This window comes from Pteropus medius, unplaced genomic scaffold, assembly GCF_902729225.1.
Source record: "Pteropus medius unplaced genomic scaffold, Ma_sr-lr_union100, whole genome shotgun sequence".
NCBI lineage: Eukaryota > Metazoa > Chordata > Mammalia > Chiroptera > Pteropodidae > Pteropus > Pteropus medius.
Window position 1 is genome coordinate 40,691 of NW_024347731.1, and position 271,179 is coordinate 311,869.

General features: G+C 39.1%; 7 protein-coding genes, 1 long non-coding RNA gene, 1 other non-coding gene and 2 pseudogenes across 33 annotated transcripts in view; 4 read left to right on the forward strand and 7 right to left on the reverse strand.

Annotated features, from left to right (window-relative positions):
* Window positions 1-25,000: 25,000 nt before the first annotated feature.
* On the forward strand, window positions 25,001-29,361 carry LOC120614271 (uncharacterized). The gene is made up of 2 exons (XR_005655920.1): window positions 25,001-25,279; window positions 28,760-29,361. It is a non-coding gene; the product is annotated as an uncharacterized LOC120614271 (long non-coding RNA).
* A 3,980-nt stretch (window positions 29,362-33,341) lies between these two features.
* Window positions 33,342-62,349, forward strand: ZNF131 (zinc finger protein 131). 8 transcript variants are annotated; one of them, XM_039877059.1, is made up of 8 exons: window positions 33,342-33,576; window positions 34,478-34,616; window positions 35,664-35,765; window positions 42,173-42,317; window positions 54,374-54,731; window positions 54,834-55,056; window positions 60,243-60,373; window positions 61,021-62,344. In XM_039877059.1, exons 1-8 carry the CDS (start codon window positions 33,454-33,456, stop codon window positions 61,705-61,707), a joined length of 1,908 nt encoding a protein of 635 aa, XP_039732993.1. In that variant the 5' UTR covers window positions 33,342-33,453; the 3' UTR covers window positions 61,708-62,344. The 8 variants fall into 8 exon arrangements, with proteins under 8 accessions (XP_039732993.1, XP_039732996.1, XP_039732999.1 ...); XM_039877065.1 differs by lacking the exon at window positions 33,342-33,576 and adding an exon at window positions 33,873-34,006 and having other exon boundaries at window positions 61,021-62,312; XM_039877064.1 differs by lacking the exon at window positions 33,342-33,576 and adding an exon at window positions 34,003-34,265.
* A 4,661-nt stretch (window positions 62,350-67,010) lies between these two features.
* Window positions 67,011-112,695, forward strand: NIM1K (NIM1 serine/threonine protein kinase). 2 transcript variants are annotated; one of them, XM_039877069.1, is made up of 4 exons: window positions 67,011-68,164; window positions 96,482-97,473; window positions 109,476-109,744; window positions 111,826-112,695. In XM_039877069.1, the coding sequence occupies exons 2-4, from the start codon at window positions 97,182-97,184 to the stop codon at window positions 112,573-112,575; spliced, it is 1,311 nt and encodes a 436-aa protein (XP_039733003.1). In that variant the 5' UTR covers window positions 67,011-68,164; window positions 96,482-97,181; the 3' UTR covers window positions 112,576-112,695. The 2 variants fall into 2 exon arrangements, with proteins under 2 accessions (XP_039733003.1, XP_039733004.1); XM_039877070.1 differs by lacking the exon at window positions 67,011-68,164 and adding an exon at window positions 82,249-82,314.
* Window positions 112,696-120,239: 7,544 nt separating this feature from the next.
* On the reverse strand, window positions 120,240-138,598 carry HMGCS1 (3-hydroxy-3-methylglutaryl-CoA synthase 1). The gene is given in 11 exon segments (XM_039877068.1): window positions 120,240-122,001; window positions 122,939-123,102; window positions 123,310-123,435; window positions 124,257-124,363; window positions 124,824-124,994; window positions 125,824-125,989; window positions 127,147-127,311; window positions 127,880-127,930; window positions 127,933-128,001; window positions 128,318-128,775; window positions 138,468-138,598. Coding segments are annotated over 10 exon segments (1,557 nt in total). The 5' UTR covers window positions 128,766-128,775; window positions 138,468-138,598; the 3' UTR covers window positions 120,240-121,911.
* Window positions 138,599-167,794: 29,196 nt separating this feature from the next.
* Window positions 167,795-186,727, reverse strand: CCL28 (C-C motif chemokine ligand 28). Its single transcript, XM_039877099.1, has 3 exons — window positions 186,667-186,727; window positions 172,659-172,785; window positions 167,795-168,340 (listed from the first exon to the last, which is right to left on the reverse strand). The coding sequence occupies exons 1-3, from the start codon at window positions 186,725-186,727 to the stop codon at window positions 168,154-168,156; spliced, it is 375 nt and encodes a 124-aa protein (XP_039733033.1). The 3' UTR covers window positions 167,795-168,153.
* Window positions 182,672-182,790, reverse strand: LOC120614300 (uncharacterized; annotated as a pseudogene).
* A 19,908-nt stretch (window positions 186,728-206,635) lies between the features above and the next one.
* TMEM267 (transmembrane protein 267) lies at window positions 206,636-219,462 on the reverse strand. Of its 12 annotated transcripts, none has more exons than XM_039877078.1 (5): window positions 217,966-217,990; window positions 216,572-216,639; window positions 213,230-213,389; window positions 211,390-211,777; window positions 206,636-208,664 (listed from the first exon to the last, which is right to left on the reverse strand). In XM_039877078.1, exons 4-5 carry the CDS (start codon window positions 211,699-211,701, stop codon window positions 208,329-208,331), a joined length of 648 nt encoding a protein of 215 aa, XP_039733012.1. In that variant the 5' UTR covers window positions 211,702-211,777; window positions 213,230-213,389; window positions 216,572-216,639; window positions 217,966-217,990; the 3' UTR covers window positions 206,636-208,328. The 12 variants fall into 12 exon arrangements, with proteins under 12 accessions (XP_039733012.1, XP_039733011.1, XP_039733013.1 ...); XM_039877077.1 differs by lacking the exon at window positions 217,966-217,990 and adding an exon at window positions 217,846-217,936; XM_039877079.1 differs by lacking the exon at window positions 217,966-217,990 and adding an exon at window positions 217,387-217,829.
* On the reverse strand, window positions 213,799-213,917 carry LOC120614290 (5S ribosomal RNA). Its single transcript, XR_005655929.1, has one exon. It is a non-coding gene; the product is annotated as a 5S ribosomal RNA (ribosomal RNA).
* Window positions 219,463-220,707: 1,245 nt separating the features above from the next.
* Window positions 220,708-242,736, reverse strand: CUNH5orf34 (chromosome unknown C5orf34 homolog). 4 transcript variants are annotated; one of them, XM_039877072.1, is made up of 13 exons: window positions 242,673-242,736; window positions 239,550-239,783; window positions 239,318-239,407; window positions 236,796-237,430; window positions 234,981-235,082; window positions 233,719-233,842; window positions 228,386-228,477; window positions 227,417-227,486; window positions 226,593-226,763; window positions 226,099-226,193; window positions 224,823-224,921; window positions 222,028-222,068; window positions 220,708-221,120 (listed from the first exon to the last, which is right to left on the reverse strand). In XM_039877072.1, exons 2-13 carry the CDS (start codon window positions 239,742-239,744, stop codon window positions 220,930-220,932), a joined length of 1,905 nt encoding a protein of 634 aa, XP_039733006.1. In that variant the 5' UTR covers window positions 239,745-239,783; window positions 242,673-242,736; the 3' UTR covers window positions 220,708-220,929. The 4 variants fall into 4 exon arrangements, with proteins under 4 accessions (XP_039733006.1, XP_039733007.1, XP_039733005.1 ...); XM_039877073.1 differs by having other exon boundaries at window positions 242,358-242,721; XM_039877071.1 differs by lacking the exon at window positions 242,673-242,736 and adding an exon at window positions 239,948-240,559.
* Window positions 242,737-248,050: 5,314 nt separating this feature from the next.
* Window positions 248,051-271,179, reverse strand: part of PAIP1 (poly(A) binding protein interacting protein 1) — a 26,649-nt gene continuing 3,520 nt past the window's right edge. For all 3 annotated transcript variants that reach the window (XM_039877093.1, XM_039877092.1, XM_039877091.1), the window contains exons 3-11: window positions 265,425-265,610; window positions 261,978-262,090; window positions 258,619-258,730; window positions 257,101-257,226; window positions 255,211-255,317; window positions 254,607-254,724; window positions 253,812-253,866; window positions 249,793-249,886; window positions 248,051-248,430 (exon numbers count right to left, since the gene is read on the reverse strand). In XM_039877093.1, coding sequence (XP_039733027.1) covers window positions 248,337-248,430; window positions 249,793-249,886; window positions 253,812-253,866; window positions 254,607-254,724; window positions 255,211-255,317; window positions 257,101-257,226; window positions 258,619-258,730; window positions 261,978-262,090; window positions 265,425-265,610 — 1,005 coding nt within the window. In that variant the 3' untranslated portion in view covers window positions 248,051-248,336. The remainder of the gene's footprint in view (window positions 248,431-249,792; window positions 249,887-253,811; window positions 253,867-254,606; window positions 254,725-255,210; window positions 255,318-257,100; window positions 257,227-258,618; window positions 258,731-261,977; window positions 262,091-265,424; window positions 265,611-271,179) is intronic.
* Window positions 255,854-255,976, forward strand: LOC120614292 (uncharacterized; annotated as a pseudogene).

A 271,179-nucleotide genomic window follows, 5' to 3' on the forward strand; every position in this document is an offset into this window, starting at 1 on the left:
TTCTGGGACTAGGAAGAAACGGTCGCCGCTAACCCAGAACACCCTGGTTTCTATGGGATTGAAATCAGAAGCAGGCCAAAGGGTAACAGGCAAAATCGAAAGCGGCTGCACAAGAGTAGCGTGGCCAACAGCGACACATTGCGGGGTTAAGAAAGCAGCGGAGCTTTGATGTGCAAAGAAACCGCGAGCTGGGCTTTACCAAAAACTAGGACCGGTAGAAAACGCAGCACCGGTGCACTCACCACTGCTCTGGCAGAGGCCAATAAAACAGGTAGGAATCACAAGTGGTGCCACGACTCAGCAAGGGAGGGCAAGGCGCAAAGAGTGGCGTAGAGGCCAAAGGCAGATATTCTTTCGGTGTGTTCAGCGGCGCTGCCACCAGGACACTGCCGGTCTGTTGTTAATCAGTAGAAATACTGGAGATGTTAAAAATTTTTAAATGTAACAAATTAAAATACTATATTTGTTCACATAGTAAAATAAAGTAAAAGTAAATAATTTAATTAAAAGTTTTAAAATAAAACCAAATATACATTATAGTTTAAAAAGTAAAATATGTAAAAGAAATGAAAATTTTCATAAAAATTTTAAATCAAAAATTGTGTATATTGTATGCTCGCTATATTTTAATAAAAGTATTTTTAAAACTTTAAAATTCTTAATTGATTATCATTTAAAAATATATTAAATAAAGGTAGTCGGGAAGGACTAGATACAGTCAAGGAGATACACAAGCAGGGCCTTTGCCAGGACCCAGGAAAACATGGCATAGAGGACTAGTGCAGGGGACACGCTGATTTTGGAGCTTCCAGTGGTATCACACGAGAGAAGCCGCTGAATTTCGCTATTAAGAAACTGGAATTTGCTATGACTAAGTAATCACAGGCTGGAATAAATCCCGTCTTGCTAAGGAATTTCTAACCCAGACTTGCTCAGACTCAGAAATCTCAAAGGTGCGATTAAGCTCTGATGCTACGGACGAACACTGACTTCCTATGTCTATGAATTCGCACACACGGCTAAACCTGTACTCGTCCTAACACAGGACTAGCTGTGGCTGAGACAGCACACTCACGGCTCTCTCCCAACTTCTACGAGGTGCAGAGACCGCAGGCCAGGCCTACACAAAAGGAAGCCCCCGTTGTCTCTAAATCGAAACTTGTTAAAAGGAAGACATCAATGACATGGCAAAATCCCGCTGCCCTGAGACAGAGACGTGACTCGCACTGACAACTCCAGCATTTTTATGCCCGAGAGGACCACCTCAGTCGTCGCTGTCGCTGCCAGAGAAGAGAACGCGTGGGCGCAGCTCTACTAGCTAAAGGGCTTAGTGAGAAGCGGGAGTCGGCCCCTACTGGCTGTGCTGCCACTAAGATACATTATGCTTGGCGGAACTAGGGAACCTGTAACGCAGAAACTGTCAGATCAGTGTAGTTAGAGGTGCTGTTGTCAAGAATTGACAAACTTGGTGAAAGTATTGGTATTGCCACCGAGAAAATGTGGGCGCTGAAAAACTAGCTGAATGGAGACCAAGACTGTTCCCGCCTGGTGTAAAAGATGGCACTCACATCCTACAAGTGATGGCAAAGGCTGGTGTTGCCAGTGACAAACATCTTTTCTTCATGCAAATAACTGTGCTGTCCGTGGAATAATGTCGACATTGAGAAAATATTGCAATTTCCTGGGGTCAGGACAGTGTTTTTATAGTGGTTGTGCCACAGCAATTTCATGTCCCCAGACGTGACACAAAAAATACTAACGAGAAAAGTAGGGAAAAGATGGGGTTGGGTGGGACGCCAGAAACTAGAGAAGTGAGATTAAGGGACTATAGGAATAGCTCCTGTGGAGAAAAGCCCAAATGTACAGAGACCTGTGAATTATTTTGAATCCTGAGAAATCACAGTAATTGAGTGATTATAAGAATGATTGTAGTAGACAGATATTGAGCATTTCCACTTTGCTAGACATTGTTCTAAGCAGCTGCAGTTTCAATCCCAGATACATTGGATACTTTAGTTCAACTCTATTAGGTAATGTTAAAGGGAACATCAGAGGCCCCAAATGGAATTCATGCTAAAAGCCGATGATACCAAACCTAGATTTAATACCTGATTTAACTGCAGTTTCAACCTTTCCCAGAGTATAATCTTAATCTACCAGTCTATAATTTTCTGGTCAAGCACCAGTAAAGTAGCCTATCACTTGTCACCCACCCCACCCTCACATTCCCCAAAGAAAAAGAGGCAATCTGCATGATAAAATCCTTGCTGTTCTTTCTCCTCCCCTCCAAAGAAGATGTCCTGGCCTAAAAATAATCCCTTCTCTTCTTTTGCTAATAACTCCCATGCCACACACTTCTTCCTATAAAAAACAAAACCTTTCATTTATACAACCTCTAGGAGTGCCCTTCTAGTTACCAGATGGGATGCTGCCCGATTCATGAATCTTTTAATAAAGACAATTAGATCTTTTAAGTTCAAAGTTTTGTTCTTTATCAGCAATAAATAGTAGTCTTGAAAAGTCACCAATCTGGAGTTGGGATTGGAAGCTAGTATGCCCACTCCAGACTCTGGACACAGAAAGCCCACACTACAAAGGACCAGTTGCTGATTTTTTCTATGTCCTTGGCACCAAGGCCATCCCACTCCAACCCAGCAGGCTTGCAGCAGGTCGGCTCAGTTGTGTATGCTGGAAATCAGATTTATGGAGAGCCACAGGAAGAAGGGACGCGTCCAGGAAAGAGCCTGAGGGAGATAGAAGCTCTGGGCCATAGGAGGCCAGTACTTGTAGATGCGTTCCAGATGACTGGAAGGCCGCGGACATGGACACAAAGGGGAAAGGGGCCAGAGCAAAGTAGCAGAAACATTTCTGGACTAAGTGGAGTTCTCAGAGCTGCTGGTTGCCTCTCTGCTGGACTCTTGGAGGCACAGAACTGAGAGAACTGAGCCTCAGAACATGTTACACAGTTTGAGGTCCTGCCATGCTGGGCCCCTGGCCCCCCTGGTGTGAGCAGGAGACTCCACCTCCCTAAGGCACCCAAAGTCAGGAAACCGAGCAGACCCCTTCCCTCGTTCTTCCCTAACAGCCAATGCAGGGATACACAGAAAGATATTGAAGGTTTTGTATAATTTATTAAGTAACTGAAAGAAAATTTTACAAATGTCTATGGAGGCAAATTTCTTACATGATCTTTAAACTGACAAGTGCTGTTGTAATTACATTTGTCACAGAGGATCATCCAGTGAAGCATCTCGGAGGAAATCTAAGGGTTTGTGGGAGGCAAAGGCCATGCAGGCACCCCATGGCCTCTCCAACCACTGCACTTCAGATCCACCGTCACCAGCCCTGAGATGTCAGGTGGTCGCACCTGAGAGCGATGCTCCGGAAGGGTCTGCGGGATGTTTGGGGCTGTAGTTGAGGTTCCCGGCTCCAGGTGATAGGCAGGCGGAGGCTGCAGGACGATCGTCGGCGGGGATCCTGGGCGGCAACCGCCTCTCCTGGGTGCGGTTCCTGGGTCTTGGGTGTCTGCTCTGGGACAGGCGGCTCTGCGCCAGCCATAGAGATGTTCTTGCGCCCTGGGCCCGTGTCGCCAGCAGTCTTGGCGCAGAAGCCCGCAGGGACTAGAAGATAGTTCTCGGTTGAAGTTCTGATCGTTCCAAATGAGGTGGCCCAGCTTAGGGTAGAAAGGGAGCGGCCCAGGAGAGGAGTCCTCGGAACTCAAGGTTGGAGGCGCCTTTGGTGCCTGCAACTCCTCTACGGAATCCCAGGCCTCGCGTACACAGAGGGGGAAGTTCTGCTCCATCGCTTTCGCCACTGAGATAACAGCTTTTCATGGGTCCCTTCCTTACGAATTTTCGCTCTCTAGGGTCTTTATAGCGTCTCACCAGAAGATATTAAGGCTGGGCGGTGACGTCTTCTCCAGGTGCGAATTGCTTCAGAAGGCGGGACCTGATGAGCTTAAGGGATGATTCAATCGCCTTGGATAGAGTTTTCTGAAGTTGAGTTGATTTTGTTGATTGATAGGATTAAAGTTTGTTTGTTTTAAAATAAGTTACAGGTAGAGGGTCTTTGTCAAGACATGTTGTTCTCGGAAGGTTATATTTATAAAAAGCATCTTATGTGCCTGACACTTCCAGGTAACTTGTGTCTATTGATTCTCATAGTCCTGCTTTGAACATACCATCAGATTTTGCCCCCATGACCAGAATGAGAAGTAGCTATCTTTGCATAAAATCACACTAATGGTCAGGGACAGAAATCAGAGTCACACTTTGGTTTTCTATTTGTCAATTTCTAGGTGAAAATATCTTCAGAATTTTGGTCAACTTGTATGATGGGCAGGGGTCAAGATCTAGGGATCCAGATGCAAACTGTTTGGGTACAAGTTTGGTCCATAATTTCTATATGCATGACACTCAGCTCATTACCTAACCTCTCCTGTCCTATTTTACCTGAAGGTTAGAGCTAAAACAATATTTTATAAGGTAGCTTTTATTATTGAATTGGTTAACAAAGGCTAAGTAATTAATTAGACATTCCCTGGCAGAAAATAAGTTGTTCAATTACAATTATTAGTATTTTCATTGTCATTGTTAGTGATATGATCGTGGTTATAAACATAACATCAATGAATAACAAATATTGAGTGTCCTTTTGTGTGTGTTTACATTTCCTGGATTGCTTTTCTTCCTTGTATCATATCTGTAGTGAAATTGCACTCCCTTACATCCTTCTTCAAAAATTTCAGGCGATCTGTTGGCAAACGAGCCACGGCATTTCAACCTAGTTTTTTTTGATCAGGCATTTATTTTCAGTATAACAAAGTCAGTTTAATTTAAAGAGTTTAGCAAGTATATTTTGATCTCCTGCCATGTGCAAGCTGCTCTGATGGGCACTGTACATAGAGAGTTGATTTAGCTCCTACTTTTGCAGTGCTTACATTTTAGGGAGAGAGCAAAGTCACAGTTAAGAGGCCATGAGGACACAGCCAGCTCTTGTTCTCTGTGGTGGTTGAATGCCAGGAAATAACACTTTAAATGTTTGTGATGTGTGGCATCAAAACCAGTCTTTTTGCATGTGCTAAGAGGAAAACACAAAGATGGGTTAAAAATGAGAAATGAGGAAACAGAAAAGAAAAGGAAGACAATCAAAACCAAAACAAACAAACAAACAATCTACTCGAGAAATAAGAAAACAGTAAAAGAGGATGAAAGGATGGATAACACAGAGGAAGAGGGTTAGAAGCTTTGATCAAGGTAGCCCACAGTTGATGGGGTTCACTGGAGCAATTTGGACTCAACGCTGACTTGGGGCATGGGATGAGGATTTTCAAGACAGAAAGCTCTGTTGGGTAAGGTTCGAGCATGGGACAGACACAGGGTCAGCAACTATGTTCTCTTTGAAGGCTCACCAGGGTGGTCTAGAACCTTCCCAGAGAATAGTTTGAACCCCAGTGACAACTGATTTCTACCAGAGTGGTTAGGGGCAGCTAATCAGTGTTGTGGTTGCACCAGAAAGAATTCACTGCAGTGGGAACCAGCAACGTGGTCAGAATGCAGATAATCAGTATCTATCACCAACGAAGTGGAGATTACCTGATTTCAGACAAGGTCTACCCATTACATACGTTTGGGATGTCTTAAAATCTTTTTTAATCTATAAGAGTGCCCCATCTCTTCTATTTTTCCTTTTTGTTTTTTGAAGAAAAAAGTATGTGAAGTACAATGTCCCACCTAGTTTTTAAAGTTTCGTTTATAAACTTTTCAGAACATCAAGAAAAGTTCCACTGACCCTGTGTGCCAGTGTGGAATAAGTTCATCCTTCAACAGTGGGCATGTGACACAAATAGATGTCTGCACGTAGCGATTTCCTCAATACTAGTAATGATTTCAAGAAGGGAAGGTAGAAAGAATATTTTATAGATTTCACAAACGATCATTGAAATCGATGTGAATAAATGTAGACAAATTTTAAATAAAGTAGGCTTTATTTCTTTATCCATCAATATCAAAACTAAGTATTGTTCTGTTGTTAGGGAAAGGGGTAGCAAGATAGAATGTAAATTTGTGAGAAGAGTTGACAAGAACATGTGTAGGCAGGGATTGGGCTTTCCCTGGCGAGAGAGTAGGGGACAGTCTTTGTGGAGGGCAAGAGTTCCCAGGGATCCTGCCTCTGGCTGGTTAGAAGACAAGTTCCTTTCTGCAGGGTTTGAGATTCCAGTTTTAAGGTGAGGAATCCTTGCTGATTGATACTTTTCTTCTTACTAATCATTTTGCTTTTGAGAACTAGGTCAGACAAAACGCAGGCTCCTGAAGGGGGAAACCCGCCATGGTGTTTCTCACCCCCAGTACCACAGGTAGGCGACAGCTGTGGGCCCATCTGGCTTGAGAGAGGGGGAATCTGGAGAGTATGAGAAAACTGGTTAGCGCTGGTTACTGCACAGAGTCAGAAAATGTTCTGATTCGAACCTGAAACCTTGTTGTGCCCCATAAGGAGACTAATTCTAAAGAGGTTCATTTTCGCTAATGATCAAGGATATTATTCTCAGTGATGATAACTTTACTTCTAGGATCCTAAGATATTGAATTGCCGTGATCCTTTAAATACAAGGTAGTACCTTCGAATAAAGTAAAAGGGAAAGGTGTCTGAAATAGTAATAACTGACTGTAAAGTTATTGAATCATGTATATAACATGATTTTTTAGAAGTAAGTGAAATATGTTTTCATTTGCATTGGTGTGATTGCATTTAGATAAAAATGTGAATATTCTTCAAAATATCAACAGTGGTTATCAGTTTGGGGGTTGGGAAAAGGAGGATGAAAGTTCTATTTCTCATTTTATATTTTACTGTTCTATTTTATTTAAAAATAAATATTCATTATTTTGATAAATACTTTAGAGATAATTTAAGAGAAATAAAATGATTCTAATGTCTATTCACTTTACCTTTAATATTATAATAGCTAATATTTGTAAAAAGTTTACTCTATGATAGGCACTGTGTAAAGAGTTTTATTTTCTTATCCATTTAATTAGGTACTATTATTAAGTGCATTTTATAGGTAAGAAAATGCAGGAATGTAGAATTTAATTTGTTGGCATGAGGACTGACCAGGAAGTGTTTTTCTGGGCTCCCCACTGGGAAGCTCCACACCTCCATGTGCCATAGTAACTTGGTCACTGCCTACTCTCTATAACATAAGAGTCCACACTTATTGTCCCTCCTGGAGAGACATATCCACAGTCACATAGCTAACAACGGCCTAAACAATCTGTCCAATTTACTTCTTTTAGAAAGCAAAATAAAAATGATGTACACATCTAGTAATATGTTGAAAAAATAGTACTGTGGCTTCATAAGAGTCCACGTCTAGAGCCAAATCTGAAGAAATGAGCTTGTATCCCACTGCAGAACCAAATCTAGAGAAACAAGTGGCAAATAATATTTATATTAGTAGATGTGGACCCTTAATTAGAAACCAGAATGAGAACTCTCTTGAGAAATAGAAAAGATCTCTGTAAGTGGACTCTAGGAGTCTGGAGGATGGATTATCTTGAGAGTAGCCTCAATTGAACAGTGATTATTGGGGGTACGTACTTTCATGCTGATCCCAAGAAGCTGGTTTCAGCAGTTCCAGGGCCATGTGGCCAGGATATATCTCTCCAGGTGTGAAGAGTCAGCAGGTGCTTGAATTGTAATAAAAGGGTGGTGCCCCAGTGGCTATAACACACAGAGGAGTAAGGTTTCCCACTGGGAGCCCCCACACATAGGCAAAAGGACCTGCTGAGCAAACCATCATGCCAACACACCTCTTCCTAAAATCTGTGAAAGGAATGTACAAGTTCCTCTCCACTCCCCTAGACAGAAACTACCGACTGAGGAGGGAGATACGTTATTAGGAAATATGGAATTTACACAATCCAAAATTACACTGTTATTTTTAAATCAAAATTTTACTGGTTTCCAGTGTTTGTGAAAGACTCCTTGAGGAATCATTTCTAAACTTTTTCTCTTAGATGTTATATTCTATTCTGTCCTGGAAAAAAATAGTGTGAACTAAAGAGCTCAGCTAATGTATGGGAGTCCTATCACCTGAGAAGGTTAGGAAAAAAGTGTGAACACGCCTTCAAACACAAGTTGGATCTCCCTTAAAAATCCCTTGACTACATCTCTGACCAGTCTCATAATTTCTTGGATCATTATCACATATTTGAGCATTTTTAATATCAGTAATTAACCCATTCTATCCGAACTAAATCAAAACTTCATTTTTTCCCCCAAATTATTTATCACGTCTGCCCAGAGGCCACCAGGGCTTCTTGGACAGAGGACTCCAAGATGGTTCTGGTCCAGATGGCGCCCACTTGGGCCACAGAAAGCCACCGTATGCCTTCTGTCAGTGATAGTATTACACTTGTTCTAAGCTCAGAGCCCTTATACTTGATGTTGTCTTTCTATGTGAATTCCTCTCCCAGTTTTTGCATGGCTTCCTCACAGCCTACTCTGATCTAATTTGAAACAACCTCCCACCCCCGACATCTCTGATAATTCTATTCTGACAACCAAGATAAAAGTAGCACCCTCCCAGTTATCTTCTGTCGAATTACTTACATACTTTCTTGACAGCACTTATCATATTTATTTGCTGGCATGTTTGCTGTCTGTTTCTTCTCACTTTACAACAGATCTCCTACCTGCTTGTTGATTGTTCAATCTCCAGGGTCATGATCGTATGCATCATAATATAGGCACTTATTAAATATTCATGAAGAAGAAGGAATGAATGCATACCGAATGATCTCCACTCACTGGCTGAACAGAGGAAGGGAAGATGTCTATGAAAAAAAAATACCATCCTAGGAAGGGTTTATTTGTGTGTTTTTTTTTCCTCTCATAAAATGCAAGCACACTTGCTATGACCATCTTATGCTGGCAATACCTACAATCAGACCTGCCTAAAACCACACTCAGCTCAGTTTTGTGTAATATCATTCAAGAAGAGCATATTTATGTGCTTCCTGTACCAGGCCAGAGTTTCTGAAGCAATTTTGCACCAAAGGTTAATACCAACAACAAATTTTCAGGACCTTGGTTTCTGTAACAGAGGAGTCCAAAAGTCCAAGGCTGGAAGACTACTGCATCCTTCTCCCTCTTGACCCAGACATATTGCTTGACCATCTAGGGGCCTGAAGTAATGGACTTCATCTGTCTTGCTACAAGGGTTTGATTTTCTGCAGGCAAGAGGCAGGAGCTCTGCCTACCTCGCACCGTTCACATTGCAGATGCCTGGGTGTGGGCAACCCGCTAGGGCTTAGCAAGGCTCAGGCAAATGCCCCAGTTCTGCTGGGACATTTGACAAACTACAGTGTGCGTGAGAAAATGAGGAGGATTCTGAGGCTTTCTCTGCACTAAGAGCATTTTGGAGAGTTGCCTAGAGCCGCCTTCGTGGAGCTGACACATGTGTTCCCCTTTGGGCAGAAGAAGCCCATGAGAGGTCATTGCCGTAGACCAGTGGCTGCATGGGGCCCAGACAAGCCAGAGCACCCCAGTGACCAAGTAGGCAGGGATCCCACAACTCTGCCCTTCTCTATCCCTAGCTGAGCAGCTGAAATCTTAGCTCTCCCTTCGCCTTGATTAGGACCATGCCCTTCAAGCCCTGTCTTGACAGCCACCAGCCGGCTTAGTGCTCTGGGCCTCATTTGTTCTCTGTGGTATCTTTTCAAAATCATGTTTTCCATTTTATTTGTAAGGGCTTCCTAGTTTGGAATCGTGCACATGTACCATAATTAATTTTTTCCCCGTACCTTACTGAAACACACAGTAGTTTTTAAAACTACACTTTCTTGCTTGCAGAGGAAATGGCATTTCTGGGTCAAAAGAGTACTGTATTCGCATTGCAACATTTAATGCATATTGCCATATTGCCTTTCCTAAGATCCTTTCAAATTCATTCCTGCCAGTGGTGTTTGGGAGTTACTGCCTTCCCAGTGTTTACAACCTAGGATATAAGGAAACTCTTTAATATGTGCCATTATGCAAAACGAAATTGTCTCTGCTTTAATGTGCATTTCATTGATTTTAATGAGTAGTGACCTTTGTGAGTCACTGCTCCCCTTTCTGCCCCAGGCCCACCTATGTGGCTTCTAATCCTGACTGCACCCACCCCAAATCAATTCCACGGGGTAGAGATTAGAGAAACAAAGTTTAGTGGTTGTGTACAATTACAAAAAGAATTATGACAACTCTGTGGAGACCGAAAGAAAATTGTCTTTGCATATTATTTATTACGAGGAGCGTTTTAGTCATTGAAAATGTTATTTTATTCAGGAGAGAGAGAAAAAAAACAAAGAATGTCCTCCACCACAAGAAACCTCAAGGTTCCTAGGCGCGCAGGGCGTTGTCACAGTGAATGTCACGTGAAGAAGGAGCTAAGATTCAGCTGCCCAGCTGGGGTGTCTCCGGCTCTGTCCCGGACATGGGGGTGAAGGGAGCAGCGCTGCAGGCCGGGCATAAGGCTGGGGTTCCTTTCCGGGTTCCATCCTGTCTTAAGCGTCAGTTTTCAGCAGCTTCCGCGGGTGACCTGGACACCTGGCCACGATCTGACCACGCGTCTGTCCTCCTCCGCTGGCATCCCCTGGCTCGTTCAGGCCCCATTGGTCTGTGCGGTCTGTCACATCAGCCTCTTCTTGAGGTGACTGTTGCTCCGTCTCGGTTTCAGCCATTGGGTCCGTGACCTGCGAGTCTCGACGGCGTTTCTGGCCCCTCTCAGCTCCGGGAACATCCGAGTGCCAGGCGCAAGCGTGGTGCAGCAGCCCGCAGGCACCGTAGCTCGGTCCCCAGCAGGAGTGGCCGGGGTTGCGGGAGCGGCGGCTCAGCCACTCGAAGTTATCCATGGCCCAGGCCCAGGCCTGTTCTCGGTTCAGGCCCGGTGGCATGGTGGGCTCCGGACGTTCCCACATCCAAGACGGGTCTTCCAAGGTTGATGGATGGGCTTCCATAGCTTCTGCCTCCTGAGTGGCCAGAGACCCGTAAAGGGTGAAGGAGAAGAGGCGAATGATTCTGTCAGGTGCTGAGTGTGCCTTTTATAGTGTCTCTGTGGCCAAGACCATGGGAAGGCAAAGTCCACTTACTGCGACTGACCCTCATTTACATTGCAAAGTGCCTCAGAGCCTAATGGGATTAAGGAGAAACTGGCATCATGGTGGGAGGGTCTGCTGAAAGTCTGAGGGTTTCTCCTGATTGAATTAAAGGCAGTGGTGGGGGTGGGGAGGAGAAGGAAGGTCCCTGGGGAGAAAGGTCAAATTCCTGGCCATTTCCATTCACTGTAGAAAGCTTCTGTACTTGTCAGGCACACCTAGGAAAATGACACTTCTCATGTCTGTTCTGTTAGCATGTTAGGGAGGATTGTCTGGTTTTAGAGATGAGACCAGGAGAGGTTAGATCCTTGCAAGATCATAAAGCTAGCTCTTGCTGGAGCTGAATTGGGTATGAAATGAGTAAAGGAGGAATTAGATAGGAGTGGGAAAGAGAGAGTCCCATGCCTTACTTAAAATTGTAATTGTCTATTTTTGGTTACACTAGGTTATCTGAATCGAAGGGACACTTCGGAGATGCTATGTTTTCCATACCTAATTGGCAAACACATTGAGTTAATGCCACGTTTTCCAGTGTTTGTTTGTTTTTGTTTGTTTTTTTTTGCAGAACCCCATCTGGTTTCATGTAATTATGTGTATTTTATTATTAGTGATTCATTTTTCTCTGCTCTTCTTACTTCTATTGCATTTCTTTCCAAATACAAACCATTTTATATTTTATGTGTGTTTTTGTACTATGTGACATTTTTGTGTGTGCATGTATCTTCAATTGAGATAAGGTGATCAAGTTATATATCTAATATAGTTCATTATTTTTCATCCATTTGCAAGTTTCTAGGTTGTTATTACGTACATTTTATCTATTGCTTCCAGTGCTGGCATATTTATCTATAATGAGCCCCTGGACCGTTTTGCCTATCTGCTGTCTCATAGTGGACGATCAGATTGTCACTTACCCACCTTTGCCACATAAAAGAGCCCCCCTTGTGAGAGAATTTCTCTAGGACATATACCCAGGAGCAGAATTATGCTACAAAAATGCATAAACGTAATTTTGTTAAGTTGTGAAAGAACAAAAATTCAACCAAGTAAATTTAAAGATCAGCTTTATTGAATGATTCGTATATCTTGCTGACTCCCATCTACCAGAGAAGTACTCAGAGAATTTGTACAAAATTGAAAGATTTTACAGGGATAAAGTTGATGGGACAAGAAAGTTATTAGCAAAACTAAAAAAGGATTATTTCAGGCAAGAGCACCTTTTGGGGGTAGATGGGCAGTAGGGGTTCAACTGTACTTACTACCTTACTATAATCTCTTTCTTTTAACAATCTTAGAACACTGAATCTAGATTTCCTTTATAACATAGGTAGATATTTAATGTTTTCCTTTCTGTCTCAGGATATTTTGAGAACATTTGTTAACTATTGATCATGATTTTTAGATGAGACTATAATATTAGAAGAAAAATTTCTGTCGATATTTCATCTTGAAAGTTTACATCTCTTCTCTTTTACATGTCCTTGACTCAAGGATTAAATAATCAATTTTCATAAAGACATTTGAGTTTCTTCTGTATGTGTTAATTTTTTTAACACAGGGATCCTGGGACAAGAACAAAGAGCTTCTCCAGTCCCTGCTGGGCACTGAAGGAGCCCAGAGATTGAGGCATCCAGAGTCTGATGTCATTAGGTGCTGGGACTGGTGGTCGTTGTGAGGGACTGGTAATACTTCTAAATTAATTTTCATGCGCACAATTAGAAAAATCAGGCTACAAAATCAGGTAGAATAAATGGAAAGATGCTGAAACTTAATACCAAGTGCGACTCTTTCTAGACCAAGAAGGAAAATTATCCAAGAGAAAGTCTTCATGCTTACCCTGATTTCTGCCTCACCCTACTCACACTCTAAGATCTGCTCAGATTTGAAGGCTGGCCTTGCTTGAGACCAAGAAATAGAGTTCTTTTGCCACTATGCTAGAAACACCTCGCCATGTCCACTGCCCGCCATTGAGAGGGGAGATTTTTTCCCTTAATTCCATGCTAGTACGATCTAAGGGTAACTAAGGATGGGAAGTGTCACCTTATCATTCTGCAGACCAATAATTTCACACAAGTCATTAAACAGCAGAGCACACGTTGTAGAGTTCACAGGCAATAGGAAGATGTCACTTAGAACAACAAATGGCATGCGACAACACTTTCAAGAGAAAGTTGTAAATCCCAGGACTGTGTCTAACTGGCACTCTCTCCCTCTGGCTGAAGCAGGGTGCCGTGTGGCTAGCTGCCTTCTGCCGAGGCCCCCTTGGCAAGGAATTCAGAGCAACTCCCAGCCAACATCAGGAAGGAACTTAATCCCAAATGAGTTAAATTGAGTTACACAGTTTTGTTGGAAGCAACACACCATTTTTATTGCATATATTTCTTTTTTTTTTTTTAAGGTTATTAAAAGTTTAATCTCCTAAAAAAAAAAAATCCCCACATAAATTAAAACAGTGGCAGGAGCATTTGAGATTGTCTTCCCTGGCATATGTCATCAGTTTAGCTCAAATATACTCTTATAAAAATTCTCTACAGGTTTAGATGTTCCTTATGCTGACATTTACTTGGCAAGATTCTGAAGAAGCCCACCCAAGAGCACCTGCAGCCCTGAACCAGGTACTAGGTACAAGCAAGGGCTCATTGTGCCCCCTTGGCACCCTTGCGTCAGGTGAACTTGAGTGAGTACCCATATCTCCTTGTTTTAAGTAGCAGGCCATGACTTTATTTGAGCTGATCTTTGAAAATCTTCAGGTAGATAAGGATTGAGGTAATCCAGGGAAAGGAAAAAAAAAAAAAAAGGTTGCTGATTTTAATTTCGGCTTTTTAATTGGATTACTTACTGAGAGTCTGAACAAAATCTTTGCTGTTTAAACAAGAGAGTAAACTCTGTTCTATCTCTGAAAAAGAAAGGACCTTTGCTTCCCCAACCCAAATAGCCAATGAGGATATTTGTTCAGACCCCCCAGATTCCAGAGAAGCAAAAGTGGGCGCTGGCGGTCAGTGCGGTCACAGCAGGCAATCCTGGAGAAGTTGAGGGAGACCTGGGGAGAAAGGCAGGGTGCCCTGAAATCGGTTCGCTCTGAGAGGGGCCTGAGAGAGGTGCCCATGCTTTGGAAAGAGTCACAGTTCAAGTGGCATCCTATAAGCTCTCACTGGCCCTTAAACGTGGGTATTCTTAGGTGACTAAGAATCCTTGTGCGGTTTCCTGAGGAAAAATTTCCTCCTCGGCATAGAGGAGTCCTGTAAGATATCCACTGCATTTGCCTGGTCTGGAGCCATGTATGAAAGAGCTGGTTTTCCCTAGAAATTTGTTCAGACTGCGGATCTCAAAATTAACACGAGAAATTGTGCTTCCCAGGCCAACAAGGCCCACCACAAACAGCCTCCCATTTATAACTAGGATGCTTGAGATGAGGATCCTTTGATACTTCTAAATTAATTTTTGTGCACACAATTAGAAAAATCAAGCTATGAAATTAGGTAGAATAAAAGAAAATTATTAGAGACTGTTTCTGAACTTAAAAAGGCCGCCTCCTCTAAGCTAAAATGAAACTATGTAAAGGATTTATATAAATGGATCAACCTATGGTATCATTTAGCTGTCAATCCACTCTTAGGTATTAAAAATAGTGGTCCTTATTTTCAAAAGAGAAAGGTCATTTGGAACTCAACTTGTCAAGGACAGATATAAATTATAAATGTCTCTCAAAAATTAGATCCGTTTTCTGTTTGTGTCGGTCCGTGTGTCTATATATGTATGTTGTAAATGTGAGATAATTTTCTGTCTCCAGATGGTATAGTGAACTTAAATTTAAAGGCTAATACTTGTAAGGATTGAATATTCTAAAATTCTCAGAAATATAGAAACTAGCCCAAATGCTTTTCAAGTTCACAGGACCCAAGATTAATCCTTAGTAAATAAAAGTTACCTTTAAGTTTATTGGTTTAAGTAAAACAGCATGTCTTTATATTGCCTGGGTTTTACAAAAATAAGTCCATATTAATAACGTACTTTGATGTCTATGAAATATATTTCTAGAGGTTATGTCTTAAATATGTCAATAAAGCCGATGTTTCTAGATGTTCTAAAATGTCTTCGTAAATCTGCCAACCTAAAGAATGCTAATTGCTTACTTCTTAGTTTTCATTAGAAATTGAGGTTTTAAGGGTTAAAATCTCAATATTTGTTGGAATAACTTGTGGTGTTTCAGAAGGGCCATTGGAACATCTCAAAAGATTTGGAATTGCATGAGAAGCATTGTAAAATAAGTAATGAAAAACTTGTAGGGTATATTGTATGGGTGAACAGTGGCTGTAAATTAAATCATTGAGGCTAAGGAAAGAACCATAGATGGTGCTTGGTTCTTCCGGCTCCCTGGCTTTTTTGATTTTTACATTCCTTCATGCATCATAGTGCACTTGAACTGAATATAAATTAGATAAAGGAACATATGAGCTGACACTATTGAAAAGAGACATCTTACACTATTGCCAGGGTTTGATAAAGTCACTTCAAGAAAATGCCAAGTTGGTAACTGCTTCTTCTCACAGCAAGCTCTCAGGTGACACTATTGTTTTTTGGAAACGACTTCAAATAAAAGACACTCTCCAACCTTGTTGGAAGGGACTTTATCAGGCACCTAACCACAAATGGACATCGATCCCTATCTCTGACACTCACCTCTGCCTACAATGGACATCAAAAACACCTCTGGGATGAGTAGCTGCTGACATCAGAGGTAGACAGTTATCCCAAGACATTGACAAGGCCTATATATTGATATTGAACTCAGAAACCAATTTTTTTGTCTTTACCTGTGATTATTAATCACAATAGTTATACATGTTCTTTGGGTTTTTCTATGTACTCCAATTGTTTATGATTCCCAAACATGTATAATTATTAATACACTTTTTATGGCTTATGTAAATGTTACACTAGATGTCTAATACAGAAAAATTAGACAGAAGGCAAAACTCGGATCATGCTAGCTCACAGGATAGAAATGATCCAGGATGTTTTTTTGCAGTGATGGTCGTTGAGACTTGACTGCTTTCTTTTTACCTGCCCATCCTGTGTAGAGAAAATTCAGCCTCAACTCAGATCCCATGGTTACAGTATTGCCCCATCCTCAGTGGTCAACAAGATGACGTGGATACTGAGATTTCCTAGGAATGAATCTTCCTAGTCCTGTGAGACTATGCTATTTGACCATAAGATTGGTCATCAATGCACACTTTGGATTGATTTATGAACAAAAAGGGGGAACTGTGGACAAAAAAAGAAAAGAAAAAAGCAATTCTATGAAAAGTAACCTCATCAGGTGATCTGATCATAAATTCCTAACTGGGCAGGTCATGGCAGGTAGTCACACCCCATGCATATAACTTTGTAATAAAAGGGTTATCTTTGCTGTGCATTATTTTTGTGCATCTAGGTTAACTCAACTTTGAAATAAGCTGTAACCACCCTCAAGAGAGCACATAATCTTATTAACTATCCTGTAATCCAGTTCCTGCCTTGCTTTCTCCCACCTCCATGTACTCTTCCTTTATGTTCCCTCCTTAATTTCAAGTGCATGAAAGCTGTAAAACTTATTCTGTGGAGCATTTGAGATCTTGCTCACCAGCATATGATGTCAGTTTAGTTCAAATAAACTCATAAAAATTTAAGAAAAACAAACAAAAACACAAAACAATGACATAGATCTTTCACCAACCAAATTCAAAAGATATTGTGCATTGATTTTGCCAATAATCTTCACATTGTAGGGTAATACACATTTCACATACTGCAATTGGGACTATATTTGTTACAGTAATACAGTAATTTATAAAACACATATTCTTGAAAAACAAAACTAAGGGCAGCACATGGTACACACACACACAAGCAAGCACACATCTCCCCCCCACACAATATAGCCACAACTTCTGCATACTTACAGCCAAAACTAAGAACTGAGAAAATAACAGTAAATTTGAATGATACTTTAAATCCAGAAAGAAATATATCCACTGGGTAAATTAAAGAATTTTATTCTGTAGCTACAAGATGTGGAATGAAAAAAGCTAGTTACATAAGGGTATGTATATTATTACTCTATTTTTGTGTTACATATTTATATATAACTAGAAAATTGACAGGTCCACAATAGCTTCTCAGAAACAATAGGGGGGTGGATGGTGGAATCAGATATATATTAGAATTCATCTAGTTAGGGGAATTCTAAAGTGATCCTATGTGCTGAGTCTGACACAGTACCTAACATCTTGCTAGGCTTTGTTCTCAAGGGAGAGCTCCCTTTCAGCTCCAGGATGGGGTGGATAATTTAATTCAAATCCTTCTGGTTATAGAAAAAAAAGGCACCTTGGAAAAGTCACCCAGTTGGAATAGGGATTGCAAGACAGCATGCCAGTTTTTAGATGGGAGAGGGCGCTGAGCCCATCTTCTCACCGCAGGGTGGCTGGTTTCCCAGACCACTTATCTCTACTACTGTCACCTTCCACCCCAGTGATCCTGCAACAGGTCATCTCGACAGATGGCTGGCAGGTGGTGGACAAAGGGGTTGCCAAGAGTCGTAGGGGTAAGGGATACTGGCTCAAATTTGTTTAGCACTTAAGGAACTCTGAATTTATGGGTGCGTTTGGAGAGGAGGGCGAGCAGGATGCAGGGGAGGCGGCCACAGACCCACGCACAGATGCTGGGAAGGGCCCCTGAGATGGACTCTAGACCAAGAAGGGCCAGGGCCACGGAGTAGGAAAGTTTCCCGGGGTAAGTGGAGTACTCAGGGCTACTGGCTGCCTGTCTGCTGTTTCTCATGGATGCCCAGCGTGTGTTGACAAATCAGACAAAAGGCCACTATGGCCGCTTGTCACCCACTGTGTGCACAGGAGACACCATCTCCCTGCCCGTGCCCAGCAAAGCCAAGCTACGGAGGGTCCAGTACCGGAACTCGCCTGGTCCACCCCCGCCTATGCTCCCGCCTCGTTCGTTCTTCCCCGACAGACAAACCAGGAGCACAAGGGAGAAATAAAGGACTGGCGTTTTGTTTTGTCACTTTTGTTGCGTACCTAAGGACTCTGAAGACAAAACTGCTTTCACAGTTTCAAGCAAATGCAGAGGTGTTACTGTCACACCTGCTGTTCCCAGAGGATGGTGCGGTAAAGGGTCGCAGCGTAAGTCTCCCGGCTTCTTGTGGCCACGGTCATTCGGGCCACAGCACTTTGGTCCATGGCGTTGGGACATGCGGTGGTGGGCCAAGAGCATGGCAACGCTCCGAAGGGTCCCGGCCCTCAGGGTCTCAGACTCCACTAGTGGGTTCCCGAGCGGGGCGACTCCACCTCGGGAATCTGCGGGGGCGGCTGCCTCTCCCGTGGGCGCCTCTGGCTCCTTGTGAGTCACTGACATCAGATCCACGGAGACTAGCTCTGCATCCCGCCGCAAGGTGCTCAGGTTATCTGACCTCTTCAGGCCTCCAGAAGGTGTCCGTTTCAACAGTTTCAGTGCAGAAGACCGCAGGGACTTGACCGCCTTTACCAGTTAAGTTTTGCCGGTCCGGAAAGAACTCACACAAACCTGGAAAGAAAGGAAGCGGCCAGGGTTGCAGAGTCCGCAGAGCTTAGCGCTGACTGTGTCTGGGACCCTGGCATCTGGCCTACAGAATCCCTCTGTTCACAGCAAGGGAAGGGCTGAGCTGTCGTGCCCCTCCCACACCGGGAGACGGAGTACCTGGGACTGGGAAGTCCCATCCCAAGGGGTTTAATGCTCCCCTGGCCTCTTTGGGTGATGACATTAATCCTACAAGATAACTGCATCAGAAGACCTAATAATACTAATATAAAAACCAATCATCTCGGATGAAATTATCCAGGGTCAACCTCTGTTCATGAAAAATTGGATTAGGGTTGAAAATAAAAACTACTAGTACACTTGAAGAGAGAAAATTGGGGGACACTGGGTTATAGACAGTCCCAAATCATACTGCTAGTGTTGGAAAAGAGACTGAAACCCTGGTCTCCAAGCAGAGGATGCTTTGGGGTGGGGAGGTTGGGAGAATGCCAAAGGATGAGTTGTGATGTGAAGGAGGGGACGGGGAAGGTGACCCTGTTCTTAAATTGGACTTCCGCTTTCTCCAGGCTCTCTTCTCCTGGTGAACTGTTCAGTTCAAAGGACTTCGGACTGTGTTCAGACCAGTGTAACCACAAGAAGTTCCAGAAACAGACTACTTGGATAAAGAGGCAGTTCCATCCCCTTCTGATTAAGCAGGTTATCTCACCTCTTCAGGCTTCCTTTTGTCATCTCTGAAATGACAATTAACTCTCATTACAAGGTAGCTTTCATGAGTATATTCATTAATAAAAGTGAATAATTAGGATTACCTGGCAGAAATTAATTTGTTCAATATTCTTATGATTATTATGGATAGAATTATAATCTTAATGAGAACAAATGTTAAATACTGCCTTTTTGGAAAGTATTCTTTCTCTAAATGGATTATTTTTTTCCTTAGCACATTATAGCAATGGTATATTGCATTGTAATACATCTTTCATCCGTCGAACAGCCTGTTGACAAAACACCTTATAGGTTTCAATTAGATATTTATCTTACTGTAATAAAGTCTAGTCATTCCCTACACTTAGAAAGTGTTATCCTTCTATATTCCAGAAGCTATGATGGGAGTAACACACACAAAGATGAAGAACTGGCTGCAGCTTTCAGATCTTATACCCTAGTGAGAGAGCAAAAACAGTCAGGAGACAATTCAGAATACAGTCAGCTCCATGTGCATTGCCATAGCTGATTTGATGACCAGAAAGAAACATTCTAAACCAGATGCCTCCCTTCAAAGTCAGAGTTTTATTGTTTGCTTAACTGCAGGGGAAAGAGACTACAATAAGACATAATAAGACAGAAAAAAAAATCAAACAACAAAATAGTTAGTAAGATGGCAGCTGATTGAAAGCTCAAGCTAATTGTAAGATTTAGGTAAGCTACTTGGGACACTTACCTCTGAGCTGAGGATTGGGACAAAGGTAGTCAGCATAAAGAACTCTGCCTGGGTGGTTAAAAGGGTGAGGCCAACTCAGAACTGTTAGAACCCAGTCACAGCTGAAATCCAAAGGAGTGAAGAGGCACAGCTAGCCTGTGTTGTGGGTACACCAGAAAGTTACTACAGTGCAGTGGGTCCATCTGCAAATGCTTAGCATCAATCACCAACAAGGTACAACTGGCAAAATGTATGATAATAGCAGGGCAGGAATGATAAGGTATTTGGGCTCTCAGATTTGTGTATAAATGTTGGCCAAATCTCCCTTTAAATTTTCTAAGACTCTTAAGTTTGGAGAGAATTCTGATGCACAGTAATTCCAGTACATTCACGTTTTGTGTTTGCTGGATCTGGCATTGGGAGCTCAAGGGAGTTTTAAACAAATTTGTATGTGTATCTATTTTCTACACACACACATAAACATAACTGTTTTGTATCATCAAGTTTTGATTGACATATTCATATCTCTTGGACACTTTTTGATATGATTTTTATTTTAAATTGTTATGAAAAAAATTCAAGTATGCCCATAGAGAAAAATAGTTTAACGAACCCTAGTGTATCCCTCACCCAGGCTTTAACAATTTTCAACATTTGGCAATCTTGTTTCATCTGTTTTTATTATTATTATTTGCCATAGTATTGTAAAGAAGTCACTGATCCATTATATCATTTGGTGGTGTGGGGGAGAGGGGGTGCAAAATGATGAGTACTTCATCCTGGACATGATTAAGCGTTTCAGTCCTGGTAAATGAAATGAAGACATTGTGCATGCGTTGAACTTGCCTGTGTCTACTATTCATACTTCTTATATGCAGAAGGAAAAAATCTTGAAAGCTGCTGAAGTTACTACTGGTTCTACTAGAAGAAAATGGTCTCTTTTAGTCATCCAGAAGTGGATAAAATGAAAAGTCTATTGAGTGGATTGATGGGTGTACAAAGCGTGGTATTCCATTAAGTTATCTTATACTTAAGGAGAAATCAGTCAGTCTTTTTAATAAGTAAAACTACACTGTACATACATTATTTCTACCTTATACAGGCTGTATATTTATTATATTGACGAGAAAAAACTTCTGAGATGCCATAAATTAAATTACAGCAGGATGGAAAGAAGAGACAGGAGAGGTTAATCAGTTAAGTACAGGGCAAACACAAGAAAAGACTGCTTGCATTCCTGAATGTAAGTAGAAACTTCTAGGTGGCCATTTCCACGATTATGTAATAGCCAGATGGCACCACCCATCAGGCGCCTGTGCTCCTTGCTCACCCATAAACTTTCCAGACTGTTGCCCACCACCAATCCAAAGGAGCAGACACTGTTCCTTAGGGACTCTGCACCTATCCCAGAACTAGCCCTACTTCACTTTCACCCACCCTTTATCTACAGCCAATGTAAATTCTTTCAAAACAACTTATACCTTTCTTCCCCAAACTGTTTCTGTAAAAAAGCCCCTCAACTCCAGGACAGTGGACATGTTTGTCTTTCCACCTAGCCCCGCAGCTATGGTAGAGACCTGGTTCATGCCCAGGACATGGTCTTTTTCTGGCTGGCATTTGGCTCAATAAATCTTTTCTTTCAGAAAAGTTTCAGCCGTAAATGTTTTTATTTAACACCATTGCTTTTACTAAGTTAGTGTTATTTCAGGTTTTATGTGTTATTTGGTATGATTTGGTAGGTTATTTTGGATCTGGGAATGCTCAAAATTTTTTCCACATTAACTTATGGTAATTGCTTCTTTGTGTCATTTCAGTTGATAAGAGATTTCATAAGAACGCTCTACTTTCAGATAGCAGGGGAAATCTGTAATACAAATTGGCTAATGCGTGTACAATGAGAGGCTCAAAATCATTATAGATAAGTGTTAAGACTATGAAACTATGTCAAAAAGGCAAAAATTAGAAAGGTGGATAATTCAAAGAATTGGTGAGGATCTGAGAACAGACTTTTCATCAGAACTGGTATTAGTGTTAATTCTGAAAAGCAGTATGAGGGGAAGCTTTGTATGCTTTTCCCCTCTGTCCCTATAAACCACACTCATGAACTCACGGAAAACATCCCATTCAATCCATAGGGTATATATGTGATGACATTCATCACAGCATTATCACATGGGGGAGTTGGAAACAACCATGATATTTATCACCAGGTAAATGTTTATATAAAATTTGTATTCTTACTATAAAACATACTGTAGCAGATAGATGAAACAAACAAGCTGTATGTATAGAAATATTGATCTTAAAATCATGATAAATGAATAATGAAAACAGAGACATGTACCTGAATACTATTCATATACATCAAAAACACATCCACACACCAAAATCCTACAAATTTACATGAATGCATACATAATTTTTAAAATATTAAAAAATTAGAGTGGGGCAGGAGTAGAAGTGGCAATTGGAGATGAGAGAATAGAATAGAATAGAATTAAATAAAATAAATACAATAGTAAGTTTTTACAGGGATAAATGATGTTAATTGGCTAAGAATCCTGCATCTGTAGTATAAAAAGTAACAAAGCAGTAGTTTTCAAATATATTATCCTATAATACTTCTGATGTGTTCATTCTTCCATATAAATCTTTAAATCTTTTATTCATTTGTACATTAAATGTTTTCATTTAAATTTTTTATTCATAAACTCACTAAATATTCTATCCACCTGAAGTTTATTTGGGAATAAAGTGTGAGGTAGGGAGCCACCTTTCTTTATCCCTACCAGTAGCTAATTGGATGTTCCACAATATTTACTGAATAATTAATATTTTCCCATTAATTTGAAAAGCTATCTCTAGCCTATACTAAATTCCACTATGCACTTGAAATTTCAACAGATGTCACATTAAGTTGGAAATCATTAACAAAAAATTACTGTAGTATGTCAAATATTTGGAAATAAAACAGCAATATACATCTAAATATTCATGAAAAAATCACAGTAGAAATTATCAAATATTTTAACTGACTTTTAATAAATATTCAACATCAACCTTGAGGGATGCATCTAAAATCATGCTTAGAGATAAATTTTTATCTTTAAATTACTATGTTAGAAAAAACTAGAAACTGTAATATCAATTAATTAAGCATCTATTTCAAAAGATTGGAAAAAATGGAAATTAAGTCCAAATAAATTAGAAGTAAATAATTACAAAAATAAATGTTAATGATGTAGAAATTAAACAGACATTAAAAATGATCAACAAGGCCAAAATAGATAACCCCTAGTAAGGTTACTAAGAAATAGATATGATGAGAAACAAATTAATAATTTCATGTCAGGAATAAAAGAGATCATCACTACAGATTCTATAGACAGTGAGTGGATAATCGTATGACGGTATAAATAACTTTGTCAACAAATTTGAAAATTTAGATTAAAAAGACATACTCACAGCAAAGCATGATTTACCAAACAGATACTGGTCTGGATTCCAGTAAAAACTATAAATCCTACAGAAATTTAGGGCATGCCACCTTGATACAGTTTTCAAGGTTCTAGTGACCTGCAGCATACTAATTAATGGAAAAGTAACTGTGCCTTGAACCCCTTACCACAAATAGGCACAGAACTTGTGGACTCTTTCAATTTTGAAGACAGCATAAATCACTCTTGACATTAGTACTCCAATCCATTTAGTCAGTGACTCATAAGTCTCTCTGAATGTTGACTGGGACCCAGAGGAAGACAGGGCTCTTGTCCAAAGCAAAACAAAGCTGCAGAAAAAGCTAATATGCCATTTAGGCCACACGACCCAATATATTCAATATATGGCATAGGCACCATCTGACCATGCAACTAGAAATGCCTATCAAAATTAGGTTTGCCAGATTCAGTAAGTCATAAAGTTGAGCAGGCACTGCAGCATTTGTTGTATGATGCATTCAGAATTGAGCCCAGGAACATCCAGAAATCATAAGTTAAATGAACAAGTGCTCCACAGCCCAGTGTCATTTTTATGTGTTGTAGGAATTCAGCTTACACCTTGGGGCTGTTAGCTGTGAACAGCTGATGTAGGGGGAATGTATTTGGACCTCTTTTCACAGATGAGTTGGTTCAATAATTGACTGTTTACCAAATTACAGATTAGACCAGTGTAGTATTAAAGGACATTGGTGAGGAGAAATCTGCTTGCAGAGCTGATAGAAGTATACTTGGCGCTGAACCTTTTATGGAAGGAAAAGTGACCTGAGGTTTAAAAAAGTGGGAATAGTTTGGCGTTGGCCAACATACTGAAAAGAGTAAGATGAGTAACTGCTTTTGCTACAGCCCATAAGTTTTGGTATGTTGTATTTCCACTTCTGTTTCAAGATATTTTTTGTTTGTTTCCCTTTATTTCTTGACTCACTGTTGTCTTGATTTCCCTCCGAATTCTTTCTGTGTCTTCTTGTAGCTCACCAAGCTTCTTTAAAATAGCTATTTTAAATTCTTTATCAAGAAAATTACAGATTTTCATGTCTTTGGTGTTTGTCACTGGAAGATTATTGTGACCCATTGATAATGTCATGTTTCCTCGATTTTTCATGTTCCTTGAAGTTTTACATTTCTGTATCTGCATATAAAACAGCAGTCACCTCCTTCAGTCTTCACAAATCGACTAGGAGAGAATTGCCTGTCAGCCCTGATGGAGATTCTGAGGCTATTTCAGACCTTCTAAAGGTACACCTGCATCTCACTTCTTGCTCCCTCTTGTGGCAGAATTCTTAAGCTTGTATGCCTTCTCTGGAGCCTGTAATGAACCACCAGGCCTAGTGCCGACAGTCTCTTTTGTTTTCCCAAAGGTGGCGCTAAAGCTCAAGTTCTTATTTTTTCTCTGGCTTGCGGATTCCAACCTGCTTTCTGCTCATGCTCAGTAGCCCTCTGCCTTAAGCCAGAGGACTGCCTCTTTGTCAGCCTCCACACAGCCGGGGAAGTGATGCTCACACACACTCTCACTGTCCCCTGGTCTCCCCCCTACCTGCCCGTTCCGCCCTCCTCTCCCTCTCCCCCCTCCTGCCCCGCCTCCTCCAAAGAAATCATGTGCCGGGAGATCTCTCTTGACCTTAAGCAGTGCTGCCTTGGGGCAAGGGGTGACGCAGGTAAAGTCAAGCTCTTTTCTTAGTCTCTCTAATGCAACCAAACGATTTATTTTATTTTATTTTTTAGCTCCAGTGCTGTGCTGGAACTTCTCTGGAAACTTGGACTTCTACAAAGGCTCTTCTCATCCGTTAGTGATTGTCTAAGACACTGTTTTTCAGGGTCTACCAGACCACAGCTAAGCGGGGCTTGAGCTGGTTCATGGGCCACTGCAGGGTCGACAGCAGGGCTACATGCCTCTTACCTGACACACAGATGGGCAAGACTTCCTCTCAGGTCTGTGGGTGCTGGATCCCATAGCACTCACAAAAGCACTTTTGTCTATGTAACGGTTGCCAAATTAATGTTGTTGAGGGGACAGACAAAAAACAGGGACATTCTACCATGATGCTCATGTCACTTCTCTGAAAATTCATTTTGGGCCAGTCTGCCTAACAATGTCTGCTGGGGAAGGTGAAAGAAAATAGAGGGCAAATCTTTGTAAGATCTGCAGAAAAATAATCAAGAGCCAGGGATGACTTCTGCAGGCATGGCTACTGCTGATCATTTTGGCCAAAGGTCTAAAGGATGAAAACTATATTAAAATAAGATACAACCCAGGTAGAGGAAGAAATGAAATTATAACATATTTATTCCTGTTCATATCATTTTTTATATTATAAAGATTCAGTCATTCAACAAATACTTATTAACAAATACCTACTATTTGTAAGACACTGTTTTGGGCACTTCGAATACATAAGAGAACAAAAAAGGTATCTGTTTTGATGGAGCTCATGTTTAATGATCGCACATACTTGGTGCAAAACATTTAGAAAATACTAACCTTGTAGGAAGAAAAGAAAAAGGTTCTATCACTCCATCATTAAAAGACAGCCAGTGTTAACATTTTGTTGCATTTTTTGTTCACTTTTTGCTATGCCTATACTCACACATCTATTTAGTTTAAAATTTGGGGATTTTATTGTACCTTTACATAATGCTATACGATTTGTGAAAGTATATGAAGCTGTCAACTCTCTTCATAAAAATTGCCAAATGGCTTTCCAGAGATTTTGTTAGTAAATAGTCTGAGAGTTATTAGGGGTTTAAAATTGACAGGAGTTGGTAATATATTGATTAGGTGTGTGTGTGAGAGATAAAAGGAATGCTTTTCATGTTTATGACTTGTTCTACTAATGGGTAGATGTAGGTATCAATAATCAAGAATATAATTTCAGTAAGAATAAATTTGATGTGCGGAAGATGTGGTTTTGAGGCATCCGAGCCTGGAGCTGAACATCAGTGTCTGAGCTGGAGATATGTATTGTATCTGGATTATATATTAAGCAAGACCAAGAGTAGGATTACCTATCTAGAGTGCGTGAAATAAGAAGAGGATAAAAAGCTGTGTTCCAGGGAACTCACACTGTCCCAAAGACTTGGCCTTGGATTTTCCAGTCTCGGGGAGCCTGGGATAGCTTGGATGTTTCTAGGACATTCTAGAGTTTTCATTTACTCTAGCAAGCACCTAAGATGGCTCTAGAGTTCCCTGGTTGAGTTATCCCTTGGGTTTATCCTTAATAAAATGGGTTCATGAGGTCAGAAATCGAGGTATAGATTTTTCTGTTGATTTGCTCCCCTCCCCCTCCACCTACATACATTCATTGAATTTAACCTAGATTTTTCCATATAAGAATTTTAAATTATTCTAGGAAACCATGAGGGAAAATTGTGCATTGGAAGTTTAGTAACAGCAGTGCAGTCTCAAAATTATGTGTAGAATAGAAATTTAGGAGTTCTAGTAATAGAATGGAAAACTCATATTCTGGTATTTTGACTTTCAAAAGTCAAATGAATCATCCTTAAACGAGTTTAGTTTAAAAACCCTTTTATATAATGTCCAAGGTTTTTAGCTGTGCTTAGTAAGAGAAATAGGAAAAAGTACATTTACTTCATCTTCCTGGAAGTGGAAGTCTTGCATTCATTCTGCTTTAAAACAAACAAACAAACAAACAAACAAACCCTAAATAAAAATATTATTTGATTTCTGAGTTTTAGTCCCCTCTTAAATTTGTCACCTCAGGTAAGTGCCTCCATCACCTCACCCTAGTCCTAGCCCTGTTTGAAAGTCATCTTGGAGGCTGGAATAATTTAAAAAATCAACCCAAAATAAGGCAAGAAAGGAGAAAGAAGTAACACAGAACAGTAAGACAAATAGAAAAGGAGCATTAACATAACAGATTTAATCTCAAATATATTAGAATGACATTAAAAATAATAGACTGGGGTACTCTAATATTATTAATAGGTCAAGGAAAAGAGGAATATCTACAGAGACACCAAGTTGGGCAGGGAGTGGAGTCTTGTGGGTTCCTTGTCTGCAATAAAAATAAAAAAATAAGAGCAGCAGTGCTTGGATTTTAAAGGACCCTTTGACAATACGATTCTGCAGTTCCTCCAACTTCCAGGATTACAGTAACCATTTCCACATCTGGACATTATTACATTTCATACTGTTGTATACCAAGATGGGACCAGGGCTGAACTTTAACACTCAAGATTTAGTAGCCACTTGGGACAACAATGCTTAAAAAGAAACTTCTGGGCCTCGTGTGTCATCCTTCACTTAGCCTATTTTGTGGGATTTTTGCTACTTGGCCACTGTCCTGCCTTCTTCCCCAGCTCCACAAGAATTATTGAGTACTTTCTAACTTGGAGTTTCCAAGCCAGCTTTAGAGATGGACTGCTATGTGACTAAAGGCCAACATCTATAAGATGGGAAGCAACCAAGTAACTGCCCTCAAGTACATACTACTGTCCTGAGTCCAGCATGTTGCCTAAAGGAAGAAAAGGAGGAAATAGCAGCTTGTCAATTTCTTATTTGTGGCATATGTAAAATACTGTTTGCCTCTTCAAAACATCTGGCTAGTCAGTTTGCTATATCTGGGTTCATTAAGGACATCCTGAATTTTCAGTTCCTTTATGTAGTCACAAAGAAGACCTCAATTTTAAGCCATAATTAACTTTTAAAAAGTTTTTAGCAGGTAGCAATATAAACCTTATTCTGGAGTATAATAATGAAGACTATTTACTGAAAGTTTACTACATACCAGGTACTAATCTAAGTGCTTCCATGTGTTGTCTCATCAGCTTCCCACAACAGCACTATTTTAAAGGTGAGGAAATGAAAGTTTAATGAAGTTAAACGCCTTGCCCAAAGTCACCCAGCTATTAAGTTGAATAAAGACTTCAATCCAGGCTATCTTTCAAACTGACCTCTTAACCATCATGCTCCTTCCTTCCTAATGTTGCCTTGAAATATATAAAGGGATATCACTAAGGTAGCCAGACTATTTGTTAATTTTTTTCCTTAAGTTTGAAGAATCCATTTTAACTCCAGAGGACATCTATAAACCATTATTATTAACTGATACAAAAACTGCACCACTGAGAACTGTGTTTTAACATTAATTTCATTCTTATATCACTTATCTTTGTAGGCACCTGCTTACTGAATGCTTCCTGAGGAAATAACAATGTCTGGCAGACTGTTATATAAATTCCTGGTCACCAACTTCTACTGGATCCTGTTAATGCTACTGTGATAGTACTATGTCCATTTCAAATATTTTCCATTCTGTTCTGTGGTAGGCAGCTTCTGAGATCGCTCCGATGATTATGCCCTCTAGTATTTACGCCATTGATTCTGGGCTATACCTAGTGACTTGCTTTTAACAAATATGATACAGCAAAAGTGATGGAATGTCACTTCTAAGATCAGGTTACAAAAAGACTTCGGCTTGCTCACTCTCCCTTGCATTCTCTGATGGAATCTAGCTGTTACTCCCTCTGGTGAGCCCTACATGGAAGGACACCTTGCAAACTGAAGTCCTTAGACTAACAGCCCAGGAGGAACTGAATTCTGTCAACGATCACTTAAGTGACCCTGGAAGTAGATCTTCCTCCAGCTGAGCCTTGAGATGACAGCAGCATCAGATGACACCTTGATTGGAAACTTGTACAAGATTCTAAAAACCCAGCTAAGTGACATCCATATTTCTGACCCACAGAAACTGTGAAATAATATTGTTTTAAGCCACTACATTTTGGGCCAATTTGTTACACAGCTTTAAATAACTTCTCTTCCCCAACACACACACACCTTTCTTCTTCTAACCTTGGATTTTAGATGACCTGGCCACCAATTTTATGGAGAAAAGAGGTTTTTCAGAGAGGTTTTTCAATCTGTCCTGTTTCCGTAGTGTAGTGGTCATCGTGTTCATTTCACAGTGAGGTTTTTCAGTTACGAATTTTCTCAACTCCTTGAAAACAAATTTATAGTTTTAAAAGCATCCAAACTATTAATAATTTCAGTGATAACAGGTGTACTTCCTTTTAAGGTTGATTCATTCACCTATCCTTTCAACTTCATCTTCTGTAGTCTCTTCCCTAAAAGATCTGGGGGCAACACAGCCTTTTGTTATAAAATACATATATCTAGATAGATAGATAGATAGATAGATAGATAGATAGATAGATAGATAGATAGATAGATAGATAGATAGATGGGAGCTCTGGCATAACACACTTAATTCACGTGCATTGTGAGCAAAAACTGCAGAATTCCGAGAAATTTCTCACTTGTGGCAAATTTAGTTTTTTAATTTTGTGCTTGTGCTGGTCGTGCTGGTCCGTGGATACACATTCAAAATTAAAAAACTTAGTTTTTTAATTTTGAATGTGTATCCACGGACCAGCACGACCAGCACAAGCATAAAGGTGAGGGTGGCAGTGCTGTCTATTGCAGTCCAGAAGTCTGATTTCAAATTTAGAAAGCAGGAAGGAGCAGAGGCCACAGGAAGGATCCCCTGGGCCTCTTGGGTCCAAAGGAACCATGAAGAATTCTGGCTCTGGAACCCCCAGTGTCCACACTCTGGGGAGGCGGATGTGGTTGGAATGGCCTCTCTTCCCTAAATGATCTGGGGGCAACACAGCCTTTTGTTATAAAAACCATCATATATGTTTATGCATATATATATGCATATATATGTATGGAAGCTCTGGCATAACATACTTAATTCACGTGCATCGTGAGCTAAAAGTGCAGACTTCCGAGAATTTTCTCACTTGTGGCAAATGCACAGGCTTCCCAGCGCCTTCAGGCTCTGTAGGGAATGTTCAGTCATATGCAGGTCCTTGGATATGGAATTTTGAGAAGCACTCAGGGTCCCATTGAGCTCTTTGGGTTACAAACTATGTCTCCTTCCTCTCCGTATCCTCATGCAGAATTCAGGGCCACCCACTGAAAGCGTGTCCAGGGATGCATAGACCCACCCTTCCATCATCCCATCGTCACTCCATCCTTGTCGAGGAAGAAGCCCAAATGGCAGCCTTCACCTGCTGGAAAGCGGTCAGGTTGGGGAGACCTCAAACAGCTGTGGGTCTGAATTCTGTTTCAATTATTAGCTGTGTGATCACCTCTCTGAAACTTAGTTTCTTAATTTTGAATGAGCATCCACGGATAAGAGGTCCAGCCCATGCAGAAAGGTGAGGGAGGGGGAGGTGTCTGCTGCTGTTCAGAAGTCAGATTTCAAATTTAGAAAGCAGGAAGGAGCAGAAGCCTCAGGAAGGATCCCCTGGGCCTCTTGGATCCAAAGGAACCATGCTGAATTGTGTCTCTGGAACCCCTTGTGTCCACACCTGGAGAGACGGATGTGGTTGGATTGGCCTTTCTTCCCTAAAGGATCTGGGGGCAACACAGCCTTTTGTTATAAAAACCACTATATATATATACGCATATATATTCATATATATATATAGGAGCTCTGGCATAACACACTTAATTCACGTGCATTGTGAGCAAAAACTGCAGACTTCCGAGAAATTTCTCACTTGTGGCAAATGAAGAGGCTTCCCAGCGCCTTGGGGCTCTGTAGCGAATGTTCAGTCATATGCGGGTCCTTGGGTACGGAAGTTTGAGAAGCACTCAGGGTCCTTTCAACTTCATCTTCTGTAGTCTCTTCCTCTCTTGCACAACTAGCCCCTTTCTCTCATGTATTTGTATCATCTTCTGCTAGATCCTTCCCTATCAGCATTTAAATTGCTTAAGTTTCTCCCATCTCAAAACACAAAAACCAAAACTAGCCTGACCCATCACTCTCTACAGGTATTCCTTTCTCTCCTCTTTTATTTTTTAATGAGAGTTCCATCATCATTATCTCAACTTCTTTTAATTATTCCTTAACCTACTTGGATATAGAATTCTCACCCTAACCCCTGCAGAATTTAACTTAAATTGTTCTTACTAAAATCTTCTACCAAAGACAACCATACTACTAAATCTAATGGATTATTCCTAATTTTTAGCTTGACCACTCGGCAGTATTTGTCATTGCTGAGCATACCTTCTCTTTTGAAACACTGACCTCTCTGATGTCATACTCCTCTGCTTTTCCTTTCTCCACCTGTCATACTGTCCTTTCAGGTTTTTCCTTTCCTACTCAACCCACACACATTGATACTTCTCAGGGATAAAGTCCTACACTCTCTTGCATTGACTCTATGAACTAAAAGCTCAAACTCAAGTGCTTTAGGAACAAGGCAGGTAAAAATGAATGCTGTAATCTGAGTCTAAAGACATTAGAAAGTGTTGGGGGCCATGGTGAACTGAATAGCTCATATCCCATATGGAGAGGGCAGTTTCCATTTGGTTTAAGCCAATGACTGTTGTATAGGAAAGTGGCCCTATATACTGGAATTTTCAAAAAGCCCATTTCTATGTGCAATTTCTTCAACTTAAAAAAAACCTGAATGATAATATTAAAACGTTAATAGTCCAATTCAACCTCCAAGCTGCTAGTCTATCATCCTTGTAGATTCTCTTTAAACAAACTCTTCTATTTCCATGGCTTCAATATCCACTTTATGCTAAAAATCTCTAAGGTTAGCTTTTTCCCCTAGACTCTATTCAGGTCCACATATAAAATGCCTTGTTGACATCATCTCAATTTAGTTGTCACCTTAAAATTATCCCTCACTTCCCAACCCTATCTTCCTAACCAGTTCCTCTAGTTGTATTCCCTATTTTGGTAATGATACCAACAACCCACCAGCTTAAGCCAGAAATCTAGAAACCATCCTTGACTGTTCTTCCCTTATGATACATATTCGACTTTACGTATTTAGTACCTGTGACATACTTTCCAACCAATATTGATTCGTATCTCTAGATTCCATCCTGCTCTCTAATCTCATTTGCCACCATGATTTCATCTACATTACTAACAGCCTCTCAACTGGTCTCTACTCCTGCATCTTGTCCCATTAAACAGATTCTCCATACTGAGGCTAGAATTCTCTCTAAAAGTAAACATTACGATGTCACTGTTCTGCTCAATCTTCAAGGCTTCCTTTTGTGATAATAATATCTTACACCTTTAACAATGTTTATAAGGCCCCTGTGGGTCTGTCCCAGCAACATTCTTTCAGTTCCTGGAATGCTATAATCTCAGTGCTCCTTGGCTAAGAACACTCAGGCTTCACATTGCTTCTTAAAGGTTACTAGCTTTCTTTGACTCCCAGATTACTTTGTTCACATCTCATAACATTCAGCAGTCAGTCTCCATGCAATTAACTGTTCAAAATATCTATCTACTCTATCAGACTAAGATTCGGAAGGTAGAAACCAAATACGCTTTGTTCACCACTGGATTCACCAGTCCCTTAAACAGTGCCTAGCACAGCGGTGACTCTTAATAAATCAATGTCTGTTGAAATAATCACATTCACTGTTGCTATTTGAATTCTTCCTTAATTCCCACTCTCTTTTTAAAGAATAAATCTCAACTATCTCATTATCCTTCAAAAACATTTTTTTCCGGATGAATGAAGGAACCAGTCACATGAGGCTGCACAGGGTCACTGGCCTCTTTCAGCGCGGTGGGTAGGGGGTGGAATGCTGTAGCAATAGCACCATGTGTAAACAATCCGCGCAGACACAGATCCTGAGCCTAGCAAACACGTGCTGCCGGCCGAGCATGGAGAGGGCGGGCACCCGGGAGGAAGATCCCAGGCGGCCGAACGTGCTCGCGCCCGTGGCCGCCGCAGCCCACGGCGCAGCCGCCCGGGTCTGAGAGCGAGCGCACGTGCGCTGGCCGGACTCGAACGGAGAGAGCGCCCGGGCACTCGCGAGGAAATGGAGGGAGAGGCGCGGTTTAGGGGTAGGGGAAGGTGTGCGGCCAATTACGCCCTGGGAGGGGAGAGCAGGGAAGGAAAGGTTTTGAGGGACGGAGAGGAGAAAGGGAGGATCACAAGCTGGGTAAGGCGGGCCGACCTAGGGAGGAAAGGGGGCGGGGCGGGGCGGGGCCGGAGGAGCCGCGGAATAAAGGCACACCCGGACCGCGTTAATTCTGAAGTCCGGATGGAAGCGCTCCTACCTGGAGTCAGGCGGGTGTGGGTGGAAGGTGGGAGGGTGGTGATTTAAGATCCCTCCCCGGCACAGCTGGCCTTGAATGGGCCCAACCCCCGGTAGCCCGATTTCCTCCGCCCAGCGCGCGCAGCCTTGTTCTCGCCCAGCGCCAAATCCCCAGGGTTGGCCCCTCCCCGCCACGAGAGGGTGTAGGGGGCGTGATCCGTCCCCGCCGTAATCTGCGCTCGGTAGGCGTCCGCGTCATCCGAAACTCGACGCGGTGACGCAGTACGTCGACGTAAGTGACGCGCAGGCCCGGGCTCTGCTCCTCCTTCCCTGAGTGAGTGCCGGCCGGGTCGGGGCGGGGGAGAAGGGGGGGGCGGGGGAGGGAGAGGCGACCCGGGAGTCGTTGTGGGCCGCGGGCCGGACCGGGTCCCGGGGCGGCGGGAGCCAGGGCCTGGCAGAAGGGCTTGGCGGGCCGTTAGAGGGCCGCCGCACCGGTCGGGCCCCCTTCGCTGCCGGACTTGCGCACCCCGGCGCCCGGAGCCTCCGGCGCTGTGCCCACCCCGCTCCAGCTCGCGTCTCCCGACTCCAATTAGGTCAGGCTCGGAGTCCCGCGGCCGCGGCTCCGGCCCCCAACGCGCGGCAACCACCCGGCTCGCCTTTCTTTCTTCTCTCGCCTTCCTCTCCTCTTGCCTCCCCCTCCCCCTCTTTTCACGTTGCTGAGGTTTGGGGTTTTGTTTTATGTTTTAGGGGTCTTGTTCCGCAGCCCAAGCTCATGGATGTACATTATCATGCTCCTCTTTTGTAGAGCAACCCGACGGCCATGGAGGCCGAAGAGACGATGGAATGCCTTCAGGAGTTCCCTGAACACCATAAAATGATCCTGGACCGGTTGAATGAACAGCGAGAGCAGGACCGGTTTACTGACATCACCCTGATTGTCGACGGTGGGTAGGGTAGTGGGGCAGAGGAGAGTGAATTTGTGGCTTCAGTTCTTATTTCCCTTTCCCCCACCCGCCTTTTTTACCCACCCTCTATGGGCTCGCTATCAAAAGTCAACGGAGAGAGTGCGCTGGGACCTGTGGTCGGTCACTTGTCAGTGTCAGCTCACTTAGACCATGCTGTAGAAGGCTAGTTGGCGGGCCAGTCAGTTTTTCAACATAATTATGGCATTTTAACTTTTTGTAGCCTTTTGAAGTTTTCCCATTGAACACTGGAGTGCAGGATTATGTTGTGGGGATAGGAGGGAGGATGTCTCTAAATGTTTGGTTAATAGTTTTCTATTGATAAGCTACTTTGAGGAATATCTCACAGGAGTCATTTGAGAAGTGTTGATTTTTTTTTCTACTTTCTCAAATGGTCTTGGAGGGAGAATGTCAGAAAATCCTTTCTACACTGGTACCCTCTTTGAGAACTCCCATAATAAAATGGAGACTTTATCAATTTTGGGTGTTGTCATTGTAATGGAGGCAAACTCAGCGTGGGTGTCTTTTCCATTGAGTAAAAATTGGTTTCTCAAAGCCAGCTGTTTTTTTTTTATAGTAGATCTACTGTAGATCAAGCTTCCAAATTTTGTACACATTAAAATATTTCTCATAGCAAACACATCCAGCTTTGTGCTTGTTCTGTGGCTTTTTTCTCCCTCTTTTTAAATGAACTATAATCTTTTGGGTTGTGTTTATGTTTAGTAGGTTCAATTTAATAGACTGTGTCTTTCACTCAAGTGGTAGGAGGTTCCTTACCTCCTGGAGTGTTATAACCTGGCCTTTATAAAACTGATTTAATAGGGTCTTTGAAGTAAAGATCTGACTTTGTCTAACAGAGATTAAAATTTGTCAAGATAGCTGCCAAGAATATTGTGACTTGAGTTCAGTAATCTGTATAGTTTTATAATTATACCATAAAGATCTACTTGATATAATTTTCTAATTTGTTTTCCAATTTTATGTTTCATTTTCGTGGCTATGTATGATTTTATTTTCTTTTTTACCTAGGTCACCATTTTAAGGCCCACAAGGCTGTTTTGGCTGCTTGCAGTAAATTCTTCTACAAATTCTTTCAAGAGTTTACTCAGGAACCTTTGGTGGAGATAGAAGGTAAATGTTTGTTTTAAATACAATGCTTAGCAAGAATTATAATTGATGAAGATGTTTTAGACAGTCAAGTTAGCAAGATACCATGGGACATAGGCATGATAGTTCCTGTTAGGTGGCTGAATAAATTGTTCTTTTGACACCTGAGAATTCTTACTTTCAGCAAAGTGTTTGGTAAAATGATCTGCCAGGAAAAACTCTTAGGTTAGATGGTAGATGTTGGTCTTTTAAAGGAGTCTTTTCCACTGCTAAAAGCCAGTGTTTACTGTCTTTTGAAAACAAGTAAATTTCCATCTTTGTTCAGACTGGTGGGGATGCTACAGGGTACAGTAGAGGCCTTTACTAGCAGAGGTCCAAATGACATGCACATTGTGAAGTTGGCTGCCATAATATGCAAAGAGTTAAGAAAGGTGAACTGAAGTAGCATTCAGAAGAAGTTCTAATAACTATAGAAGGTCTGGGATGGAAGGACTTATTTGCTGGATATTGTCTTAATCATAATAAATGATTTTTTGTACTTGCTTGACTTTTCTGTAATAAAAGCTCACCAAAGGCCAGGTATTGTGCTACATAGTTTATGCGCATTTTATGAGGTTCAAGCAATCCTTTGAAGTAAGCTTTGTGGATTTCCACATCACATCAGGGAACACCCTCCAAATGTTACTTGCCCAACGTTGCCCAGCTAGCAAGGGATTCCCAATTCAAAACTGTAGGAAATAAATCAGTTTACCTACATAAATAACAGAATTTTAGCTTCTTTCAAGGTTCTTGAGTTGTGATTTTGTATTTCTTTCATGGTGTATATGTTCTTTGTTATGAATGGGTTGCCTAGAAACACTATTCCCTTGGAAAAATTTTCATGCCTATGGGAGTAAAGAAAATACAGAGTCCTTGAATATTTGCTCTTCTCTATTTTTGTTGTTTGCCAGATTCAGGTTTAATTTTGGTACATTCCCTATCTAGCATTCTAGTTACTGTGTCCATAGGTAGGTTATCTTTTAATTATCTGTGATGGACAGAGCATAGACATAATGGAAATCCACAAAGCTTACTACCATGACAATCTAGCTGCCTTGATGATATTGGTTTTTATTACAAGGTAAGATTTCCATTTAGTCACCTGAAGTACTTTGTGATCCCAGGCAGATTACTTTATCTCAATTGTATATTAGCCCCCTCATCTGAAAAGTGGGCTAATAGGCTTGATTAATTGAAATAACATGCATGCAGAGTGCCTGCAATAGTATTTAGTGTGTTGTCAAAGCTTAATAAATTGGAGCTATTTATCAGTTATCTATTACATGTATGTACCATGCTAGACCCATGAAATGAAGAATTGAGGACTAAGGCCTTAAAAAAACCCTGCAGATTTAATCATGGATAAGCAACAGGTAAAGAAAGGAGTGCAAAAATGTTGCAGAGACATTTAGTGTGGAATGGTGTCACTGAGGAGGGAGAATGAGTGGTTTAGTCTACCTTAGAGAGCTAGAAAAAATTTCAAAGAGGAGTTGACGTCTCAGCAGAATTTTGAAAAGTTTAAAAAAATAAATGGCCTAGGCTAGAATCTAGATTGCTAGTGGAGCAAGGAGTACTGAACTATCTGGAGAAGTAGGATCCTCTCTTCTGAAGACTAATCATCTTGATATTGTGTCTTGTACTTGTAAGTATCGCTGACCTGCTATGTCCTTTATAATACAGCACACAAGCTTTTAGTATTTAAACTGTAGACAGATAAGAAAGTAAAGTGTAAGAACTCTCTATTTTTGTTGTTTGGTACATTCAGGTTTAAAGAATTAGTTTGGCTCAGTGTCTTAAGCCATTAATTTTGAGATTGCTGTGCTGTCTTCCTGGTCACCTGGCTATAGAGAAAGCCCTGCAGGTGTAAATGGAAAACCTGAGTTATAGTCCTGGCTTTCCTGTGTGTCAGTTTTGTAACTTTGGGCATCTTGGCTTTATTTTTTTTAATCTGAAAATATGATAAGTAGTTTGGACTACGTCATGGGTATTTCGAATATTAAGTCATCACACTCTGGGTGCTGTTAAAATTCTCTAGAGAATGCTTTTGTTGTTTTGGTTTAGTTTGTTTTATTTTAGGAGGCAGTCAACTGGATTAGATTCATACCGCCTTATGTGGGCTGTAGATCCAATTCCAGTTTAGTTTTCAAAACTTTTGTTGTGCTATTCAGGTCCCAGGTGTGCTGACCTGGGTAGTAGTTCATGCTGAAGTGCAGTTCTCAAAGCCTTTGCTATGTCACCGCAGGTCAGTTGCACATGCGTGCAGCTCAGTGGTGAGCTTGAGACTACATACACAGAAGACCTTTTCTAGCTCTCTTTTTAGATTTCCTCTGCACTTTAGCTCCCAGGAGATCCTTTTCCTGATTATTAAGCTAGAAAATGGGTTTTAGCCTCCCTGTGCTATCTATACTTCCCACCACAGGATCTACTTCTCGAACGGAGTGGGGAGAGAAAAGAAAAAAAATGACAAGAATTCTCTTGCTCTTCAGATTGTAGTCTCTTTCCTAGTTCTGTCAGAGAGAACTTTCTCTTAGAGTTTAGGTGCTTGCTTGGTGGCCACCAGCCACAGGTGTGCACCATCAGAACTGGGACTTGCTTTGAGGCAGGGCTGAGAGGAATAAAAACCAAGTATCCTCTCACACTCCCACCCCCACACTCTCCATCTTCTTTCCTGGGTCTCTAGCCAGAAAGAGTTGCTCTTGGAGCTTTTTTCTGTCTGCACCTGCTACATAGTTATGAGATTTGGGCTGTCCTCAAGTCTAAGCTGGGGTATATGGGAGGAAAAAGAAAAACCAGGAGGCTCACTGTTTTTTGAGTTTTGATTTCTCTCTCCAGTCTGCTTGCTTCCATATATTTTTCAGAATCCTTGTATATTTGCTTTATGTATATTCTGTCCAGGATTTTTAGTTGTAATCAATGGATTAGATAGGGCAGACTGTGCTTTCTTCATCTTAGCTAGAACTGGAACCCCCACATATAAAATGTGAATAAAAACATATAGTGATGGTTACTGTCCTTAGCAGCACATTAGAAACATCAGGGGAGCTTTTGCAAGTACCAGTGCCCAGGCTGTATCTCCAAATCAATAAAATCAGTCTTTGAAGGTTGGGATTCAAGCATCTGTATTTAGAAGTTCTTTAGGTCCTTGTTATTCAGTGTGTGGTCCGAGGAGCAGTGATGCCTGGGCATCACCTGGGAGCTTGTTAGAAATTTAGACTCTCAGTCTCTACCCTAGACCAGCTGAAGCCGAACAGGATCCTCAGATGATTCCTGTCTACAGCAAAGTTAAGGCAACACTGCCCTAGGACGATTTCAGTGTGCATCCAATGTTGAGAACCACTGCCTCTATAGGGTTTTATAAAAGCAAATGACATGTATGTAAAATAAATTTGAATTCTAGTATGCTCTGACTAAAACTGTCATTAGATGCAAGCTGAACTACCTCCCTTTTTCTAGGTTCCTGGTAAAGTAAGTTACCTTTGATTAGAACCACAGGTTTACCTTCACCTTCACTTCAGAATTCTTGTCCTCAAAGCCAATTGCTTTGTGGTTTATGAGTTGAATTCACACCATGTAAAATCTTCAACATTCATTTCCTGTTCAGAATACATAGCTTTCTCCTAACCTGAGCCTCCAGTTTTCTAAATCTATTCTTTCTCTACTCTTCCTGGAACCAGATCCATAAGCAACTAGTTCTCTCTTTGATATCAAGTCTATCATTGTGTCAAATTTTAGCCTGTACTGTCAAGGACAAAACATCTAAGTACACATTCGTGCATCCTTTTTGAGTAAGAGTTTCCACCAGTTAGGAGAGTTCCCTAAAACTGGAGAAATTCCAGAATGCTGCCCTTTGCTTCTTCCTTAGTGAAAAAAGACTCAGGTTAAGGTGTTAATATTAACATTTTTCTTAGATACTTGTTTATAAAAATTGTATTCCATGGCACACTTCTATTATGAGAGAAGCAAGATATTAATGAGAAAATGGGCTGAGATTTGAGTTACCAAACTAGTGCTGATAGAGAATAAAATATTTTTGTGACCATACAGCATCTACCACTATTTCATTTGCCTGGTTAGGAGTTACCAGTTTAAATCATGGAAGCTAATTAGGTCAGTGGTTAATTTCTATGACCAGTGTTGGACTGGCCACATAAGAAGCACCTAAGGGTGTTTATAAAAAAAAAACAAAAAACACAAAAAACAGTTCTTATCCTAATTTTGATTCTAGAGGTCAGGGACCTATGCTTTATTAAGTCTACAGGTGATTTTGATTAACCAAGATTGGGTGCAGTCCACATATTCAAATCCTTGAGGCCAGATGTTTCTTGAAATTACAGATTTTTAGAATTTTCTAAAGATAATGCAGTTTGTGTATTACAAAATACTCCCAGTGAGGTCTAAGGAAACACACTGTAATCAAATAATATTTTGGCAGTGTAGCATATTAATATTTAATTGGGATAAAGATGATAAATAATGTCATGTCAGTTCGGATCCAATTTTGATGCCAAATTTATGGGAAAACTGGTTTTAAGAGATTTGGGGAACTTGGAATTATAAATAGGAGATTGCAGTCCTGTAGTGAATGAGACCGTGGGCTTAAATTCTTCTGAGCAGGAACGTTTCCTGCCATCATCCTATTTGAAAACCTTTACCATGGACTTTGGAGTCGTGCCATCGGTTTGATTCTAGCTTTATCACTTAATAACTATGTGCCTTTGGCAAGTTACTTCTCTGTGTCTCAATTTCCTCCTCTGTAAAATGAGGATTATAATGATAAGTACTTCATAGGGTTATGAGGAATAAGTGAGTTAATACTCATATATTTAGAGTTATGCCTGATGTGTGTGTGATTAAAAATCAAAATCTTGTTTCACTTCAGGAAAGATTTATGCATTGTTTTTAGAAAGGACTTTTGCTGCACTTTGGAACATTTGGTCAAAACTCCCTTTAAAAAAAAGCTGTCTCTCAGACTACTCAATATAATAAAGAATAACAATCAGGAGATAAAAAATTTAGTGGACCCAAATAAAATTAGTCTTCATTGACTCCAGTTATTTTTAGTTTGTTTATTTGGTAGCATGTAACATAGTCATATTACATTATATTTTATAGTGTTTCTCAGTATTCACATTGCTTTCAGATATTTTGAAGATGAGTCTGCTGAGGCTCAGAGATTCTGATTTGTCCCAAATCACAGGTCACGGAGAGCCGCGACTAAACTAAAACTTGAAAGTGCTCACTCCCTGAATGATATCCTTTCTTTACACAAATAGGGCATGGTGGATATTCCACCAGTATTCTTACTGTTGTCCTGAAGGCCACATTCATGTATACAAAGTGCATGGGAAGAACATAAAAATATTTTCATGTGTGCAGTTGTGCATATTGTATGGACTTGGGTGTTTCTTATTATTAAAAAATTTATGTTAAGAAGTAGTTTTCTCTTTGTTTCTGTCAATAGCTTTTTGTAGCCTTATATTACCAGACTAGAATAATAATATACAGCATTGAAGGGTATAAAGAAATAAAGTATCTTTTGGGGCCAAAATTTAAACATCAAACTTGTAAAGAAAAGTTGAAATCATGGACCCTTAATTTTAAAAGTGACTTTAACATTTATTTCTACTTGTGTGCCTGCATTTTAGGAAGCATCGTGTTAGGTGTTGGAGGTGAGTGTAGAGACAAAATCATTTCCCTCAAGTAGCTAGCTTACAGTCAAGAGATATCCATGAATTATAATGATCAGAACAGGTACAGAGTTCAGCCTGGGGGACATTCTAAAGAAGGTTACATTAAAGATGTGACATTAGAATTGGGCCTCAGGGGTGATACGATTCATACAGAGATAGTTATTAAGCATTCAGGAAAGCAAGCAAGTATTAATGAAGATAAGGGAGCTGTTAGGTAGTGAAAGGTTTATTTGAGAATTAGTATATAGTGTGTTCAATATAGTGTAAAGTTGGGAAGGGAAAATAAGTGATAAGTAGAAAAATAATGTGAAGAACCTTGAAATAAAGGCAGAGTGGTACTGATCTTTATTTGCTAAGCTATGGGAAAAGCCATTGAAGATTTTAGAGCTGAGTTGATGCAGAGCTGTCAGGAAACATAGCATGTCTGACATGTAATAGTTAGCCGACTCATGCTTGATTTGATAGATTGGTTTTACTCTTCTGTAAGAGCCTTAGGAAATCTTTGGGAAAGGATTTAAAGTAGTTTGTTAGTTAGTACTGAAACTTGGCTATACTAATACTGTACTGTTAATGAGGATTCTGCCAAGAAATAATCTTCAAAAATCACAAATACTAATCAAGTTTCAAACACTGGACTTTTTTTTTCTTTCCTAAATGTTTTGAATCAACACGAATGCATGCTAAAGCACGTCTCTTTTACAGGTGTTAGTAAAATGGCCTTTCGTCATTTAATTGAGTTCACATATACAGCAAAATTAATGATACAAGGAGAAGAAGAAGCCAATGATGTATGGAAAGCAGCAGAGTTTCTACAAATGCTGGAAGCTATCAAAGCCCTTGAAGTCAGGTAATTATTTATTGAAGTACAGTTATATTCAGTCATGTGCACCATAACTGTTAGTCAAGAATTTGTTGTATATGTTATGCCATAAAGAACTGATGTTTTGAAATTAAGAATACTTAAGGATCTCTAAAATTCTTCTGGATACCGATTGTTCTTTCTCTCACACTTGATTTCTTGTCCTTATGTAAATACTGCTGAGATTAACCAAAGTAGCATCTTTTGTATCTAATAAAATAAGGAGGACTGCTCTGCTTTTAAGGAGTTCTCTGTAAACTCTTTTGTTGAATTCAAGTTGTTAATTTGTACCAAGCCTTATTCTTAAAAGAGTTTGGCATACAAAGATTAACATAGTACTGTTTGAAAGTAAGTGAGGAAATTGGTAAAATAAATAGGCCAGGTGGAGGTGATAATCAGTGAAGTTAGAAATATAGTGGCCAAAATGTATGCCATTTAAGTCTGTATACTTACTCGTTGGGCTAAATCTAGGTCAGGTTCTGAAACACCTAGTGCAAAGAAAAAGTACTCAGTTAACGTTACTCATGGTTATAAGTTGAGAACAAATCAGTTGCTTAGGAGCCACTCCTGGCATCAAAACACAAAGTTTCTCATAGGAAGTATTAAGAAAACATGTAATGAATAAAGACTTCACCATCTTTCACAATGAATAGTGGCATGACTCTGTATACCTAATATAGTGATTCCGAACAAGCTCCCTGAAGTCAGGCTGCCTGAGTTGCATCCTAGCTCTACCACTGTGTGCGGCGCTTCAGTGAAATTAGTTTCCTGTCAGCAGTTCAGTTTCCTTATCTGTCAAATGGGGATAATAATGGTGCTTTCTACGTAGAATTGTTTGTGAGGATTAAATTAACTGATGCAGGTCAAGTGCTTAGCATGGTGTCTGGCACATAGTACTCTAAAATTTGAACTATTATCTCCTTGTTCTGTTATGATGAACCTCAGTATAGGTCATTGGCATGACATTGAAGAGCAGTTTGGTAAAATCCATTTCACATGGGGCACAATAGTAAACTCACTGGTGTGATTTAGTCAAAAGATATAATTTAGAATAATTTAAGAAACAATTGAACTCTAATCATAAATATCATTTCTCCTAATGAGCTTTTAATTACTTTGATGACAAAGTTAAACTTTTCTGACAAGAGCTTAGTATGTGTGTATTCAATGATGCCTAGTACATAGGTATGCGGTAAACATTTGTGAATGGTTGGATTGGTTCATGCTGATTAAAGCCAGATCAGTACTCTCCTGCAGAGAGAGCTGAGATATGAGTAGCAAAATAGAGGTGTGTTGAGGTATATACCTGATTAGGTCATATCTTCTCATATTTGAATGGGGCAATTCCAGATTTGTGATTAAATCCTAGATGAGAATCTTCTAGGAAAAAAAAATATTCTATCTGTGTGGTCCCTTTGCTGTTCATGGTAGTGAACACTTGGCAACAACAATGGAATGTATTCTATGACAGTGGCCTAGATTGGATTTTGTATAGTCATTGAGAGAAGAGGGTAAGAACAACTAGGTACAGCTGTTTTCCTAGTCCTATTTAGAACCTTTTAGAGGATTTGTTATTATAAGACTGGGATTCTTATAGTACTTGCAACCATCGGTGCTTTTCAGTATAAATACAGTAACATGTTGAATTGTTTCTTGAACCAGTTAGGAAAATAGGAAGATTACATTATTACATATTTGCTGCTTATTGTAATACAATTTAGGATTAACAGTTAATATTGTTGCAGTTAAATCAACTGGTTAAGGCAACTCTATGCTGAAAAGGTTATTGTATAACTTCTGCAAACTTTTTGAATAACACTGAAATACTAGGATCTTATTTTGCTACACTGAAATTGCATCATTGTTTGTTTAAACTGCATAAGAAGGTTATTTGTTAGAAAGCAGCAGTTAGTTGTCTTATAGATTTTTCCTCCCCAGCCTTTTGAAGTATAATTTACATATAATACACTCTTTAGTGTAGAGTTTGAATTTTGTTGATTGTATACAGTTGCGTAACTACCACCACAATCAAGATAGAGGAACATTTCCGTCACCCTAAGTTTTCTCATGATTCTACAGTGGACTTTGATCCCCAGCCCCAGGCAACACCGATCTGGTTTTTATCACCTTAGTAGTTTTATCTTATTTAGAATGTCATTTAAACGGACTCCTACAATGTGTAATCTTTCACGTTTGACCCTTTTTTTCACTTAGTGTTATGTTTTAGAGAGTTTTCCATGTTGTGAGTATATTACTTTGTTCATTTTTATTGCTGAGTACTATTCCATTGTATGGATATACACCTGTTAATGGACATTTACGTTGTTCCGGTTTTTAGCGTTTGCAAATAAAGTGGCTGTGAACATTTGTGTACAGGTTTTTTTGACATACGCTATCATTTCTCTCAGTAAAGACCTAGGAGTGGAAAGGTGTGTTGTATGGTAGATGTGTTTAATTTTCTAAAGAAACTGCCAAACTGTTTTCCAAAGTGGTGTGCCATTTTACCTGCAGTATGTGAGAGTTCCAGTTGCTCCACAGCCTTGCTAATACTTGGTATGATGAAGCCTTTTCATTTTAGCCATGTTCATAGGTGGTCTTAATTTGCATTTCTCTGAGATTAGTGATGTTGAGCATTTTTTTCATATGCTTTTTTGCCATCTATCGTTTGGTGAGGTGTCTGTTCAAATCTTTTGCCCATTTTTAAAATTGGGTTATTGTCAAGAACTGTGAAGGGTCTCTTTCACAGCATATAAGGAGCAGCATTGGATTCATGTTTGTATCAAGTTCCACAGGGGTGACACAGTGGCTTAGGTGTGTGCTGTACTCACAGTGGTTTGCACCACAGTTGAGAACTCTGAGCTTTAGGAAACCCAAATCTTTTATAATGAGTTGCAAGCAGACCTGCACAGTTTTTGCCCTAGAGGGGCTGTTATCTTTATAGACAATAAATGAACCTGCCCTTCACTCTGGAGGAAGACAGGCTCTATCTTCTAAGGCTACTTGCTACAACCTTGAAAAGATAGTCCAGATCAAAAGGCTGTCAGTGTCTTGTTTATAAGACATGCAGAAACATAAAGATTATCTCCCAACAATATCCTTATTTCTGCATTATTTTACTTCTAGTGAATTTTATCATGTGTCTACCATGCCTCCGTTAACCAGTCTGATTAATCTGACAAATAGGGGCTGGGACCTAAATCATTCAACTTTTCTCACACTGGACTTAAGACAACTATCAACAGAACTTCAAGAAGTAGGATGTGGCCACCCTGCAGTGCTGAGCTTAACCAGGAACCCTTTCCTCTAAAGTCCTAGGCTTAACCTACTAAACAAATTCCTAGAAAGCTAGGTAGCTTCTTTAGTTTCTGGACTGACTTTTTAACTTAGCCCTAAGCATTAATCAAGTATAACGAGGTTGGTTGTGGTTCCATAGTGTAGTGGTTAGGACGTCTGCTTTACACGCAGAAGAAGGTCCTGGGTTCGCGCCCCAGTGGAGCCACAGTCCAAGGTCTACAGCCATGCCACCCTGAACAAGCCCGAAGTCTGATCTCGGAAGCTAATAAGCAGGATCGGGCCTGGTTAGTACTTGGATGGGAAACCACCTAGGAAGCCCAGGTGCTGTAGGCATAAATAATAATAATAAAGTAATAAAAATATATATATATAAAAGATAAGTATAGTAAGGTGTTTCTAGCAATTGTACAGGCGCCACATTGGTCCCTAGGGAGGAAGTCCAGTGCCAGTCTGTCATCCATGACAACCCTGGCTAGTGATTTGAAGCTGACATGTATGCTTTCTAGAGCCCAAGTGATGTCATTGATTACATTGACTTAAGTCAGGCACAAATTGTGTACCACCTTTTTATTTGAATGACTCCCATTGTAGGGAAAACTGCCCATGGAGCATGCATAAAAATCAGTTATTACTCCAGAAAGCTCCCCAAAGTTGCCAAGGGTAGCCTAATTTTGGAGAGATCTTCATTGTCAGCTAAGAACTAAACTGATCTGGCAGTAGCGTTTCCTTAAACACAGAATAATCTCTTTTACCCCTGAGTTGCAAGCCATATTTTGGTTAGAGAAAGAAGTTAGTGCTTGGCTTCCACACAGGAAATATGGTCTCAGGGCATATAGGTGCTTTTAAAAGGGTGGTTTACTATTGTTTGTGCCCCCAAAGTGGGACCTACATCAGTCAGCGCATAAGTTGACATTACCTCCAGTGTGGCCTCCCCTTTTCCAACTCAGAATGATTGAGTCTAATCCTTGTTTTTGGAGGGACTGTCTGAAGGCCCTTGAATGTTAGCTCAGCGGCAGTCATCCACCTCACAGTTTGAGCCTCAGTTTTTGGAATGGTAGTGGGGGCAAACATCTGGTATTTTACGTGGGACATGCAGTCCATCCCCTACTGTTTCCAAAACACTTTTTGGTAAAGTTGAAGGAAATGGTGATCAAATCATGGTCAGAGCCATCTGGCAGGGGATGACATATCTAGCAATTTCAAATTGCTTGCAACAGTTGGGGAGAGCTGCATCAAAGCATTTTCCTATCTGAGGAAGGCTCTAGGAGCAGTTCTAAAGAACAGAGATCATTAATGTCCTTTCTTTCCCACACTTCCTGGAGTCTAAGATATTCTCTCTTCAGGTGCCAGAATTGTTGCTTTCCCTCCACCTTCACAAAATCAGTGTGTCTCTCTCTTTTTTTTTAATTATTAAAATTCTCGGGGTGTCATTGGTTAATAAAATCAAATAAATTTGAAGGGTACAGTTCAACAGTACATCATATATATATTGCATTGTGTGTTCACCCAAAGTTAGATTTCCTTCTGTCACCAAATATTTGATCTTTTTTACCCCTTCTACCTCCTCTCTTACCTCTGGTAACCACTAAATTGTTGTCTATGTCCCTGAGTCTCTGTTTGTCATGTTTGTTGCTTTCAGTTTTATATCCCACATATGAGTGAAATTGTTTGGTTTTCAGTCTTTTCTGTTTGACTTATTTCACTTAATATGACTATCTCAAGATCTATCCATGTTGTTGCAAATAGCAGTATTTTATCTTTTCTTATGGCTGAGTAATATTCCATTTTATATATGTACCACATCTTCTTTATCCAGTTATCTATCGTAGGACACTTTGGATGCTTCCATGTTCTGGCAACCATGAATAATGCTGCTATGAACATCAGGGTCTATAAATCTTTGTGGATACATGTTTTTAGGTTTTTTGGGTGAATACCCAGGAGAGGGATTGCCGAGTCATATGGTAATTCAATTCTTAATTTTTTGAGGAACCTCCATACTGGTTTCCATAGTGGCTGTAACAGTTTACATTCCCACCAACAGTGTAGGAGAGTTCTTTTTTCCTCACAACCTCTCTGACACTTGTTATCATTTGTCCTGTTGATGATAGCCATTCTAACAAGTGTGAGATGATAGCTCATTGTGGTTTCGATTTGCATTTCCCTAATAGTTAGTAAAGTTGAGCATCTTTTCATATGTCTGTTGGCCATTTGTATGTTGTCTTGGGAGAAGTGTTCAGGTCCTCTGCCCATTTTTTAATTGGATTGTTTATTGTTGAGTTGTATGAGTTCTTTATGTCTTTTGGATATTAGGCCCTTATCAGAGGTGTTGTTTGCAAATATATTCTCTCATTCGGATGATTGCCTCTTTGCTTTGTTGATGGTTTCTTTTGCTGTGCAGAAGCTTTTTATTTTGATGTAGTCCAATTCATTTATTTTTACTTTTACTTTCCTTGCCTTTCAGATCAAATTTATAAAATCCTCCCTAAATTCAAGGTTCATGAGTTTAGTACCTATGTTTCCTTCTATGCGGTTTATTGTTGCAGCTCTTACATTCAGGTCCTTGATCTCTTTTGAGTTAATTTTGGTATATGGTCAGAGACAGCAGTCTAGTTTCATTCATTTGCATTTGGCTTTCCAATTTTCCCAGCATCATTTATTGAGGCTTTCTCCATTGTGTTCTTTGTAGAAAATTATTTGCCTATGCATATGGGCAAATATATGGAGGTTTATTTCTGGACTCTGAATTCTGTTCCATTTGTCTCTGTGTTTTTCTGCCAATACTGTGCTGTTTTGATTATTGTCGCTTTGTAGTATCAGTGTGTCTCATTCAGTTTAGCTATAACTTTGCCCCTTTTCCAGTCATTCCCTCCTCTTACCCAGACTTTACATCTAGAATGGTCAGGGACAAAGGCATTTTTATAAAACTTAGAGCCCCATTGTATCTCCCACTTTGGCTCACAAGGGCTGGTGTAAGTGTACTTGGCAAGTAGTATATTCAACCAAGTGGTCGTTATTGTTAGGATCTAGGATGATGTCAGTTCAATGAAAATTCAGATGGCTGAACTAGAATTAAGTTTGAATCTGCTAGGCCTCCTTTTGACTAGGCTGTCATCTATAAGAGGTACCAACCCAGGCTGCCCCACTGTTGCCATTAGGGGAAGAGAAAAGGATTGTGTTTAAGAATGGTCAGGACAAAATCCTAAATTTCTAAGTAGGTTTGTATAACTTCTCACCTCTTTTGTCGTGATCATTTACCAGGAAGCAGCTGAGTTCAGTGACAAACTGTTTTACTCAAATTTTTGGACAAGGAAGAGGTTAGGGAAATAAGTCATAGATCTTTCTGATTCATTATTTAAGGAAGTCATTCCAGTGCATATCAGAGTCTGTGAATGGTAGGGAGTTTGAAAGGTCCAACAATAATCAGCCAGTTATCGAATAACGTTTGGCACATCATTATCAAACTACAGATGGTCCAGAAAGCTAAACATAAGGCACAGATTAGTCTCAAGGGCCACAGAGATGGTGTGGCCAGAACCAGCTGATCAGACTGGAACAGCAGCAGTGTAACCTGAAAAAGGTGTCAGCAGTGGAAAGGCACCACTGATTGTCCTGAGATGGAGTCAGAGGTTGAGTGTAGTCAGTTTATCAGGAACAGTTGGAGACAGTACCCTGTGTGATGTGGCCTTCTTCACCATGAGACAACTAGGACAACCTTTGGCAGGTGTCACAAGTCTGGCATGCAGTGGCAACCTCTGCATCAAAAAATGGGGTCCTTTACTTTCTGCTCAGTGTGTGATGGTAGATGTGTCACTGTGTTGAGAATAATGTTGAAGTTAGGTGTCAGTGATGGAAGTCTGAGTAGTACAGGCTTGATCAGCAGCTTGATTCCAATTGGTATTATTAGAAAACAGGCTCTTACCATGGGCCTCTAAATCAGTGATCCAGATAGTTTGATAAGCATATGTTATTTGTTTCCATAGCTGTGGCCCCAAAGATGTGTCTTTAATCTACCAAGGTTTCCAAATCTTCCAAACAAACCATTGGCAGTAGCTCAAGAATCAGTGAAATATAACAAGGTTCATTGTGGCAAATGTTTTCCAGAGCTATGAAGACAGCCTTGAGTTCTGTCCTCTCAGTAGAGTAACCACATCCACTTTTGCTTTTGCATAGTTGGTGCTAAGGCTGGAAATCTGCAGCAGCCCAGTGTATACCATCAGCTTTCAGCTTAGATAAACCGTCAGTGAATCAAAGACCCCATTAAACTAGTGGCTTTCTTTGAGCGACAGAATAGGAATGCTACTACTTTTTCATGTGAAGCCAAGAGGCCAATTGCTTTCTTGATTATACTGTTTCTGTTTGACTTATCAAGTACATCTTACCTTACTAGTCATGAAGTCTTAGTTGACATACTCCCAAATGGTATTATCAGGCTAGAGACCTCAAAGCCTCTATCAGGCCATCAGTTTCAATAAGAGCCCAACAGCAAGCTAATCGTTTCTTGTCAAAGGGTGTATATCTTATAGCTGTGTCAGAGAATCAACAACTCTAAAACACATTTGAGTGGAGGCTGCCTCTCTTTGCCAGAATCTCTAATCTGCAGAAGAGCAGTTTCAGAGACTTGTAGCTCAAAGGGGTCATTAGGGTTATGGAGAATGTGCCAAAGGTAGAGAATGTGCCACGATTTGATAGATAACTTCCAGTGCATCCTGTTGGTTAGAGCCTCACTTAAAAGATGATGATTTACAGATGAGCTGACATCAAAGAGAAAATAGAATGCCCAAGGGAGACACATACTTTCTCCAGTACCCAAAATGTCCAATAAGTTACTGGGCTTCATTTTTGATGGAAGAAGGAGGAGATGAAGAAACAGTAGTTTTTCTTTTACTGCTAGAGGGATGGAGTGTTGTGAATCCACCTTCATAGTCCCAAGAAACTGCTTTGCGAGCAGGCCCCTGAATTTTATTGGGGTTTATCAGCAGTTGCTGTTGGTGGAAGTATGATAACACTGCAGTCAGAGACTTGCAATTGAGACTTCTGGCTTGCCGGTCAACAGAACATTATCAAGTTAGTATAAACTTTATAGGCATCGCAAGATAGAACACTTGTGCTAAATAAATCCTGACCCAGCTGCTGGTGGCAGATGTCAGAGGAGTTTGTTCCAGCAGCTCTCCTCTACATGTGAACCTTCCTAGTTGGGGTGACCTATCTCTGGTACTTAGGGGATCAGGAAGTGTAAATGCACATACCATACCAATTCCTGCTATACATTCAGATGGCAAAGCAACAACAGGATGTATAATCAGCCCCTCTCACAGGGTCAAGTCAGCCTCTTTCCTGCTGTTAACCTTGTCCAGACCCCATCAGTTGAATGCTAGCACCTCATCTTTCCATGGAACCAGGTGGGATGGTCACTTGGACACCTGAATCTTAACAGAGCCATGAAAGTTTGAGTCCTTCCGATTCTTGAGTTTCCCTCAGCATACTTGGATAGGTTCATGGTGTCTTCTCTATGTACCTGTGGGAACAGGGAGTCCTTGGCTCCACACCTAATTATCTTTTTTCTAGCAGGTTAGGTCAAGGTAGAGGGGGAGGAAAGGTAGAAGAGAAAGAGATGTGGAGGGATAAAGTGATTGTATCAGTAAGCAAGGCACGTTTACTTTGGTTTCAAGCTGTGAAAGAGCTGCATGTAGCTCAACCAAACTTCAGTGTTCTCAGCCCAACCAAAGCCCTGTGCCAAGGCAGCATTTGTCAATTTCAGTTTTTTTTGCAGACTCCTTGATTTAGCAGCCCCATTCACATTGCTTTCCAGTTGGGACCATGAGGTTTATGCCTTTTGGTTAACTCAGACTTGACTTGCACAGTGGTAGCTTTTTAAAAAGAGTGTACCTTAATTCTGGACATTTGCTGTCCTGTTGTCATAACATCTTATGCTTTTGCCTGGTTTAACATAAAAATTAGGGGGTTTTCATCAGGCTTGATCACAAGAATTTATATTGTTTTAGATTTTTTCTCATTCCCTAATGACTCATTTCATCAACATTGTAAACCCAATTGGGCAGAAAGACTCATTAGATAATGCCTCATCGTAGGAGTTTGTCTCAGAGAAATCTCCCCACAAGTATCAAAGCTCCCCTAGGGCAACCAAGAGCTACTGCAAAAAACTCTGAGACCTTTTACAGCCATCTTCAAATGGATCTAAGGTGGACATAAGATAATGCAGGAGGGACTGAGCCCTGACATAGCCAAGGTGTCACAGTTCTTCCTTAACAAGCATTATGTTGCCCCCTTATCTCCATGTAAACCAGCTGCGGTTCTGATGACTCAGTTGGTTCTGTTAATAGCAGTTGTGAATTGCCCTCCTTGCTTTAGGTGCATTACACAGTAACTTGTCTGTAAAGGGGCAGAACCTTCTTTGACTCCTTTATCTCCTATGAATCTTAGTATTAGTTATTACGATGGATTGGACTTCATGCTGACCACAAGATTGGCAGGGAAGTCCTCTTCTCTCCCCTGCCCCTTAGGAAGGTTTGCAACAACTGGGACACCGGTCCAGCAGCAGTCTTTGAACTTAACTGCTCAATATTCATCCTGCCAACTACCTTCCCAGTCTTTCCTTATTGATAATAGTTTTAGTTTCCTGGGGCTGCTATAACAATACCACCAACTAGATGGCTTAAAACAAAAGAAATTTATTCTCTCACAGTTCTGGAATTTAGAGTTCCTAAATCAGGATGTTGGCAGGGCCATACTCCCTCAGAAGCCTTTGGGGGAGGTTTCTTCCTTGCCTCTTCTAGCTTCTAGTAGCCACAAGAATTCCTTGGCTTGTGACAACATAACTCCAATCTCTGCCTCCACCTTCACATTGCCATCTTCTCTCTGTCTTCATATGGCTTTCTCCTCTTTGTGCATGTGTCCAAATGTCCCTCTCCTTATTATATCAAAGTAAGACCCACTCCAGTGACCTGATCTTAACTTGATTATACCTGAAAAGACTTACTTCCAAATAAGATCACATTCACATGTTATCAGGGTGAGGACGTCAACATGTCTTTTCCTACTCCCTCTTTAATCCCCTCTCCCCCCGCTTCCACCCTCTGACTTATGGATGTTGCTGTCTCCTCTTAGGAGCTGGATCTCTGAAGGTGGGGTATCTCCTCCCACATGCTTGCAGCGTGCACCCGGGGCCTGGTGCACTCGGGGGGCCTGGTGTTCCTGGGGTGTGGTCTGTGGCTCCACCTGAGGCGCAAACCTAGGACCTTCTGCGTGTAAAGCAGACATGCTAACCACTACACTATGAAGCCATTCCTCAACATATCTTTTTGGGGGACACAATTCAGCTCATAGCAATAGGCAGTTAAATAGAGGACCATTTATTGCTTAGTTGGCGATGACAATTTGATCAACATACTTGATGTCAGCTTCAGTATACTTTCTTAAATCCCGTTAATTGCTCTGTGAGACCTCATCTTTCCTTTTCAGAAAGACTTATCATTTTTTGCATTGTGTTCTTGTTGGCAAAACCTGGCAAGAACTGTGAGGGATCTGAGATTTTACCCTGTTTGCAAGCCAACAAATTATCCTGCCACAGTTTCATGAATACTGGTAGAAGGTATGAGACCCATAGGTCAGAAAGAAAGGATTTCCTTACCCTCTGCACACCAAGTATATGAGTTTTATATTTGTTTCAGTTTTCCCTTCTCCTCCAAGTCCCACAAAAGTGATGGAGTGGCTCAGGCGAAGGCTGTACATGTGGTTGGTTATATCAAAGCTGAAGAATCTCTAGCTTAGGAAACCCAAATCTTTTATAATGGGTTGCAAGCAAATCTGCCTGACGTTTGTCCCAGAGGGAGACATTATTATATTGGACACTAAGCAAAGCTGTCCTCTGTTCCAGAGGGAGCCACGATCTCTGTCTTCCTAGAATGTTGGCTCTATTGCAAACATCTTTGAAAAGATAGTCCAGAAGCAAAGCTGTCAGTTTATAAGATGTACAGAAACACAAAAGACTCATGGAGAATTGTCTCCCAACAGTTGTCTTCTGTTGCTGAGTTTATTAAATTGTGAGAATTCTTTTTACATTCTCTATATAACCTTTAACAAATTTCTTTATATAGACCTTTAACAAATGTTTGCAAATGTTTTCTCTTGGTCTGTGACTTACCTTTTTGTTAACTGCTTTCAAAGGGCACAAATTTTTAATTTGGATGAAATCCATTTTATCACTTTTACCATTGAGGTTTTTCCTTTTTATGTGCTATTTAAGAATTTTTTCACTAACCCAATGTTACAAAGATTTTTTTCTCTATATTCTAGAAGTTTTAGTTTTTACATTTTAAGTCTATGAACCATTTTGAATTTTTTTGTGTATGATATAAGGGTAAGAGTCAAGATTTATTTTTCCCACATAGATACTAGTTGTGTTCAAGCACCACTGTTAAAAGATAATCTTGTTTTCATTAAATTACCTTTGAATGTTTTTTCAGAAGTCTGGTGACTACATACATGTGGATCTATTTCTGGACTTTATTCTGTTCCATTCTTCATGTCTGTCTTTTCACCAGCATCACATTGTCTTAATTTACTGTAGCTTTATAGTAAATCTTGAAATCATGTAGTATAAGCTCTCCAATCTTGTTTTCTGCCTTTCCATGTAAATTTTATTATTAGCTTATCAGTTTTCTCCAGAAAGCCTCCTAGAATTTTGATTGATCTTATCAATTTTTAAATCCATACATTGTGTATTTCAGGAACAAAGAAAACTCTGCTCCACTAGAGGAAAATACCACAGGAAAAAGTGAGGCAAAAAAAAGAAAGATTGCAGAAACTTCAAATGTTATCACTGAGTCATTGCCATCTGTAGAATCAGAACCTGTTGAAATTGAGGTGGAGATTGCTGAAGGCACAATCGAAGTGGAAGATGAAGGCATTGAAACATTTGAGGAAGTGACTTCTGCCAAGCAGTCCATAAAGTACATTCAGAGTACAGGTTCCTCTGATGATTCTGCTCTGGCACTCTTGGCAGATATTACTAGCAAGTACCGTCAAGGTGATAGAAAAGGGCAGATTAAAGAAGATGGCTGTGCATCTGACCCCACAAGCAAACAGGTAGAAGGTATTGAAATTGTGGAACTTCAGCTGTCACATGTGAAGGACTTGTTCCATTGTGAGAAATGTAACCGTTCATTTAAATTGTTTTACCATTTTAAGGAACACATGAAATCACACTCCACTGAGAGTTTCAAGTGTGAAATATGCAATAAAAGATATCTTCGGGAGAGCGCATGGAAACAGCACCTCAATTGTTACCACCTTGAAGAAGGTGGAATCAGTAAAAAGCAAAGAACTGGGAAAAAAATTCACATATGTCAGTACTGTGAGAAACAGTTTGACCACTTTGGACATTTTAAAGAGCATCTTCGAAAACACACAGGTAATTAGCAAATACTTTATGCTCAAAGTATATTTTTTCCACATCACATCTAAATGTTTAAATCCTTTTTATTAGTACCATAGAAACCATTTCCTGTATTTTCTAAGGTGCAGGCTGAGTATACATTGTTTTTATAATATTAGTTTGTTAAAATATTGATGCTTTGAAAACAAAATCACTATCAGCTTTGAAAGTAATCGTCACTGTTGCACCTTGCCCATTTTTGTATTTTTAAAAGAAATATGTAAAACACAATTTGTGATTATTTCCTGCGGGTCATAAATTATGAAATTCTAATTATAGTGAAACTTCATTGTTACTATTTTTACATTTCCTGTCTTATGTTAACACATTATATGGATGAGTATGTTTACAAACAGTCCTGGCTGTGTTTATGCCTTTCCATACGTTCGGTCATCTGTTGTGGCTTGGTAGGTAGGCAGTGTATATCCATCTTCCCCCCACCTCTCTAAGAGCGAATGTGTCAGGAATGGTGGACAGCCAGGGGGATGAGAAAGGTAAGATCTTTAGATTGTCCTTCTCCTGGGAGCCATCCCAGGCGTGAAAGAGATGTCCCAGGGCCTCTGGCCCTGATAGTTCTCCATCCATCCCCTATGCCTATCTTTTTTTCCATGTCAGATTCCCTGTCCTTGTTCCCACTTACCAAGCGTGCTTTGCTGTGTCTCCTATGCGAGACACAGGAACTGCCACCAGTGACTTGAATCTTGGGAAGTCTCTAAACTCACTGTAACAAAAGTGTGGTGACAACAGTTGCTACTGTGTGCTAAATGTCAGATGTCTGGACACTTGTTCCCAAGTCCTTATTATGTGTGATGGTTAAAGCTATTTAGACTGTTAATACAGTGAATACAGTATAGGTAATATTATACTGTTTGGAATTTTTCTTTTGGTTTCTGGAGTCCAGAGAACTTTAGATGAAATTTTTTCATAGATCCTTCACTGTCCAGAGTCACTTGCTACACACTGCTTGAAACTGAGAAACCAGATAGATTCAAATATTAAGATATAATCTTTCACTATTAAAATTAATACTCAGGAACTGATAAATATGTAAATACAAGGGAACCTTAAACTTAAGGTTCAGTATAGATTTAAAAGGCTTTAAGATACTAGTTTGGGTAACTAATAGGTGTTTATGAAATCTTTCAGGAAATGCTTTCTGATTTTCAAACATGTATACTTGCATATTTGGAAACTGCCTATAGTTATAGTTTTTGGTCCTTAAAACAAATATTCATCAATTTTAATGATCTTTTGATGAACATTTTTGTGGTAACTGTGGAGTTGTTTTGCAAAAGTATTGATACACGAGAAACACATTAAATTAGTAAATAAATGTTACTTGGTAACTAGCACACTTTGATATGGGTTTCCAGTACCCTTACAGATGATAATCAGGCACTTTTATACTACATTCTAGCAATGTGAAAGTGGAAGCAATTGTCTCTTTTACCCAGAACATTACCTAGTGGCTTGCTTGTTTAAAAAATAAGACAACAGAGACCATTTTGGAAGTGTTAAAATGTGCTTTCTTAGTCCTGCACTTCATATTTTAGATAGAACAGCAGAATATAGAGCTGAGGGACCTTATGTTATATGTCTTTGTCTTTTCTTTCAAAATTATGTGAGATAACTTAATAAACTTGAGTAGTTAAAAATTATAGAACCAGATGCCCATTGGAGGAACAGTTTAGCAAGCACATAAAGCAAACTGAACTTTGTTGTCTTTTAAGCTGAATTATAGTATTAATAATTGGTGACAAGATAGTTGCAGATGTGATCAGTGACTTAGCAAATTCAAGAGGAACATGAGTAAAATTTTAAATTGTGTTTGTGTTAATAAAGGATGAATCCTTTTTTTTTTTTTTTTTTTGCTTATAACAAACTAAGTGTAAAAATAAGCAATCCTGTTCCTGTTTTCTGCCCTCAAAATACACATACTATACCCCTGCAGTTTCAGTTTGCATACTTTTATTAGTTTAGTGGTTTGGTTTCTTCTATGTTCTGAAAGCATGCATTGTAATCTGTGGCTTGATTTGTACAATTTTGGCTGTTACTTGTCCTCTGAACTATTTTGTTTCCAATTGGAAAATAGTAATGGTAATGCCAACCTGTTAGCTCATGGAGATAAACAGAGTCCCTGGCTTCAAGGGGCTCAAAGTTACTTTGGGGAAGACAAGCAGGCATAATCACAGTGTGACAGGATAAGTGCCGATAGAGGTAAAGCACTTAAGTCTCATGGGAATGCCCAACTGGACTGTTTATGATGGAAGAGAGAATGATGGTTTCCTAGAGGGCTTACCCTGTGATGACTCCCAAAGGAACAGGAGTTAGCCAGGAAGTGAAGAATCTAGGCAAATGAAGTGAAGCATGCACAGGCATAGAGGAAAGAAAGGAAGCAACTTATTTGGAGCACTGCTAATAGGATATTCTGGCCGGAGGATTGGGTCCAAGTAGAGGAAAGCCAGGAAATGAGCTGAAGTGTTAGGAGGGGCTGACCATGTGGCATGTACTTAGGCATCATGGATTATCTACCAGTGATTGGTTCAAGAGCAAGGGAGAAAAGTAATGGGAGATGAGGCTAAGATCACGTTTATTTTCGTAAGTGTTGTAAATGAGTTCCGATTTTATCCTGGAAGACTCTGGGTCATTTTAAAGAAGTTTAAGCCAGAAAGAGATCTGATCAGATTTATGTTCTAGAGAGATGACTGGCAAGATTGGAGTGAAACCTACTAGGTCTAATTAGGAATCTGTTGCGTAATCCAAATAATGAGGGATGGAGTACAGGCAGTGATAGTGGAAAAGGGTTGGAAATGTGAGGGACATTGTAGGCAGAATCAACAGGATTTGGTGCTTGGTGAGATGCGAGAGTAAGCTAGGTTGACTCTCAGCTTTCTGATTTGGGTGACTACATGATTGGAGGTTATCCACTTAGAAAAATATAAGAGAGTAAGCACTTTCAGGGTGGCGAGAGACATCAGATAGATATACTTGTAGGACACCTAGTATGAAAGTGAACCTAAAGGAAACATTTAATCATGTTTTCAAATAATTTTTCTAGTATCCAGGAGAGGTGTGGAATCATAGGAAGAACGTGGGTCTGGAAATCAGAATTAGATTCCTATTCCAGTTCTGACATTTGCCAGCATGATGAACTTGACTGGTCGGTCACTTTATCTTTGGGCCTCTCCTTATCTGTTTAAATATGGGTAATGATACCTACTTTACAGGGTTGTGACAAATTAAAGAAAATATAAAAGCACTTGGAAGACTGTATTGTCCACACATCTAAAGTATCATTTGTTGGCTATTTTTAAATTTTATTGGGCTTATTAGACTAATTTTTTAAATAGCAAAAGCTCAAAAGACATGCATTGTAAAGCGAATCTCTCCTACTTCAGTAGATCACTCCAGAAGCAACTACTGCCATCATTTTCTTATTTATGCTTCCAGATATAGTCATTGCGTTTTCAAGTAACCATAGACACACATGGGGCTTTTGAGAAAACAAGCAGCAGTATGCAGCACAGTGCTATGCCTTTTAATTTATTTTAAACTTTTTAGTATATGAAGTATTTATGAATCTACTTAATTTTCTTCACTGTGGCTGCATGGTATTTTGATGTATGAGTATGTGGTAATTTACTTCACTGCTCTTGTTGGTACACGTTTAAATCGTTCCTAGTCTTTTGCTGTTACAAACTATGCTGCAGTAAGCACACTTGTATATATATCTTTGTGTACATATTCAGATAGTTTAATTTTTAAACAACCGGGTCCTGGATACCACAGCTGATGTTTCTCTCCTCCAGTTTTCCATTTATCATTCCCGTTCCCCTCTCTTTTTCCAGTGGCTCCTTCAAGAAATACATAATGACTCTATTCTGGCTTAAGAACCTCTTATTGATTTGTCTACCTCTAGCCACCTCTCCTCTTTACTTCCAAGCCTTGAAAGAATTTCTGTACTCACTGTTTTCATTAAATTGCCTCTCATTCTCTGGCCCTCATCCCACTGTAGTCTGACTGCTGATTCCACCATACCACTCATATTGTTCTTACTAGAGTATTACAAATACTCCTCTTGTTATCCTACCTGTTCAGTTTGGCACAGTTTATTATTATCCTCATCTTCCTGGAATTTCTTTAATTTCCTTCAGTGTTCTTTCCTTCTTCTTCTCTCTGTTCTGTTTCTTTCTTTGCTGCCTCATCAACCTGTCTTAACTTGATATTTCATTTGGGTCTGCCCTGCATTCTGTTATCATGTAACATACTGAGAGTTTTATGCATATCAAAGATTTTTATTACCACCTACATTAGATCCTAATCTGAATATCAGTTAACCCTCTATTTGGCTCCATATTTGTCCATACAACTATCTACTGGATTTTTCCACTTTGCTCTGAGTGCCTTGAACTCAGCAGACACAAAACAATAATCTTTCCCAGAATATCCCACTCCAAACCTACTTGGACTTCTGTGTTCTTTATTCTGGTTGGTATTCTAAGCCAGAGATCTGGGAGTCATTATTGATACTTCACTCTTTACTCCTCACTCACCATGCTGTTTTACACTTCTGTGCCTCTGCCTAGAATAAACTTCCTCCTTTCCTTCTCTCATTCCATTCCAGGCAGAATTGATCACTCTCCTCCCTTGTACTTCTGCAGTATATTTTTCATTGCCCTCTCTACTGTAACAGGCCTTTTATAGTGCATTGCCTTTATTTTCATGTCTTTCACCTTCATGAAATACCCTGGCCTGTATAATTAAGTTTTTATAAAAAGTTTATCTTCATCACCTAGCACATGGTCTCACACACAGTAACTGCTCAAAAATGCTTGTGGAATGCATAGTGATGCGTTCCCCTGAAATAGAAATCGATTTAATTTTTAACTAAGGGAAAGTACACAATTTTTTAAGAAACGCAAAAACACGGAACAGAACTTAGATCCAAGTTTTATTCATCAGAGCACAGATACAATTATAATAACCACTGAAAACCTATTTTCACCTCTAGAAGAGTCTTGGATGTGGTTGAAACATGTGAATTATAAATTCTGATCCTCCTTTCAAGAAGGTCCTATTAGAATTAACCAAAAAGAAAAACAAATTATTTGCTTTTTCTGTTTTTCTTAAATTGTCAATATAATTTTTTTCTATTCTAATAGGTGAAAAACCTTTCGAATGTCCAAATTGTCATGAACGATTTGCTAGGAATAGCACCCTCAAATGTCACCTGACTGCGTGCCAAACTGGAGTGGGGGCAAAAAAGGGAAGAAAGAAGCTTTATGAATGCCAGGTATGTGTGGATGTCTTCTGTCCTTAACAGAGAGTCTACTGAAATTATTAAAAGTGAAGAGTAACAATCTAGAGCCAGAAGTATAGAGCTGACATTTTGGAAAGAAATGAGAATAAAGAATATTATTGTCTTGATTTTATAATGAGGATTAGAATAATATTTTTTAACCAACCCTAGATGATACCAATGTCAATAAAATTATGTCCTAAATGGCAGGTTGTCTGAAACCATGGTGATTCTTAACCATAGAGCAATCATTAGAAATCAGGAGTGGGGCAGAGGGCGGACCGGCTCTAATTGTCTTTTCCATGATTAGTGTAGATTTATCCAACTAAAGTAATGGTTCTAAATTTTAATATTATGGGAGAAATAATATTGTTACTGTATAGTCTTAGAATTTATGACATTTAAACAGTGGAGCCGATATTAAAATGTTTCCCAAAATGTATATACTTTGTTAGCTAAGTCAGCTAAAAGATCAAATAAAAGAATTATGAAATCTCCTTGGATCAGATTATATGACAAATATCATATTCCTAACATTTTCAGAAAAATCTTCAACTCATTCCTTACAGAGGATAAATGCATCCATATTTTCTTTAGTTTCAATATAAGTATTGTTAACACCATATGTTTGGTTATTTCAGGTGTGTAACAGTGTGTTTAACAGCTGGGACCAGTTCAAAGATCACTTGGTAATACACACTGGAGATAAACCCAACCATTGTACTTTATGTGACTTGTGGTTTATGCAAGGAAATGAACTAAGGAGGCATCTCAGTGATACTCATAATATTTCAGAGCATCTAGTAACCGAAGAAGTTCTTTCAGTGGAAACTCGTGTGCAAACTGAACCTGTCACATCAATGACCATTATAGAACAAGTTGGGAAGGTACATGTGTTACCACTGCTTCAAGTTCAGGTGGACTCAGCACAAGTGACTGTGGAACAGGTCCATCCAGATCTGCTCCAGGATAGCCAAGTGCACGATTCACACATAAGTGAGCTTCCGGAGCAGGTCCAGGTAAGTTACCTAGAAGTGGGTCGAATTCAGACTGAAGAAGGTACTGAAGTACATGTAGAGGAGCTGCATGTTGAACGGGTAAATCAGATGCCAGTGGAAGTACAAACTGAGCTTCTAGAAGCAGACTTGGATCAAGTGACCCCTGAAATCATGAACCAGGAGGAGGGAGAGCCTAGCCAAAAAGATGCTGCTGAGGCTGCCAGAGATGATCACGAAGATGCTAAGGGTTTAGGGACCAAACCAACAGTGGATTCTCAAGTTGAAAGGGCCGGAAATGAGAACAGAACACCTATGTCGGTTTTAGAATGAAATAACAAATGCATATGTTTTTTTTTTTTTTTAAATTTATGTGTTGGGTTTCTGAACTGATGTTGGGCAGTGTGACTGTCCTTGAGCTAACAGACAAGTGGACCAAAGTTAAACTTTCCTGTTGTGCTGAACTGTTTCTATTGAAACAAACTGATCTCTCCCCACTTAATGCCACAGAGGAGTGCTCTTTCCCATAGTGAATGGGAAGTTTTGAGAAGTATATTTCTGGAAACTTAAATGGATTATATTCTTATAGAGTTGGGTACGAATGTATCTATTTTCATTGTGATAAGGGTTCTCCCTTCTCTCTCCCAGGTCATGTCTTTCCTCAAATTTTTTCCATATTGTAAAAGCAAACGTTAAATCATTAGAATACAAGCTTATGTATTCTAATGCATGTTAGAAAATTGAATATATAGGAAACACAAGGCTGCATGAAGAAAAGTGCATTGTTACTGTGCAGTTAAATTTTGGCTTCTGGCTTTCTTTAGTTTGAACAACATTCTTGTCTACCCTGATAGTCACAGATGTCATCTCTACAACAGAAATAGAGTGGTGGTGGCAAAATTTCTAGAATTAAAAAACAACAACAACAACAAAAAAAACCCCACAAAAAACCCACACCCACGTGCCTTTTCAAAACCAACTAAACTTCTATAAAGCATCTCTGGTTCTTTCAAAGTTTGTGTTATAAGAAGCAATGTAGGTGATGCTATAGTACTTTATATTTTTGCTTATAATGACAAGTACCAATTCTTTTTCACTTGTTAGATTGAGAAATTTCATGGCAGCTGAAGGGCCATTTTCAATTGGGAAAATTCATTTATATCTGTGGTAAACTTTATTTTGATGAAAAATTGCACTAGTATTTTACCACCAGATGAAATAAAAGATAAGCATCATTTAAAAATTAATGTATTTAAAATAAAGTACAGAGAAAAACATGTATATAATATATCAGGCTTTGTTTTGAATGAATCTTTTCCCCTGATCCTTAATGTAAAGATCTTGTGCTATAACTTTTAAAGCCATACAAATATGAGTGCTAAACTGTGGACTTAAAAGTAGGTGTGTAAATATTTTTAATCAGTATTACTTGGAAAATAAAATATAACAACCACATAAAATAAACCAATATGCTATTTTCTTTACCTGTTAAATATTGGGAGATATTTACATTTTTAAAGTAAACTTTAAAATTATGTGTTCATGACTCTTTTTTTTTTTAATACCCAGTGTGGAAGTTGGTTTGTGGTCAGAGATGTTTTCTCATCTGTATTAACATGACTGGTGAATTGAGATATAAAATTCTCAGTACACACCTCCAGTTCCCAAAAATCTGTTCAGAAAGAAGGAAAGAACAACACGTTGATGTTTGCAGTTAGAAAATGGTGAGCACAGAGCCAATATTTTTAGGAGAGCCTGTTTTTAAAATAACTTTCTCCACTTATCAGTGTGTTAGATTTAAAAGATTGATTAAACTTGTTTCCTTTGGTAACGATGTTAAATATATCACATTTATGAAATGTACTTAAGAGGATGACTTCCCAAAACTAGAGATAACAGAAATAAGGATATTGTGTTTTTAAGATCAAAAAAGTATATGAACATATTCAAGTCTGTTCTGTTTGACAGTTGGGTACTAACTACAAAGCTTATATATATATAAGCTTTATATATATGTTTTTTCTTTGAAGTCAAGAAATACTGATGATAGAATTATATCATGTTGAATTTTCAGTTTGACTTAGGATGTCCATGTTCCTTAGTTACAGTTCAAAAAAAAAAAAAAATACCTGACAGATAGTGGTCTCAAGCATGTAAATTATTAGTGAATTTTGAATGCTAAAAATAGCTCATGCTGTGCCCTTCAGCTAAGTTATGAAACAAGGTTTATTCTTAATCATTCAAGAGCCTTGACCACAAGGTAGAGATAGGGGCAAAGGCCCAATAAAGTGTTAAAATTATCATTTGCTTTCAGATTTGGCAAGGCTTTCAAGGAGGGTTTGAGGGGCAGGTATAGTTCATTTTACTTTCCCCAAAAGGTATAAAGGCTCCACAGGTGTGCTCCAAATGCCAGTAAATTTGATTGCAGGACAGGAAAGCTACCCACTGGTGATAAACCTTGTGTTGACTAACACTTTGCAATTTTAAAAGCATTTTACATATAACATAAAACAGGTATTTTAAAAACCACGCTTCTAGGACTGCACTGGATATTTTGTTCCTCCCCTTCACTCCTCCTGAGGCTTTTATCTAGGTCCACGGTGTGACAGCTGGGCAGTAGAGGGCCGGACAGCAGTCATTACAGGAATCCCAAGTGCACCAGAGAATGAGAGGAGAGCCTCTTCTATCTACCTACGCCACTGTTCCAACAGCGGTTTGATACCAACTGGATGTCCACCAGTTCACTTCAATTCTGATACTACTGAGTTAGCAGACTCCACAAGTTGTGATCAGTACCACAAGACTGTCCCACTAGACACTAGCCGAAAAGGGAGTCCGCAGGGTATCCACATTTCTGCCTAGCCAACTGTAAATTAGGGGTTCTCACTCCCCCCCTCAGGTTCAGTAATTCAGTAGAATGACTCAAGGTCTCAGGAAAACACTACATGTGAATAGTTTTATTATAGAGGATACAACCCCAAAACAGCTAAATGGAGAGTGCATAGAGCAAGGGGTGGGGGGAGGGGAGGCAGTCTCCACGCACTCTTGGTGCTCCACCCTCCTAGCTCATGGATGTGTTCATCAACCTGGAGGCTCCCTTAACTTTGTTCACTGAAATCTCATCACCTCAACATGTTTGATTAGATCACTGGCCATTTTTTATTTATTATTTTTTAAGCTCACTCTCCTGCCCCTCCTTCCTGGAGATCTTGGGATGGAGCTAATAGTTCGAATCCTCTAATGTAGTTGGCTCTTCTGGCAACTGAGGCCAAGAGTCACCTCTAAGCATAAACTCAGGTTTGGGCAAAAGGGACTTGTGAATAATAAAAGACGTGTCAGGAAATTCCAAGGGTTTTAGGAGCTCCAGGCCAGAAACCAGGGACCAAGACCAAATAACTTATTTTTTTTATTGTACTACACCTACCATCAGATTCAAAGGAAAACTAAACTGAACCCTAATGTCAATGCATTTAAAACCTAGAAATCTTTTAAATATGTACAAAATGGAAGGCTCTCATAGTCTTACTAGTTTAAAAAGACTGCCATTATACATTATTAAAAGGAATATTTTCATGGAAATGTACATGCTTCTCTCAATACATTCAATTTGGAAATAAAGGTTTCAGGATTAGAAGGATGAAGTATGAAGGTCAGATATCCCTACCAGAGAGGAGGAGGAAGAAGGGGAGGCGGGGCGGGAGAGGTAGGACAGTCCCATGAATAGCCCAGGTTCACATTCAGTTGGGATGCATTGTACCAGGTAACTTAATGACAAGAAAATGCAAGTAGAATGTCTATGCCCCAGAACACCAAATATACAAGAGTTCCTGAGAATTTGCAATAATAATAGCTATCACTAAGCACATATTACAGGAAGTTCTGACCGCCTTTGGGCCCCAATTATTTAGAGTTGGTGATGGAAAGAGTATACTTTAACACATTTTAAGTGGAGGATCCTTCTGCCAACCACCCCAACCTCATGGACTCCAGGTTAAGAAAACCTCGTTTTACTATTTGCCAGAAACGTCATCTCATTAATTCTCATAACAACACCCAAATTACAGATGAAGAAATTGAGGCTAGAAGATGCTTGGAACCAAAGAGTGTCACACAGCTGGTAAGTAGTACAACTAGGAGTCAAGGTATAGCTTTATGATTCAAAAGTCTATAAACTTTTAGTCACTGTCAATGTTTCTCAAAGCATAAAACAAGTACCTCCTGTATTAGAATCATCTGTAGCTATTCCTGAGAATGTATTTGACTTCTTTCCTGACAACACAGGGAGCAAGGTTTAGAAAACTAAATTTTAATGAGCTCCCCAATAACTATAAAATTATACTGTAGATCTGACAGTTTCATCAATTCTTTAGAAAAAATTATTTCTGACAAAGTTTTTCTGACACACCCATTGTAGAAAATACAAAAAATACTAGAAAGTATTAAGGTCATTTAAATCACCCATAATTCTACCAGATAATGAAAAACATTTAATTCTGGTGTACTTTCTTATAGTCATATGTATCACATTTATATCATTCTGTTTTGTAACTTTTCACTTAATATGTTGAAAATATTTCCCCATACTATTCAAAATGAAATTTTACCTCTATATACTGTTACATTGTAATCAACCTATTGTTGAATGGCCCTTTGTAGTAGAAAACAAGCTGCTTTTTTTAAGCGAAGGGACTTGAATGTAAAGTCAGTCCTATGGGGGTGGGGGACCCAAGAGAAGAGGAAACAAAGTTCTGATTTGAAAAGTAGCAGGCCCTAGCAGCATGGCTGCAAGAGCAATGAGGGTGTGGGGGGCTCCTGGAATGGAATGTAGCCAATAGACTTTAGAAATGGTTTCTGAAGTTGAGTTTTAAGTTTTCTTTTCCTGCAATAGTCTTTGGTAACCTTTTAAGCCCCTAGAATCTAGCATCAGCTTTGCTCTGGTGCTCTATAGAGGCCTATGACAGAGTCTACAGTGGGTTGGGTTTTTGAGTCTCTTAGTTTCTAAGCAGTTTCCTTATGACATCCTGTGTATTATCATGTTTAGAATTCAAAAAGTATTTGACATTACTTTTTAAGTATGCAGAGTTTTATCCAGTATTTTAATGCTTTAGAGACAAAACATAATGGTTGTACTATTTTAAAGATGAGTTTTTTTTTTAAATTCTCTTGTCTTTTGAGGAGAGGGCCTCCCTTTAAAGACAAATCTTTCTCCCAGAGAACCCTTATCCTACATAAGTAGACAACCACTCTCAAACCAAGAAAGTAATCACTCCAGGTTCTCTTGGTTTCTTGCGGTGCTCAATGGCCAGTCTGTGGAGCTGTCCAAGGTTTTATTTCTTGCCCTTCCTGTTCCTGGCCCCTTTAATCATACAAAGAAGCAACAGAGGGTAATAAAGAAGAAACCTGACTCTGAAGTCAAACTGACTGGGTTTGAATCTCAGCTCCCCATTGGACTGCTGTGTGACCTTGAGCAAGTCAAATAAGCTTTCTGGTGCTCAGTTTCTTCATCTGTCAAAATGGGGATGGGAAAAACAGCACCTAACATAAGGTTATTTTGAAGACTTAATCAGTCATTTATTTTTTTGTGTGAAGATTTAATCAGTAACATGACCATGTGCCTGGCAAAGAGAAAAAAAAAAAATCTTTGGATTCCCTAATTTCTATCATAAAAGGATTTTAAACTTAGGTTATTTCTCTCCTCAACACTTTTGCTTTTGTAAATATTGCCCTGGCAATCAAATACAGGATCAGGCAGCTTGAGGAGGTGGAAAGAGTGCTCACTGAGCTGTGACTTAGGGTGCCTAGTCTTGTCTCTGCCATTAACCAGCTGTGTGACCCTTGCTGCGTTAACTGACTTCTCTGACCTCAGTTTCCTCCTCTGTAAAATGAAAGATTTGAACTTCAATAAATATCTCTATGCTTTAAGAGTCTATGAATTGCATTCCCAGCTCTACACTCAATTTAATGACTTGGCTTCTTTGTTTATAACCTGGAAAACTATTTAGCACCTACCAGTAGCCGGAGGATCAACTGGGGAGTAAGCAGATCAGGAATCCACTACCTAAGTGGCACCGAAGGAACCCGGCCTAAGTATATGACGAATCCGCGCAGGGGGTGACTTTAGCACTTCTTTCTGCAGAACCTAGGCCCCGACAGACTCACCCGAAGGAGCTACCACGGTGGTTTTCTGGAAACTTCCCTTGTGTTTGGGAGAATTCCTGGGTCGTGATCTCCCAAAGACACGAAAATCTTTGATCAAGACGCTGGAGCGGCTCAGTTGGAGGCGCGAGTTGATGGGAGCTGTGTCAGCCCTCTTTAGGCTGTGTAGCCGCTTCCCATCCAAGCTCTAGGAGGGGTCCTCTCTGCGGCAGGGCCACCCGCCCCCTCCTCGAGTGTCTGCGATGAGTGTCCCCGCGCCGCGCGACCTCCTCCCTACCGCCTCTCTCTTCTGGCTGCCATAGAAACCGGCCTACTAGGTCTAGGCCGGCGCCTCATGGCCCGACCCGCCCCAGGTCCCCCATCCTCCTGGCCAGCCCCCCGCTCCGGATTGGTCCTTCGGGAAACGCTGCGAGGCTCCTAGGTCCCAGCTGCGAGGCCCGGGCCGGGGCCGGCGGGCGGGGTTTGCCGCGGCCGCTGTCAGGTCAGCAGCTCTTGACAGCTCCGGGAGCCTCTGGCGCTAACCCCGGGCCGCGACCCCCACGCACCTCCCGCGCTGGAGGCCGCTCCAGCACCCATCACCCAAGCGTCTGGCGGGGCGCCACGCGGCGGAGCCCGAGCCGGGCTCGCCGGGAAGGTGAGTGAGGGCCGCAGGGCTCGCAGCCAACACCTCCACTGACCCGCGCTTTTTTCTCCATCAGGCTGCAGACCTGGGGGGTTGGGGAGGTCGCCTCTCCTCCCTGCGACCCCAGGGGCAGAGGGTGACATATTCTCGGCGGAGGTTTGGATGAGTTGGGGTCAGGAGAAGGTTAGCAGTTCTTGGGGGCGTCTCCTTCCCAAGCTCATCCGCGCGCCCGAGGAGAAGGCGTTAGCGCGGGAGGCGAGGGTGTGCTCGAGAGTGTGGCCCGTGCTGTGTACTGTGTGGCGCCCACGGGTAGGTGCGTGTGTGTCTCCGCGCCCGGGTCTGTGCGGGCACCCGTGTCTGAGTGCGTGCCACACGAGAGCGGAGGAGGGCAGCCTAGCGCCTTCCCTGGCGCACACCTGGTGCGCGAGACCGGAGCCCCAAGGCGCCAGACCAAATCTGCATAACTGGGGCTGAGGACCTTGAGTGACCCAGGCTGGCAGTGGAGGGAAATGACAGCCAAGGACTGTGGCCCAGGGAATGAAACCTCCCACCACTCCCTACACCACGACTCTCCCTAAAGAAAGATGTTTCTTTGGAAAGATTGTACAAGTAAGGAAGAACCTCGTCTCCTCTTCCCGGACGTCCCTTCTGCAATAGTAGAAGCTCCAGGACCCGGGGATAACGACCAGGAAAAGAATGCAACAGAGTCTTTAAAAGGCTTGCTGATCAGCTTTTGTGTGCCTGACACAACATCTGGGCAGATGGAGAGATCAAGACAACAGATAAAGCGCTCTTAGCCCTAATAGGGGCAGCTAAAATTCCGCCATCTCCCGCCCACCCTCCCTCCCTGCGTACCGCACCCCGCGCGTGGCCACATCCCATACAGCACCCCCCACACTTTCATCCTCCTGAGTTTAGTAGACAGGAGGAATTTCTGTTAGACCCACCCTCCCCCAAACCCTATTCCTCGTCTCGTTTCAAAATGAGAGCGAATGAACCACATTCTAAACTCTTACCGGTGCCATTCAGACAAGTTTGGAAATTAAATCGCGTTTGCACCAGAGGCCACGGAATCCAAAGGGGAACCAAACAAAACCAGACCAAAAAATTTCGTCCAAATTAAGTCAAGATTTCAAAGGGGAATCTAAAACTAGTATTTGTTTATGGCAATATGGTGTTTTTGTTTATTTTTATTTTTTCGAAAAATATGTATCGCTCAAGCTTGCATCGTCAGTATTCAACGTGATTCACAGAAGCGCTTCAAAAGATGGTTTCTGTTAGTGTTGCAAAAGCACTTCTAATTTGGGTTGCCATGGTAACTGAAAAAGTCGCCCTGCACTGTTGAGCCGCTGCCTGGCTGGAACCAAGAACTGTTCTTGAGATCGCCTCAAGTCCCCTCATGTCGCCATGGTAATAATAATTGGGCTCATAAAATATTGTTTCATTTTTTAAGTACTAAACGCCCAAGCCATGTTGTTTTTTTAAATTTTATTTTTTCACAGTTTGCTATTTGTAAAATAGATCTCTCAGACAACTGAAAGTAAACACTGCCCTCCAGCCAACTAGTCCTGCTGGCCCAGCTCTCTTCCCACTGCTCACAGCACTAAGGGAGAAGGAAGGAGGGTGTTTGATGGTCAAGGAATCCTGGCCTGCCACCAGATCTCCCTTTCCATTTAGCATTTAAATTTGGAATCCTAATTAGCTTTCTAATTAGAAGATGGGCGAATGTGGGTGGGAGGTCCCAGAATGAGGTTAATGGGGAAAGAGCTAAGGCCAGCTCTCCATGGGCTAGTGTTTTGTGTGCTGTTGAATTTGCCTAGTTAAAGCCCTCATGAGTTTATTTTTGGCTTGACCACTGTTAAGCCGTAAGTTTGGAAAAACCTTCAGAGAGGCCTTCTGTGTTAGGAAAAAATGTGGATTGGATATTTAGCTGAGGAATGTGCTTTTTTTCCTAATAACTAACCTGCATTTAAAATAAAGGCAGGTTTGTATGAAATTTAAATTTCCAGGTAATAACTACAGATAGACCATAGAGCCTTCAATGCTCTTGGTTAACCTTAGGTTTTCAGTTAAAATGGATTAATTTGCGGGGGAAGCAATGGCACCATTCATATGTTTTAAATAGAAAACATTGGTACCTCTGAAGAACCGCTTTTCTTTACACATCCACAATTCCTGAGCAATGAATCCTATAAATCAGTTTTATACATTGATAACATATGATTGAAAAGTTTAAAAGAAGAAAAGATTTTGTCTTACTAGGTTAATATTTTCAGCCAAATAGTTTCATTTTGAGAAAGTTAAAAATTAATATATTGTGAAATCTAACTTCATTCTTTGAATCTCATTATAGTATTTCTCTAGGGAAAAAGAGCCCTAATTCATGGGCTGATTTTCTTTCAGTTATTGAAAGGACAAACTTTATAAAATTAGTCTCATTCTATTGTTGTCATTTCCTATTGTCATTCTAAAAAAAGTTCTCTAGAATTGAAGTTTTAAATTTCAAGAGAAGAAAAAATATTCAAATTACTTATAAAGACAATAGTCTACAATTTGAATTAAGCAGATCTGAGTTCTTAAATTATTTTCTCTCAAGAACTTCAAAGATAGTTCAGTCATTATTTTACAGCATCTCAAAGAATATTCACCAATTTTACAGGTGGGCAAGTTGCATTCAAAAGACTGTCATTTGAGCTAACTACTTAGAAAATTAAGAGACAAAAATACATGCGTATCCACCAGGACTTGGAGAGTATTGAGGTGAGAATAGAGATAGGGTGGGGATGACGGGAAGAATTTAAGATTAGAGAGAAAAATAAAGTTGTAGGGAAAAGGAGTCAGAAGTGAGGAGAAAACTCACAGATCAAGGGAAAGCGTAAAAGAGAAAAAGTCCAGTATAAAGAGAGTTGCACAGAAAAAAGAAAGGAAGGAAGGAAAGGAAGGAAAGAAGGGAGGGGAGGAGGGAGGGAGGGGAGGGAGGAAGGAAGGAAGGAAGGAAGGAAGGAAGGAAGGGAAGGGAAGGAAGGAAGGAAGGAAGGAAGGAAGGAAGGAAGGAAGGAAGGAAGGAAGGAAGGAAGGAAAACACCCAAGTTGGAGAAAAGGACGCTAAAAAGAACTCTGCTCTTATCTTTCATAAAGAACAGAGAACTTGATGGTTGATCAGAAAGCCCCAGTATTCCATTTAGCAAAATCCTCTGACTTGGGAGGCCTGAGTGGCAGATGGAAATGAATTCCACCTCACTGCCTCACATCACAGTGCTGTGGGCTGAGGCAGCTTTCCCATTTCAGACCTGCCACCAGGCCTTCTTCCCAATTCTGAAACCTCCAAGAAAGCTTTCTACATCTCTGTTCATCAGGACCATGTAGTTGAGATAATTTGTTGACACAGTTGATTATGTAATTGCGTTTTGTTTTGCTTTTAATGGTAAGTTTTTATTTTTTTAAGTTTCTTAAATTGTTATCAAAGTAATTCATTCATCTAATTTTATGAATTAGAGCATATTGAAAGATTCTAACAAAAACGACAGTTCCCCTCCTCGGATACAATTGCTCTCTGCTCTTAGCTGTTGGATTACTCACCACCCTCTTTCCAAGTAATTTGCTTATATGGCTGGTCCTTGACCTACCAATTTTAGACAGGATCTATGTACTTTCTCTTATTATGGGGAGAATATAACTTTCTTGCTCTATCCCCTCCAACTTTCCTCCTTTAATTTAATTTAATTTAATTTAATTATTTTTTTCCCTCCCTTTATTTTTGTAATATAGCCAGTGGAAGGAAATCAGCCAGTGCACTGTTAGCATGACCCTTTATTTGAAGATGCCAAATATAGGAAAGCTCCTGGGAGTGTCTGACTTGGGGCTAAATGTTTCTTAGGACTTTTCCAGAGCAGCCAAAATTCTGCTAGTTTCAGAAGAAGTTGGTCAAGGTTGGCTTCTTGACTAACTATGGGAAGAGAGAGGAATTGTTCTTGCAGATTAGTAGCCGTTGTTGGGGGTATTTTGGATTTTGTACAGGGAACTAAGGAAAAAGAGTCCGGGGCAAAGTCTTGTGCTAGGATGGTGAAGAGGAACAGCTGCCATGAGCAGGGCTTGTACACGTCTCACTGGAAAGTTCTGTCCTACAGTGCCTTTCACAAGTGATATCACAAGTTTAATAAAATCAATGTCGAGTTTGCATTATGACTGTGCAATTATTGTTCACTGCAGGGCCAGGTCGTGAACTATGAACGTATTTTTTTTTCGTTGGAGAAAAAAATTATTTTTTATTTGTTTAATTTTTAGGCACCTATTGCTGTTTCTTTTCAACTATTCTAACAGCTCTGTAAAACATCTCTCCTTGGTATTTTCCCCACAATGAAATGCATCGAACAGTCATTAGTTGCTTCCCCATGCCACCCCAGCCCCCTAAAATGTAGCTCTCAGTTCCGCAGCCTGAAGCAGTTCTGTTCTAGCACTAACACGCACACTGGCATTCTGAGATTTCCCTACACATCCCTTCTGTGCTGATGCTGTTCTCCCTGTTCTCTTATTTCCCTCTCTTTTGGTTTACACCTTCATTTTACAGAGCATCCACTTTGGTAGCTTCTTAAGAAAGGTTATGGGAAGTAGTTTTGATACCTTGCATGTCTGAAAATGCCTTTATTTCACTATCACACTTAATTGATGGTTTGGCAGGACATAAGATTCTAGGCCGGAAATTAATCCTGCAGATTTCTCAAGTCAATGGTTCATTGTTTTTTAGCTTCCAGTATTGCTGAAAGTTCAATGCCATTCTGATTCTTGATTTTTGGTATGAAATCTGTGTTTTCCCTCTGGAACCCTGTAGGATTCTCTCATTGTTTATGAAATTTCACTAAATATGGAATAACTTTCTCCGGATTATGTTCACCTACCTAGCGGGCCCTAGAAACTTGTGTTCTACACTCCTGGAGAATTAATGATGTAGCCATACTTAGAAAATTATTCCATTTTATTGGTTACTTTTCTTGGTCACATATCTATTATTGTTGATTGCATCAACTCGGGACTTTGAGCTTTCAATAATTTCTTTGCTGCCCTTTGTTGGCCTACTTTGATGTCCCCAGTCTCTTTCCAGTGCTCTGACCTGATTTGACTCTTCCACAATACGTGGCAGTCACCAGCCTGCTTCACTCACACAGGACATGTGTGGTCAGAAATAGCCACTTAGCAACATTTTCAAGGTTTTGGAAATACATGCCTCCTGAGAGCACTGCATATAACCTTGAGACAAATTTTTATGTTAGTAAGTTTGTGTTCTGTCATGTTGCATATGCTAGAAAATTTACTATCTTCCGGGGAAGCAGAGATGTTGTTGGGAGAAGTGCGGGCTGGGTGGCTGGCTTTGGATGGAGAGATTTAAAAGGTGATTTAGGTGAAGAGAAGTATTTCTGTCTTGCCTAAACTCAGGCTTCCTTAAGCGTCACCCTCTCTGTAAAGCACATTACATCCATGTGAGAACCATTCTGTGTGGTTTGGTGATGGCAGTCTGTCAAGGAAAGTAAAAGAAATTTACCAAAGCCTAAGCAATTGAGTGGGTTAATATCCACAGAAAACAGGATGTGACATTTTTAAAGATTATAGAGAGCAGTGCTAAGTAACTAAACTCTTGGCTTAAACCTGTTTGTCTCATTTCTTGAATATTCAGTGAGAGTTGCAAATTGGTGGCTTAAAGCCTTTTGTGCAATGCTAGATTATTTGGCGAAAGTTAGAACAGATACAAAGATTCAAATACAGAATCTTAGTTCCATCCTTAGCTAATAAAATATACTCTGATCATATTTGATTATGAAAAGTTTTAAAAAGCCTTTTGAACTTTTCTGGACTTCAAATTTATACAAATATCCCTTGGACATAATCAACAGTATGAGGTCTTGAGCTCCTGTAGGTCATGGGTATGAATTTTCCCGCCCTTGATATTACCTCGAATTCAATGGTATGTTAAAAAATTCCACATTTCACTTTCCGTTTCTATGACTTATACATTTCCTTGCCTTAGTGCTTACTTATCACAGAGGCAAATTCCCCTCAGGAAGTCTTCTCTGAACGTCCACAACTCCTGGGATGTTCTCTGGGTGACCACCTTCCTGTGCATATCTCTAGCCTAGTGCTTTGTACGTTATATTTAAATGATCTGTTTCCGTATCTGCTTTGCCCCACCAGCTGATGGTTTAGTCAGATCTACATGGCTCTTGGGAAGCACCTCGGACCATTGGCATAAAGTAGACAGGCACTTAAAAATATTTGTGGAACTGGACATTTCATCTTGACATGGAGGCGTATTCTGTAGTGGACTGAGAGGGTAGCAACCTCACATTGCTTAGGCAAGAAAGTAGGAAAGAATGATCTCATTCAGCTTCCTTTCTAGCAACATTCATTCAATGGAGATTGCCTGTGTCGTGTACAGCTCCGCTCAGGAGGCCAGGAGAAGCAGCAGCACCTGCTGTGTCTGAAGTACAGGCTCCGAGGCCAGATGGGCCTGAACTGGTAATCAGACTAATGCTTGTTGCCTGCACAACTTCGGACAAGTTACCCAGTCCTTCTCAAATTTAATTTCTTCACCCGAAAAATGAGGGTAATTGTAGATACCTTTCAGGGCCATTGTAAGGATTGAAGAAAATATGTATAAATTAACTAGAACAAAATAAGGATAGCTATTCTAAGTTAAAAATGCTTTTGGCTGCAAATAATAAAACAACCTTTCTACTTAGCTAAAAGAAATTTACTTTCTTGCAGAAGAAGAGGTCTAGATAGGTATATTAGTCAGTTCAGGCTGCCATAACAAAAATCCCATAGACTGAGGTGCTTAAACAATAGAAATTAATTTCTCGCAGTTCTGAGGCTGGAAGTCTGAGATCAGGGTATCGGCATGATTGGTTGGGATGAGAGCACTCTTTCTGACTTATAGATGGCTACTTTTTTGCTGTGTCCTCACATGGCACAGGGAGAGGGGGTGGGGAAGGAGAGAGAGAAAGAGAGAGAGGAAGAGAGAGATAGAAGAAGAGGGAGAAGTGGGGGCAGGGAGAGAGAGAATGCTAGCTCTCTGGTCTTTTCTTATAAGAGCACTAATCCCATTTTGAGGGTGCCACCTTCATGACCTAAGCTAATCTAAATCTAATTACACCCAAAGACTCCATCTCCAAATACCATTGCATTTGGAGTTAGGGCTTCAACCTATGAATTTTGGGGAGGGACACAATTCATATATAATTAGAGGTAATTGGTAGCTTTGTTTTAGCTGCCATCAGAGCCCCTAGTTTATTCCTGTCTTTATGCTCTTCCTTTTACTCTCTTCTTTATTACTTCATGGTCTTTAGGTGGCTACTATGCCTCCAGACAAGTTTCATACAGGAAGAAAAGAGAAAGGAGCCGTTTTTGTTGCAACTGTCCCATTTATCAGGAAGCACAAGTATTAGAAACCTCTCCTTAAAGTGTCATTGTCCAGATCTGTGGCTGCTGGCCAGACCTGGCTGTGAGGGAGAAAGAGAAGTTGGGGTTCCCAGCCTTGATAGCAGAGGATGGCGAGGAAGGGAGAAGACAGTTAGTGAACATGCTGAGTGAGCCAGCCTACAACGTCTGCCACACTATCACTTATTGATAGGGTGACCATATGTCCCATTTTGTCAGGGACAGCCCTGGTTTACACCTGTCGTCCCAGTGTTATTATTATTAGTACCCCCTTCTACTCTGAAAAGTGTCTTGGTTTGAATGACAAATTCTATATGTTCACCCTACTTAATGAGCACTTGCTATTTATTGTAAGCTCTTATTAAATGCTACTTGTTAATAAGGTAGCTAGAATACAACTGTAAGATAAATAACAAGCCAAGATTACATGGGGTGAATACCTGTATGGCAGCAGAGGTGCTGGGTTTATAGGAGAGAGAAATGAGTGTAAACTGACAAATGAGTTGGGTCACTTGGTTTGGATGGCAAGAGAGAAGGGATTTCGTAAACGGTGTGGAAGATCAGCATGATATAAGCAGTGTGCTAGGTGAGTTGGAGGGAAGAAAGACTGACAAGGAAGGAAAAGACTTGTTTTAGTACAAGTTACGAGCTATTTTACAGTGTTCAATAGCCTAACGACATATCTGGTCCAAAAAGGAGAGTGGCAACGAGGCTTAACTCACCTGTTCCTGGGTTTGTGTCCTGAGATGTTCTGATGTCACTTCACAGGTCTAATAGTTTCGACACAGTCTACTGTTGGTTGTTCTTCAAGTCCACCCTTTCCACTCCCATGTTTGCTGTTACCTCCTTTCTAAAATACATCTCTGATGTTTCGTAGAATTATTTCCTTATTGCTTTTGTTTTTGAAATCAAAGACTTAGAATCTAGATAACTTGTCTGATATACAGTGAGTGCTAAATTAAAGTAGCTTTTAGAACACTTTCATTGTTACATTGAATAAAATGCCAACAATACTATGCTAACACCAACTCAAACAATGGCTGTTTCCAAATGTCCTTCAAAAGAGCTGTTTGCGGTTTACAGCTTTATATTACAGCACCTTTCATATGTTATGTTTGAATTCTTTTTCTAAACAGTTATTTATTTGGCACCTACCATATCATAGGACTAGATGCTGGGGAATGTTGGGGATATAGAAATAGATAAGGAGCAGAGGTCAGTCTAGAGAGGCCAAACATAATTAGAATATGAACTGATAGACTATCAAGATATGTGCAGAGCTCAGCGGGAGTACTAAGGATGGAGCACCTACCTCTGGGTGAATGTGTGTGTTGTGTGCTGTCGAGTCGGTTCTGACTCCTGGGGACCCTGTGAATGAGTGATGTCCACAGTGTCCTGTCCTCAACAGCCCTGCTCAGCTCCTGCAGGCTCATGTCTATTGCTTCTTTTATGGAGTTAATCTATTCCATAGTAGATTAGAGTTGGTCTTCCACTTTTCCTGCTGCCTTCTATTTCCCCAGCATTATTGTCATTTCCAAAGAACCCCAACTTCTCATGACGTGCCCCAAGTAGGACGTCATTTTGTCTCCAGCAATGTTTCAGGCTTAATTTGCTCTAATATCCACTTGTTTGTCTTCCTGGTGGTCTAGGATATCCGCAGAGCTCTCCTCCAACATCATGTTTCAAATGAATCATTTTTTTTTTTTTCCTATCAGCCCTCTTTAATGTCCACCTTTGGTATCTGTACATGGTAATCAGGAATACAAGGTCGTAAATGATCTTAGCCTTGATTTCTAATGACACGTCTTTGCTCTTGGTGATCTTTCCTAATTCTTGCATTGCTGCCTTCTTGAGTTTCAGCCTTCTTTGGAGGAATAGAGAGATGAAAACATCAAGAAGGTTCTATTTCAGTAGGGTCTTGAAGGCTGAAGGAGACAAGGAGCAAGTGTGTTCCAGTTAGGGCGAGCTGTGTGTGTAAAGCTACCCGGGTGTGAAAGGATATTTTTGATGGGAAGGTAAACTTCAGGAATAAATTACAAAATTGATTCAGATCTCAGAAGTTTCCTTCAGGGCTGGATATTTAACTGAGAGTCTTTGAGAGGAAAGGGACTAGGGATGCCTTGGAACCCTGGGTAAACACTAATTCTCTAGTGTCCTAGAGGTGGGATTTAATTCCGTGCTAATTAGTGTTGGTCTTGGCTCCCCTGGGGGAAGTGTAAACATAAAGAAGGTCAGGAGCAGGGAGAAGGGCAAAGGCAAGTGCATGGGTGTGTATATTTGCAGAACCGTTTTGGAAGAATTGAGAAGTGCAAAGAAGGTCTTGAAAATAGTGCAGGGATTATTTATCATACTTTAAAATAAAGCAAATTCTGCTAGAGGCTAATAACGTCTTACACCCTAAAAATAAAATCAGAGGGAAATGAAGTCTTTTTAACTCTTACTGTGATCATTTTAACCTTGGTAGCCTTCCAAAGGGAAGCCATAATTGGATTGTTTTTATTGTCTGTGGGCTGGAACAAATACTGGTCTGTAAACATTCTGATGCTTATAATTCAAATAGCCTCCTTAGGAATGTCTACCCATATTTGAGGTGTGTTTCATTGAAAACCTTAGAATGCTGTACAAAAGCAGTGGGGCAACTCATCAGAACTTTTTCAGCCCGAGGTGCTCTGATTAGGGCCACTTGAAGTAAACCTGCCTTGTTTGGGGATAGAATACTTGAAAGAATTTTTGTTTTCGTTGTTTGGTCGTGTTGTTAAATTTTTGCCTTTTCTTCATCATCATAGAACAAATGTTTGTGGGGTTTTTTCCCCCAGCCAGAGAAGGATGTTTACGACAGAAATATCTATTTCTGTGTCTTCTAAGATCCACACTACCTTTTAAAATATCTGTACAATTTAAGTCAGTGCAGCTAACATTTATGGATTCCTCTTGAGTACTGGGTGCTCAGAATCCTGAAATTAATAAGATTGAAGACCTGCTCCATAGAAACCCACCTTCCAATAGGGAGGACAAATAGGTATACAAGTAACCCAAACACCAGACAGAATTTGAAGATGTTAAAGGAAAACACAAAGTTCATGGGGGAAATACCAGAGGAAGAGCTGAGTTCTGGTTGGAGTAAAGGGAAGGGAAGGATAGAGAAGGAAGGGAAGAGAATTTAAACTAAATTTGAATAATAAGTAGAATTTCAACCACTAGATAATTAAAATAAGAAAAATAGTGGAATTAATATTTCGTAAAACAAAAATTTAAAATAATTTTTGTGTTTACCCATTTTAATTCTAAAAATAAACCCGTTTTAATTCATTTAATCTTTCATCTCTTCCATAAGCAAGCCTTGAGTACCTGTGATGTGCCAGGCACTCTCTGGAGATAGAGACAAAGAGACCATCCTCCCTGTGCTCAGAACCCTCATTGTCTAGACAGGTAGACAGAGATGTGCATACAAACAACATCAACAGAGGGGTGCACCAAATACTCCAAGAGCATCGCGGACTTAAGAGAGTCAAAGAAGGTTTCACAGAGGCATAGTTTTGAAGTTTCACTGAGGAACAGGTCAAGGAAAACAGTCCATGGAGAAGAAATGCCATGTGCAAAGGCATAGGAGCATGAAGCAGCATAGGATGCGTATGGGACCTCAAGTATTTTGATATGTCTCAATTGTAAGATTGTAGGGGAAGAAAAGTTTTCCTTTACCCTCTTAGGGTTCCTGGCTGAATCTGAAAATTAAACAAAGACCGATTAACAGGAGAAAAGCATACAAATTGATTTAATAGAAGTTTCACGTGACAAGGGAGCCTTCATAAGGAAACGAAGACCCAAAGAAACAGACCTGAGTATTTTATACTAGGTCGATGAAGAGCAGACAGTTGTAGAGGCATACAACAGGTTAGAGAGCATGAGATTAATGTAATAAACTGGGGAAAACTTAGCAAGCCCTGCTTGTTGGGTTTCTTCTTGCTGCCCCTTTGCCATCAGAGATAAGGATGCTCTTTCTCTCCAGGTATAGGAAGAGCACCTCTCACCTGAGGGTTTTATAACGTGATGCGGGGAAGAAGGGTGAGGGTAGAAGGAAGTCAGAGTTACCCTCCTGCTTAAAATATTCAATATACTAACATGCCATAGTATCCTGATGAACCCCATCAGGACATATGGACGGGAGCAAGTGAGAGCAGGGGAAATAAGAAATGAAGCTAGAAATAAAATCAAGAATCAAATCTTGAAGAGCTTTCTAGACTATGCAATGGAGATTGGATTTTATCCTATAATCATTTTAATGAAGAATTTTAAGCAGGGTAGTAATATCTACATTTTAGGAAGATCCTGTAGGAGGTTTTCTGGAGAATAAAGTCGAGCTGGGCAAGACAGGAAGGAGGAAAGCCCATTAAAAGGCTTTTTTGGCCAACTAGGCATAGGTTGGAATGAAGACCTTTAGAGGCCATGACTCCCCATCATCCCCCACATGCAACTCAGAATTTAAGCAAAGCTAACCATAAACCGAGTCTAGTCAAACGCATGTTCTGAGTTTTCTTACACTGGTTGTTGAAATGCATTGAAAAAAATCAAATACCAAAATATTTAAGACTTTTATTGCCTCTTCTCTTTGGTATCTTTAGTCTGCTGGTGCCCTAAAACACGTGCATCTCTAACTGTGGTGGGGTCCAGCCCTGCCCCTGTAGAGGCAGTGGTAGGGATGATGGGTTAAAGGATTGAGGTGGTCCTGAAGCGGGGGGGGATCGACAGGACTGGGTGGGGGAAGAGAGAAGCCTGGGATGGCGTCTAGATTTCTGACATGGTTGGCAGGTAGCGGTCACACACTGCCTTTGGGTTTCCATGAGTCATCATTCCTGACCTTTGGGAGATGCCCTGCCCAGGCAGGCAGGCCTCTAGCATCTGTTTCCCCTGCAGAGTCCTCAGTCCAGGCTCCAATGGGTATTTTAAAACGCCCTCATCTGAGAGCCCCAAATAAATCCCTCACAGACTTTAAAATCCTGAGGACCAGATTCAGCCTCTGACATAACCACAGCTGCAGTACAGCTCTGTCATGAGGCTCCTGACACAACCATGCCTCAGGATAGGAGGGCTGAGCAGGGGCCACCATTCCTTTCTCTCATCTCTTGTCCTCCCTGGGGGAATGATTCCTCCATGCGAAGGTGACCTAATCCCCTTACTCACTCTGGGACCGTGACTCAGTGACAAAAGGAGAAGATGCAGCCTGATAGAAACGGCTTTCTCCCGACATCACGCATAATTAAACAACTGCCAGCCCCAGATCCATCTGGGAACAAAGCTCCCGGCAAAAGCTAGATATATTTTTGGGATCATTCCTGAATGTTCAGAAACATCAAGGATGCAGTTGAGAAGAGAATTTTCCCTTTGATCTTGGGCATAGTGTTCATTATACTGTTTTCTTCAGAATTCCCAAAGACCTAACTTCAAGAGAAACAAACAAAAACAAACTCAGAGTACGTACCAGCTATATTCTCAAATAGAGCTTCAGCACCCTCTGCATGTCTTTCTAGGATATTGGTCCCCGTAAGTGCCATTTATTCTCATCACCAGTATATGAGCATCCATTTCTCACTGGGAATGTATTCTATAGTCAACTGGTGACTGTGTCACCACTTCAGCCACTTGACTTATATGGTGCCAGATTTCATTCATTTCTAAGTCATCCCCTCTCTGGAATCAAAGCTTTGGAAAATCTCAGCTTTGGAGGGCTGGATGAGGCCATCTCAGGCAGGCGGGCTACTTTATTGTACCAGGGATGAGTCACTTTTACATACATGGTCATCAAGGACAGGCCCCAGTCCCCAGATATTGGTGGAGAAAAATGTATATTTTTAGCCCTTAAGCCAAGAAAATCTCTGTTGAATTTATAAATAGTCAAAATAGCAACAAGGACAAAGACACACACGGAGTGTCCAGGGCAACGTGTGATAGAGCTCCTTGAATTCTCCATCTCCACCCCAATTTCATAACCCCCTTTCTGTCAACAGAACTTTCCCTGCACTTTGCAGATATCTTTCCTTATATATGCATAGATCTGCACTTAAATGAATAGTGACTATTATCATGAAGCTCTCAGAAATATGCCCATTTCATAGACTTCATGGTTGTTCCCCAACACACCCCTTATCTTCTTTATCATTATGAATAATTTACAAATTCAAACTAAAGTAGTATAGGGTTGGGGAGGCGGGGAGTAGGCTGAGAATCACAGCAGGAACCTTCTTGCATACTTCTGAATCTTTGTGTGTTCTGCTGAGATCTTTTTGCAGTTTTCTGCATTTAAATAATTTCTAGTCTCTAGAGCTCACGCTTTGCTCATGAACTGCCCTGTGAGATGAGAGAGATCATCATTATCTACTTTCACTGGCATCCTTGGGGAAATATTTTTCAGCCAGAAATATTGGGTCAATTAGCAAGCACCATGGAACAGTATGTAATTCTCAGAACTGGCTCCGAAAGCCTCCTGGCTCCCTGGCGGGCAACACTTAAACTGCCTCTCCAACATTGTGTAATCACTTCTTCTTCAATCAGCCCCAGATCAGTTCCGCTCTGGGGAAGAAAGAGGCTCTAATTACATTTGCCTTTCCCTTTGTCAGTCGCGAAGGTCCTCTGTGCAGATGCCAGTGCCCGGCAGTTCTTGGAGCCGCAAAGGCGCAGCCAGACACGGGAAGACCTTTCCTCTTATTTAGAGAGCGGTCTATTTTGCTTTTCCAAGCCAGGTAGGCCTGCGTGATCTTTGACTTCATAACTCATGTTCTTTAATGATTTATATCATTAGTAGGCTCCCTTCAGTTGGAAGGCCAGTTTGATATTGACATATTTTCTCTTCACGTAAAGTCAAGAATGACTGCTCGTATCTACGTGATTTATGAATTTCCTGTCTCCCCAGAGGTTATACATAAAGATGAATATTTATTTGATTTAAAAAGCAACTTACTCTTTGATCCTGGTACACATATAGGTATAAACCTATAAAGAAATGAAAAATACTCCTTGTTACCATTTTCTTTCCTAAGAGCATTTTAAAATGTAGAGATGCTGCATTTTTTTTTTTTTTTTAATATATATATGAACTAAATTGCTCTTTTCTGAAGGCCTTAGGAATGATTTCCTGTGAGGTGAGTTGAAGAAATGACCTTTATGGAAACCAGGGAGTTTGTCTCTGTGTTTGCTCCTAGCTGGTCCTAAGCCAGCCCTCTATGAATTTTGAATTGTTGTTTGTGACAACAGAAGAAGGAAAAGCCTCCGCAGCTGAGACTTTGAATATGGTGACCGTGGAGATAAAAGGGCTGCTTTTTTTCCCTCTGGGATACAAGATTTGAGTTAAAATGTGAATGAATGGTGTCTAGAGATCAAAGCATTTATGCAATAAAGATATCAGAGATTGGGTAGAAGATAGGAAATGTTGGTACTTAATCAATAAAGGCTTTTGGAGGAGGCGAACAAGGACAACGTGTTTAGGGAGACATGGGCAAGTCCTGCAGCCTCTCTGGGCCTTTGTCTCCTAACTCATCCAGTGAAGAGGTGGGAGGAGAGGAGAGCTGAAGTGTCTTCTATTTTTGACATCCCACGATTGTGTAAGTCTTTGTTCTAGCCATTTTGGACAGTTTGGGCAAAGATCAGTAGGCAAGATCTAACTAAAAGTCTGAAAGGGGTGATAGCTGTTAAGAATGTGAGCTGGATGGGAAGCGTGAGGATGTGAATGGCAGAAACGGAACATGAATGGTCTGGAATTAAAAGGTTCTATTTAATCCAAAATCATAGTCAAGTTAGGAGGAAAAAGATTTGGAGGCAGCTGGCTGGGTAGTTTGCATTAAGTGAATATTTTCTAGTGTAACATTTCAATTCCTTTAGTTATTTTAAATGCATTTTAACAGCTTTACTGAGATATAATTCAAATACCATACAATTCACTCATTTAAAGTATACAATCCAGCGTCTCTTAGTACATTCACGGTTATGAGTATTTTAGAATATTTTCATTACCCTAGAAAGAAATGCTACTCTGCTTAGCCAGTATTTCCAACTGTGCCCCGACAAACCCCTCAGTCAACCACTAATCTATTTTCTATTTATATAGATTTGCCTATTTTGAACGTTTCATCTAAATGGAATCATACAATATATGGCCCTTTGTGACTAGTTTCTTTCACTTGGCATAATATTTACCAGGTTTATCCACGTTTAGCATATATCAATACTTCATTTCTTTTTATTGAGGAATAATATTCTATCATATGGATATACCACATGTTATTTATCCATCGAGCAGTTTATGGTTACTTGAGTTGTTTCTGCTTTTTAGCTATTATGAATTATGCTTCTATGAACATTTGCATATAAATTTTTGTGTGAACATGTATTTTCATTTCTCTTAGGTATATATCTAAGAGTGGAATTACAGTGTTGCATGATAACTATATTCAACTGTTTTCAAAACTGACAGATTGTTTTTCAAAGTGTTGCACCATTTTAAATTCCTACCAGCAGTGTATGAAGATTTTAGTTTTTCCAAATCTTGGCTAACACTTGTTATTATCTGTCTTTTTGATTCTAGCCATCCTGGTGGGTGTGAAATGGTCTGTCATTTAGTTTTGCATTCCCCGATGGCTAATGATGTCAAGCATCTTCGCATGTGTTTATTGGCCATTTCTGTATTTTCTTTGGTGTCTATTCAGGTCCTTTGCCCATATTTAAATTGGGTTATTTATGTTCTTATTATGAGTTGTTTTGTTTATAGTCCCTTATCAGATACATGATTTGCAAAAATGATTTACCATCCTGTAGGTTGTCTTTTCACTTTCTTGGTGGTGTCCTTTGAAGCGTAACTATTTTAGATTGATAGTGTCCAGTTTATTTTTTCTTTGGTTGCTTGTACTTTTGGTGTCACATCTAAGACATTATTGCCTAACCCAAGGTTGTAAAGATGCGTATGTTTTCTTCTAAGAGCTTCATAGTCTTAGCTCTTACATTTGGGTCTTTGATGCATTTTGAATTAACTTTTGTTTATGGTGCGAGGTAGGGATCTAACTTTATTCTTCTGCATGTGGATAGCCCTTTAATTATTTTCTAACTATGTATTTCTACTTATTTTCCGAGTGGTTGCTCTAAGGGTTTAAAATATATATTTTAACTTATCAGAATCTAGTTTAGAGTTATACTAACTTAATTCTAGTGATATCTAGAAACTTTACTCTTTTACTACTCCATTCTCTCCTCTCTTTTTTTTTGTGCTATTATTGTTATAATTATTCTATTTCTGTATGTTAAAAATATAACATTGTTATAATTATTACTTTACATAATTTTCTGTCTTTTAAAGAAGTTGAGAGAAGAAAGAATAGCAGGTACAGATAGACTTGGGTTATTGTAAGGCTTGTGAGTGCGGAATGCTCTTTGTTTTGATCATCACTATATCCTCTGCACCTACAACAGTGTTTGTCACATAGTTGGTGCTTAGTTAATATGTAAATAAAAGAATAATGGTCACGATACAGATAATAAGTAAACTCCCAGAGAGGGAGTCCCAGTAAAATGTGGAGATGAATAATGAAGAGATTGAGAGAATAAGGTTATGTGAGTGTGATGAGGTTGGGAGAGAGGTAATAATAATCATAATGAAAAGTAAGAAAAGAGTGCCTTTCTCATTCAATGTCTTATCTATCTTATGCCTAGCACAGTGATGGCATGTAGTAGATGCTCGCTAAATGGTGAATGAATGACTGAAGCATCCCATGGCTGGTGTAGATTTTGGAGGACAAGAAAGAGAGTTTCAGTGTTAGAAGTCTCTGTGCTCCCCACATGGACACAACTTCTGCCTCGTTTCAGTGTTCGTGGCTCTACACCGGTGCTTCTGTTTTGTTTTGTTTTATTTTGTTTTGTTTTGTTTTGTTTTGTTTTGCCTCGTATCCCACATCCCCTCTGGACTGTCAGCTCCCTTTGTGTGATCCGAGTGGGATGTGCAATCACTGAAGGATGAGAAGAAGTACAAGCCTACTGGTTAGGACTGAGCAGAGAGAAGACAGGATAAATTTATCGTTAACCAAGTTGATAGGGTGGACGGTGGGCAGTGAGAAAAGGAAGGTGAAAACTATTGGTGATAGACTGAGGCAACTGAGAGAAAACCTGTGATATTCTACATTTATTTATGCATTCATTCACCCAATAATACATTCACTGAAAGCCTACCTGAAACTAGGCTAGAGACGCATATAGCAAAGTGTTCAACTTTCCTTATGCCAAATATTAAATCCTAGACGTAAAAAATTACTTGGTTGTTGTAAAAACATTCTGGAAATAACTACATAGCCCACTGTATTTCTGGAAATAACTACATTTCCACTGTATTGGTTAAGATGCCTGAGGCTGGAGCCTCCCTGACTGGGCTCCAATCCCAGCTGGAGTCGCCTACCTCCCCATGCTCATTAAAGCTCCCTTTTCTGTAAATTGAGGTTTTAGTACCTACCTCCCAGAACTCTCGTAAGGATTAAATAGTTATTACACATCAAGCACGCAGAATAGTGCCTACCATGTAGTATCTACTACATAAGAGCTAGCTGTTATTATTGATATAATAATTATTATTCAAAGAACCAGAATTGTTAGTTGAGATTATCTAGTAAATTTCAATAACATTTTAAATTTCCCATTTTCCTTACTACCTAGCTCCCTGGACCTCTTCTTAGTAGCAGCCATTTATGTATGTATAGATATTTATTTATTTTACAGGTTAAGCCATTAAAAAACAACAACTCTTTTTATGTATATTTGTTTCATTTTGTTAAATGATTACCGTGGCAAAGAGTTGTTTTCTACCTTTGTAAAACCAGCTTCACTCCAGAGGTTACTAGAACAGAAAGGGGTCCCCCAGATGGATAATTCCGAGGGCAGGAAAGCAGGTTTTTTTTCTTTGAAATTAGGTCGATATGAATGAATTCCTGCCTGAAATTTTAAAGCTGCAGCAGATCAATGGAATGAGGAATCAAAGGCACCAAAGGTGTTGTTTCTAATGTAAATGTATGAGCCATTCAAAATGCTGGTTGAAGACTGTGCTTAGTTGGCTTTAGCATGTAAAAGAGCAACATCAAGGAAGAGTCTTTCTGAGGCTTAAAGAAAATCTTTAGAAAAGTACAGTAGAAAGGTCGAATGTTTATTTCTATCACTGAATGCAAGACCTTCCCTCTCCACCTCCATCAAAGTGCTCCATAACCCACTTGCCTTGTTTGGACCCCTGAAGTACAATTCACTTGTACGATTAAGATTTGTCTTGCTGTAGAGCTGCAGGCCTCGTCCAGTCAATTTTCTTAGTAAAAACATAGAATATACGTCAAACAGTGAACATGAGTACTTGTTGATCTCAGCCTCAGATCACCTAGGTTAAGCCATGCACGCACAGTGAGTGTCCAGGACATTGAGGCCTCAATGACCCCATCACGTGGTGAAGGAGGTGATAGCACATAATAGTTGTTGAATAAATGTTTGCTAAATAAATGAATGATGGTGGTGATGGTGAACTGAAAATAAATTGATCAGAAATAAGAGTTTCATCTAGATCTTTTACCCTGAATGATCCCAAACAAGTCTTTTAACTGGATCATTCCATGCCTCAGTTTCCATGGATTTAAAAGAGAGTGTGTATTGATTACAATGTAATTGGTGGTTTGGGGAGTAAAATAGAACTATGTAATTCAAAATAATTACACCAAAGCCTCCTACTGCCCAACTCACCTGGTTACAGTAAGGAGCGGGGAAGCAATCTAAATACCACATTGCACAGCTGCTCAGCCCACTTTCATACTGGTCATTAGGAAAACGAGCACTTATTCTTACTTGGCCTGAGGTTCTTTCCAGTGTGTGATGCTAACTGAAGAACAAATAACACCATAGGTATGCAATTACATGATTATTTATTCCCATTGACTATCCACAGTAAGAGGAAGAGATAGCGTACATAAGTAGAATAATCACATTACATATCATCCAAACAAGGATACTTTGAGTGTGAAAAAGGGACTTATAATATTAATTAAATCAGACAGTCTTAGATAAACTAGAATGTAAGGTCATATGCCTTCTGCTCCAAAATTCCACTTGTGTTTTTAGCTAATTTACTTATATGAATGTTCTACAGTTACTCTCTCCTTATTTTGTCTGATTCACTACAGGTCTTAGTGACCTGTACACATTCTCCTGAATCTGCTGACTTAACATATTTTATTTCTACTAACAAAACTTTATACCTTTCCTTCCTCTAAAACAATAGATTTTTACCTCTACCCCTGCCCATTCAATATCATAGGGTGTTGACATCTCAGCTGTCAGTACCCATTAGACTAGCTGTATTTTTGGTGGAAAAGAGCCAGGTCTTTTATATATTTTTTCAACAAATATTTAATTGAGCAGCTATTGTGTGCCAGGAACTATAGAGCTATGGGTATATAGTCCATTCTATAATTTGTCTGTTGGTTTTCTTAATGCTATCTTTTGATATTCAGAAATTTTTTATTCTGATGAGGTTGAATGTCAATTTTTTCCCCTTTTATGGTTTGTGCTATTTGTATCCAACCCCCCCAAAATTTGACCTACTTCAAGGTCCTGGAGAGAGCCTCTTACTTATACTTCTAGAAATATTATGGTTCTAGGTTTTATGGTTAAGTCAATGATTCATCGCAAAATAATTTTTATGCATGGTGTGAGATAAAGATTGAAGTTCAGCTTTTATCCACACAGCTATCCAGTTGATTTAGTATAATTTGGTTTTTGTTTTTTGTTTTTAAAAAAAGCATTCCCTTTCCTCATTGAACTGGCTCGGTTCCTTGACAGAAAATCAATTGATCATATGTATCCGTGGGTCAATTTTTGGGATCTTTATTTGATCCTTTGATTGACTGGTCTATCTTTACCCACTGTCTTGATTTCTGTAGCTCTTAGAAATATAGTCTAAATAAGTCACATATGATCACTACCCTTAAGGAATGAACAATTTGATGAGAGAGACAGCTTCAGGTAAAAGTCATAATTGTACAAAGAGTTGGAGAAAAATCACAGCTAGCCACAGATGTTGGAATTACAAAAGAGAACTCTCACCTGGTTTATAGTGGGTGGGTGAGGAAGATTCCTGAAAGAGATAACACCTAAAGTGATCCTTAGGGGATCAGTAGGAGTTTGCAAAAGTTAGAAGCAGGCCTGGTGCCCTCAAGTAAGAGTGAGGATACCAGTGAGCCTGGAGTGGAGTGAGTGGGGAGATTGGAGGAGATGACATCAAAGAGGAAGGGGACATACTGGAAAGAGCCTTGAAGCCCATTTCAAGAGTCTTGGCTTTTACTCTGAATGATATGAAAAGCCATCAAAGGGTTTTGAGTAGAGAAGTGGCGTAATCTGACTTGTTTTAGAAGGATCTCCCTGGATGCTCTGTTTGAAACAGACTGTGTTGGGAGCTGCCCGGGGGCAGGAAACGACAGAAGCCCTGAGACAAGCTATAGAAACTGTAACTCTAATCAAAACCTGACGGTGGCTTGGACTCAATGGCAACGATAGGAAGATAGTGATTTGGGTAATAATGAGGTAAAGTGATTGTGTCGTGGATATATTCTGAAGGTAGAGCCAATAGGATTTGCTGACAGATTGAACATGAGATACAACATGAAAAGAGGAGTTAAGGCTTTTGGCTTCACCTGGAAGAATGTGGTACCATTTACCAGATGCGAGAGAATCGAGTCTGGGGAAGAAAATCAGAAGCTTGGTTTTCCTACTTTGGAGTAAATATAAGAGATGACTACCCAAAGTCCAAGTAATTTCCCCTACAGTGGAACCAGGTGAAGGGTGTGGATAAAGATAGTCATCTCGTGAGCTGTAAGCCCTGTTTGAGCAGCAGTGTCCTAGGTGATAGGGGAGTGTGGGGAGGTGGACTCGGTGCTTTGTGCATAGACACGTGTGCACAGGGAGAGCTCGGGGAAGGCTCGACGCACACAAATAAAAAAGAAAACATATGAAGTCAAGGGCCTGATTATGAGACACAGATCTCAAGTGCCACAGGATAGGAGCCGTGTGGTCAGGAGCAGTCAAAGAAGTCTTCTAGAAGGAAATGGGAAAGGAGCCATCTTTACAGGATAGGGAATACTTTGAGAGGAAAAAGGGCAAAATTGTGGGGAAAAGCAGGAGCCACTCAGGACACAGATATTCTAGGCCTGGCTGGAAGCTGTTAGAAGGATTAAACAAAAGAATTGGTTCCCAGTACATAGTAGGCTCTTGATAAAGAACAGCTAATAATACTTATTATATTGGGGGAATTAGATGACAATGAAACTGTACTACTCTCCCGAGCCCAGCTCTTCCTCCAAGTCAGCGACCACTCGTTTGATGCCATTTGCCAGTTCTTCTTTCTTGGATTGTCTTCTAATACTTCTATTTAAAAACCTTCAAATCTGGCTTTCTAAGTTTTTTTTTGTGAGGGGGGAAAAGACCTGGGCTATAATATTTCAGCATGTCTATGTAGGTGTATGGTTTTTTTTAATAATCTAATTCTTGAGAATACTATAAAAGTCCAGAAGGGGGCAATGTGAAACTTAGACTTCAAGAGGGTTCTGCCCCTACTCCCACAAATGTCTTTTCTGTTAAAACGGAGAATCTCAGAAGGTCAGAGCTGGAAAGATCTTTAGACATCATGGGGTCCAACACTCTCACTTGCCAGTAAAATCACTGAAGCCCAGAGAGGGGAAGGGACTTGCTTAAGGTCACACAGGCAGTTAGTGGGAAAGCCAAAACCCCAACCTCGTTCTGACCCCAAATCAGTGATTATTCCACACCCCAAATGATTGTTTGATTTGGGGGAATCTCTCTCAAAAGCAGAGTTTCTCAAACTTGTGTCATGTAGCAATAACTTTTAAAGGAATAAAATTCTCACAACTTTCTGGATAGATGGGACTTAAATTATTTTATTATAGACAAACATAATTAATTCTGCATTAAAGATCCTGAAAAATGTGCAAATTTAAAACTTCATTTAAATTCTTTTTTCTTACAGCTTGTATACAACTATAAAGCAAAACAAATTTTACCAAGTTAAATACAAACAAAACTTCAAACCAATGAAATTTAGATTAACAGTATTACTTGAAAAGTATGCATGATATTGTTTTGCTGAAATTAACTTTTTACTCATAAGTAAGTTAAGTAAATATGGTACTTTAAAAAACAATGACGTACTTATTCATATCCCCTTAGTTTCTTTGATGAGACTATTCCTCAATAAATGTTTGTGAATTTGCTTTGTATGAGGTTATAATTTGAGATATTTTGAGATATCAGAAAACCAAATTCTGAAGTCTCTTCAATTGTTAATCAATTGTTATTCTATCCTTGACACACATACTATCTGTCTTTCTACCTATCTCTATCTATCTATCTATCTATCTATCTATCTATCTATCTATCTATCATCTATCTATTTATACATTTCTAATTTTAAAGTAATTATACATGTTATAAAACATTCAAATGATACAGAAACATATAAAGTAAGAAATTAAGCAGGTTTATCATGTAAACATTACAAATATTGTATAACATTAGGTTATATAAATATTAGGTTTTTGTAACAAAGATCAAACCAACATAGGCTTAAAGAATGTAGAATCTTATTTCTCTCACATCAGAATCTACAAGTCAGCAATCCAGGGCTAATGTGGCGACTATGGCTCCATTTCTCTCATAGCTCTGTTATCCTCATTTCGTGGCTTCCATCTTGGTCTAAAATGGCCATTTCCGTAGACATCACAACATCCATATTCTAGCCGGCAAGAAGAAGGGAAGAAAGATGAGGTGGAGGGCATGATTTCTTCCTCTAAGGGCACAACCTGAAAGTTGCGTTTATCACTTGTGCTCACTGTCCACGACCAGGACTGACCTGGCCAAACCTAACCAGAAGGGAGGCTGGGAAATACAACAGCTGGGTAGCAATGCATCCAGCTAAAACTTTCATGTTATAGAATAGTGGTTTTGAAATCTGGCTACACAACAGAATCGTCTGGGAAACTGAAAAGGAGACAAAAAAGTATGCCCTCCCTCAAGACCAATTAAATCAGAATCTTTGGGTGCAGGGCTCAGGCTTCTGCTTTATAAAAAAGCTCCCTAGTGATTTTGATGCAGGTCAAGGCTGAGAACCACTGCAACAGAAGGAAGAACATTTAGAGGAGGGTAACTACCAACCTCTATCATACTCCCTTTCATTACTCCCAACTGAACCACTCACTCTGCCCCTCTCCACCCTGCTAACTTGTCATCCACTAGTTCAATCTGTGTTCTTCCAGACCTTTTTTTTTTTTATGAATTTACAAATAAACACATACACATATGCACATGTCTTAGCACTCAATAGCAACTCCAGAATTTCTATGTAGGTGGATATTGAGATAGTAATATTACTGGAAAAGTCTGAGCCTCTATATATGTCTGCATGTCACTTTATAGTAATTTAAGAACACACAAATTACCTATATTGAACAATGGGGAGATATGATGGAGAATTGAGGTTGTGGCAGAGCTAAAACCTACCTAAGCTATCTCTTGGTTCAGTCCATACGAGTGTTATATATTGAATTATTTATTTTTTTCCTGTGGTTTGAAATCCCATCTCTATTACATATTAAATTTCCATCTCTATGAAGATCTTTTTTAAAAAAACAAATCTCTATTCCGTTAGTTCAGATTGCTATTGCACACTGACACTTGCTCACTTTTTTACATTTAATAACTTCTCTCCTGTTTCCTGCCACCACCACCGCTCACCTCCACTGCAGGGTAAATATTTAAGATGTGTTGGTGATGCTGTGTGAAAGATCATGTATGAGGTATGGGAGGCTCTTAGTAAAGGTTTCATGTTCCACCTGAACTTTTTATGACAGTGAGAGTAAGAGCTTTTGTTCCGAAACACTATTTCCTCCTCGGCTACCACAGCCCTCCAGCCTCCTGCCATGACAGACTTTCCTGAGTTCTGCTCAGATAGAAAAGAATGTTTTTCTAACATCCCCGAAAGGCCATCACTCCAATGTTGTTCCCTGCTTCTTAGTGAACACACTACACTAGTGTTGAAGAAAGTTATAAGGCAGCAAAAAAGTAGTTTCTGCTTCGACTTGCAAATATTTTTAATCTCCTAAAAATAAACCATGAGCTGCAAATAGGCAGGCATGTTCCAGAACTGTGTTTCCTAAATTAGTTATTTCTGAGGAGATGAAGAATACATTTTGTTTTTCTGCTCAAGGCCACCTGCTTGTGATTCAATCTGTGATTCCATACTCTATCTTTTTGCCATTCCTTGTTTGTTTGGATGCAGGCATATTCCCTCAGAAAAATTGGAAAGGATTGTGCTTTGGAAATGAATTATGAATGAGATTCAAATCTTTGTGTTGAAGGGCTTGAATTTCTGCCATGTTTCTATTGGAACATGACTCTATTCTCTTCCTCATGTGTTTGAAATTCCTGGTTTCATGTGTTATCAAGTTAACTTAAATACACAGTCTCCACCCTCATGGAGCTAATAGTCAAGACATCAAGGGTAACTTTCTTTTTGATGAATTTTATTTTTAATTATAGCTGACATACGATATTATATTAGTTTCTGGTGTACAACATAATGATTAGACATTAAATATCTAATGAGTGTTAAATACCCTATAATGAGTATTAAAACAATTTCTAGCTTTTTGCTACAAAACAATGCAGCAGTGAAAATCTGTCTATCTATATTTATATTAGAAATAAGTATATCTTTGTGCATGTGTGTATAAAATAAATTCCAGAAGTTAAATCGTTGAAGCAAAGAATGTGCACACCTGTACTTTAATAGCTGTTACAGCCAAATGGCCCTCCAAGCAGTTGTTCCAGTTCATACTCTCAGTCACATAAAATGAGGACTCCTGTTTCCCCAACCCTCTGTGACTAGTGCGTTATCAATTTTTTTTTGTAGTTTCCAAATTTATTTGGAAACAGTCTAATTTCAGTGTACGTTTTTGGTTGTAAGTGAGATTGAATATCTTGTTATATAGTATAGAGACATTTGTATTTTCTGTGAAATGCCTGCTCATGTTCTTTATCATTTTTCTTTTGGGAAATTAGTGTATTTCTTATCAATTTGTGAAAATTCTTTATCTAGAAAATTAGCCCTTTGTCTATTACGTATCTTGGAAAGCTTTCTCTACTATTTTCTCTACTATCATTGAATTTGTTTATGATACTCTTGACAAACAGAAAGTTACAGTTTTATGTAGTCAAATTTAATGTTTTTATGATAAAAATATTTGAGATTATTTTTAAAATTCTGATTTAAAAAATATTTTATGGTTTCATTTATTTTGCATTTACTTAGGTGATCTATTTGGAATTTAGTAGGTGTGAGATAGGGGTTCAGTTTTTTTTCCAGCTGGCTTGCTAGCTGTCCCAACTTGCAATTCTTCCTCAATATAAACCCCTGCAGCAACATTTTCAAAACTGTAAAAGCTTCTTTATCTGATCTAAACAGATTAACTGTCTCTCTGGCCATTGTGCAAAACAAGTGTATTCAAAACCATTGTGCACAGACATTTAATTTGTGAGTGTAGAGTATGTAATCCAAGACAGAGCCTGACGATCCCTCCCTCTATGTTTACTTGGGAGGGGAAGGAGAGCCATTCATGCGGGCATCTGCAACCAGTCAAGGTAGCAAGTCTAAAACCAACCTGTAAATCACAGGTTTGAATGGAGTTTACAATACAGAGCCCAGATCGGGAGAGCAGGGGAACCAGGAAAACAGAAAAAACGTCCTAGCAGAGCCTTGCGGGGCCAGCCAGATAGCAGGTTCCAGGAGACATACAACCTGGGTGCTTGGGGAGGGCTGATCTTTGGAAAGGGCAAGGTTAGGGGAGGCTTCGCATTTCTGTCCTCTGCAAGCAGTCCCGTAGTAATTCTCCATCTGATGGTGAAATTCGAGCTCAGCTTTCACTTGCACAAGAGGGTGGGGCCGGGAAGTTTGATAGCCATAGAAGGTAGCCCAGGCCTTCCTTGGAGAAATGTGAACTGAAATATACTTTCCGAAAGAATTCGAGTTAATGTTGAGATAGCATTATCAGTTTATAAATAAAAATACATACCTCTACTAAATCAGACCTAAAAGTAACAATGAATAAATTGGTTAAGTTAGTTCATTTCTTCTTTATCAATGAGTATGAGGCACTGTGCTGAGTCCTGGGAGATAGAAGAATAAGATTCCTGCCTGCCAGGTGCTTATCTAGTTGGAGTGCAAGGAGGTGGGAGACACAGACAGCACAGTGGTGAGACTGAGGTCCTGTGAAAGTCCAGGAAAGACACAGAGCCAAGCAGTTCTTAACAGAGCCAGGTGATCAAGCTCTGGATCCTGTCTAAAGTCATTACTCAGTTTGCATCAGTTAAGCTAAGGTTTCCTTCAGAATTACAACGAATGCAACCCACTTCTCATCTCTGTGTTCTCTTTCTGCCAGGGATCTGAGCAGATCTAATGCCAGAGAGATTCTTAATCTGAGGTACAGGGATAGGTTTCAGAGGGTCTGTGAACCCCCTAAAATTGGTCACATATTATGTGTGTGTGCTTCTTTTCCAGGGGGTAGAGTCATATATTTCATTAGACTCTCAAAGGAGTCCATGACCCCAGAGAGCTTAAGAATCAGACTTAGATTTTTCTCAACCTAATTAAGGATTTTTAATCTTAAGAGCATCTTTTAAAACACCCTCATCAGACTCTAACGTAGAGCAGTGTGTGGGTACTAATACCTGGTCCCTTTAAGTCTCCGTCTGGTATCCTTCTTCCCGCTGCCACTCTCCCTTTGCAGAAACAAGAACAGTGCTGAGCGGCAGTCTCCTCCTTCCTGTCCTTATTTATTTTTATTTGGTAACCCCATACTTACCCACAATAACAATATAAGCAGCCCTGTAGTTAACTGTAATAATGTGATATTATCAAACAAATGGAAATTCACATTTCCAAGGCGTTCTCTCATGTTGCGATTCAGGTTCTTGGTTCAGAATGCTCAAATCTAAAAATCAGTTTCAAAATACATTTAGCGAACACTTTCTTTATGTAGGACATCGTGCTCCATGCTGAGGGAGACAGGAGGGGAGCAGGACATACAGATGAATTAAACCCAGTTCCCACCTTCACAGAGATGAGACATTTTAGGAAATGTGCAAAGTGCTGTGGGGACTCAGAAAAGAAGTAATTATTTCTTACCGGAGGGTGCAGGGAAGAAGGTCATGAAGACATTCTACCTGGGAAGTATTTCTTATCACTGAGGATGCTGTAGACTTTTACCCTCAGTAACATTACCCTCTGTTTCTGCACCTTTAAAATGAGCTGACACCTGATCAGAAACACCCAGAAAATAAGCCTAGGAGAAAAACTAGCCTTCATCACTGAATGACACAGCAGGAGAGTGGGAGCAACCAGCGTAAGAAAAGTTGCAGAACATACAGCATAAAGGAAATATAAAACATTATTTGAATCGATATGTGAACTTCTGAGAACTAGTATTAATAGAAAATCTTTGTCATCATTACTGTGATATTATAATTTAAAAAATCTGGCTTTAAAACAACCCGAGGCAACATGCATATTTTTCTAAACGTCAAGAAAAAAAAATTATTTCGCTAGAAATATTTATAGGCTGTGAGGGCTTTTCTAAAATGTAGATTGAGGAGTGTGTGTATGTACATTTTTTTCTTACTAGAGCGTACATAATCAAGCATTTATTTACTGGTATGAGTCATAACTGAGATTGCTATAGTGTTTTTAGACTAAGGCTTAAAAAGCAATTCCACATTCATTATAAAACCGGTACGGTGCATTGGCATGGGCTAATGTATTTTCTTACTCTCTGTTCTTAGGATGAACCAGCACCTGCCAAATTTTTGAGACAGCTCACGGCTTAGAGGAAGGCTCATCTAAATAAAGGCCGGCTAAAGTGACATTGCAGGGATTTAATCCCTCTCTGGCTGCCCGTGTGACCAGAAGGCTGATTTGCAGGTTTCTTCTTTCCTGGGGTCCAGATTATTAGGTCTCTGTAGCCCTGTAACTTGCCAGCAAGAGAAGTGCAAAATGAAGAGGGTCCGAGATAAGCGCCAGCAGCAGGGACCTGGGGGCATCGGCCACATTTTCGCACAGCAAAGTGAAAGATCCTCTGGCCCTCGAAGGAAATAGCAAACTGGAACCTTTGTCCTGGGCCACAGCCACCTACCAGAGCGCATCAGACTGCACCGCCAGCCAGAAAGTTCCTGGAGCCTGATCAGGGAAGTGACTGTGGTAACTGAATGTGTGACCAATTGCACAGTTAGAGCTGGGAAGTTCAACACGAAGGAAGTGTGAAACGTCTCGGGTGAGGCGGGCAGCTTTTGGTTGGGCTGGGTAGGCTCTGCTGGCCCGTTTGCCTCTGCCCTCCTCCGACTTCCGCAGGCCAGCTCTCACGGACACGGGCCTCTGTCCGTCCTCACCTCCCATCTCCCACCCACTGGGCCTCTTCCGCTCCTTCCCAACCCACCCTTGATCGGCGCCTCTTGGCTGAGATGTAGACGGGAGGCTGCGGTGACAATGACTGCAGTGTATGTGAATGGAGGCGGCCTGGTGAACCCCCACTACGCCAGGTGGGGTTGGCGGGACAGCGTGGAAAGTGGCTGTCAGACGGAGTGCAGCAAGGAGGAGGAGGAGGGGCAGGCTCGCCAGCTGACCCCTTTTGAGAAGCTGACACAGGACATGTCCCAAGATGAGAAGGTGGTGAGAGAGATCACGCTGGGGAAACGGATCGGTTTCTACCGAATCCGAGGGGAAATCGGAAGCGGGAACTTCTCACAAGTCAAGCTTGGGATTCACTCCTTAACCAAAGGTAGGATACGACCTCCCAAGGATGACCCCGCGTGGTATCGGAACCTTGTTTGTGGGTGGGATAGGCGTCCAGGGCCAAGGAAGCAAGTAAAGCATTGTCACTGAACCCCTGCTAAGCACAAGCCCGGTGCCAGCCGCTGTCCGTTGTTATCACAGTTAACTGTCACGGTAATGGTGTAAAGTCAATGTTTTTCTTTCTACTGTACAGATAGGGAAACTAAGATCCAGAGAAGTTACCCGTGGCTTCAGCGTTTAATCTTAGATTGATTCCGACATTCCAAAACTCTCCCACTATACCATGTGGATGAATCCACTCAAACATTGAGGGGCATCTGTCCTCCTTCACTTGGAGAAATGAAGCAGAGTGTGGCTTGGTTTCATTTTTTGGCAACCTCTTATTCCAGGGCAACTCATATTGCAAGTCCTTATAACTTTTGTTTGTATTCGTGGGTCATTACCAATGACACAGAATGGCCCAGGAGACCTCTTGGATCACCACTGTTGGTGGATGTTAGGGTCCAGTCTCTCCTCCTTACCCGAGGATGCAACTACATTTGGGGGAACGGGATTTGATCTCAGAACCTTCTCTTCTTTAAGTCTACTCTGTACTAGTTCTCAGTGTTGCTTGGTTCCTTGCTCTCCCAAAGAGCTGTGGTTGCTTGGCTACCGGTCACTCTGGATTCTAGACCAGAGGTGCCCACCACTGTGGCCTCAGGGAGGAACTGTGCAGGGAGCCCAGCAGCTCCATGCTGCCCCAACCCAGTGTGGGCACTTCCCCGAGTTACCTCTAACTTGGCTGAAGCCTGGAGACTTACCATAAGGGAGTTACAAGACAGAAAAGAAATGCTTGCAACTCAATCGAATTTACCAACATGGTAAAGCCCATGGGCTCTACCGTCTCCCTGAGGGTCACATACTGACATTTTCTCCACTGGGATCCAGCCTGCCACCATGTCTCCAAAGTCACTCTTCTTCTCCAACCCCCAATCCCATGTCTCTCCCATTCTTATGTTGGGCCTCTGTAGAAAAAGCACCATAACCCCCATACACATACACACGTGTGTGTGCGCACACACATCCCAAGTCTCTGGAGCTCCGAGTCCCCTTCGATGTTGCTCTGATCCCAAGTGTCTGGGTTCATGGCTTCATGTCTCGGCCACTCAACTTACTTACCTGTAAACTACAGTCCTCCTGTGAGCCTCCGGTTCCTCACTTATAACATGCAGCAAGTCATAGCGCTTATTTTACTTGTAAAAGTAGATCTAGTGCTGTAGGTCACGTCTAGTTGGGACGGAGGTTGCTTTTCACTGGTCTAGAGCAAGAATGAAAGACAAAAGACCAAACATATGGGGAGATAAGAGGCCAGAAATTGAGACGGAAAACATGATTAGGAAGGCGAAGAGAAGTTGGACAAAGGAATTCTGGGAGAAGGATTCGGAGAGGGGGGAGTGTCCAGTGCAGCAAAGAAGTCACAGAGGCAAAAGTCTGAGCAGAGCCTGCTGGATGTGGCCAACTCTGAGCTGTTTCCTGAGCGGGTTTAGATGTGAGAATCTAGTGCAGAAGAAGCAGGGTGGGCCGGCGGGAAACACATGGACTCCAGAAGCAGACAAGTTTGTTTCAAATCCTTATTCAGTCACTTATTAGACATCTGACTTTGTGCATATTATTTAGCTTCTTCGGTCCTCAGTGACTTCAGTTATAAAATGGAGATAATGATTCTTATTTTAGAATTGTTGGGAGCATTAGAAATAACATATATGAAGTACATGACACATAGTAACCACTCAATAAATTGTAGCTATCATTCGTACAACTCTATTTTTTATTTAAATAAACTTATTTTAAAAAGACATTTAATATTATTAAAATAAGGAAAACCAACATCACTTGCACTATGAATAGACGGTAATGAAAAAAATCGAGAGTAATGACAAAAATAAATACAATGCAAACAAATTAAAATGTTTATTTATTTATTTATTTATTTATTTATTTATTTATTTTCCCAGCTTTATTGAGATATAATTGATATATAATATTGTATAAATTTAAGGTGTACAATGTAGTGATTTTATATATTGTAAAATAATTACAGTAAGTTTATTTGACATATCCATTACCTCACATAGTTGCAGTTTTTTGGTGTATGATGAAAAAATTCTTAATCTGCTCTCTTAGCAATTTTTAAAAAGTTTTAAGGAAAATTACCAAGTAATAGAAAGTAGGTTAAAACATGCCAACGACCAGTCTGAAGCCTTCTCTTTGCCTTAATTATGGGAACTAGAACTAAAGGGGAACTAATGTGGGAATAACATTTTTATGCTGCGAACCAGTGTTATTTAAGGCTGTTTTCATGCACTAAAATCATTTTGTGCCCCTTGAGTTTTAAAGGTTCCACTTTGGGAAACACCTCATCTAGTCCTCCTGCATTTTATAAATGAGAAAATGGAAGCCCAGAAGTGGCTGTCCCCAGATGGCTGCAGAGACAGGTCTAGAGCTCAGTGTCCTTTCACTCCACCTAGCTGCCTCTGGATTTGGGTCCAGTGCAGAGGACACATCTCTTCCATCCCCGGCCTGGATCAGCCAGCCGAAAGGGGACCACTGCCTTCTCCAACACCGGACCCCAGGCAGACTCAGGCCTGCTCGTAGGCCACTCTTCTCTCTTGTGGCAATACTCCCAAGGATGGCCCTGCCCTCGAAATGCATGCAAAAGGTCCAAGGAGACAGGAAACAATTATGGAGTGAGAGCGTATACACCCAAGACTCAGAGAAGGGCTCTTCTTGCTGCCTATTTCCCACCTGTCCGTCTCCCTGTTCAGTGTCTAAGATGGATCTGCCAACGTGTCTTTAAGCAGCAGAAGGTAGTGCAATATTGTGGAAAGATATTGGCTTTGGAGTCAGCCAGACCTGAATGAAGTTCTAATTCTTTTTTTTTCTAGCTGTGTGACCCGAGCAAGTTATTTTACCATTCTGTGCCTCAGTTTCCTCACGTATAATTGAGGAAACTATGTCAGCTATATAGGATTGCTAAGAGGAGCAAAATGTAACATATTGAATATCTATCACGTGCCTAGACAGAGCATGTAATATTCATTAAATGCTATTATTAGTCTGCTTTCAAAGAAGTCTAGGTCTTGGGGCTAAGTCACATGCCATTTCGTTCATGGAACAGAAGTCTACTCAAATTAGTTCACATTGAAAGGGGTGTATTGTGTTCAGGGGAATACTGTGGATCCAGAGCCAGATTTCAAGATGTTACCGTCTTTGCCCCTTCTTTGGCCTTGATGAATGTATTCCATCTTCATACTTCTTTCCGCTGAGCGGCTTTTTCGGCTCAGTTAGAAGGTACGTGGACAAGAATGGTTGTTGCCAGTCCCTCATCTCCATAATCTCTCAGCTTTCTTGCCTGTCTCCATCCCACTAGCTTCATTCTATTTGTCAGATTTTAAAGAGAGAGACTATGATTGCCCACTGGCCAGCCAATGTTGGGCTACCTTTGAGTCAAGGGCATGCCTGTGTCAAGTCAGCTGCAGTCCTGAGGGTCACATGGCCCCTCGACTTTCTCAGCAGACCCTAAGTTCCCAAGAAGTGTCTCTGAGAAGGGAAGAGGAACAAGAACAGCAATTGGTATTTTATAGTGACTTTCTTCTTGAATTCCACAGGTTTCTTGTCTGTTGTATTACAAAATTAAGTTAATTCTAGTCTCTTGAGTTTTGGAGAATGCAACATTTTCCTGCTATGCAGTTGGGGACTTCGGTGACCTCATTGACATGCTCTCCTCACTCCTAACCTACCACAGAGTCGCTCTATTATCAAAGGTACAAATCACCCCCTAGCTATGGGATAGTATGTTCCAAAGGGGAGGAAGGCCAAAAGCATAGGCAGTGGGAAAATCAGTTCAACAAACAATTTAAAATAAGGCAGAAAAGGTAATGGCAGGTAACTGAGCACATTCGACTGATGCAACAGAAAAAAGAATCCCTAACCTCGCCTCCTGATTCGTAGGCCCATCCCATACTGGCATAGTCCCAGTACCATGCCTCATCTCTCTTCTGGGGTTCTATCCTTCAGGGAGCCCTCTAGTCAAGGAAAGAGGAGGGAAATGAGAACGAAAGGACCTGAGAAGTGTGAAGGAGGGGAAAACCCAGAAGCAAACTGATGAGAGGGGATGAAGAAAGAGATGGCAGTTCAGATATTGGAAAACAGAATCTCGGGGGAGGATGATAGAGTCGAGACCGGAAGACTGTGACTCGTAAAAGGAGAGAGGACATTTGGCTCCCCTGAGCTAGCTGGCATGGAAAGAAAGGGAGAACATTCCTCTAAAACCTTTACCTCTAAAAGAGGAAGGAGATGTATCAGCGAGCGGTGTAAAAGGCTTGCCAGAAATTTCACATCCCCCATCCCATTGCCAGGTCACGTCAGACTAGGTAATATGCATAGTGATTTGTATAAATACGATACCCATACAAAGCCAACTTGCCCAGAATTGTCATCAGGTTTTCTAGGAAATATGGACAGTCTGGATAAGAAAAGGCAGGAGATTCCCAGGAGAGCAGAGGGTTTCAGTGCCAGGAGCAGCTCCTAGGACAGTAGTTTTTAGAAAGGTGCCACCTGCTTTGGTCTCTAGAAAGAAGGCTCTAATACAGGCCCCTGCCGGCCAGAGTTTATTTTTATAGCTAACATCTTAGATTCCCTTGGGCCTTGTAAGCTGAAGCTATCATGCGTCCTCTTTAAGGCTGATTAAAAATTTCTCAAAAGAGATGATGCACTCGGCTTCTGAATATTTTATGTCCCATCTGTAGTCGCAAATAAAAGTATCAGAGGCAAGTGGTGCTCGTCTGTTTTTCTGCTGCTGCCCTTCCTGACCTCTTCTTCCCTGCTCTTCCTCTCTATTACTCTCGTCTCATGTTTCCAGAACCCTTTCTCCTTCTCTCTCTATTTATTTATCAGTTCATTTATTCCTCCTTTTAAAAATATAATAAACACTCCTGTGTCCGTACTTTGCTATGGGACTTATGAAGATGAATGAGATACAGTTCCATCCTCATAGGGACTCACAGTCCGTAACAAAGAGAAACAGGAAACAATCGATAAGTTCTGCCACCAAGTAAGGCACAAAGGGTGCTCTCGATTGTGCCCAAACCCTTCAGGAAAGGGTCTGTCGACTAGGAAAGGCTTCTGTTGGGGTTTGAGATTTGAAATTATGCAGGACACAGGAGAAAGGGAATTCCAGGCAGAGAGAGAAGATGCAAAGTACATGGAGGTGTGAACCAGTGTCGGGGGGTATTTGGAGATTTAAAAGTAACTCAGGCTGGAGCCTGGGATGCACCCAGAGAAGTGGGAGATACGGGTGATGTAGTCAGGGGCTAGATTATGGAGATTCTTCTTGCATATTTAGATATTGTGATTTTGGTATTGGGGAGCCATTGAAGAGCTTAAAGCAAGCAATTAGTACAAGAGTAAAGATTTGGAAGCACTGACCTGGGGTACATGGAGGTCAAGAGAAAGTATAAATGAGATAATGATCCTTATCTTAGAATCAAGATTCTTAGTGTCTCGTGACCAAGACACCCAAGACTTTCACCATACCCTTAACAAATCCAGGGTATGGTGAAAGTCTTGGGTGTCTTGACCACAAGTTCCTAGGTGCCAGACATTGTATTATATTGATTTTTGGAGTCCCCCCCCCCACCCCAAAGCATTATAAAGAATAAACATTCCACAGATACTTGGTGAATTAAGTTAGTATTCTAACTTCTCATGAAAATCCAGTATTGGTAGGGAAAACATATGCATGGCAGTAGTCTCCGGTAGGTTCTCTATGCTATAATCTCCTGGGAAGAAAGGACAGGGAACTAGCTCAGGCTCTAGTAAAGCTTAATAGAGAAGGCCTCTCTGATTTAAAAAAAAGTGATCCCTCCTCTTGAACACATTCATTAAAACAGCAATTAAAAATTGTGTTTTCTTATTTTAAAAACAGTAAGTGACTTTTGTGAATCTTAAAAATAAGTCCAATATTAGAAATATGATAACCAAAAAAAAGTTCATTGCAATGTTATTTATAGTGCAAAGGATTAGAAATAATTTATGTGCTCCAGCAATATAGGAATGGCCAAGTAAATTAAAGCATACACACTAGATGGAAGGTTTGAACAGCCATTAAAAGTCATGATTATGGAGAGCGTGTGATAGCATGGAAGATGTGTGAGACATGATAGTAAATGAAAAAGTAAGGTACGAATTGAGTGTGTACTTGTCCTGGCTTCTCGAGAGGATTAAATGAGATCATTCAACAAATATTTGTTTCTTACACATTGTGCAACAAGCACTCTTCTAGGGACTGGAGATACAGCAGTGAATAATAATAGTCTCTGCCCTGTGGAGCTTACTATAGTCTAGTGGGGAGAGAGAGACAAAAGTAAGTGACTAAAACATTCATTATGTTATTTAGTGATAAGAGGAAAAATAGAGCAGGAAGGGGGACATGGAGCATTGAGGGCTGTAATTTTAGGTAAGCTGGCCAGAGACAGCCTTACTGAGAAAGTGATAATTAAACTGAAAGAAATGAGACAGCTGGCTATGGATGCATATGGGGAAAGCAGTCAGGCGGAGGGAACAGCAAACGTAAGAGTGCCAAGGTGGGAGTGTGCCTGTTGTTCTCTAGAAATGGCCATGGGGGATGAGGGCAGAGAGTAGCAGGGACCAGATCAGGTAGGCCCAATATGTCATAGTAAGGACTTTGGCTTTTCCTAGGAGTGAAACCAGAGCCTGCGGAGGGAGCAGAGAAGTGACATGACCTGGTTTATGAGTTAATAGGATCACCCTGGCTGCTCTCTTGAAAATAGACTACAAGAGTTCAAAGGCAGAAAAAGAGAGATCAAATAGGAGCCTATTGCAATAATAGAGGCAAGAGGTAATGGTGGCTGGGACCAGGAAGGTAGCAGTGGAATGCTGACAAGTGGCTGGACTGGCTATATTTAGAAGGGAGAGAGAACAGAATTTGCTGATAGATTGAAAATGGAGTGTAAAAGAGAAGAGTCGAATACTCAAGTTTTTTGTTCTGCACAGTGGCAAGAATAGAATTTCCATTTAGTGAAGCTGGGAAGACTGTAGCAGAAGCGGGTTTGGGGTGTGGGGAGAGCAAGTGCTCAGTGTTGCATATGTTATGTTGGATATGCCTATTACACATCTGTTATATATACATGGCAGATGCTATCGGTGCCTCACCCAGTCTCCTTGGGTCTTACCATTTCAGTTGCATGCAGGCCTGACCTTCAAATGCCAGTTTCTCCATCTCTTTACTGCTGGGCTTTCACTTCCTGCATGCATGGGAGGCCAGAAATCCAGGGGAACTAACACCCCCCAAGAGCAGCCAGCAACCAGTTACTGACAATAGTCTATGTGTAAGTACCCCGGCTCTAGCTCATCTCACGATACAGCTCTCAGCGGGACTAAGTGGTAACTTACTCAGTAACACACCCTTTATTGTCCACCTTTCCTTTGCTGTCTCACTTCCTCATTCTTCTACCACTGTTTCCTGGTGTCACCTCCTTCATAACCTACTTGCAATTGAAGCTCTGCCTCCGGATCTGCTTCTGGCAGAACCCAAAGTAAGACAAGCAAGGGGAGCGGTCGTATAGGCAGGTGTATTTATGCATCTGGAGTCACTAAAGAATAATCATAGAGAAGAGGTCCAAGGACTAAGCTTTCAGGTGTCCAACATTTAGAGGCAACAGGGATGAAAAGGACACAGCAAAAGAGCCATCAAAGCGGCAAGGGGTAGGAGAAAAATCAGGTGTGTGTTGTCCCAGAAACCAAGTGGTAAAGGTGTTTCAAGGAGGAGGGATGAAGCCGAAGAACTGACTGTTGGTTTTAGCAACTTGGAGGTCGTTGGTGGCTCCAAGTGGTCTCCCTACCATACCCTAGGGGGTGCCTGAGATGATTCACTGGGATGAGGGAAGAAAATATTAGCATTTCCATTTATATTTATTTGTAATTATGTCTTTTCAATTTCTATGATTATGTGTATTAGCATTAAAGCATTTAATTTATAAGTAAATATACATATATTAGAGTAGCACTTGAAAACATTTTATCGATAAAGGAAGCCAATTAAAGACCATTACCCTAAGGCATCAGGGTCTTTCCTGCCTCAAGATCTTCTTTCCTACACATTCCTAGTCTAAGAACCTCCCCTTAATGCCGCTCCTCTGCTTTCCTCTAGCTAACACTTACCGAGACTCTGGGGAAAATGTTAAAATCTTCCCTGACCTCCAGTCTAAGCCTATATCCCCTAGTCATCCCACACGCTTCCCCTCTGAGCCGCTGTGCTGGGATCTTCCGACTGCCCCACTCCTCATCCCGCATTCCGTCCCAGACAACGTGGAGTCTCCTTAGTCCTCTGGTCTGTAGGGAGCCCTTGCAGGGGATCATAGGAAGAAGAGGGAGGGCCGGACATCTGTTCCCCCAGCCCCTCACTGTAAGGTTGACGCAGGCTGGCCATGTGTCTGGAAGGAAGGTTTTAGCTCCCCTCAAGGCGGCTTTTGCTACACAACACTGTCGAGGTTCTAATAGCCGCTCTCTCCCCTTGTCCCCTTGGTCCTGCGTAGACATATTTGCTTGGTCCATTCTAGGTTTAAAAATTTGAATTAGTTGCTGACAATTAATAATTGGAAGATTTGCATAAAAATTCAGATGTTTGGCTTCTCTGGAAAAAAAAAAAATCAAATTTGACAGCACCGAGCCTACATTCCAAATGGGACCAATCTGGCATTGAGCAGCAGCTGCCCCTTTGCACTGGGGCACATACTCCTCAGGATTCCACAGTCCCCACTGCTCCCTATTGGCTTACAATAAGCTTGCCACCCACTTAGCACCCTGTCCTCTAGAGACATTCGAGTGCGTACGTCCTGGGTTAAGAGATGTGTTGCCCACGAGGTGGGACCTGTGTCAGACTCTTCACCAGACTGACCTCTCAAGTCTGTGTACTTCTCTCGCTCTCCCCCGCCACCAGCAAGAGCTCTTCCCTCTGGGATGGCTATTGTCACCTGTGAAACCACGGCCCCCCTCTCAGGCTTGTTCCTCCTCTGTCCATTTCCCACACTGCAGCCAGAGTATTCATTCCAAATGGAAATCAGGTTATGACACTCTCCCTTAAATCCTTGTAATGTCTTTCCACTGCCCTCAGGATAAAGGCTACATTTCTTAACACAGCCACCGAGCCTCTGGACTATCTGACTCCCGCCCACGACTCTAGGCTGATTTAGGGCTACGCGCCCTCTTTCTGTGTGTCCAGCATGATGGGGGTACTCTCAGGTCCTCGAACACACACGCCGTTCCCACGGCCAAGTGTGGGGTCCCCCTCCTCACGTTCTGGTCAGACTTAAGTGTCCTTTCTTGAGGAGGCCTTTCTGGTCTCCCATCTGTTCCCCTTCCTAACCTGTGCCACACTTGTACTAGGGCCTTTTTTCAAAGTCTCTTTCTCACTGGACTGTAGGAACAGTTTCTGTTTTTGTTGTTGTTGCCTGGTGCACAGTAGGGACTCACTGAACATTTGTTGGAAGAGAGCCAGTCCTTCATGGAGCAGCAGTTTCTACCACTTTGGAATGCCAGGGCTTTTTAAACGTTGTATATGATTATGCGTGTATGTTATGAGACGTGGATATAATCTGATTTAACACAAAGTGGAGGGTACAGGTCTGGACTAGAGCGAGGCCATCCAGGGATAGCCTTTGCTAAGAACCACTCAAATATGAACTTTTAAAAAGTGAAGTAAAACTAGGACTGTGCTAAAGGGAGGTTTGCGAGAGCAGCCTGAACTGCACAATGACCTGATCCTGAGCACTCATAATGTGGGGAGCCGTGTGCAGCTGCCACGTGGCTGAGGGGCAGAGGAGAGGGACATGCACTTTGCTGGAAGTCTGGGCCAGCGCTGGGCGAGGACCGAGGAGCGGCGGTGGCCTCTTCTCCAGACGATCTACCAGATTGAAGGATGGAATTCATTATTCTTGCCTTTAAAAGAACAGCTCATGCAATAGGCTACACAAAATCAGATGTTTCTGTTTCAGGTAACATGGTGCTGGTGGTCCATTGCTGGGGCCCACGACCCACTGACATGACAGCCCTGAGGGCCCTGCTCAGTTCTGGCTCACCTCGTCCTTCTCCAGCATCGCCTCCCCCAGAGCAAGTGTGGCTGTATCAGACCCCAGTGCACCCTGCCTCTTTCCATTCTAGGAGCCCTAATGTACCTGCTGTAATACACCAATAACACGCCTATTATAAACTAGCGGCGGTCTATTTTCATGCCGGTAACTACTGTGCCCAAGTTCTTCAAAGCAATTGTTTTGCAAGTAGGTCGAACAGATGCCCTGCGGTCTTGTTCTCCCCGTTTACTTGCCTAGAAAATCCTTTTTATCTACTGGAAAGCCTGGTTCAGTATGAACCAAAAAATGAATGAAGTTTTGCTTTGGAGTAGAGATTCATTCATTTTCAAACATTAACTATTTTTATTACACAATTAATCTATATTAACTGTATAATTAGATTATATAATTAATTGGAGGAAAGTTAGAATATATAGATAAGCAAGAAAAATTTAAAGGAAAACTGTCTCTGAGCCCGCTATTAATAAAATAATTATTCTAAACATTTTGGTGAATATCTCACCAGATTTTTTTCTATGCAAATGTATGTTTGTACTTTCCTCACTTGTTCCATATTGAACATCTTTTCATGTCAATAAATAAAGATCAACATCATTATTTTGATAGCTGTATGGTGTACCATCTCTCTTTCTGTTCTCAATATCGCAGAAGTCCTGTTACCCACACAATCTTGTACATGTGTCAGGTGATTTCTTTAATATTAAATTGCCAAAAGTGAGTCTATGGCCACGCTACCCTGAGCTCAGAAGCTAAGCAGGGTCGGACCTGGTTAGTACTTGGATGGGAGACCACCTAGGAAGACCAGGTGCTGTAGGCGTAAAAAAAAAAAAAAAATAAGAGATTGTAAGCTGACAAGGTCCTTGCAATCTGTGAGGTCAACCAAGGGTTGCTTCACCTAAAAATAAATAAATAAATAAATAAATAGCTAGCCCAAAGTGAAATGGTTGGGTCAAAGGGTGCCACCACTTTTAAGGCCTTCAATACAAAAATGTCAAACTATAGTCCAGAACCATTATGCCCATGTGCTCCCACTGACAACGCATTACAGTGCCGGCCTCCTTATGCCCTCGCCAACACTCCACACACTGAGTACTGTGCATCCAAGTAAAACATAGCCTACACGAGGAAGAGGGTACGAGGAGGAGACTAACAAGGAGTCAACATTTAGAGGCCAGTGTGCTGAGATGGTAGTACAGAGAATACCCCAAACCTGGATGCCATGATCTGCCTAGGACAGGTGTCATAGAAGGCTTCCTGGAAGAAGTTGGTTCTGAGCCTAGCCTTGAGGGGCCATCAGGAATTAACCGAGTCAAGAACAGGGAAGGGGACATGAACCAGATAGAAGAAATGATCCAGGTAGAAGAAAAGTCCTAGGCATGAATGTTCAGCCCCTTTTCAGGGAACAACAAAACCTTCTGCAACAATTGGACTGAAGCTGTGCATGGGGAGGTGAGGATGGTGACCTAGAGTGATGGATGATGAGATTCAGGAGATGGGCAGAGTCTGATCAAGAGGGGCATTCTCAGCCAAGCAAAGGAGCTTTAACTTATCCAGAAAACTGGATAAAGATCATCGCACTGAAACCTCCTGGGGAGGCAGGCGTTGGCATCAACACCTGTGTGTGGAAGACACACCGATGATCAGGGATGAATGTTGATGTTGAACTCAAGAACTTTGCTCTCTGTCATCACCGTTGATAAGCTCTGTGAGCACGGGAACTGCCCTTTAACCTCTGTGTCTAGTAAAATAAAGGGGCAGATCTAGGTCCCTTCCAGTTCGAAATTTCTATGAGCCTGTGAACACTGGCATAACCTTTGACCTTTTTTTTTTCCCCCCCTAGAAAAAGTGGCCATTAAGATCCTGGACAAGACCAAGTTAGACCAGAAAACCCAACGGCTACTATCCCGCGAAATCTCCAGCATGGAAAAACTGCATCACCCCAACATCATCCGCCTTTACGAGGTCGTGGAGACCCTATCCAAACTCCACTTGGTGATGGAATATGCAGGCGGTGGGGAGCTCTTCGGGAAAATTAGCACTGAGGGGAAGCTCTCAGAACCAGAAAGCAAACTCATCTTTTCCCAGATCGTGTCTGCCGTGAAGCACATGGTGAGTGGGCCCGAGTCTTTCTCTTATTCTACTCACGATGGGAGCATGGGGCTTTAGTTTTCCATCATCCAAGTGTCCAGAGACAGAAGCCTGTGAGAGTCAGAATCCTGACTGGGATCATGCTCCTTGCTGCTCAGGCAATGCCCAAGGATCCCCATTTACAGGGCAGCCTCCTGGCTTCGGAGGAAGTTGGGAGGAGTCACTCTGGGCAGCTGGATGACCACCACCACACACTCCCTGGCCACACCCACTTCTCACCTTCCATTACCTGAAGAAATGGCTCCTCGTTGCTTCTTGGCCTTGCCTTCCTAACTCTGTGTTGAGAATGCCCTCTCCCCTCTTCACACCTCTCCTATTCCAAATCCTATTCACACTTCATGACCCAGCTCAGTTCTGTCTCTTTTCTCTGAAACGTTTTTCCACCCCACTTCAGCGCACATGGATCTTCTTGACTTTGGCGAACATCTCAAGCTCTTGCTGCCTCTGTGCTCAGCAGATTAACACTTGATTATGTCATTCTTATTTTAGTTCTGCAATTATTTCTTTAAATAAATCTGGACCCCTGGAGCACACTCCCTGGTTCCTTTAAGAACTGGTTCTTCTGCCTCCTTTCTATCGCTGCCCTTATGCTGGGCACACAGGAGGAACTTGACTTACATACCTGACTACCACTTTTATGACTCTGTTAGTGCAGAAGTTTGAGCTACCCTCTTTACCCAGATCTCAGTCCAACGGACAGAAAAAAGACACTTGCGTGGAGTCTATATTAGTTGAGAGGCCGTTTCCAGATTACTCCTTTGCCTGGTCGTTGTGGGTCAAGGACTGGGATCAATGACTTCCTGGATAAATTATTAGCAGGGGAATTAGTAAGCTGGGGAACCCAAGATAGTGGGGTGGGGGGAGTCTAAGAGGGTAAAAAAGAAGTGAGCAAGAGAGAAGAACCTGGTTGTAATGGTGGTGAGTGTTTTAGGCCTGTAGTACTTACCACCGTGAGTTGTCAATTTAAGTGGCCTGTACTGCGGTTATCTTTATCAGGGTCAGGGTCAAGCCAGATTCATATCATGCAATAGAACAGGTGGAAAAACAATCTTTCATATTCTAGTTGGAAAAGAAATCTGGTGAGAGACCAGAAGAGAACCCAGCAGTAGAGAGTGCAGATCGAGTCCTCTGCAGCTCTGTCCATGACATTTCTCACAGCTCTCTGGTCTCTGAAAAGAGGGAGGGTAAATCATAGACATAGTTCCAGATTTTACTGAGTGTGTTTACTGTGAGCCAGGACCATGCTGAGCATTGCAGATACAGCATCACATATAGTTCTCAGAACAACTTTATGAGGTTCCTATCAGTATCCCATTTTACAAAGAAGAAAACTGACAGTCACAATACGCATGGCATCGTTGAACCTAGAATTAACCAGTTGCCAGGCTCCAAACCCTGGATTATTATCACAGGAGGCCCTTGGGGAAAAGTAACATTACGCCGTTTCCCCCAGAGCCCTTGGGACTGAACAAGTCAAGGGGCCTCAAGATTTTTTGTCTGGTTTCAGAATGCAAGGGTGGGGGTGGGGGCATGTGCTCACAACCCACAGTGGGACCTGCTACTAGGAGCTTGTCAAACATAACCTCCTCCCTTCTACTGAATTCTATGAAGGAGCCTACCCCAAGGAGCATGGTTGGAAAGGTGGCAGAGGGCCCCAAGCCTTCTTGATGTTGGCCCTTGTCAAGAGATTGCTGAGCCAGAAAAATCCGTCTATGGCCTCAAAAATGAAGGATTACTGTTTCATTGTGTTTCAGAACATGTAGTTTCATAAGATCTGGCATTATTCCTGAGTTCACACGTGCGAGACAGACTCCAATTCTTAATCCACGGAAGAATAAGACCTGTCATCTCTTTGGGGCATGTGGGTGTTGTGTGTGGCAAAAAGTTATGACCGGGCAGCTCTCGAGGTTTGCTGACATGATTAATCAGCATTGAATTTCTGTTATTATGCCATCACACTGTTTCAAAGCAACTGATGCATTTTTTTTATGTTGATATTTTACTTTGGAAATGATTATTTTCTCCTATGTCTTCTTCCACAGCATGAAAATCAAATTATTCATAGAGACCTGAAAGCAGAAAATGTATTCTATACTAGTAATACTTGTGTGAAAGTGGGTGATTTTGGATTCAGCACAGTGAGTAAAAAAGGTGAAATGCTGAACACTTTTTGTGGGTCTCCTCCCTACGCTGCACCTGAACTTTTCCGAGACGAGCACTACGTCGGCGTGTATGTGGACATCTGGGCCTTGGGGGTGCTTCTGTACTTCATGGTGACTGGCACCATGCCATTTCGGGCAGAGACTGTGGCCAAACTGAAGAAGAGCATCCTTGAGGGCACCTACAGCGTGCCTCCATATGTGTCCGAGCCCTGCCTCCGACTCATCCGGGGCGTCCTTCAGCCCATACCCACTGAGAGGTATGGGGTTGACTCCATCATGAACAATGAATGGATGCAAGGGGTGCCATATCCCACCCCTCTGGAACCTTTTCAACTGGATCCGAAACATTTGTCAGAAACCAGCACCCTCAAAGAAGAAGAAAATGAAGTCAAAAGCACTTTAGAACATTTGGGTATTACAGAAGAGCATATTCGAAACAACCAAGGGAGAGATGCCCGAAGCTCCATCACAGGGGTCTATCGAATTATTTTACACAGAGTCCAAAGGAAAAAGGCTTTGGAAAGTGTCCCAATAATGATACTGCCAGAGCCTAAAGAAAGGGACCTAAAGAAAGGGTCCCGTGTCTACAGAGGCATAAGACACACGTCCAAATTTTGTTCAATTTTATAAATTGCACTAGACTGTTGGTAATTAACCAAGATCATTGTTGCTGCTTTTAATTTTTTTCACAGACAACTTGGTGGAGACATTTTTTGTAATTTTTAAATAAATTTAAGTTTAAGGTATGCATCCCCCCGCCCCCGAAAAAGTTCTCTTAGCTCAGATTCTGGCTTGATTTGCGAACTTCTCTTGTTCTCAAACTCTAGCATTCATTCATTTAATCAAGAAGTATTTATTCAGTGGCTGCTGTTCCAGGCACTGTTTAAGGTGCTGAGGAAAAAGCAAAGAATTAAAAAAGGCCAGGTTCTTCCTGTCTTGTGCAGAATATTCTAGTGCTGGACAGAGGCACTAAAAAAATTAAAAAAAAAAATATTAGTGATAGATGCTACGCACAGAATTCAAATGGGATGATCTGATATTAGAAGCTCGCTACGTTGTATCAGATCATTGGAGAAGGTCACTTTGAGTAGATGGCAATCTGAGATCTGAATAAGAAGCAGGCCAAGAGCATACCAGGCAGCTAGGGGTTTTAGACAGGTTTTAGACAGCTAAGGGTTCTTCCTAAATGGAGCTCAAGACAAAGCCTTCCGTGTAGAGTTGTTATTTGGAAAGTGATCCTAGAGAGCGGGAGTGAGGGGCAGGGGAGAGAAACAAAAAAAGCCAGTACAAGTTGACCAGTCCTGCTGGATCCTCTGAGGAGCCTTAGGCAACACATCCCAGGTATCTGGCCAGGGTACAGAAGGGGAAAGCATTTGTCCATCAGCCCCTGTTCACCACTGGTTAAGAGTGGCCTCACGGTGTTGCCTGTCCTTCGCTTTCAGATTATGCTGTATGAATGCCAGGTGGGTTCCCTTGTGCTTCCCATGCCTTAGTGTCAGAGAAGCCCTGGAGCAGGAAGTAAGAGGTACATACGCACCCCTGGCCTAAGACAAGATGTGGTCAAGTAGGATCTGCATGAAGCTGTTAGAAATTGCATGGAAACGGCCGCTGCATCAGTGGCTGGAGGAGAAGTATGGCTAAAAGGATCTGAAGTGTGCACAGGAACTGTCCGATATAGCCCAGCCCCACCCCTGGCTCTACTCAGATTCTCTCTCTGTTTAAGTCCAATCTGTTGCAGAGTCATCTTCTGCAGAGTGGTGAGACCTGCAAGAACTTAATGCAGCAGGATTAGTAGAACAAGCTACAGCAGCGGTCCTCCAATTCTAGCGCATCCAAATCACCTGGAGGTCTTGCTAAAGGCCCCACCCCCAGAGTTCTTGATTCAGTATGTCTGCAGTGAGGCCCAAGAATTTGCATTTCTATGAAGTTCTCAGGTCATGCTGCTACTGCTAGACAGGGACCACATTTTGAAAATGACTGAGCTACAGTCATTACCGCAGCTCGTCCTGAGGTTAAACTCATCCCTCCCTCACTCATTCTAAATTTCCCTCACCTTTGGCCGGCATTCAGCTGGTCTAGATTCAGTAGTCTGACCCAGACCTTTCTCATCAAAGGACCTGAGCTTTTAGCCGCCTTACCTTTGTTGCTGCCATTGTTGCTGCAATTGCCCACTCACTGTTATCACGAGGCCCAAAAGTGACACTCCAGTGAATCTCTTGGGTTACAGACATACCCCTCTTTAACTCCTATGATAATCAAGGTCAAAATCTCCACCAGTATAACGGCTCCTTTCTTTGCCTGCTTGTCAACTGGCATGGTTATCCCAAAGTGACCCTTTCTGGGGTCCAGATTCACTCCACCCTTTCCAGGGTCCAGGAAGGGTCCAGTGAATTGGGTCCAGGTGAAAGCATTCCCTGCCCCCTGGAACCAAAACCTCTCATCTAGCTGAGCCTAGGTTGTAGGAAAGAGAAGTAGAAATCCTTCAAGTGGATCATTGTGATGGGGAGAGAAATCAACCCTACTTCTACCCATTGGTTCCCAGACTTGTGTATTTTAACGATATGGGGACACATATCTATCAGCCATTGTTAAAGCTTGTATACTGAATCCTGAAGGACAGTACCTCAACCCTGGGGGTACTGTCCTATAGTCAGTGCCTTAGCTAAGCCACTCCATTGTTCTATTTATGCTGGCTGCTTCTGGTGTTGAATATATATTAAGATGAATAGATTTGGTGGTCCAGTGCCCATTGCATGACTGCCTTTGCAAAAAAGGTGGTCCTTGAGGTGATGTTATATGAGATACTATAATAATGGATCAGATATTCTCTATGTTGTAGCATGACTGTATTGGAGGATACACTGCAGGCAGGAAAGGCAAACCCAGAACCTGAGTAGATGTCAGCTCCAATAAGGCTAAATCATTGCTGTGCCCATCTGAATTTATGACTCTGGATCCAGCTCATGAGGAGGCAGCTCCATTTGCTTGGTCCCTTAATGTCCCATAATCTGTTGCTCGGTCTCTATGAGGGTGCAGCAGCATGCCAGGAACCTGAGTAGTTCTCTGTTGCAGAAAGCATGGCCTCTCTCCAGGACCTCCAGGGCTGTAACCTTCTACCGGGATTGCCAGAGACTCCACAAAATATTCTTCACTGCCACATGTACAAGCCAGTGTAGCAGTGCAGTTCGGACCAAATCCTAAAACTGGATTTTTTTTTTTTTTTTTTTTTTTGGTGGGATCCACTTGAAACTGTGCTTTCTGCTCACCAGCCCTGATAAATGGATTAGAAGAATATACTGAGTACAACATATGTGCTTCCAGAGGGGCCTGCTAAACCTTGTGCCTCTATCCCAGTGCTAAGGGATACAAGGTGCAACAAGTTATCCCTTACTGGATATGTAGGCATGCCTCAGGTCATTAGACCTCTAAATACTTCTTCAATGTGGCAGGCCCCTGATTTGTCATGGAGTTTATCACACACATGCTGGTACACATAAATCTTACTAGGGCATCTGGAGTACTTGCCACTGACACCAAATCTACCTTGAATGCTGTTTCTGCAGAATGTCAAGATGACCAAGGTCCTCCTAGACTACACTATGACATAGAGCAGATTTAACATCACCTGGGGGCAACAGAGTAAATCATTGCTGTCCATCCCAGAGAAATGTGAACTACTTTTGATCCTCCTTTCTGATGGAAATTAAGCAGAACAATAGCTGCATATCAATGCCAACAGACTAACAGCAGTCCACCCTCATCTATTACTTCTCTGCTCTTTTTGAGAGTCTGGTGAATAAGTTAAGTAAATAAGGTTATGATGGAGCCCATTATCTTTGTGTCCTTTAAAAAAAAAAAAAAGTTTTGATGTTGACACTGATGTCTGCATTTTCTCTTGTGATTGCTCATGATTTACTAACAGGGTACATTTTCAGAAGTTCCCATGTGACTCTCCCATAATGGCTCTTACTTACTCCACAGGTCAGGGATTTAAATATATTTATCCCAAATATATACTTGGAGACTGGAGTAAGAAACCCAAAGGTGGGACCCATTTTGAGACCGACTTAGGCCAGGACTCCATCCATCTGGTTTCCAAAAGCCGCCATCTACACAAAGGGCCATAATGGTTCCCTGGTATTCATTTCAATGTAGACTTTTTTATCCAACCGTCCTTAAATATTCTGGGCATGTATATTGCATATACTTGTGGCATCTGGGCTTTTCCTCAAGAAGACCTTGCTGTATAGTCAAGTTACACTTATGCAGCTGTCACTTAGAACTCTGTGATCTCTTAGCTGTTATCACAAAACCCTGCGGATCAAGGTGCCCTAATTTTCACTCCAGCCTTCCCGTTCATTATATGATGTCCACCTCATTTCTGATATTTAAGTAATAATAACACGGCCTCTGCCTTTCTAGAATCCCATCATCCCCACTTATAACACATAGCATGTTCAGTCCCATGGCAGTATTTCCCACTGTCAATCTGTCTGCAGTGGGCAGCCATCGCTGACATTTCCATAGACGCTGAGCGTTCTTTATTGCCTTAATGAAAGAAAAGTCCTCCTGGGGAATACAGTTGGGTTGTTCATCATATAATGAATCCATTTTAATATTCACACGTCCTGGAATCTTCTGATCCTTTCCTTAATATTATGCCATAACACTTCCTGTGTGCCATACTCATATCCTGTGTGCCATACTCATATCCAACCTCAAACACCATCCCAGCAGGATATTAGAACCAGCTTTAGGAGTCCTTCACTCCATGTCACAGGTAAATGCTCCCATGACAATAAACTCTCCTTTATCCTGCCTAATATTCTTCCCTCAACCTCCACCATTGGCCCAATACCTTCGAGATCCACTCACACACATTTTCCCCTGGTTCCTTATGGTACATATTAGCCAGGCTCTGCAATTCCTTCAGTGTCTAAGCTATTTCCTTCCATGCAGAGATTGTATTTCTCTGCTCAGGCTGTGTTGAGACTCGACCCAGGTCTCAGTTTGGAGAATAATAAGGGTATTTATTGGAAGAGGATCTCGAGGTCAAGCATCATCTTGCAGGCATCTGCCTCACTAGAGGCCTTGGCAAGGTCTTTGGGTAAGGAAGAATGAGCTTCTCCTGCCAGCTCCACATTAGGGGAATCTGGTTTTCAACATTTTCAGGCTCGTCTACACTCTTGTTCCTTACTCCCCAGTGTTATACTCTCTTCCTATCAAGGCTCTGACTTTGATAAAGGAGAATTTTCAGGACTATTTTCTCTCTTTTGCAGCTCAGCCAACCTTACAATTAGATCCTGGGCCTCTTTCAGGTAGTTTCCCTCTGCTGCAGGAGATAAGGCTCTCCTTAACCCTTGCCTCAAAGTCCCTTGGGGTCTCACAATAGGCCTTGGGTTGATAGCTGGCTGACATAAGCCTGTTATTTTTTTCCCCCAGACTTTCAAAGAAGTTACTAAAAGCTCGTCAGACCCAGTCTTTATCATTGTCCCCATACTGGTCAAGTACCACAGGTACTGCACGATTCAGTGCTTCGTCATCCACCTATACCTACAGATGAGTCTTGGTAGTAGTAACCATGTTGCTCCTGCATGCCAGGGGTGGTCGGCGCCCTGCTTACCAACAGTGCGTTAGTATTCTACGGATGCTGTAATCATTGCCACAAACCTAAGTGGCTTAAAACACAATTATCTTACAGTTCTGTGAGGTAGAAGTCTATCATGCGCCTCATCATGCTAAAATCAAGGTGGTGGTAGGGCTGGGTTCCTTTCTGGAGGCTCTAGGGGAGAACCCATTTCCTTGCTTTTTCCTGCTTCTGGAGGCAGCTCACATACCATGGCTCGTGGTTCCCTTCCTCCATCTTTAAAGCCAGCAATGTGCATCTCTCTGACCACCCATAATAGCCACATCTGACCATGGCCCATAAAGTTTCTCTGCTTTTAAGGACCCATATGATTTGGCTGGGCTCATCCAGACAATCTAGGGAAATATCCCATCTCAATACCCTTCACCGTAATCGTATCTTACTTCTGCCATGCAGGATAATATTTTCAGGGTCCAGAGATGGTCATCTTTTTTTTTTTTAAGGGGGGGGCATCATTCTACCTACAAATGGCAACGGGGTGTTTGTCATGACTGATGAGTAAGCCTCCTATCTTGAGGGGCTGCTTTATAAGGCTATTCTGGGTACCAATTGTCTTAGCCTGAATTCTTCAAAACAGCAGAGCCTGAGACAAAAGTTTGCAAGCAAGCCATTTATTTGGGAAATGATCCCAGGATACAGGAGTGGAACAGAAAAGAAGAAAGCCAATACACAGAGGCATTGCTGAATTGGCCACAGGCAACTGATAGTTGATTCTGTAGGATATCCTGAATGCTTCTCAAAACTGTTTGCCCGGGGGATGAAAGGAGGAAGCATTTATTCACCAGTATGTGTCTACCATTGGTCAAGGGCTATGGGAACTTACCTCCTTTGCACTTCTCGGCTGTGAAATTTTGAGTACCAAATGAGTTACCTGGGGATTCCACATCACAGTGAGGTTGAAATAAAGTTATGTACCACGAATCTAAAGGGAGGTGCTATCATAGTCTGAGATCCTGCTCAAAGACTGCGTGGAAGCAGTTGCCACAATAGTGACAGTAGAAGGCAGGGCAGAGAAGGTCTGAAGTGGGTCTCAAGGTTTCTGAGGCATAGATCAAGGTCTCTAAGGCTACAATACACTTGGCATATTTGAGGAATGAAAGGCAGGATGACTGTAGCACTGAGCTGAAGTGGGCAGGGGGCAGGGACCAGATACATAGGAGTTTGCGAACCTGAATAAGAAATTTGATACATAGGGGGAAAAGTGCTTACTACCAAATAAGGTAGTCAATGCAGCCTTCAGAGAGGAAGCAACTGTTGAGTTGGACCCCAAAGATCAACAAGGTTTTGCCAAGATGGGTTGGAGATGCTAGTTTAATAGCATGTGAAAAACCTGGAGGCAAGGAGGCTTTTGCAAAATTAATAAAACTTTTTTTTTTTTTACTGTATGCCTGGACAATGACAAAATAGGATAAATAAAAGATGAATTCCCAGTTTTTTATCTGTAAACTTTTAAAATGCAAATGCATTTTTTATTATACACTAGAGTCCTGATATCGAAACTCCCTGAAGATTGGCATTCATCATCATATTACTGCCTTTATATTAATTTGGAGAGTGGATGCTGGGGGATCAATCACAGGTCATCTATTTTCTTTTACCACAAATTAAAAAAAAAAGGGGAACCTATGATTCAATTGAGAGCAATTGCTAGAAAATTTAAAGAAAGTATTCACTTTTATGTCAAGATCGCATAGCTCTAAATTATTTAAAGATCCTGTTACATTTCTTGCTCTGTTGATTCCCACTTTACTGTTTCTTTCAGGACATTTCAAACAGCAGACAAGAGATGAAGTATTTCAACTAAGTCACAAGATCAAATTAACTGTTTGCATCTATTTGAGTTTTGTCTAGTGTTAATCTTGGCCTTACTCATTAGTGTTCATAAAAATAAAGAAAAACCCCAAAGTTAGAAAAAAGTACATAAATCCCATAAGGGGAAGGATAGAACTTTTAAAGTCATATTAATTAGGATTCTAGAATGTGTGAAAATAACCTTAGAGAGAGAACACTGGCCTTATTTTGTAAATGACCCAGAGGGATAGCAGACTGGCCCAGAGAATAAAAGAAATTGTTACTAAGTATTGAATCTAGATACGACATGACAAAATATGAGCCGATCAGTACTAGAAATTAATCTGGTTTAATTCCTAATTCATATCAAGAGTTGATAGGACTCTTAGAGATTACCAGCCCAATGTTACTAACGCAAAAATTCTCCCTGTAAAACCCCTGGGAGCATAAGCAACATGCAGCCCTGAAGCTGGCGCCCTAGCTGGTAGGAAGCAGTTCTACGTCAGCTATAAAACTGGCTTTTAATCTTCAATTGCCAATCTTTAATCTTAAATTGTTTCTAGGAAAACAAAGTAACTCTCCTCAGAAAGATTTATAGCAAACTTCATACACCCTTACCATCCAACTTGGGACTTAATTATCAGTATAAATTCCTCTATTCTAGACAAATAGTTCCTTGAAGGCAAAACCAGATATCTTGTAAATCTTTATTTCTGACTTAAGCGAGTGCCTTGCTTACATGTTTTTGAATGTTCGTTGATGACTGAATGAGTGAATGCCCATATTTAAAAATAGCGAATTAACTGATTTCTTGCCTAAATGTTAGTTCAGGAGGGAAAAGGATTACTCAAGTATCTGAAATATTTCTCTAAAATTTTATTCATAGTTACTCACCTCACTATTCATAAGGTGTACAGTTAATTCTCTGTGCCAGCATTATTAGGCCTGCCCATTGCTGGTAACAGACTTTGAAAAAACCCATTTTCTGACACTCAAAAGTTAAATTATTCTTTTGAAAACATACCCAACTCCCAATACTTGCAAAAGTATTACATGCACATTTTCCCATCAATCTTTAAATCTGAACTTACATTATTAATCTACATCAGTGGATGATAAAATGAAGTCATTTTAGCAAATTATAACTGTACAAATCAAAATATCACTGGTTAATATTAGACAAGAGTATTTTACAAACACTACATTACATATTACCTTGTAATTTCAAACATTCATTTCATATTTGTTTAAGTTTATTTTAGATAAGTGAAACTTCACAGAATTTAAAGCAAAATTTAAAAAATTTAATTCTGTACATTAGTTCCAATTATCTTTATTTTACAATCTATAAGGCTCATGTCATAGTTCAGCACCAAAAAGATCTACGAAACTGTCTAACCAGCCTTATTCATCCCATGTGATAGTTTAAGGTGAAAGTCTGAGAAAATGCTTTATCGATCCTACTTCCAGATCATGAAGTGGAATATTCAGTTTGGCCAGTCATACTATGTAAAAACTTGAGTTTTACCTTTTTAGTTTCATTGAAGAGATTTTTTTTTTTAAGTGGAATAGAATACTAACACCATGAATTTAAGTTGTCAGTCTTTTAAGTTGAATTTATAACACTGAAGCATCAGAACTTAACAACTGTTTGTCTCTATTGTTCCTTTTTGTTTAAAATTTTTAAAAGGCAACCAAGAAAAAGTTTTTATTTATTCTTCAAAATAAGGTACAAAGAAGGACTGCAACAGCAAACTTCCTCATATACACATTCCAGTAACATCTCAGTGTTGTTCAGCATAACCCACCTTGTACTGATTCAGGAGCAGACCTAGACCTACACACACAGCTCCCAAATGTGCCATGTTGTCTATACCAGATGTTTGGCTCAATGCTAGCAGCTCTGTTCACAATTCATCACTGCTAGCCTGGATTTAAAGCAACATTCCAGTTTCCAGAACCAGTGTTACTGTCCCAATTCTTCTCTCTTCAATATTTATAAATTTTAGAAAAAGAGCATGTTTGTCTTGCCGTTTTCAAACAGGGTTTGTGCATGCCACTTTTAAGACCACATCCCCTAACCTAGAAACTTTTTTTCAAAAACCACAGGTACTTTCAGTAATCTTGTTTGTTCAAAGTATAAAATTCCTACACGTTTAAAAAACTTAGAATTGTAGAACTAGTACCTCTGTTTTTTTCTGCCAGAAGCATACAATTCGTCATACCACATTTACACACTAAGCTTCATGCATACAAATGGCCAGAGAGGTATGAAGTTTTACAGAGCCCTTAACATCATTTGAATACATTAGGCATTGGCTAGACCACAATAGGAAGCAAATTAGCAAATTGAGCAAAGAGACTTTCCCAAAGACACAATAGTTTTCCAGGCTCCATGTCAGTTACATAAAAATTTAAGCAACATGTAATCCTTTAAAATTGTCCCCAGACATCCCATTCCTAACCATTTCCATACATACTCCACCCACCCCAACCCACACCGAAGTCTTCTACCTCACAGAATTATCTTAATGTTCCCTGTTACTAATGACAGCTGCTTCCGGTTCTGCTGCTGTTGCAGGGAGTCTTGGTACTTTCTTAGCAGGACTTGGAATATGCTAAAACCAAGGAAAAAAGTTATCTCATGTTTTGTTTTAAAGAGTCATGGTGCTGATTGAAGTTCCAATGGAAAAACCGAGAGAACAATTTTGGAGAGGCTTATGCTAATAGTATATTCTATGTAATTTTTTATAGAGAACTAAATATCCATTCCTTTACCTTATAGTGAATTTATTAATACAATTAGCAATGTAGTAAGAGAGAGGAAGGCCACTGAGATCCACCAGACACAGAATTTTACTTGTTACATCTTGCATTCTCAACTCAGATACTAGTAGCTTGACCTGCTACCTAATTTATATAATAGCAAGAAGCAAGACTATGCATTCACCAAATTTGTCGTGAGCAGATAAATAACTTCAAGGTTATAAAGTCTTCAGTTTGAAGACTGGCTATGATCCTAGTCAAGTCATTTAACTTCTTGCAACCTCATCTCTAAAATGGGCATAGTATCATTTATTTCAAGGTGGTTTTTATAAGGATTAAATTAGAAAATGTAAATTAAGTACCTAGCATATGACAAGAATTCAAAACATAACTATTATATTACTTCTTGATAATTTTGGAGGTAGATCTGACAATGACCTGAGAAGAGATGTGAGGGTCTCAACACCCTTCTCTACTTCATCTCTCACCAAGACATTACCACAGATGAGCCTTCTCTATAGATCAGTCTTTTTTTAACTTCTGGTACTATTAATAAAACTCAGTATTTACTGTGAACTTTTAAAATGCTAATAATTTAAGCACAAACCACTTTCTATAATTGGAAAATGGCACAGCTGGAATCTAATCCCAGAGCCCTTGCTCTGAATTACTGTGCTTTATTGATATTCCTTAGAGTTGCTAATTAGTTAGGTCCCCTAGACCCTGAGATCTGGGGATGGTAGTTTTACCCTGCAAAGCCCAAGACCAAATGCAATGAGCTTTATTTACCTCATTTGCTGTGTTTGAATGCACAAGTCCTACTCCTTCATCCAAGGTGTCATCGTTTGGAGAGGGGCGGCGGGCATAAGTCCTTCTGTGTTTTTCATCCACTCTAACTAGGTACCATGTTCCTTCAAAGAGTGAATCTATTGAACTCTGGGGAATATAGTTGACTAAAGAAAAGGCAGAGAATATGTGAAATTAGTTATGACCTGTGACTTATCAAGTCGCATATTTCCCTATAATTTTCACTAACGTCAGATTAATACTGAATATAGCCTAGATAGCTAGATATATTTATCTTATACATAACACATTGTTATATCCCCCTAATATACTTTTGGGTGTATATTAATGTATATTAACAACAATATTTTTACCCAAGAGATGAGTATCTTCTCTGAGCTTCATGTGTTCAGCAAAGACATCTGGTGTCACACAAGTTCTTGAGTCAAGCCTTGTTTTAAGATCACATAAACTTGCTGTTATTTTATCAAGAGCAGACCCTAAAATAATAATTCCAACATTAAAAAACCAAAAATAGCCTGAAAAAAATGTTGCCAAATGGGGGAAAAAAAACCTTTTCATTCCTTTTAGAACTACTAGCTATTGTTTAGTTAAAAGATAAGGTATCTGTTTGACAAAGCTTCCTATGACCTCTGACTAAACATTTGTTCAGTGTTAGCCAGTAGACAAGATAGGAAATAGATGAGATTTAAAACTATAAATAGCTTGTCTATAGTCAATCCGTGATACATTTTAATGTAATGCCAAGTCTACCACTAGTTTTTTTCCATGTTTTTGTTCCTTCTAGCTCAGAGAAAGCAAAGAAGTTCCTTTAAATATAGCCAAGACCATAAAGCTATAAAAATTAGATAATTTAGATATGAGAAAATGAGAAATTATTTGATGTTATTTACTCATGTGATCAGACTCAATCATTAGAGTAAAACCTCAAAAGCTGCCTGCATCAAACGGATATGCTTCCCTTTCCCCTGACTATATATCCTTAAAATACAAGTTAAAAGATAAAGTTACCTGCCAAAAAAGGGAAAGTCAAAAAATGTTTAAGCTGATATATTTTTTTTCTGACTTGGAAGGAAGGAGAGAAGATATCCTAACTCAGACATAGTCCTGCCCTTTACCTAGTTAAGATGGATTTTTTTAGATTAGAGAGTAAAAATCTGGCTATGTTGGAAGAAGTAATGAATATTAAAATGTTGTTATGACATATGGAGCAGATTCAAGTACTTGCTTGAGAAGCTTGCGGAACTGACCTTACCACAGCTGGTTCTCAATACATTCTTGTTGAAAGGCTAGTATTTACCTGGTGTGGCATCCTGTGTAACTTTAAGGGAGTACAGGGTGGCGGCGAAACCAGAACCATAAGAGAACAAGCCAATCCTCTTTCCTGCCAGCTGCTGGGGGGAGAACCTGTGTAGGGAGGAAAAAGTTACTAAGAAGTTTAAATGACCTAAAACTATGATGTATAGGAAGCTATGAGGAGTTGGAATAAAAATGTATCCTATAGACTTAGAGACCTAACCTAAAGCTTTATCACTATGATAAGCAGACTGAAACAAGCATTTCCATCTCCTTGAGAATGAGGAGGCTCAAATAAGTTACTTTGTCAATAAGGGATTTATGGTTCAATTGAAGGTCAAAAGTAATAAAACCATGAGAACAGTAGCCAGAAAAGCTAGTGTGAAATTAAATACCCTGGAATAATTGTAGCCTCACCCCATGTATCCTTCAAGTCAATGGAAAATAGGCTAAAGAGCCTGGAAATAAAATATTCTGTGACATGACACTAACGTGCCTGGCATCAAATTTGGTCTTAGAATGCTAACACTCCCCAAATGAAGGGAGTTAAATAGTTGAAATTTATACTTACTGTGCTAGAATAGAAGCAAGGCAACCATACACTGATGGTGTATACATATTTCCATTTTGATTTGATACAAGCAAAGATGCCTTTGTTTTCTGATTAAAGATTTCGGAACTAGCCTTCATAAATGCCTTTTCCACATCTTTATCAAAGTAGGTATCTTCTAATTTAACATCCCTGAAAGATTTGTAAACAAGATAGTTAAACAGTGTTCAAAGACTATATTCTTATTATATTACTGTACGCAATCAGTATTCTAATCTGCAAGTGTGTATGATTCTGTTTTCCCATTTGTTAAAAGCCAAATAACAACATGCTAACTGCTATGGAAAGTATAATTGTTGTTCAGTCCTTTTTCTCAGTGTTTTTTATAACGTTTTCTATAACGTTAAGACAACTTAATTCTAATAGGTTAACCAACCCACTAAAAAGCTTTGTTATCACCAAACAATATACTACTATTTTAAGTCTACGAAAATGTCTATTTAGTTGAGAGAGTCATTATATTACAGGAGCCAAGTCTTAAAAGTTGAGTAGAATTTTATCAGATGGAGAAGGGACACATGCAAGGAGAAACAGAATGAGTTTAAAAATCATAGCATGCTAAGGAGCCTTTAAAGAAAAAAATGTGTGAGAAATATGACAGCAGACTTTGACAGTGGCAATGTACAGAATAGATATGGGGCACAGGGGCTAGAGAGAGGCAGGGAGAAGAGTTAAGAGGCTACTGTAAATATAGGCACTTGTGGGGCTACATTATCATGGTGACAACAGGAAAGGAGCTAAAAAGAAGAAATCGGAAAATATGAGTACAATTACTAAAGAATTCATGTAAGTAAGTCACCATTTCTCTGGGACTCAGTTTCTTCACTGATGACATAAGTAAGTTAGACTAGATGACTTCTAAGATCCTTTTAATTCTAAAATTTTCAGGACTGTATAAAAATTGTTTAACATAAAAAATATTCTCATACAGAAGGGAAAAAACCATAACAACTTCTCATACCCAAAGGCTTCCAGGCCACTATAGATACTATTTTTATCTCTGTTCTGGTCATTAAGGAAATCATTCAGCAACATCCGAGCTAGAGATTTCTGAACCAGTTTGCAGAAGGGTGAGTGGAAGATCATGAAGCCAAAATCATTTAAGGTAAAATCTTTCTCATTTCCCTCTGAAAAAGAAATCCAAAGCAATGTTAAATTCATATAAGCCACTAACTTTTGAAGTTTGAGTTTTAAAACAGGGCTAGGATGGTTTTATATCTTTAAACAGCAAGTAAATATATATTGCATAGTACAATATTTTTATGGGTTTAAAGTATATCAAAAAGCATCCATAGAAAGAACAATATATACTATAATATATTACTGTTTTTCACACTTAAGAGTTGTAATCCATTAGTGGATTGTGTAATCAATTTAGTGAATCAGGGCCAGTATTTTTTTTAAATGAAATAGAATAAAGGATAAAATAGCAAACTGCATAACTTGCAGCATGGATAAGTAATTTCACAACACTTTTGAGTTTAGGAGACACAAACGATGTAATGCGTATTTCTTACAGTGGGTCTTCATAAAAAGTTAGAAAATCATTGTACTGTTAAATATATGCTATTAAATAGTAAGACATTTTACATACTACAAGAATACTTCTTTTCCAGAGCCACTAATCTTCTGAATATCTGTTATTGAATATTATTTTTAATCCTCTCATAATCTCTGTAAAGCAAAGTTGGACTATGGAAAAAGTATACTTTATATGATATTGTGTCTTTTAATAGCACGAAATACTGTCCTTTTCAGTACCTCAAGAACTTTTTCATGACTAACGATGGAGATTAATGATGACACTAAAAAAACAAATATGAATTCACAGGTAGAGTGCAAACAGACTGTGGGGGGAGGATAATCACATTTCAGTAAGTTATTTTCACCACAGTTTTCTCTAGATAACAGTTGCAAGCTAAAATCTTGTGAAAATACCTCTCATAGAAGATGAACAAAATTCAAGTTATTTTCTTTTACCCTACTTTTTATTTTTTTTACTGGGGGTAAGTCGACCTGAGTATTTTTGCAGAGATATATCTCATTTCCAAAGCTTACCTCTTTTCCTAAATCACACATTTCCCTATGAGAAAATGCTATTTGGTGGGTGAGAAAAAAATGGTTAAAAGACACTAATGAAGGATGCCCATGAAGCAGTTTCTTACTGAAGACACCCATAACATATACCATCCTCAGTAAATACCAAGCCAAGGAAAATGAAAAAAAAAAACAACAACCAAAAACCAAAAACCAAAAAACAAACAAACAAAAAAACAAAACCCACCTTTCTGCCATTGGGCACGGATTTTTTTGCGGTAGACAGAATAGCAGCGGTCTAATGCACTGAAGTAGCACTCTATGGAGAGTTTTCCATTTACTACAGGATATTCAGTAAGCATATCAGGCTTGTAAAAGTCATAGGCATGTTTCATGTGTGTCCCACGAAGTCCTATTAAAACCAAAAAGGAAGATGTCCATGTATTTCTGCTTCTTGATGTTTGTACGTCAGTAAGCATATTGCATTATCAGGGGCCTTTCTTAACTATCTAGTCAACTCTCACCACTTGCAGTGTAGGAATCAGAAGGTGCCACCAATATATAGATGAAACAACATATAACCTTATCCATGGACAGGCCCAAGGCTCCTTTGATATACAACATTTTCATTCAAGTTTTGTTTATCTGACTGGGAGATTACAATTGATTTACTGAACTGAAAACAAATTAAAATTGCCACTTACTATGTGACTATAGGCAAGTTACTTTATTAAGTTATTACTTAAACTCATTTTACTTCTCTATAAAGTGGGAATAACATCACTTACCTCATACAATTGCTATGAAGTCTAAATAAAATAACACGTATAAAGCATTTAGCAGGCAGTGCTAGCACTGAATGAACACTCGGTAAGTGCTAGCTTCTATTTTCAACTTTCTCAGCATATTGTGCTAATTAAAACACACACACACACACACACACACACACACACACACACACACAACTCCCAAATACTCACCTCGCCAAAATTAAAGGAGCATTTGCCCAATTAGCATAGCAACAGCTCCAACCCACCTGTAGGTCTAGCATTTCCTGTGGCATATACAGCAATATCTCCTGTAACTACTAGGGCATACCGTCCTGGAAAAAAAAAAAACCTTTTATTAGTACAAAAGAAAGTGATCAACACTATAAATATCAGACATGTAAACTGAAATTTTCCCCAGAATATGCTTTTCCCATATTTGATAAAGAAAAAAGGTCCGATTAAATTTTAATGATTTTGTCCTACACGATAAACAGTTTGTAATTCAGATGAGTTGAAAGTCATAGCTATCTTCCTAAATATATTCAAAGAAGCTTAACTGATAAAAGTTTGCATATGACATTAATTAAAAGGTTATTTTGGCCTATTCATCCTCAAGGAGTTTCTTTGGAATAAAGGCATGCAACATACCATCCCAATAGCTGGACTCAATCCAGTTAACAGCATTGAAGACAGCAGCTGTGCCTCCATAGCATGCATTAGTTGTGTCTATTCCTTCTATGTCTGTATTCCCAGACTCCTCAAAGAGTTGCATCAAATTAGTCTTCACTGACTTTGATTTGTCAATGATCGTTTCTGTTCCAACTTCTAGCCGCCCAATGCAATTATAAGAAAGGCCATTTCTTTCCATAAGATTCTGAACCACCGTCATGCAAAGAGAGTTGATATCTTCTCTGTCTGTACAGAAGCCCATCCTGGCCTGGCCAAAGCCAATAGTATACTTTCCAGCATCTACACCATCGTATTTTTCTAATTCTGTTTGATCAACATATTGAGAAGGAAAATAGATTTCAAGTGCAACAATTCCCACATCTTTTGGCCAGCAGGCTTCTGCATTCAAAGGAAGTGACCCAGGCATGGTGAAAGAGCTTCAGAAAGAAAAATAGAAAAAACATTGTTTCAGGTTATAAATTGCAGGTTGTCAAGTTCAAACTTGAGAAAACATTAAGAGTTCAACAATCATTTGATATATTAGTTTCTAAATTTAGCATGTTTTACTTACAGCAGTCATTTAAAAATATGTGGACGTAGCAATTATAGTATGAATGGAATACTATTATTTAAATTGTTGTCTTTCAGAAAGGCTTTCCTCCAAACTAGACATCTTTAGATTTAAAACACGATTATTAGAAGAAAATATTTAAATTAGATTCTTCCATGTTGTAAAGAACTATAAGATGAAATACAATGACAATTTAAATGTGGCCCACAAATTAGAATTCAAGTACCTGATCTATTCCTGGCCACCCAAAGAAGTTTAAATAAGTCATTCATTCATTCATTATAGGTATGTTGATTATTCACAGCTATTGACTTTAGAGGATTTTAAAAATTGTTAGATCAAACAATATTGCATTCTTTACTGATCTAGAGCTAAATAATCCCAGCAAGTAGAAAAGCCATCCTACAGAAGTCTGCCAAGCCAATCTGTACATGCCTCTCATATTATAATCCTACTCTTCCAAAGAACCCCCTACCTATAACCCAGATGTTTAAAATTTTAAGGAAAGACAAGTTTCAGGACCTATCGCAGGGTCAAATGTCAATATTCTATACTTTCTACAGCTAGTATATTGGCAATAACGATCATAAAACCACAAGGTATCACGTAGCTTCCAAATTAGAAAAAACAACTGATTTAAATTTCAAAACTGGAATCCACATATTAGTGTGGCAACCAACTATGAAATAACCTCCTAAAATTGCCCCTTCTTTTTTAAAATGGGCACTAAAAAGTTGGACACACTGTAAACCTTTAGTAGTGTCTAGATTTATTTACCAACAATAAAAAAAAAAGTGCTAGCTGATCAAGGTCATTGTTATGTGCCTATGGGCAAGTCACGTAACCTACCAGAGCCTAAATTTCTATAGCAGTTGTATTAATCGGGAAAAGAGAAATTATTCTAGATATTTCAAACAGATGGAGGGAATTCAATAACAGGGAAATGGTTACAAACTTGTTGGCCGGGCTACAGGAGCAAAGGCAGGCAGTTATTCAGATCCCATGAGCTTGCATTCCACTGAAGCTGCTGGAACCACCAGTACCAGCCCCTCTGCTGCTGAGCTAGAACCCAGAGACTGCAGCTGCTGCCACTGACAAACAAACAAGATGGCTACTTCTTCCCACCTTCTAATCGCACTTGAGTACTTCCTTCAGCAGTCTAACCGAAATGCACATGTCACAGGAGTCAAGAGAAATGCTGCTGTCAGGCTTTGAAGAGTGGTGCAATTTCCTGTTTAGGTATCACATAATTGGATGGTGCTGTTTAAGTGGCAGAATTTCAGACCTTCGTTGACATAAAGGTCTTGGCTTACGAGAGTTTACCTGGGTCAAACTGGTTCACTAACTTTCTACAGCATTTGCCAATTCGACAATAATTTGACTCCTAACAATGAAAAGTCAAATCTTATATTTATGTCATATGTCTTCTGCCACTGCAAATTTTGGGAATAGTGTTAGGTATAATGAAATTACAGACTACTACTACTACAGTGAGTTAATTATTAAAATCTTGAGAGAATATCTGAAGTAGGAAGGCTAATTTTAAATCATGAAATCTACACTTAGCCCATAGGTCATCAACCTAAAAAATAAGCACCTTGAAATATAATCACACAATCTCAGTTAAAAGTCTTAAGAGATACCGGTTGAATCTTCCTTCTAAATACTAGAATCTTATTTACATTTTCCCTATTCATTGAACAATGACATGTACATGCCAAACATTTGGGATAAGTTTAACAGATGATCTTTGCCCTCTCAAACATTCACTGTTTTGTGGGACAGTAAGATAAAAACAAATAATAATATAATAAACAACATGGACAGTCACATTATGTTTTGGAGAATTACCTAACCCAGCCTGGTGGCTGGGGAAGGAGTGAGAAGGCTTTTCAGTTACTGGTGCCTGACTTGAGTCTTAGGAATGAATAGGAATAATTGGTAGAGCTCTGCAGGAGCAGATGGTGGTGGAAGATTTTCAACAGGGTGGAACATAAACAAGGGCACACTATAAGGAACTATAAAAATTTTGCTAATTTACTGAAGTGAAATTTAAAGCCCAATGAGTAGATCAGGTAGGATCAGATCATAAAGTTTCTGGTATGCCGATATTAGGTGCTGTCTAGTGAGTGGATTTGAGTTAGGAAGCTGATAGAGCAGATAAGACATAGGTCACGAACTAGAGCAATTACTGCATGAGCTTCAAAAATATGGAAGGATCAAAAAATTGGAAGAAATTGTGATTGACTAAACGTCAGAAAAAGAAGGAAATGTTTACGATGACTCCCAGATTTGGAGCCTCAACTGTTTTGACTTGACCAGCTCACTGTTGGATACACTAAGTGAACAGAGGCACTTCCCCACTTTGTTCTACTTTTCCCCTCTCCCATGCAAACTCATCAATTTTATAATCTAAACTTTGCTACAATGAACTTGAAATGAAGACATAAAAGGACTATCTAATGTCACTATACAGATTCTAAGTTTACAGTAAAATATGACTGTCTTCTGCATAGTCCACAGAAAAGAGCTCTACAACCAGTGTTTAAAAAAAAAAAAAAAAAAAAAAAAGACTAGTCCATATACTTATAAGAGGAATCTCTCCTATATACTAGCTTCTAAATCACTAGAGCAGCGGCAGTAGGATTAACCAACCTTCCCAGTCTTTTCCACAAGGTTACCCTTCAGATTCTTTGAGCTCTTCCAACTGCTCTAAACATGCTAAGGACAGTTTCATTTTCCCTGCCTGACCCAAAAGCTTGCAATGTTTTTGGAAATAAAACGGACTAGTATATATAATCTTCTGAAGGTATAAATAAGTTTACAAAAAGCTATAATGCCAGGCTTAAATCCAAAATTAATCTATATGTATCACATTTACTATAACTGACTAGTTCTTGAATTATGGCACTTACAAAATAAAGTGTTATTCTTAAACCTCCTAGAGGTTAAATGACTTGCTTCATTCAGGAAAGAAAATGTAGCTTAACTAAAATAACCTATACATATCGAATTAAATCATGACTCTGATCTCGGTATGGGAAAAATTTCTACATTGTCAATATTGCTTATCCTCTTGGCTCTTTTCATTATACTCTTGGTAAAAAGCCATCTAACGTGAAATATTTAGCTTTCAGTTGAAAATGAAGAAAAGTAAGATTAAGAAGGGAAAGGGAAAAATTAATACAGAGAAGTAATTGCTTCTGTGGCATTTCGAACAACAAAAAGTTTTGATATAGTTTCTGGTCTGTAATCTTTATCCTATTAAGTGCATGCTCTCCTATGCTCTCTGAAGTAGGCCACATACATATTAGAAAAAGGAAAATAAAGGCCAGCTAAAGATCTGAGATTTTCATATTATGGTGTTAATCCCACAGAGAATGGGGATATTCTGGTTAATAATTCGCTATTCTAATCATCACAAAAAAATTTTCTAAATAGAATGAAGTTTAAATTTTGACAACTTAAAAAATTACCTGCATATCTTTTTAATTTTTTGCTGATAAAAAGGTACTTCACTATTTTTCAGAGCATTGTAGTCACAATAGAAAAAAAGTATAAGCAGGATGAGAATTCTGTATTTATGATAAAATGTGTAAATTTTCTTTTTAAATTTCATCTTTAAAAAGGAGGGAAAATGAACACTTACCACAGAACTCTAAGTCTATTCTAAAGTGAAGGCTCACTCCCTCTGGTGGAGAAAAGAAGCTCTAGGTCCTATTTTCTAGGACACAAAAGGGACCAAAAGGGACCAATATGCTCCTGAGAATATTTAAAATCTGTGAATGAAAGGGAACTGGAAAAGGCAGAGGGATGGGGGGGATAGGACAGGCAGGGAAATCAGCTGAGGATGCTGACACAAGGGTAGCCTTGACCTAGCCCCTCAGTGGCTGGGGAAGGGAGGGACTTCGGCATTAATCTCAAGGAGTATGATGCCAGTCTCCTAAGTAAGCTCTCTACCTTCACTCTCTCCCCTGCCCTAGGCTAACTTTTCCAAAATGCACATCTGACTTTTGCCAAGATGTTATTTAAAATTACTCTAAGTTTCTTCTCTATTATTTAGGGTCAGCCTCTTTGTACTAGATGAGGAGCTTCTAGAGAACAGGAATTATATTTTGTTCATCTTTGTGTCCCTGGTACCCAGCCCAGTTCTTGGCATATAGTAGAAGTTGAATGTTGAATTAATAAACTCCTACTAGCCTTTTAATCTAAAATCAATAACAAACTTAGGAAATCATAATATTGAAGCACACACCCCCCGAAAAAAACCAGAATCATAAGAGTGCCATGGCAATACGGAAAGCAATGAATGCAAATAATTAGATTATTGGTTCGAGTAAATTTGCAATCACTGTCCAATTATACATAATCATAAAAATCTATCCATAGCCCAGATATGTTATCTTTTGAGGCTGTAATTTAAAAAGCACTACTGGTATAAATGCTTGCCTGTGATTGTTTCTGATTAAGTAGTTTGCGTGGTTATATTCATCTAGATTTTTTTTCTCTTATGAATGAACACTCATTTTTAAAATTAGCCCTAGATTTAAACTATTAGTCTAAAAAACACAAAATTAGACAGTCTGCTGAAGCGTTATAGCATTAACTAATATTTAAAGATGAGATATAACATTGCAAGGGGTTTTAAGAATGTGTGATGCATATGAATAGTTATTTACCCTAGGATAAAAATTAAATCCGCCCCCCTCTTTTTTTTAGAGAACACTTTCCTTTAAAAGCATGACAGGATGCCATACCTGTGTAATGGATAAAGAACTTCAGTCTCCAGGTCTGTCACTGTTTTCTCCTTCAGGCACTAGGAATTTCAAATTAGAACTTTTTTAAAGTCATAAATTACCACACGAATTCAAATAATTTGACTCTAATTCAAAGTGAGTGAAAATAAACATTTTCTTGTCCAATTACATTATGTAGAACAGAATTTGTTCTATAATCAATTGATGGAAGTTCATATTCAGGCTTTGAACCGAGTATGATGCTGGGAGAGTTGTATTCTTAAATTTGGGTTTTCAAGAATTGGGGAAAAGGAATAAAGTAAGTTGTACTAAGCTAACAAACTTCTGGAGTAAAGAGATACATTCAAGAGCTTGCTCTGCACTTAGGACTTTGCAGCGTTAACAATGTCTCTTTGAGCCTCGATTTTCTCATTTCCAGGAAATTTTATTATCTTCATTTAATCTTATGCTCCTAGTTTTCAACTCGGACACCTTCGCCCTCCCCAACTTTTAGAGTGACTTTCTCCTTAGTTTTTTTTTTTATTAAAAAGATAAGTATTTGATGTATCAAGGCAAAGGAACATCAAGCTTCATCATTTAAATTATGTGGAAATAAAATGGAAGATGACTTTGGAGCATTTTCTCTAGTCCATCTGTTTTGTTGGATTGTTACTTGAGACAATAGTTCCTATGTTTAACAAACAGTTTCCTTTGCTCTCTAATTACTGGCCAGTTTGGCATCTGCCCAGAGACTACATTCAGACACTATTTAATAAAGCTTTATTTTTACATCATTAAATCATTTAGAGCTCTTTACAAACTTAGTTCCTCTTATGTCATTTATCCTCGTCCTCCAAAATAAATAAATTCTGATTTTTATAGAAAAAGACTACTACATTCCAAAAAACTTCTGATTAAGGTATTCTATATATGCTTTGAGAAAATAATCTATTTTCTTTATTGCCTAAAATTATGCTTTTGTAATCTGAAAATTAAGCAGACCACAGGTACGAGTTGTTACTGGTGGGAAAACATGATTCCCTCTCCATGTTGACACTACTTAAAAATGTGATATTTCTTCTTGAAACCATGTACGTATATGCATTTGACATTATTTATGCTAAAGAAATTTCCCCTGAACTGCCAATATTTCTTCTTTCAATTTTGATTATTTAAATTAGGGAGGTAGGTTGGGGGAGAGGGAAGAGAGGGAGAGAAAGTGAGGGATAAGGAGGGAAGAGAGAGTGGGTACTAGAGCAAAGAAAGAAATAAAAGGGAAAACAGATTCACAGAGGAGGCTGTGCTACTTAAGCCCTCTGGGAAAAGAGAAGTCTGGAGAACCAGTGCAGGCAGTGAATGCTATATTGGGGAAGAGTCTATCAGAAAGGGATTAGGCTTTCCATTCTCTTCTGCAGCTGCTAGAAGTGTTCTCTATTCTGACTAAAACAGCACTGCCAAAGTCCCCAAACAGGTTATCATCAGCTTATTTCTAACAGAAAGTGTTTTCAGAGCAAGTGATTGAGGGAAGAAGCATGGGTCAGGAAGCAGTTAATGAATTAAGGGTCTGGGCAAGTTACCAAAAAGCGTTTGGAGACTCCCAAAATTCAGCACATGAATTTTGCGTTTGGCAAAGATTAACTGAAGAATGATGAGACTGCCTAGAGCCAACTAGGTTCATGCAATGGTGCCTTCTTCTGGGGTTTAGTCAGTGTTCTGAATTCTTCCTGCTGGCTCAGCCTTGATTCAAACAGGTGGTCAGAGGAGTTCATCCAATACATATTTTAGTACGTTATAAACTATAAGCAATTATCTGATGATCTTTTTCACTATTACAGGAGAGAAATCCAGGAAATTGAGAATAAACTGCCTTTCTTCCATAAGAGCAAGCAAGCAAAACTGATGTTAAGAAAGTCTTGCCTACACCTGTTCAGTCTGGTCTAGTTCTCTAAGTATAAAAACATGGACATCCCTGCCTCCCCCTAGAGTTACTGGTCTACTTATTAGAGGTTCTACTCATATTCCAAGGCCCTGTTCTAAGCTACTACTTCCAGGAAGATTTCCTAGCGTTTTCTAACCAGAGCCTTGCACTCCTACAGCAGGCATGTCATTCACACCAAAGTCTTCATATTTTCTACTTGCAATAGAAAACTAATTATGGCCAGTCTTCTTATCCACACTGGGTTCCTAGACTCCTCTCAGGAGAGAAGCTGTACTTTGATTCTTCTGAAATCCCTGTGCAACCTTAGAGTAAAGAGCACTTAACTGCCATTTTTTGAGGGGCTGAATTTGAAGTTAAAACAATTATAGCACTGTTCCCTAACCTTTTTGGCACTAGGGACCAGTGCTCCTATGAGAATCGAATGCCTGATGATCTGAGGTGGAGCTGAGGAGGTGATGCTAACACTGGGGAGCAGCTGCAAATACAGATGAAGCTTCACTTGCTCAACTGCTGCTCATCTCCTGCTGTGTCGCCCAATTCTTAACAGGCCACAGACTGTTACCAGTCCACAGCCCAGGGGTTGGGGATCCCTGAATTAGAGGACGAATCTTGTAGATTCAAATATTTGTGGCAGCCCTCATTAGTAAATTCTTTTTGCTATCACTTTTAAGATGAGCTGCAGCACCAAATAAGCTCCCACAAAATTGGCTTTCTACTGCTGTTGTTCAAAGTAAATGGTAGGTTTCAACTGTTCTCAAATCCTAACCTGAGAAATGTTAAGAAGTCGAAATGGAATCAGAAGAGAACATTTGTTGGTCTTATAATCATTCCCACATGCACACATCCCCAATCACAAACCCTGCAAAAATGAAGCTTGAAAGAGTACCTACTCCCCTACTGCTCTAACTATACTCAGTTGACAGCAAGTGAGCACCACCATGTGCCAAGCATTAGGATGAATAAATTAGAAATTGAGTCTTACCACCTTCGCATAAGATTGGGTAATATGTTTCTCAACCTTTTTAATCTATATCACCTTCTTGAGAAACAAAAATATCACAGCTTCTATATTTGGTTTTTTAGTAACCCAACATAAAATTATAAGACTCTATAGTCCTTTCTAAATGAAACTCAGCCTATCAAGCTCCTCCATCCACAAGCGCAACTGTATCTCCCCACATTCAGTCCCACTGGATTATGATTTTAAATAACTCTAGGGTACCCAGGAAACATATTATATCAATATCAGGGTTTTGTATTTCCTGGAAGAAAAGCTATCTAAAATCTCAATCAAAAAATTCTTTAAAAAAATCAAACCTAATTAAGGGAAATAAGATGTAAAAACATTCTGGAGGAATGTTTAAGTAAACAAGATAAAAAGCAATGCCCAGAATTAGCTTAAAAGATGAAGTGGACTTCTATGGCCCTGAACATAACACCAATTTAACTCTCTCCATTGGAAACACCTTCCGAGAACTGGGGTTACTGACTAAACTAGAACTGACTGAACTAAACTAGAATTGAAAAAAGGGAAAACTTCCAATTTAGAAGAAACCTACAACGAAATGTTTTTTTCCCTATCGTAAGACACGTTGATTCTGCTCTCCTTATGCATAAAAAAACCTGAAGTTTTAAAATAAAGTTTTGATCAAAGAAAGAACACAAACTGCTTAGATGTCTCAAGCTGCAAAAAACCATTTGGCACAGATACATGTTAAGGAATTTCAACCTGCCTTCTGATAGAATCTGTGCAATAAAAGCCCACTCAGAAGGAAATATGTTAACTACTATTTGTCTTAACTTTGTCATTTATCTTGCCATTGTTTTTCATGATTCATTCCTGAAATAGAGCAGACGTTACTCAGCAGAATACATCACCCTACTGCAGCATGTTGGCAAGAGCATTAGCAGAAGGGAAAAGCTGCAGCAGAAATGAGCATCGAAAGAAGCCAAAGACCAAAGACCAAAGCCACAGGGCGAGCATGACAAGCAGACACCTCATATTACCTGTTGTCCAAATCCCTCCTCCAAGATGGGTCAGAGCAATCCTTTCTCTACCACTGGTCAAGTTAGGACACACGTTTTCAAAGACTCCATATACTTCGCTTTGAGAAGTCCTTGACTGTGGATGCCTGCCCATTACACCATCCTAACAGGTCAGGCTGGTCCTGAAGCTATTAGCAGGGAGGTACAGGTTGTCAGAACACTGAAGAACCCTATTTTTTTAAAAAAATGGGCATAAAAACATGGATGCCGGAAGGAAGGTGGGAGGCAGGAATCTGTGATATTTGAAGCAGAGAGCGAAGCAGTCAAGAGCACAAATACTCAGGCGCTTTAAATCACGGTTGTGGTGCTTTCTTGCACCTGAGCTTGAAAATAAAAGTAATGTTGCCTACTTTCCTTTCTCCCATTAACTCTCTAAACGTGGCGGCAGGAAGACACACCCCCCGCCAACCTACAACCTAAGTGTGATCTTCCCCACCCTTTGGTGGCCACCTTTTACCCAAGGCTCCGGGAACGCCCTGACAGCCCAGCTCCTTTCTTGTCCCCTCTTGATGTTCCCCCTCCATCCCCTCACGGCGGTAACGGGCACCGTCTTCAACGTTCTTTGCCTTCTCCCCTCCGCAACCCGCCTGCCCACACCAGGGTCCCTGGCTCCACCTCAGATCCGCCGCAGTGGGCCCCAGGTGCCTGCGAGGGGCGGCCCCGCAAGGCCCCAACTCACGGCGCCCCATCCTCCCGGGATAGGTCCACACCTCCGCCCTGACCCGGACGGAGCCAGAACTCCTTCGGGCCTAGTCAAGGACAACGCCTCCTCCCGTCCCTCACTCCGCCCGCGGCCCCTCAGCAGTCCAGCTCTGGTCTTTTGCACCGGGAACTCACCCAAAGGTGATCAGGTGGTACTGAAGGAAAAAGAGCGAGCTACCAAGGTGGAGTATGTGGCGCCTACCCTCCGCCAACAGCTTTATAGCAGCCCACCAACCCGACTCCGGCACCGCCGGGAGTCGGTGGGAGGCGGGACAGTGGCTCCAGTAGCCAATCGTGGCCGGCAGAGTAGCCGGGTAGTGCCCGCCCCCCAGTCCAGCTTCTACCAATCGGAAGGAGAGTAGAGGCAGCCTCTCACTAGGATTTTTCCCTCAGGGCTGGAAGGGCGGGGGAAGGGGCGGGGACAAAGGCAGAGGGCCGAGGAAGTGGGGTGAGAGAGTGACGTCGGGTGGCCCGAGAGCCCGCCTGCCAATGACAGAGCGGCGCGAGACGGCGAGAGCCAACGGGAGCGGAGTGAGAGGTTTTTCGACCAATTGGAGCCGAGTGAGAGGAGATGGGGGCCAATGGGGCCTCCGCGTCCCACCACTGGGGAGAGGTGGTCAAGTGTGGGAGAGATAAGTTAGGCCCCGCCCGAGAGTCTGTCAGGTTGCCTAGCAACCAGAGTTAGGCTTCACCTGTTAGATTTATGAAATACTTGATTTGAATTCAATCTTAACATTTTCTAGTTTCCAGGTCAGCCAAGTGCGCCTGCATAACAAGTTGGAGCAGAACATATCGTCCAGAATTTGTAAATCAGTAAATATTCTAAATAGCCAAGTCGTAAATACCTTTATTCAAAACTATGTTGACTTTTTAAGAAACTGCTGTTTGGGCAGTTCTTTCTGACTAAACTTAAGAGAGTGTGGCGTTAGACACCAGTGAGGAGAGAAAGGACTTTGTCTGAGCAGGGAAGTTGATCCCTGCTAGTGGGTGGACTCTGAGGGAAGGGGCTCCATCTGACCCGTTTTCCACTATATCCTCTGAGCTTGTTATGTGCTATGTGCCAAATAAACAGTTGATGAAAGCAGGAGGGAGCCCCATAATTCTGAGTATAGATAATCCACAGGATAAGGGCTACCTAGCTTCCCCAGAAAACAGATAGGAGCAATTCAAGTGTGAGGAAATCACTGAAACACTATTTGGGAGAATCCAAAGGACAATTATGGCCTTAAATTAGACTCTGCTTTCTCTCGTCCTCAAAGAAGCGATAATACTTCACTTTGGTGGTGTTGTGTCCAGAATAACCAGACCCAACTTGAGTGCTCTTAACCAGGAGACAGTTTATTAGCCGGCGGCTGTCCTTGCAAAGGAGCAGCCCCAAAATGCCAAGATACAAGGTTTTTAAGCCCTAAATCCTATTCCTCATTCTGTCTTAAACACAAAGGTCCATCTTTCTCCTATTCACTACCTGTCAACCCACTGGTCAGGTGTGCAAGCGGGAAGTACAGAAGCAGAAAGCTTGTGTTAGAATGTTATGTTCCTATGGGTGATTGCCTATGTTCCCATGGACAATAGCCAGTGTTCCCATGGGCGATGGCCAAACAGTAATTTTCAGCTTATATACAATTGATTATTTTTCATGCCACGCAAGCAAGCAGGGTTACACAGGCTAAAATTGGCAGTTAGCGTATGAGCTCATTGTTACAAGTTTCATGATTAACAGAATGTGGTTAGGGGTTCCAGAAACTAGGCCTAAGTTATAGACTTCTTTTGTCCAGTTTCAGGTTTTAATTATTCTTTAACCCTTTCACATTTCAGCGGGCTGTTACAGTGGGGGACCATGAGAGGTTTAGGGTTGTTTGTATCTCTCACCCTCTGGGTTTGGAAACTGTTAATAAGGGGATGCTGATGATTCTGTGCATCACACTACTGTTCTGTGAAATTTATTAGCCACTATAGGTACTAGTGATGCAAGACAAGGCAAATTTCCCCGAGTTGGCAGGGAGACCAAGTCCTGCATGGAAAGAAGAGAGTCCTTTGAGAGAGAGTATAGAAAGAAGTCAACACACAAACCAAAGTTAGAGTCAAAAGGAAAGTTTATTAGGAAAAGGATAACATTCCACAGACAATGTGGTCTCCTTTCAGAGGCAAAGAGTGAGAAGGACTAAGAGAGACAAGACAGAGATAAAGAGTACTGAGGGCGGGATGGAAAGAGGGACAGTGAGAGGGACACTGAGAGACATGGACAGGCAGTGAGTAGGGGACCCCAGTGTTTAGGGATTTCAGTTTATATATCATTCTTTTTAAAAATTGTTTATTGGGGTAAATTGGTTATTACAATATATAATTTTCAGGTGTACACTATCATTTGACATTTTTATATTATATTGTATGTTTACCACCCAAAGTCCAGTTTCCTTCAGCTACCACAAATTTGATCCCCTTTACCCACTTCACCCTCCCTCTGTCCCCCTATATTTGACCCCTTTTACTCCGTCTACCTTCTCCCACCTCCTCCACCTCACTAGTAACCATTAGTCTATAGTCCTCTGGTAACTACTAGTCTGTAGTCCATGTCCATGAGTCTCTGTTTGTTTGTCCTGCTCATTTGTTGCTTTTAGGTTTATATCCCACATATAAGTGATATCATGTGATTTTCAACTTTTTCTGTCTGGCTTATGTCGCTTAGTATGACTATCTCGAGGTTCGTCCATGTTGTTGAAAATGGCGGTATTTCATCTCTTCTTATGGCTGAGTAATATTCCATTGTATATATGTACCACTCCTTCTTTAGCCAATCATCTATTGTAGGACACTTCGGTTGCTTCCATGTCCTGGCCACTGCGAATAATGCTGCTATGAACGTGGGTGTGCAAATATCTTTTTCGGATATGGGTTTTAAAGTCTTTGGGGTAAATACCCAGTAGAGGGATTGCTGGATCATATGGTAAATTAATTCTTAGTTTTTTGAGGAACCTCCGTATTGTTTTTCATAGTGTCTGTACCAATTTGCAGTCCCACCAGCAGTGTATGAGGGTTCCTTTTTCTCTGCATCCTCTCCAACACTTGTTATTACTTGTCCTGTTGATTATAGTTATTCTAACAGGTATGAGATGGTATCTCATTGTGGTTTTGATTTGCATTTCCCTAATAGCTAGCGATGTTGAGCATCTTTTCATATAGTTGTTGGCCATTTGTATGTCCTCTAGGGAGAAGTGTCAGTTCAGGTCCACTGCCCATTTTTTGATTGGATCATTTGGTTTTTTGTTGTTGTTGTTATTGAGTCATATGAGTTCTTTGTCTATTTTGGATATTAGGCCCCTATTGGAAGTGTTGCTTGCAATTATATTTTCCCATTCAGATGGTTGTCTCTTTATTTTGTTGACGATTTCTTTTGCTGAGCAGAAGCTTTTTATTTTGATGTAGTCTCATTCATTGATTTTTGCTTTTACTTCCCTTGCTTTTGAAGTCAAATTCATAAAATCCTCTTTAAGTCCAAGGTCCTTGAGTTTAGTTTTTGTGTTTTCTTCTATGCATTTTATTGTTTCAGGTCTTATATTCAGGTCCTTAATCCATTTTGAGTTAATTTTGATGTGTGGTGATAGACAACAGTCTAGTTTCATTCTTTTGCAGGTGGCTTTCCAGTTTTTCCAGCACCATTTATTGAAGAGGATTTCCTTTCTCTACTGTATGTTTTTGGCTTTTTTGTCAAAAATTATTTGCCCATATAAATATGGATTTACTTCTAGACTCTTGATTCTGTTCCACTGGTCCGTGTGTCTGTTTTGCTGCCAATACCATGTCGTTTTGATTATTGTTGCTTTATAGTATAATTTGAAGTTGGGCAGAGTGATGCCTCCAGGCTTGTTGTTTTTTCTCAGGATGACTTTGGCAATTTGGGGTCTTTCGAGCTTCCATACAAAGCTGATGATTTTTTGTTCTATTTCTTTAAAAAATGCTGATGAGATTTTGATGGAGATTGCATTAAATCTGTATAATGCTTTAGGTAATATGGTCATTTTAACTATGTTGATTTTTCCTATCTGAGAACATGTACTGTCTTTCCATTTCTTTGTATCTTCTTCGACTTCTTTTAATAGGGTCTTATAGTTTTCATTATATAGGTGCTTCACATGTTTCATTAGAATTATTCCTAAGTATTTTATTCTTTTTGTTGCAATTGCAAAATAAATTATTTTTTATACTTTTTTTTCTGACACTTCATTATTGGAGGATAAGAAAGCTATGGATTTTTGAACACTGATTTTGTATCCAGAGATTTTACTGTATTTGCTTATTGCTTCTAGTAGTATTCTTGTGGAGTCTTTAGGGTTTTCTATATAGAGAATCATGTCATCTGCAAATAGTGAGAGTTTGACTTCTTCATTTCCTATTTGGATGCCTTTTATATCTTTCCCTTGCCTGATTGCACTCATTAGAACCTCTAATGTTATATTGAATAGGAGTGGCAATAGTGGGCAGCCTTGCCTTGTTCCTGATCTTAGAGGGAAGGTTTTTAGTTTTTCACCATTAAGTATAATGTTAGCTGAGGCTTGTCATACATGGCCTTTATTATATTAAGGTACTTTCCTTCTATACCAATTTTCTTAAGTGTTTTGATCATAAATGGATGTTGTATCTTGTCGAAGGCTTTTTCTGCATCTATTGATATGATCATATGATTCTTATTTTTTAATTTGTTTATGTGGTGTATCACATTAATCGATTTGCATATGTTGAACTATCCCTGTGCCTCTGGGATGAAGCCCACTTGATTGTGGTATATATCTTTTTAATATGTTGCTGTATTCGGTTCGCTAGTATCTTATTAAGGATTTTTGCATCTGTGTTCATGAGAGTAATTGGTCTGTAGTTTTCTTTTTGTGTATTATCTTTACCAAGTTTTGCTATCAGGGTAATATTGGCCTCATAAAATGAGTTGAGAAGTATTACCTCTTCTTCGATTTTTTTGGAAGAGTTTGAGGAGAATAGGTACTAAGTCTTCTTTGAATGTTTGGTGGAATTCACTGGTGAAGCCATTTGGTCCTGGACTTTTACTTTTGGGGAGGTTTTTGATGATTGTTTCAGTTTCCATACTGCTGATTGGTCTATTTACATTTTCCAGTTCTTCTTGATTCAATCTAGGAAGGTTGTGTTTTTCTAAGTACTGGTCCATTTCTTTTGGTTATTAAATTTGGTGTTATATAGTTTTTCATAATATTCTTGCATGATCCTTTGCATTTCTGCGATGTCAGTCATAATTTCCCCTCTTTGATCCCTGATTTTGTTTATTTGTGTCATTTCTCTTTTTTCTTTAGTAAGTCTAGCCAGGGGTTTGTCAATTTTATTAACCTTCTCAAAGAACCAGCTCTTCGTTGCTTTTATTTTTTTCTATTTTTTTTTTGTTTTGATTTCAATTTCATTTATTTCTGCTCTAATTTTGATTATTTATTTCCTTCTGCTGATTTTAGGTCTCATTTGTTCTTCCTTTTCTAGTTTTTTAAAATGAAGCATTAGGTTGTTTATTTGAGTTTGTTCTCGTTTTTGGAGGTAGGCCTGTAATGATATGAACTTTCCTCTTATGTCCTTTAAAGAGTTCATAGGCTAAAGAGTGGAAGAGAAAAAAATAAATATAACAAAGTGCTGGGCTTTCAGCCTCTTACTCACTAGATAAAGAGTAGGAGAGGGTGGGGTGGGAGGAATCTTCAAATTTGCCAATAAGGTATCTCCATCTCTTCAGGTTTACACAGCTTTCTTTTGCCTAAATAGTCCGTCAATTCAAATTTTAATTCCCTGTGAGGGCTATTTCTCCTCAAACCCTTCTACCTGATATGATGGCTTCTGGGTTTTATGGAGCTTTCTGGTGTGTTGCTAGATCAGAGGAGGTAGCTCAGCCCTACTTGTAGGTTCTGGTACTAGCCTCCCTTTGCTGACCAGGACCTGGCCTTGGCTCTCTCTGGTGCAGCAGAATTCTAAGGCTCACCACAGCTTTCATTTGATGCCCTACCCGGGAGTCTGCCCTCAGCTATAGGCTCATTCAACCCTGTTTGCAATGAAACCCCTCAACGCTGTCAATCAGCATTTCAGCTACCTTCTTCCCTCTGCATGACAGGAAGAGCTTCTGTAATCCTTCCACACAGCTCGGAGGCCGAGGGAGCTCAGGGACCTGTCCCTACCTGACTGCACAATGGCATTAGTTATACTCTACTTCCACTCTAAAATAGGCTCGTGGTTCCCAGGGAGATATTCTCCTTGCTCCAGAGTGTGCTCTGTTCTAACGTTCTTAATGGGACTTTGAAAACCCTACTGTTTTAGCACTTCCACCTCAACAATCCAGTATCGTTTCCAACACTACTCCCTTCTAGGGTTCACCTCTTGCCCTTCCTCTTTCTAAGCTCTCAACCCTGAAAGGGTTACTACTGTGGAAGGATGCATGAAATATAGTTTTTAACAGTTGTAACATAGTTAAAGTGCTACACAAAAGAAGCATGCCCAAAGGACCATGGAAGTTCAAAGGAGGAATATCTAATCCACCCTGGTGGTTAAGGAAGGCTTTCCAGAGCAAGTGATACTCATTCATTTACCACCTTCCAAAATCTTTATTGAGCACTACTGTGTGCCAGACACTGTTCTAGGCTCAGGGGTTCTGCGTGGTGTTACACAAGACAGATACAATTTATGATGCAGTCAAACTTAGTGGAAGAAAACTAAACACTATGTAAGAAAAATAGTAATTTGAGGTCTCTTCGAGCATTGATAACATGATAAGAAAATAATGCAGAGTAATGAGGCAGAAAATGACTATGGAGTAGTTTAGTGCATGAGGTGATTAGGAAAGATCTCTGTGAAATAGTAACACTTGAGGGATGGGAAGGAGCCAGTCTATGAATTCTGGGGGCAGAGTGATGCAAGGGGAGGATCAAACAGGGGCAAACGCTTGCCTGTTACAAGAACAGGAAGCAAAAGGCCCATATGTCTGAGCTGAGTTTTGAAGGACTACCAGGAGTTATGTAGGTTGAGGACCAGAGGGCAGGAAGAAGAGAAGGTGGGAGTGGAGAAGAGTCTTTTCAGGGAGAGGAATTCATCAAGGGTATAATGTGAAAACTGCAACTTTAATCAAGAGTAAAGTCGAAGTTGTGGTAACAGTGAAATCTCCCTGTGCTATTGTTGTTGTCATTGTTGTTGTTTTAGGTAAAAGGGGGTGTTAATGGAGCAGGGTGCACTATTTTCTTTGTATCATTGGGAGGGAACTGAGTGAGTTCAATAAAATGTCCTTCCTACACTCTGATCCTGAAAGTAATCGACTACTCACTTGTCAACATTTGTAATGAGAGTTTCAGTCTATCTATTCTTTTCCGGAGATTCTAATAAGTGTCTTATTTACATTATCCCTTCAGTTAACCCCACCGGATAAGCCCCAATTTACAAATGAGGACACCAAGGCACAGTTAGGTAACTTGTTCCAAGTTATTCAATTGCAAAGCTGGGTTTCAAACCCAGGTGTTCTGATGTCAAAAGCCATGTTTCTTCCACTATTCTGTATACCCAAAACACAGTGTGCTCAAAGATAGGGTGGACTGGGATGGGGTGGTAGCTGTTGAATAAAGGAAGGTAGGTAACTTCTCCCAAGAGGCCTCAGAGACAGCACTTATTACCCTGGGTAATCTTACAATAGAACAATTTTGGTGCTTGGCTCATGGGGTCAGCAGATTTCTTTTATCACCTTGCTAAGAACAAGTTCATTTCTGAGGGGTACTTTACATTAACCACGTTTATGAGGCATAAAATCAGAATGCCAATTTACTGTTTATAGTACAAAAGGAACCCAAACTCTCAAAGTCTATATGATTCACCTGCTAGGTTAACCTACACAGGAGCCAATTCATCTCAGAACACTGATTGGTCAACTTGGAATTGGGGAAAAAAGTTAGAGACACCACTCTTTCAAGCTCTTGGATTAAGATAACATGATGTATCCATTTCTCAATAGGATGGTTTTCCTAATAGGGGTGCAGGTATACCAAGGCCATCAAACTACCGACTGCCTCCACCCATGCCACTTTAATGATGACTTTGTTAATGAGATTAGAATACTTGAGGTCCGCTCCTAAGCTCTCCTCTTCTGAGGACTGTCCTTAATTGGGCACGGTTTGCATTTGTATATGTTCCCTCTTGTTTTATGAGCCCATGGTTGACCATCTCCACTTCCAGATGTCAATTCTCTAAATAAGTCAGTACAATCAATCAGGTTAAAGTCTAGTTTTAACTGGCTGAGTAAAATTTGGTTTCTTTAAAGCGACTTTTTCTGCTCCAGTATGGGTCAACTTTTTAAAGCTTATTCCTCAACAGATGATCTTGTTTCGGGGTCCTAGAGGACACCTCATAGTAGACTCCACCTTCTACATACTGCCCTTGTTCTCCCTCTCCGCAGTGTATAGAAGAAAAGTATTTAAAAAATTCTGGTCCACAGCCTGAATTATGCAATGTGGTTATAAGTGAGTCACCCCAGATTTGGAGCACACACACAAGGGTGAATGTTGAGACCCCAAGCTGAGAAATAAAGAGGCACTAAATAACTTACACACAAAAAAAGCAATATTGGGGATAGATACATTCCTTCGAAGGGCTGTGAATTGGTGAAAAGAAAACCTTTCTAGTTAATTACCACCCGCTCTACCTCCACAAACTAAAAGAAGGTGGGATGGCAAGGGTAAGAAGAGAGGGTCAAGGGTCATCAGCCCCGGGAGGAGTGTAATATTCTAGGGAGAGGGCAATTTCTTCTGGTCCTGTGGAGAAGGGTGGTTCTTCCTCTATTCTTCCTAAGTTTACCCAAGGTTTGGAGTTGTTGATCAGAAGGGGAGAGTGACTCTCCTCTCCTCCACCAGCTGATTGCTAAGCTGTGAGGCCTACAGGCTTGTCCCACTGCTGCCTTAGGAGCACTGTGGGGCATGGAGAGAACATTCTTGGAAGAGCTTTACATATATCCCTGGGGGAGGAGAGGAGGTGCCTGCTTTTTAGTCTGTAGATTTTTTAAAGAAAACTTGTTGGAATGGTCACACGAGGAGGGTAAGGGTGGACTGTAGTCCATTCTTGCAGAAGAGGATGGGGGAATACCCCTATCTGAGGATATCGCAACACTAAGAGAGTATGAAAGAGAACCTCTGTGGGTCCCATGGCTTCATGTAAAGGCGCTCATAGTACAGGAGGCGCTCATGTATGGCTACTACGGACAAACCTTGCTATGGTTTTGCTTTGTCACACCCATGGCTTTGTTTGGCTTTTGGCTTCAGGCTTATTTCCTCCCAGAACAAGATAGTTGCAACAGGTCTAAACATCATGTTTTCACATAACAATAATCAAAGGCTAGAAGAGAGGGAAAGGGTGTTTTTCTCTAAATCCTTTTGGAAAAGCAAAGACAGCTTTTCCAGAAGCCTCCCAATTCCCGTGGATTTCCTCTCATAGCTGCCTGGGCAGAATTGCACCACATGCCCATTCCTAAATCAATCATTATAGGGGAACATAATTATCATAATTAACTTCAGCCTTTCCTAAAAAAGTCCTGGATTCTGTTCATAAGGAAGATGGAGCAAATGGCTGAAGGATAGGCGAGAACTGTGTCCCATGTGGAGAAGTTCCCAGCCAGGAGCCGTTCTACTTGAGCAGCCCACTTTCCGTGTGTGGTTGTGGGTGCCTGGGTTGCATGGAGGTTGAGCTAACACAGGGCTCTTTCTGCCAGGCTTGGAGATTTTCGGCAATATACTTCTTTTAAACCTTAATTAGTTGCTGGTTGATTTAATCTGGAGATTTCATTTACTGGTGTATTAGCCAGTCCTCTTGGTTGTAAGGAACAGAAACCAACACAAAGTAGTTTAATCAATTGGCTCACATAATGAAAACTCCAGGCAGATGGTTTCTTTCAAAGATAATTGGATCCAAGAAGTCAGTTGATACCTTTTACTATTATTGTGCCATCTTTCAAGAATGATTTCCTTAGTGTTAACATTTTTCTCAGAAAGGCTCCTTCCTTGCTTAAGATTCCCATCCTACAAGGTTAGTAGTTGGAAACAAGACAGGCAAAGTCCTTGTTCCCATAGAGCTTACTTCCTCGTGGAGTGGCCTAAGGAAAAAACAAACTCCTGTGTGTCTGCTCTATTTTCAGTACTCTACTATACAACTTAACTGCTGACACCAGATGTGGGCTTTCCACACATTGAGCAATTCTTTGACATCAGCTAGGTGTCCTACAATTTGACTCAATTCTGGCACTATCTACCAGGAGACAGCATCAGATCCCACAAGTTAAGGGCCCAACCCTACAAGACTGTCCCCATCCCAACCCACTTCAGATACCAATCACAAGTCTGGGTTGTTGCTGTGCTTCTGGCTCACATGAATCGGCGATTCCCAAGATCCCTTCCCTGGGGTCAATTAATTTGCTAGAGCAGCTCATAGAACTCAGGAAAATGGTTTACTTACTAGATTACTAGCTTTATACAAAGAATAGTAAAAGATACAAGCCAACAGCCAGATGAAGAGATACAGTAAGGTCCAGAAGGGTCCCAAGTACAGGACCATTGTCTCCATGGAGTTTGGAGTGTGCCACATCCGAGCATGTGGGTATGTTCTTGTTCACCGACCCAAATCTCTCCAAACTCTGTCCTTTGGGGTTTTTATGAGGGCATCATTACTCAGGCATCGTTGATTGAATCTTTGGCCATCAGTGATTGAATTCAATTTCTAGGGCACTTTCCCTTTCTAGAGGTCAGGGGCTGGGGTTGGGGGTGAGGGTGGGACTGAAAGTTTCAACCCTCTAACTGCAGCGGTGGTTCCCCTGGCAACCAGCCCTTATCCTTAGGTGCTGTCCAAAAGTCACTGTATTAAATAAACTCAGATGCTGTTGAAAGAGGTTTGTATGAATAACAAAAGACACCTTTATGGCTCTTATCATTTAGGAAATTCCAAGGGTTTAGGAACTGTGCCAGAAACAGGACAAAGTACAAAAATATTTAAAATATTTTTCTTATTATAAGTCCCACTATCAAAGGTGGGGAGAAGCCAGAGAAATACATTAATAAATTTATAAATAAGTTGAAATGTTTCCAGATAGAATATTATCCAGAAAATAAAGCAGGATAACAGGATAGAATATGATTGGCTGGAAGAAGGATAGTGATACAAGAAGTGATGAGGAAAACACTCATTTCTTTTAATAGCTGAGCTGAAATATCAGGGTGGAGTCAGCCATATGAAGCTCTGGGTGTTCCAAAAAAGGTCAGTAAGTACAAAGGTTCTGAGACAGGAATAAACTCTGCCTCTTTGAAGATGGGACAAAATGCAAGCATGACTTACCTGAGTTTTAAAGAACGAATAGAAGTTAGCTAGACTTGGAGATGGGCGGGTGGAGATAATCCTAATTTATTTTAGGCAAAGAGAATAGTAGCAGTTTGGGAACCATAACTTTAACCTAAAGAGAGAAACTCATCTTAAAAGTGACAGTACACCCTGAGAACAGGAAAATGTGGAAGTTTTGGTCAGTAGCAGACATCCTCCATCTAGTATGCTGGGTTTTTCCACTGTTCCAGTCTGGGAAAAAGGAGTGAGTTCAGTGCAGGGGCCTTCCTCACCGTGATTCTAGGAGTTATCTGCTAACCACATATATGAAAATGTTTTAATACCAGCTACCATTTATTGAACATCTACTATTTTCTAGGCATTGTAAGAGACATCTTAGGTACATCATCCTATCCACCAATCTTCAAGAAAATATTATTCCCAATTTACAAGTGAAGAATTGATTAGCAGAGTTTAAATAATTTGTCCATAGTAAATGACAAAGTTGAGGTTCACACCCAGCTCCTCTTTGCCAAAACTCATGTTCTTTCCATTATTCCAGTTATCTCAAAAAAGCATAATTGTTTTTAGGGATGGAGCAGGGTGGTGTACATTGGAAAGTGAAGGTGGGTACCTTGTCCAGAGAGACCACACTGGACGGTACTCATTTCTTTAAGGGATGAACATGCACAGGTATTTGGCACTTGGCCTTGTGGACTCAGAAGCCAGCTTTTAGTAAAAGGCTCAGAAGTGAAATCACATCAACCAAGTTTGTGATGTGTATTATAATATCATCAGAATGCCAGTTTCAAATATGGTTGCCTGGAAAAGCACAGACAAATAAAATATAATCAAGAATATGAAATGTCAATTTGCAAACCTGTTTTAAAAAAAACACTTTTTTGAAAATATCTTTGATGCATGCAGGTATGTCTTGTCCAAGATTGATATTTCTTTTATGTGGGAAAAGCGCAGGGAGCTCTAACTCTCATGGCTTCTAACCCAGCAAATGAAATGTTACTGTGTAAAAGTTTGTTTTAAAATATTAATTGTGTCTTCCATTATAAACTTACTCTCAAAGTGAGAGCCCCAAATCGTAGCAAATGTTAAGATGAAGAATAATAAAGGGGCAAGATGCCCAGAACAGTTACCAACATTATTATGGAGCTAAAAACTTAAGAAAAAGCCCGTAAGAAAAAACATGAAAGTTTGGTTGCCATTTTTGAATATTAGCTTGAGGTTCAGTGTCTGAACAGAGAAAAAAGGATGTTAAACCACTGTACCCACATACTGAATGCTTTCAGTTTAAAAAGTAGTCAAAATGTGTGATATAGTAAACATGAAAACTTTAATATTTCTTGGTTTAGGTATTTTCTTACTCGATTCTCCTAGTTGAAATAAAGATAAACATTTATTGCTGTATTAATTTTTGTTTTGTGGACTTTAATTCTTTAAAAGTCAAACTTCATGTCTTATCTCTCTGGCAATAATAAAGGCATGACAGAATATGAAATCGTGGGTTTAGACATGACCTATTTTAACCCATGCATACATTTGGTTATTTGCACTAATGCCAAAAATAGCTGTCGTGCACGTGTGTCTTTTTTTTTTCCCTCTGTCTTCTTAGTATTTGAACCTCCTTCCTACATTTAGAGAATTTTCTGTAAATGTTTTTTTGACATCTTCCTCCCACAATCAGGAGATGAGAACAGAAGATAATAACTTTCTCAGATGACCTAACCATTAGAGAGAAAGCACATGTCTGGACGCAGACTGTCAGATGCATCTGACTGGGACTTTAAATCTGAAACTTGTTTTGGAAAGAAGCAAAGCAAGTGGAGAATTTTTCCTGACAGTGGCTGCCACGGCTGCACTGTCCATTTTCCATAGGCAAAGGCCAAAAGTGTGTCTGGGATCAGGGATGCAAGCGAGCTACAGCTCTTACCTGTGTTCAGCAGGAGTGGCAGGCCCTTCCTAACCAGCATGACTGTGGCTGCTATGGGGACTGGCTAGCCTCCCTTCGTTTCCACCATTTTCCTATCCTGGTTTTTTAGTCTTCCCTGAAATTCTCAAAGATGCCAAATGGTGTCTGATGCAATGACTAACTTGCTGTGGTTGCATCTTGCTGAATTTATCGTACATAATTTTACGTTAAAAATAACGTCTGCAATTCTTTGACTCTCCCTGTTGAGATCTGGAGATTATGAACATGAGATTTTAATGAATATGAGTTATAATTCAACTGTGCCTAATTTTTTTAAATTAAATTTATTGGGGTACATTGGTTACTAACATTACATAATACAACATCTGTATATTTTATTGTATGCTCACCAGCCAAAGTCTAATCTCCTTTTAACACCTTGTAATTTGACCCCCTTTACCCTCTTCATCTGTCTGTTTAAAACTTGTCCTTCTGAAACTAGGAAAATAACGTAAATGACATACACCTTGTTGAATTGGGAGGGAGGCATATTGAGGAGGGAATGACTGTTACTGGCCTCTCTGTACTTACTTACTTACTCCTCCTCCCCTAGGAGGAAGGCATGACTTATCTAATGGAAGCATTAGAAAAAAACACCAGGTGTGTGTTCTCCCTCCCTACTGGGAACAGTTGGCCTGCAGAGGTGGGGAGGGGTGCTCTCAGTTGCTCTTTACCATGTAGTAACTTGCAATAGCAGTCCGGCCCTTCTGAAAGAAGCCTGACCTGATCCTCCATGACCTGTGCCTGGAAGGACAAGTCTGTGATTTTGGGGTGCAGTGTTAGGAAGCCCACAGATACCATGTCCTTTAACTTAGTTTTCATCAAAGGCAATACTCAAATCTCAACCCACAATTGTTTCAGAACTGGAAGGAGAAGAGGACTGTTTTTCACTTAAGCCCCTTCAGACTCTAACAGATTTATACAAATTGTTCCATGTGTACTCTCAGAGTAAAATTTTAAAAGTCCATTGTCTATTTTGCTATTTTTTTTTCTCCTATTAGTTTGGACCCAATCAGGAAAGAGAAAATGCACTGTAATTTAAAGAGGAAATTTTTAATATAAAGAATTATTAACTAAATGACATGATTGATATCAGAGGGATTGGCCAGTCCAGAAGTAAAGAGAACTCTATGGATATAGGATAGCAGATAGAAGGAGCGGGCACCATCCCTAGGGCTGAAAGACAGCACGAAAGCAGTAGCCTTCAATCTACCAGTCTGAGAGCCAGACTTTGTGGGAGAGAGCTTGGCCATGGCTCATGGACTCATGGAGCAATCATTGTGGTGCCAGGCCTTTTATAATTAGCTGGTAATTCACCCTCTAGAGTGTGGCTTATCGGAGACACTGGTTACAAAACTGTTCAAGACCAGGGAGCAGGTTTGGGGTGGGGGAAAGCTACCAGCCTCTGGCTGCCGCCACATGTCCCCCTACTGCCCCATGCACTGTGCTCTGCAGGAGCCTGTTGAGAGGGGCACACGGAACCAAGAAGCAAAGCCCCCTTTTCCCCTGGCAATGTCTTTCTGAAGAGGAATTTTCCACTCAAATGGCCAATCTTGTAATCAGCTCTTTGTTCTGCCTTGAGGTAACGACTACCGCCCTGTCCAGGACCTTTGTACCGGGCTTCAAAAACTCACCTACTCTGTTTGGCAAAGCGTTGGCCACAGATCTTGCTGCACTCTACTCCAGTATGTAGATGATCTGTTGCTGGCTAGTGGCACCCAAGAAGGCTGCTGGAAAGGTACTAGAGCCTTGTTGGCCCTACTCTCTACCATGGGATACAAAGTGTCAAGGAGGAAGGCTCAAATCTGCAAACAGGAGGTCAGATACCTTGGGTTCATCATCTCAGAAGGACATTGGGCACTTGGACATGAAAAGAAACTGGCCATTTATTCAAAACTTCAGCCAAACACTAAGAAAGGGGTTTATGAATTCCTAGGGGCTGCCGGATTCTGCCGGATCTGGATACCAGGTTTCTCTGAAATCATCAAGCCACTGTACGAGGCCATAGCTGGGTCTGGTAAAGATCCCTTGGAATAGGGCTCCAAACAAAAAAAAGGCCTTCAGAAAAATAAAGAGACTTTTGACCAGTGCCCTAGCATTAGGACTACTGGACGTGACACGGGACTTTAACCTCTTTGTACATGAGAAGAATGCCTTACTGCATTAATGAATAACCAGGGACACAAGTGGCTGATCAACTCCAGGATAACTCATTATCAGGGACTGCTTTGCGAAAATCCACGTGTCCACCTCAAGACTGTATGGATGTTGAACCCTGCTACTTTTCTGCCCACTGAGGGACCTCCTGACCATGATTGTGAAGAGGTCACAAATGAAGTCTACTCAAGCAGGCCAGACCTGACTGATGTTCCTCTTTAGAACCCAGAACTGGTATTGTTCACTAATGGGAGCAGCTTCATCCATGAAGGATAGCGCAAAGCCGGCTACATAATAACAACCATAGAAGAGGTGATTAGAGCTGCGGTTTTGCCACAGGGTTGGTCAGCACAGTGGGCCGAGCTATGGGCACTCATCTAGGTGCTGCGGCAGGCTGAAGGGAAATAGGTCTATATCTATACTGACTCAAGGTACACCTTTGCTACTTTGCATATATGTGGAGCCATTTATAAAGAGAGGGGACTACTGACGGTGGGAGGAAAAGAAATCAAGAACAAAGAAGAAATCCTTCAACTGTTAGAGGCAGTCTGGAAGCCTTCTTAGGTGGAGGTCATTCACTGCAAGGGCCACCAGAGAGGAACCGACCCTGTCAGTAAGCGAAACCGACTGGCAGACCAAGCAGCTAAGGAGGCTGCCAACCAACCAAGTGCCACAACGGGTCCTGAACCAGCCTCCAAGGTTCTCCTAGCACCAGAATTGCCTCTGTCCTCGAAATACAGCAAGGAAGAAGAACAATGGGCCTTAAGTGAAGTGGGAATCAAGAGAAAGGAGGGCCGGTGGGAGCTTTCAGACACCCAAGCTCCCAACCCTGTGCACCCAGATCAGTGCTAGATGCGAAAACTACACATGAAACAATGCTGACCAAAGGCCAAAATCCAATCCAGGGATGCAAATGATTGAGACTATGCCCTTCAAAGACCTATAAGTGGACTTTACTGAGATCAAGCCTTGCCAGGGCCACCGATACTTGCTTGTTAGTTCGCAAGTACTCCGGATGGGCTGAAGTTTTCCCTACATGCACTGAACGGGCACAAGAAGTAGCTAGAGCCTGGTTGAGGGAAATGGTTCCAAGTAACACAGGCTGCTTCGTTTAAGAAACCTATACAATTCTCATGGAAATCCAACATGAAGACTATACAGGGTTACTAAACAGAAATTCAGGTTACTGTCAAGAGAGGCCAAATGACTGCTTAAGCATCTTTCCTTGAGAATCTTGCTCCAAACCCTCCCAAGAAGAATGCCTACTCTTACCAGCATATAAAAACCTCACCAAATGGGTCTTTATAGATACTAAGAGAAATTCGTTACATTGGAAAAATGAAACCTCTGGAGCATCTCAGGATAATTGCTACGGACCCCTCCAAACCCCTCATGGGGGCAGTTCTAGCAAGAACACTTTTGACCTTGGAATCTGAAAACAGCAGAAGGCTGAATGATCACCTTTTCACTATTGAGAAGAGTTTTTGTCTTGGAACCCCAGATATATTCTTTCATTGTGGCGATTCATATCTCTGTCTCCTGGCTAACTGGGCAGGGACCTGTCCCCTGGTTTACTTGGCCCCCGAAATAAATATTGCTCCTAACAACCATTCTATAACCATCCCTCGAATACACACAAGAACCAAGCAAGGGATACAATTCATTCCCCTTTCTATAGGCCTTGGCATCGCCACAGGGGCAGGCACAACCGGCCTGATCTCCTCCCTGTCTTATTACTAAAGCTTATCTAAAGACCTATTTGACAGTTTAGACACTTTACAAAGTCAATTAGAGTCCTTAGCAGGAGTAGTCTTACAAAACCATAGTGGACTTGATCTTCTAATGATTGAAAAACGAGGGTTATGCTTATTTTTAGAAGAGCATTGTTTTTATGTTAATCAATCTGGTATAGTTAGAGATGCAGCCAAGAGACTTACAGAGAGAGCCTCAAAAATCCGCCAACAATTGAATGAGTCATGGGAGTCCTGGTCCAGAATATGGAGTTGGGGGTCCTGGTCCAGAATATGGAGTTGGGGATCCTGGCTTCTCTCACTTACAGATCCTTTCCTCATGTTCTTCATAGCTCTTATTTGGTCCCTATATCCTGAACTGTCTTGTCAAGTTTGTCTCCTCACACCTAGAATCCACAAAGTTACAAATGGTTGTGACATCCAGACCACCTTTATACCAGCCCCCAGGCCAGGAAGATCAGGAGGTTGATGCCCTATAAGAATTTAAAGGACATCCAAAGTTGGGATTGAAGAGGCATCTTCCACTCAGATGGTTAACCTTGTAATCAGCTCTTTGGTCTGCTTCTGTAGCAGGATGACCTCGAGATCACCTGAAGACTCACCCTCCCCTTTGCTTGTTCTGCCTAGATAACAGATGTATCCCCTTTACTTGTTCATGGATAAGCCCTATAAAAGTAAGTTTACCCCTGAGCTCAGGGCCTAGATCTTCAGAATGCTAGCTCTGCTGGGACTGCCGGCATAATAAACCTGAGTTCTCCAACTCTCCAAGTGGTGCTTGGTTTCTCGCCAGTCTGATTTTTCTGCAACATTTCTAGCACCCCACTACTAGCAAAGCTTAACATCATGCCAAAGGAAAAATATTAAAGTTCCAGAACAGTTTTCACAGAGTAGGCAAAATGGTGAATTTGGAGCTGAGAGGCAAAAATCCATAGCTGGCATACATAGATATGATTTGATTGTATTTTATAATGATATTGAGTTGGCGTATTTTTGGATAGAAAAAAAAAGGCAGTTCTACGGAAAGTAACCTCACAGGGTGATCTGATCATAAATTCCTGACTGAGCAGGTCATGGTGGGTAGTCATATCCCAGGCATATAGGTTCTCTACTAAAAGGCTTATCTTTGCTTTAAGCCAGACCTGTCCGTTGTTTCTGTACATCTAGAATAACACACCTTTGAAATAAGCTGTAACCACCCTCAAGGGAGCACATAGTCTTGTTAATTATCTTGTAATCCAGTCCCCCTTGCTTTCTCCCATCTCCATGTTATCTTCCTTATGTTCCCTCCTTAAAATCAAATGCATAAAAGAAGCTGCAGAACTGTTATTCTCTGGAGCATTTGAGATCTTGCTCCCTGGCATATGTCGTCAGTTTGGCTCAAATAAATTTATAAAAATTCACTACAGGTTTGGACGTTTCTTAAGATGATAATATTTTTACTTGGAAGTCTCTGTCCTAGTTTTAGTGGCACCCCTGCTGAAGGAGCTGGCCCACCGATTCTCACCCTCAGCAGGTGTTATCAACCAATTTAATTTCCCTATGTACCATCTTGATGCTCAGTGTAAGAAAATACTCCAGACTAATGAGCCTCTTTTTTTGTGGTTTCCTGTACCTCTGTGCTGCACCATCATTTTGTTCCATAAGTCTCTGTTAGGACATCTCTTGGCCTCCCAGGTTCTTAAACCAGCCATGAGTTTTGCAGTTATGGCCTTCCTCTCTGATGCATGTCCTAATTCTCCTGGCTCACACATTTAACTGGCTATGCTTGTATTGTTCAACTTAAGGCCCATATCTCACAGAACACTCTGAATTCTCCATCTATTTCCACCTCATTCAAGGGGCATGCCTTCCTTCAGTCCCTCTTTTGTTCTGTCTCTGCACCGGGGGTGAAATGTGGCTTTGACCTTTGTACCACTCTGCACGGAAAAACAAAAAGCCAGGTAAAGTCTTACATTTTTACTACCAATAGCACTAAATGAATGTCCCTCATTACTTACAGAATGAAATACCAAAGCCACAATCATTTAAAGCTCTCCATAATATTATTCTCATCTGTCGCTGAATTTTCTCACCAGACCAGGTGATTTGTTCTTCCTCTGTACTTTTTGTGGATGAAAAAGAGGTGCTATAATAAATTACGAATTCCTAATTGGTCAGGTCCTGGCGTGTAGTCATGCTCCAGGCGTATCACTTGTTTAGTGAAAGGTTTTAAGCCAGCCCTGAGGATTGTTCTTATGTATCTAGGTTAACACACGTGTCAGAACCGATACCGTTCAGAGGCATAACCGCACTCAAGAGAGTGTTGTGACCGAAATAACCAGGCCCAACTCGAGTGCTCTTAATCCAAGAGACAGTTTATTAGCCGGCAGCTGTCCTTGCAAAGGAGCAGCCCCGAGACGCAGGGGCACAAAGGTTTTAAGCCCTCGATCCCATCCCCCACATCCTTAATCTTTACACAAAAGACTATATCTCCTCCATTCATTAACTGATAACTAAGAGGTGGGTAAGCAAGCAGGGGTACAGAAGCAGAATGCATCATTGTTAAAATATTTTGTACCTATAGGCAGTGATCCGGCCAGTAAATCCCTTTAGTTAATAAATTTTTAGCAGATAACTAACTAGAAGTGAGACATGGCGGTTAGCACGTACCATGTCTTATCCTTAACCTATTGTTTCTAAAGGTGAGGTCACTACAAGAGCACATAATCTTAACTAATCTGTAATCTAAACTCCACCTTGCTTTCTTCCCCACCTTCGTGTAATCTTTCTTAATTCTGAATGCATAAAAAGAAGCTGCAAAACTGTTATTTTCCAGAGCGGAGCATTTTAGTTCTTGCTCCCCGGCGTATTTCGTCAGTTTTGGCTCAAACTCACAAAAATTCTTTACAGCTCTGGGTTTTTTTTACACCGGCATTTTCCACTTTTCTGATTTGGCTTGTGCTCATCGAGAATGTCTTGCCCTCTCCATCTCCACCCACCAAAATCTCATCCGTCCTTTAAAGTCCACAACACCCGCTCCATGAATCCTTTGCTAGATGTCAGGACTCTTTTCTCACAACCTTATAACTCTTATGGAACATATGTTACTCTTGCTTACATTATATTATTTCACATATCGGTGTTAGTTCCCACTTGTCCTCAGACTGTAAGCTTTTGGGAACAGATACTATTCTGGGTCATGTTTCTATTGCCTCTAGATTCTAGCACAATGCTTTCCCTAAAGTATATTCTTAATAACTATTTTCCGAAATTAATGTATTTGAGCTGGGTCATTATTTCCTGGACATTTTTGTGTAATGAACTGCACATATGATCTCTGAGTCAGGAAACTTGGCTTTGAAGTTACCTTTGTTAACCTCATTTTTTCTGGCCCTCATTCTCTTCATCTTTAAAATGAGAAGTTTGTGTCAGATGATTTTCAGAGTTCTTACGATGTTCTTAAATTCTAAGATTTTTTTAAATGCCTAAAATGAGAATGCTGACTTGTTCTCACAATTCCTCAAAGAAATAATCTTTGCTTGAGGAGAAATATATGCTACCAGCAATCAGGGGAGTAGGACACCTGGTCACATGTATTAGGCTGACAGCAGGAACAAGGTTGCAAATGAACAGGCAAGAAAAGAAAGTGACGGGACTATCTCAAAGAGAGGTGGGTCGACCAGAATTTCTAGGCCTCAAGGCAAGAAAGAAAAGAGATATCAATGAGTGAAATTAAAGCAAGAAAGACAAAAACAAACAAACAAACAAACCATAATTGAGTCCAATTTCAGTGCAGGAAACTCCAGATGTGGATGACAGGAAAGCCAGTAAGGGTTATTGTCATTGATCTTCAGCTACGGCATTGGGGAATTAGGCCTGGTGGCAAGTGGAATCAGAGGGGGAAAAAAAAGCAAAAACACGAAGAAGCTCCCCAAATCATCTCCTCGTTTCAAAAAGTTGTAGTATACTTTATCTTCTGTTTTTGTGTTCTAATTCCCTCCCACCTAGGTCTTGATAGAGGAAGGGCATTGTTTATTCAACTGACTTTTTCTAACTTCTCCCCTGTCCCATACAAATCAATGAAACAAGTTATTTCCATGCTGCGAAACAAATAATACATGTGACTAAAAGATAAGGACACATTATTTTGATGCTCAGTTAAGATATCTTGTAATCTCATCAACTGAATTGTCCACTCCCACCGCAGGCCCCATGGCCCAAGGGTATTTATTGTCCCAGCTGTGCTCAGGGACAGGCAGTTTTTGTGCTTTTGTTCTGGCCTTATTTCTGCTTCCCGGTTGCTGCCTCAGCTACCAATGACCCACATGAAGTTGCTGCTTCTAGAGGCACAGACGTGCTCTGTTCTATTAGTGACAGCCCCCAATGTCACCACTCAGGCCTTGTGAAGACACTGCTCTCCCCTTAGCTCTTTTTTCTAAAACACAAGGCAGATCCTTCCCCAACTCTCCACTGCATGACTGAGGCCAGGCTGTAATGTTTAACAGGTGCTCAAGTGCTAGGAATCAGAGGGTGAAAGTCTGATTGGAGAGAATATCTTCACTCTCAAAGGTTTTTCTGGTTTTTCTCACTTTAAACAAACCAAGACAGAGTTCCCCAAACAGAATAATAACTGAGCACCTCTTATGTATCAAGCATTGTGCTTTACATTAAAACTTCACGACAATCTTTTTTTTTAAAATGACAACACGAATTGATCATTTTTAAGTTCTGGAGGTCCAAAGTCCAACTGAGTCCCGCTGGGCTAAATTCAAGGTGTCAGCCAGGGCCGTGTTCCTTCTGGAGCCTGTGATGCAGCATCTGTTGTCTCGCCCTTCCCAGCTTCTGGAGGCGGCCCACGGTCATGGGCTTGTAATCCTCTCCTCCATCTTCTATGCCAGCAACAATGAATCGAATTTTTCTTACAGCACATCATAGTTCTTCTCAGAGACAGATTATTCTTCTGCTGTCATATCTCCTTCTCTGACTCCACAACAACAATCTCTTGAACCAGGTTTTATCCTCCATTTGCAGATAAACAAACCAGAGTTCTATATACCATTTCCTGTTCGCCCCAAGAATACTCACCAGTGGCGCTTGCGGCTGCAGCGTTTACCCCAAGATAATTCGCGGGTTATAGTCCTAACTTTATGACACCCAAAGTTTGCTGTGAAATAGCTCGCTTTCATTATTATTTTTGCATCGCTCTAGTATATCAATAGTCTTTGGAAACAAATAACATCATTCCATTTTTGGCATTTTGTTTTTAGTAGTGGTATTTCCATTTACAAAATATAGTAATTCTCAATTGCTGAAAATATCAAATCCTAGAAAATGTAGCATTCTTATGCGCAATGTTAACATCGTTCTCAAACATTTGTTAGCCGAAGATTCATTTGATGAATCCAATTTACGTATACATTTCTGTTACATTAGGATTAGAGAGAAGTTCTGTTTAGAAATAACTCCAAGAACAGTTTTTATATTTTATTTTCACATTGAAAATGAGTCAAATCAGCCTCAAAGAGTGTGTTTATGTAAAATGACACTGGCAGTGAGCTGCATTTTTTTCTAAACGGGAAGTATGTTATAAGGATTTCAGCGAACGCCTGTCTGACCAAAGCACCCAGTGCTTTTTCTACCACGTAATGCTACACGGACAAAAACATTAGCTTTCCAAAATAATAGTCATTTTATCAATAATATTTTGGAAAAATTTCTTTAAATAAGAAACTCTCCTACTTCATTTTAAATTGCTTTCAATTTATAAAAATAAATTGTATACTGAGAGTTTTCAGAAACATTATGAATATAACATTTTAAATCTATCCATTCTACTGTTGATGAGCACTTAGGTAGTTTCCCATTTGGGGGCTGCCATAAACATTTTTTTTAATTTTTTTTTTAGATTTTATTTACTTACTCACTTTTCACCTATCCTCTCACCACCTTCCCTTTGGTAACCATCAGCTTGTTCTCTATGTCTATGGATCTTTTTCTGTTTTGTTTTGTTTTGTTTATTCATCTGCTTTTTTTATTTTAGATTCCACATATAAGTGAAATCATACAGTATTTCTTTCTCCGTCTGAACATTCTTATACATGCGTTTTGTGTGTGTGTGTGTGTGTGTGTGTGTGTGTGTGTGTGAATATATTCACTTAGATGGATCTTACTTGAATGTGGAATTTCGTGTCACTGGGTAGGATTATGACTTTAGTAGATACTACTAGACAGGTTTCCAAAGTGGTTTTATTAATTTACATCCTCTCATCACAGCACTTGGGGTAGGATGGGATGAACTTGGAGTTCTCTTAAATTTACCAGAGGGAAAGAATGATTTTATAATTGTAAAAAAAGTGCTATAATTTTCAAAAGAGCATCAGATTGGTTATATAAATTGTAAAATATATGTCATAGTTCTGTTTGTTTTGTGATAATTTACAAATCCAGATCTCACAGCGAGGGGTATTCATACCACTCTTTGCCCACCTTCCCACATTTGTTAGTCAGGCTCCATGATATGAATGGCAGTATTTTGGATTGTCTGCTACCTAACCAAATTTGGACTAGAATAGTTAGTTTCTATAAAATGTAAGATTCTTTTCAACTTAGACTAAATTGAAAGCTGCAGTAGTCTTCCCATCAAAAGGGGTAAATATAAAACTCACCCACCACCCCAGGGTGACCAAAACACAGAGGCAGCCTTTTATCTCAGAGAGAAAAAGTTGTGGGCTATGCTGATGGAGGTATTTGAAGCAGACATTTTGCAGAATTATTGCAGGCACAGCTCTCCCCAGCAATAGAGTTGATAAGAACTCTATTACTCAAGAATTTTAGAACTATGAAGAGCTTCAAACACACAAATAGAGAATTCTCTGCAATTATAGGAGGAGCCTTGATACCTCAAGTAAATGACTGACAAACATAAGAATAGCAGTATAAATAACCTGGCTATCTGGTGAGTGAAATATCTATATTACATGAGTAATATAGAAAGTAGCTGTAATTCATCAGGCTCGAGTTGCCTGACTAGTACATTATATAGAGTTCATTGTTAGACTATTAAACTCTAGTACACTACCTGGCCTGGCAGAGAACAATACTTACATAGTTGGTACAATAAGAGTGCTGTTTATTGGTTGTGTTAATTTTCTATTGTTCCATAACAAAATGCCACAAACTTAGTCACTTAAAACAGCACCTATTTATTAGCTCACAGTCTATAGTCAGAAGTCCACACATGGCATCACTAGGTTCTCTGCTTACTGCTCAAAAGGCTGAGATCAAGATATTGGCTGGGCTGCATTCCTTCTGGAGGCTCCATGGAAGAATCTGCTCCAAGCTTATTCTTCTTTTTTGAATTTAGTTCCTTGTGGTTGTAGGACTGAAGTTCCTATTTCCTTGCGATCTGTCAGCTGGGAGTGACTCTCATTTCTGAGTCTACCTGAATTTCTTGGGATTTGGTCCTCTCCGTGTTCAAAGTCAGCAACGGCATATTGAATCCTTCTCATGTTTTGAATCTCTCTGATTATCCTGCTTTGACCTCTAGATCCAAACTTAAAGGACTACTATGATTAAGTCACTTCCACCCAGATTCTCTGTTTTTGTTAAGATCAACTGATTTGTGACATTAATATCATCTATAAAATACCCTCACTGAAACACCTAGATTGGTGTTTGGGAGAAGGTGTATGCATACCAGAAAAGGGACTTTTTGGGGGGAAGAGGAGGTCATTTTAGACATTTTCTAACTCAATTGGTTTTCACTTTTGGACTCTACCTTAAATTCTAGACCAGTGATTTTCAGTTAAGGTCAGGAGCAATTGTGCTCCCTTCTCCCAAGGGACATTTGGCAGTATCTGGAGACATTTTTGGATGTCATCTAGTCGGTAGAGGACAGAGGTACTGCTAATCCACCTACGAATGTAAAGTAGAAGCCCCACAATAAAGAATTATCCAGCCCAAGATATTAGTGGTGCTGGGGTTGAGAAGCTCTGTCTTAAAGAAAGCATGAAAGACAATTATTATTACAGAACAGAATTTTAGTTATAAACCTCAGTCACGTAAATTTAAAAGTATAGCTGATATGACATAAGATGGAAGATGGAAGGATAAGAGGAAAAGAAAAGGAGTATGGGGTATTGTTACATATTCTAGAATTATTGGACTAATGAATGGAAGGTGGGTATATTATTCAAAGTTACAAAGATAAAAAAATAATAGTAATAAAACTATGAAGATGAGGAAGAAGAAGGGAAGGGAAATAGGGAGTTGTAAAAAGACAATAGATATTGCCTAAAATTGATAAAAATAAGATACTTTAAGCATGTCATTTGAAATTATGGGGGTAACCAGTGATGAGGTTCAGGATATGCTACCCCAAAATATGGGACCTTGACATACTGAATATTTTAAGCTGAAGGAGTATGAGCAAATGGCAGAAGTGTCACTCTGACCTTCCCCCAACGCTTCTCACCTGAAATGGGTCATAAAACCCCCGGCGAAAGGTACTCTTATCATCCTTAGCTCCAAAGGTAAAAGGACATGGAGAAAAATCCTAACAAACAGGCCTTGCTAAGTTTCCCCCAGTGTGTTATACTAATATCATACTCTCATTCCTCTATGACTGTCCACTCTTCGTCAAACCTAGCCCAAAATACTCGGGTCTGCTTCTTCAGGTCTTCATTTCCTTATGAAGGCTTCCATGTCATGAAAAACTTATATTAAATCAATTTGTATGCTTTTCTCCTGTTAATATGTCTTTGTCATTTTAATTTTAGGACCTAGCAGGCCCCCTAAGAGGACTGAGGGGAAACTTCCCTCATCTGCACCACAGAGGAACTAAAACCTGGTTCCTTGATGACATATACAAAGTTCCTAAGATTATGAACTTTCCCCCCTCCTTTTGGCTATATAACAAACTGTTTTAATCCACAGTCGTGCCTTATGGTTCCATTAACTGTATTCTTCAATCAAATCTTTGTGGTTAAAACAAACAAACAAACAAAAATGGCTAAAAGAGATTACCCCAAAGAAGTAGGTCTGGGAATTGGAAGGATAGAGTGAGATGATGTTGTTTTTCATTATAAATTCTGCTGTACTAATGATTTTTTTTTAACTACACACGGTATTACTTTAATAAAAATATAACCTAAAAAAAAACTTAGAGAGTTAACCCAGATGATCTACTCATATATAGTACAGTAATGGTATTAGTAACACGATAATGTTTTTAATAAGCACACGATAACCTGTAAAGTAGAATTTCTTTAAGAAGCTACACATGGCCTTTATCCAAAGTTTTAATTATTTGCATTGTAGTAAAATGAAATATGAAAAATATAGCATTTAAACCTACTGTCGTTATAACTACACAAAAGTTGTATAGTATTATGGTTCTAGACTGGGAGAGACAAAGTTGAAAATAATTCAAGTCACTGGTTGAGAGGATTAGAGACTAATGTCTTTATTTTATTAATGTTGGTTATTATGATTAATTTCAAACCTTGGGATTTATTTCTGTTGCTCTCATTATTATTTTACTTTATTAATTATTTCTTATCTAATGTTGCGTTCTTTGGCTTTTAGAACCTGCAGTTTGATGATAATTGGATGATGACAGTACTACAAGATTAAAAAGGGATATTTAGTACTATAGTCTATCTGAATGTTGTGTCCCCCTGTAATAGCCTGCTGAAATGTGAAAGGGTTAAAGGATAATTAAAACCTGAAACCGGACAAAGGAAGTCTATACCTTAGGCCTAGTTTCTGGAACCCCTAACCACATTCTGTTAATCATGAAACTTGTAACAATGAGCTCATACGCTAACTGCCAATTTTAGCCTGTGTAACCCTGCTTGCTTGCATGGCATGAAAAATAATCAATTTTATATAAACTGAAAATTACTGTTTGGCCATCGCCCATGGGAACACTGGCTATTGTCCATGGGAACATAGGCAATCACCCATAGGAACATAACATTCTAACACAAGGTTTCTGCTTCTGTACTCCCCGCTTGCACACCTGACCAGTGGGTTGACAGGTAGTGAATAGGAGAAAGATGGACCTTTGTGTTTAAGACAGAATGAGGAATAGGATTTAGGACTTAAAAACCTTGTATCTTGGCATTTCGGGGCTGCTCCTTTGGAAGGACAGCCGCCGGCTAATAAACTGCCTCTATAATCAAAGCACTCAGGTTGAGTCTGGTTATTCCGGTCACAACACCCCTAAAACTTGTATGTTGAAATTCTAGGGCCTTTGCAGGGAGCCCTCATGAATGGGATTAATGCCTTATAAGAGAGACCCCAGAGAGCTCCTTGGCCCTTTCTACCATGTATGGGCACCGTGAGGAGTCAGGGGTCTACAACCCAGAAGAGGGTTCTCATCAGACACCGAGTCTGGGAAGCCACGATCCTGGAATTCCCAGCCTCCAGGACCATGAGGAATAGGTGTTCGTTATTTATAAGCTGCCTGGTCTTTGGTATTTTGTTATAGCCACCAGAACTGATTAAGACATTTAGGAACCATTTTCCTCAGATTACCTATATTACTGTATTATCATAGTAAAAAGCATGATGGGGTTGAGTGGAAGAATGCTGTATTTTTTAACAAAATCTGTCTTTAAGTTGAAAAGAAGAACCTGGAGAGGGACGTTTTGCAAAACAAAGATTATGAACAGTGTTCAATTTCCTCCATTGCCTAAGATTGTGAAACAATAAAATCAGGTCGTGGCCTGTTTTAATTTATCAAGATAGTTATTGTCAGCATCAACATGCCAAGTAGCAGCATGTTTTACTTCTAGACTCCCCAGTAAAATTGTCAACAGGCATCCTCAACCCCTTTGTGAAGCACCCCAGGCACAGATTTCTATCCGAATTCCTCTCCCTCTGCCCCACTTTTGCGTCCATACCTTCTAGGGTCCGCTGCTGGGGCTGATGGAAAGATTTGAGACCTGGGTACAAGGCTTATCTCTGCCACTTACTGTGTGTCCTTGAGCAAATCATTTAACCCCTATGAGCCCTCAGGTTTCCTCATCTAAAAAAGTGAAACTATCAATATAAAACTCACAGGATTATTGGTGAGAATAAATAAATCGCATGCTAAATTAGTGTCAATGAGCGGTGTTAAACAAAGGCCTCTTGGTGACATTTAACCTACATCAGGCTCAGCACCTCCATGTGTCCCATCATTACCTTCAAGTCATCCTGGGACACCACCGCCTTGGACTGGCCAGCAGGGAGGCACAGGACACCTGACACCCGACAAAGCGGACACTATGCTTCTGCCATTTAATGGCTGTTTACAAAAATCAGGTCTTACTATACACCTGAAGCTTCTGTGGACAATGAGGAGGCAAACAGGAGAGTGATGCAATGGTTATCGACCCACAAGGTATGAGAAAGCTGGGTTAGGAGTTAAAAGCTGTAGGATCTTCATTTAGGGAGAGTGGAAAATCATTCCACATGGTATCCAGTTTCAGACCCCTGCTCCAAGAACTGACTGTGGGGTGTAGATGGCTCCTGGAGCAAAGCATTGTTTTTCAGCATCAGAATTAATCAATTCAAACAATGGTAGTTATTTTATTTTATTTTATTTTTACTTTTATTTTTTTGTTGTTGTTAATGGTAGTTATTTTAAAGTGATGTTTTAAAATGATATCCAGCTAAAACTTTTCTACGTAGAAAATAAACTCCAATGTTCATAAACTCTAAATAATGGAATAAGAAATATATAAATTCACACAGGAAGCATTCTTACTGAAAATGTTAAGCCTGAACACGATCATGAGGAAACTCAGAATGTGAAATAGATTCTGGCCTAGACTCTTTTTAAAAAAGTCTATGCCATAGGAAGAAAGAAAAAAAGCAGAGAGACTTTCTTAGATTAAAAGATACTAAAGAAATATAATGATTAATTGCAATATGTGAACTTTGATTGAAAAAATTTTTATATATATATATGTATATATATATATATATATATATATATACATATATATATATATAATACTCTGGAAATAGTTGGAGAAATTTGTATGTGGAATATACATATGAAATTGTAAACTTCTTAGGTATAAAGCTGATTATGTGATTATATAGGAAATGTCTTTATTCTTGAGGAATGCCAAGTTGTAACAGGAAAAAAAATTAGGAGTTAAGTATCATGATGTTTGCAATGTATTTTTGGATGGTTTAGCAAAAAAAAGTTATTTACTTATATTATATATATAAAATGTTTTATACGCACACAGTGAGAGAGAAAACGAATGTAGCAAAATATTAACTATTATTAATCTAGGTGATAAGTATACAGGCATTCATTGTACTATTCTTTCAACTTTTCTGTAAGTTTGGAAAAGTTTGTAATAAAAAAGTTGAAAAAATTATATCTGTATGTTGTTCTTAAAATATTATGTGAAGATAAACATTATCTTTTCATTTAGTTTCTTCAGCTGAGTATATTACTGGCTACTTTTGCATACTGTATAATTGTTTCTTTAAAAAAAAAAATTATTTTGTTTTGCCCTGTTGTCTCCCAAGAAGGATTAGTCACACGATCAATTTACAACCAATCATGGCCAAGTTCACTGCAGGAATCGTCTTTATAGGTTCATTTGCACACTCTCTAATAAGGAGTTTTATCACCATGAATTTTTTGTTTCCTCCGATGTGCTCTTTTACTGTTCCTCTTAAGTTTCTTCTTATGGCAAATGTTGCCTTTAACATTTTTCTTGGCTGCTTGTTTTTTCATCCACTGCTTAATGATAGGATTGTGTGGGCTGGCACAGATTCTTCTGTGCTTATCGTGAAGGCTGCCAAAAACAGAAGAAAAAAAAGTCACTGATAGAAAGTACAAGTAAAAACTTAGTGACTTATAGGCAGTTCCTAATTTTAGACAATATATTCCTAGAACCTGAATCCTAAAACTGAGCACCACAAGGTTGAATCTTAACTTTACTATGCTGATGCCTGTGGTTCCTCAGGTATCAGCAGAAAGTATTAAAAGGAGTTGAAACTGGAGGACGGGGGAGGTGGAGGGCGGAGGAGGAGTAGGGGAGGGGAAAGAGGGAAACGAAGAGAAAACAATTCTTTCTCCCCCAAGCGTCATCCAATAAAACCAATCCATGCCTCACTGCCTCTCTCAGACATATTCTCCTCGGTTTTTCTAGATCCTCTCAGCTAGGTGCCCTGTTTTTCCCTTTGAGTCTCCATGGCACTGATTCTCTCTCTTGTGGCACGGAGCTTACTTTGTCTTTTATTGGAACGCTTGTCTTAAACTCTTTCCTTTCACTGTGGCGTCACACTCCTTGAGGGAGGAATAGTCTGGAAGTGTCTTGAAAGGCCGCGTTCACAGTAGAATTCGGTCATGAGTTGTAGATATGCAGTGAAAATTGTTCAAAATAAGAACAATCTGGTTTTGTTTTCAATGAAACGAAAATATTCTAAGCTTTTGTTAATATTTTAATGCAGTATAGACCTATACCACATCTCAGAATTTGTCTTTTCATTTTTCTGTATGAAAATTTGATGTTGGAGACTCTTAGAGCACAATTCACAATTTCTAGTAACTAGACGAATTTCTTGTTATGAAAGATATTGTGACTTTTAATTCCCCCTTAGGTGCCATCCAGTTTTCATTAAAGGCCAGAAATCCTGCTGGCTTGACATATACAATATTTCTATGTCTGGATAAACTGAAACCCTTGACCCTGTTATTTGGGGGAGAAAAAAAGCAGAGAGATAGAGAGTAGGCTGCCATTTCTCCAAATGACCCAGAGGAATCATAAGCTAATGTGGGGACTGTTGAAATGGAAGGAAAAGTTGGGAAAGGTTTGAATAAGCTTAAGCATAATAAAGCCAGCATGTGGGAATGTTAGTTTGAAAGAAGTGAGGCATCTTAATAGGAGAATAATACATTCTCTGTGTTAGATTCAGAGGTCTTCAAAAGAAAAATTACTTCGCACTGTGGCCAGTTGGTTTGCCATTAGCTATTGCAGGAGAAAACTTGGCTGTAGCAATGTGGGGGGGCGGGGGGGTGGGGGGAAGGCAAAAGAGTTGAAGCTCCTACACTTTCCGAAGGACTAACACTCTCTCCTTCCTGGTGGTGTCAATAAGATCCTGAGCAGACATCTAGTGCAGAAAGACTCCCCTGGCATCCAGATAAATCCAGAAGTTACACAGGGGAGAACAAGAACTCCACTCCATTACTCCCTGGGGAGTGAAGGGCTTCTGGGAGGGGCGCTGGCTCTGGGACTGAGGGGAGAGCTGGGCGGGGGGACAGAGACAGAGGACCCAGAGAGGCGAAGAACTGTAGGAAAATGGGCAACAGCTACCATATGGGACCTTCTAAAAGTCCTACCTAGTGTGACCTCAACCACTCGATGTAAATGAGGGAGAAAAATCTGCTACCAGAACACAGCTACCAAATCCAACATGCTATGATGTTTTAAAATCCTAAAGTTTAAAAACTGCTTAAACCTCCACTTGCATCCCATGTGTACTCCACTGGGATAAAAAAAGATGAGGTAATGCCAGGCAAGGAAGCTGATTCCACACTCCTTGCCCCAACTCCATAGTATTGGGGTGGGCACCAACTCACCCCACTGTGAATTTCTAGGTTGGGAGTTAGACTCTAAGAAACCATAAGGCTGATCTGATTCTTTTACAAGAGGGTAGCTGATCCAGTGGACAGCGAGATCAATTTACAAACTTATACTCGAATAAAGTAAATATTTTTAGATCCAGGTGATTGGCTTCATCATTTCCCTTTAATTAAAATTGAGTCCTTATTAAAATAAAGACTCATGTTTTTTATCATATTTTCCCTTGTTAAAGTGAGGACTGACATCATTTCTGTTCTTATATCTTTTAGATTTCTATCTCATACCTGCTTTTCCCAAAGAAACTTCTCTGAAAATCTTGTTACTGATAGTGTCCCCTGATAATCTCCAGCATCTGTCTCCTACTGTTATATGCATACAGAAAATTCCTGTGGTTCTTTCCCTATGCCTTCCTGGAAGTCCCATAGGAGCCCTTACAAACTCTGAAGTTGTCTTTAGACTGAGGTTGACATATGCCAATGAGGTGAAAGGAATTGAAAATTAAGAAGTTGCTGTTATTGAGAGTAGCCAGAGCAGCCTTGGGCAGATTAAAGTCAGCTAGGTAGATAGACCTGCCAAAAATACCCAGATATTTCTAATCTTCCAGGGCATTGTCTATCCATGAACTGCCTATGAATTTTCACTCTCCAACTGCTACCAGCACTGTTTATTAAAACACAACTAATAGATTTATGGCCAGGCCATAAAACTCCCTCCATATACTAAGGGAGTTTTTCAAAGAAGTTGGGAACTTGAAGCAGCCCTCAGGAGGCACTTCATTAGCATTTCCTGGATCACTATAGAACACACTGGTCCCTAGTGACTAAAACACATGAGCTGATGGGTCCAGCGTGGTGGCTGGAACCGAGGAGAGAGGCTGAAAGAGTACTCACCCCTCTCCCTTCTCTTGCACAGACACTTCATGCTTATTAAAATTTGGGCCAGAATTGCTTTCCGCCACACATCTACTCCCAAGTATGATTTAAAAATGTTTTAGATCTAAGATCTTTTTCAGGATCTTATAAAACCTATGGACCTTCTCTCCAGAAGAATGTTCACACATTCATACTGACAAATGTCAGTGACTTCACAGCCCCCTGACCTGAAGGAAGTCTATCTGGACATCTTATAGACTCTTTTCTCTGAACTCCTAAGATCCTTGGAGCAGTGTTTCGCAAAGTTGGGCAATAGATGGATTCTTTTGGAAGGGGAAAAAAATGTATCTTAAATTTCAGAAAATGGTCTGCAGGACCCAGCTTCATAGACTCTCCTAGAGACTCTAGAAGGCAGAATCTAGTCTGTCACTGCTGCACCCCCAGCACATAGAATGGTGTTTGCTACAAAATCATTAATCAATAAATATTTGTTGAATCCATTGAATAAATAAGGAGGTTCCCCAGTGACTCAGGAACTCAGGCATAAGCAATGGATCTATTTGTAGCTCAAAGAAGGGAACACCAAATGGCTTGTTGGTGACACCGGGAGACATAAGTGGTGTTAAAACCAGCATACCAAGGAGATGCCTAATATGCTGTTGTCATGAATTGAAGGTGCCAGATGCAATGAAGTTTTGGGAGAGCATGTTATGGTCAGTCTCACCATCACTTTTGAGAGAGCTTGGAAATGTACAGGGTACTGAAGGAAGAGATCTGGACTCGCATCCCATTTCTGCCATTCACTTGCTCTATTTCACCAGGTAAACTTTGTAACCTCCTCAGTCACATCCTTCTTTTGTGTGACATTGAGGTAATTAATGCCTTCCTCGCAGCACTGTTGTCAGCATCCAGATTTGCTAAATACCAATGCATTTCATGTTTCAAAGTCTCTGTGGAGATGTTAAGTACATTAAGTCTAAAGTTTTTAATAACTGAGCCAGAAGTGGAGGTACGACGGGTGAGAGGGGTTACCAGAAGCCAAAAGCCCAGAATTGATAGCAAAGAAGGGCATTTGTTCTTGTTTGCATGTAGCACTGTGACAGGTATGACATCTCTACACTTCTTGTTTGCATGTAGCACTGTGACAGGTGTGACATCTCTACACTTCTGTTTGAGACTTATGTACACTCCTAATAAATTCAGGGACTAAAAATGATAGCAACTCACACACTTGCCTGGAAAATGTTACAGTTAAAACCATGAAATAGAGCAGAGTCACCACCTGTTTTTATTTTTGTGCCACCCTCCCGCCCCCCACCTCCCGCCACACACACACACACACTCAGAATGTCCCTTGCTTTTGTAGGAAAGAAGTTTTTGCTCTTGTTCAGTGACCGAAGGCATTTGGCCCTAATCACAGCACTACAGTGAGGAGCAGAGGGCTAGTGTAAGACTCAGCGTGGGGTGGGGGTGGGGGGTGGTTGTGTTCACTCCAGGGAGCCTGGGGCAGAAAACATGAAATATTTCCTCTCCCCTCCCTTGTTTAAGTGATTATTTGTATGTTGTGTATCAGACAAAGCCTCTCCAGCCAATTGTTCATTAGCCGAGAAATGGTCACTGCACAGGGTTAGACTTCGCTGCTGAAGAGCACTCACATGACAGCAGCCAAGTCACAATCCCCATCAGCTCTCTGAATGCGACAAGTAGTCACTCTTTCCAGAAGCCTTCTGGAAATATGACGTGAAACCTCAGTGCAACAGCTGGAGGCAATGGGAAGTATGGCTGAAAGAGGAAAAGAAAAAAAATGTTAAATCTTACAGTGTAGAGAACAATGGCCTGGTTCTCACCTTAAAGACTCCTGAAAAACAGAATGTTAATCCATCTGAGCAAGGGGCAAACATGCACTGAGGGCTTCGTGTGAGCAAACCTGGGGCAGAACATGCTCTACCTTCCAGAACTAACACTGTATTGGGGGGAGATAAAATTAAGTACAAGCAAAGACATAGGACAAGTGAAGAGATGAAAAAATGCCGCAGACAACAATGTTAGTGGAGTTTCAGACTGACATGATAGAAGATGAAAGAAGTGAGGTTGACAACAGTTCAGAGGACAGTGACCGCATGGGGCCCTGGAGCCGGTTTCAAAGTTTCCCACTTGGGAAGGACCCGGCTGAACCTTGAAGGATTTGGATGGGCAGAGAAAAATAGAGACTTATCCAGACTAAAGGAAGTACATGGTTAAGTGTTCCAAGATGGGGAAAAGCAAGGGGCATTCAAAGTGTAGAGAGAAATAGACCACTTTGAATTGAGTAGCCAGGAAGGTAAGTGATGGGGCATATGGCTCAAAAGACGGACTGAGGTCACACACTGAGGCCTTGAATGTCAATCTAAAAAGGTTTAGCTTTTATGCAATGGGGACCATAAAGATTTGAGAGAGGAGAAGGGTTTTAGGAAAAGCTATCTTGCAGTGATAAGCTCCCTTTTAGGCTGGAGTGACTGGGGCAAGAGGTCAAGCTAGGAGGGACTTATGTTACCCAGCACAAATATAAAAGGAACTCTAATCCCCAACTGAAATCTGTATCTGTATATTCCTACCTGCCACTTGCACATGGTATTCTCTTATGTTTCCCATTCCATCAGGTAGGTAGTAAATTAAAAAATATATTTTTTAGAATTACAGCCAAGAAGCCATAGGTAGCAGCCTGATAACAACAGACAGAAGTTAGCCCCTGATCGAGGGGTTAAAATAAATGGTTAGTGTCAGCTCTAAGCAATAGTGGTACTTGCACTTGGGATGGGGGAAAGTCTCTGTGTTCATGCTTTGCCCATCTGGAAACATCAGGCTTACTTGCTGTGGAGTACAGAAGGACCTGAACATCAAATTAAGAATGCCTATGTGACTCTTTCTGTCTCCATTCATCCATTCACTTATCTGTTTAATTATTCAACAAACACTTATTGAGCAGTTAAAATGTTCCGGGAATAATGCTAGTCACTGCGGGATACAAAAATAAAACAAAGGCCCGTGTCCTCAAGAAGCTAATGTAGAGGAGACAGATTTAGAACTAAATGCTTAGGAAACAACCCCCCTGGACCACTATCACTGAACTTCTGGAATTCTGTCCTTCTGAAAGGCTTCCACAAGTCATCAAGATGGGTGTACGGCTGTTCGCTATAGCAAAACATTAGAGACCATCTGAATGTCTACCAGAGTGAGATAAATCATGGTACGTCTAAATGGAATAAAGGATGAAATAGACGTATATACACTAACATATATGAATTCCATGATTGAGAAAAGCAAGTTTCAGTACGAGAACTATAAATGATCCCATTTTTATAAAAATGAATGTACACATATACAAAGAGGAAAAGATGTGGAAATATATATGCCCAAAATTATAAGCAAAGACTACTTCTAGAAAGGGGGCACTTTTTCAACTAGCATGCAACACTTGTAATTTTTTAAAACTTCCAGTACTATGAAGATCCAAAACAAGTTTTATAGAAAATCAGATGATTAGAGAACTCCACCTAGGGAAAATAGGGTAGGCATCAAAGAATGTGAAGTTTGGACTCAGTTTCAAAGGAGGAGTCAGAATTCCCCTTACTGAGAGGGGGAGTGAGACATTCCAAGTAGAAGGAACAGCAACTCCAGAGCCCCGGGTAGAAGAGGATAAGAATGCTTGGTTAGAGTATTTACCTCACAGAATCTAACTCATGGAAGTCTAACTCATGGAACCTGGTATCTTGGACCAGGGCAAGTCTTCTCTGGCAAGTCTTCTCTTGTCAACAGTGGTACAAGGAGGAAGCTCTGCACCGACTTCCTGTTTGGTCCAGGGCCTAGGAGTAATGCCTTGACCTTGGTTTTGGAGCCTCAGGGAGGATATGTATAAAATTCACTGGAGCTCTTCCTCTCCACTTTCCTCTCCTGTCCCACCTGCCCTGACCAGCTCAATGCTGCTCCATTTGGAACAGAATCTCTACTTGAGATATAAACCAATAACAACCTAGCTTCAGCCTAGTATATGTATATTTTTAATCTCAGGAAATTAGAATATACATACACTCTCCAAGTATACATTAATTATATATTTACATAAAGTCTTTTACAAAATGTATGTCATCAATAACTTCTAAACCATGCATTTAAATTAATAGATGTAGTTGCAATATACCCACACAAGTGATACAAAGTGCTCAGCCTCTTTTCTGTTCCAACTTAACTGTCATGTGAGTCTGCAGCAGCCCAAATAAGGAAAATGTTTACATTTCCCAGTGCAAGCTATTTCATGCCACAAGGATCTCCCTCATTTCTCTCAATGTAGATAGACCCAGTAAGGATTTCATTTTCTTATGCATATAAGGAGTGTGTGTAGAGGCACACCCAAATACCACACAATCACATTTGCTAGAATATGAAAACCATCATTTGTTCAGCAAATATGCATTGAGTGTCCATGATGCCAGGCCCCGAACGCAGCATTAGAAATGTTGAAATAAACGAGGCATCGTTTCTGCCTTTGCAGTGTTTAATAATCCAGTGAGAGGCAGGCAAATAAATAAATAATCACAACACAGCAAAATAAGTGTTAACAGAGACATGTTCAAAGTGTGATGGGATTATAAATGAAAGACACATTTTGAATGATTCTGTTTATATGAAATGTCCAGAATAGACAAATTCAGAGACAGAAAGTAGATCAGTTGTTGCCAGAGACTGGGGTAGGAAGGAATGGGAAGTGACCGCTAACAGATACGGGGTCTCTTTGGGGTGACGAAATGTGCTAGAATTAGAGAGCGGTGATGATTGTACAATTCTGTGACTATACTAAAAACCACTAAATTTTATATTTAAAAATGGTGTGTGAATATTTCAACTTTTAAAAAAGTACTGTAGGAGAACAGAGCACTGGTTATCTTTACATTTGTTAATATATTTATTTCCTAAAACCAATATATTTTTTTTTAGTTATGCTGTGCTGCCTATTCTCCAAGTCAAACTATTTTAATATCCCCCAAAAGATTTGGGGTTTATTCATCCATTCATTCATTTACCCCTCTTACAATATAAGAATTACTATGTGAATTCTTATAGAGTGAATCACTATCTATATCTTTGAATTCTTATATGTGAATCACAAGGCTAGAACCTGGAGGTAGAAAGATGAAGAGTTACTAGCTTCAAAGAGCTAATAAAAGAGCTACACAGACCACTGCTATTAGCTGCGACCCAGGTAATTATAAAATAGGCAATGGACATTCAGAAGCATAGTGGGGATTAAGAATCATAGGCAAACCTGTTTAGAAATTTGAATTACCTGAGTGCTGACATCAATTCAAAGAATAGTTTTAAGCCAGAAAGGCACCCAGGACCTATATGTACTTAGTAAACTGGTACACATTTCTCAGATACAAAGGTAGGATGGGCTCACTTCAAGATTACTTGACCTAAATCAGATTAACTGGAGGCAGTTAAAGGAGAGGCAGACCAGCATTTATTACACGTTGACAGATGTGACTGGTGCCCTCATGAGGGAGCTGGAAATATAAAAGGCCAGAAATGGTAGAATCCTTTGAAGACTGCTGGAGGAGTCAGGCGGTGCAAGATGTTTTCAGCGCGGTTTGGACTAGGACAACGGTTAGATTCTTTTAGATAACATCGCCCCCTAGAGGTTTTCTCATGCAGTCTTCAGTCAGAATATTTCCATTTTTAAAGAAGGGTCAGCAACTTCCTCTGATTTCCACGTACAAGAGATTTAGGAGTGAAAAACAGGATTAGGTGACATTTCTCTTGCATTTACATAGTTTTTATTCATGTAATATTTTTACTTGTTTGTAGAAGCAAGCTGATAAGAAATTAGGAAAACTAAGCCTTCCTCAAGACTACCCTGGTGCCCCCATTACATAAAGCCAGGAACACCAAGGGAAAGAACCTGCTTTTATTCCAAAACAGGAGTTCACACATAGACCTGTCTGATGGAGAAGGGTTCCCTGGAAGGAAACATGTGAAAATTATTGCAAATAAGAAAGAAGTCTTGCAGAGGGGACTTGATAAAGCAGGAGGACCCAGAGGTATAAACAAACAGGGATCTGAGGTTTGTTGTGAGGCTTTTGCATCTTCACCCTCAGCCCTTTCCTTAACCCCTCCAGAGATGCCCCTTTGCTTTGGGGAGTGCCTTCTTGAGTGTTTCAGCTCAACAGCTCCCCCTGTGAGTCTCCTTTGAAAAGTGATTTATGAGAGCAGCACCTGCTGGCCTAAAGTCAGCCGTTTAGAGGAAGAAGGAGACCACAAGAGGGTAGGGAGCGGGTCAATAGCAGCTGCCCAGCAAAGGCATCGTAGAGCTGCAGGTGGAGCAGCCTCCCTATCCTGTCAGACCACCTTCCCTCAGATTCTTAGAGGGAAAGGACTCTTTTCTAGGACCCATAATTTAAGCATTATCAAGAATGTTTGGATTGGGGGACCCTAGTGAAAACCTACAATGACTGCTAGGTAAGACAGGGTCAGGGAGGAGAGCTGGGAACATTATAATTTCTATTCACTGGCCAGTGAAGCCCAGACCATACAGTTTCCATGTGTAGCTTCTGATGTGTGTATTCACTGAATTGAAGTTAAGATTTGAAATATTTTTCAAACGTTTGGGGGATTGTATCAAGGATGATTTACTCTCGTATAAGAGGCATGAAATAAAGTAGGGAGAATATCTTTCTAACACAAGGCAGAATGTGGCAATGACTATGTAACAAATAAAATAAGTGTCTGGAACTGTGAAAGGCAGAAGAGATAAATTATAACAGAGATTCAGGTACATGTTTACCAAAGAGGTAGTATTGGAACTGGAGACTTGAAAGATGGATAGAATTTTAAAAGGTCAGTAAACGTAGAGGAGGCAATGGGTGTAAAAGCACAAAAGTGGAAAAAGACAGAACTTATGCAAATTTTGTTGGAATAACAGAATTAATGAGTGCAAGTTGTAAGAGGAAGATGTGGAAGGCATGTTGAGACCAGACAGCCTTGTATTTTATGCCAAGGAGACAAGTTCAGTAACCTCTTTCTGTGGAAACGTTTTTAATCAATACATGATTTACCTAAACTAACACCCTTCTGTGGAGAACTAAATGTGAATAGATAATTGATGACTTTACTACTGTCTTTCACTTGTGAAATGTTTCAACACAGAGAACAATAGCAAGAATGATAAAAACACATATACCCACCATCCAAATTTTACTAATTTTCATCCTTTCTCAGGTTTGCTCTCAGCCTTATTTTTAAGAAATCTTTTCCCAATACTTTACTGTTTCAAGCAAGGCTACAATAAACCCTCTAATGATAAGAAGAGGTTATATTTATTAAGTGCTTACTCTGTACCAGGCACTACTGTAACTACCACATGTGAACTAATTCATTCACAGTTGGGTAACTCATTTTCCCCAGATCAAAGGGCCAAGAAATGGTGGGACTAGGATTGGAATCTAAACCACTGGGCTATGCTTTGCTGGCTCTTCTATGTCTCTTTAAGTCTTCCATGAGAATTTCTCCAGGGCAGTGGTTCTCAAACTTTAATGTGCCTCCAAATCATTTGGAGGGCTTTGTAAGCCACAGATTGCTGTCAGTCCCTCCCCGACCTCAGATTTCTGATTTGATATGTCTGATGCAGGTATGTTAAAAAATTTTACACTATTGTTGGGATTGTGTGAGATTTTGTAGTATGTCACTTGGAGTTATATTTTTAGATGTACACAGACCTGCTGGTCCACAGCTAGGATTGGAGTGAGGTACAAAATTTAAAGGGGTGCCAAAAAACCCAGTAGTCAAAGATAAATTACATTTTAATGCAATATTTTTAAAACAAAAGTTAATACAAAAAAAAAATCTTTGATTCATGAAATGCTACAGTTTTAAATAAAAACAAATTTGACCTTGCACTTTAACAACTCACCTAAGCCACCTCACTTGCCTCATCCTATTCTCAGCCCTGAGTGTACCTTCGTGTTGAACTTAGCTTTTTCATCCTTCACATTTTATAAGATTTCTCTAGTCCTATTGCAGCTTTTTTGCTTAAGTTCTATTTTTCTGATATTAAATGTGCAAACTAAACTTTTGGTTAAATTTTACCACCTTATTTTGTGGTTTTCATTCAATCATCCTTTTTTTTTTTTTTGCTTCCCCCTCCCCGCCCCCTTTCTTTCTGCTGGATTAAATTTTCTACATTTCCTTTAATGTGTGTAGGGGTTTGTTTGTTTGTTTGTTTTTAACTGAAAATTTAGGCTGTGTTAGGTCAAGAAAAAATGCATTTCGGAAAATATCAACATCTCACACAACCATATTCGAGACTGAATCCTTTGAGTAAGTGTATTGTTTTACTAATAAAAGTGATTGCCACATCAATAAAATTCCATAAACATTTACTGAGCACCTGCTCATATCAGTCATTGTTCCAGACACTAAGTACTGTATACAAAAACGAATAACTCATAAAACCTGCTCTCAGAGTGCCCACAATAGCAGATGTTTCTCTAACATTATCTTACATATCTGACTGCTGAAAGTGACATTGATACCCATTCCTTCCTAGAAATTTTTCATATCTTTGGTTTATAAGACACTAATCTTTCCGAATTCTCCTAAGACTGAGAAATTATCTTCTCTGCCCCTGGAACTCCTCCTCCTCAGCCCTCTCCTCAACAGCTAGTATCCCTCCAAATTCCATCCTTGACCTCCACTCTTTTCTTTCCATCTACAGCTTCTCATGTTTAAAATTACTACCTATGTCAGTAACTCCAAAACATTTTTGTCTGCGTTAACCTCTATCTCAATATCCTGACATTTATCCAACTGCTGTTAAACATGCACTTAGTTACCTCACAGGCTAACTCAATAAAAACCCAACGGAAAACACCATCTCCCGCAGCGTTAATTTTACTCCTTTTCTCACCTCATTCAACTCATTTACAGTTACCCAAACCAAAAGCTCGTGTGTTGTTCCATCCTCCTGCACTCCCCCACAGCCAGGCACAAACTTCTGTAAGTTTTACTCCTGGAACATTTCTCAGATTTGTCTTTCCCTTTTCATCCCTATAACCATTGGCCAAATTCAAGACCTCGTTAATTGGCTACTGGCTTATTGAGCCTCCTAGTTGCCTCTTTTTTCCCAGTCTTGCCCAATCTGCACATGAATCCTACAGCACTCTGTGCTTTCCTGTCTTTCCCATATATATAATTAAATGTTTATGTGATTTCGTCTTTTGTTTGTGAGCTTCCTTGGGATATATTTCTACCCATACTACAGCAGAGCGTTATTGCTGTTGATTCTGTTGGTTCTATGTTGTTATTGTTGTTTACAGTAGTAAGTGGAATAGGCGATTTGCCATAAATGTCTGTGCCTGATTTGGTTCTGTCAGTTTCGGTCACTGGAAGGTTTTAAAGAGGTCCGTGTTCAAGATCTGTTAAGATGAATGCTAAAACACTAACACATCAGACTTGTGATATAAAAATTAGGTTCTGGGTTTTAAGGAAAGCATCCTGTTACTATAGAGAGGTGAACCAGCTTTCCCTCTTACTTGGATGTCTTGCACAATTTCTTGCTACTCAAAGTGTGGTCCCCAGCGTTGCAGCGATGGCATCATTTGAGGCCTTATTAGAAATGCAGTTTGAAAAGCTCTAATATAAAGAGCACTACAGAACACAGCAAAATGGAAACAGCAGAGGTACATGCCATTGTTGGAGAAAGGACTCCCAGAATAAAGATAAAAACATAAGAAAGGTTAACTCAGTTGCTGACAGTATCGTAAGTCTACGAGTGCAGTTTAGGAAGGGTACTATGTAAATAAACGTAATGTTCCAGATGTGGTTAGTTAGGGATACACTTCCTATTCTGGTGGACTTCACACTTGGATGCCTACAAATAAGGGTGTCCACTGCTGTCACCAACTAGGTAGGAAGGACTCACCTAGCCATGATGCATGAAACTGCTATGCCCAAATAAAGTTCTCCCAGGTTATTTTTGGAACCCTGGGATAATGGGGAATGAATGAGGGATTTTCTTTACCTTAATATGAAGACCTTTGGTCATCAGTACTTCTCACAGCATGGAAACTGGAGTGGTCAGGGGGTAGTCCTGAAGAGGCGCTGAGTAATTTGGGGCTACAGAGACTTCCTGAGAGTCATTACTGCACAATAGTTAAGCACAGGGAGACAGACAACCAGATTCGGGTCCTGGCTCTGCTGACTAGTATCTGATGTTGGGTGAGTCACTTAATTCTCTTAGTTTCTTTATCTGTAACATTAAGGATGGTAATAGCACCTACCTTACAGGGTTGTTGTGAGGACTGCATGAATTCTTACATTTAAGTACTTAGAACAGAGGTAACAAATAGTAAACACTCAATAAATGGAAACGAAAAACCCCACCATTATCTACAGGCCAATACGCAGCCGAGTGCCTGCTCCATAGTAGGTATCCAGGTGTCTAAAGTGTTTGTGGAATGTGCCCATTGTTACCCCTCAGCTTCAAATTCACCCTTAATTGCCAATTCTATGAAATTAGGATGACCCCTTTAAATATTTTTCCTTCTCCAGCTGTCATGATGTTAAACGTCATCTGTAGAGAGACATGGCAGGAAGGTTTTTCTTCCGGCTCCAGTGTGCTCCTCTCAGCAGGCTCATGCAGGTCCCACTCCTGCAAGTGCAGCAGCTTCCCTAGAACCAGGCTCCGGTAGTGATTGTCGGCTAGCAGAGCTCCCTTTCGGTGGTTTTGCAGCAGACTGCCTCCAGTGAGACACCTCCCTGTGAAGAACTTTCCGCTGCCAAAATTAAGTGATTTTTTTTTTTTTTTTTTTTTTTTTGCCATTAGGTGAGCCACAGCTGTGCCTTCTCCAAGGTCTGGCTCTCATCTGGGCAAGTAAGGGGTGCAGGATCTCTTCCTTGAAAGCTCTATTTCAGCCCTAGAAATATCTACTATTCCTATATTCTCTAAAGAATATTTTTAAAAGTTAGTACTTTACTTCTTTTTAACATTTCACTTGTTACAGTTAATCGTTTGTTACACTGAACTTTCCCTGTTCAAATTATTGTCTAGTTTCTGTCTCTTGATAGGACATTTCATTTATTTATGAACAAATAAATGAATGAATAAATGACACTCAAACATTCTAAGTTGTTCCAGGAAGTTTGCATGTTGTCTATAAAACAAACGATGCAAACTTTTATGAAAGGACTATGTGTATTAAATGGATATACTGTTATGACTAAGTAAAAAAGGATTAATGTTTTGGAAAGATATAAATAAAACAATATGTAGATTGAGGTCCTATTTATGGTTTTAAAAATCTGTACAGATGTGCATGGGTTCATATTTATAAATGCATAGAGGAAGTTGTAGAAGGATATACATAACCCAGAAAGGCTATCACCTCTGGAAAAGGGAAAGAGATTAAAGGAATGGAGGAGACATTTATTTCTTTTAATTCTATATTTTAAATTTAAAAATTTTGAAGTGAGTATTTGTTGCTTTTACAATTTTAGGAATTAAATTCTTTTCATTTGCGACTTTTCAATAATTTTAATTTTATTTATTTATTTATTTTTAGATGAAGCAACCCTTGGTTGACCTCACAGATTGCAAGGACCTTGTCAGTCTATGATCCCTTATTTTTTAAATTTTTTACTCCTACAGCACCTGGTCTTCCCAGGTAGTTTCCCATCCAAGTACTAACCTGGCCTGACCCTGCTTAGCTTCCAAGATCAGAAGGGATCAGGCTTGTTCAGGGTAGCATGGCCATAGACAATAATTTTAATTTAAAAAATTAGCAGGAGATAGAAACTTATGAGAAGAAAGGGAAGGAAACTAATCATTGTTGAGCACCTACAATATGCCAGACACTTTCCATTTATTTTCTCATTTAATCACGAGACTAACTAGGGAAGAGAGGCATTGTTATTCCTATTTTACTGATAAGAAAACTGGACCTCAGTGATTAAGCAATTTCCCAAGTTCATGTAGTTAGAATTCTGACTTGGCCTTTTAGAGTCTAAAGCCCAGACAGTTGCCAGTATACCTTCATTTCTCAAACTGGGTTTCATAGACCTCTGGGAGGTGGCCCATGGATGTGTTGTTCTCAGGATTCATGAGCTCTCTGGACAACTCTTAAATTTTAGTATGTTATTTCAGTGCTAATCGTTAAATAGATATGTCGTGGAGTTTCTTTGAAAGACCATCTTAAGAGAAAACTTTCCGGACAATTTAATTTTGCTTTTGTTCATACTGGTGGTATTACCAAGTCAGACCCTACCTTAACTGTCCTGGACCAATCCAAAGAAAACCAGAGTGGAATTTCATAATGCATTCACTCTAAGAGAGGGCCAAATTATGTTAATGTGGTTCAAATAGAAACAAATGGTGGGGAAAAAAACACTTCTCTTTCTGAACATGGTTGTATATGCACATAAAACTCAAAACCTGCACCTCAAGAATCAGTGTTCTATATTCATGTTTGGAATGGTGATTTTAGTTTTGGCCAAACAGTAACTATTATATTAAATTAATGTTACATTGAAGTCTTCTTGTCTTTGTAGTTGTTTTAACTTAAATTTTAAATTTATTTTGGTTTTATAATTGCAGAAGAGATATATACACAAAGGGTTTATAGTTGATTTTATGTTTATGCATCAAGTAATAGGGTAGAATAATTTAAAAGTCATTATTGAGAGTATAAAGAATGTTTTCCTTTAAAGGGGTGATATAGGACTCAAATTTGAGAAGATTGCAATTATATCACTCTGCTTCTCTAGACATAGAAAAGAACATTTAAAAAACCCTGAGCTACATTATAGATATGATGGCTGGGTTTTTGAACTAAAATCTAGACACTTTGTCTAACAGGGCTACTGAGGAATGTAGGATGTATTGTTTTAACTATAGGGACACCTGGAGAGAAACTAAGGGCAGATTACTGGGCATATGATGTCGGAACTCTCAGGGACCACTCTTGGTGATACGGAAAGTCTCAACTGTGCAGAACAACTTTCAAGCACAAATGCATATTCTTGGCACTGTCCCCTAGTGAGTCTCCTATGATTAAAACAGATAAAAGATAGTTTTCTTTTAGGATGAAGCAGCAAGTTCCTAGGACTTAAGAGCCATCGTCATCTGAGAAAGTAGATTGTCAGTTAGCAGGAAGACAATTTGGGACTCAGTGAAGCAAAATCCCCCACTGTGCATCTGCTGAACACAAGCGGAACCTTAGTCTGAACATACAATGAAAACGGCCAGGCCCACAAAGCCCTAGATGTGGCTTTAAATGACCTGGCTCAGGGCTACTGAGAGTGGATGACAGACATTTTTATAGTCTCGATATTGATTTCTGGGAGCCAGCAGCCACATCAGCAGTTGTGGAGTATGCCCTCCTGCCTTTGGGTGGAATCCAAGGCTTTTAATTATGGGTAAATCAGCCGCTTCCTGATTTATGCAGAACCCTTTGGGCAAATGCCAGTTACTGAGCCATCACATGGAGATGGCCATTTAAAGCACCATTAAGATAATGGGACAGTTAATGCCTGGAAGAACAAAATGTATTTCTCAAAGTCCCAAACCGGCATAGGCCACTTCCCTATTCCCTCCCCCAGCCTGCAACAATTCCCAAGGCCACCTATACTTCCTCCCCTGCACTTCTCTGTGCTCCCCACCTCTCTCCCTCCCAACCTGGTCTTCTTGCCCCCTCCCCACCCTACCCAGCCCGAATCCCTTAGAAAAGGGGTCCCCAACCCTTAGGTCGCAGATCAGTACCAGTCTGTGGCCTGTTAGGAACTGGGCCACATAACAGGAGGCAAGTGAGTGAAGATGCATCTATATTTGCAGCTGCTCCTCAGCCCTGGCATCACTACCTCAGCTCCACCTCGGACCATCAACCATTAGATTCTTCTAGAAGCACCAGCCCCTGGTGCCAAAAAAGTTGGGGGCCACTGCCTTAGAGCATCCCACAAGGCACCCTGGACACAGACACTGGAATGGAAGTTTGCTATGGAAAGCAGTGAGGTTATCTTTCTCAGTCTTACAACTCTTCTTGGGTCTACTCTCGTGTATTTTAACCCAACGTCACTTATTTTTAAATGGTGAAGGGTTGGGGCTTCTCATACAATGTAGTCTTCCTCTGGCCCAAAATACCTTAGGAAAAGCCTTGAGATTAACCCAAAAGGCTACTGTTAGGTCTCCTCGGCTCCCTTTCTTTCTTATCATTACCAACTGTTTGCTGTCCCACCCCTTCTGCCTGGACTCAGTCCCAGAAAAACTTGGCCTTAGGCCTAACCGAGCTTCCCTCATGACCCCTCTCCCCTGCGGCCACCCTTCCCTCCCTCCTCTCTTGTAAGAGGGCTGCCACTCCTGCTGCTGCTGCTGTGGGGTCAGCGGGACACAGGTCAAGAAGCTGAAGGGAGATCCATCTACCTTTACTTCAAAGCTTTATGAGAAAAAAATTTTTGCAATGCCGAAACTGGGAATAAAGCCTTAGCAGGTAGACCTTTGAGAAACAATGAAAGCCGGTCCTGAAATTTTAATGGTGGATTTTTCTGAAAAAAAATTTACAGAAAAACCTTTTGGTTTTGTCCTTGACAAATCAGATTGATAGAAATGAAAAAGGGATTATCCAGATTTTTCCTGTGCTCAGTAATACAAACCCAGTCCCTTGCTGCATTATATTGGGTTCCTAAACAAATGTCTACAGGAACCAGGAACTTAGGTGACAGCTAACTTCAGGAAAAAACAGAGGCTGGTCTGTTTCAGCCAGTTCTTGCCAGGGAACATGGAATCATTGCTGCCAGATCCGATTTTTCAAGAGAAGCTTTAAAATCCATGTGTATATATGAGTATGTATATATGAAATCCGTTGGTTTAAATTTTTAAAAAGCGGACCAAACAAAACTTATATTTCACCTCTGTTCTGGATTTAGAGAATCTTTTCAGGGTAAAGTTCAGAAAAGAAGACAGTGGAAAAGAGTCAAATCAGTCAGGTATTAAGCATCTATATTTTGAGTTTCTTAAATACAGTACAAATGATTGCCTCCAGTCCAAATGCAGTTATAACCTCCATATATATGCTAGCAGCTCACAATGTAAGTTCTCTTTGATATAATTTGTATAGTTCAATCTCTTTTATCATATGTTCCTTTTTAAGGTCGGATTGTAGTTTTGGATTTTAGTATCCACAGAACTGACTTTGTTCAGAAAACAAAACTAACTAACTCTGAAGGTCAAGTCTGTCTTTCTTCCAGGAATATACACACTTTGCATCCAAACAGTTTTGCACATTAGGGGTAGGAGAAGACAGATGGATAATACAGGCTTTCTTCCAAACTCCACCTGGGGATTTTCTAAGATATTGTCATCAGAAAAGGAAATGCAACTCAAAATTGCACTGCTGTGGGAGGATCTCAACTAGCAGGTGGCAAATTACTAACATTCTTGTTCAAACGAGGTTCCTTCCTGAAAATTATTCTTGGAGATCAGGAATATAAACTTATTCTCTTGTAGATAATTGGAAATTCCTACCTGAAGAGATCGAAATTCCCACCCCAAATTGCTGGCAGTCCCTGACTCTCCCAGCTGTATCTGGGGAGGCAGCCCCCTCTCCTTCCACCAGAGGTTAAGAAAGCAGGTGCCCCACTCACCTTCTGAGGTGTGAAGAGCTACACAGGCAGCCAAGGCCAGGAGAGTGAGTCCCTTCTGCATTCCTGCCTGCCCCACCAGCACAGACCGCACTGCAGGTGAGTCTGTAAGATCAGGAAATGAGGCTAAAGCTGTCCTTGAGTACAGAGAAAGAGCATGGAGGAAAAGTAAGCCAGGAGGCCCCGCCCTGGGAGGTGCTGGGGTACCTATTTCTCAAGTTTCTTTCCTGGAGACCAGGCGCTTTCTTAAGACCAGGCCTGCGTTCAACCATCTGTGGCTCAGGAGCTGTCAGCGGTGATCTGGCAGCCGGTGAGGTCATTGTGAGGTCATTTGCATCGGAATCACTTGGAAACCATTTTAAAAATAAAATAGCTATCTATAAGAATTCCTCCATGGACCTGTAAATCAGAATTTTGAAGTAGGAGACCAGTAATTTGAATATTTTCAAAGCTCCAGTGGTGATTCTGATGGACACCCCTATCGAGAACCATTGCATAAAGGAATCACAGTTTTTAAGTAGCTTGTTGAAACTGAGTTTCTGGGGACAAGGGTGACAAGTCATAAAAAAAATTATCATCTGGTGGAAAGATATGAAAAAATTCAACCCCACTCTTGGCTTGGTTTGCAGCCAAATTGTTTCCAATGAAGGTACTAGATTATTTAGGAGAAAGATAAGCAAGGTAGAGGGGCCTCTGCCCTCTGGGCTGTGCCTGCTGGAAAAGAGAGCCCAGAGCAGGTGTGAGCAGGTACAGAGTCTAGTCCAGCTTTGTTGTTATTTGGTTTTGTGAATAAAACCATAGAGTAAGGCGAGGGTAACTGGATTCTAATCCCACCTTTTCTACTAACTGGCTGCACAAGCTCAGAAAATGTACTTAACTTTTCTGTAAGTAAGGAGTCAGGCTGGACAACCTTCCAAAGTCCTGCCCTGCTTCCTCTCTAACTGTGCCATCACGAGGAAGCTTCTTGTCCACGCACGGCCCTCGAGCATTTGAAATGTGCTCGTCTGAATTCAGATGTGCTGTGTGAAAAGAATGTCTGATTTTCAAGACTTAGTACAAAAACATATAAAATATCTTGTTAATAATTTTCATATTGGTTACATGCTGAAATGGTAATGTTAGGCTCTACTGAGTTGCATAAGATATATTATTACAATTTCTTTTTACTTTTTTAATGTGACTACTTAGAAAATTCTAAATTACAAATGCAGCTTACATTATATTTGCAGTAGACTGTGCTCCTTTAAAAGTTAAAAGCTACAGGTCAGAACTGTCCCCTAGCTGTCAAATTGTGGCACTTAACCAAGCTCTAATTTCACTATCAAGAACTGGAGTTATAACAAAATGGGAAATGGGAGCTTTGGAGAGCATGGAGCCAGACAAAGATGGCGGCCTACTAAAAGAGAAGACCCAGTCGCGCAGGGCAGCAGACTGTGCAACTAACCAAGGGGACCTTACCACAGGTCTCAGTAATAGAGCACAGAGAGTCTGCGGAGGTGACTGTCATGCCTGTGAATTCGTGTGTCCCCACCACAACCACAGCAGCCTCTCTGGACCAAGCAGTGTGCTCTAAAGGTAAGAGTCAGAGAAGCTGCACAAAAATTCTATTCTGAAACAGCCAAGTTTTACATATTATTTTGATTTACAAAAATTTACAAAATTATTTTGATTTACAAAAACAACACATGTGCTTAAGCAGTCATTTACCAGTCTGCCCTCCCTAAGAGTCCTTCCTGAGAATGGCTTCTCTGCAGTAGGAAAAAGCCTCTGTTCAGATGAAATGAAGGGTGATATTGGGGAAGAGGAGTGAGTTTTAATCGAACAGGAAGACTGGACTCAATTTCGACGAGCCCGGGATTAGACAGATCCTGTGTACTTACTCATGCACTTATTTCCTTCTCTGTCTGACAGGATAGCTTCCCTTTCACTGTGTGCCTATTTCTTCTGCTAGGAGACATCACCATGGGCCTGCCAGGAAGACAGCATGGGGATAGACTCCAAAGATTTAGAAAGCTCAGGGCTCTTTCTTGAGTCGTCACAGGTTATTAGCATTTTCCCTTTCCTTCCCGCTCCTTCTTGGGGCCCACTGGAGTGAGATGGTGGGTTGGGCAGTAGTGATTGGGAGACAGTTGGCATGACACATGGAACTAAAAGCATTAAAGCCTGCACTCATGAAATTGCACTCATGAAAATGACAGCCTTGGGTCAGGGTGCTATGTTAGCTCGGTGTTAAAAAGCAAAGCTGACATCCATCAGCAGGAACCAGTAAACCACTGGAAAACCCTATGCCACATCATTATGTAGTAAGACATGAATGAAAAGAATGCCGGGCGGATCAGTTTTGATTGGGGTGAGAGCAAAATCGAATGATGGGATTTTTGCCTGGAGAGAAGATAATGCAAGCTATAATTATGAGGGGTGGGGTGGTGTCTGTGTGTAACAGGATGTTCACTAGGCAGACACGGACCAGAATTAACTAGGAAGGAGCTTCCAACGAGTGGGGTCAGGAGAACAGCTTTGATTATTTAGATATTTTTATCTGGACTTGGGCCTTCTACAAAACCAAATGAAGAGGAGGCTGGGAAATGTGTGCCTTTTGGACCTAACGGATAAGGGGGAGGGTAGAGCCAGAGAATGGAACAGTTTGAGGACAACCTAAAACTGTGTATGGTTTTGTGTTTTCCATTGTGACATGTCCCTGGAACACCAGGGATTCCTGGAATACCAGGATGCAAAGTTTTTTAAAAAATACTTTTTTTTACTCTACATATTTTTTTCAGGAAAAAACAAATCATTCTCACTTTAGAGAGAAGTAAAGTGTAAACCTCAGACTGTTATAAAAATACTGGATGCCATCCATGCTCTAGATAAAATGACTGGTTTGAATTAGGGGGATGAAGATTTCAAAACAGCAGTTTTCACAAAATAAAATTAAGCTAGTGAATTTCTCTTGAAGATTTGTCTTGAAATTTTGTATACAGTGAAACTATTTTGAAAAGCATGTCAACATTTAAATGTCTGAGAAGAATTTACAATTTAATGGACCCCCTCCCCTGAATCTTTTGGTGCTGAGAATAATCAATCACCTTTTAACCTGTGTGATATTTGAGTACTGATTTGTAGTAATGGATTTGTTGAAGCAGGCAGAGCCAAACGAGAGTTCAAATACTGTATGGTAGATTCTTAGTTATCATTTTTAAATATAGTATGTTCTCTTCCAATTACAAAATAATATGGGGTTCGTTGTAAAAAATTTGGAATGTGCAAAAAAGTATAAAGAAGGTAAATTTATCCAAAAATAAGCTTTCTTAAACTTTGGTGCATGTTCCTCCAGTCTTCTTTCTGTGCATATCTAGTCATTCAGTCATCGAACAAACCTTCATTAGGGATCTACTGTATGCAAAATATTGTTAGACAAATGGCAAGCAAAGAGGCCGTGGTCTCTACTGCAGAAAAGACAATTAAGCAAGCCATAATAATAAAATCTAGTATGTGCCAACACAGGGAAGTACAACGCTTAGGGCACTAATAGCAAAGGGGTTTCACCTAGTCTGAGAATAAACCAGCTCTAAAACATGCTTTTTAACCGCTGCCTAGGTATTGTACTTTATTGACCCCACCTCTTAATACTGAACTTTTAGATTGTGCGGTTTTATTTTTTTCACTATTATAAATAATTCTGTACTGTATCACATATAATTCAAACATTTATGCTCATTCTTTAGAATAAATTCTGAAAAGCAGAATTACAAAATTAAAGGGAATGGTTATTTAAAAGACTTTTGATACATTTTCAGGCTGTTAGGCTGAAAATGTTACCTACGTTATTTTTTCTACAACACTTGCCACAGTTTTTTCACATGGCAGGGCCCTTCCATCCTCTGAAGATCTATTTCACAAATCAGGATTTAAGGACTTTCTTGTGCAAGGCCTTTGACACTCTCAATGCACCTTGTGTAAATAGGGAAAGTGTCCCTCGCTGGGCGGACACAGCCTCGGGACCCACAGTTTGACAAACAGAAGGTGTATGCAGAAACAAAAGGCCCCTCAGCTATTAAAAAAGAGTGTGTGTGTGTGTGGGGGGGTGCCTTCTTCTGAGAAGATGCAATCAGGGTATATGACATGACAAGCAAGCATTTTCACCCCTACTCCTTCCTCAGCAGCTAGCCTTCTGCAGTGCACAAACTATACAACTGTCCACAGCAGCCCTGATCTTCCTGTTTCTTCTCTGATCCTGTTGCTTGGCCTGGACCATCTCCCCAGCCTCTCTCATCCCATCTAGAAAACTCCTACTCAGTCTTTAAAGGCACAGCTCCAACATCAGTCTGTGCATCTCCTTGCCCTTCTTCTCTGCTTCCTCACCCTCAACGAGGCCACCCTCTGTTCTCCTAGCCTTTCGAGCTGTGCCTTGAGAGCAGGAAACTCTTCTAGTTAGCTTTGCCCCCCCCAGCGCAGCTCAGGCCAGACACACTGAAGGTGCTTCACTCACATTTGTGAAAGAATGAGTACACTGTTACTGTACTCACTACCTTAGGTTTTCATAAACTTTTATTCTAATCAAAAATAGTTCTTTGTAAAGTATTTGTATGAATATAAAATACAATGTTCATTTATATTACTATATAATTACATTCATCACAATATATCATATGAAAATATAAAAGTCACTTATAACCAAATATCCAATCAAATATGAACTCCTCTGTAACATTTGGATTGAGGTCCTTTTAGATTTTTTTTATTTGTTCGTAAGTATATTTTATTTTTACCAAGATAGAGTCATATAACTCTTTTTGTTCTGTGGCTTTGTTTTTCAGTTAATAGATCAAAAATGATCCTCCACAGCTATATCTATAGATCTGTATTGGTTTTCTCTCCCAAGGGATTAATAGCCTTCAATCACATAATTATGCCATAGTTTATATACTTAATTTTCTCTACCGCTAAAAATTTAGGTAGAAATGCTATGATAATCAGTCTTATATACTTTGTTCGCTTGTCTCAATATTTTCTTAAATTCTTAGATACGAAACTTCTCAAAGTGTATGCCCATTTAAATCGTTTTTAATATATATTGCCAAGTTATCTCACACTATTATGAATGTATGTGTGCCTCTGTCCTCTAAAAGAGTGGGGCTCAGTGAGGGCAGGACCGGTATCTTATGCATCGTTATACATCCAGTGCTAGTACTCAGCAAATACTAGATGCTTAGTGTTTGTCGAATTAACTAGGAATTGAGTGATTCAAATAAGCAGGCGTTCATTCGATGAGCAAAATCCTGCCAGTGTGGTTACAGAAGTCTACAGTTGGTACTCTTGGCCCATTCTGAATATCTATAGCCTAGTTGGTAATAATATTTTACATGTTCATTTCTCAGAAGGAATTGTTTTCTATACAATGCAGAAAACAAAAAATCATACATTGAGTTTTTCTGAAAGCATGGCGATGGTTAGTCATAAAAATATACATCATCCGAGGGTTTATAGGCTTGAAACAAGGTACAAGGGCAGTGAGCGAATGTGTGTGTTTATTTCAGAAATCTATTCTTTATAAACAAAATAGAATATCTTCCAGCTGAGATGGCTTTTAGAAGAGCCAAGCTAAGTCCCTTTCGGTGCTGTGGTTTCATGGTCTGCACTCTGTAATTAAATGTGTGATGGGGTTGGGCACCAGGTATGCCAAAGTAAACAGAGAGGAAAAAACGCAGGACTTATCAGTGCCAACAGAGTTTGAACCTAGCACTGAATTTCTTATTCCTGATTAACACTGTGGTTTCCGTTCCAGACTTAAATGTGTAACTTTTAAAATTTGTTTTAACTTTCATGATTTCTAGATATATAAATAATCCAAATTCATTCCAGTAGTGTCACTATCAGTTTTATTATGATTCTGAGGCACAGATGTTCAGGGACTTGCTTAAGATAAGTAAATAAGTTGGAAATCATGGAGCAGAATAGTAACTCAAGCTAATAAAAGCAAAAAGAATGCTGCTGAAGATATCTGAAAAAGAAGAGCACTGAGGGATCTTTCTGGATTAAAATGTATTGCAAATCTACTGTAACTAAGACACTAGGCACAGATGCATAAATCCAGAAGAAATAATGCTTGTGTGACTTTAATACATAGTAAAATTAGCATTTATATTAGGGAAAACTGCGGCTTATTCAATGAATGGTTTTGAAACAACTGGTTGACCATGTGGAAAAAAGTAACAGTAAAGCTTTAAAGTCCAGATGTGTTATATATTTAAAGTAAAGAATTAAAATATAAAATTATCCAAAGGAAATATGGAAGATTTTTAAAAAGTTTTGGAGTAGGGAAGGACTTTCAAAGCATAAAACAAGACTAAGAAATTATCTAAGCCAGAAAGAAAAGAATGAAAAATTTGACCGTACAAAAAAGTGAAATGCCATTATGGAAAAATAAAACTCAATAATAGACAAATAGCAAAAAGTTATGTGGCGGCGGTGGGGTGGTGGGAGGGGAGGGAGGAGTGGGGAGGAAATTTGTAAAACAGCAGACAAAGGGCTGCTACATAAAAGATCTTGTATATCAATCAATTGGGAAGAGTCCGACGACTCAATAGAAAAATGGGCTAAAAAGACTTATAAACATTTTTTAAATGCTTGATATTATTCAAAATTACTTAAACACAAATAAAAGCAAAACAGAGTGTGATATGTTCTCATCTACCAAACTGTCAAAGATCAAAGTGTTTCATTTACAGAGTGTTAGCAAGTATTTACTCATATGTGGTTAGCAGGAATATAAATTAATGCCAGTTCTTAGGAGGTTAATTTGGCAATACTTCTTAATTTAAAATGAAGATATCTTTTAAGAGTTGAAGTATTGGAATTTACAGTACAGATACAGACACATCTGTATATGCAAAGATGTAAATGTAAGAATCTCATTGTAGCATTGTTTTAAATAGCAAATTATGAAAAACAACCCATATCTCTATTTAAAGGATATCAGAAAAATAAACTATGGCACACCTTCACAATGAACTACAATTCAACATTTACAAAGAATCATAATGATGTGTTATAAGAAAAGATCTCTGGTCTATAAGGGAAAAGACAAAACAAGGTGCCAAGCAGTGGGAAAATATATAGTCCTGCTTATAATCCTTCCCTCTCTGTTTATTCTGGCATACCTGGTGCCCAACCCCATCACACATTTAATTACGGAGTGTAAATCATGAAAAGGTTCTCCTGAAAGCCATCGCAGCTGGAAGATGTTCAATCTTGTTTTTAAACAGCACAGACTTCTGAAATATCGCATACTCACTCACTCACTGCCCTTGGCCCTTGTTTAAAGGCATGTATCTATATATCCATATATATAACATATGTATAGACACATAGATTCATGTAAATGCTGATATATGCATAGAAGATTTCTGGAATGATGAAGCACAGATTCTTATTGTGGTTGCCTCTGAGGAGGGTGAAGCTCTGGGATGGTAGAAAAATCTCCTTTTCAATATACTTTTTTATGGCTTGAATTTTTACTAATTATATTCATTTTCTATTGCTGGATTACAAATTAGCACAATCTTAATGACTTAAAACAACATCTGTTTATTAGCTCACAGTTTCTATGGATCAGGAGTTCAGTACGACTTACCTGGGTCCTCCGCTCAGGATCTCACGAGGCTGTAAAGTGTCAGCAGGGGTTGCTGTTCCATCTGAGGTTTGAGGTCCTTTGCAAGCTCATGTGGCAATTGGCATCCATTTCTTCAGTTATCGAACTCATGGTGGCTTGCTTTTTCAAGACTAGCAGAAGAGAGAGTCTCTGATCTCTTAGTCCTCTTTTAAAGAGCTCACCTGATCAGGTCAGGTCCACCAGATAATCTCCCTTTTGATTCACTTAAAGTCAACTTTAAGGACTTTATTAAATCTGTGAAATTCCTTCACCTTTGCCTTATTCTGTTGGCTATTAACAAATCACGGGTTCCGCCTGCACTCAGGGCCAGGGGATCACACGATGGCGTGGATAGCAGGAAGCAGGAGTCACCAGGGCCTCCTTAGGATTCAGCCTACCATATCAACATCACCAACTATAAAACCACCATCGCCATCGCACTAATATCTGATACTTACAGAGAGCTTATTTTGTAGTTGGTGGTGTTGTATATATTAAGTCACTTATTGGTCACTTATTGATGTAAGGACTCTTATTACCACCATTTTACAGATAAGAAAACAGAGGCATGAGTTTAAGTAATTTGCCCAGGGTCATAGAGCTTCTAAGTGTTGGAGCCAGCATTAGAACCCAAGCAGTCTACGTCCAGAGTTCTGTGTTCCTTACTACACTCACTATGTATACATTTTTCAGAAACAGTGGTCAAAAATTGTTTAAAAAGTATTCTAATGACTGGGGTTGTATAAAAAATATGCCAACACTTGTGGTTTAACAATCACAGCCTTTATTTTGCTCATGAATCTGTACTTTAGGCAGAGGATGGCTCATGTCTGCTGCACTCAGCATCACCTGGAGTGGTGAGAAGGCTGGGAGCTGGACTCATGTGGAGGGGCTCAGTCCCAAGTCTGGCAGTTGACGCTGGCTGTGAGCTAAAGACCGCAGTTGATTTATACGTGGGCCTCTCCATGCGGCTAGTTTGCCTTCTTCACAGCATGGTAGCTGGCGAGTATCTCATAAATGAGAGAGCATGAACTAGGTGGAAGCTATATTGATTTTTATGACTTGTCTTGGAAATTTATACAGGTTCATTTCTACTGCATTAGATTAGTCAGGATAGTCAAAAAGTCCTACCCAGGTTGAAAGGGAGGGGAAGTAAATGTCACCTCTCAATGGAGAGTGGCAAGTTTCTGGAAGAGCATAAGGACGTGATGTATTGCTGTCAGTCTGCCTTAAAAAGTTGGATCAATTTATTCCTCTGTCTCAGAATTAGTCTGTATCCAAACCATCCCAATGATTTAGCTATTATTTCCTTTAAAAGCATCAAGAAAAAGGCCCCACAATATTGAATAATAAAATATCAAAGTAATATCCATCTTTCTTTCCTCTTACATTTCCCTTAGGGTGAAGAACAAATGAATTATAAACACCTATCAGGTCTTTGCTGCTGGCTTTAAACCTCAACAATTATGTTTTCCTTCTTTTGGCTGACATTTCAGGGAAAAAAAAAACCCTGAGTTAGAACTGTCTAGGACATGTCAGTTCTTATCTTCTAAGAAAATAAGGAAGGGTGAACTAGATGATAACCATTCAGTCATTCATTCATTTAACAAAAATGTTGAGTCCCCACCTTGCGCTGAGCACGGCTCCAGGAAAAGAGTAAGAGATGGAGACAATGTCTTTGCCCTCAAGGAACCGTGCTGGTGGAAGGAGAGAGAAAGAGAACCGACAATTTCAATATTAATTCCTGTGGTAGGTTCCACCACATTCTATTCTTCAGGGTGAGTCCTTGGTTACTCTCCGAAGCGGGGTCAGTGAAGACAACCACCCTTACAGGTCCTCAGCTGGGTCTTTATCTTGTCTGAGATTGATGCTGCCTAGCACCCAGGTCCTCAGAACGAAGGCTACTATTGCGTTAAAATTAGTAACTCAGTTCCCAAACTGTGTGCCAAGGCACTCAGGGTGCTGACATGAACTCTTAGGGGTGTTATGGGATATTCTAAATTTTCGAAGGAACACAGGGACACCATGCAACTACTACTGTTAAGTCATTTGACTCTAACTAAATAACAGGAACTATTTAGCATTTCTTTTTTCCTAGTGGTATGGTGAAAAAATTACTGAGACATTAGAAACACCAACCATAAGCCAAGAAAGTTTGGGAACCTATGGAGAATTTTATCTATCAATTTCCCGGTTACTTCCTTATGTTTTTCTCCAAAGTGAACATACACTGAGATGTTCTTTCTCTGAGGCAAGGCCCTGTCCCTCCTGGAGAGACATCTCCCTAGGCTTTCGGAGGGTATCCTCAGGTGGGCTTCATTTCCAGCCTCTCCCCGCTGCTGCCTCCCTTCCCAAAGCCTTCTTCCCTTAGGACTCCCCTGTTCAGAGCTCCTTCGCCCAGGCCCTGGCACCTCTCTAGGGAATAATCGAGTCTCAGTCCTCACCAGCGGTTTCTGGTAATGCAGATTCCATGTCCATCTTTTCCTCCTTTGCCCAGTTATTGCTCTCAACAACAGCTAAGGGTAGGGGAGAAATCGTGAAGGGCTGTATCAGTTCAGCACCCAAGATTAATTTCCACTTGAATCTCTGATAAGGTAAGACGTTTCTGTTCCTTTCATTAACATATATTTGCACTGGTTTCTTAACCAGTATCTTCGTATACTAAGATAACACTTGCCTCGCCTGAGCAGTCTACATTAACTAATAACAAATGGTAAATGCCCAAGTGTGTTGTAATTTCAGGGCTTCTCTCCTGACCTTTGTGGCGGGGTGGGGGGTGAAGTGGCTGAATAAGGATAGGACAGGAAAAGCGCATAGCGTGTGCCACCCCATCACATTGTAGTAACCACAAAACGGAAGGATGCAGAAGATTGCGCTGAAGCCCTAGCTCTACCCTGGAGGCTGGATTGAGAGGTTTAAAATGACTTTCAGGCAGGACACAACTTGAGATGAGGAGAATAAGAGCTACCCAGACACATAAGTGGGGGAGGAAAAGCCTTCTTTCCAACAGGAACAGCATTTGCCCAAAGGCAAGCCTACACAGTCCATGCTAGGCACAGAAAGTAGTCCAGGGCTCCATGCGAAGAGGCCAGACTTGCTCTAAAACGGCTACAATCAAGAAGAGAGAGACTTGGTTTCCTTTGGTAGGGCTTAGATATTATTTCTAGTGTTTTATTCTTAGATCGTAAGTAGTCCAACTACATAAGTCACTGGCACTGAGTACATAGGTTTCTAATGGATGCTCTGTGCTTCGAACCATCAAAGTCCTTGATGGGAAGTCCACATGGTTATTTGACATCAATTAAAATGCAGGAGCTCTAGGATTCAGCCCCCACATACAGCCTCCAGGAGGAAAGGCAAACCCGGCTGTGCCAGCCTCAGGCTTAAACCTTTAGATGCTTCCCCAGTGCCCTCAGGATAAATTCCCAGCTCCTTCACAGGTAGACGAGGTTTTCCAGGACCCTGACACATCAGCTTGCTCCTCTCCCACCCCTCTCCCACCTCACCCCTCTCCCACCCCTCACCCCTCTCCCTCAAACTCTGCTCCAATGCTGAATCACCTCGGGTCCCACCTGGGAGCTGTCACTCGGAGTGTTTGCAAATGCTGTTCTGCCTTCAGGAGTCTTCCCACTTCTTCCCATCACCTCACTCTCACCTTCACTGGAGCCGCCGCACCCCCCGCCCTCTGCTTTTCTTTTAGTTTTCAGGGACCTCCCCTTTCTTCCTTAGTGGGGCTTCAGAGGTCCCGTGTTAGCTCTCACTATGGCACTTATCACGCTGTACTGAAACGTCCCATCCTCTGTCTGTCTCCACAACTAGCCTAGGAGGTCTTTTAAGGGACTGTGTCTTTTTCACCATAAGAGCATTAGTTTTTAAAACAGGGCTTGTTACATAGTAGGAACACATTAAACATTTGTTCAGAGGTCAAGCAAACCAACATTATGTGAGGGCAAGTATGGTTGGTATTCATTTTCACCGAAAGGAACTATGAATATTTAACTGACTAAGACTTTTATGAATTTAAATCTTTATTTTTTTAATGGAAAAGAGAAAAAGAGTTCGTATAAAGATTCAGTAGTTGTGCATGGGGAAAATAGAGGATAAATACAAACACAAGTGTTAATAGCAAGGGAAAAAAGGGCATTATCATCCTAAGATCAAACTTAACTCTTGCAAGGCTAGTTGGAGGTTATTTCCCCCAAATTTGAGGAGCCCACCGTTACTGGGACAAGGAGCTGGAGACCGTAGAAAGTTAGAGCGGGAGGGGAGTCTTGAAAAGCATCTGGCCTGGACCTCATCAGCTCAAAAAAGATGAGCGATTTGTCCAAAGACACCAGGGCACAGGATTGAAGAGAGAAGTCTCGGGTATGTTGCGGGTGGCTTGTCAGCTCATATTAAACAAATGAAAGCACCACCAACAAAACAAAAATTAAAAAAAAATTAAAAGTAAGCAGAATAATGTCTCCCAAAGATCCCAACATCCTAATTTCTGGCACCTGTGAATATGTTACCTTATGTGGCAAAAGAGGCTTTGAAATATGATTTAGTGCCTTGAGATGAGGAGGTTGTCCTGGATTATCCAAGTGGACCCCAAATATCACATGGGTCCTTAACCTGGAGAACCTTCTCCAGCTATGGTCAGCGGTAGATGTGACTATGGGAGGGGGATCAGAGAGATGCAATGTAAAAAGGAAAATGACCTATTGCTGACTTTGAAGATGGGGTAAGGGGGCTACAAGTCAAGGAATGCAAGAGGCTTCTAGACACTGAAAGAGGCAAGGAAACAGATTTCCCCCTAGAACCTCCATCCAGATGGAAGGCATCCCTGTGGAGGCCTAATTTTAACCCAGTGAACATGTGTTGGATTTCTGACACACAGCACTCACTGTAGGATACTGCATTTGTCTTGGTTAAAACCATTGAGTTTATGGTAATTTGTTACAGTAGCCAAAAAAGAGTAATACAGGACACACACACACACACACACACACACACACACACACACTCCATAACCCTAAGCAGGGCGAACAGCTTCCCATCTGTCTTCTATATTTCTTCTCACTCTTTTGTAGTATTTTTACCCTTTCAAAGATCCCCTAATGTTTATTTTAATTCCATCTTGCTTGGATTATGTTGAGATGGGAGCGTGGGATTTTGCAGAGTGATTTGCTCTGGGTCTCACATCCTAGGAATGGCAGAGCCCTTCCCAGAAGGATAGGCCTGGGGCCCATGCACTCTTTGTGAACCCAGATTGACCAAGAGCACCCCTGTGCCAATTAATTTAGAATCTAGAGAAACACCAGAGTCTCTGCTGGCCAGGGAACTAGGCCTAGCACTGAGAGACTATTGTTATAGACTCTGGGCAAACAGCTGTGGAGGTCCAGGAAGAGGGAAGTATGGTATTTACAAACAGTTTTCCAAGAACAGCAGGACTTCACAGCTTACGATGTGGTCCTTAGAGCAGGCTGTCTTATGAATACTTTTAAGAGCTCCAGCCACTCCCTGTGATTATATGAAATAGCTGAGGGCAGTGAGGTATGACCACTGCCATTTAGATATGTTACACTGCCTGCGGTCTGTTATGTAACCACTATACCACATTTTATACTTTATTTAGCATTACCCGGACATTTAGAGAAAATTTTCTCCCTGCCTTCCATTTTTTGTGCATGGTGTCAGTATCAATGACTTGGGAACCTGTGTGGTACTCAAATTGAGTCAAATCAACATTAATGAGTAAGGGTTTGTGAATTCGGATGGATGGGTGCTTTCTCTGAAAGCTCATACAGGTGTCTGAGGAAGATTAGAGTTCGTGTCAGATAGAGCTCTAGTCTGATACTCCCCTCCTGTCCAGGCAGTTATGGGGCCAAAGGGTTTGGACAGCTACCCGGACCTCGAAGCAAGATTAATTAGTGCTGCTGGGTATGTAAGCCCAGTAACTCCTTGCAAGGTGGGTAAAAAGCGTAAAATGCTTCAGAAACCTTGATTATCATCATCATTCCTGGGAAGTAATGCCAGGAAGGGGACGCAGGTGGCAATGCCTTGGATTTATGCAAAGTGCAAAGTACCTGGGGAGCACGATTATTCATAGGAGTTTCTCGGACTGAAGGCAGGCTGTGAGCTTCCTGCATCTAACGTGGGGCTTAGAAAATTGCTGGAGTCTGATGAAATAGTAAACTAAGTAACAGTCAAAGCTATGTGGGTCTAAATGAGGTGATGAATGCAATGTAGAGACAGAGGCGCATGTCAACAGCTTACTGACCAACCAGGACAGTTAGCACCAGAGTCCACTGTATAAGACTCTGAGGAACAGCGAGTGTCACGTGCTGGTGTCAGGGAGGCCTGCTCTACCGCCTGAGAATTACACTATGATAAAAAAATGGAAATATTTTCAATATAATAGTATACATACTTATTGTAAAAAAATTAATACGTACATATAGAATAAAAGCAAAAGCTCCTCATGACCCTCACTCCAGAGATAACTGCTATTAGCTAACTGCTTCGTAATGAGGTTTCAAATTATTTTCTACACATATATGTGCCTATTTTACAAAAATGGAATCATGCTGTTCTATTACCGGATTTTATTTTTGAAATATTCCATGCAGATATTTTTGCATATCGTTACATGGGTCTGCTTCATCCATTAGTGTATTCCACTGTTTGTATAATAATTCAGGGTACTAATTCTCTAGGTAAAGACTTTTAGGTGGTTTCTAGGTGCTTTTTTCTTTTTCCCTTTAAGCGACCAATAGATATCTTTTTCTTCTTTTTTTCCTTCCTTTTTCTATACTTACCTGTTTAGTTCTTTAGACTAAATTTCTAGAATTGGAATTAGACATTTCTGGGTAAAATGACTTATACTTTAAAAACATATTACCGAATTCCCTCAGGCAAAAAGTGTGAATTTATTGTTCCACACCAACAACGCCCATTCACTTACACTTCCTGCTGACACTGGGTGTTCTCAATCTTTCTAAAATTTGCCAAACTGAGAATAAAAAAAAAAAATCATTGCTGTTTTATTGACATTTTAATTAGATTCAATATTTTGGGATTTACATTTAAATAAAAGTTTATTTCTATAACAACAATTACAATACCTATAATAATTTACAATAATTAGAAATAAGCATTTCTTGATGTACCTGAGAGGTAAAAAGCACCCCTATAACAAAATATCTATAAATTCATAATGAAACTGGATCAAAATCAACCTCTTACCACATCTACAGATTTCATTAGAATTAAATTCAGCATGTCTTTTATCACATGAAATAGACCTTAAAAACAATATCAGTTTGTCAAGAGAAGTAGCAAACAGGTTTTTCCAGGAGATCCTAAGACTAAGAATATTCATCAATGTGGAATGATTTATAAGCTATCCTGCCTGAAGGCAAAATAATAATTAGATCTCTCTGACATCCTGTGAAGGTACAATTTTGTGTTTGGTGCATCACATAATGAGATGAGAATATTAGTAATTAGGAAAAGAAATTCCTGGCGGAGGAGAAAAAAATGGCGTAGATGATAGAGGCTCTGTTCATCCCTCTGGTGACCAAATCAAAGTTGTGACAGAAACAAGGAGCAACAGCAAGGAAAAATCACCTGGGATCTAGATGAACAAGCCATACAACTAGGGAGAAATCCAAGAAATCACCCTGCAATAGCAGAAGGTAGGACAGGGCAAGGATGCGGGGCTGCCGGGTCTCAAGCGGCTGAGTGAGATGGAGGCTGCAGCAGCGACAGCGGCAGACACCTCTAAAAGGGGCCGCATCCGCAGGTGGATTTTCGTGGTGTCGGACCTGCTCATTCTGAGCACCAGTGCTGATTCCACTGCGCACAGCGGGCACCAGGGACTTACAGGGAGACATGTTGGAGTGAGGGCCAAGGCGAGACTCGCTTGGTATAGAAGTGCCCGGCGGTATCCATTATTTCCTGTTGAGCCCTCCCCGCCGCCCAGTGTGTGGACACAGCGCTGCCACTGCCGAGAAGTCATTGAACTGGATAACAGAGATCGCTCTGCCCAGAGGATTCCCTGAAACCCCGCCTCCCCCAACTCGGGCCCCACCCAAGCCACATCCAGGTATATCTTCAGCAAATCAGGTGTTCCTTGCTGAGACTCACACTGGTAGAGGTAGCTGGCTTCGGTTTCTGGTGTGGCCTTTGAGGCAACTGTAAGCACAGCATCTGTGGATTGCTTGCTGAATGTTAACAGCTGGCCCCGGAGGGGTATAGGCTTGGGCTAAGTTTGGCCTGTTGAACCCCTCTCAGGACTGTGCCACTGGACAGCTACTTCACAAATCCACACTAATAAGACCAGGAGACTTAGGAGCTTTGCTTAGTACATAGAAACAGACACGGAAAGGCAGCCAAAATGGGAAGACAAAGAAGCAGAAAGCATATGAGAGAACAGAACAGAGATCCAGATATAATGGAGTCAAGTAATCTAACAGATGCAGAGTTCAAAACACTGGTTATAAAGATGCTCAATGAACTTTTGGGAAATGTAGACAACTCCAACCAAGAGATAAAAACCATAAAAACAGAAATGGAAATTATATCAGGGAACCAGTCTGAAACTAATATTCTCATCTCATTATGTGATCCACCAAACACAAAATTGTACCTTCACATTATCTGAGATGAGAAGTGTATTAAATGGAATAAAAAAAAGGAATAAACAGAGTGAATAAAGAAGAGGATCACATGCCCTATCTAGAGGACAGGAAAGCCAATCAGGACACCTAATCAGAATGGCAAGAAAAAAGATGCCAAGACTATAAAAATAATTTAAGGAGGATACAGGACACTATTAAAGCTCCAAATATTCGTCTGATCGGCATAACTGAAGAAATCAAGATGCTGAACAGCTGTTTGAAGAAATAATGATGGAAAACTTCCCTAACTTGGTGAAGGAAATGGACACAAAACCCCAAGAAGCTCAGAGAATTCTAAAAATCAGGGATCCAAAGAGGCCCACACCAAGACACATCATAATTAAAATGCCCAAGGTTAAATACAAAGAAAGAATATTAAAAGCAGCAAGAGAAAAACAGATACCTATAAGGGAACACCTATAAGACTGGCAGCTGATTTCTCAAAAAGAAACTATGCAGGACAGAAGGGCTTGACAAAATATATTTGACAGGGTGAAGACCCAGGATATACAACCAAGAATAATTTATCCAGCAAAGCTATCATTTAGAATTGAAGGACAGAAAAAGAGCTTCTCAGAAAAAAATAAGCTAAAGGAATTTATCACCACCAAGCCAGTATTACAGGAAATGTTGGAAGGACTTGTTTAAGAAGAAAAAAAGTATCGAAAACAGGAATAAAGAATGGTAGCAACTACATTCCTATCAATAAGGACCTTAAATGGAAAAGAATTAAGTGCTCCAATCACAAGATAGAGTGGCTGAAAGGATAAGGAAACAAGACCCCTACATATGAAAAGAAAGGGGATGGAAAAAGATATTGCTTTGATGGACCTAGAAGGTGTTAAAGTCAGATAGAGAAAGATAAACACTATATGATTTCACTTATATGCGGAATCTAAGGAATAAAAAGAAACTAATAAAAAACAGACTCACAAATATAGTGGACAATTTGGTAACCAACAGAGGGAAGGGGGGTTTGGAGGACTGGGAGAATGGGGTGAAGGGTTAAAGAAGTACAAATTAGTAGCTGATGGATGGTCACGGGGATGAGGAGCATGGCATAGGGAATGGTGCTTGATATCGTTGGCTAAGGGGGAGGGCCAGGGGAGGGAGGGAACCATTGGGGGGATCATTTTACAAATGATAGATGTCTAACCAATGTACTGTATAATTGAAACTAATTAAAATTTAAAAAATAAAAAAAAATTTTTTAAAGTACAAATTAGTAGTTGATAGAGTCACAAGGATGAGGAGCATGGAATAGGGAATGCAGTTAGCGTCAATGTAATGGCTAGGTGAAGAGCCAGAGGAGAGAAAGAGCAATTAGGGGGATCATTTTATAAACTATATAAATATCTAACCAATGTACTGGATACTTTAAACTAATAAAATAAAAAAAAGAAATTCCTTAAGGGCTATTCCTTCATGATTTGAGTCCGGAGGAGAAACGATGGGAAAACAAATGGAAACCTATCTGCTCATTTGATAGCTATGTTACTCATATATTCCACAGTCAGGAATCATATAACATGACGGACATTTTGTTGGGTGTGCTGGCACACTGGTAAAATCCCAACAGATTCCTCTGTCTGCCCTGCATGAATGTATAGGAATATGTAGAAGAGCACATGAAGCACCTAAAGCAATGGACGCTGCCTGCCAAATGATGCATCGAGAGAGTAAACAGAACTTCTTTCAGTCCAATGTATTTCCAGTAGGAAGTAGTCTTTTGAATCGTGATCCTTATGAATTTGGTTTGGGGTATCCATTGGTTATTAGTCTTCTAGAAATAGTCATCATCTCCTTTGTCTCACTTGTCATAAGGAGGAAAATCATAAGATGAGAATTCTATTTCATCTTGCTTTCATGTTGTGAGAGCTTGTGTTTGTAACCAGTAAGAACATTCTCAGGTTTCCGCCATCTGAGGGGCACAGGCGGTTCAGTTTGAGTCAGGTGGCTAGGCAGCTGGCTAGGAGCCAGAGACATGAAGTGACAAGCAGCATTCTCTTTCTCTGAATATATCAGCTCTCAGAAGTGTTTGTGTTAATCAGGGGTCCCAGTCTATAAGAGGCTGGTCATCTTTCCCTTCATTGCATTGTTTGTGCTGGGGAAATTCCCACTCCAGTTATTGCCTTCCCAGTAACACAGTTTCATGAATCAGTGTCTCATCTCTGTGGGAGATTAGAGTTTCAAAACCACTTGTGATAATGAAGGTTTTGCTTATTTAGGCTATATTTGGGGGTGGCCCTGGATCTTGGTAGGGCAATATATTTTGGGTCCAATTCAGTGATGCCTGTTTTGTCCAAGGTTAAGCCATAAAAGCCTTATTGGTTTTAAGCCACAGAGAGGCAAAGAGTTGGCGCAAGGAGGAGAGGAGAGGAGAGGAAAAAGAACATAAAGAGAAGCAGGATGGGTCCACAGCAGTGACTCTTGAAGCATGGTCCCTGAACAGCGGCATCGGCGCCAACTAGAAACTTATTGGCAGTGCGCATTCTCAGGGCCTCTATCAGGTCAAAACTACTGGGGGGCGGTGTCTCTGGCAGTCCTTAATCATCCTCACAGGTGATTCTGATGAATGCTTGAGTTTGAGAAACACTGGTCTAGAAAAAGGAAACAAAGACTGGGATCTCAGAGATGAGCAGTGTCACCTAAAAAGGAAGTACAGAGGCCTGTCATCCTGGTGGATGGCTGATGTGAGGTGGTGATGAGGGCCAGGGGTGCAGAAGAAGTCCAGATTTCAGGCAGGTCACCTGATGACAGGATAAAAATCAAAGGTTGAAATAAAAAGGGGATCCAGGTGCTTAGATCATCAAAGAAGGTAAAAGTGAGTCTTAGAGGGTAGCATGTGAGGGTAAGGACGATAGAGTAATAAAAGCTATCAAACGAAGAAAATTGAGAACTATGATGGACAAAAGGTTTAGCTGTGACAGTGGTTGAGCAAAGACTAAAATAGCCCCGATTTCTCCCCCCTTCAGATGGGAAAATGGAAAAACGAAGTAATTGTCCCACCAGCCAAAAGAAAAAGGAGCCAGGAAGTATCTGCCTGATTGGATGGAGGTTGGGGGGTGCCTGGGAGAAGAAAGGTCTAAGTTAAAGAAAGGGGGTGAAGATACATGACAATTTTAACCCACATGCAGCAGGGGTTCTTAGCCCACCTCTAAGGAAAACTAGGCTTGTGGATGAGTAGAAGATAGTTCAGAGGTGGACATTCTCCTGAGTATAACTGACATGACTCCAGAAAACAGTAGAATGGGAGGTCAGATCAGTGAAACAGTCAATAGAGAAACACTAAGTGAATGGAAGACATCTAGAGGATGAAGAAAATACACACATGCAAACAAGATACAACCCAACTTCCAGTACGATACACTGACGCAAACTCTTTCTCTAAGAAAAGGAACAAAATGGTGTTATGGGAAGTTGGTTGTTATATTTCGAGGTGTTATAACCGCAGCTTTCAGAGACCATTTAGAGGACAGGGAACATTTCTGATGGTAGAGGCAGGAACAAAGATAAACTCACATTCAAAATTTGCAGTTGTTTAAGCAGAGTCATGGTCAAAGTGAACTCCCACTCTAATAAAGTTAGGACAACCACCAAATGCCAATGTGACATTCTTAAATTAGGCCTGGAGAAAGAAAAAAGCAGAGTTTTATGATTTAGTCAGAAAAAGTTACACAAGATAATGCTTTATTTCCATAAATTTCTGAAATCATATGCTTTTTAAAAAGCTCTACCTTAACCAAATTTACCCCCACTGTATATTTACTATTAAACCAATGAAACTGACACAATAATTGCTCTCGAAAGATAATAACAGCTTGTAAGATCCAGTAGATTGTAAAATCAATTGGTTAAAAACAAAATGAAAAATTAAAGAGACTAAACCTTTATAACAATTTACAGGACACTGTTTAACTTAATAAGAAAGATCTGCTCGGATAAGGCGTTGCTACATCATTTTTCAGAGGATAAGGCACACAATCACTAACATTACAAATCACAAAGGCGTAAGAAAATACGAAGACAGCAGATGGCACATATGCTACAAACAAAAGCAGGTGCCTTTGGGGAAATGGCTTTTATATCAAAGTAACATTAAACTGCAAATTTAAAATTTACAGCAACTAAATTTCCTTCTCTTATAAAGGTTAACCTTTTTTTCTTTTCTTTTTTTTTTTTTACAGTAGAAAACAAAAGTTTTATTAGAAGAGAAAGTATACTTCCAGACGTGGAAGCAGGCCTGTGCGAGAGAAGCGTGGCTCCAAAGACCAAGGCTAATCATTTTTAACAGAAGATTAACCTGAAAGGACAAAGGAAAATCAAATTTTCAAAAACTACTTTTATTTCGAGAAAAAAAAAAAAGAAAGTTTTGTCTCTCAGTATCAGGCAGATTTTTAAAAAATGATTTAACTAGTATATTATTTTACAATTGTGTGTAAAAAAATTGGCAGCAACTAAAACAATTTTAATGGCACATTTATAAGTTTACATCCTAAATTACATTACTGGTAAGTCCTTTTTTGTGTGAATTCAAATCCTATGGTTATGAGCCAAGTATCAATATTTTGTTCATGTTAATTTTCAACAAATATTTTGTTAAATTTAGTTATGTTTTTCAAAACAGTTAAAACCCTAACACAAAATTCTGGGGCAGACACTAAAAAAATAATACTTCAGGAAGATGTTACTGTAGCCAACACATTATAGTGATTTCTGAAACAATAGCTTAAATCTAAAGTTAGTTACTGTCTTTTGCGACTATTGTAACGATTTTTCACAAGTCCACTGAAGCAGATTATGCCAGTAATCACAGCTCACTAAAAACACTTGGCAAATTAAACTTCAGTAAGGATCAACATAAATGACATAAAGAAATGTTAGCGTTCTCTATACATTTTATTCATGATCTGTTATTTTGGCCATTTCACTGTTTCAATGTCTTAGGAAAATGTGGATCCAAATATAATGCTAACTTTCCACAAATTAGTCACCCTAAAATTTAAACTGTTTTTCTTTAGGAAATAAACTATCTGAAAGCTATAGTTCCAGAAAACTTAATTGGATATTAATCTAATAGTTATCAGTAGAGCCAGATAAACAGAAGAAACAATAAAAATATATCATCGAATTAATGAAACTCTAATATTGCACTAGAGTGTTACAGAAGTAGAATTACAATAAATACGTAATATAAAAAAATTTGTACATGCTTCCTGAGCAAGAAGATTCAGGAATTATAATAATTAATATAAGTTCCTAATATGTTTTTTAAATTCACTTTAATGTTGGCTACACTTAATTATCATTGTCTCAACCATTTGCTTCTCTAAGACTGCCATATGATTACTTCAGACATCAATATGAATTCCATGTTTTGAAGACATCATTTGTCTGGTCCCTGTTAAATACATAACCAATGAACAGATGTGAGGTAAAGATGATGTAATTACTACATAAAGCCAAAATGGCAAAGGAGAAGTTTTTCCAAATGGGCATATCCATAGGCCATGACGAATGCCATCTCGGATGTGGTGTGAGGTCCAGGACATAAATAACATCCACGGAAGAAAGCACCATGAGTCTTTGAGCTTGAAAAGGTGCATAGTAAACTTCAGGGTCAGAACCACAATGGGTATCACAGTAGAACAGTGAAGGAATGGTCTTCGTGGAAGAGTCAAAGCAGCCTATGGAAGGAAAGCAATGGCTATGTCATTTCCTTTGTGGCAAACAAAATTTTATAGATGCTTCTGAATATTCTAAAATATTTTTCAGAAGTCTATTGGAAATGCAAAGGAATCATTTTCTATGCCACCTCCAAATACATGCATTTAATCTATTATATACAGGCAAAGGAAATTAAAAAAAGGTATCCTTTGCAATAAAAATGAAATCAAGATTTCAAGAACATGGTGATTAATTTTTTAAGTTTCCTATTATCTGATTAGAAAAGTCATAATTCAAATGTAATTTACATCCTAAATGTACGGTTTGTGTAAATTTGGAGTTTTAAAGAATTGTCTGGGGCCTCTAAGGGTGTTAAAAAAAATTTCACAACTGAATAAAATATTCTTTTATTAACTATGGCACGAAAGAGGAATATTTGGTTGTAACCACTTTATATTAGTCTTGAATACTTTCAGAATTTATTTACAACATTTAGAAAGATTATATTATTTTAAATAAGTATTCTAAGTTTGAGTTAAATAAACTTCGGTAAAGTTTCTAAACCATTGCAAAAAGTGTAATCATTATCTAAACAAATGAAAACTTCAAGCTTAATCTCTGAATGATCCATGAATAAGGCTTCATTCTCACATATTCTAAAGGCTAATTTTCAACTAGATAATTTCTAATAAAAAGAAAGCTAAGGATAGTGAGGATTGCCTAAATCTAAATCTCCCACATATACTCAAAAGCATTATAGAACAAGGATAAATAAAACTATACCAACCCTCACTCAGCACAGATAGAAGTCAGAGAATGCCCAAACTTCAAATATTCTAAAATATTAAAATAAACACCAAATCAGTGAGCTCTCTCTCGCACATACCCACCACAAGCCAGGAAAAACTACATTGAAGAAAGATGAGGGGAAACCTTAGAATGATCTAAAATTACCACCAGAAGGAGAAAGTGCAACTTCTGTATGAAAATACTGAAAAGGGTCCCAGTAGGTCAGAGCACTCATACAGATAATTACTTAAAAGTGTGCATGACTGGAGGCTTTGAAAGACCTCAGTTCTGGGGGAGAAGATGGAAGGAAGAGGAATCCTTTGGAGATTGAGTGAAGGGGAAAAGGAGTAGAAAAGAAAAAAAATTAGGTACCTAACAAAAAAAGTAGAGGATGCAACCCTCTAACCACATTAAAAAAAAAAAAAAAATCATCCATTAAAGAGACTGTACCTTGCCACATTGTCAAATCAGAACACTCTTAATTAAAGTGGAAATCTTATAAACCCACTACTTAAACAAGTGTTCTTTAACTCCTACCTACTGACTGAACATCAAAGAGTTTATTCTACATGCTTCCCTCTCCCTTCTCCTCCACATTATTATTCCATTCTTCTGCATCATTATTCCATTTTCATCTCCATCTTTGTTTTTAAGTTCTCTACCTACACTATATCATGCTCCTCAACAGCAAGGTGGGATGAGGAAGCCGCTGGTAATCGCTACTTGGCAGAAAGCAGTTATACTCTGGATTATGTCTGGAGGGATAATGACTCTGCACACTTTTATTTGTGAAATCCATTTATATTAACATGCTCACTTAATCCTCACAATTCTATGAGGTAAGTATTGTTATAATCCACATTCTGAAGATGAGGAAATTGAGACTTAAAGAAGAAAGGTCATCTGCTAACACTATATACAAGGATTCAGACTCAAGTCTTCTGATTCCAAACTTAAACAGCAATGTTATGCTGCCTCCACTCAGAGCAGAAAAGTTGAAATTTGTCTTTAATAGGGAATTACTGATTCCTTACTGGTTGTAAAATGATCTCTGAGACATACCTGGTATAGTACTTGACACATAATGAGACGATATCTTTTTCATTTATTCAATAAATATTTATCAAACATCAACTAGGTGAGCCAGGCACTGTTCTAGGTCAGTGGGCAGCGAAGCAAAGTCCTTGCTCAATGAGTTTGTATTTCTTTTCTTGAAATGTTTACACATCATAAACAGGTAAAAGTAGGAAAATCTATTGACACTTAGAAACTATTATCTGAACCGCCACTTTAAGCTTAGTTCACTTGCAAGGCTAATAGGTTACTATATAGCTAAATCTCTGATGCCTCAATGAAATTCCTCAATTTGTCTACCAGGGACTGTGTCCAGATCAGCCCACTGAAATGCATACTTTTGGCTCCATGAGAGATTCAGGGAATAAATCCATTAAAGTCATTTCCCAGGACTGGGAATCATCTTTATGCAATTTAACTGTTATGGAGCACTTGGGAGTTGTGTACTATCCATAAAACATGAAGACTGTGGGGAGAAATTTAAGTGTGGTCTGGAAGAAAGAACAATGATACAAAAAAAACTAGAATAGCCCCGAGAATGGCATCCATTACTCTAAACCAGTTGGCTAATCCTTCCTTCAAGAGCTGGCTAAATACTAAATACATTCTCTGTAAAGCCGACACTGAACTCTTCAGGTACAATTAGTTAAGTCCTTGCTCTGTGCATATCCGTGGCACTTTGTGATGTCAAGTAATTTGATCAGCAACATGTATGTGAGCACCTTGAGGGAAGCACTAGGTGCTCAAAAAAGTTGAAGGAATGGGCTTTCTTATTTTAAAATAAAGCTTATTATTTATAGCTCTAACTAAAATACTGTGAAGATCAATATAATGGTGCTAAAGAATTAAAGGCCAGAAAAATTAAATATACATGATCTTTACCTTTAAAGATAGGGATCCAGCTAGAAAAAAGTGATCTACATCAATAACAGAGGCCAAAAATCCAGCTAAAACAATTTCTCTCAAGTCAGTCTTCTTCTTGACTCCAATGACTATTGCCCATGACCACATGCCAATCACACCATGCACTGCATTATCTGAGAGAGCGCGGAGCCAGTCATTTCGCTGAATTATGGAAAACTGTAGTAGTCTGTCAGCTACTAGGCAAAATATCCCCAGACCAAGGCTGGAAATAAGAGATTCAGTGCTACAAGACTGTAGTAAAGCATGGGTCTTCTCAGTCTCAGATGCCATCACAAACCGTATGTCAGTATAGACTAAAAGCCATCAGGAAACAAGCAGGTTATTCTTGTTTACATTCCCGGTCACCCTAAAATCGAAAGCAGAGAAAAATATTCATGAAGATGATGGGCTACCATATAATATTTAAATAAGACATTATCAGCAATAATTTCACAAAGATAAAACCAAGTTGTAAAAATTGGTATTTCTTTTTTTAACTGTTGTCAGTAATTTTATTTTGTTTTTCCTAGCTTTATGGAGATATAATCGATATACAACACTAAGTTTAAGGTGTACAATGTGATGATTTGGATATGCATACATGTTGTGAAATGACTGCCACGATAAAGTTAATGCATCCATCACTTCACACAGTTACCTTTTCTTGTGTGTGGTGAGAATATTAAAGATCTACTCTCTTAACAACGTTCATGTATTAAAAAATGGCATTTCTTGCACGTTACATATAATATGCCATATGGACCGAAGAGAAAAGCTTTGTAGGAAAAAGTTTAGTTGGTAATGTATATGAAGGGAAATTTAAGAAAACCCACTGACTGTAATCTATTACTTTGAGGTCATTGAGAAGTTCGAGCTCTCAGCGATGTTTACTAGGTGGTGGTAGGCATCCACTGTGCCTATATACCCAGCAACGACCTTCCATACTTCTGGTAGCAGCATCCCCTTCCTGGGGGAAAACTGCTCATCACTATACCCACACTCTGGAGCTGACTGATCAAAATTCCCTGACTCCCTTATTAGTTGCAGTGATTAATTAGTAATTACTAATTAGCAATCCTTTTCCACTAGTGATTAGATTAGTAGTGATTAATCTAGTTATGAAGGTGACCCAGACTAGGCCAATCAGACTCCTTTCTAGAATTTTTCTAAGTGAGGCTGGTAAGGAAAGTTCCTTTTCTTATTGCAGACAACAGGCTCCCCTACATGGAATAGCCTAGGAAAAAAGAATCATTAGGACATTAAGTCCTCAGGTCTAACTCTAACGTTCTCAGAGCTGCCTTAGTTCCTGAAACTCACTCTTCACTTCTATGAGCTACTTCAGCATTTTCCTAATAAATCCCTTTCTTTTTTGTTGCCTTTAACCAAAGAATCTTAATTGACATAAAAAGGCAATCATAATTCTGTGCTGAGGGCTTACCTGGCATAGAATATTGAAATCATTTATCCAGTTAAAAGTTAGCAATATTGTATAATACCTGAAGTTTTTGTTTCATATTGTTTTGTTTTAATTCTGAGACTAAAGAGTAACTAAATGATTTACTGAGAATGATCAATTTCCATTGTGATAAAAACTATACATAGTTCATTGTGTATATTCTAAAATTTATAGAGAAATACAAAAGACCTAGAATAGGAAAACAACTCTGAAAAAGAGGAATTGAGTTGAAGGACTACACCATTTGATTTCTGGTCTTATTAGAAAGCTACAGTAATCAAGACAGTGTGGTCTTGGTATAAAGACAGACAAATAGATCAAAGGAACAGAATAGAGTGTGATCAGATATAGATCCACACATACTTGGTCAATTGATTTTTGACAAACATGCAAAGGAAAATCAGAAAAGATATTTTTTTCAACGAATAGTGCTGGAACAACAGGATGTCCATATGCAAAAATAATGAACCTCAATTGGTACCCTACTCCACATACAAATATTAACTCCAAAGGGATCGCAGACCTAAAAGTAAAACATAAAATTGTAAAACTTCTGGAAGAAAATGTAGAATATTTTTGCGTACTTGGGTTATGCGAAGAGTTCTTAGATGCAATATCAAAAGCTCAACCTGTTTTAAAAAACTGATACATTGAACATCAAAATTAAAAACTTCTACTCTTTGAAACAAAATGGTATGAAAATGAAAAAACCAACCACAGACTGGGAGAAAATATGTGCATATCTCATATTTGATAAATGATTTGTATCTAGAATAAAAAATTCTCAAACACAGTTAACAATATAAAAATGGGCAAAAGATTTGAAAAGTACTTTACAAAGATGATATACAGATGGCCAATAAGCACATGCAATATGCTCAACATCATTAATATTTTTATTTTTATTATTTTTTTAAATTTTATTTTTTTAATGCCTAAAGCACCTGGTATTCCTAGGTGGTCTCCCGTCCAAGTACTAACCAGGCCCGACCCTGCTTAGCTTCCGAGATCAGACGAGATCGGGCGTGTTCAGGGTGGCATGGCCATAGACTAATATCATTAATTTCTAAGGAAATGCAAAGTAAAACCACAGTGAGATACCAAACATACCTATCACAATGGCTAAAACAAGACTGATCATCCCAAATGCTGACAAGATGTGGAGCAACCAGAACTCTCATATACTGATGGTGGGAATGTAAAATGGTACAAGTACTTTCCAGTTCTCAAAAAGTTAAACATACCACTACTGTATGACAGCCATTCCATTCCTATTTACCTAAGAGAAACGAAAGCATACATCTGCACAAAAATTTGTACACAATGTTCAAAGCAGTTTTATCTACATTAGCTCCAAATTCCAAACAACCCAACTGGAGAAACAAAAAAGTGGAAAAAGAAATAAAAAGAAACAAGAGTGATACATACAAAAACATGGATGAACCTCTATAACATACTCAGTGAAACAAGCCAGACACACCCCACAAGAGTACATCGTCAAAACCTATAGAATTGTACAATACAAAAAATGAACCCTAAAGTAAACTGTGGACTTTAGTCAATAATGTATCGATATTGGTTCATTACTTGTAACAAATGTACCAGCTAATGCAAAATGTTAATATTAGGGAGAAATGTGTGCAGCAGGAGAGGGAATACAGTTGACTCAAGAACAACATGGCTTTGAACTGCATGGGTCTACTTGTAAGTGAATTTTTTCCAGTAAGTACCTTAAATATATTTTTCTCTTCCTTATGATTTTCTTAATAACACTTTTTTCTAGCTTACTTTATTGTAAAAAAACCCGCATATAACATACATCGTATGTGTTAACTGACTGTTTATGTTATTGGTAAGGCTTCTGGCCAACAGTAGGCTATTAGTAGTTAAGTTTCAGGTACTGTGTACCTACTAAAAGCAATATAAAAGTTATGCATGGAATCTTGACTGCGAAGGGAGTCAGGAACCCTAACATCCTGTTGTTCAAGGGTCAACTGTATATGGGAACACTCTATACTATCTGCTCAATTTTTCTAGAAAACCTAAAACTGCTATAAAAAATAAAGTCTATTATTTGTAGAGGACAATCTGGTGACGGCAAGAGGAGGGGTTTGGGGAACTGGGAGAAAGGGGTGAAAAGTTAAAGAAGTACAAATTAGTAGCTGATAGATGGTCACGGGGATGGGGAGCATGCAGTCAGCAGTAATGTAATGGCTAGGTGTAGAGCCAAAAGGAAGAAAGGGTAATCAAGGGATTGTTTCATAAACTATATAAATGTCTAACTAATGTACCTTATACTTAAAACTAATAATAAAATAAAATTTTTAGAAAATGTAAAAAAAAGTCTATTAATTTAAAAAAGTAAATGAGTACAGGAAAATGTTATAATTGTTAAATTTAGGTAATGGATACACTGTAGTTCATTATACTTATCCTCTACCTTTCTGTATGTTTAAAGTTTTCATTCAGAAGTTCTTTTAAAAGAGTACATAGTATAATTCAATTTACATAATATTCTAGAAAATACAAACTAATCTAAGTGACAGAAAGCAGCAGATCAGTGGTTGCATGGGGACGGGAGAGGCAGGGAAGATTAAAAAAAAGAGCATGAGGAAACTCTGGTGGCTAGATATGTTCATTATTTTGATTGTAGTGATAATTCCATACACACATCAAAATGTATCAAATTGTACATCTGAAATATGTACACTTTATTACATGTCAATTACATACCAATGAAGATAATAAAACTTAGGAAAATATACTTTATTGTCAATAACAACAGCAGACGTTCAAGTAAAAGGAGCAATTTGAAAACAAGAAAGATTATGGAGCTGAAATGCCTGATTGCTCAAATAAAAGGTTAATAAAAGCAATGCATAATAAAATGAATGTTTCAAAAGACACAATTAAGTGAATATGAACATTTTCAAAGAATTTTTCCAAAAGCTTGAGGTAAAAAAAAAGAGGTAGGAAGTGAAAGAAAAAATATTAAAAAAATAAAGAGAAAATCCTTCAGAATATTCAAATCCCCTCCCCCCAAAAAGGTTGTCAGCAAATGAAAGAGGATGTAATTAACATCAACATTAAACATGGGGTACAGAGCTCTAAGAGAAAAGGATCGTTACTGTAGGATTCTACACATAACTAAATTATGGGGCCTATGTGACAATTGTGAATTTTAAAAGTTTTTGCCTTAGAAATTACAACACCTATGTATGATTTCTGGGGAAAAAGGAATTGAGGATCAGGACTTCTAAATCTCTAGGGGTAGGGGAGAGGAATAAAGAAAGGATCGATACAGCAAAACAGAACAGAAAATAAAGCAAAGAAAAAAACTTTACCCCTCTCCCACCAAAAGTAATAGGTACCAAACATATCAAACACAAATAGCACAGTAAATGTGAATGTATTAAATATCTCTATAAAGAGGCAGATTAGGCCAAAAGGAAACATTTATTATTTTAAGCCTCTAAGTTTTGGGTAATTTGTTATGCAGCAACAGACAGCTAAGACAGTAGTTTCTATTTTTAAGAAAGGTATAATCATGGTCCTAGAAACACACAATTTTGACATCTATTTCACCCCAACTATTCGTGCATATATTTAGATTAGATTCTGAGTATGAGATAGAAATTTAATAAGTGTATTTCCTCTTATTTATTGTCTCTGACTAGGACACCTAAGAGTGCCCATTTTTCTTACCTTTTTCTTCCCTTTTCTACTTGCTGCTCCTCCCTCTACAAATAGAAAGGACTCGGGAGCCTCTTAAGCTGTAAAAGAGCTTTATGTTTATTTTACATATTCTCACTTTAGGTGCAAGTTCCTTAACAGTAGTAAATTGTCTTTTAAACCTGTCATACATAAAATCTAACTTGCTCAAGTGTTTAATAAATATTTCATTATACTAATAAAAGGGGTAAGCATGTAAACAATCCTCAGCATATGAATTAAAGATATTACTTAGAATGAATTCTCTACCATAACAGCCAATTACCCAGATCATAAATCTCTATAACTAGTAGGAGCCACTTTCTGCAATGGCCAAATTCTGCCACATCCCATTCCCATTACAGTAAAATGTCATCAACTATGGTGTTTTCCAAGTAAGCTTCCTTTTTTAAACTCCACGAACACATAACTAGCCGCTTTAATTATACACTATTATTCATTGTTTGTTAATAATCTATTATACATTTCTGCCAAAACAGAGCTGACAAATTCCAAAAGTAAAAGTAAATGTTATCTTCTAGTTCATCCCCTTCCTCCCCGCACCTGCTCTAATAAAGGCAGTCTAAAATCCGAAAACTGCCTTTATTATGCTTTATGAATAAGTCCTCTGAACTGTAGTTGCTGCGAAACATAATTTCTTTAATGCTACAATACCCAAAGCAGATGCCAAATCTAATGCAGCTAATTTGCAAAGAAAGAAAACACAAATCTTGCTCACTTTCACGGAAACTTTTTATAGCCTCCATATAAAATGGTCAAATCCTATACTCATTACGAATAAAACATACAATGCTGAATTTCGACGTTTCAAGTCTCAGCATATTGCCAAAGTCATTCTTTCGTCGGGTTGGTGTGATGCAAAACTTTTAAAATGACGATTAAAAAAACAGGGTAGGAAGCCCTGGCGTCTCAGGAAAGGGACCATGTCACACTCATCAATCACATTGACGCCTCCAAGGACCCGGAGACATTAAGGGCTCGGACGCCTGGTAATGACGGCAATGGGTAATTCTATCAAGACCCCCGGCACCCCGCCTGGGGCCAGGAAAACGTCAAGGGAGCGGAATTTGGGCGAGGGCTGGGCTCCTATGGGATCTAGAGGGCGCGACAAAGCCAGAAAACGGTGCCAGGACTTCGCGAAGATCCCGGGGACACCGGACAGTGAACCCCCCGGCGGGTCAAGTACACCGAGCTTGCTCTCAGGTCCCGCGCGCCTGCCGCCCCTGCGCGCCCTCCCCGTCCGGAACCTGGGTTTTCCAAACTTCGGGTGGTCCCCGCCTCCGGCCTCCCACGTCAGGACGCAGTATCGCGGCGTCGCGTCCGCCCCCCTCCCGCCCCATGCGTCGCTGCAGCTCAGCGGCACCCACCCTGGGCTCTAGCGCCAGAAGCCCGCCGCGCGGACAGAGGCCCCGCCCCTCCTCCCCTGCGTCAGTACCATAGAGATGCCTGCCGCTGGCCAGAGGGGCTCCAGCCAGCAACGCCGACCGGGAGGATGACGGGATAGTGTCTCGACTCGGAGCCGACCGAACGGAAGTTTGACTGCTGAGGTGGAGCGGGTGGATACATCGAGTTCTAAACCCTGTGGCCCCAAAAGGGAGAACTTTGGGACCACGGGGTGGGAAGTGGAATGTGTCTTGTTGGTTTTTTTAATCAAACCGAAGGGTTCGTTCTCGGTCTGATCGGCGCCGTGCACAGCGGTAACCGCCGAGATACCCTCAACGCACCCAAGTGGTGGTCGGGAAGCTGGGGACGCAAAATTAACCTCACCGAAAGCAGGACGCGCAGGCCTTTTTTCCAGACGCTTGAACTAGGAACCAGCTACAGGCCGTCGTGGGTCCTGAAGATGTAGATATTTCCGACTTCCTTCAGTGGATCCTTCGGGGTTGGGCGTGGGAGAGGTTTTCACGAGACAGGCCAGGCTGCCTTGCAGACCTGAGACTCCTCCGTAGCGCTTCAGTGCCCCCTTGGGGAATTGTTGATAATTTTTCGCCACTATGCGGGTGGACGTTGGAGACAGCTCTTTCTGTGGACAGCCGTAACTGGCTAGAACACTTCATTGTGACCACTAAATGCTGAAGAGTGGAAAAAGCACCTACGTAAAGATAGTTTGACCCTCATTAACCGATTTCTAGTTTGTAACCCTGCAGCGGCAACGTTTACTCCCAGACAACTCTTAGATTATAGGCCTAACCCTACCCCCAAAGTTTGCCATGAAATATCTTGCTTTTATTATTTTTGCATTGCACTAGTATAGAGGTAATCTTTGGAAACAAAGGACATCATTCTATTTATAGCATTCTGTTTTTAGTAGTGGTATTTACAAAATACAGTAACTCTCAGGCGCTGAAAGTGTCAAATCCCAGATGTTCCATTGTGTCGTGCTTTGAAATTTACCACACGAAAAAATATTAGTGATCATATTCATTTCTGTTACATTAGGATTAGAGACAAGTTCTGTTTAGAAATAACTCTAAGAACAGTTTTTATATTTTTCACATTGAAAACTAGTTAGATTTGCATCAGCCTCAAAGTGTGTTTATATAAAATTAAATTCATGCTGGCAGCAAGCTGTACTTTTTTTTCCTAAATGAGAAATGGGTTACCTGGACTGACAAGTTGCAGCTTGTTTACTGGGACTGTGGCCAGGTCCTGTCTCCCTGCGTCTGAGTAGTGTGTGCTCTCTTAGCACCAAGAAGACATCTAGCTTGACATTTGGCTTTGGGGAGTACTGGTCCAAAAGAGGAGGCTCAAAGAGGAACATTTTTTTCTCTTTCCCACCTACAGTTTCTCAAAACAAGTGTCAGAAGGAAAGCAAGGGCAGCAGTGAGATTAAATTTACATAGTTCAAACAGACCACAGAAAATTGGAATCTTCAATCTCAAGCAAACTCAGGCTTCTCACAGAACCTTAAAGTGTGGCTCAGTATCTCAATTATAGAACTTTTCAGTGTTTGTCACACTCTTGGTTCTCAGGCAAAGGAAAAGACTCAACTGGGGAAAAATTAAACATTTTATTTATACAGCATAAAGGCTAATTAAAAATACCACCAAATACATTAACCACAACGTGCTTTCAGTCATGTTAACAAATTTTTTTATCCATATGCAGTAGCAACTTGGCATTACCATAGGGTAGCATGGTACATGTTTTCTTATAGTCTAGGCTTTCTAGAGCTACTGAGGGACACCATAGATGGTTTCCTGCTACCAAAACAGAACATACAATTCTTTCTCTGTAGTCTGTCTAAGGTCCAAAGGCACTGATTCATTTATACAACACATATTGAGTGCTCTTAATATGCCAGGCACTATGCTTGGTTACAGAATAACTGTGAAGCTCAAGTTCTAGTGGAGGACAGAGACCACAAAGTTGGATGATTTGTGTATGTGATGTATAGGAAACAAATAGGGTGATGTAGTAGAAACTAACTGGGGGAGGCCAACTTTAGATAGGGTAGTCACCCCCTGCTGAGACCTGAAGGTGGCAAGGAGCCCAACATGAAAGAAGCTAAAGAGAGCGTTGTGCCCATTCAGATCGCTGGCAATATTCCTAATCTGCTGTGCTCTGCTTGCTTTGCTATTTTTCCCGTTTCCTCTGTTGCTTCTTCCCTTTTATATGAAATCAGAAATTAATTGCTTCTTGGCCTTTTGGCTAAGATTAAGTCCAGAAGTTAATTAGAATATTTCTGGTTATATTTGGTATAATCTTGAAGTCTTTTTAGATGTATGGTTTTGTTTTTTCCCAATAGACAAAGTATAATAAATAGTACTTATGCTGAGCTCATTTTAGTTTCACAGACTTTTCAGATGTTCAAAAGAAATGAACATATCTGGTTCATGAGACAGTTCATATAAAATGAAGTCATTGTTAAAGTATTTGATTCTTAGCCTAAAGCAATATTACTTATGTTCTTTTTTTTTTAAGATCTAATTTTCTTCTCATAATTCTATTGAAAAATACTTGGAGTAGAGATTAAATAGCAAAAGACCAAATGCACACAATACTACATGTTAAAAAAAAAACCCTTGAATATTAATAGCGAATGCTCCACAAGATAAAACAGCAACAACTATAATTATATATATTTTTCATAAATCTGAAACAGGAAATTGTTCAAAATTTCAAAAAAGTTCTTTATTAATAAAGTACATTATAAATATATTTTAAAAATTTACAGGTTAAGTAAAATACCTCCAAAGTTAAATGTCACTTCTCATATAATGATTATACAGAAGTCGTATATACAATTCCTTGGCTTTCTAGTAATTTTATACTAGTCGCTTGAAACAACATCCTTAAGGTTTAATAATATAGTGTAATAATTCCATTTTTCACTTTTTAGAGTTTGATAAAAGACAGTCAATATCCTGAAGAATTTCAGACGTTTTTTTCAATGCCACCGATACTTTCTTTTCATTAACTTCTAGCAAGTTTTCTGAATATTTTGGTTTATAATTATCAGAAGACTGTTCATTTTTCTTGTTAGAAATCTGGTTTAGGACACCACTGTTCTCCAATAACACTAAGTTGTTTAGTTAAGGAGCTTCTGCCCACATTTTTTATTATACAATATTTTTCATTTCAGAAAGGCTGGCCTTCATATTAAAATATAATTTCTCCATTGGGAGGAAGATCTCTTGGATTCATTATAGAGTTGTTGCTTCAGAACTTATCAAGTCTATTCCTTAAAGATAAAGGAACTAGAGTATGAGAGGGAAAGAAAAGAACACGTATGTGTGTGTTTGGATGGGGGTTTAGTGATAGGGAAGAAATAAAAGATTAAAAATCTCAGTAAACCTTTAGCTAGATTTACCAAGAAAAAAAGAGAGAGGACTGAAATAAAATTAGAAATGAAAGAGGAGAAATTACAACTGATAACCACACAATAAAAGAACCATGAGACAAACATGAACAATTATACACCAACAAACTAGACAACCTAGAAGAAATGGGTAAATTCCTAAATACATATAATCTACCAAAACTGAATCATGAAGAAATAGAAAGTATGAACAGACTGAATACTAGTAAGGAGATTGAATGAGTTTTCAAAACCTCCCCACAAACAAGAGCTCATGACCAGACGGTTTCAATGATGAATTCTACCAAACATTTAAAGAATTAATACCAATCCTTCTCAAACTCTTCCAAAAAATAGAAGAGGAGAGAACACTTACAAACTCATTTTATGAGGTCAGCGTTATCCTGACAACCACAACCAGACAAAGACACTACAAGAAAATCCCAGACCAATGTTCCTGATGAACACAGATGCAAAAATCCTCAATATGATGTACCTTCTACTGACAAGACGGACAGATCTTAAATATCTTAAATATTTTTCAATGAAGCGCCACAATATATGTCTGGATTAATATAAAGTGCAAAGTTGTAATTATGTAGAACAATATATTGTGTTTAAAGGATACAGTTAAACTTTTGTATCTTTTCAAGTTCAGAAGCCACACACCTGTGGGGAAAAGAGAAGTAAGTTCATGCTAGTTGTCTGATTCTTTTTTTTATCCACAGTATTTCAGATAAGCATACTTGATTTTTTTCATAAAAGTTAGTATTTTAGAAGAATCTAAACGTTAAGAATTCTCTTTATGTTGGCTTTATCAACAAATCAACTTGATTCAACTGATACCTATTGAGTGCTTTTAATGAGTCAGCCAGGTGAATAAAAGTCCCCACCTCGAGGACTTTTTAATCAAGTATTGATGTTTGAAGGTAATGGCCTTCCTACTACAACTGAGACTAACCTGGATACCCTCCATTTTCCTCCTTAAAGTTTACTCAAATTTTAAAAACCTTCTAAAATCTCATCACTTTTGTAAAAGAAGTTATCTCACTTTCCTTAAATTCCTATAGATTATTTTAATTAATCATATACTTAATTGTAATATTTTCCTTTGAACTATTTTATTTTCTGATCTTTATACCTAGATTGTCTCTTCCGGAGAAGTATCTTTTCTTAATCTTCAGTATTTTGCACATATAGTAAGACTTCATTTATGTAGGACTCTTAGGGAATAGATAGTTTTGGAGGGCTAAGTTTTTACACAGTTGAACTAAGTCACAAAACATAATTATTTTCTATTAAATTCCTTCTGGAATAGATTACCTACTCCTTTCATTGCTTTCTTAAGCACAATATATTAAACATCCTCTTCTCTTTGACTTGAAGGGCTAACATTAAACATTATGAACATCAGCTCTTACCATGTTCTACAGAAACAGATTTTGGGGCAACTAGTATGGGGTAGAGGGCTGTATATAACTCCAGCAGAACCTCTTATTTGTGTGTTCTTTCTCTTTTTCCTCATTAAGCTAGAATAAAATATGAGCAGTGGCACAGAACTAGAAAATAGTGTGACTCAACTATCTCTCTGCAAAATTAATGAGAATATTAATATCTATAACATCTTTTTATTCAAATCACTAGAAAAGTCTTCTTCACAGTTCACAATAGGGTATGTGACTTGTTTACTTTACTAGCTTTACTACAGTGGACCATATGTACTTCCTTGTCAGCTTACACTCTTTCCTCGTCCTCCAGCCTATGGGGAATGACAGATCTTTCTCCTCATTTTAAGCATCTGTGGTAAAGACCTGGATTCTTCATCATTACAAAACACAATTTTTTTTTTTTTTTTTTTTTTTTTTTACAAAAGACACATTTTTCTGGCCATGAGCAACAATACAAATTACTTTTAATGCTATTGCTCATATGATGAACCAACTTCTTATAAACTATCTTCTGTACTATTTTTTGACTAGCATCCCTACTAAAAAGTTGAATCAGTAAGCTAATAATAGACGGTGAGTTGGAAAAGAAATACTAAAGTACAATTTGGGTAGTGTTTATTGTGCAATCTTTTCTCTTTCCTCAACCTACCCTCTTTGACAAGAAAACAATTTATAGTTGGAGATGTTTTAGGCTTTGCTAAGGAAATGGAGCTACTGCAAGTGGCTATATCTCCCTTCCTCATTCCTCCTCAATCCCTTTGTCTCTCTGCTGCTCTTCATTGCTTCTACTCATAGCTGGTATCACCAATCTGCACTTCTCCGCTCCCTCACTTTTCCATATGTCTCAACAGTTATCATCTTCTAAGCTTTCATATAAAAAGGCATTTTACAAACTGTACCAGCTGAGTAATGATAAAGTGACCAATTTTATAGCTATGTACAATTTCCCTTTCTTCCCAGCTGTGTTTTTTGCTAGCTACTTGGACAACTTTTCTGTTCACAGTCAGTCTGTAGTTGAAGAATGAGGGATCAGGAAAGCTGAATCCTTAAGATGCCTGAGATATTCAGATAACACTATTGATTTGATTTGTACCTCTTTCTTGGTAATAATCAGGTGTACTGTTCATATTTTTTTTTCACCATACTATTTAACACACCTTACAACTTTAAAGCTTCCTGAATTGTTACTGGAATCCTTCTTTTCCAATATATTCAGATTATACTCTCAGTGATACTAACCTTCCTAATGACTTTTCTTCTGGTCCTTTAGAAACTCATAATTCCATCAAATCTGAATTTCTTTATTGATTACAAGATCCATTCAAAACTCATACTATAGCTAACAGAGAGCACCTGCTCCACAAATATTATCTTCTCACTATCTCCAAAGCCCAAATTATCTTTTTGTACCTCTGGCCTTGCTTTTTCCCTAAAATGTCTTTAATTTCCCTAAAAATTCCCTTGAAGCCCATTTCTAGTCTCCTGCACACTGAAAGGCACACTGAAGGGACTAAAATATTTGCTTTATTTGTTGATTTGCCATTTAATTTTAGGGAGGCCATTAATAGGATAGAAATTATTTTTAAAATCAACTTTTTCTGAAAGCTTATGTTAGTCAACATTTTATTTTCTTTAATATTACTAAAATTAAAAAAAAAAAATCTTTTAAATTTTTCCATAAAGTTTTCAGGATGAATTTCTCACATTGAAAGAGTTACTCATTTTGACATGAAGTTTTCAATAAATTTTTCTGAACTTCATATGAAATATATGATGAACTGTAATAAATTATATATCTGATTAAAGATTGATTATTTTTAACCTTCAGGTAGCAAAACATTATAGAGTTAAATACATTTAACTAAGAAAATGTTTTTCTTGGGAAAAAAGTCCTAGAGTTTACCATCTGACATTTTAATTTTTGAGTATGAGTTGGCTCTTCTACACAGATTAAATTTAAAAGAAATATAAGTACCAATTTTCTTCAGGAATAGAAAATGAAGGATGTGTGGACATCTCTCTTTGACTAGTCTGTGTCAGTCTTCTGCACCATGATATTACTGTTGTCACATATCTAGATTGAATATATTAAAAGAAATATTTGAAAAATGAACCTGTATAATATTTATAAAAATATTCAGAAAGTGGAAAATCATTAAGACAATTTGGGAAAAAAGGATAAAGAAAATATTCTAAAGTGAGGCATTTACTGGGTAATTCTCTGAATCTTTTTCATTGGAAATAGAAAAGCCAAGTTTTTCTCATTATTCATCAAAAATAAAATGATGTGCTCACATTCATGATTGAAAAGATGAGAATTAAAACTCAGTTCAAATTCAAATATCTAAATTCTCTTTTTAGTTTTTCAAAGAATAATGAGTTTCATTAAATTTTGTCATGTAAATGTATTTACACATAAGACTAAGTGAGCATTTGCTTTTTAAAATTTAAAAACCACCCATTAATGCATACATGCATACATATATATACATATATATGTACATATATACACACATATATACATATACATGTAATTATATATAACTCACTGAATATACAAAACAGGTGTCAAGTGTAATAAAATGAATGATCTAAAGCGATTGGCTGAAACAAATAGCAATGTTTGCTAAAGACATGACCTTTTTGAGGCAAATTATTCAAACTAGCAATGACTGTTAGAACATTTAGACAAAAATGTAATAAATCTCAACATAAAAATAAACTCAAGAGGCTGAAAAGCAATCCTTTTGTGAACATTCTCAAAGTAAAATCACTAAAATGTCAAGAACATCATAAGTGCAATTATAACAAATTACATAAACCAAAAAAAATTTACATAAAGCTGATTTTAAGAATCCTCTCCATTTTAAGAATAATCAACTAATTAATTTTTTATAAAAGTTATTTATGGTTGCAAACCATAATTCAAATTGCTTAGGAGATTAATTAGTTACTTGGTTAACACAGTTGACCACACCACTATAGCAAGCAAGTTATATCTATAACACATTCACTTTGAAAAATCACTTGAATACAAATGGAAATGATTAAAGCCGACCTGATCTATTTAGTTATGCTAGATGTCAATATAACTGTGAAATTGTGAACCAGCTGAAATTATTTCATTCACATTATACACATGTAAAAACTAAAACAATATATAACATGTAAATGTATGTTTCCTCTCTGTCAATTAAAAGTAAAAATTATTTACTAACATGAAAATGATTTTTAAAATTGCTTTTCAGTACCTTTCATATGGTCCAGGGTGTTCAATCTGAATTAACTGATCGTGTCCATCAGGAAAAGTTAACTTACACCAACCTAAGTTGAGACCTTGATTTACCTTAAGAAGCAAGGAAGAAAGGTAAGTTTTATTGTTCTAAAATTTTAAAAAAAACCCCTCTTCTAACTTAACAATTAAAAAAAAGAAGTGTATAAATCATTAAAAATTTATTTGAACAATGTAAGTTATATTTTACATGATATATGGATATTATTTAACCACCACTCTTATCTATCAAAAGAAAAATACTAGTCCCTCTCTTTTAATGAGTTACCTTTATAAAGATGACTATTTGCTACACCTATTTTATTTTTGCTAAGAAATTCAATGAGATCAGTAAAGCCTCTTAACAGATTTTAAACTTCAAAACTTAACTGAGATAGAACAAAGAAAATAAAGTACCACACTATTTCCACAAATAAACATTAAAAAACAGATTTCAGTCTGAAATATACTCACCTGTCTCTTTTCAATAAAAGAGCCAAAATTCCAATTTAGGGTTAGAGTAATGCCATCTAGAAAGATAACATGTACTTTGTCATCAGAGTATGCAAGAAATCTTCCCACGCTGGGTATGAACAATTCTCTCAAAAGCAAAGGCAGTACATTGCTATCATTTATTCCAGGTACCTAAAACCAAGTAAGTAAAAATAGCAGGAGGTAGAGTTATCCATTAATAAGATTTAAATAATTAATGAACATTGGGCAACTTTCAGATTCTAATTCAGAATTTCATATAGTGGAATCCTTATGTATATTTTAATTTTTCCAGAAGTGGATAGCCAGAACAGTCTATAACAAGCAGATTAAATTCTATTATCTTGGGAAAGTCACTGGTCTGCTCTAAACTTTACATAGAACATAGACAAAAATTAGGAACTACAGCAACATAAAGTTTATAATCAATTTAGTATAGATACAGATTGAGAGTCACTTCCTCTAAGTCAGCATTAAAAAACTTACTTTTACAGTTATGGAAAGAGAGTAGAATACTATAATATCAATGTTTACAATAACTATGTTTTTACACACAAATCCAATCAATTCCCTCTCATTTAAAAGAAGAAACAAAAACAAAAACAAATTATATACAAGAAAAATGTAACTTAAAAGACTGATTTTGCAGTATTTATTAAGTGGATATTTTTCTGAATAAACCAATATTAGTATTACAAAGAATTTCTCACACGACTTAGATGAACATAATTTGAACTCAGGAGTATATATATGTAAACAATAAAACAATTAAAAAATATCTTGCTTCTGAAATAATTTTGAGATACCATTTTCCAGCAGCATATATTATAGTTATGGCTTAAAGAAAGCCTCGTCTTGGCACAATGCTGAAGAATCCTGTGAAGATGAAAAACACTACTTAAACGTTTGCAAATAATGGCATTTTTCCAATTCTAGCAAATCATTCTCTATGCCATATGACATTTTAGGCAAGTAGTTAATTTCTACTGAAATATGTCCAGACCTATTTTCTTCCAGAAATTCTTAAGCCCACCGAAGGATGTTGCTTCTCTGTGATAATCCTACCTAGTTAAAGTTATTCCTCTAATTTTTAGCAACAAAATGACTCCAGATAGAATTTTCAGGTGTTCCATTTTAAGAGGTGATAGAGTCATAGTACCTAAAAGGTTCAGCATAGTCTAAGAGTGGTGGGGATGTAAGTCAACTGTCCCTAGGAAATCAAATTACAAATATGCTCCTTCAAATCTATTTTGGAAGTTGCTTAGACATAATTTATAAAAATAAATAATTTAATCCAACAATCCACTTTGATTCTTCTGAGTGCTACAGATTAATTCAGAGAATTAAAAAAAAACAACATATGAACCAAAGAATCAAACTATATTTCCTCTGTTGCACACTATCAGAAATTTTTATTATTCTGAGAATAATAAAGAGGTATGAAAAATTTAAATGTATCATCAAATCCTCAACTTGATTCCAAGGAAAAATAATGATGCCAAACTTACCTAGAGTCACCTATTTCCTACCAGCACTTGCTTGCCATATATGGATGTTTCTCCATATTTAACTTTACACTTTAAAGAGAGAAGTACTCTTTTAATGATATAGTGATTACCTTATTTTATAAATGATGAGACCAGAAAAATTGACAGATTTATCAAAGAAACATATTTCCATTGTATCTACCAATTCTTAATCTTATCCTAACCATTAGAGAAGGTATCAAGATACTCAGACACATAATACAATTCAGTTCAATGTGAAGAACTTACCTAGCTGCCTGTTTAATAAGAGAACACACCGAAAACAGACTTCCTGGTCTATCTGGAGGAAGGTTATGTACTGAATACATTTTCTCTTCTCTCTGAAAATTAGTTTAAAATGAAAAATCTCATTAATATTAAAAATTGGCCTTTATTACTTAGCTATTTTTTCTTGAAATATGTAGTTACATAGAAACAAAGCAATCAGTTAACTTGAAGAACATAAAAGGTATATTTTAAAGGTATTTTATGATGCTTTTCCATTTTCCCATTTTTTCTATCTATTCAAAAGTTAACTTTTGAATGGCCTATAACTTACTGCCCAATTTAAATGTTGGCTATACTTAACATGACTTAATTTTTCTACACATCAGCATGAAATGTATCACAAGCTTTTACCTTTAGACAAAAAATAACTATACATCAAAAAACTATTTTAATTGAATGACTTAATCTTATCCTAACTATCTTAATGGAATATTTTATTAATGGAATAACTATTGCTACAGTTTGTTTAAGACAATATTATTTACAGCCTTGGGTTCTTGAATTTTAAAAAAAATGTTATTTTGTTACTCCTTCTTTATTTCTTTTCTCAGACTCTTTAATGCTAGTGTTTCTGAGGATTCTATCTTTAGCCTTTTCTGGCTTCCTGATTTTTCCTGGTTATTTTCACAGGGTTCAAAGCTATGTTTATAATCATAATAGCAATGGCTAACATTTATTAAATAGATATGTGCTAGGTGCTATGCTACACAGTTTACATGGATGATCTCATTTACTTCTCAAGATAATTATGAAAGATAAGAACTATTAATGCCTATTTTTAGATGAGGAAACTGAGGCTGGAGGGCTAAGTGGTAGTAGAGATCTGTTTTGAACTGCAAGAGAGTGCAGCCCACAATTTACCATCAGTGAGAGATGGCCTTTGAAGTCAGACAGAGTTGGATTCAAATCACAGGTGTGCCTCTCATGAACTATAATGATGGGCAGGTTACACAACCTTTGTAAGCTTCAGTGACTACAACATGTGAAATGGGGATACCACCTATCATCCAGATCGTCCTGAGGATTAATGATATAACACAGAAATAAAGCAATGGGACAGAATTTAGTATATACTAGGTACTCAAAAACCAGTCTTGGCCCTTTTATCCTGGACTATAGATTTGACTATCTAAATCTCCACTGGGCTTCTCCCCTGGATATCACAGACATCTCAACTTCGACAAGTCAAAAATGGAATTATCTTCCTTTCAAAATTTGTATTTCCTCCTTCTCTACTTTGTATTTACCTCCGGTGTGCCAATTATCACATGTTGTTCCCTCTACTCAGTTCCCTCCTCCATCACCTCCCTGGGTCACACTAACACCTCCTATTCCTTCCGTCTCAGGAAAACCATTATGGTGGTCCCACAGAGAGGGTGAATCCCCTAGTGATATCCACAAGCACAGACCCTCTACTCCTGCTTCTTGGTTTTCTTTATAATTTCAATTTAATAGTTTTTTACTTAATGTCTGTCTTCCCCACTGGAATGGAGCTTCATGAAGCTAGGGGCTGTATTTGTTTTGCTCACCTCTGTAATGCCAGCACAGTGCTTAGCACATCGTAGGCACTTAAAATATCACATATTAATTATTTGTGTCTTTCTCTATTGGATATTGAGTTCTCTGAGCATTCTTGCTTTTCTACTATCCTATGTCTTCAATTCTAAAGTGCTTATTTTTCATAATTTAATCTCTCTGAAATCTGGAATCATTTTATAATTAAGAGTGTCTTACATTCATTATCAGGCAGATGGGGTTGTGATATAATTTAAATATTCTATTGATCCTGGTAAGGTCAACAAGCAGCCATCATCAAAACAATTTAGACTTGATAAAATTTCGGTTTAATACAGGGCCTGGTACCACCACTCATTAATTTATTCAATGATTTGACATTATTTTCATCTCCTTCCTTATCCCCGATATCTAGGCAGTCATCAGTTCTATCTCCTTAGTATTTTTTTGTGTCCATTCCTGTCTTTTCTTTCTCATCGCCACTGCCTGGCCCTCATACTTTCTTCCTTGAACTACTTACTATACATGTCTTCTAACTGGTTTTACTTACAGCTTGAAGTTCCACCTCTTTCCTACCCCAGTTCACCTTCTTCTGAAATGATCTTACAAAAATTTGATGTCACTTTCCTTCTTAAATCTTTCAGTGGCTCCCCAAATGCAACTGGGTTTCTCATGCCCCATTTTTGAGTTAGCCCAGCTCAGTGGTCTAGCCTCTTCTCTGAACATCCCCCAACATGCTATCTCTGTTCTAGCCTACTGAACAGCAGCATTGTCATTTCTTTCGACACTCCACACTTGCCCCAGGCTGTAGCCTCCAGTTAAGTGGCATTTATCTACTGTTCTACACACTAGCAATAACGGTACTTTGAACAGTACTTTGAAGAGGTAAGCCAGGACTAACCTCTAGCGTGGGTTTATTAGCAAACAAACAATTGATCAATAAGAAAAAGTCACACAGTATAGAGTGCTAGAAGAAAAAAAGATGAGGGTACCGTTGATAGGGAGTGACATGGGTAGCTTCTTTAATTTGGATACTCAGGAAAAGCTCCTTGAGGAAGTGACATTTAAGTAGAAATTTTAATGACAAGCAGCCAGCCATGCAAAAAATTGGGCAAGTAGAGTGTTCCCTTAAGTACATGCTCCTCTGCCCTCCATTCTTCATACAATTCTTCCTTTAGAATTACAGATCCTAGCTTAGCCATGTCTTCCTTCAGAAGGCTTTTCTGGAGTCGCCCCTGCCCTAGTGTGGTCTCAAAACATCAAGTTCTTATTTCTTCTTATTACACTGTGAGTACCTGTCACTCTTTCCTAGTTAAGTTTTTAATTATATAATAATTCATTACTACGTTTTTCTTGGGAAAAAAGTTTCCAAAATACAAGTTAAGTCCCTCCCAATCCTCCTCCCTCACAAAATCGCAGACTTCTCCTCAAAAGTAACCACCTAAAGGTATATCTGCCCAGCTCTTTCTTTGTGCGTTTACATGTGTATTATATACAGTACTATATAGGTTTTAGGGGAAAAGATATCATACATGTTCTTATACAACTTTTGCAAACAACAGTGTCTTGGAGATCTTTCAATATCTATCTCTCTTACACACCTACATTTTCCTCATTCTTTTGAACTGCTTCACAGCGTTCCCATAATCTGATCATGAAAGCTTACTGTAACATGTCCCTACTGATGAACAATTTAGATTGCTTCCAGTTTTTTGCTACTACAATGATACAATCAACATCTTTGGCAATGCTTCTTTGTATATACATGCTAATATTTTTCTAGGATACCTAGAAGCAGAATTTCTGGCCAATTTTGCTTGATATTATCAAACTGGTCTCCATGAACCAGTTTACACTCCAATGGATACTATGAAAACACCCCTTTCCCCACACCCTTGTTGGAAATAGATAGTATCATTTTAAGTTTTTGACAAGTTGATGAGCGAACAATCTTATGTCATTATTTCAATTTCCATTTCTCTGATGTAAGTGGTAAGGTTGAACATGTCTTCAAATATTATGGGTTATATACATTGCCTTTTCTATTCTTATCATAACTATTCTTGTCCTTTATTTGTTTTACTATTAGGATTTTTTCATTATTGACTTATAGATTATTTTCTTCCATACTTTTGCCTGCTTTTTTGACTTTATCTAATTTAAGTTAAATATTTAAAATATTTAAATATTTTCTTTTTGGCCTTCCGGCTTCCCCCACCCCAAAATTATAAACGTTGTTCTTCCATATTTTCTTTTAACAATTATTAAGTTTGGTTTCTTATATTTAGCCCTTTAATCCATCTGGAATTTATTTTGGAGTATAAGTGAAAGGAAGGAGCAAGCAATTTTATCTCGAAAAGAGAGCCAATTGTTTCTAAATCTTTTCACTCAAGTAGCGAGAGGAGAGTGAAAATGTTGCACACAGAGTGGAGCCTAAAGCAGTCCACCACAAAGGCACAATTTGTTTAGAAGTTTTGTGTTTTATCTCCAAAACTTATGCTTCTATTCCATGTGTCTGCTTCAGTATAAAAATTATCACCCCTTCCCCTGACACCTTTGTGTAAAACTGAAGCTCCAGGAAGATGCTGTATTCATCTTGTAGTTCTGTGAACTCCTGATACACAGCAGTGAGCAGTGTAGATATGCATACCCACTTCATTTGCCTGTTTGACTGTTGCATGCACTACACACACACACACACACACACACACAGAGTGTGTAACTGATTATACTCTCATTTGCTTGTTTACCTACTGGACTGTGAACCCCTGAGAGCAGGAACTCTTCATCTTTACCCAGGGCCTAACAGAGCACCTGCCTGGGAGTGTTCAATTACTATTTACTGACTAAATGAATACTTTCCTACAAATAGAACCTAGCAGGGGATCTGTTCCAATATATACTAGAATAGTTATGAATGACATAATATTTGTAATTTACTTAAAGATAAATAGGGAGTGGAGAGAACAGTGGGAAGTATAGATGAAATGAGCCAGGTGATGGGTACATGAAGGTCTGTTACACTTGTCTTTCTACTTTTGTATATGTTTGAAATTTTCCATAGTTAAAAAAAAAAAAACTGCTCTATTTTTAACTCCTCTCTAGCATCTCTGATAATATCATCACTTAAATACTCCATTCTGTAATAGAGAAAGAAAACACATTTATTATGTTCCATTTGCAAAGTAAAGCCATGTGATATTATGGTGATCCCAATAAAAGGGTGAATGTCAAATGTTGAGAACAAGCAAATTAAGATTTATTGGCAAAATATCCACATTATTACATTTTGATCTGATATATTAAATATATCATGTTATTTTTCACTGTTTTCAACAACACAAAACAATCTTGTTCAACTTTCTAGTTGTGTGGAAAGATTTAGGAGTTAAGAGATATTTAACATATGCAAACAGTACATGTTGGGGAAAACAGAAAGTGCTTTTTCATGTGCAAGTATTAATTCAAAGAAGAAGATTGATTCAAAGTAATGCAGCTGGTTCTAGTGTTTCCTACTGATAAATTCTATGACATAAGAAATTTAACTTCTGATCTAAACACAAATTGCTTAGACAAATGGAAGACAATACAGGATGAGAATAGCTATAGTAAAAATAAGGTGGTGAATAATTACTATGCCAATGATGGTAGTAAGGTTTTATTAATTGTCCAGACAAGTAAGAAGCAATGTTATATAGAGATCAAATTTCCCATATACATTCAGAATTATCTGGGAACAGCTCTATAATCAAAAATCTCCTTAAGCTCTGTCAGCTTACCTCTTCTGATCCTTCTTGATTGGAACAGTATGTAAAATAGTTCCCAAAATAAGCTCCTTCTGATTTGAAAACAGATCCATCTCCAGGATAAATCTCTATTGAGTTCATATTTTTATGGGTAAGTCTAAGGAAAAGAAATAATCATTAAAAATTTTTTATGTAATTGAGATTAAAACATATATGAAGGCAATCTTCAAAAAAAAGCAAAGTATGAGTTTTTACCTATTTAGCAAATGGATAATTGTACAATCTCCACCCCCAACCAGCTAATTTTTTTTTTTTTACAAAGAATAATAGAGCACACCGAATTGGTCAATGTATATATTTCAACAACTGAACTCAGTTTCTGGAAGTCAGACATCTTGTCTTATCATCCTGGCATCCCCACTGCCAATCACAATAGCTGGCACATAACAGTCACCAAAGCAATGCCCATTGCATAGGTGCTAAATATAATAACTCTAGAACCTGAAAATAAGATTCTTCTTTAAAAATGAAACTAGTTGAATCAATACCTGATGGAAGAGATTAGCCATGTGGAGGAGCGATCCCCAAGAGAAGGTGATTGGTTGTAATCAGGTACAATCAAGGTATTGGGTATACAATGTATAAAAACTTAAGCCAAGTCAATTTTATTGAAACATATATGAAGATTACGTTGTCAGAATTAAGTAGGTCTTCATGCAGGAAAAGGAGTGCCCAAAGAGCGAACATTTCTCAATACTCTTCTAGCATTATTTAACAGAAGTGAACCTATGGATCTGGCCAATGCTAATATTCTGGTCACAAGAGAGGGCATACTTTGTGGTGAGAAAGGGATAATTCAATGGAACAGAGCAGGCAGAGAGAACAGCCATTCAATGAATATTTGCTGAGCGAATGAAGGCCAAAATCTCCCTTAGGCTACCTAACTTCTCTAATTCCATGCTCAATAGGCAACCTTCTGATGTGACTAATTCAGACAACTAGATCCCCTGATGCTTGGAAGGGGTGTCCTAAACAGCTGACGTAAAGTATTTCATTCACTAGCAAAACTAATCCCTCACTGGCTTTGGAGTTGTCACAAAAATCTTGTGAATATGGTTAATGTGAATTAGTAGCAAGACCCCTGTGTGTTCTAATCTAATTAAGTTTTGAGACCTGTAAACCTCAGGACCAAACACAGGAGCATGGTGGCCCCCACAAAACTATGTCGTCTTGTAGGAGTCTATCTGTAAGGCTAATCCCGTCTCCTCTGTGACATCACTGAATAGGTGCCTTACCGATAAGTAATACCCTTGTACCAAACCACTTTCACTAGTTCAGGATAGGGATATTCTTCTTCATTAGACTGTCTCAGTGAAAGTGAATCGCAAAAATTCCACCTATGAAGGATAAAATAGAAGCTACTGATTCTGGTTGCACACATAATTACATTGAGAAGTCAACAAAATAGTGCATCTGTAACAAGATTTATTTCTGGCTTAATTCCTTAGATCAAAAAAGTAAAAATTAATATGAAACTATATTAACGAATTTTAAAAGAGTCGTATTTTTCATGCATTTTCAATTATCTCATTATTGAATCTCAGCACAGTTAAACACATTAACAATTTTGCTAACCTTTAAAATTTAAGATTCAAACAACAAATATTTACTGAAGTACCTATGGGGGCCAGGCACTGTATATACACTAAGGATACAACACCCAAAAAGCAAACATGGTCACTATCCTCGATGGAGATTCTTATCCTGCAGAGATGTTCAACAGTAAATATTGAGCATAAAGAAAGAATTAGCAGATGCTATGGGATTGACGGGAACCTCATCCTGTCTAGTGACTTCAGGATAACCAACCACAGGAAATAAGGCTTACACAGAGACCTGGAAATGAGCACTAATGAGTTGAAAGAGGAAAAGGGAGTGTTCCTGGCAGAAGAAAGGACAGGTGTAGTGGTGAAAGAAAGCTTGAACAAGCATTCTAGGGATTGCAAGAAGTCCAGTTTACCAAGAATAGGGAAAGCAAAGGCAAGGGTGATGAGAGACTAGAAGATTACAGATATTGGGGGGGCCTGTTAAGCCATATTTAAGGATAATAGATTTCAATCTAAAGCCAGTGGCAAGTTATTGAAAAATTGTTAATTTAAGAGTACAAATCTCTTTTGATGAGTACTTATAATACTGGAATTTCCTATTTTAACTAGATAATCATGACAAACATGAAAATCATTCCCATATTTTAAGTAACAAATATGTACTCAGAGACTACCTGGGATCAAATCTCAATTCTCATAGTAGCTGTGCCAATTTGCCTAGGTTATTTAACATTTCTGTGTCTCAAGTTCCTCTGTAAAATGGATTTACCTATTTCATAAGGATGAAATAGGTAAAGTACAACCATGCCTGGCACATAATGAGTGATGTGTGTTAGCTATTATCATTATCATTACACTATTTATACAAAATTAATATTACAAATCTATAACCAATAGGTAGGTATTCATCTCTTAGTGAAAGTAAAAGGTTTCTATCTAGCCATCCAGAAGCATCATCATGTTTACCCCTTTTGAAAATGGACATATTTACAGTCAGTTAACCAAAGATAAGGATGGCCTCTGAGGCTAGGTATGAAAGAACCCATGATCGTAAACTTGTCACATCGATGTTCCAACAATCAAAGTAACAGGCTCCACTGAATGGCAGCAGATGTTCCCCTGTGCTTGCTTCTACAGAGCCCTGTGAAGATCCTTGGGCTATCCCTTACCACACCTTAATAATCTTTTCAGTGACAATGACCTTCACTAGATTCTAAGCTCTCATTCTCTGTCCTAGTCATCTCTCTAGTCTCTGTGTGTAACAAAGTATCTAGTGCATAGTCAGCCTTCTACAAACATTTAACTCATGGAAATAGAGTAAGAAATGTAAATAATACATTTTCTAGGGAAATTTACTATCAGTTTAAAGCAAAATTTTGGATTAACTAAATGAACTTTCCTTATGACTAGTGATTTAGAAAGAAAAATTATCCTTTGGAGGACAAAAGGATATCCTTTGGTTCTGACAAAAGCTTTATGACAAATAAGTCTTTCTTCCATTACCTGTGCAGGTGTGGGACAGGACAGCTGAGTAATAAAGCCCTGGGAAGAACAGAAACCTCTTTTCCTCCTTCCTCTGAAACATCAGAAGTTAACATTCTATTCTGGATGACATTTACAGCGATTCCAGCCACTCTGCTCATTTTATTATGGAAACGAAGTGCTAAAGACAAAGGATATTTCCATTCCTCTGGACAGGAGTTCACAGTCCAGTGCTGCTTTACCCACGTGTATACACATCTGTGCTTTGCATCAGGCAAAGGCAGTGCCTCCCTCCCTTCAGTTCCATTCACACAACTCTTCTTCTCTAAAGGTTCTTTGGAATTCATCATCTGACAGTGAAGTTCATTTTCTTTATTCTTCAGTCTCTGTCCATATGTACAGATTTTGCCTGCTTTTTCAACTAGTTTGTCCTTTTTTACTTGATTATTTTTTTCTGACAATACTACAGATGAATCTGGCTTCTGGCTCACTTTACACAAAAAATGTACTGTAAATTCATGCTGAGATTTGGGCAGGCAAAGGTATGCATGACCATCTAAAGATGATATCTTCACCATGCCATTCTGCATGCATATCATGCCATCGTCAGCATCAAGACTGGGCCACCTCACTTCTGAGATGTCAAGGAAGATACGCTGAGTTGAGGGAAGAAAAAGAGATGGTGAGTATTTTCTGTTAACAGACCAATTTTTCCAAACATTTGATTCTTACGTATTGGGTAAGAAAGCTCTTAAAGTTTCATGTTTTACTACCTAGAATAAAGAAGAGCCAAGTGTCAGCTTATATATGGTTTTCCACAGAATACTGATATCGCTAAGATTACCTCCTTAAAAAGAGAGGTAAAACATACACGCAAAATGAGAAAAAAGAAGAAAAAATTCATCCTGATTCTATTTAGTGTTATACATATTTTTGTTTAAAATGTACAATGAATTAGAAATAAATAGATTTTCAGCCCCTCCCAAAAGTCTATTCCGAAAAAGAATATAAACGAGGGAAGAGCAGCACTATGATGTACTGTATTAAAAGCAATCATAACTTAAATAGTATGGAACTAGCATAAAAATCATTGACAACAAAATCTCAGAGAATACAGAAACAGACAATCAGATTTTGAAATGTTACATGTGATAACATAAGCTTTTCAAGATGAGTGAGCGAAAGGGAAAAGTATTTAATAAATGGTACTGGAATTATTGACTAGCATTTTGAAAATGCTATCTTAAAGAGTTATCACCTAGACTAAATAAGATAACAAATATAAAGTACCTGTTCTAGTTAAGCACCTGGCATACCATATACTCATGTAAATTCCAGATGGCTTAAAGAGTAACATTTTTAAAAGCTGAATTATTTAAAGGTAAATTGATTCTAACCGATAGCAAAACACACTTGTAACAAGTAAGTGCCTGATACATCTTTCCATTAAGATAAAAATAGTGTGTCAAATAAGTTTTTAATCAATTAATCTTGTCAACAGTTAAACATTTCAACTCCCATTTATGTAAAACATTAAATTTACAAAAACTATTGTCAAGAAATCTTCTTAAATTTACAGTGCTATCGCTGTGTACAGATGTTAGTACACTAAAATTAAGGGTAGTATTCATTGATGGCAAAGCTGGTTTGTACGATGGTCAGTTAAGGAAGTTCCCTTTTCTAGAATTAAACCATCTAACAATCCTACTGTAGCATCAGCAGCAAACTATGCAGTTTCAATTAATAAAGTTATTCAAAAGTTACAGTGGGAAAAATAGCCTTGTAGACTAAGTTACAGCTTAAGATTTTTTATGGCTTCTTTGCCATGAGACAATGTAATAGAAAACTACCTGGTAGGCAGGCAAGCATCATGACAGTAGTGGAAAGCAGTTAAAAGACAGAGTCTTCAGAGGTAGACAAACTGGGTTCAAATCCTGACTTTGCCACTTAGAAAATTTCCATGGACAAGTCAGGTAAACTCTCTGTGATTTAGTTCTCTCTCCTGTAAAAAGGATTTAATATCCAGCCAATATACCTGACAGGTTGGACACCCATTTTGATATGCAGGTACCCAAGGCATACTGGTGTTATTAAATACTTTTAATATTCATTGTTCTTGACACATAGTAAACCCTCAATAAATGATAGTTATAATTACTCCTAAAAGTTCAAAATAGAATATAAGCAAAAGAATAAAATTTGTTTACCCATGAGTAATTATACATCTCTACTAAACATTAACAAATAACTACACATAACCTACAAAAATGGCCACATAATTTCTTAATTTTGACATCTCTGAGAATTAAAAATTTACCTATCTGAAATAATCCTTGGCCAAAAAAAAAAAAAAAAAAAAGAGATGAACAATATAATTTCTGTCTCAATCAATATACAAATTCCCTAGACTGGTGAAATATAAAGGCTTATGCATTCTACAGCAGCAAGTCTATTTCCAAGTGTCATGAAAAAAAAAAGACTAAATATTAAACTATCTTTCTAATTACTTATCCTCAAATATTAAAATTAGATTTAAAAATTACCTTTTTCCCTTCAGGTGGTATAATGCTTTCAGATAAAAAAGGGCAAGTGGCAAAAGAGTTTCGAAAATCTAGGGCTCGCTGTAGTTGCTCCTACAAAAAGATACAAATTTAATCTTAAAAAATGATTTGAAAATCCATTTGTAATCCAGAATACAAATTACTTTCCATATTCTAGCCACCTCAACAATATTTTGGTATTAAAAAGAGCAGTCTTTGTGTCATTTTTACTTACTCGGTAAGTGCTTATAACAAAGTGTGTCCTTTGACGAATTCTTTCTGGTTGTTCTAAAGGATGTGCTGAAACAGGGGGTGCTTTTTCAAATAAAAATTCAGAGCCACAGGGAGAAAGCTGTAGCCTAGAACCATCAACATATTGTACTTGCACTGAATCATCTTCATAAAGTACCATTCGCACTTCAGCCGCCATTACTATGACTATGGATAAAACGTCCTTCCAAGGAGAAGACTGAAGGAAAGAGGAAAAACAGTAGCACAAACAGTTCTCTTAATGTACAAAAGTTCTATCGAAATATCGAAAAAAGTTCTAACAGATGTATAATCTATGAAAGTAAGTAAATTACATTGCCATGGCATTTACTTTTGTTGGAGGAAAATTATCTTACTACATACCCTTAAATAATCTGCGTTGAAAATTATATTCTCCGGTGTCTCATTTCAAATAACAAGCAAATTCCACCTTTGCACTAAGAATACAGCAAATCATTTGTAATATATGCAAAAGGCAGGCAAAAAGTAACTATTAGGCCTAAAAGAAAAGAACATCTGGATTCTTGTCCGTAGAGGCTGGCATTAAGGAAATAGCTTCATGTCACTACTGAACGAGCAAATTAATTTCCTAGGGTCTTAGATTCATCATCATCTCACTGATTTCAATTTCCTCTTATTCTTTCTTACCTCATCCCCTACCAGGACCTTATCTCCTTCTACTAAAGTGATCAAGATTCATCCTACAAAAGAAAATAACTTCCCACAGATACCACTTTCCCCAGTTTACCCCTATTTCCGACCAATAAACCTTTCGAGCATAGCATCCAGTCATTGCCCATTTCTTCACCATAAACCTTCAGTCCACTGCAGTCCAGCTTTCTCCTTCGCCTCTCTGTTTCACTGCAGTCACCAATGTCTCTCTTTCTACACCCAGTGACTTCAGTCTTCATCCTACTCAACTGGTAAAACTGACAGTACTGTACACCTTCTGCAACAGACACTTTCTTCCTCTGCCTTTTATTTAAAAAAAGAAAAGAAAGGCTGCCACATCTTCCCCTCTATGTCTACCTCTGTTTTTAATTTAATCATTCTTCATCATTCCCTTAAATCAAGAATCCTTAATAAGACTGGACCTTAATCATGCCATTTCCTCTCTTCTTACTATACTCATGTTGATTTTATGCCCACTCTTGCTTTTTTTCCTTGTTAAATCTTATTCTCCTTTCAATATATGTAATAAGCTACATATGATTAGTCTATAATCATTTGTGGAATATGTCAGGATATAAGTCAATATTAAATGATATGGTCTCTCCTGAAGATAAAACACAATTTTTTTTTCTTTCTCTAAAGAATTTCCAAGTTGACCTGATCTTTCTCCAGAGCTGTCAGCTGTCTGCTAGACCTCTCTTCATGTCCCTGTCCCACAGATAAATCAGACTCGACATGACTAAAATGGAATTTAATCACTTCCACCAAAAAGACTTCTGTAATATCTCCTAATTTCACTTTCATTCTTACCTCCCTCAAGTTCAGTCTACATACAGTAGCCAGAGGGATCTTTTAAAATAAAAATGAGATATCACTTCTTGGCTCACGACCTACCACTTGCACTTAGAATAAAATCCAAATTCCTAACCATGGCCTATAAAAGCCACACAATATGGCACTCTTTACCTCTCGAAATGACTCTCCTGACTCTTCCTTGTTCAGGACACTAGCTCCACTGGCCTCTTCAATGTTTTTTAAACAAGGTGTTTCTCATCTTAAACCTTTACTCTTGTTTCTGCCTATGCCTAGAGTGTCCTTTTCCTGGCTCATCACATGGCTGGATCTTTGTTACCATTAAGATCTCAGCATAAATATCACTTCCTCAAAGGCCTAACTTGACCATATCAATTAAAGTTGCTCCCAAATATCTCCCAATTGCTTTTCGGTTTTTTTTCCTACTAGGATATAAACTCAATCAGAGCAGAGACTTCATTTGCCTTATTCACAATTGTATCCCTGGCACCTAAAACAATACTTGGCAAATAATAAGGGTGCAATATTTATCTAATGATGAAAGAATAAATAAGTAAATTTGAAATTCTTGCTTTTTTTCAATTCACAATTTGAGTTAATAGCATCTCAATGTTAGCAATAGTTGATTTCTATTTCCCTCCACCCCCTTGTAACAAGTTCTCTAATTTTTAAGTGTGTCTCATGGACCTGGCTCCTCCTCCTTTCTGTGGCTCTGAATTTCAGGCCATGAACTCTCCCCTCAGTTCCTGCGACTATCTGGGACCAGTTTCTAGCTTCTTCCCTCTCCATTTCTAGCATTGCTGTCATTGGTAACTTTCCAAGAACCAGACCATACTAACCACTATACATCATTAGTTTACATGTTAAATGGCAATAAATATTCATAGCCATATGATGTCTACTTGCTATTTCAGAAAAAAACAGGTGCATATGCACAGGTGGAAAACTTACATTTTCTGATACCAACTGGGAAAAGGTCTCTATCTTTGGCGAAGTGTTTTACTTTTTAAATACAGTTTATTAAGGTATAATTGTTGTTTAAGTAAGAAGCATACTCAAGAAACAGATTTTCTAAAATTCTTGGCATATAATCCGGCCCCAATCCACATCTCCAGCTACAACTCTGTTTTACTCCTGTTCGTGTTTTCACCACCCAGCACATTACGTCTGAGTATGTTTAACGATCAAAAAGCCACAAGACTGTTCTTGACATCAATGAGAACCTCGTTTTTCAAAATGCGATATCTAGATAAAGAAAAAGCTCACCAATCAAACGTCTTGAACTTACACTTTTCCGAGCTGAGAAGTCGTGGAAATGAGGCCAATCAATGGCCCCGTGCTTTAATTTGCCAAAATGCTCGAAGCCGCAACATCTGCGCCTGCCCACGGCCGCTTCTCGAGAAATACTTCTTGAATTTGACAAATTACCAACAAGTGATGTTTCTCGAAAGAAAAAAATCACAACCGCAGAGGAATATGGCCACAGGGAGTGTGTTTTGGCCAACAGGTCCGTCAAGTCTGAGTAACTGTTACAGTAGCGGCGGCAACGATGACCCGGGGAAGAAAACACAAGCAAACAACAGAAATTCAAATATTCCCTCACCCTGGGGAAGCGGCTTTCCTCTCCGGAATAAAGAAGAACGGAAGTCCCGCCTTGACCGTGCCACCTCCCACCCCCCGCACCGCCCCGGGGGCCGCGCTCCGTTGCACTCCCAGTGAAGGGCGGAGCCGGAAGTGGGCAAGGTGCAGCTCTCCCAGTCCGGATCTGGCGGGCTCCTCTCCGGTGTTTTTACTTCCGGTACACCACACGGATCCTGTCCGACCTGGTTGTGATGTAAAGCCTGTGAGGACGAGCATTTTGACAATCCAGCCAAGCTGGCCACAGGGGTAGGTTTTAGTGGAGTGTTGCTTATTTAAATAATCTAAACGACAGTTATACTTCAATAAAGCTGTTTAAGAACTTGACCAAAGATAGAGACTTCCTATTTTCCTAATTTGGTATCAGAAAATATCCTTCAACTGTGTATTTGCACCTGTGTTTATTCTAAAATAGCAAGTAGACGTGTCTGCTATATTTATTGCCATTAAACTATTTATGAAGCGCCTATGTGCTAAGCAAGCTGGGGAGTAAATCAGGGGATGAGACGGAGGGTCGAGGATTAACCAGACATTAACCAGAACTAGACATTAACCAGAAAGAAACGGCTAGACGAAAATTTGATCACCGTTGTGGTGTTTTAAAACAAAATACAGGTCTGTGAGAGCATATAGTAGGCAGACCTAACGTAGGCTGAGGAAGTATTTCCACTGAAATCCGAAGGATAAGTAGGTATTAGGCAGGAAGAGAAGGAAATTTTTCAGTCTGAGGTAACAGTTTGTGTTAAGGTCCTGAGCCCCAAAGAAAGATCTTGCCCCTTTAAAGGGGCTGAAAGAAAGTCAATTTGAGTTAAGAATGATTAAAGAGAAAGAGAGGCCTTCAGGGCAGAGAAGCCTGAAATGGGACTATAAAAGGTAAGCAAGGGCAAGATCATTATGAATTTATAAATTATGGACTTTATCTTTAAAGCAACGGTAAACTATTACAAGGGCTTAAAGCAAAGGTGGCAGGACTGAGGGATGGGGAGAAGTTTAACTCCTGAAATTCCTCTCCATTTTTAAAAGTCTGAGATGCAAACTGACTTCAATCTTATGTAGTAGTTTAATGAGGGCATCCTTAGATAACCATGTTTCCATTGACTTGCTACATTGGTTTGTATTATACAGTGCTAACTTAGGTCCTATCCCACTTCCTTTTTCCTCTCCAATGTCTAAGGACCTCCTGTATATAAATTGTCTACTACTGAGGGTTTTTGTGATGCTTTTTGTACTTTGGAAAGATTCCTGGGACTGCTGAGTGGTGAATAGGTTGTAGGATGTGAGAGCATATGTGGGAACCCAGTAGAAGACTTTTTAAAAAGCAACGATATATGATAGTTCAGACTCAGCCTGGGCAGTGAGGATGGAAAGCACAACTCCAAGAAATATTTTGGTGATCAACTATGCAGTCTTGGTAATGAATGAATGTGGGGGTTTGAGAGAGAGGTAGGAGTGAAAAACAGTTCCAGGTTTGGTTGTTATTAAGTGCCATCAAAGAGAGGGGGGATGTAAAAAGAGCAAGTTTAGGAAATAGTGTGACTTGAATTTTATAAGTCCTCCTGGTGGAAATGACAAGTTAACAAAAGTCTAGCATCAGATTAGAAACAAATATGGTCAATGCCTGCTAACTGAAGCTACAGTAGAGGATGAAATAGTCCAAGGATATTGTGACAGGAGAAGAGAATGCTTAGGGATGAGATTTGAGGAACACCAATACTTACCGATTAGGTAAGGGAAGAGAACCCTACAAAAACACTGAGGAACAGCATAAAGCTAGAAAGCAAGCTATTGTGTTCTCGATGCCTAGAGGTTTTCAATTTTGGTGTCACCTGACAGTATCAGATATTGCCTAGAGAACATGCTAAAGAATGAAGTGCCTACTAGATTTAGTGACATGGAAGTCACTGGTGATTCTATTGACAGCTCTTGTATATAGTGGGAACAGAACCTACAATGAGTTTGAAGAGCAAACAGAAGGAAATGGAAAAAAATAGGACAGCACTTGAGAAGTCTGACCAGGAAGCAGAAATAGGACTGTATAGTTGGAGAGAAATGTGAGGCATGTTCAATAGCTCATGCAAAGAGCCAATGGAGAGATAAAGAATACAGACCATGTAGTAATAGAACTCATGAGTGAAATGGGGTAGGATTCAAGCACATTTTGAATAACTAGACTTTATTAGGAGCGATACTTCATGTACAAGAGGGATGGAGTGAATGAAGATGCATTTATGTACATTTATTTGGTGGATCTTTTTTCTGTGAAACAAGTGATCATTTAGGGGATGAAAGAGATCTTGGGGAAAGGGTTTAGAGGTGATAAAAGGAATGAAGAAACTGAGATTATAGGCAGTGCTGACAGCCTAATTGAAGGTGGTGACTATGAATTTACAGTGGCACAAACCTACCAGAAATATGACCAGCTGTCTGGATACAGCAGCAGTATCAGGTTCAGGTTTGGTGTCTTGCCAGGCTGATACAATATGGTAGCAGCATACATGTCCCTAAAATACTTGTATCTGCTGAAGTCTAGTTAGCCGAAGACCACCAGGCTCAAGCCTGTAGTCTGACAGTCATATTTGACTTGAAAGCAAGGGAGCACACTCCAGAGAAACCACGAATGGCACTCTCCAGAGGGGAGGAGGGCACCATCTTTTGTGAGGTTTGGGTTTCTGCTAAAGGATTTTGTGGAAGCTCTAAGAAAAGATCAATTCTGGGTTGGATGCTCTTTCTACAGCAGAATTAGGAGAGGTGGGGATTAACTAAGGCTGGGGTCCTGTCATGAGGTGAGGGCAGTTTAGCAACTGGGTGTCCCAGTAATTAGCGGGGATAGCAAAAAAGTCTGGACATGTCAAACACAGGGGTCATGATGACATTTTATAGCTGCTGCATGACCTTGACAAAGTGTTTCCTGTTAACTTTGCTGTTGGCTTTATCTGTCAGTCCTCCTGGCCTGGTTAATGACAGGTTTCCCCCCTCCCCCCGATTTGAGATGATTTTTCAGTCCTTCAGTCTTGGACAACTTTTGACTTTTTATACCAAACATTCTCCTCTCACTAAATGTAACTGATTTTTTAAAAAACAAATTACAACTCAATCCATACCTATCAGTCCCCTGATAAGATTTAATGAAATATCAAATCATAGAATTGCCTCTGCTTTCTGACAACATCCAATCTAGAGTAAACCTCCAGTTTCTTTGACCCTCTCCCAAATTATCCAAAACCCAAATCCTATAATAGGTTGTTTCTAACACCTCTGACATACTCCTCAGTTCCCCATGGAACTGTGTGTTCTTGGTAGTCTGTGGCAGAGGGCACTGATCACAGAGTCTGAGTTGATGACATCACTGCCAGGTTTAAACCAATATTTGTACTTTGCCAGAAGACTGACACTCACTGGCATCTTTCTGTCTTTGCTCTTTGGAGACTTGTGCTAATATTACCCTTACAAAAGACTTACTGACCCATATTTCTGGAAGATATGGCAATCCTAAAGGCCAACAATTGTAGCACAGGACCAAATTTTCCTTTATGTACTGCTGCAGTTTTAAAACACGTCCACACATTCCTTGATGGCCTCCTGTTTTGGTGTTAGCAACTAACTTAGACTGTGGTGGAAATAATGTTGCCTGCAGCTTTTGAATACAGACTCTCCTTGGGTCTTCTGGAATTCCCCACCTCCAAATCCAGCTGTCATGTTGTAAGAAGTCCAAGCCATGTGGACAGATTATGTGTAGGTGGTTCTGGTTGAGTGATGCCTTCAAGTCACCTCCAGTCATCAGCCACTTGAGTGAAGACTCCAGATGATTACAGTCCCCAGCTGTTCAAGCCACGACCAGTCCCTAGTTTCTTCCCTAGCTGAGGCCTCAAACATTACAGAATAGAGAAAAGCCATCACTACTGTGCCCTGTCCAAATTCCTAAGCCACAGAATCCATGAACATAATAAAATGATTATTGTACAAAGACACTAAGTTTGGGTGGTTTAAGCAGCATTAGTAACCGGAATATATATTGATCCTGTTGGTGGCTGTCATGAGTAGAACAGTGGTAGGTGACAATGAGATAGTGGACAAAAACAGATGGTCATTCACAGAGCAACTGCTAGAAGTTTACAGTATACTCTGTTAGCATATACTTGGCCTTTGGTCTACTCCCCTGCCCCTTCTCCACACTATCTTCTCCCTGCCCTCTAAGATTTACAGTGAGCAGAATCTTTAGAGAACTATAGATTAAGGTAACAACCACCAGGTTACAGAAGCCATTAAAAAAAAGTTCTATTATAATTTCCAAAAACCCCAATTGCATATATACATCCTTTTATAATAAGGAATCTCAGTTTTAATTTTTTATATTTGCTAGTTTTTCCAACTAGACTTGTCATTGAACTGAATTCTTATTCAACAGACACTGAATAGAATATCATCTATTCTAATATAGTTTGATTTCAAACCATAATTTTATGTAAAAAAGTTCAACAGAAATCATTTAAAATACCAGGATACCACTCCAAAAACTTAGAGAAAACAAAACTATTTCCATTTTATTTTCAAAGTCTAATTTTAATCCAGACTGAACAAACAAGCAGAAAAATGAGAAAGCTAACTGTATTAGCAGACACAGATGTACCAAATGTAAAACAGTGGGTTATTAATAGAACTATTTACATGCATATTTACAAGCAATCCTTTTGTACATAAGTTTTAGTTAGTTGGAAAAAAGATTTTTCGACATTAGGTAAAAATAGTGCTGAACTGGTACCACGTAATAGTAAAAGTATTAGAAAAGTGATCCTCGAGGTGTATCAATTTTAAAGCAGATGAAAACTTGAGTGATAAAGATCTAGCAAAATTCTCTAGTAAAAAAGTCAGTGCAACTCATGCTACAAAATAAAAATGAGAAAGCCATATAAATAAAGCAGAAAAATGTTCTAGGCTTTGGGTAATGGAAGTTAGGTTAAAAAAAAAAAAAAAAAAAAAAAAAAAAAAAAAAAAAAAAAAAAGAAAAATTCTAGAATTGCAATAAATTCTCAGTGAAGAATCTTGGTTCTTTAGTTGGGAGTTCTAAGCCTTTTTTAATGACATTTTTAAAGCCCTTGGTATCAAATAGCATCTGGATATGTAAATTAGTTAATATATTCTAAGATTTTAGTGCTAAAGACTTTCATGATTGTGAGTCATATTTGAAATTTATTGAGACACTAAATGTAAAACTAAATGAAAGGTATATACTTGTATCTAAAAAAAGGATGCTACATTTTTGCAGTAATATGTATTTCCAGGCTAAGAATTCTTCCCTCGAAAAAAGCTGAATTTAAAGAATAAGCTACTAACCAGCTAGCAAAATTTACTTTCAACATTTCATTTATTTCAAAATCAATTTTATTGCAGCCAAAACAGTGGAATTAACTGTACATAATAAACTATTATATATATATACACATTTTAAGTTATAGGGAATAAAGTTTATTTTGGCATAGTGTTAAACAAAATTAAAGTTGCATACATTAGTAACATAACTCAACATCCTTAATTTTGGTTTAAGTATGACACATTTTTTTTGCTTTCCTGTGTTCTGCTAAATCACCATAACCTAAACTGCTTTATAAAACTGATATGTTGAAATTTAACTTTACTGTTTTAGCTTACGCTCTGATTCCAAACAAAACTTTTCATAAGCTTCTTCTATCTCTGGGTCCATTTCATCATCAATATCATCCAAGTATCTGTGAAAGAAGCAAGATGGCTCATGAATTTAATGTTTTTCAAATCAGAAAATGTCTAAGATGCTAAGCCATTAGAAAAAGTATCTGACAAGTTTCCTAGACTGAGTTTATAAAAGAATGCAAAAGCACTGTTTAGAATTACATTAAATGTCAGTCCTTGGACAACTGCTTAATATGATGAGTTAAATTCTACAATGGGTTCTGAGTCTTGTGTTTGAAATTTAGATTTTGCTATACATTTAGACATATGTTTAATTCTCTGACTTAATTTAAAAAGTAAATCAAAGGTTTACCTTAAAAAGACAGGTACTACTATCACCATTTTAGAGATTAAACAAAAAATTCCAGGTTAAATAATGTAAGATTTGGTAACTATGCAGCAGAGGCAGATCTCTTCTCTTTTCTGCACTTTTCCTCCACAAGACGCTGTCTATATGTCTCCTCATCCCCCAATAACTCTTTCTACTACATGTATGACAAAATTATGTTTTGCCAGTCTGACAACTGCTGAGAAAATAATGCTCACCAAGCAAAACTTAAGAGGATAACCTAAAATTCAATGCTGAGAACAACTTGAACTTCCAGTAGTATACTCAGCGGGACTCAACTTCCCTAAATGTGCTTGGGTCTTTACACCCCTGTATTTTTTCTGTTAAACTATATAAAAAGTATGGCAATTTTTCTGCTAAAGTATATAAAAAGTATGGCAATATTATAGAAGACCTTTAACTTATAATTCAAATGTCACTAGATAAGAGAGAGACTAAAAGTGGTTCACATTTTTTTTTTTTTTAACCTACAACACACAAGAGATGATATATAAAAACTGAAAGCATGGATTTATATCTTCTCACCAGTCCAAACATTTTTATATAGTAATCTGTTTCTTTAATGTATCCTGTAGCAGCTAAGATTTGAGCCTCTTACTATGTGCCAGAGGCTTTTCCAAGCATTTATGTAGTCTTGTTTAGTTCTCAAAAACTCAAGAAGGGGTACCACTATTCCTATTTTATAGATGGAGAAACAGGCACAGAACCTGCCCAAGATCTTACAATATTACAGCTAGTTATTTTAAAGTGTTAGGTATAACAGAATCTACTTTATAATAATTATTCTAGCATATACTACATTTTAATAATTTTTCCTCTCAACTAGATATAAGTTTTCAGAATCAGTTTGTGTGTTTTCCAACATTATCTGAAAATGTCTGGTAAATAAGTACTACATATATACTACCACTACAACGCCATCTAATCAAAATTCATTCTTTCATTATCTACTCTTTTTCTAGTCTAAACTCTACCTAGAAATTGTGGCTACAGAAATTTCACATAATAAAGCTAGTGGCTAAAGAAAACTTACGGATCACCAGCCCCTGATAAATCTGTTCCATTTTCTTCATAATCTGGAAAAAAGTCTTCTCTTTCAAGTAATTCTTGATATTTCTCTTGGTAATCTACAAAAAATAAAGAAAAAATTTTAAATGCTAAAAAAAAGTTCAAATGAAATGGCCAGTTATCCCTAAGAAATTTTATTATGACTTTTCATTTAAGTAGATCCAAAGTTCAAATAGCAGTAAGCTATTTTTACTTATCTATTAAGTAAGCTTAACTATATATTTAAGAAAAGCTTTTATAAAACATATTTGCTAACTGACTTGCTTTTGCCTCCCTGCATGCTCATAAATCTTAATTATATAATACAATATGTTAGAAATCAAAGCACTCTGAATGTACCACAGTACATTTCACAGCCTATGTCCATGCTGCTTACATTCTCTACTGCTTCTTTTCATCAGACAAAATATTGGTTATATAAATTGTTGGGGCAAAGAACATGTTTCTTCCATAGTCCTGTTTTTCCTTTCATAAAGAGAGATTTCAATCAAACACCCTGGCTTCCGGCTCCCCCATTATTCCTCCCCAAGGAGGTGAAGTGATCTATCTACCTGGCTAGCAGGTGACAGCTATTGTTCCACATTTCTCAGAGGCGGCTAACTGAGCAAAGGTTCTGAACATAGAGGATTTTCTTCCCTCTCCTCAGAGACAGCTAGAAAGAAGCTACCTAATACATCTTTCGGCTCTACCAGCTTTCCCTTGGTTGGACTTTTCCAAGGCAATTCAGATGATGATATAGCTTGCCATCTGCCAAGTGTTTTAGAGTTACTGAGTAGCTTATAAGATTAGCATGTCTGTATGGAGTCCATACCTTTGAATAATAAAATAGATCAGTGTATAGTAAAACTAGTTACCTTAAAATTAGTTCCTTGTAAACAGCTACCTCAAATTTTGAGAGATAATATAATTACATTAGACTGAGTAAAGACCAAGTGTTCCCAAGGGTCTCTATAATATAAATTCTAATTCCAGCTTAAAGGACTAGTGATATTTTGACATTTAAATTTGGCAATTTAGAGACCATTTTAACTATAAAACCTTCCTGCAACAAATACTTGTAATCGGTAAGACAAATATCCTTTTAAATGTACAGATGAGTTCACAAAAAACATCGAGTGTTTTGATGACAAATGAGAAGGGAACTGAAAGCCATATATAATTACTACAGCTGGGAGGCTGGTATACCATGTGGTAACAAACGGGCTTGGATTTTAAAACCCAAAAAAGGTGGAAAGGAAGGTCTTGGGTCCATGTGAAACAGAGAGATGGAAGTCGTGGCCCACACCCATCTCACTCTGCACAAACCCAGGACATTCAAAGGGCAGATATCTTAAGCAAAAGATAAACCAGGGAAGAGCAAAATGAAAAACACCTCGGTGGCAAAGGGAGATGACAAAGAAGTTTGGTTGACTTGACCCGGTGAGGTGTGGAGACACAAGTACTCTGAAGAAGCTAGTTCCCAGAGAACTTGTAACAAGGGGCATCCACCTCAACTTTTTACTACCCACATGAAGAATCCCTATGATAAGATCATAAAAACTTGTTCCAAGCCACTGTTATTCCTGTGGCTCCTGGCAGGAGCAAATACAAAACCCACTTTGGATAGATGTTTCTGCAAGCCAAGCCACAAGGAGTTTTCATGAAGGCAGTTAAAACAAAAAGGCAGTTAAAACACTGGAGCAATCATAATGGGCTTTAATATATGTAACTTAATTTCAGATGATTTAGAAAGAAGTGTGAACAGAACTAATGATAAACAGAGTAAACTGTTAACAAAAGGTATACCTGAGTAAAGGGTAAATAGATGTTTTTTGTACAATTTTTACTTTTGTAACTTTTCTGTAAGTTTGAAATTTTTTCCGAAAAAAAAGTTTAAGTTAAATATGATATTGCAAAAAAAAAAGAGCATAACAATTTTATGTAGTAATCTGAAGTAACAGTGGGGTTGGACTTAAAAGACAGAACAAAATTATGAAGCAAAAATAAGTATGTTTAGAATGATGAGGAAAAAACTCAAAACTTTTAAGATTTAGATACTTTGAACAAAATGCAGAAACAAAACTCAGTTTGAAAAACCAAACTGAATTTCTATAAAAAATAGTCACTAGAAGTAAACAATTAAATAGGATAAACAGATTAGACAAAGATGAAGAACAAAGAACCAAAAGGAATCAAGGTAACTATGAAGAATAAGGGAAAAAAAGAAAATTTGTCTCACTAAGCAAGATTTACATTAAGGTAAAAATAATTAAGAATGTGTGACTGCTGTCAAGACAGACATACAGAAAAAATATCCATATGCACAAGCAGAGGAATAAGACAAGTTCATAGAGGAATTACATGGTACACAACAGAGAAACATTTTATCTAAAAGAAAAAGGATGATTCAACACCTGTTGATAAGAGAATGGAAAAAATATTTAATTCCTACTATATCCCCACATATAAAAATTAGCCAGACAGATTAAAGACCTGAATGTAAAAGGCAGTAAGATTTTAAGAGGAAAATAGAATTGATACTAGTAAGGAGACTGTCACAGAACACAAACAAGACAGATGCATTTAGTTTATATGAAAACTCAAAACTTCTGTATGCTAAGACATAACAACAGCACATACTGGGAGAAGCTGAGGATCATTTTTAAGGCTATGCAAAGAATTACAAATCAGTAAAATAGGTAAATGATCGAATAGAAATACGGGCAAAGAACACAGGCAATTCTCAAAGGAAGAAATAAAAAGGTCAAAAGAAACATGAAAAATACAATATCATTAGTAGGAAAATAAAAATTTACAATTTCATACATTCAGACTGATAAAAAATTAGGTCTAGTAACAATAAGTGTTGCCAGAGATGAGAACTAGGATAGTAAACTAAGTTCTTATCCTTCTAGAAATCCGTTGATCAGGTGGTTGTAATAAACCTCAGTGTTATCTGGCGTTTAAAATGAATGAACCAAAGCTATCTATCTCAACATGGATAAATACCAAAAACAACACAGAATAAAAAATTAGCTGCAAAAGGATGTGTACAAGATACCATTTAGGTTAACACTGTGTGAAAATACTGTTTACAGATATATGAAGTAAAAAGACATCATGATGACACAAAGGACAGTAGTTACCTCTGGGAGAGAAGTGATGGAAGGACTGAACTTGGGGAAGGGATTAGTAGTATCTAAAGGGTTTTATTTCTTTAAAAAAAAGCCCAAAGAATATATTAGTATGGCAAAAAGACATTGGTTTAATTCTGACTGGATGGTTTTATCTTGACTATGAATCAATAGGTCAGTTTTCTGTGGTTTTTATATTTTTTGAATGTTTCATAATTTAAAGCTGAAAGTTAAGAAATCCCAGTCCTTCTTTCTACCTTTGTGCTAGAAGCACAGGATAATCAGTGGCTGCTATCCAGAGGAAACAAATGAGAAACTTCCAATGATAAACTGGTTGTAGTTTGTACCAAATAGGAAAAACTTATCTCTCGTTCCACTGTAGTCCCGTTTATCATAATTAAAGCAGTCTTTCTATAAATGCTCTTTTTTAGAAGGGGAAATATGCAGAGATTTAGATTTTAATTACCTTTAACCCAACAAGTATTAATGAAATCTGTAATTCTTATTTAGTAGTAACCCATATTAATGAAAGTTGCTGACTAAGTAGTGAACCAGAACCATCTTTTCCTTCCATTCAACCACCTGGAAAGTTTAGAGTATAAAAATATCAGACGGAATACAAAATAAAAATGGTTGCATTTAATTGAGGGATTCTTCCACCCCTTCGTTGTTAGGGTGACGAGACACTATATACTGAGTCAGATGTTCCATCTGAAATGGTTCCAAGTGGTCACTGTAAAGAATATTCTGTGAGAGACAAGTCTTTACCTTATTTTTTAGAATGATGTGAACTCTTCCAAAAGAGTACAGTTTTATGTAATTTACTGTCTTATCAAAAAATGGAGTGGGGAGTGGCTGTGAGACAACATACCTGGATCAGCTGCAGTGAAAGGAACACCATCAGATGTATAAAATGTTGGTTCATTCTAGGATAAATCGAAGTAATTGATAAAAATATGTAATCATTTTAGAACTGAGTTTTTTAAAAGCACATTATTAATGGAACAGGGCTGCTATCACTCGTCTGTACCTGTCAATGCAAGAATAAGCAAAAAACTAACCTCCTAGCAGCCATTTTCATTTCACTGGGGAAGTCTACTGGGTTTTCAGATTTCTATTCCATTATCTCACATTGTGCTATTTTCTGTCACACTCCTGGTGAATTGTTCTGCTGTATACTATGATTTCATGTCAGCTCATTTTTAGTTGTGGTTTCCTTCTCCCCACCATTTTTTCTAGACTGGGATTGTAAAAGCATTCCTCCATAGTTGCTTTAGTCACATCGGGGAGCTCCTGGGCATCACTGGCCTGGTAAACATTTTTATTTTCTTGATTTATTTTACCTCAACATGCAAAGTGAAAAACTGAGATGCAGGCCTCTGGTTATGAATTCCCTGGAAAAAACTGCTTCTTGGAATCCCTACACTTACCTAATTCCAAACCTTATCTCAATTTCCCTTGCCAATGGATGGATCCTTCTCTAGTCTACCCTTTTCACTGGAAGATTCTACCATTTACCTCATTTGCTTGCTGCCATGTGACTCTCAGCCAGTGAAAAGAGTTATTAGGCATTAAATTCTGCAAACAGCTTTATGTAACTCATCTTGAAATTTCCAAAATTGAATTCAAGCAATTAGCAAAATTTAAAATATAAACACTGGCATACCATAAAATAGTTAGGATCATTTTCAGGTGTTGCTTCTCTGTATGTTGAGGTTGCATGGACTCTACCCCAGTTACTTGACCGGAGTTCTACAAGCTTCAAGAGCATCTGTTTTACATCTCTGCAGACAAAAGTTGAAAAGGAGTTAAAATATATCTACCATAAGTGCTGTCAGGCTCTAAAATACCAGATTCCTAGAACTGTTTCATAAATTTAACATGTATATTCAATGCTTCCATTTTCTAGACATTTCCTATAATGACACAAATTTACCTTTTTAAAAAAAATGACACAAATTTACTTTTTTTTTTTTTAAACAGACTTGAAATTTGTTCCATGTAACTATATGGTTCTCAAAGGCAATGGCTATCCTGCAAACATTTTAATGCATCCTACAGGACTCATAATAGTACTTTATACAAATATTTATTGACAATGGCTAGAAAAATGGCTAGGTGAGTAGGTAAAATATGCCTTTAAAGAAAATGTTTCTGTAGATCAATCTATAAGATTTAAATTATTCTGATTGAAGTACAGCAGATGAAAAAACAGCCCCTAAAGAAAAAGCAAGGAATTGAAATCTACTGCTATCTACTTCTTTTCCTACCTGCTGCAGTTTGCATCTAGGACAACATTTTCAATTCTCTGAATAATTTCTTCCATATCATTCTTTCCTTTTTCCTTCCAGGCATCTTCCAAAACTGACCCTGTCAACTAAAGAAGCAGGTATCAGTAAAATAAAGAATTCAATAAAAAGTGTAGAAATTCTAAAAATACATTAGTAGCACTTCAAGCATTCTTTGAACAAGATGAATTTAGTGAGTTAAATATTCCCAATTATTCTCTATCATCTAATATTCAAGGATCTCTATACCTTCTGTGTGTTTGAGAGAAACTAAAGGAATGAATTAGCAGAGCATTATCAAAGGTTTTATGTGTCAATGACTATAGGTTATATTCCCTGTATGACTAAGATAGGCTATAAAATTTTAATATCACTTTTTGAAATATGCGACATGCAATAAATATTAAAGCTTTGAATTAAAAAATACAAACTTCATCAGGAAAAAATGAATTACGGATATAAACAAGTAATTCATAGAATCTAAAAATATATCAAACAGGTAGAAACTCTTAAATTCACTAGTAATCAGGAAAATGCAAAACTGAAACGAGGTTTTTGTTTTTACTCATCACCTATGACAAAACAAAACCAGGGACTAATTATATCCATACTCAATCACTTTTGGGTCTACAGCCATGCTACCCTGAACAAGCCTGATCCCGTCTGATCTCAGAAGCTAGCTAAGCAGGGTCGGGCCTGATTAGTACTTGGATAGGAGACCACCCAAGAAGACCAGGTGCTGTAGGCATAAAAAATAAAAAAATAAGGGATTATAAACTGACAAGGTCCTTTCAATCTATGAGGTCAACCAAGGGTTGCCTCGCCTTAAAAAAAAAAAAAATCACTGTTAGTAGGAACACACTCTGGTTGAACATTTAGAATGGAAATTTTGTATTATGGAAGGTACCCAAATTATGATGGTTCAACTGACAGTGTTTTGACTTTACAATGGTTTGAATGCAGTAAGTATTCAGTAGAAACTGTACTTCAAATTTTGAATTTTGGTCTTGGGCTAGCAATATGTGGTACAATACTCTGTCAAGATGCTGGGCAGTGGCAGCCAGCCACAACTCCCAGTCAGGCACGCATTCATGAGGGTAAACAACTAATACTCTACAGTGTATTCATTATGTTAGATGATTTTTCCCAACTGTAGCCTAATGTAAGTATTCTGAATGCTTTTAAAGTAGGCTAGGCTAAGCTATGATGTTTGGTAGGCATAGTAAATGCATTTTCAACTTACGATATTTTCCGCTTATGATTAGGGTTTATTGAGACATAACCCTATGGTAAGGAGCATCTATAGTTATCAAACTAAAGTATACATGCTTCTTGATCCACCAAATCTATCTGTAGGAATTTAACCTATATAAACAACACATATAAAGACATAAAAGATTACTAACAGTGCTGCAGTAGCTAAACTGTGAAAATAATCCAAATGTTCAACTACAGAATGGATAAACAATATGCATGTATACCATAGAGCACTAGAAAACTACTGGAAAAGGACGTAAATATCTTTCTTAGGTGGTAAAAACAAAACAAAAAAAACAAACAAAAAAACAAGCTACAACAAAATAAGATCTTATTTGTGGGAACATACATATAGACGGAAATGAAGGACAAGGAATTTATAAGTGGGGGTAGAATGAAGGACTTCCATTTTTCACTTCTAAATTTTGCTTCTGAAGTATAAATTGCTTCTCCAAAATTTAATTCGAGAGCGAAGTAAAATGTCAGTATTTAACTTAAGATAATTAACTTATTCTTGAATTCATTTGAGTAATATACATACTTTCCTTTCTCTAAATTATACACTAAAGGGGTAAAACTGTTACATTTTAGGGAAAGAAAATAAGTAAAACCTACCTTCAGTAATTTTACTGCACAAATTAAGTTGTCATCCATAGGATTAGAAAAGAGGGCATTCAGCAACTCCCGAAGACCAACCTGAAGAATATCTGCTCTCGTAACCTGCCCATTTGTTCCTTTGATCTTTTGGGACAAAAGAAAATGAAAAGCAACTATGCCAAAATATAATACAGACATATAAATGGTGTAACAAAGTGTTTGCAAAATAAATGTTTTCGATTAAAATAAAAAATCACAGGAACACATTCTGGTATCTTCACAAAATTAGACTTACTTTACATGTAACTAAAACCTCTAATAAAACTAGTAAACTATAGGGAAAAGTTTTCATTTATCATATATAACATCAGGTCATGATAATTTAAGCCTCCTTAAATGCTGCTGCTTCATAAAGCATTTTTTAGTCTATTAAGCTACCACCTTTCATGGGAACACAGCATTTTATTATTTTTTTATACTGTTTAAAAATTCTCTACTTTGCATTAGAATAATATATGTATCTTAGCTCTCTGGCTAGAATAATTTTAGGTTCAGGAGCCATGCTTTATTTTTATATTCCCCACAGACATAGTATCAGTACTTCCACATAGGAAACTCAACAGCATTCCTAAAATGGCTTTTCATTTAAGGCACATTTTATGTTGGTTCTCTTATTTTGGTTTACATAAAAATTAAATCGAAAAAGATTAAGATATGAAGTTTTTAAAAAATTAAGCCCATCTATGGTAAAAAGAGATATAATTTAGGCACTAGACTGGATGTAGATAGACCTTTTAGATGCACCGAGATACACATCTAATAGTGGATTTATGTGTTTTTTCAGTGGTGTTTATAATACCAAGTCCTCAATTCAGGATTTAAGAAGGTATACCTATATCTGGAACTAGTAAAAAAAAAAAAAAATCTAGCAAGTCCATTTCAAAGTAATATTCAGCACTTATGTTGCCTACTAACAAGCATATACTCAAGTTTAGCTGTACATTTTGTATAGATGCATTTTATGTGGAAGATTAATATATAAAATAGGACCAAAAACTAATCTGGGTGAATTAGGTAAAAACAAAACAAAAATAGAAACTCTAGTTCTCTCCCCTCTTCACCCAAAGCTCTATATTCTGTAGGTCAAGTTACTTTTCAGCCAACAGCTGAAAGCCAACATATTAAATGTACTAATGTTTCTGATGCAATAATTCAGAAAGGTATGGATGAGTCTATTTCAAAAGCTTAAACTTGCACGTACACCATGGCTTTCCAAAGTACATGAAGGCTTTAAAATGCTCAGTAACTATTTCCCAACACCTTCCTTATGAACAGGAAAACATGTTATATTACGCTCCATTAGAGTACAGACACCACCATGAGTGGGTACTAAGACATTACTTTATTTCTCTCCCATTCTCCTTTTCCATTTCACTTAATGTTGTAAAAGTATAATGTAAACACAAATTCTTTACTGAGATCTATTTGTGTTCTCAGGCTTTGTCAGTACATAACAAAAGAAAACTTTCTTCTCACCTCCAAGTTAAGGTAAAGTTCTCCTAGGAAGAGTACAAAAGCATGGAATCTTTTTCGAGTCCCTTCATCCCCTTTTGCAGCTTGATCTCTAACTTCATATTCAGTCCGACATCTAATAAAGATATATCTTTTATAATCTCATATTGCTTTGTTTTTTAAAGAGTCAAACAAAATGACAATTTGTTGGTTTGGGTGTCCACAAGCAATACAGAGACAAGTACAACGCATCATCAACAGTCTGACTTCCTATAATAAAAAGTGTTCTTGTCTATTGTAGAGACCAAAATACGATCTTTTCCTAGCTTTAAGAAACTGATAAGAATGTTGGAAATAAACCTATCAGATCAAGTCGTAATAAGTTTAAACATAGGTTTCATGAGGTTCGTTGTGTACTGGCACCAGAAGAAAAAAAAAATGCCTCACATTTATCATACAGGCTTTTTGTTAAGAAAGCACTTTAACCAAATTGTCTCTGTAAAATGTTCTACTCTTTCTGAATATATGAACTTTGAAACATATTTAAAAAAATGTATAGATGGCCTCCCACTAAGCTGACAATAAAATGAATGCTTATTAAAAGCCCGTTACCCTTATAATTTTCCTGTATACCAATCAGAGAACAGAAATGAGGGGGAAAGTCTCCAACTGCACAGACACATAGAAAGCAATTAATTCGATCTCTATTTCCAAAAGAGAGTGAAGGAGTTAAAAAACTTCTTTTCTCTTGCTTTATTTTCCCCCAACTTGGCCCATTTACCTTACACAAATAACAAAAGAAATCCTCTTCTTGGAGTTTACGGACATAGTTCCTACAGGGTTTCTGAAATAATCTCAATAAGCTTGTCACTGCCTGCCTGTGTCAGTGAATTATGGTGTCAGCTGCTGTTACTAAAATGGATTTTTTTTAATGGATTTTAAATATTTACATTTTGGTGTTAATTTTTTTCTTACCTTTACTGAAAAGGTGGTAAGGAAACTCTAGGAAAGTCATGAGTTTTATAAAACTGATTCTGACAGTTTTTAAAAACTAAGGAAGGAACTTATGGATACTTAATGGCTTTCATACATGAGGGACTAGTTTAGGTTGCTTTCTAAAAAAAAATTTTTTACAAGAAAAAAGTCATTTCTTGACCAGAATTTACCTTGAGTCAGTTTGTGAATCAATCATAAACCCTATGTGCCTAATTCCAATGTTTAAAAGCTTTGTTAAATAAGCAACATCTTTGTAGGAATCAGATATAGAAGATATTTGTTACTTTCTCATACATATTAATTCCTCATCAGAAATAAAGTTGGGATATCTATAAACAGAACACTCTAGTTAATAACAGAAAAGATCGGTTAATTAATATCAATTCAGTTATTAAAGCACCTTGTGGGCTGCTCTCCCCTTTGTCCCTTCTTTTATGACTTTGCAGGTAAGACCTTTTTGTTTTATAAATGCTATGACTATTACACATAAAGATAGGTGCAAAAGCATATTTGTGTGCAAAAGCAAATCTCTATTCCTGAGGATGGATTATAATCTAGGTGAAAGACCCTAAACTTTTTTAAGCTAGAGTTTCAACTATAAAAGCAACACATGCTTATTTCAGAAAGGGTAATGCAGAGAAAAAAATAAAGTCACTGCAATCCATAAACTCCTGTGATAACTTATGTCTTTTTCAAGTATGTGTATATTTTTAAGTTAGATAACAGAATTATGCTCTGCTTTTCACTTATCAGATTAGCATTTCTCTGTTAATAGCTGACAGCATCACAGTACTACAGAGCATACAAATGGGGTAAAGCATCAAAAGAGAGCCAGGAGCGGTTCTCAACTGGCTCAACAGTAGAATCACTTAGGAAGCTTTAAAAAACCATGCCTAGGCTCTACTTCAGTCCATTATATTAGAATTCCCAGGAGTAGGGGCAGAGTCTCAACCCTATTTTAAAACATATAGCCAGCAGGGAGCGGAACTAGGGAGGATAAGTGAGCCTTTCTGCCATCTTACCTACTAGAAGTGCCCACTTTCACATCTTTCTAGAAGCTATAACTCGCATTTTCTTAATTATAGGTAAGGTTAGACATCTTTTTATAACTTTATCATTTATATTTTTCCACATTGTACCTATTCAGAGCCATTCCAAATATTTCTATTACAATATTGGTCTTTTTCTTACTCATTTCTAAGAGGCCCCTCTTTTCATATTAAACGAATGAACTCATTACGATGCGTTATATATTTCTCTATTTTTACTTCACTTCATATCAATTTAAGAATATAATCTATATGTAATTAAATAATCTCGTTTTAGGGCCTATGGTTATCACGTCTTGCTTAAAAGGGCTTTACCAACCTAAGATTTTTGTTTTGCCAGTTTGCCTCCTAGTATTTACTGTTTCACTTTTATTTAAATCTTTGATATATCTGAAATACATTATAGTGTAGAGGGACAGAAAACCATCTTTGTTTTGCCCCCCAAATGATTAGCCAGTTGTATCATCAGCACAATTTATCTCGTACCTATGTATCTGAAGTATCACCTTCACCAAAAACTTAATTTTCAAGTGCCTCTGAAGTGTTCTTTTGGAATCTTTATTCTGTTTCAGTGCAGCTTAACCACATGATGGAATATTTTGCAACCATTAAAAATATCTTTAAAAAACTAATGTGCAAACTAATAAACTCAAAGACAACATTATTATTGAATAACATCTCAAATTATAAAAAGTTAGTTTCTCTAGTTTATGAATTCAATGTCATCCCAAAAAATAAATACTAACATGATTTATATAATTTCAATGCTAATTCCAAAATTCATTGAAGAAAATAAGCATGCAAGAATAGTGGAGAAAATTCCACAAAAAAAGAATGGGGAACTAACTGGGCATAAAAAATTAGAGCTTTTTAATAGTATGGTAAAACAAGAATAGAACAAGTGATGAATGAAATATAATAAAAATCCAGCATCAAAACCCAAATATGAGGTAGCAGTTCATATCAATAAGGAAATGAATCATTCAAAAAAAGTGGTGTGGGAAAAACTGGTTAAACATGTGGCAATAAATTAGATCCAAGCTCAAACCCAAAGTACAAAAGTACTAAGAAATAGGTTAAGTGATCATTTTTAAGATATTGGGAAAAGCTTTCCTAAGCACAAAAGCAAAGGCAGAGACCATTACAGAAAAAGACGGATTTATATGTATACACAAATACACATTCATATGACTATAAACTTATACTATACAAATAAGAATTGTCCATCTAATTCTCTCCTGCAACTTTCTATAATGCACAGCCTTTAGAAAAAAGGAATGGTCAAATTCTAGTACCTTTAGAAGTAGATTTCCTTTAATTTCATATGTTCACACTGACCTTTTAAGTAGCAATTGGCGGAAGTTGCCACTCTGTGGACTAATTGTCAGATGATGGGACAGGTAATTACAGAGGCGAGCTCCCATGTAAGAGAAATTTGGAATAGACGTGGCCTTTCAAAAAGAAAAAAGTTTTGTAGGACACAGATACATTGTCATTAATGTAAACACTTAACAGCAACATTCTAGGGAGGAAAAAACATTTTTACTCCCCAAAATGACCATCCTGTACAGAAAAATGTACAAGTCTTTCATGGTTGCTTGGCATAAGAAAATTAAGTTAACTCTCCCTCCCAACCTTACAGCAAGAACCATAACAAGTACAAAGAAAAATGCTGAAGGCAAGTTCTCCCCATCATATACCTAATGTTTCCAGAAAGCATAGACAATATCTCTTTATACAAAGCTATTTTTGCACAAAATATGTACATGTACCTAGTTTCACAGTGCCAATTATGAATATGTGCCAAACTACTGATGTGTGCTGTTTCTGAAGAATAGGATGGCAGTGTCTTTGGCATCTACCAGTCCAGATCAAAATTCCAAGGCTGCTGCTTTGTGACTTTGGACATCACTAAACCTCCCTAAGCTTCAGTTTCCTGATTCCAAAAGAGGTGATTAATGGTACCCAGTGTGAGAGATTAATACTTAATGCTTTAAAAACACTTGGGGTAAAGAGGAAATCAAAATGGATAAGCCATTAAAAAAAAAATAAGACAGTGATAAAATACTACATATCAAAGCATGTGTGATATAGCCGAAGCAGTACTTAAGAAGTTTAACTTTCACTGTAGTTTTTAAAGAATAGTAGAGGACATAGTTCACTACCTAATGTCAGGTAAGAAAAACACACAGTAAGAGGTTAAAGTACTTGGCCAAGGTCACAAAGGTAGTGGTTAGCCAGAATCCACATCAAACAAATGTCCTGATGCTCTTCCAACCCTATGCTGGATCTACTTACTAGCTGTGGTAACCTTAGACAAGACATTTAACTTCTAATATCGTGCCACCACTGGGATTAAATGAGTTAACTACATGTCAAGTGTTCAGCGCTGTCTGGCATATAGTGAGTACTTTATAATTATTGGATCTTTTTATTTCTAATTATTTCCTTGCTTACCCAGGACCCTGTACATGTCTCATCAAGGAAGAAAGCCTGGTTTCTCCTGACATGATGTATGTGTATCTGGTACTATTCAAAATTTATATTAAAAAATATTCAAAAATTATACTTTTCCTATTGGCATTTCCCGTTTTTAGTTTACTTTTTAAAATATCACACACAACTTAAAGACAAAAAATTCTATAAGGCAGGTTATTAAAGTTTCCTGCTTCCCAACCATACTTTGATTTTACTCCCATAGACGACCACTTTCAATTCTTTCAACTAAAAAGATTTAAACCTCTGTAGCTGCACAATCTGTGATTTTTCAGTTTAGACATTGCTTCTTCCTAGTTTCCCCACCATGGAAGATAAGCATTTAGTTTTCACTCTGCCTAACCCCACCATTTCACTATTTCCCAATCTTTCCGAAACCTACCAATATGGTTATACCATGATTTCATTTATTAATTTTGTGTTTCCATTTACAGGTAAACCATATCTTATACTGATTTCTTTCTTATACAACTTTGTCTTCCCTAGACTTAATTTTTTTTAGTACTTTGATTTTTCATATACTGCTCATTGACTTATTCTCAAATTCACTAGAAAGCAGGTGGGTGAGTGGTAAATTTCTTAATAACTTCTAACAGAGCACCTGTGCTCATCTCACCAGGGAAATACTTCCTGGAAGCCTCTGCCCTGTTCCAGTGAAACCTGGCCCCTCTTGGACTGCTATGCACACAGCTATTGTCTTGGGATCTCCTTTCATATCTGGATGATACACTTAGTTTCTCCTATAAAATTCCCTGTTTCCTAATTCCTATGTCTTTATCCTTGGCTTACTATCTAGAGGGTCTAATTTTTTTTAGATTTTCAAGCAATCTTTTTAGCTCCATTCCACCTTTATCCTAGAGCCTTTTGGAGATTCTGCACTGCAAATCAGGGAGCTTCTCAGCTTTTCTCACTGGCTTGGAACTTAACTTTTTTAGATCTGCCAAGTCAGTTACCACTCACCCACCTGCTTTCTAGTCTCCAAAACTGGTACTTCTCCTTTCCCCAAGTCAGTACTTATGGGCTTCTAGCCTCTAAAAATTTCCATAGTATCATTTTAGTGGTATCTGAGGAGGAATCAGTGTTGAATATGTATGTTTAATATTTCCTTTCTTTTTTTTAAACAGTAAGTCTTTTGTTAGTCGCTATGAGTAAATTCCCTCAATGAACGTAATAATTATTGGTAAATCTGTGTGTCACTGACCACAGAATGTTAAAACTTAAAATACTGAGTATATATTTGAAGAACTGGCTTTGAGACAAGCATAGGAATTGTAGTTTGTCAGGTATTAGCCCTTCCATCCAGCTCCAAAGAACTATAATCAGGCAGCCTACTGAAGAGCTGAAACTAAATAGAAGAGAAACCAGAAAAGCAATAAGAAATAAGTAGTATCAGGATAGTTCTATCAGGATAAATAAGCAAGTATCGGGATAAATAGTTCTATCAGGATAAATAGTTGGCTAGGTAATCCTGGGGTCCAGTGACAATAACAATTTGGAAATGTCAAACGAGACATTAAGTGGAATATCAACCTGCTATCATAATCACCCCTCCATATATTCCAAGTTTGAGCTGTTCATTCAGCAATGACTTAACACTAAAAGTTATATTTCTGTTCATCTAATATTTTGGACAGTCTCACACACTGACCTTAAATTTGTACTCAAAATCCAGTGTTGTCTAATTTTTCCTCCTTAAAATATCATTAGTGAGTCAATGCCCAATATGCTAGGACCAAAACTAAACTTTGTATTAAGAACAATCTAGACTGACATTAGACTTTACAGGAATTAAGTTGTAAATCCTAGAAAATTTTAAATATAGTGAAAATAAGCAGAAATGTTAAAACACGAGACAGTATTTTGTGCTCTGGTTTTTTTTTTTTTTTAAGACTCATTATGAGGCAAGAAAGTTCTACCACGATTATTTTCTTCCCTATTCTAATAATGCTATATGATTCAACATCTAGGAGAAAAGAATTCGTCTTTTTAACGTACTGTTAATTTAAGATCCTATAAAACACAGGGGTGGAGAAGTGCATGATACTTATACAGTCTTCTTCATAACTGCCCAAAGCTCCTTCCAACCCCCTGTATAGTCTTGGCTACGCAGGTGAATCTGCAGTCTGGTTCTAGCCCTGGATGACTACCTAGGAATTTTATATAATAGACACTTTAAAAGCTCCCATGAAACAAAGCATTAATAAGTGTGGAGGCAAGTGAACATGAACCTGACCTCCCTCATCCTTGGGCTTCGAGGAAGCTATCTGAGTATGCTATCGGCCAACGTACCTGTTGATAGATGAGTTCCACAAGTTCTTGCAAAGAATCATCTGTTGTAACCCAGCCATTCAAGGTCTCTGCAAACTGTTCAATTTCAGTTTCAAAACTGCCAGGCTGCTCTGTAAGATGATTCAAAAAATCCTGAACATATTCTGATAGAGTGGGATAATCCTCACAACCATCCTCATAGGATTCCTATAGATAAAAAGTTTCAAAAAAATTATTAATCCATGCAACTGGCTAAAATTAACGAGGCAGCTTTAAGTTGAAATGTCTCTAGCACAAATGATTTTAAGGATCCTTCATGTGATAAAAATCTGTTACTTTCCTCAACAAAATTAAGACCACTGAGCTATTTTTCTTCACTGCCAAATGGCCAAAATGTTATAACAGAAGGGGTCCCTCCATCTAGCTGTGTACAAAATTGTCTTCTCATCCCTGGCACGTTTACAAGATGGTTGAAAAATAAAGTTTAAACTAATATTTCACAATAATACCAATATCAAAATTAAGATTTTGGTTTATGGACACAAGAAGATCTAGGATTTGCTTCAAAATAGGAGGAGAGGAGGGGCTAGGAATACAGAACCAAAAATGGCCAAATGTAGCTAAATGGTATAATGGAGATTCACTATACCATTCTCTATATTCTTACAGGTATTTGACAATTTTTATACTGAAAAACCCTAATAAGGTTTGTCACCTATCTGTTAATCCCTAAGGACAGGGAAATATATATAGTTAAGTGACTATAAAATTTCATCATACTGTACAGTGGAAGGAGACATTTTGGCTGCTATATCCAGGTTTCTAGGCAACCTTGGTAACAGCAGTTTCCAACTAATATCTCTACCACTATCACCTTAGGAAGTTCTCAACCTTTTAATTAATGGCAAGTGGAAGAGCAAGGTGAGTATTGCAAAAGATAACAGATCAGAGCATTAACTTATACTTTCAATGTCTGTAACACCACCCAAAGCGTTCTGAAGTTTACTTAACAGTTATGATCTAATAATAACCATATTGCTTGATGAAATTAACCCCTTTCCAAAAGGAATCAAACGGAAAACCAGTATGAAAAAAATCAAATTATAACTATAGTACAGAAGCACTTTATGAAAGAGTTAGGCTCTAAAGTCAGTGAGCACATAAAGAAAAAAAATCACACCTAGCCAAAATTCCCCTTAGGAAAGCTCCATGTTGGAGATGAACATAAAATCTTAGAAGAAAGACTAACAACCAATTTGTCCTTCATTGTTGGTGCCGACTACTATTTCTTCCACTCTCCACCATTTAGAGGCCATGTTGCATAATTTCTATTTATCTCTAGACACTAAACTGATATCTAACATAGTAAGTTGCATGTACTATGAGATTCACTCAGGAATACCAGCTGCAGGAATAGCAGATTCATGTGCCTGTATCACGAGCATACAGTGTTCACTGAGCAGAAGAGCAGGTAACCTCTTATACTCATACATTAAATGTTTGATCACACAATTGAATCCAAATTAAATGACTCATTAATGTTGATGAAATTCAGATTCATGAATCATAAACATTACATCTGTGTGACTGAAGATTAAATAAACTGAGGTAATGAGCAAATGTCCCTAGACCAGTGAATAGCACATAGTTAGGCACTGTTTAACAAAGAAATTTTTAAATTTCTAGGAAAAACATTCCAAATGGGACAGCCATGTTCTCATAACTAAAGGAGCAAAAGCATAAAAAGCATACAAAAAGTAGAATGATAAAAAGCTATACTTCTTGGTACAGAGGATGGTATTTTAACTGATTTATTCATTAATAAGCTAATAGCCACCAGCTGCATGTATGTTATTCATTCAAAACCATTTACGTGTAGACTGCCGACTAAGTGCCAAAGACTGTTCTAGGTGGTAGGAGCACTGTCATGCCATGAATAAAGGAGACGAAGTCCTCCCCCCATGGAGCTTTTGTGCCATGATGGAAGACATTCAGATACTGAGATATAGTATGAAAAAAGTGGAAGGATCCTAAATAGTTAACATCTAAACTGAGACGGAAAAAGGAAAAAGAAATCCAGCCATACAATATCTGAGGAAAAATACTTTGTGCAGAGGACGCAAGAAGCATATAGGCTCCAAAGAGATAGGTGTTTGCCTGACACCTTTGAGAAAGGCCACAATACAGAAACTGAGGATGGTAGCTAACAAGATCAATAAGGCAGACAAGAAGACCCTGTAGGGTGACAGGGAACACACTAAAGAGTCTGTGTGTAGTAGGAAAACCAGGGCATTGTGGAGGCGGCGGGGGAAGTAGGGGGGAGTTAGGGTAGAAGTGATCAAGGAAGGACCATGTACCAAGGATCATGTCATTTGCAGATAGTCACATAGCTAGTTAGAAGAACTGAGCATAGAACAAAGCCTATACTTTTAAACTCTGCTATATTCAAAATAATCAACAAAGAAGCTTAAATGACAACTTCAACATATATACAAGGATACTCATTGCCAAAAATCCATCCATCAATCCAGCAACAAAGAATTGGTTAAATTGGTTAAATCTGTTACCTTACATCCATATAATGAAATATCATATAGCCACTTAAGAAAACAGAAAGTATTTACATATCTCAATACAGAAATATTACCAATATAAAGTGTTAAATGAAAATACAGAACCATGTTTTAGTATAATTTTTTAAGACTTACAAGCATGGAAATTTTTGGAAAGATAAATGAGGAATAGTAGTAGTTACCTATGGAGAAATATTCATATTATAAATACTGAGCCTTTGTTATAAAATTGTGAAAGCAGTTTAGTATTAAAACATACATTAAATAATATACTTAATGTTAACCACATACATGTGTAAATTTTACAATTAAAAACAATTTAAGTTTTTGATATAGTTTTACAGACTTGTAGGATGATACCATTAATGATAATGAAATGTAGGAAGTCTACAGGTCCCAGCTGAAGGTATTAATTTCCTAACGGTTTCTAACATGTCATTCATTGTGGCAAAATGTAGTTTAGAACACTGATTTGTTTTTTTAAATAAGCAAAAATGCTCTTTTAAGAAATCTGAATTCTGAAGGTAAAAGCGGAAAGCAGAGCTGCTCTGAATATAGAAGAACAGGGGATTCAGAGCCTGTCGTTTTAAGCAAAAAAGGAAGCAGAGCAGTCTGAATAAGCACTCCAACATGTTTGAGTCAAACCTTGTGTGAGTTCTCTAGTACGTTTTTTTAAAGTACGTATTTCTTCACTTCAATGTGGAAATACATGGCCTCCAAGCTGAGGAATATTAAGTTTTATTTTTCTTAGACAAGAGATTAGGAGGGACATCAATTAGAAAACTCATTTTTCACAGTAAATACTTTGAATACATTATCAAGATGAGAAACTAATCCAAAGCAGTGGGAATAAAACGAATCACTTGGATAATAGTCAAGACTACAGTTGACCCTTGAACAACATGGGTTTGAACTGTGCAGGTCCAATTATATGCGTATTTTTTTCAATACATGCCTATACTGATTTCCATCTTTGGGGTTGATGAGTCTGTGGATAGGGAAGGCCGACTGCATGCATTGATGTATGTCATTTTATGTAAGGAATTTGAGCAACCGTGGATTTTGGTATCCACAGAGGTCCTGGAACCAATCCCCTATGGATACTGAGGGACAACTAAGGTTTTGAAGAGTCAAAAATTATATGTGGATTTTCGACTGCACCAGGTTCAAAACCCCTACCCGTTTTATTCAAGGGTCAACTGTACTTTAACTGGATTGAAATGGGGCAAGATTATGAAAAGAGAAAGGTGAGTCAATACACCACCAAGGTTTTAGCCTGAGGAGCTAGCTGGGATATAAAAATATAAGAATAAACTTGAAGATAAAATTTTTTATATTTGTTTGAACATGGGATCCTCATGAAGAGGTTGAAATAAATGGAATCCTAAGCCTGCAGTTCAGAGGAAGAATTAGATTTCAGACTTATCATAGACAGACAGGCAACAATCAGATTCTAGGGGACAGGAAGAATCACCAAGGGAGGTAATAAAAATGCAAGAAACCTCCAAGACTGCTGTCTGAGGGAAGAAAGAATGAGCTGCAAGTTGGGAGGATGAAGAAAGAATACTGCCACAAAAGCCAATAAAAAGATAAATGAGAAGAGGTGTTCATAATTTCAAATGCTACAGAATAACTTCATAGGTTGAAATCCGAGAGAATGATGGCTACAGAGTCTTAGAAGTGAAGGACACTATGTAGAAAGGGAAAAATTAAAATAAAAATTATTACCTTAAATATTCAATTCTTATAAAAATAAGAACTTTTGAAAGACTAAAATGGTATCCTTGGTACCTAGCACAGGACTTGGCACACTGCGACTTGTTAAACTTTACAGATCATAGTGGTCAACAAAGTCTAAGATGAGGGTTAAGAGGACAATAGATTTTAAAACCTGATATCAGTAATTGTCGCAAAAATAGTATCAACACAATTAAGGGAATTAGTCTGAAGAGCTTTGAATAGCCTGAGATGTATTATCAACAGTGAATAATTTTACATTTTGGAGAATGTCACTACTGAAAAACAAAAAAACTGGGCAGTAACTTGAAAGGGGATGTTCTGGGATTTTTGTGTGTGTGTGTGAGGGGTGGATGTTGTCACTTAGTAAATGCTTTATGAACTCCTACATGGAATTTTTGGTCTTCATAAATGAACTGTGATTAAATATTCAAGATGTAATGATTTATCTGAGAAGCAGAAATGACTAGTAATAGATGGATACCGCAACTCATTGGTAAGAAGGCACGGAAAGCAGGAAATTCTAGCAGTGAGATTTGAAGGACTAAAGATAAAAGAGCTTAGAATTTTGGAAGAGTTAAAAGAGCACAGCAAAGAACATAAAGGCTTTTAGAAAAAGCATGCATTCTTGAGAGCAGATCCAGTTCAAGGATACCAAGCAATAGATTTTCATGTGTCTAACAAAAGCAGGCTCAATGAGTTTCTGGAGAGCAAGCCTGGAGATCACTAGAATAGAGGCTCTACAAAGGTAGGAATTTTTGTCCACTTTGTTCACTGCTGTATCCCCAGTGCTTGACTCATGATAAGTGTTCAATTATTTGTTGAATGAGTGATTATAGCTAGTTTTGGATTTGGAAAGAAAAGTTTCCCTCACAACAAGATCTTAAGAATCAGGGAAAAACAAGGATACTGCTATTCTATGACTAAGTGGATTGTGAAAAACTCAGCACTGACAGAGGGTTAAAGGGTGAACAAGCAAGTCTAGAGAGTATAAGCAAACTCGAATGTTTCCAGAATCCAACTGGATTACAAACAAATAAAGTAAATGAACCAGTTGAGTAATTCAGAATTCAAACACTCCATCTGAAGGGGTTGCCTCTATTCAGCCAATATTTAGCGAAATAACAGTCTAATATGGCCGGATCTTGTGATTTCAAAAGAGACCACAAAATTCAGATTTGTATTACTTAATTTAAGTGTTGGTAACTTATTGAAAAGCCTTTTTCAAAAAAAAGCCAGCCAAAGAAAACACACTAGCAGGACACATGTGAGCCACAGGTTTCCAGTTTGCAATCCGTTCTGGAGAATTGAGCACAGGAGGAGCTGATCTACTAAAGGATACCAAGGACAGCCTAAAAGATGACAGTGGCTCAAAGTAAGTGGACTCACATAGTGTGACACACTGCTCTATAGTCCATGAGTCACTTGAACTATGTAGAACTGGTTGGTACAGAACTGTAAAAAAA

Bases quoted from the DNA above. Each gene is read 5' to 3' on its own strand.
- ZNF131 (XM_039877059.1), top strand. From the start codon at position 33,454: ATGGAGGGAGAGGCGCGGTTTAGGGGTAGGGGAAGGTGTGCGGCCAAT. The intron at 42,318-54,373 runs GTAATTATTTAT...TGTGTATTTCAG, and splicing joins ATCAAAGCCCTTGAAGTCAG to GAACAAAGAAAACTCTGCTC. The intron at 54,732-54,833 runs GTAGAAGGTATT...TACCATTTTAAG, and splicing joins CTGACCCCACAAGCAAACAG to GAACACATGAAATCACACTC.
- NIM1K (XM_039877069.1), top strand. From the start codon at position 97,182: ATGACTGCAGTGTATGTGAATGGAGGCGGCCTGGTGAACCCCCACTAC. The intron at 97,474-109,475 runs GTAGGATACGAC...TTCCCCCCCTAG, and splicing joins GATTCACTCCTTAACCAAAG to AAAAAGTGGCCATTAAGATC. The intron at 109,745-111,825 runs GTGAGTGGGCCC...CTTCTTCCACAG, and splicing joins TGTCTGCCGTGAAGCACATG to CATGAAAATCAAATTATTCA.
- CUNH5orf34 (XM_039877072.1), bottom strand. From the start codon at position 239,744: ATGGCGGCTGAAGTGCGAATGGTACTTTATGAAGATGATTCAGTGCAA. The intron at 239,408-239,549 runs GTAAGTAAAAAT...ATCTTTTTGTAG, and splicing joins TTGTTATAAGCACTTACCGA to GAGCAACTACAGCGAGCCCT. The intron at 224,922-226,098 runs GTACTGAAAAGC...TATTCAATCTAG, and splicing joins CACCCTGGACCATATGAAAG to ATATGTGACAACAGTAATAT.
- CCL28 (XM_039877099.1), bottom strand. From the start codon at position 186,727: ATGCAGAAGGGACTCACTCTCCTGGCCTTGGCTGCCTGTGTAGCTCTT. The intron at 172,786-186,666 runs GTGAGTGGGGCA...TTCCTCTTTCAG, and splicing joins AGCTCTTCACACCTCAGAAG to CCATACTTCCCATTGCCTCC. The intron at 168,341-172,658 runs GTGAGTGCTCTT...TGTTTTTGGCAG, and splicing joins TGTGACTTGGCTGCTGTCAT to CCTTCACGATAAGCACAGAA.
- TMEM267 (XM_039877082.1), bottom strand. From the start codon at position 211,701: ATGGCATCTGAGACTGAGAAGACCCATGCTTTACTACAGTCTTGTAGC. The intron at 208,665-211,389 runs GTAAAGATCATG...TTCCTTCCATAG, and splicing joins CTGGATCCCTATCTTTAAAG to GCTGCTTTGACTCTTCCACG.